Genomic DNA, 286,763 nt, shown 5'->3' on the forward strand with positions numbered 1-286,763 from the left:
CCACATACCAGTCCTCTGCTCCCACTCGCTGCACCTATCCTTTCTTTAACCCTGTAAAGAAGTCCTCTGTAGCAACTTCTCCCTCCTCTGTTCCATCTTCCAGCTCTTCTCTGTCCTCAGCTGCTCCATTCGTTTGCAGACCTGCGTTTACTTGCAGTGCCCCAGTAGTTAAAACCAGAAAAAAGCGGAAATTCTTTCCAACCAGTACCTTCCTGCCAGTATCCAAACCGGTGAGCCTGCCGTCTGAGAACCTGCCTTCCGTGCTTCAGCCTGGTGCCTCGGCACCCGCACTTCAGCCTGATGCCTGTACCCAGCCTGATGCCTGTACCCAGCCTGATGAACTGATCCAGCCTGATGATCCTATCACGCCTGATGACCCAGTGCCCGCTGTCGAGCCAGACGAATCAATGCCTGATGAACCAGTGCCCGCTGTCATGCCTGGTGACCCGATGCCCACTGTCGAGCCAGACGATCCAACGCCTGAGGACCCAGTGCCCGCTGTCATACCTGGTGACCCGATGCCCGCTGTCGAGCCAGATGATCCAATGCCTGATGACCCAGTGTCTGCTGTCATGCCTGGTGACCCGATGCCCGCTGCCGAGCCAGACGATCCAACGCCAGATGACCCGGTGCCCACTGTCGATCCAGACGATCCGGTACCTGATGACCCGATGCCCGCTGTCGAGCCAGACGATCCAATGCCTGATGACCCAGTGCCCGCTGTCATGCCTGGTGACCCGATGCCCGCTGTCGAGCCAGATGATCCAGCGCCAGATGACCCGGTGCCTGCTGTCGAGCCAGACGATCCGGTACCTGATGACCCGGTGCCCGCTGTCGTGCCAATTGACTCAGAGCCCACTGTTGTGCCTGGTGACTCGGTGCCCACTGCCTTGCCAGATGACACGGTGCCCGCTGGCGAGCCAAATTACCTGATGCCTGGTGACCCGATGTCCGCTGTCGAGCCAGACGATCCAATGTCTGACCCAGTGCCCGCGGTCATGCCTGGTGACTCGGTGCCCACTGCCTTGCCAGATGACGCGGTGCCCGTTGGCGAGCCAAATGACCTGATGCCTGGTGACCCAGTGCCCGCTGTCATACCTGGTGACCCGATGCCCGCTGTCCAGCCAGACGATCCGATGTCTGACCCAGTGCCCGCGGTCATGCCAGTTGACTCGGAGCCCACTGTCGTGCCTGGTGACTCGGTGCCCACTGGCGAGCCAAATGACCTGATGCCTGGTGACTCGGTGCCCGCTGTCGTGCCTGATGGCCCGGTGCCCGCCGCTCCGCCTGGGGGCCCAAGACCTGTCGCTCCGCCTGGGGGTCCGGCGCCCGCCGCTCCGCCTGGGGGCCCGATGCCTGTCGCCCCGCCTGGGGGCCCGATGCCTGTCGCCCCGCCTGGGGGCCCGATGCCTGTCGCTCCGCCTGGGGGTCCGGCGCCCGCCGCTCCGCCTGGGGGCCCGATGTCTGTCGCCCTGCCTGGAGGCCCGAGACCTGTCGCTCCGCCTGGGGGTCCGGCGCCCGCCGCTCCGCCTGGGGGCCTGATGCCTGTCGCCCCGCTTGGGGGCCCGATGCCTGTCGCCCCGCCTGGGGCCCCGGTGCCTGCTGCCCCGCCTGGGGGCCCCGGTGCCTGCCGCCCCGCCTGGTGGCCCGGTGCCTGCCGCTCCGCCTGGTGGCCCGGTGCCTGCCGCTCCACCTGGTGATCCGATGCTCCTCTGCCCGGAGTCCAGCCCGATGTGCCTCTGCCCGGAGTCCAGCCCGATGTGCCTCTGCCCGGAGTCCAGCCCGATGTGCTGCTGCCCAGAGTCCTGCCCGATGTGCCGCTGCCCGGAGTCCTGCCCGATGTGCCGCTGCCCGATGTGCCGCTGCCCCGAGTCCTGCCCGATGTGCCGCTGCCTGGAGTCCAGCCCGATGTGCCGCTGCCCGGAGTCCAGCCCGATGTGCCTCTGCCCGGAGTCCAGCCCGATGTGCCAGTCTTTGATATCCCGCCAGTTACCAGATCCGGGCGGTGGAACATTTTGCCCAGCTAGGACTGTTTGGAGCGTCCTGAGGCCGCTCCTTGAGGGGGGGTACTGTCAGGAATGGACTTGCCAGTAATGGTGGGACTCACCTGCCTTGTGGGCTGCAGTACCAGGGCTGGCCAGCGGGTGCTCCCAGCAATCAGAGACTCAACCCTGCAGCCAGCCAAACACCTGAAACTGCTTAAGCAGGTGTATTTAAGTGATGGCCAGACCTGCAGTCTTGGCCTTGGTGTGTGGTTTTCCTGGGCCCTGTATCTTGTAAACCTGCGTTCCTGTTCCTGTTCCTGTCTTGTTGCTGACCCTGCTTGATCCTGACCTCTGCTGACTTCTCCTGTTCTGATCCCTGGCTTGTGACCCTGACCATTCTCTCCGCCTGCTCCTCCTGTACCTACCTGCCCGATAGTTATCGACCCGGCCTGCCTGATCACATTGTGCTCTATATGTGTATGTACCTGTGTATCTGTATCAGTTTAGGTTTGGGTTTGTTTCACCTTGTATGTATTTGTGTTAGCTTGGGGTTTGGTGCACTGCGTTTATGTTTGTATTGGTAGTCTTTAATAAATTATATTGTTTATAACATATCTGAAGTCTGCGTTTCCCTGCGTCAGTCACATACCTCTGGTCACACCCCGGAGCCCTGACAATCTGGTTCCTTGGAAGGTGGCTCTTACACACCAGAGCATTGCCAGAGTCTCCTTGGCTTGTAGTGTAGTGTAACAAAAATGCCACCCACCACTACTGAATGGTTCAGATACAATTCTTTTCCAGTAAAAGTCAGGGGGAGAATCCAAAAAGTGGCCAACATGTTTCGGGGGTCCAAAATGCCACCTTTATCAGAGCTTTATTGAAAACAATGCGCATGCCAGTTGCTGACAAGCCCTGAAGAAGGGGGTGTTTTTTACCCCCAAAAAGCATTGGAGACTCTTTGCATGGTCCCTCTAACTTTTATTGGAATACAGTCATATTTGGACCTTTTAGCAGTGGCATGGTGCTTCAATTTTTATTTCAGTTACAGAAGGAGACTGTCCATAGAGATTACATTGTGACATACTACTTTTATTGCAGATTACACGGTTCAGAGTAGTGTTTAATTTGTTGTTAATGCTGAATTGTAGAGGGAAGCATGTGTTTGTGGCCAAGCACAGAAAGCGATGATGTTGAGTCAGAGGCAGAGCTAAAGTCATAGCAGACTACACAGACACTATGGGGTCTGGATGCAAAGGGCCCCCAGAACTGAGGCTGTGCAGCCAAATACCACACTGTGCATGTGCCAGCTTGGGGTGCACTGCTCCAAGCACAGAATGAGTGGCTGTGGGATGCACACTTCTTTTAGTGGCATGGATGGCCGTCCGCCCTGCTCCATTTTATTTAACCCAAAAGATTGCTACAGTCAAGGGCCTATGAGTCGCTAATGGCAATCTATATATGTTGGCTGCCTACATATATTTATAGGCAAACTAACTTTTAACACAAGTACATCTAGTTCAACCAAGGATAAAAATAAATAGAAAGCCTTCATATACACCAGAGGTCCGGTCAGTAAATATTTCTTCCAGTAGGGGTCCAGATCTCTGTATATTTGTGATATTACTCAGCCCCCTTTTACATCACAGTACCCCATTTACATCACATCTCAATCTTTTACATCACAGTCCCCTTTACAATCCAATCCCCTCTATACATTATACAGCCCCCTTCGCATCACAGCCTCCCTTTACAATATAGGGCCCCACCATTGCATCAGTCTCCTCCCGCTAGGTTGCAGCCCCCCATCTTTACATCACAGTCCCTCCCTTTGCATCTGTCTCCCCCTTTAGATCACAGTCCCCAATCTTTACATTAAAGTCTGCCCCTTTGCATCAAAGTCCCCCATTGTAACATCACAGTTTTCCCCACTGCATTGCAGTTCCCCAACTTTACATCACAGTCCCCCATCTTTACTTAGCAGGCCCACCTTTACTTTACAGTCCCCGTTTGCATCACAGGTGACCCTTTATACTACAGCCCCCTTTCTCATAAAAGTCCCCACCTTTTACATTACATTTCCCCCTTTACATCATAGCACCTGTGTAGTGCTACCCTCGGAGGAGCCGCTTGTATTTTTTCCCAGGTTTCTCCTTACTTCGCCCAGCAGCCAGGCACAAAGTATTTTCCACAGCCAAGTACACACACTCTTTTGCTCGTTGTCTTCAATGACCAGTCTAGGGGATGTTTGTTTTTGGAGTTTTATTGTAGAACAGGGGATAGGGATGGGGAATTTAGTAGGATGCTCCAAGAACTAGTCACACTGGGGACCGCTAGCTGATCTCTTAGTTGAGCACTTTTGAAGTCCTGACTGAAAGCAGATAGCAGACTTCTCTTTAAACTGTAGCAACAAGTAGTTTAGGAGTGAGCAAAGTCCCTTAGTAGTAGTATTTGCAGGGCTGAGCTCCTCAGGTACAGGCCTGTTACACAGACTGTGGCAGTCCAAAAGTTATAGAACTGAGCAAAATCCTTTGCAGTAGCAATGGTTGGACAAGCTTTTCAGAATACCCACCAGTGGTTCCCTTCTCTCAGATCCACACTTACTCTCAAGTACCAGAGGGGTAGCAAGCACACAGAATCCCCAAGTCCAAGGACAGAATGGCAGCCTCTCTCCAATCTTCCAACCGACTCTCTCCAGTGATACCAGGTAGATATTTGGGAGACAGCTCCCTTCAGTTAGCCTACTGTAGAACCAGGGTCACACACTCTGTAGCTCCAGGCCCTCACTTCACCCTCCCGAGGCCTGCATGGCTGCAAGTGCCAAACGAGGCAAGCCTGCTTCCAGCCTGGCTTGGTGCAATCCTCTAAAGGGAAAAATGCTGAACACATGTGCTCCCAGAACATAAATACCACTCCCAGCATGCAATGGGGCCACCCTCCACTGCAATTTGCCAGGGTTGGATCCATATTCATGCTGCTCATTTGCCTACTTTCCTCCCAGGTTCTGGAAGGCTCTCATAGCATCCTAAAGGTGGGCAGAACTCAACGCAAACTCAGCAGTACCAGAGCATCATGAGCAGACCTGACTAATCCATCACAGCACTCTGCTAAGCAGAGAGCCCAATTAGATTTTCATAACAGTCTCTCTGCTATACAAATCCTAGCACCTAACTAGGAGGGTGTTACACCAGTTTTACATCACAGGCCCTCTTTACTTTGCCACCCCCCTTCACATCACAGCACACCCCGTGAGATCAAAGTCCTCCCTTTATATATCAGCCCCCTTTTACTGTACAGAAAAGTTCCCCCTTTACATTACAGCCCCAATTTTATATTATAGCACCCCCCTTTACATTGCAGCACCCCCATTACATCTCAGTGCCTCCTTTTCATAGCATTCCACTCTTTACATAGCCCGCCTTAACAATACAGCACCCTCTACCTTTTACATCAGTGTGACCATCCATTTACCTCCCCTTCTAGTCCTACTTTTCAGAGCAGAGGGCAGAAGGAGCATTCGGTCTGGATGAAGCGCAGGAGCTTTCTCCTACTAACAAGGGAATGATTGGTTGTTAGGACACATCATTGCAACCAACCGGCCACGTGTTAACTTGAAAAATGGGGCAGCTCCCGCCCTCCATCTGGACCGATTGCTCCTCACGCGCTCTGCCTTACTGTGAAGATGACAGCAGCGGCAGGAGGAATAGAGTACACACAGGCAGCTAAATGGCATGGCCGTGGTGGTCCATGGGAAAGCAAAAAAAAAAAAAAAACCCTATTAAGCATGGTCTAATTTTCTCCAGTGGGGTAAAAAAAATCCCTCCCACTGTAATCAATGAAGGTCTATTTGAGTCATTTTCAAGCTAATGGGCAGCAATGTGAACACTTTCACTTACGCTCCCATAGTAGAGTGCGGAAGATCGGAGTGCTAGGACATTGGCTGTTATGGGACCATTGGTTAAGGTACAGTATGTGGGTCTTAGAAACATCAGTTTAAGCACTTGATGATCACAATACATACTTTTACATTGGCACTTTAAGTGGTATTGTTTTTTTCAGTCAGTGATTCCCTTTTATATAAAAGCCGCTGGATTGCTTTTACAGGTGGCGGGAAGGATCTTGCCTCTTCTGGCTCTACAGTCCCACCAGCAAACCTGAACTGAAGCCAGTGATTCCGCTGGCTTACCATAGAGCTGATCAAGGACTAGACATTTCCTGACCATCTCTATGGTATATGAAACCGGAAGCAACAAGCATTTTGTCACTTTTGGTTTCAGCAGTTTGTTTACTGGCCATTTCTGGCAAGGGAAGGCTTTGGATTGAACTGATCTGAATTTGATCTGAATCTGCAAGAGCAGAGGAGAGCTAGCCTACTGCTATCACAAGGGATGTTTACATTCCATGTGATAACAAAAAAAGTGATAAAAAAAAAATAAAGGGACAGTATACAAAAAAAATTATTAAATTAAATAATAATGAAAACATTTTTTAAGAGCCCCCATCCTCCCTGCTCATGTTCAAAAGCAAACACATGCATAGTTCTTGCACGCATATGTAAATGGTGTTCACGCCACACGTGTGAAGTATTGCCCCAAACATTATAGCGAGAACAAAAATTCTAGCTCCTTTGTAACTCTAAACTGGTAGCCTGTAACAGCTTTTAAAGCATAGTCTATGGAGATTTTTAAGCAGCGCAGTTTGTCGGAGAGAGTGGGCAACCCTGACGTGTACCATTTGACATCTGAAAGGGGAGTGAAAAAAAAGAGGCTAATCTGACCTGCGAAAAGGGGGAAGAATAAAGGGCCTTCAAGGCTGCTACAAATGGACCCCTGAAACCAAATCTTTCCAAGACCATGAACATGTAAGGCCAACTTAAACGGTCAAAAGCTTTTTGAGCATCTAAACTTAATAATATAGCGGGAGTGGAGGATCGGTTAACCAAGTCTACCAGATCAATGGATCGCCTGGTGTTATCTGCAGCGAGTCTGGCAGGTACAAAGCCCACTTGGTCCCTATGTATGAGTTTGGAAATAATTCCAGACAGTCGGTTGGCCAAGATTTTAGTGAAAATCGCGTAATTGGAATTAAGTAGGGCAATGGGGCGGTAGTTGTCTACTATAGAATGATCTTTATCGGGTTTGGGGATAACCGAGATATATGCTCGGGAGAATTGAGTCTGGGGTGTGACCCCCTTGAAAAGATCTCGATAAAAGGAGAGGAGATGAGGAGCCAGGATACCAATAAAAGATTTATAGTAGGAGTAGGGCAATCCGTCCGGTCCCGGGGCTTTACGAGAGGGAAGATGTTTAATTGTGTCAAACAATTCCTCTGGCGTAATATCAGCATTAAGGGTGGCAATGTCTGAGGGTGAAAGACTCGGAAGTGACAGGGGGTCAAAAAAATTATCAAAAGATAACTGCGTGAGGGGCGGGTGAAGGTCTGGGGTCAAACAGTTATAAATATTCTTATAGTATGAGCCAAAAAGGGATGCCATGACCTGAGGATCATAGGTAGGGCTTCCATTCGGTTGGATTAAAAGATCAGGGATCGTGGAAGGAGACTGAGCTTTGAGTCGATTGACTAACACACGATGAGGTTTGTTGGAAAATTCGTAAAATTTTTGCTTAACCCATAGGAGGGATTGCGCAGACTTACTAGAGTCAAGGGTTTTAATTCGGTCACGTAGAGATGTTACCTTCCGGAGCCCAGAAATGGACGGCTTGGCCAACAACCGTCGTTCTGCCAAAGATAGTTGATGGATAAGAGAAGCCCTAGCACTCGCTGAGGATTTTTTTAAACGAGAACCCATAGAAATACAGAGTCCTCGAAATACTGCCTTATGAGCCTCCCATAGGGTTGAGGAAGAAGCTACGGAGCCAACATTGTGGGTGAAATAGGTATCAAGTCCCCGTGACAGTTCATCCCTAAGATGTTCTGTGGAAAGAAAGGTCTCATTAAGGCGCCAATGACATGGTTTGGGTATAATAGGAGGGAAAAAAAGGTTCAAAGTCAGAGAGGCATGGTCAGACCAGGTAATGGGGTTGATTTCAGAGGAGACCAGGAGTGGAAGAAGTGGGGCAGAGATAAAAAAATGATCTAGGCGGGAAAAACTACGGTGAGGAGTGGAGTAGAAAGTAAATTGTTTATGGAGGGGGTGTTTAATCCGCCAGGCGTCGAAGAGACGATGCTCCCTTATCAGTCTACGGAAAGATTTTGAAGAGGAGCACTGCCGCTTCGAGGGTGTGGACTCGAAAAGAACTTTCCTGTCTTTATGGGGGGAAAAAACAAATTGAAATCACCCCCAACAATCACATGCGAAATGGAAAAGGAATCTAAGTTGGCGAGTGTTTGTGAAAGAAATTGCAATTGACCCGAATTTGGGGCGTATAGATTCAACAAAACAAGGGGAGTGTCACCAAGCATACATTCCAAAATAATAAAGCAACCCTGTTGGTCAACCCTGGAGGAAACAACCCGAAGGGAGCAGTGTGACCTAATCAAAATTGCCACCCCAGCCTTTCCGGAAGGATCAAAGGCCGAATAGGCTTGGAAAAAAAATCTCGAGGCAAAACGGAAGGAGCCAGTTGATTTGAAATGGGTCTCCTGGACAAAAATAATGTCTGCTCCTGAGGATCGAAATTCCCGCAAAGCCATCCAACGTTTTTGAATGGAATTGAGACCCTTGACGTTATATGACAAAAACCTCAAAGCCATTACAAAACAATAATGAAATAAGCACATGTAATAGCATGAAAAATAATCAATATACCATCGATGTAAAAGAATAGAGAACAAAAAACATTAAACTAACACAAGAAAGAACAAACACAGTAGTTGACATAAGTATCCGCAAGGATATAAACTTGGGAGCAACAATTTGGCCCAAGTCGTCTAGGCCTATGGCTAGACAAAATCGGGAGCAACACGACAACCAAGACATCAGGAAGATCGCCAAACCCGGCCAGAAAAAAAACAAAAACAAAAAAAAAAACACCCAACAATGGCTCGGCCGGCCAGAAATGAAAAACCTGTGGAAAAAAATATGTATAAACCAGTAGGGAAGGATCGGCACCGAATTCACAACGGAGAATCACCCCAGGGAGTCATCAGACAGGCGGATCAGTTGTCCGAGGATGTCGTGGACGTTGTGGGGGGTACGTGAGAGCCTCCTCCGGCCTCTGCGGACCGGAGTCCAGATCTTGTTGGGGATGGCAGATGGACGGGCTGGAGTGGGTGGCAGAGGGGTCACGTCATCTGACAAAGGTGGATGTCCCAGGCGCTTAAAAAAGGAATCCGCCTCATGAAGATCACGGAGCACAACTTGAGTATTGTCCCTAGTTACGATCAGCCTGAAGGGGAACCCCCACCGATAAAGGACACGGTGTTGCTGAAGGTGTGAGGTGATCGGCTTCAGAGCTCGCCGCTTGGCCAGGGTAATCGGGGACAGATCGCAGAAGAGTTGGAGTCTGTCACCTTTAAATTCCAGAGATGGCTTGTGGCGAACTGCTGATAATAAGGCTTCCTTGCTTTGAAAAAAATGGAAGCGAACAATGACGTCGCGAGGTCTGGTGCCTTCAACAGGTTTTGGGCCCAAGGAGCGATGAGCCCTGTCTATACGCCAATCAGCTTCTGGAACCAAGGGAGCAGTTGCGGTGAAAAAGGATAATAGGTGACGGTGTATTTGTGCATCATCAATGGATTCGGACATACCGCGTATACGGATATTTTGGCGCCATTCCCTGTTTTCCAAATCCTCTTGTTGGAGCTGCATTTGGGACATGGAATGTTTCAAATATGCGTTGTCCTCTTCCAGAACATGAACGTATTGCACCAAATCATCGAACTCATTTTCCAATTTATCCGTGCGGTCACCAATCTGCGCTATTTCCCCTCTGAGATCCAACGCCAGTTTTCCAATTTCAGTGGAAATGGATGCGGTGATATTGCGTAAGAATATTTGCAATTTATCATCTAGCGCTGAAATTGTGAGAGATGATGATGTGACGGCCTGCTGGGAAATCTGGGTGGAGGGGTGTTGATTCCCTGAGGCAGGGTGAACTATTGCCCCCCCAGTTATAATCTGGGGATCATGATCCTCCATCTGGGGCTGGATCAGGACAGAGGCAGGCAGAGGAGCTGTGATGCTGGGAGATGCAGTACCCTCCGTGACCACCGGGGGTCCGGGATCGCTCCCTGGGTTCCTGGACATGCCAGAGGCCGGGGATTGCGGCCTAGATAAGAACCGCCAGAGCGGTGACGGCCGCGAATCCCGTGGCTGTGGGGAGGGGGGCTTCCAGCGCCCTATCTTCCCCATAGAGGACTCATTCTGGTGCCGTGCCGGGTGCAGAGGGTGTATGACTCACCCGGAGCTGAAAAAAGGCAGTGGCGCGTGGCGGGTGAGTCCGTGCTGGCCGGGGATGAGCGGAGCTCAGGGATTACACAGCCGCCATCGTCCCTGGTCGCGCATGCGCCCCCCCATTTCAGTGGTATTTCATCGCCTGTGCATTTATTATTTTTTGTGCAAAAAAAAAAAAAAAAGACCAACAATTTTGAGAAAAAAAACAATATTTTTGACTTTTTGCCATTAAACATGTCTAGTAAAAAAATTTAAAAAATCTAATTTTGTCATAAATTTAGGCCAAAATGTATTCTGCTACATGTCTTTGCTAAAAACAAAAGTCCCAATATGTGTAAATTAATTGGTTTATGGGAAAGTTACACCGTTTACAAATTACAGTATATATACTGGGATTTTTTATTTTTACTAGTAATGGTGGTGATCAGCGACTTATAGCGGAACTTGGTGTCACTGACATCCCCAGTGACACCAATACAGTGATCAATGCTAATAAAAATCACTGACACTGTACTAATGGCACTGGGCAGAAAGGGGTTAACATGTGGGGCAATCAAAGGGTTAACTGTGTGCTTTTTTAATGTGGGGCTGTGTGTGTGTTCTTCACTGTAAGCATACTGCTGTGCTATACAGAGCCATGCAAAGCAGTGTGCAGGAGCTGACAAGGGAAAGAACTGTTTTTTTTTACAAACAGTTCTCCCCCCTGCCGGAGATGCTTGGCAATCACCAGGCACCGGCAAGTAATCACCGGCCGGGACCCGGTGATTGACAGTCGCGAATGATGGCACAGGTAGGATGCGCACATGCGCCCCCTACCCGCAAATGCAAAATCACGTGTGTATATATACGTGATTTTGCACACTCGTGCCGCTCTGTAGCAGTACTTCTGCTATAGGGCAGATGGGAAGTAGTTAAAGTGCATTTTTTCCCAAGAAAATTACGTTTGAAAAACCACTGTGCAAATACTGTGTGAAAAAAAAAATTGTAACATCCACCATTTCATTCTCTAGGGTCTCTGCTTAAAAAAGTATATAATGTTTGGGGGTTCTAAGCAATTTTCTAGCAAAAAATACTGATTTTTAAATGGAAACAAAAAGTGTCACAATTGTTCTGGTCTTAACTACTTCAACTCCGGAATGTTTTCCCTCTTCATAACCAGGCCATTTTTTGCTATTCAGCACTGCGCTATTTCATCTGGTAATTGCGTGGTCTTGCAATGCTGTACCAAAACAAAATTTATGTCCTTTTTCCACTCCAACAGAGCCTTCTTTTTGTGGTATTTGATCACCACTTTGTTTAAAATTTTTTGTGATATAAGTGAAAAAATATCATCAGTTTTGTTAATAAAAAAAACATATATATAAGAAATATTTTCTAATTTCTGTTATATTAAGTATCCAATAAACCAAAAAACTAAATTTTAGTCATAAATTTAGGCCAAAACATATTCTACTACATGTCTTTGATAAGAAAAAAAAACCCAATATGTGTGTGTGTATAAATCTATGTGTGTGTGTGTATACAGTTAGCTCCATATATATTTGGACACAGGCACAATTTTAGATTTTTTTTCAGGTATTTACCAAAACATATTCAAGCTATAGTTATAGAATGAATATGGGCTGAAAGTGCACACTCTCAGGTTTAATTTGAGGGCATGTACATCCAAATTGGAGGAAGGGTTTAGGAATTACGGCTCTTAAGAGTAGCCATCCCCCCTTTTTCAAGGGACCAAAAGTAATTGGACAATTGAATCAAAAGCTGTTTCATGGCCAAGTGTGGGCTACTCCTTCGTTATTTCTTTGTCAATTAAGCAGGTAAAAGGTCTGGAGTTGATTCTAAGTGTGGTATTTGCATTTGGAATCTATTGCTGTGAACCTACACCATGCAAGTGAAACAGGCCATTGCAAGGCTTCAAAAATGAAACAAATCCATCAGAGAGATTGCAGCAACATTAGGAGTTGCCAAACCAATAGTTTGGTACACTCTGAGGAAAGAAGAATGCACTGGTGAGCTCAGCAACATAAAAAGGCATGAACATCCATGGAAGACATCAGTGGTGGATAATCGCAGGATCCTCTCTATGGTAAAGAAAAACCCAATCACAACATCCAGACAAGTGAAGGACACTCTCCAGGAGGAGGGCATATCATTGTCAAAGTCTACAATCAAGAGAAGACTTAATGAGAGCGAATTCAGGGGGGTTCACCACAAGGTGCAAACCACACATAAGCCTGAAGAATAGAAAAGTCAGATTAGACTTTGCCAAAAAACATCTAAAAAGCCAGACCAGTTCTGGAAAAGCATTCTTCGGATGGATAAAACTAAGATTAATCTGTACCAGAATGACAGGAAGAAAAAAGTGTGGAGAAGGCTTGGAACAGCTCACGATCCAAAGCATACAATGTCATCTGTAAAACATGGTGGAGGCAGTGTGATGGCATGGGCATGCATGGCTTTCAGTGGCACTGGGTTATTGGTGTTTATCGATCATGTGACAAAAGACAGAAGCAGCCGGATGAATGCTGCAGTGTTTAGAGATATACTGTCAGCCCAGATTCAGCCAAATGCAGCAAAGTTGATTGGACGGCGCTTCACAGTACAGATGGACAATGATCGAAAACACACTACAAAATCAACCCAGGAGCTTTTGAAGGAAAAGAAGTGGAATATTCTGCAATGGCCAAGTCAATCACCTGATCTCAACCCAATTGAGCATGCATTTCACTTGCTGAAGGCAAAACTAAAGGCAGAAAGACCCACAAAGAACAACTGAAGACAGCTGCAGTTAGAGCCTGGCAAAGCATCAGAAAAGAGGAAACCCAGACTTTGGTAATGTCCATGGGTTCCAGACTTCAGGCAGTTATTGCCAGTAAAGGATTCTCAACAAAATATTAAAAATGAACATTATATGTATGATTATATTCATTTGTCCAAATACATTACATTTGAGCCCCTGAAATGGAGGGACTGTGTATAAAAATGGTTGCAGTTCCTAAAATTTGTTCTTGATATTTATGTTCAACCCCTTGAATTAAGGATGAAAGTCTGCACTTCAAATTCATTTGGATTGTTTAGTTTTAATTTATTCTGGTGCTATACAGAGCCAAAAGTATGAAAATTGTACCTGCGTCCAAATATATGGACCTAACTGTGTATACACACACACACACCACCCCCTCTGCGGCCCAGTCTCCCAAGGGAGGGGATCATGCTCTGCTTCAGTATGTCACAGTACATGTTGGCATTCATGGTATCTCCTCCTCCCCTCCCTGCCTATCTCCAAAACCGCACCCAGGGACTAGTAGGGAGGGGAGAAACCTTGAAGTGTAATGAGCACCGATTGGGGAGTCTCGGACTTATCCTTTATCCCTTTCACTGCCAGAGCCATTTTTGTGTTTTTGGAACAAGTTTGAAAAATCATTTAAGGCCTGAAGATTACACAAAACTCAAAAACATGATATAATTTTGAAGTCAGAGACCCTAGAGTTCCAATTTTTTATGTCACACGATATTATCACAAAGGTCTAGAAAATGCAAAATTTCAGTAAATCAGTGCCCATCATTGTTGTATATCAGTGCAGCATCATCAGTGCCGCCTATCCGTGCCCATTAGTGCTGCCTATCAGTGCCCATCAGTGCAGCCTCATCAACGCACATCAGTGAAGGAGAAAAATTACCTGTTTACAAAATTTAATAATAGAAACAAAGAAAAACTTTTTTTATTTGCTCTTTTTTTTGTTTATAGCTCAAAAAATAAAACACCCAGTGGCGATTAAGTACCACCAAAAGAAAACTCTGTGTGAAAAAAATGAAATTTCATGTAGGTACAATTGCCATGGCTGCGCAGTTGTCATTCAGAGTGCAACAGCGCTGAAAGCTGAAAATTGGCCTGGGCAGGAGGGGGGTTTAAGTGCCCAGTAGGCAAGTGGTTAAACTTGTTGCCCATGGGAATATACACTGCTCAAAAAAATTGCCAGAGCCATACAAAATTACCTCCAGCAGGCCGCTTGTGTAAATGTCTCCAACCAATCAATCAGAAACAGACTTCATGAGGGTGGCCTGAGGGCCCGATGTCCTCTAGTGGGCTCTGTGCTCACTGCTCGGCACCATAGATCTCACTTGGCATTTGCCATTGAACACCACAATTGACAGGTCTGCCACTGGTGCCCTGTACTTTTCACAGATGAGAGCAGGTTCACCCTGAGCACATGTGACAGACATGAAAGGGTCTGGAGAAGCCGTGGACAACATTATGCTGCCTGTAACATCATTCAGCACGACCGTTTTGGTGGTGGGTCAGTGATGGTCTGGGGAGGCATATCCATGGAGGGACACACAGACCTCTAAATGCTGGACAATGCCACCATGACTGCCATTAGGTATTGGGATAAAATCCTTAGACCCATTGTCAGACCCTACACTGGTGCAGTGGGTCCAGAGTTCCATGACAATGCCTGGCCTCATGTGGCGTGAGTATGCAGGCAGTTCCTGGAGGATGAAGGAATTGATACCATTGAATGGCCCACCCACTCGCCTGACCTAAATCCAATAGAACACCTCTGGGATGTCATGTTTTGGGCCATCCGAAGCCACCAGGTTGCACCTCAGACTGTCCAAGAGCTCAGTGATGCCCTGGTCCAGATCTGGGAGGAAATACCCCAGGACACCATCCGTCGTCTCATTAGGAGCATGCCCCGTCGTTGTCAGGCATGCATACAAGCACGTGGGGGGTCATACAAACTACTGAGTACCATTTTGAGTTACTGCAATGAAATTTCAGCAAAATGGACTAGCCTTCTGCATCATTTTTTCACTTTGATTTTTCAGGGTGTCTTTGAATTCAGTCATCTGTAGGTTGATAATTTTCATTCCCATCAAACGATGGGGCATACTTATGTTCCTAACACATTACCCAATCCATATCAGCATGATATTTTTCCCCATTGAGATCTGATGTGTTTTCAAAGTATTTTTTTGAGCAGTGTATTTTGCAGTGTGTTCACATACAGTCTTTTTGAAGAACTACAGTTTCTATGTTTTGTTCATTGATGCCAATATGCCCTCCCAGTCTAAGTCGTAGAGAGCTTCTCTCAGCCTTGGAAAATTAGTTCTCTTAAAGTTGAGTGTTTTTTTTTTATTTTTCCCGTATATGCTTGTTTACAGTTAACAATAAATGAAAGCATGTTATGGTCACTGCTACCCAGATGTTCTTTTATATGGACATTAGTAATAAGCTTTGCATGGTTTGAGATTGCCAGCAGAGCATCATTCCCAGTTGGGGCCTCTATGAACTGAACCATAAAAATGTCCTGTAGTAGGTTTATAAATGTTTGCCCTTTAACTGTTCCTGCAGTGCCATTACTCCAGTCAATTTCCGGGTAGTTAAAATCCCCCATTATTATCACTGTCCCAGCCTTTTTGGCTCTCCAAACTTTACACTTGGCACAATGCAGTCAGGCAAGTACCATTCTCCTGGCAACCGCCAAACCCAGACACGTCCATTGGATTGCCAGAGAAGTGTGATTCGTCACTCCAGAGAACATGTCTCCACTGCTCTAGAGTCCAGTGGTGGTGTGCTTTACACTTGGTGATGTAAGGCTTGGATGCAGCTGCTCGGCCATGAAAACCCATTCCATGAAGCTCTTTATGCACTGTTGTGCTAATCTGGAGGTCTTTAGCTATTGACTCTGTAGGCAATTGGCAACTTCAGCATGCTCTAACCCCACTCTGTCATTTTACGTGGCGAGTTGCTGTTGTTCCCAGTTGCTTCCACTTTGTTCTAATACCACTAACAGTTGACCGTAGATTATTTAGTAGCAAGGAAATTTCATGGAAGGACTTATTGCACAGGTAGCAACCTATCACGGTACCACACATGAATTCACTGAGCTCCTGAAAGCGACCCATTCATTCACAAATGTTTGTAGAAGCAGTCTGCATGCCTAGGTGCTTGATTTTATACACCTTTGGCCATGGAGGTGATTGACCTAAATCCAATGATTTTGAGGGGTGTCCCAGTACTTTTGGCAATATAGTGTATCAGTGCATTGCTGGTCCTTGTTGGGCATATATATATATAACAGCAGAGAACATGGGTATATGATGAATAGAGTCTGTGGACCAATATGACCACAATTCATTCTTTTTTGTAATGCACATGTTGAGAGTTAGGCTTAAAAAAGTTTTAAATTCAGAAACAGCAATAGGTTTCCATGTTAGTTGTCTGGCAAGAGATGAATTTGGGCAGGTGGTGATGTATTATTGTGGGTATAAATTGCTTTGGTCCAAAATCAATTGATACAAAATCTTCCCTTCAGCGAATGGGGCTGATCACTGCCTTTTTGGGGACACTGTACTAAGGAGGAACTAGTGTGGTTCTGTTCGTGATCAATATATTGATCCAAAGAAACACTATACTAGTAATGGGGGTGATCAGCGACCTATAGCTTTGGTGCAATAGTGTGCAGGCAATCTAACGCTAGCTGACCCTGGCTGGGAGGGAATGCTATCTGATGTCACTAGTGGCAGTAATACAGTGATCAGTGAAAAATTCTATATACTGACACTGTACTAATGGCACTGGCTGGGTCTAACGTGTATATGTAAAATGTACAGTGTGGTGTTCCCTCTTCTATCCCTGGACCAACGGATGGCATGCACGCTCACACTCGAAAATAGAAAGCGACATACGGGTACGTCGCTTTGCCCGTACGGGTACGTCGCATTGCGGGCAGGCAGTTGACAAGTAGTAAAAAAACAAAACCTTATAAAAATTTAAAAGACAAAATTTTTCTCAATATTTTATTAAATTATTTATTTATTTTTAACAATGATTAAAAAAAAAAATACTTTCATCAGAGTAGTTCATATTAACATTGTACTACTCTGGGGGGGGGGGGGGGGGATCAGGGATTTTTTTTTTAAAGATATATAAAGATTATATAATCAAGGCTCACTAGGAAGGGAAGCAAAGCTGTTAGTACAGCCAGAGCGACATACTGGTACGACGCTCTGCCTGTATTGCCGCCCGTCCGCAGTACATTGCAAGTGGGTGGAAAGTGTTAATAAGCCCACAACAGTAAAATCAGTCTGTATATGCAATAAAAAATGCTTGTTATACTCACTGTGGAACTTAAGGGGTTAATCCTCTACATTGTGTTAAAAGCCTGTCTTCTCTCATCCTCCCCTTCTTTTGCTGTCCCCAATCCATCTGCCATAGTTAGAGCAGCAGTAGCAAGTCTGCACATGCTCAGTTTGGTGTGTATTGCTAGGGAGTTTTATTTTTGTTTGGGTGGGTGCATTTGATCAGCACATGGCCAATAAGTGCTGTCCAGACAGAGGGTCGAGGGCTATGCAGCCTCATAGGACAGTCAGAGGAGAATAAAGTCCTCCTAAAAAATTAACCTGTGCTTGGCTGAACACTGATAAAATTTACAAGGCTATATACTGCTGATGAGAAAAGGTATTTAACAGTTTATATTAACTAAAGTAATTGCATTTCCATGTTCTGTGTACTGTGGAAGACCAGATATAGTGAACGCAGAGTTATAGGTTTTTTCTTGGAAGTGGGCATAATGGTAAGCAGTACTGTTTTTCATGGCCGGAGTTCAGCTTAATTTTATACCTTGGGAAAAATGTTGTGCATCACAAGGTTAGGTTCCTGACTATCTCTCCACAGATGCTAGCTGTCTTAGGAGGGAGATGTACAGAAAAGGACATATCCTGCTATTGTTTTACATCTTCCTGGTTGACTCAGTGCTTGTATACCCCAGGATCAAGAGATGGCGAACGTTCCGTTCCTCTGCTCTGAATATTTGTATTGCCCGGTTTGCTTGGATCTTTTCCGAGAGCCTGTAACAATTCCTTGTGGGCACACTTTCTGCTTGACATGTATTACCCAGTGCTGGTCTCTGCAGGGAATGCCAGCCTCTTGCCCTCAGTGTCGTTCCTGCTTTCAACAAGAATCCTCACCAAGACTCTGCAAAAACAGTATACTTTCGCAGATGGTCGATGATTTCTCCAAACTCCAAGGTGCCACTGAGAGGACGGCAGTTGGGAATATTCCAGCCAGGAGTGTGGGGATACCATTGAAAACTCATTTCCACCAAGATGAGTCCGAAGAAAATATTGGAAGCGAGGCAAGCTTTGGTTTTGCTATACCCAGTAGCAGTGAAGCCCAGGAAAGCAGCAATACCCAGGTAAGAACGTATTGTATGACTGGTCAGGAAAACGTGCTCCAGATGACACTTTCTACATTTTTTTTTTTAACAAGTATACCTTTTTAGATTTTAATTAGGTATTTGCATCTACAAATGCCACCACTTCACACTTATTTACAAAGACTATAAAACGATCGGTGTAGATTTTCTTATAATATATTAGGCTATCTTACATGGTTATTAAGTTACAAATTCCTAAAAAAAAAAGATATTCTCACACTTTATTTTATTTTGTTAACCTCTTGAAAATGCTACTTTCCAGGCTTTCTCTGGCTTCAGTATTTTATATTTATTGACTCAGGACAAGCAAGCAGCACATGCATACTTTTTCCAGGTTAGAGTCTTAGAAAATACAAGTAGCATGTGAATACTCATTTCCAGTTAGAGATTCAGAAAATACAATCTGTGCATGAATACTTGTTTCAGGTTAGAAACTCTGCAAATACAATGCACATGCATCACATGAATACTCATTCCAGGTTAGAGGCTCAGAAAATACAAGCAGCACATGAATATATTTTTCAGGTTAATGGCTTACATACTAAGGCCAGAGGTTCAGCATGAGAGCCAGGCAACAAGCAAAAGAGGAATGGTAGCCCAATATTGATCCCTGCACATTTTTTATTTTAATAAGGTTTAACAGACAGACTACATCATTCCATGGATGGCTGCACTGGATGCAAATGCTCGAATGTACAGGAAGATGAGAATAGTCACTCCTGTCATTGACATTTACCAGGCTGATGGCAATGGCTGCACTGAATATCTAACAGATTTTGAAACAAATTGTAGTGAGCGCTCTTAGATAAATGCAGCAGCTTGCACTCAAGGTAACCACAATACCTTTAAAATATGTATATATAAATGTAAATAATAACAGTGCAGCGCTCAAAATGAATTTAAAGGTAATATAAAGTCAATGCGATATCCGCGGTGCTGTCTGGATTTGATGAAAACTTCCAGAATTTTACTGCTTCAAATAATAGCAATGCGCACTCACCAGAAACGCATGGATTATGTGCATGTAGGAATAATCATTCAAGATGTCAGATCCATCGAAGACCAGGTGGACAAGTGTCAAATCTAAAAAGTTAATCTCTAAACAACTGTATGTGTATGAGAGATTAATGTTGAGACTATTATTGTTGAGTGATGTAAAAAAGTTTAAAAGAAACTCCTCCTCCCCACTCCATAAAAGCAAGATATCATCTATATACCTTTTGTAAAACATCAATTCAGGCCAATCTCTTGCAAAGATAAGATCCTCCTCCCAGCGGGTCATGAACAAGTTTGCCAGGCTGGGGGCAAACTTAGCCCCCATCGCTACGCCTTTGGTTTGCAAGTAATATTCCTTGTTAAACCAGAAATAATTTCTGTGCATAGCAAATTCAAGTAGCTCTAAAATAAAGTCTTTCTGGGTTGTAGGTAAAGTGCTATAGTGTTTCAGATAGAAGTAAGCCGCTTCCATACCGTCAATATGACTAATATTAGTATATAGGGAGGAGACATCTGCCGTCACCAAAAATGTATCGGGAGATGTGATTATGGTGCTGACTTCATTCAGAACCTGCTTAGTGTCTTTTAGATAGGCTGGAGTTTGTGAAACCAGTGGTTGGAGAAAACAATCCACATACTCTCCAATCCTGGAGCTACACTATCCCTGGCACCTGTTTTCTGGGGCTCCTATGTGGAGCTATTACCCCCACAGAAAAGGTGCCTATACCATCCAGAGGAGGGATCATTACCATCAGTGTGGATTACCTGACTGACCTTAAGGGGGACCTCTGGACCTGATTTGGAGCCCTTGATGACACACCGTGAGAGGGATGCCCACCACCTGGTCTTCGATGGATCTGACATCTGGAATGATTATTCCTACATGCGCATAATCCATGCGTTTCTGGTGAGTGCGCATTGCTATTATTTGAAGCAGTAAAATTCTGGAAGTTTTCATCGAATCCAGACAGCACCGCGGATATCGCATTGACTTTATATTACCTTTAAATTCATTTTGAGCACTGCACTGTTATTATTTACATTTATATATGCACTGAATATCTGTTACTCCTGGGCAAATAAACACATGCTGTACAAGTATCTGTGACCATTTGATCCTAAGGGCTGCTAGATATTAAAGACCACTATTTTACCCAGTTCTTTTTGCTCCAGTTTTGGTACATTCCTCCCAACTGTGTTTTTTTTTTTTTTAGCATGCAGACCTGCACCTGTTTTTGTTCTTGTTTGGGAGGGCTTTAACCTGAAAACCTGAATCAGGGCAGAATCAGACTCAGACAAACATTTCCAGTGCCGTTAGGGGATGCTAGTCTTTGTTAAGGCTTAACACAGGTCCCGTAGTACATTCCGTTGTGATTTTATTATCATTGACTGTTTTAGCCCTGAAGAAGGAGAAAGTTTTCTTTTCCCCAAAAGGCATTGGCTGTACAGTTATGCTCAAAAATTGTGAAATTTTGGCAATGATATTGAACATATGTCTTTTATTTAATGCCACAAAAAAGCCCGGTTACAATATGCCTGAAAATTCCTTGAACATGCCTAAACGGCTTTTTTGTAGCATTGGTGCATTAAAGGCTTCTTTCTGGCAACTCAACTATGCAGCTCATTTTTCAAGTGTTGTCGTAATGTGCTCCTTGAAACAACCATACCATCTTTTCCAGAGCAGCCTGTATTTTTCTTGAGGTTACCTGTGCATTTTTCTTTGTATCAAGAACAATTCCTCCGGCAGTTGTGTCTGCAATCTTTCTTGGTCTAGCTGACCTTGGCTTGGTAAGATACCTGAATTTTCCACTTAGTGATTGAACAGTACTGACTGGCATATTCATGGCTCTGGATATCTTTTTATATCCTTTTTAATTTTTATATAGTTCCATTACCTTATCTTATGCAGCTCTTTTGACAGTTATTTTCTGCTCCTCATAGCTCACTATCTAGCCTGCACAGTGCATCCATGTAAGAGCTAACAAACTCATTTATACACCGGCATTAATTGTAATTTAAAAAGCCACAGATGTGGGAAGTTAACCTTTAATTGCCATTTTATCCTGTGTGTGTCACCTTTCTGTTATCATTACGATTTAAAAAAGGGGCCAAACAACTGTGTGATAATAAATGGCTTCATATGATCAATATCCTTCCAAAAAAAAAAAAGACAGTTTATTGGCATGATCAGTTATATTTTCAATATTCAAGCCAAATTTTCACCATTTTTTGCCACGGTATGCAAACTTTTAAGCACAACTATATTTGAAGCTCTTAATAATTACACGTTTCAAAAAAAAAAATGAATTTATTTATCAAGTGCTACTCAGCACACAGCCAAGAATTTTGTGACCAGAGGTCACTAACCGCTTCCTGAGCGCCCTATAGCAGAAGTAATGCCAAAGGGCTGCGCAAAATCACATTTCAGGGTAGGGGGCTTACGCCACTCTACACGCACTGCCATTGATGGCTACAGATGTCGATCACCGGGTCCGGAGATTCCCTGCCGACACCCGGCGATAGCCGAATATCACAGACAGAGGAGAGACCTGTGTGTAAACGTCACAATTCTTTCTGCTGCCAGCAGTAACACGCTGCTGTGTATTTCTCTGCACAGCAGAGAAATACACAACAACATGTTTCCCTAGTAAAACACACACAACACACTGTTAACCCTTTGACTGCCCCAGATGTTAACCCCTTCCAGCCCAGTGTCATTAGTACAGTGTCAGTGCTTTTGATTAGCACTTTTCACTGTAGTAGTGTCATTGAGATGTCAGTGGCAGATAGCCAGTTCCCCCCAGTGTCAGAATGCCCACCACAGTCCCGCTATAAGTTGCTGATCGCCACCATTACTAGTATAAAAAAGAATCCCAGTATATATACCGCCATTTGTAGATGTTATAACTTTCATGTAAACCAAATAATTTACATGTATTGGGATGTTTTTTAGCAAAGACATGTAGCAAAATACATTTTGGCCTAAATTTATAAAGAAATGTGATTTTTTAAAAAGTTTTTACTTGATATGTTTTATAACAAAAAGTCAAAAATATTTGTTTTTTTGTTTATAGCACAAAAAATAAAAAATGCACAGGTGATCAAATACCACCGAAAGAAAGCTCTACTTGAGTGAAAAAGGGACATAAATGTAATTTATGTACAGCGTTGCATTACCATACAATTGTCAATTAAAGTAATGCAGCTCCGTATCGCAAAAAATGGCCTGATCAGGAAGGGGGGTAAATACTCTGGAGGGCAAGTGGTTAATAACTAAATGTCCTGACCAAGTTGAGCAGTGTCAGTATGTGTTGCAAATATGTTTTCATATATTAAAAAAAAATTTAAACTGGCAGCCTTAAGCAGTCCACGGAAGAAATTATTTCCTTTTCAATCTATCAATCCCTCAGTCGCACTTGTAGGAATGTACATGCCAAAGGCAGTTTTTTATGCACCATGCTGAAAGCATATGAGTGACTCCCCAACATGACTTCAGCTCATGGACACTGTCAACCAGTTCTTGATTCAGCAGTGCTTGAAGGTGTAAACAGTAGTAGTTATATGCAGGCTAAGACTGCAGTAGAGATGTTGCTGGGATTAAATATTACATGCTGTTGTTTGTGTGGAAGTCCATGGTCTAACAAAGTGGCCAGCTGAGTTGTAATTTGCTTTTTCAGTCTGATCAGGTTATCCCTAACTCTGATGGCTGATTGCTTCTGCCTGCCTCTGGAAGGATGTTCAAGAAATAGAGTGGGAGGATCAATCCCTGGGTTATGAATAGTTATCTGACCTTAGCCAATCCCTGGGAGGCTGAAGCAGAAGGTGTGGCTGGGGATAAGATAAATGTTTGGGAAGATCTGATCAGAGCTCTCTTCCCTTGGGGCTTTCCCCCTGGGAGGGGGTATGCGTGTACCAGGAATTTTACTGCTACTAGGCGTAAGTAGGTGTTATGGCTGATGGCTTGAAGGAAGCTAGACTTAACAAGATTTCATGGCGAAAACCTGTCTGTGGGAGCTATCTTATTCTTAAAGTTATCTTGTCTCCTCCTCCCCACCCCAGATGTACTGTATACTTACCTGAATTGGAAGCCCAGATGTATCTTCAGCATCTGACCACAAATTTCTTTCACCTGTGTCACTGCTAGTAGCCCTGTTACAAATAGGTCATGGTCTATGCTGACTGTTGCCCTGCTGATTTGAATGGATTTTAATGTATTTGCAGTTAAAACACAACAAATGCGGGGAGTCACATTTTGGTGTGAATAATTCCTAAACACTGGGATTGTATCATGGGCAATGCCTCTGGTAATGATCCACTGTAACAAAGAGCAAATGCAACATGATCTAGAGATTACAACAAAAGTGTCCATTCTGGGTTGCGTCCCATTTAGAATGCTTTAGCCCAGTGGTCTCCAAACTACGGACCGGGGGCCGGATGCGGCCCATTGCTTGCCCTTATCTGGCCACTATTCCTCCCACTGACACCAACAACGGGGCATAATTCCTGCTACTGACATCAACAACAGTCTCTATTCCTCTCACTGAAACAAACCATGGGACCTTATTCCTCCCACTGACACCAACAATGGGGCACTATTTCGCCAACTTACATCAAGAATAGGGTGCTATTTCTCTCCTAATGCCAAAGATAAATTGTCTAGTCCCAATGACGCAAGACAATTTCTACTCCCAATGGCCATAGTCTGGCTCCGCTAAAGTATGAAAGCCAGCAAACTGGCCCTTTGTTTAGAAAGTTTGGAGACCCCTGCTTTAGCCAAAAGCATATACTATTGTGTAGCATAGATTTTCCTGTTATATATATTTACTTTTTACACATGGCATTACACTAATGCTCTTTGTCCAAACTCCAGACCCCCCCCCCCCCAAAAAAAAATTAACCCTTCCAGATTTTCAATCCTTTATTTTACACTATATTTAGTATAACATAGGAAGCCTGTGTTCTCATTCAACCATTCTTTCTCTTTTCCTTGTTTATTTTATTTTAAATGTAGCACTTTAAAAATAGCTATAGAAAAAATATGCTGTTAGGAAGTATTGCTACAAAACAGCATGTGTTTGCAAAGCAGTAAATAATGAATGCATGCCAATATAAACAGCAGTAGGACCCGGGGGATTATGGCATATCAGTGTTGCTGTATGGAGGCCTCAGAATCTACAGGATATTTTTGTAAATCCAGTAAGATTGAGTCATCTCTGAGCTAGCACCTCAGTCCACATAACACTTAACGTGCATGCAGTTAAAGTAATGTTCAACTTTTTTTTTTAAATCGTAAAATACAAACCTAATCTTTTTTTTAAATCTCCTTTTACAAAGCTTACATGGTTGTGGATGTCTCCTTTAGCTGACTGGGTGCTAGGGAGACACCTATTGGTTAGCTAAGCCCCTGCTCCCTCCTCCCATCAGCTTCATCAGCCTGTCACACCCCCTACTCTCTGCAACCCAGAAGTTCAGGGAAGCAGTACAGTGGGGCTTAAAGGCCATGAAAATAGAAAAAAAAAGGAAGTGTTGGGGACAGGGGGCTTATAAATATAGTTGTGCTCAAAAGCTCAAAAAACACGAGTGAGCAGTCAAAACACATTTCTTTTATTTCTTATGGGATTAATTTTCAAATGCAGGCCATAACAGAATGGCACAATCATAAAACAAAACATGACAACAAGTAAACAAATAAAATTATCCCTGTTCAAAAGTCTGCATACCCTTAGTTCTTAATACTGTTTATTGTCCCCTTTAGCATCAATGACAGTGTGCAGTTTTTGTAATAGTTGTCTATGAAGCCCTGAATTCTTGTAGGTGGTTGAGTAGCCCATTCATCTAGGCAATAATCCTCCAGGTCATGCAAGTCTTTAGTCGTCTTGCATGAACCGCACATTTGAGATCTCCTCAGAGTCGCTCAAAGATATTAAGGTCAGGAGACTGTAATGGCCATTCCAGAACCTTCACCTTTTTCTGTTGTAACCACTGGAGGGTCAACTTGGCCTTGTGGTTAAGGTCATTGTCGTGCTGGAAAACCCAAGAGCTTCCCATGTGCAGCTTTTGTGCAGAAGAATGCACATTATCTGCCAGTATTTCCTGATAACATGCTGCATTCATCTTGCCTAAATTTTTCACATGATTCCCCATGCCTTTAAAGCTAACACATATCCCCAAAACATCAGTGAGCCACCACCACGCTTCACAGTGGGGATGGTATTCTTGTCGCTACATGCCTTGTTGACCCCTTTCTAAATATAGCGCTTATGGTTGTGACTATAAAGCTCTATTTTGGTCTTGTAACTCCAGATTAGTTTGCCAGAGGCTGTGAGGTGTGTCAAGGTGTTGTAACCCGGATTTTTTGTGGCATTGGCGCAGTAAAGTAAGGCTTCTCTCATGCAACTTGACCATGCAGATCATTTTTGTTTAAGCATCGTCATATTGTGCTCCTTCAAAACAACCACACCGTCCTTTTCCAGAGCAGCCTGTATTTCTCCTGAGGTTACCTGTGGATTTTTCTTTGTATCCTGTACAATCCCGGCAGTAGTGGCTGCAGTCTTTCTTGGTCTATTTGACCTTGGGTTGGTGTCAGGAGATCCCCGAACTTTCCCCTTCTTAATAAGTGATTGAACCGTACTGATTGGCATATTCAAGGCTTTATCTTTTTAAATCCTTTATATTCATCGTGATAAAAGGTTCATTACCTTGTTACACAGCTCTTTTGACAGTTTTTTTCTGCTCCTCATGGCTCAGTATCTAGCCTGCTCAATGCATCCACGTGAGAGCTAAAAAAAAACTAATTGACTATTTATACACAGAATACTAATTGCAATTTAAAAAGCCACAGGTGTGGGATATTAACCTTTAATTGCCATTTTAACCTGTGTGCGTCTCTACCAATGCCAAACATTCCAGGGTATGTACACTTTTGATCATGGCCATTTGGGGGATTTTTGTTATTATGATTAAAAAAAGGAGCCAAACAACTATGTGATAATAAATGACTTCATATGATCAATATCCGTAAATAAAAGTCCATTTTTTGGCAGGATTAGTCATATTTTCTACTTTGAATAGATTGTTATTGAAGTTTTGACAGAACAAAACAAATAACTATCATTAGTATCAAAATAGACTAGCACAAGAGATAAGAGGAGAATGAACACTAATAATAATTAATACAGGGGACCACAGAATCCGATAGATTCCAGCAATAGCAGATACGTACAAGAAAATCCTAGGAAGGACAATATACATTATCCCCTAGGTATCGAACGTTTATTTCCCAGAGAAAGAGCACCCAGTAACAGATACCTCAGGCATATGCCTTAAATATACACTGAACTTTAGAAAGTGGTAATAGACTACCAAAAAGGAAAAGAAAGATAAGCATTATTTTCAATATCAGTGCCAAAATGCAACCATTTCTGCCAGGGTAATCAAACTTTTGAGCACAACTGTATAGTTTAATAAAGTAACAGATAGCTGTGAACTTCATTTGGAGGATAGAGTCACAATGGTCATGTAGGCTGGATAAACAGGAGAGAAAATAGGAAGTGCTCCACTTCCCATCAGAGGGTGTGGTTTTGGGGTAGGGAGAGGTGCAGCTGGCACCGTGTTACATGTTACACCCTATAAATGTTTGGATCAACTACAATCCACAGCTCTGGACTAAAGTAGGGTGCCAACTATGCTGACAGCTCTCCTGATACCTGCCCTTGATTTAAACATACTTTATATTAAGATTGATCACAGTAGGATGGTTGCCGGGGAATCCCATCAAAATGTTGCTATCGGGCTCTATAATCTGTAGTTATTCCCCCAGCCATATACTGTAGGTTTGTTACTTATACATGTATTTTCTGTGCATGCTTATAATTGGCCAAATACTCATAGCTGGCATTTTCTTCCAGATTTCAGGTGCTAGGAAAATAGTGAGTCAAGGACTGGCTGACATAGTAAGAATCCTACAGGCTTCAGGCCTGCGGCTGCTGAAGATGGTGGATCAGGCCGAGTGCCAAATACTGAAGCATGCTGAAAGCCATGAACTAGAAGGACTCTACATATCGGTGCCACAACCTGCCCAAGTTGTTCCAGATCAGCTGCAGGATCAACTACAGGTGATCACTCTACATGATCTAGAAAGTGTAATTTTCAGTTAACTTCCCTTCGCTACTCAACATGTACCTTTCAGATGTCACTGACTATGCTGTATGTACCTTAGTGCATGTTCATCTTAATGCTTATGTGCTCATTGCTTGCATCTGAGTTTCATATATGATGGCCATTTATAGCCTATGTAATCAGGACATAGGTCATTGTTTGCATCTGAGTTTCATATATGATGGCCATTTATAGCCTATGTAGTCAGGACAGGTCATTTGTTTACCCAGATATTATCACGTCACCCCTGCTTAAAGGACTATTATTATGATTGAATCCACGGCAAGCCTGTCACTATCTAGCCACCTTGCTATTATCAACATGTTTTGTAACAGTGCACTATATACACCACTTCAATATTACATTATAGGAGTATTCTGCTGGCATTATTATATATAGTATTCCTTTTACTTCATGGCTACTACAAAAAATAATTTTGACATCTAGAAGGGGAGTAAAAAATAATTTGTTCCAGGTATCAAATGCCATTTATGTTATGCGCATGTAAAAACATGGTCCTGCACAGCCAGTCAGTTAGCATTTTTCTCACATCTTTCACCCACAGATAGAAATCAGGCCTTGAAAATTGGTTTTGTTATTTTATTGAGGGGATTAAACTTGGATGGGGTATAGGGATGTATTGGATGCCCAAGGGAACAAAAATCTGAGGACAACTTTCTAAACTATTCACAGCTTCTTTTCTGTGGCACAGTCTCTGGTGGAGTGCTAGCCAGCAGCTCCAGTTGTACCACCCCAGACTCTAGATGAACTCCTCTTCACCCAGCAACCTGGAGGCTTTCTTCCTGAGCAGGGGACCTGGCTCCTGTTCCCCTAAATAAGGTGCACAGTTACTAGCAGAGGACTAATCTAGCTTCCCACCAGAGTGCTCCTTTCCTTATCCACCCAGGTGGTGCAGGAGTACTCAGTCAGATCCTCTCCTGTACAGCTTGTGAAATGGCTGCTGCTACCAGGCCTGTCATCTGGGCTGCTCCTTCCTTGCCACACAGGGGGGTCCTCTCTTGGGACCAGTGAGTCCTGAGGTTTCCTCCTTTCCAGCTTCAGGCTTGCAGGCAGGGCCCATCCCAGCAGGCCTCCTGGCAGCCTTCTTCCTCCTGCCTCACATCTCCCTGACTCACGCTCCTCTCCCGCCACCACAATCCAACTCCTGCTACTGAGCAGACTCTAACACCTTTTTTTAAAGGGAGTCCAGTGCCTTGCCAAGCCTCCTGTTGGGGATTGGCTGAGATCCCTCAAAGCCAACCACTCTTCAGATCCACCCACTGCCTCCAAATCCCTCCTCCAAAAGCCTCAGAGCAGGGGGGAATTCCAGAGGGACTGGCCTGTAGAGTCTATCAGCCCTGACCCGAATGTGACCCCTCTGGCTATTGCACCTGAGCTGCTATTCAGCTCCTGTCTAACCATTAGGGATCTAGATCCACCTAGAGTAACTAGGAGAGTGCTACATAGAGATTTTCTGATTGTACACTAAGCCATGCCTGAGCAGCTCAGTGTACAGTCTTAGCACAATTCTGTGGACAAGTAATTTCTGTGCACATGCATGGCATTTACATGATTCATCAATTCATTACATACATCATGTTACATCATTCTGGCCCAGCCAGACGCCAAACCTGGAAGAAGACCAGGTGAAGATGTAAGCCACGGTGATGGAGAGGAGCCATAATGTGCAAATATATTGTGCATGCTTGCGTATTCTGTCAAGGATCTCCTGGGGTCCTCATTTTGTTTTCTGGCAGTTTACTTCTGCTTTAAAGTAAAAACATTTACTATACGGACTAGTTATGTATTTACACAAATGATCATATTCCCCTTTAATCTCCCCATTTTACTAGAGAACAAATTCAATTTAAGTTTTTTTAATTTATTCCTTATATTTGAGATCCTTCATGCATCTTAGTTTAGTTGCCCTTCTCTGCACTCTTAATTTCCAGCATACGTTTTTGGGAACAGGTGCCAAAAACAACTGCATATTCAATATGATGCGTACTTTATCTCTTTCGCTGCCAGAGCCGTTTTGCATTTTTTTTCCACCCATGTTTAAAAAATAATTTTAGGCCTGAAGATTACACAAAACCCCCAAAACATTATACATTTTCTGAAAGCAGACACTGTAGAGCAGGAGTCTCCAAACTTTCTAAGTAAAGGGCCAGTTTACTGTCCTTCTGACTTCCTAAAGATGGCCAGACCATGGCCATCAGGAGTAGAAAAGGTCCCGGCATCAGTGAGAGTAAACCTTTGGTGTCAGTGTCAGTGACACCAATCTTGGTGTCATTGGGAGGAACTGTGCCCCATCGTTCGTGTCATTGGATGGAATTGTGTCCCATTGTTTGTGTCAGTGGGGGGAATTGTGTCCCTTCTTTGGTGTCAGTGGATGAAATAGTGTCCCAAGGGCAGGTTAAAAGCAAACAAAGGACCGCATCCAGCCCTAAGGCCGCAGTTTGGAGACCCCTGCTCTAGAGCAGTGGTGAGGAATGAGGACCACTTAAGTGATTTAGTAAACAGTAGCGGGCCACAATGAAATGAAAGTTCAAAATTTCCAATAGCATAATGAACATTTTCCTCCTACAGCTGCTGAATGCTGGCAGGAGAGAAGGAGAAGCCAGATTTCAGTGGTTGAAGGAGGAAAATGGAGAGGATTGGTTCCTGTATAAGCTGCCAACATTGCCCCTCCTGTCCGAATGTAAAACAGAATGTGACAGGGAGGCTGCAGTGCACTTCCCTGGTTTGAGGTCAAGAGCCACATCAGAGGGCTCTGAGGGCTACAGATTGAGGTCCACTCCTCTTCTAAGCAAAGAGCCAGTTTACTGTCCTTTAGGCTTCAAGGGGGCGTTTGCCAGTGGTAATAGAAAATGCCCCAGCATCAACGCCCCATCATTGGTTTTAATGGGAGGAATAGTGTCCCATTGTTGGTGTTTATGGGAAGAATAGTGCCCCATATTGTTGGTATGAATGGGAGGAATAGTGCCCCATTGATGGTGTCAGTAGGGGGAATGGTGTCTCATCATTTGGTGAAATAGTGCCTCAACAGCCAAATTAAGGCAGGCAAAGGTTCACATCTGGCCCCTGGGCCGCAGTTTGGAGACCATTTAGTGATAGTTATAAATTTTCTATGTCACACGCAAAGGTCTACGAAATGCAAAATTTCAGTAAAAAACACACTAAAGTGAATTTTAGACCGCATTGCAATACATTGCTTCTCGGCTGTTCTAGCTGAGGAAGTGACAGCGCTGACTCAGAAGTGATGTCACACCTGTCACCTTCTGAGTCACAGAAAAAGGGGAGGAGAGCGCAGATGGGAAAGCAAGGCCCAGACACATGGCAGGAGCACACGGGGGGAAGGCGGTACCGGGGCTGTGGAAGCGATTGGACGGCTGCGTATCTGCCCGAATGCTTCCACCTGACAGGCAGTGAAGGAGTTAAATTTTATGTCTTTATTCAAATAAAGAGGACAATGTTTAAAACACCTGTTAGGTTTTTACGGCTATCCAGGGTTCCATTACAGAGATTCTCCCTTACTTCATGCTGTTTCCATTCTTATACCAGTGGTGAACTCCCCAACAGCAACAAAGAGAGAAATAAATGTTTTTGTTAGGTAGAGTAGGGAGAAATATAACCTTTATCAGATTTTTATTTCTGTTTGCTTCTATTTTGCAGATTTTCATTCACTTCCTGTCATTTCCTTGACTTCCTGTCTGACAAAATTGATATCAGCAGCACAGGAAGTAAAATTTCCATAGCTACCAGTAAAAGCTCAGCAGTTCTAACCCTTCCCCTCATTCAACCCAAGCAGTTTCGGCCTGACAAACACCTGCTTGCTTCATGTTTCTTTGTGAAATGTTCATTAGTAATAGCAAATATTTTTCCTATGTTTGTGCCCACATTTAAAAGTAAATGTGTATTGCAAAAACACAGATGCTGCTATTGCTGACCTCATTTGACTTGTTGGCTGATCCAATGGCTTCCATACTAACCCAGAAGAAATGTATACATCAGGAATTCTCAGGTCACTTGTGCGATGCTTGTTCTGGATCAGTGACTCAGAAGCTGTTAGACAACTAGCGTGTGTGCAGGGTACAGCATGGTGTACTGGTGGGGAGAAATCACAAACTAACATCAAGTTCCAGCAAACGGTAACAGGACATATTAGGCACACACACAACTGTTCGGCTCCACTTACAGAGAACTGCTGAAAAGGTCCTTGACAATTTTGGATGATGCCAACAACGTCTGCAGAGAGGAACGAGAATGAGGCCAGACCAGTCCACACCCAAGAGGGAAACTTCTGCTAGCAGCGAGTAGGAACAGTCCCTGCACTGACCCTACTCCTCCGGAACCTTTCCCTAGTTCTAAGCACTCTACCTGACACACAGAGAACCTGTCCTTACACTAGCCACTTTGCAAAATGTGTGCCAACCCAGGGAGTCAGTGCCTTAAATGAGTATTGCCCTCACTAAAGATGGCCATGAAGGTCAGCCAGGTCAGCAGTGTCCAATCAGACAACTGCTTCCCCGATGACAGCATCAAAGTGCTACTAAACCCAGGACCCCGCATCCACTATATCTGATCTCCCACAGTACACAGAACATGGAAGTGCAATTATTTTAGTAAATACAAATTGCTAAATACCTTTTCTCATCAGCAGTTAGAGCAGTCTTGTGACTTCTATCAGCTCTCAGCAGAGCAGGTTACATCTTGTAGGAGGAGTTTTCTTTCTGCTCTAGGGGGATGGAAATCCCCTGACCTCGGTCTGGTGGACAGTGCTGATTGGCCCTGTGCTAATCACATGCACTCTGCCACGAAACAAAAACTTCTCTAGCAATACACACCAAACTGAGCATGTGCAGAGTGACTCCACACAATATGTCTTCTCAGGAGATAAGAGGGGGACACTTGAAAAAGGGGAGGAACAGAGAAGAGAGGATCAAAAAGCCTTTTTACACAAAGCAGGGGATTAACCCCTTAGGTTCCACAGTGAGTATTACAAGCATGCTTTACTGCATATATAGACTGATTTTACTGTTGTGGGTTTAGTAACACTAAGTTGAAGAGGAACTAAGTTCCTCACACCTTCCTGCCCTTTCTGTATTGCCGTGGTGATCCAGTTCCACCTATATATGGGAAGCTGGTCTGCACCTGCCTAAAAGCATTCTCAGAAGAATAGGTCCACAATGGAACAGGCTACCTTTAGGCTCGAATCACATGTATACATCTGCATTTTCCTGTGTGTTTATATTGCTTTGGGCAGGTGAATTAACGTGCCTTCCATTCCCAGAAAAAGCCCGAATAGCACACAACAACAGATCAAATAATGGATATGGACATGAACATTTTGGCCAGCACACAACTAAGCATCACACAGATATGAACTAGCACCATTAAAATCAACAGCTAACCTCTGCACATGTTAACATGCATTAAAGCCCATCTCTAGGCACAAGAAAAAATGACCCCCCCCCCCCCCACACACACACTGCAAAGGGTAAGTACAAGTTAACTCCATGAGTTATAATACAGGTGAAACTGGAAAAATTAGAATATCGTGCAAAAGTTCATTTATTTCAGTAATGCAACTTAAAAGGTGAAACTAATATATGAGATAGACTCATTACATGCAAAGCAAGATAGTTCAAGCCGTGATTTGTCATAATTGTGATGATTATGTTTTACAGCTCATGAAAACCCCAAATCCACAATCTCAGAAAATTAGAATATTACATGCAATCAATAAAACAAGGATTGTACATAGAACAATATAGGACCTCTGAAAAGTATAAGCATGCATATGTACTCAGTACTTGGTTTGGGCCCCTTTTTCAGCAATTACTGCCTCAATGCGGCGTGGCATGGAAGCTATCAGCCTGTGGCACTGCTGAGGTGTTACAGAAGACCAGGATGCTTCAATAGCGGCCTTCAGCTCTTCTGCATTGTTCGGTTTCATGTCTCTCATCTTTCTCTTGGCAATGCCCCATAGATTCTCTATGGGGTTCAGGTCAGGCGAGTTTGCTGGCCAATCAAGTGCAGTAATCCTACGGTCATTGAGCCAGGTTTTGGTGCTTTTGGCAGTGTGGGCAGGTGCCAAGTCCTGCTGGAAAATTAAGTCAGCATCCCCATAAAGCTCGTCTGCGGAAAGAAGCATGAAGTGCTCCAAAATCTCCTGGTAGGCGGCTGCGTTGACCCTGGACTTAATGAAGCACAGAGGACCAACACCAGCAGATGACATGGCTCCCCAAATCAACACAGACTGTGGAAACTTCACACTGGACTTCAAGCATCTTGCAGTGTGTGCCTCTCCATTCTTCCTCCATACTCTGGATCCTTAGTTTCCAAATGAGATGCAAATGTTGCTCTCATCAGAAAAGAGGACTTTGGACCACTGAGCAACAGACCAGGTCTGTTTTTCTTTAGCCCAGGTAAGGCGTTTCTGATGTTTTTTGTTGTTCAGGAGCAGCTTGACAAGAGGAATACGACATTTGAAGCCCATGTCCAGGATCCATCTGTGTGTGGTGGCTCTTGATGCACTGACTCCAGCCTCAGTCCACTCCTTGTGAAGGTCCCCAACACTTTTGAATGGCCTTTTCCTGACAATCCTCTCCAGGCTGCGGTCATCCCTGCTGCTTGTGCACCTTTTTCTGCCACACTTTTCCCTTCCACATAACTTTCTATTAATGTGTTTTGATATAGCACTTTGGGAACATCCAACTTCTTTTGCAATTACCTTTTGAGGCTTTCCCTCCTTATGGAGTGTGTCAATGATGGTTTTCTGCACAACTGTCAGGTCAGCAGTCTTTCCCATGATTGTGATTCCTACTGAACCAGACTGAGAGACCATTTAAAGGCTCAGGGACTCTTTGCAGGTGTTATGGCTTAATTAGTTGATTAGAGTGGGACACTTTGAGCCTAGAATATTGCACCTTTTCACAATATTCTAATTTTCTGAGATTGTGGATTTGGGGTTTTCATGCGCTGTAAGCCATAATCATCACAATTATGACAAATCATGGCTTGAACTATCTTGCTTTGCATGTAATGAGTCTATCTCATATATTAGTTTCACCTTTTAAGTTGCATTACTGAAATAAATTAACTTTTGCACAATATTCTAATTTTTCGAGTTTCACCTGTACTTAACTTTTCCCACACTCTGACAGGCTCCTACCATGTGTGACTGGTCCCCCACAGTCTCCTCTCTAGGGTGTTCTGGCCAGCGGTTGCATACTTACCTTCTCATACAATGTAGGTCTAAAAGTCCTGCATAGAACATGATGATGCCGAGGGCCACCAACAGCCCAGAACATCAGGAGAGCTTCCATTCTTCCCAAATGAGTAATATGGTAAATAGCACAACCTCTTCCTCTTCCCCGTAGAATGACTAAGCATTTAGCCCTTGCAGTGAAATAAGCGCTACTGTAAAGGAATTTTTCATCCTGGAACTGGGCTTTTAAAATGGGTGTGAATGGGTTCCTAAAATATGCTAGTTACACACAGCTTCAATTTTCTGTTTAATTGGCCGCAATTGGAGCTGTGGGTGGCTCTGCCGACACTGCCCAGTTCAACAATCTTGATTACAAAATTGAAGAAGGTGCGTGGAAAATTGTGGGCCAAACAGTGACCGTATGCAATCAGATGCTGTTATTCAAGGATCAAAATAGGTAGAAAAGATAACAGAGCGAGCGCTAAATGCAGTATATGATATTAAAAAAATATATATTCAAATGAAATAAAAGCAGCTAGCACTCAGGGTATAGGTAACAGTCCCAGAATCACAATTTCTAAAATATTAGTGCAGCGCTAAAAAATGCATGTCATAAATTCCAAAAACACATGTGACGTAAACGCATATGTGAGTAAAGTGCTAAAAGTGCAATATTAATATAACTAGTTCAAGATGACATAAAATGCAAAAAAAATAAGTTCATCAGAGCATTCGTGAATTTAAAACTTCTCTTGTGCAAAGATATCAGCTGAAGAAATGCCTATGATTCGCACGTGAAATTATCCGTGAAGAGTAACAGTGCGAAAGCTTATAAAAGGAAATCAACCCTTGGTACGGATGTACACTCACCAGACCATAAATTATAATGTGCATTGATTATACTACATCGCACATCTGGGGGTGCAGCGGTATGCTGACAGCTACGGGGTCATCAGTCAGGGTGGGTGCCTGGTGGTCCTGGGGTACACCCATGGGTGTACCGCTGAGGAAGTGTTATTACACGAAACGCGTTGGGTGGAGCCCTATTGCTTACATCTAGCCACCACTACTGATGAGCGGTGGCCATTTTGGTACTTTATTCATTTATTTATTTATTGTATTACTCCACGTGGATACGTTTTTATGTTACTTGCTATTATTACCTTAAATAAAATACTACACTATAAGCTGGCTCCTGTGGCTGAGCTAATTCCCCCCAGGACCACCAGGCCCCCACCCTGACGGATGGACAGATGACCCCGTAGCTGTCAGCATACCGCTGCACTCCCAGATGTGCGATGTATTATAATCAATGTATGGTCTGGTGAGTGTACATCCGTACCAAGGGTGGACTTCCTTTTACAAGCTTTTGCACAGTTACTCTTCACGGATAACTTCACGTGCCAATCATAGGCATTTCTTCAGCTGATATCTTTGCACAAGAGACATTTTAAATTCAGGAACGCTCTGATGAACTTATTTTATTGCATTTTATGTCATCTTGAACTAGTTATATTAATATTGCACTTTTAGCTCTTTACTCACATATGCGTTTACGTCATATGCGTTTTTGGAATTTATGACATGCATTTTTTAGCGCTGCACTAATATTTTAGAAATTGTGATTCTGGGACTGTTACCTATACCCTGAGTGCTAGCTGCTTTTAATTCATTTGAATATATATATTTTTAATATCATATACTGCATTTAGCGCTTGCTCTGTTATCTTTTCTACCTACTTTGATCCTTGAATAACAGCATCTGATTGGATACAGTCACTGTTTGGCCCACAATTTTCCACGCACCTTCTTCAATTTTGTAATCAAGATTGTTGAACTGGGCAGTGTCGGCAGGGCCACCCACAGCTCCAATTGCGGCCAATTAAACTCACATATGAGTTTAAGTCACATGCGTTTATGGAATTTATGACATGCATTTTTTAGTGCTGCACTAATATTTTAGAAATTCAGATGCTGTTATAGTTCTGGCATTCAGAACACCAGCTGTCTGAATACACTGTTACATAGTTAATCTGGTTGTAAGAAGACACAAGTTCATCCAGTTCAAATACAATAATGAGATTCCATGCTGTTCAGCCTAGATGGGGGAATCAAGTGACTTCTCTTTTTAGCCCGTGGGGCAAAACAAGAGAAGTCTAGTGGGGTATGGCTAGTTTTAGATGAGGATAGGTTTCAATTCCTTGCAGGTACTGCTGTATACATCATTACATTATGGGCTCATGATTTGCTGTAGCATCCGCACAAACGTTGCAAATAATGTACATACAATATGTTTTCAAATTGTTTTGATTATCTGAGACCTTTTGTTCAAGGATGTCCTGTTTGAGTGACACATGTGACTAAGGAAGTAGGGTGGGATGTGTCTAGTGATTGACGTAGCATAATGCTTGTTCCAGTAAAAGGTAATGAGGAGTTACCCTAGTATCTGACACATTTTAAGTCTCTGATTTTGCATTTTAGGAAGAGCCGCTTGGAGAACAGGATACACAGTGGAATGGAATTTATGCAGCTGTTACTAATTTTAAAGAGTGTTTACAGGAGGTGTGTGCAGACCACATGGGGAGGCTGGTACAACAAGGTAAGTCATGGAGCTGCACACAGTTTTGTGACTATAGACCAGAGGTAGGCAGTACAAACATACAGAATCATGAAAGGCAGTATTCTCCTCTGATATCAACAAGGCATTTTGCCCACACAACTGCAGCTCTCTGGATTTTTTCTTTTTTCAGACCATTCTCTGTAAACCTTAGAGATGGTTGTGAGTGAAAATCCCAGTAGATCAGCGGTTTTTGAAATACTCAGACCAGCCCGTCTGACACCAACAAACATGCTACGTTCAAAGTCACTTAAATCCCCTTTCTTCCCAATTCTGATGCTCGGTTTGAATTTCAGCAAGTCGTCACCACATTTGGATGCCTAAATGCATTGTTTCTGCCATGTGATTGACTGATTAGCAATTTGTGTTACCATGCAATTGAACAGGTGTACCTAATAAAGTGGGCGGTGACTGTATATCATAAAATGGAATTTTTGTTTGCAATGCATTTATCAAAATAAACACAACACTCTATGTCAAAACACATTTCAGAAATAACTGGACTAAAACGTAAACATTTATAGCTTCCCTTTAACTAAAATAATAATACAGAAGATAATGGAAAGGTATTTTTATTTACTTAAATTGATAGAGGGGTGCAAGCATCAACGTTGGGCAGATATAAAAGATACAAGTTAATTTCGCTCTGTAATCATGAAAAACTCAGTAAATGAATTTTTATGTAAGCAGTGCAGATACTTGAATTTGACCTGGTAACAGCCTCTTGCAGTCTCTGTACAGTAGGGCTGGAGTGTGAAGTGGGAAAGCTGTGCAAGGAGCCAATCAGCTCAAGTGAAAGCATGCTAATAGGAAGGGAAAGCAGATTGACATCATGGTGCTGCTTCTCCTTTCACTGTCCAATCACAGGCTGGGGAGAGTCAATGATGCTCTGGGCTCAGAGGAAGTGTTACATAGTTAGTCTGGCTGAAAAAAGACAACAGTCCATCCAGTTCAACCATAAAAAAAAAAGTTATAATCCTACACTCACAGTTGATCAAGAAGAAGGCAAAAAACCCAGCAAAGCATGATCCAATTCGCCCCTGCAGGGGTTAAATGATGCTGGCCATCTTGCTGAGAACATTTAGTGGCATAAAAAGTATTTCAGGGATCTTCTTTGGTTTGGGAGATGAATGTTGCAAAATAAGTTGGTTTTGTTGTTTAAACCTTTAATAGGCTGTTGATTTTTATCTTATTTTTGGCTGCATTTCTGCTTTAAATATTTATTTAGTTAGCGCTACTTTCCTTGCTTCAGTAAAACTCTTTATTTTGTGTTACAGTGTGGTCTACACAGACCAGCTACCCCATATCGCCACCTAAACTGTGGGGAAGTTCATTGCAGCCTCTGATTCCACGGATACGAGCCGAGTTCCTTCAGTGTAAGACATTTAATCATAATATCGAAGGTGTACAATTTACCCTTGCTTTCCCTTCTTTGTCAATTAAACTAACAATTATCCTTTGTCACACTTAGATCTCCGAGAAGTCACCTTAGACTCCGAAACTGCCCACCACAACTTATGTCTTACGCAAGGAAACCGCAGAGTTCTGTGCAAGCTGCAGCCTCAGGCTTACTCAGACCATCCTGGACGCTTTGACCATTATACCCAAGTACTTGGCAGGGAGCCAATGAGTCATGGAAAACATTATTGGGAGGTCCACCTGTCTGGAAATCGAGTAAGCTTAGGTGTCACCTATCATAACATCTCTCGAAAAGGTCACCAGAGCTACTGCTTGGCTGGTAGAAATTCAAAGTCTTGGTGCCTGGAATGGAGCAGCAGTCGCTGTTATGCATGGCATGATGGTCAGAGAATCTTAGTAGCCACAGGACTACAGGAGAAACTTGGCATATTTTTGGACTGGGATGAGGGTAGTCTGTCCTTCCATGAGGTATCAGATGATATGCCACTTCTTCACCAGTTCAATGCTTCCTTCATGCAACCATTATATCCCATATTTTATGTCAGCTGGAATTCTATTATGTCCATTGGTGAAGCAATGCCAACTCACCACAGTAACCAAAACAAACGTTTCCATAGGCAGATGTCTGCAGAATTCTGACTTGTCTTCAGCACTTATGGATTACTGTACTCCAAAGTACTGTACATATTAATTTGTAACATTTAACTTTTTCATGCAAATATGATGTTGTAAGGCAGAACAGCAAAATAATATACTGTAATTATTATTTATAACCTATCTTGTCTTTGTGAATGCTGTTAAAAGTGAATCTCTCCTTTGCCCATGCAGAGCAAAATAAAAGGGTCACTTAATTCCCCCCTCCCCAAAAGCAAATACTCACCTGTTCTTGTTCTCTATTAGATATGGAAAAGTAGGATATGTTTAGAATTCATCCACGTAGTTCTAGGATTATGGACAAATGTATTGTCAGATTTGCATGAGAGCAACAGGAAACCCCCTCGTCCTCCCTGACAAGATCCTGATTATGAATATGGGTGGAGACACTCTGCACATGCTCAGTTTTGTGTGTATTGCTAGAGAGGTTTATTTTTTTCTCTTGGGAGAGTGCATGAGATCAGCACAGGCCCAATCATCATTGTCTAGACCAGGGGTGGCCAACTGTGGCCTTCCAGCTGTTAGTGAACTACAAGTCCCATCATGCCTTGGCTTTTGGGAGTCATGCTTGTAACTGTCAATTTTGCAATGCCTCATGGGACTTGTAGTTCTACAACAGTTGGAGGGCCACAGTTGCCCACCCCTGGTCTAGACAGAGGTCAGGAGTTCTGCATTTTCCTATAGCAAAATGAAAACTCCTTCTACAAGCTTTAACCAGTGCTCTGCTGGAAACTGATAGAAGTCACAAGACTGCTGAAGAGAAAAAGGTATTTAGCAGTTTATATTTACTAAAAGAATAGCATTTGCATTATAAAAATGGTAATCGAGCGCTGGGAAAAATAATATATAAGCTGCTAGCATAAAAGGCAACCTCAAAAACCCAATAAAAGAAACATAAATATATAAATATGCAGCGCTAATAAATAAAATAATAAAAATTGCACTATATCATATTAAAACAACTGAGTCCATTATTAGTGGTACAATGAAGTGTTGTGTGCAAGCATTAATAAATCCGTAATAAAGGAAATCTGTGACTCTTGTGCTCGTGAAGATGGACAAATATTGCACTAACCAGATAGCGCAATTAATGCGCGTGGAGCAAATAAGACCTGCTCCTGGTACTCTGGACGTGTAATACCATGGGGATAGGTGTCATCAGTGTGTAGGCCACTAGATGTCATCCATCTAGGTATACCCTCTAGTCTCCAAATATGCCAGTCACAGCCACCAGGAGGAGGATCACACACCAATCCAGGCCACAGAAAACCTTCAAAAACAGGCTCTCAAGGGAATGATGAGCCCAGAGAAAGCCTCCAATAGTGCAGCAGGTCTTTATTTCACAAAAATTCCAGCATTAAAAGAACAAACTTACATCCGAATCCAATATCCAATATGGCCACCGGCTGGAAGTGTAAGGACACAAAACGCGTTAGGGAGGTGCCCCTGACTACTGTGCATACACCGCAAGGCCATCCTGAATGACAGCCGGCGGCCATATTGGATGCGGATGTAAGTTCGTTCTTTTAATCTGTTTATGCTGGAATTTTTGTGAAATAAAGACCTACTGCACTATTGGAGGCTTTCTCTGGGCTCATCATTCCCTTGGGAGCCCGTTTTTGAAGGTTTTCTGTGGCCTGGATTGGTGTGTGATCCTCCTCCTGGTGGCTGTGACTGGCATATTTGGAGACTAGAAGGTATACCTAGATGGATGACACCTAGTGGCCTACACGCTAATGACACCTATCCCCATGGTATTACACGTCCAGAGTACCAGGAGCAGGTCTTATTTGCTCCACGCGCATTAATTGCGCTATCTGGTTAGTGCAATGTTTGTCCATCTTCACGAGCACAAGAGTCACAGATTTCCTTTATTACGGATTTATTAATGCTTGCACACAACACTTCATTGTACCACTAATAATGGATTCAGTTGTTTTAATATGATATAGTGCAATTTTTATTATTTTATTTATTAGCGCTGCATATTTATATATTTAAATAGCATTTGCATGTTCTGTGTACTGAGACCAGATAGAGTGAATACAGGGTCCTGGGTTTAGTAACACTTTAATAATAAAGTACACACTATAAGCTACATGTAGATGCAAAATTGCATGTCCTGGCCTGATAAAACCATCTAAGAACCTACAAAGTGGTTATTTGGGCCCTGCAGGCATGTTGTATTTGGACTTGCTACAGTCAGAATGATGCACTGGTGTCAGGAATTCCAGCGTCGACCCACTCATCAGCTGGTCCATATGCTTCATGGGGGAGATTGACTAAAAATGAAGCATGCAGAATCTGATGCAGCTGTGCATAGAAACCAGTCAGCTTCTACCTTCAACTTGTTCAATTGGGCTTTGACAATAAAACCTAGAAGCTGATTGGTTACTGTGCACAGCTGTACCAGATTCTGTGTGTACCAGTTTTAGTAAATCTCTCCTATGACTACTTTAGAGGAAAGAAAGTTCCCAACACCTGGCAGAGTACCACCCTCAAAGGTGTCTGGTCAAGGGGGAAGAGTCTGTCCCACACCACTACCCCTATAAAATTGTGTCATGCAACTAAGCATTCCAGGCTCGAGACCAATAGCAGTAGAGAAGCCAGCAGAAAGGATACACAGGCAGGTCACCCTGGTGGATGACGCAGGCTCACTCGAGTCGCAGGGTCTAACCACTAACCGGTATTAACCAGAGTTCCTGATAGTGGAGATGGGTTTTTCTGCATTAGTACCACATCGTTGTTCACAGGATGGCCCAACTAGGACGTGAGTAAGCCAAGGTCCAGTAGCAGATATAGCAGGTAGGGATCAAGCAGAAGTGTAGTCTGTAACGAGTGGTTACAGGTGGGATCAAGCAGAAGCGTAGTCTAGGACAGTAACAAGTGATAGCAAAGATACTGATGGCAGCAGGAGAAACAAGAGCGAGATATTGGCTGGAGAGAGCACAATAATCTGGCAAACAGGAAGTGAAAAAGGAATGGCTGTAATAGGAAGTTCATGGAAGAAGCAAGGGGTGAAGAAGCAAGTGGTTTAAGATTCAAGACAAACAAGACACAAAGCAATGATATTTTTAGAGATCAGGCAGGGAGCTGTTCGGCATCTCAGGGGTCTCAGCAAAAAGAGACATTGCCAGACAAAGCAGAGGTCGCAAGTTCAGACCCAAGTCCTGACATAGTTTGAAGCTTGTTCTGGACAAGGAGGGTCCTGGCTTTCCCTGATGTGCTCCCATCAACAGGATAAATATTGCTCAAATTATAAAGTTTGTGTCTGTTTTTCTTCCATTTTTATTTTATAGAAATTCCTAATCTCTCTGTCATTTTCTTTCTTGTTTTTCGTAATTTTTTTTATTTCTGTACATATGTCCATGCACTGTTCTGTGTTTTTGGAATATTAAATACAGAATAAGTTTACCTTATTGTGTACTAAGCGAAGAATTCACAACTTCCAGAGAGACTACTATGCTACCTGTAAATTACCAGTGCCTGTAAACTCGGTTGTAAATTCACTGCTAATCTGTGTGAGACTGCATTGTGCAATTGTGCCTTCATGTTCTGTAATGGAAGTGGGTGATAATTTACCAGTGTGGTCAATCTCCAGGGACGGATGACAGGGAAAAGACTTGTAAGGAGGGGTATATGGTTAAAGCCAAACTCCAGGCAAAAAAAAAGTCTTCCCATGCAGTCGGGCTGTGCCTGCACTGCATGGGTCAACTGCTTGTGTTGTCTAGGGGTGAGGAGAAAGCTTATCCTTCGTTCCACTGGAAAACAGTGCTTTCCCACAGTTGCTGGTCTATGGAGCCTGCTGTGGACTCAATTACCTCAGGTACAGTCTACAGCACAAGACAAGTGGTTCTCTCATCTTCTTTGTCCTGAGCCCGTAAACACAAGGGAAGGCGTTATAACAGTAAGCTGAGGATTCTAAGAAGGTTCTGGAAAAAGGATGCAGAGGACGAAAGACTTTTATTTTTGTTTTTCTCCCCCTCTGTGGGCACCCCATAATTGGGATACTTGAACTAAATGAGAGACTTGTGATGTAGTGTTTCACATCACAGAATATAAAGGAAGAAGTACCCCCTGGTGTTTACACTGCAAACATCCAGGATTATTAGGCATTGTACTTGCCATTATTTTGGAAAAGTTTTCATCAGTTTTTGGAATTATCACTACTTTCAAAAACCAGTTCTGAAAAAGCACAATTTGCCTGGTTTTGTGTCTCCTGAGAAGCTATGTGTGAACTGTGTGGACCCATCCCTATTTAGCCAGTAATGTGGAGATGATGAGAGAAGGAAGGAGGAGCAGCCAGTTCAGTGTGGGGATGGTGGTGGCCAGTTGAGGGAGGGTCCTGATGGTGGGGTGGTGCATGTGGTCCAAGAGGCATCCCTCTTATACGGTCCTTAACCCTGGTGCAAGTCTAGTCCCAGGAACCTGGCCTGTAACCATTAAGTAGCAAAGCCTTTTTAAGTGTACTGGAGTGGCTCTTACCCTTGCCAAAGTGTACAAGGACCTGTTTGTCAGAAAGAGCTGGTAGGAGGTTTGGTGTTCTGCAGTCTCTCCTGAAATGTCTCCATATCAGTGCTGTGACACAGTGGTCAGCCGGTGGAAAAAGTAAGAATGACATGGGGCCTTGGTAGGTTAGGATGACCTACAGCCATAAGGCACTAACCCACATGTCAACAGACTTGTTGGAACTCACACAGGGCTATGGACGTCTTTCCTGGCAACATGTGACAGTGCTGGGCCCAGCATAAGGCACCAGCACTGTCATACTAGAGAGAGTCATATCCTTACTCCAGGGGCGGACTGACAACTCATGGGGCCCCGGGCAATAGGGGATCATTGGGCCCCTGTGTCCTTGCCCAAACTCAAAAAAGCCTATGAAAAAGTTACAAGGGGCATCTCATGGGGCCCCCTACTGACCCTGGGCCCTCGGGCAGTGCCCAAGTTTCCAAATGGTCAATCCGCCCCTGGCTTACTCATACTTGAACATGTCAGGTATTTTACTTCACAATCAAAAGTTAAACATTTTTCACTGACCGAAATGGATACTACAAAGGATATTCATGTACAACAGAGAGAGCAGCTAATGTATGATAATGACAGAGTAATGTGTTATAAATGGAGTCTTACTTTAACCTGTTTACACAGCTTTGTAACACAATGCCAGTGACCGTTCTCTTTCATTTTAATATATATTTTATTAATCCAAGGCATTCTTGTACAAACACAATGAAAATGAATTTCGTTTGCCTTTTTGTATAAACTGCAGTCTTTATAAAATATGCATCTTTGCCTTTGACAGTCCTTAAATTTAAGGCATGTGTTGCACATTTACAATGTTTTTACTGTCCAGGTATAGCAGAAACAGCAGTGACCAGTTTGCTGCTGCATAGGAGGAAGGAAATAGTTAAAGCGGAACTCCAGGGAAGCAACGACATACATACGTGCCACATAACCCTGCTCCTACCCATCCCAATTTCTTAAATTCAATTGGGAGGTCTGATATGTACAGTATATTGACCTGCCTATAGACTGGTGCAGGGAGAAGCAGAGGCATATATATATATATATATATATATATATATACATATATATACATATATATACATATACACACACACACACACACATATACATACACACACACACATTTATATATACACACACTTATATATGTTGTATATAGTCTTGACTATTAGCAGTGTTGGGAAAAGGTCATCAAGCGCCCAGGGCAAAGATGCCAAACTGCGCCCCCCATTCATGATGTGCAAGCTTGGAGGATCCTGTGAATAGCAGTCACTCACTTGTCAAAATTACTGCCACTGTCACTACTCCCATCAGCCTTGTAACAGGAGGAAGGAACCTTCATCCCTACAGTAAACCACTGCGCCCAAGGCAGTTGTATCTCCCACCCACCCTTTGATCTCTGACAGAATTTTGTTCCATAAGACCAGTCTCTGACAGGATTTTGTTCTGTGCGAGTGGTCTCTGACAGGATTTTGCTCCGTTTGAGCGGTCTCTGACAGGATTTTGTTCCATATAAGTGGTTTCTGACAGGATTTAGTTCCGCATGAGCGGTCTCCGACAGGATTTAGCTCCACGTGAACGGTCTCTGACAGGATTTTGCTCCACGTGAACGGTCTCTGACAGGATTTTGCTCCACGTGAACGGTCTCTGACAGGATTTTGTTCCGCGTGAGTGGTCTCTGACAGGATTTTGTTCCGCGTGAGTGGTCTCTGCCAGGATTTCGTTCAGCGTGAATGGTCTCTGACAGGATTTTGCTCCACGTGAACGGTCTCTGACAGGATTTTGCTCCACGTGAACGGTCTCTGACAGGATTTTGTTCCACGTGAACGGTCTCTGACAGGATTTTGCTCCACGTGAACGGCCTCTGACAGGATTTTGTTCCGCGTGAGTGGTCTCTGACAGGATTTTGTTCCGCGTGAATGGTCTCTGACAGGATTTCGTTCCGCGTGAATGGTCTCTGACAGGATTTTGCTCCACGTGAACGGTCTCTGACAGGATTTTGCTCCACGTGAACGGTCTCTGACAGGATTTTGTTCCGCGTGAGTGGTCTCTGACAGGATTTTGTTCCGCGTGAGTGGTCTCTGCCAGGATTTCGTTCCGCGTGAATGGTCTCTGACACGATTTTGCTCCGCATGAGCGGTATCTGGCAGGATTTTGCTCCACGTGAACGGTCTCTGACAGGATTTTGTTCCGTGTGAGTGGTCTCTGACAGGATTTCGTTCCGCGTGAATGGCCTCTGACACGATTTTGCTCTGCATGAGCGGCCTCTGACAGGATTTCGTTCTGCCTGAATGGTCTCTGACACGATTTTGCTCCACGTGAACGATCTCTGACAGGATTTCATTCCACGTGAGTGGGCTCTGACAAGATTTTGTTCCGTGTGAGTGGGCTCTGGCAGGATTTCGTTCCACGTGAACGTTCTCTGACAGGATTTTTGTTCCATTTGAGCAGCCTCTGACAGGATTTAATTCCGCCTGAGTGGTCTCTGACAGGAATTTGTCCCATATGAGTGGTTTCTGACAGGATTTTATTAGTTGCCAATATTTAAAAAAATTTTTAGGGACACTTTTTTTCCTGTATGTCCAGAAAGACAGTGAGCAGTATGTTAATTAGGGGTAGTGTATTCATTCATGGGTGTGGCCTAACACGAGAGAGGGTGGTGCCAAAAAAGGGTGTTGTTTAAATTACACTAATTGGGCGTGGTGTAAAGGGGGTGTGGTTAAACAGTCTCTTGGGCTCCACCCATGCAATTTTACTCTCCACCCCAACATCCCAAAACAAAAAAACACAATCATAGACTTATCTTAAAAAACTTAATGTAAACATTCACTCACTGATTGGTTGCTAGAGGTTACAGCACATCATTACCGCTCACTGATTGGTTACTAGAGGTTACTGCAGCTAGTACAGGACTATGGTCTGACACTGCAGGTGTAGTACAGGAGTTGGTCAGGGACTGCAGGCATAGTACAGGAGTTGGTCAGGGACTGCAGGGTCAGGTTACAGGGGTAGTACAAGGGAGGGTCAGAGACTGCGAGAGTAGTACAGGAGTTGGTCAAAGATTGTGGCAGTAGTCTAGAAAAGGGTCAGAGACTGCGGCTGTAGTACAGTAGAGGGTCAGAGACTGCAAGCGTAGTACAGGAGAGGGTCAGAGACTGCGGGCGCAGTACAGGAGAAGGTCAGAGACTGTGGGCGCAGTACAGGAGAGGGTCAGAGACTGCGGCTGTACTACAGTAGAGAGTTAGAGACTGCAAGCGTAGTACAGGAGAGGGTCAGAGACTGCGAGCGCAGTACAGTAGAGGGTCAGAGACTGCAAGCGTAGTACAGGAGAGCATCAGAGACTGCGGGCGCAGTACAGGAGAGGGTCAGAGACTGTAGGCGTAGTCTGTTTTTTGGTGTTTTTTTTTTAGTGGGGGGGGATAATCATAACCTGAGAGGAGTTAGTTTTTTGGGGGGAGGGGGAGAAGCGGGTGAGGGTTGACTCGATTGGCTGTGATGAAGGAGTGAGTCTCTTGTGTTTGTTTTTGGGTGGGAGGGGAACTACCCCCCCCCCAAAGAAAAACAGATTTACTTCTCCATCACAGATAAATGAGACAAACCTCACCTGCTGCTCCACCCCCCCAAAAAAACAGACACCCTCACAGTCAAATTAGACAACCTTCACCTGCTGCTCTTCCCCCCCCCCCCAAAAAAAAACTTGCTCCTACCTCAAGCCATAAACCTAAGAGCAACTCCCAAAAAGTCAGCAACTGTGAGTCCTCGCTGGTTGGGTCGTCCGCTCTCACACTGGCGCTGCACCATCTCTGTCCTCCAATCCTCTGGTCACTCTCTCTCTGTTGTGTCCTCCTGTCTGCAAGCCTCCTGAGTCCTCTCTGCTGGGTCCCCAACAAACAGGCGTGTCGGAGTCTGCCCTACTGCATCTTCCTCTCTGCCTCACACATGCCCCCTACAACTGTAGAGGCTAAAGGCGAGCTGGAGGGGTCACCCCTCAGCTGGCCATGCCCCCTCACAGTGCCAACCAATCAGGAATGAGAGGCGGGCATCAGCAGGCATCACATGACTCCCTGTCGTCTTTGAATGGAAGTCCCAGCCAGGAGGAGGGCAGGGGGATCACAGGGCTGAGGGGGATGTGATCGGACACTGGACAGACTCAGAGGATATCGGTGTACAGCATTGCCAGCAGCACGCAGCCGCATCAATGTGACAGGGTAGCTGACTGTCAGTGACAAATCGAAATTTTTGGGACTCTACCCGGAGCAAGAATTCTCTGTGACAGATGTCCAATTTCTGTGAGCGTCCCGAGCATTTTGGGACTGTTGGCAACTATAGACTTTGTTCTGTGTGAGTGGTCTCTGACGGGATTTAGTTCTGTGGGAGTGGTCTCTGACGGGATATAGTTCCGTGGGAGTGGTCTCTGACGGGATATAGTTCCGTGGGAGTGGTCTCTGATGGGATTTTGTTCCGTGCGAGTGATCTCTGACGGGATTTAGTTCTGTGGGAGTGGTCTGACGGGATTTTGTTCCCGTGTGAGTGGTCTCTGACGGGATTTTGTTCCATGTGAGTGGTCTATGACGGGATTTTGTTATGTGCGAGTGATCTCTGACGGGATTTAGTTCTGTGGGAGTGGTCTGACGGGATTTTGTTCCGTGTGAGTGGTCTCTGATGGGATTTTGTTCCGTGTGAGTGGTCTCTGATGGGATTATGTTCCGTGTGAGTGGTCTATGACGGGATTTTGTTATGTGTGAGTGGTCTCTGACGGGATTTTGTTCCGTGTGAGTGGTATCTGATGATTTCGTTCCGTGTGAGTGGTCTCTGAAGGGATTTAGTTCCGTGGGAGTGGTCTCCGACGGGATTTTGTTCCGTGGGAGTGGTCTCCGACGGGATTTTGTTCCGTGGGAGTGGTCTCCGACGGGATTTTGTTCCGTGTGAGTGGTCTCCGACGGGATTTTGTTCCGTGTGAGTGGTCTCCGACGGGATTTAGTTCCGTGGGAGTGGTCTCCGACGGGATTTTGTTCCGTGTGAGCGGTCTCTGATGGGATTTTGTTCCGTGTGAGTGGTCTATGATGGGATTTTGTTCCGTGTGAGTGGTCTCTGACGGGATTTTGTTCCGTGTGAGTGGTCTCTGGCGGGATTTTGTTCCGTGGGAGTGGTCTCTGACGGGATTTTGTTCCGTGTGAGTGGTCTGACGGGATTTTGTTCCGTGGGAGTGGTCTCTGACGGGATTTAGTTCCGTGGGAGTGGTCTCTGATGGGATTTAGTTCCATGGGAGTGGTCTCTGACGGGATTTTGTTCCGTGTGAGCGGTCTATGACGGGATATTGTTCCGTGTGAGTGGTCTATGACGGGATTTTGTTATGTGCGAGTGATCTCTGACGGGATTTAGTTCTGTGTGAGTGGTCTCTGATGGGATTTTGTTCCGTGTGAGTGGTCTCTGATGGGATTTTGTTCCGTGTGAGTGGTCTATGACGGGATTTTGTTCCGTGTGAGCGGTCTCCGACGGGATTTTGTTCCGTGTGAGTGGTCTATGATGGGATTTTGTTATGTGTGAGTGGTCTCTGATGGGATTTTGTTCTGTGTGAGTGGTCTCTGACGGGATTTTGTTCCGTGTGAGTGGTCTCTGGCGGAACTTTGTTCCGTGGGAGTGGTCTCTGACGGGATTTTGTTCCGTGGGAGTGGTCTTTGATGGGATTTTGTTCCGTGTGAGTGGTCTCTGATGGGATTTAGTTCCATGGGAGTGGTCTCTGATGGGATTTTGCTCCGTGTGAGCGGTCTATGATGGGATTTTGTTCCGTGTGAGTGGTCTATGACGGGATTTTGTTCCGTGTGAGTGGTATCTGATGATTTCGTTCCATGTGAACATTTTCTGACAGGATTTTGTTCTATGCAAACAGTCTCTGACTGGATTTTGTTCCAAGTGAGCGATTCCTTGGAATATATACATAAAAGAATAAGCTGCAGCTGTTAAACAATATCTCTTTAACCATGGCCAAATGGTTAGCACTTCCCTCTGGCAATACTAGGTCGCTGGTTCGAATCCCAACCACGGCACCACCTGCCTGGAGTTTGCATGTTCTCCCTGTGCCTGCGTGGGTTTCCTCCCAAACTCCAAAGACATGCTGGCAGGCTCCTGTCTAAATTGTCCCTAGTATGTGTATGTATGAATGTGAGTTAGGGCCCTTAGATTGTACACCCCTTGAGGGTTAGGGACTGATGTGAATGTACATATATATATATGTAAAGCTCTGTGTAAATTGACAGCACTATATAAGTACCTGAAATACGGTAATAATAATATTCTATAACAACATTTTGTCACATGGTGGACCCTCTTTACTTCCTTTGGTGGTCTCCAGGCACACCACCTGGATGCAGCCTGTCATTGGACAGCATCTTTAGTTTTGCTCAGTCAGAAAATAAGGGATCCAGTAAAATTGACAGCAGGAAATGGCTGGAATATGGGAATAGTCATCACTCTAGCCCTGCAGGGTGGCAAATGTGTGGAATCATAAGGTTGGCTGTGCAGAATGACATGCTTTGGCTGATAAAAAAAAGTAAAGACATACATATTTCAGCTGTAGCTTTAGCAGCTTCCCTGGAGATCCTCTTTAGTCTATGGTAGAGTGTTTTCTAATGTACAGAGAAAGGCCTCTTGTGCAGTAAATGACAGGTTCTTCTGCATGGCCTCCCCTGCACCAAACTCATCGTTCACTTTCCCTTGACTGACGAGCTCTCTGCCTGCGAAGTTTGACAAACAGAAGGGCTTCCTTTTCAGAACGACGACATTCCAAGAGCTGCAGGATTCGATCCCCTGTAATGAGAAGCACACTGTTAATTATCAAAGTCTGGAAAACAGGAAGGACCAGTAGTCCTGTCATTGTGATTTTGGCCTATGTCCTGTAGGGTTATCTAATGGCATTCATAGATAATTTTTGTTTTGTTTGGCTTGTTCAGCACTAATGTCTCCAACCTGTTCATAACAAATATGTTTGTTTTGTCCAAGCAAGAGACTGTTTAAGGTTTTATTAAATCTCAATTAAAGTCACAGAAATAGACATGCAATCAGATAGACTTTGTACTAACAACCTCCATTTTTATGGTCTTACCTTTAGATTTCAACTTTTGTTCAGAAGGTCTAACATTGACTATGCACTTTAATAGGCAGACCCAGTGGAACAGATCAGACATACTCCCTGCCCTTCTCTGTGCCAAGGGGTGTTGCTTTAACTCAGCTCTGCCAACACAGACCACTGCAGTGTAAGGCAGGAAGCTGCATTTTCTCTTTAACCTCATGCTGGCCGTGTAACGCATAATCAAATCAAAATCTCTGTGTATCCCCAAAGAAAAGTAAATCTTTCACCCTTGAAAGTACAAATGCCATAAACCTTTCTACAATCCTTCCCCAAAACTCAAATTCTACCCCAAATTTCCAAAATAAATCCGAAGAAATGTCCACAATGCAAAGTCCACAAAATGCCCACACTATTCAATCTTCCAAATGTGATAAGTATCCAATTTGCCACTTCAATCCAAGATTCCACTAGTGATAAGGTGCACTAGTCCAAATTGGTGCCACCACTCTGCTAGGATAACATGCTATTACCCTCTTGCAGCTTGCACAGGCATTTCACACAATCCCACATGCCAGATAGCTTTCCTCTTAAGGGAGTACGCAGTGGGATCCCCCCGTTCCTCACAGGCCAGAGAAGAGAAGACTCAGTGGAGTAAATGCATAAAATTCAAAATTTAATATCTGTTTACATATGAGATAAAAGCATCCTATTCAAGAACCACATCCAAGATGGTCGCGCTGCTCCTTCCAGTTTTGCGTCTGACGTCACGACTCTGACGCGTCTCGTCACTTCCGACTTCTTCTCAAGGGAGAAGAATGAGCCTCTTGGATTGAAGTGGCGAATTGGATACTTATCACATTTGGAAGATTGAATAGTGTGGACATTTTGTGGACTTTGCATTGTGGACATTTCTTCAGATTTATTTTGGAAATTTGGGGTAGAATTTGAGTTTTGGGGAAGGATTGTAGAAAAGGTTTATGACACGTGTAACGCATATGTGCAGCAGAAAGGAGGGTGAGCTTTATTGTCCACACACCGCACACATGCATCCATAGCAGCTGAGGTTTCTGTGCTAAAAGTGCACTGCCTGGGCACTTCCAGCACAGAGATGGAGCTGTCACCGATAGCTCTCGGTCTCAAACTGTGATCGGGAGCCAGAAGGACAAGCTCCCAATCATGTGACCACTGTGACAGCCAATCACAGTGGTTACATGATCCAGAAGTTCATCTAACCCCTACCTTAAGACCCAGTTCAAGGGCCATGGTGGATGAGTGGAAAACAGTTACATTTATTTGTTCAGATCATCATTAAAAACTATATTACACATGTACATATCAGTGAGCTAACTGGAAATGAACTGGCAGTGCTAGGATTTCAACGCAGTTGTCAAGTCATTGCAAGAATAAATGCAGTGCCAACAGTGAGTGAAAAAGCTGTGGCCCAGCAGTTCAGAAAATGTACTAATTTATTGTGTAACCAATCAGACATCTTGATACTGCAGCCAACTGGGAACATGTGACAGTATCAGACCTTCCCTGACTGGCTGCAATTCCAGAATGTCTGATTGGTTTTATATTACAATGAATGGGTACATTCTCTGAACTGCAGGGCCACAGCTATTTCACTCATTGCGGCTGCCGCAGTATGTTTGCTAGCGTCCGAAGCAATCACCGCCTATCTGACCAAGCTGCTTCACTCACATGGTGGTCAGTTAGAGATGGATTGGTGTGCTGATATCTTGGATCTCCCAGAGGTGAATATTGAGCAGATCCTGCAGGACAAACCTCTGAGATTCATGCAGAGTTTCCAGTTGGTTCTGGCCTGGGGCATCCTGAGGATCTGCACCCTATACCTGCACCCAGAGGGGAAAGGGAAGGAGTGCCACAAACTCCACCACTACCTGAGGAGCCAGTTTTCCCACAAATGGTAGGTGCTCAAGTAACAGGATGGTCACGGGGGGTATTTAGGTAAGAGGAGGGAGATGCTGGGGTCTAAGAGGAGGTTGGCATGAGATACTGGAGAAAGAATCATTGCCCTTGTAGGCAAAAACAGAGTAGATCTTGGTGCTATTGTGGTAAGAGTGGATGGATCTAGCCGATAAACAGTATATAGCTTATAAATCAGTGCTGGGAACTTTTGAATATTGCAGTTCCTGAAAATGGGAGTGGTGTTAATTAATAGTTGTAGTGTAGAGTGCGAATCGGAATGGTTGCATTACAGTGAGAGGGGCTTAAATGATAGGTCTTTTTTTATATGTATTTTTATATGTATTTTATTGTACTGTAGACTCTAGACCTATCATTTAAGCCCCTCTCACTGTAATGCAACCATTCCGATTCGCACTCTACACTACAACTATTAATTAACACCACTCCCATTTTCAGGAACTGCAATATTCAAAAGTTCCCAGGTATGTACAGACATACTGTATTTCTGTAGCTGCACAAGGGTCACCTGGGTTTAGGTGTCCATTTATACTAAATGTGGGTCTGGTAGATGCTGAGACCCCCCCATTGCTCCTGCTACTCATCTACAGTTGCTCTAAAGAGCCCTTTCACATGCACTTTCAGATCAGGTCCACCTGTCCGTTTGTTTAGACCATGGGTGTCAAACTGGCGGCCCTCCAGCTGTTGCCAAACTACAAGTCCCATGAGGTATTGCAAGATTGACAGTCACAAGCATGACTCCCAAAGGCATGATGTAGTTTTGCAACAGCTGGAGGGCCCCCAGTTTGACACCCCTGGTTTAGACAGACCTGATCACAAACTCCATTATGGGTTTATGGGCAGACTGATATAAACAGATTTGTGTCTGTTTACACCAAACTACCTCCAAGTCCATCCAGGTTTGGAAAAAAATGTGACCCAACTGTGACCGATCGGAGGTAGCCTGATGTAAACAGACTTGTCTGTTTACATCCAGCCACCCACAGAGCCATCACAGGTCTGCTGTGCAAAATGCGGACACAAACTGAACGGGCATGGATGTAAAAAAAACTGCCATCCAGCTCCAATTCAGCAGGGAATCTGCTCATGGATCCTCTGCTGAATGGAGAGTAGTGGGACTGTGTGAAAGGGCCCTGAGACAGACATTGCTCACTTTTAAGACAGGTGAAAAAGAGAAGGCATTCTTTACTACCCAATACCCATACTCTTGACAAATCTTTTGACTAGAGTCTTGCTTTATTATTTTGGTTACCATATTTTATATGATCCCCTATTAAGCACAGGGATGCTTTTGTAGAACAAGTAGGGTATAAAAGCTCTAGTGCAGCCAAAACATTTAAGGATGTAATTGCTGTCTGTGTCCCTATTGAAGAAAAAAATTTAAGGCAGGAAAGGGTAAGAATTACTTTAAATTTTTTCCTCGCCGTCTGTTCTTTCTGTCCCAAACACTCCTGTCATTTTGGGTCCTGGTGTCATAAGCACAGAAAGTGAGGGGAATCTCCCCAGTGGGGTCACAGACAGAAAAGCAAACCAAATAGAAAAATGTGGCTGAACTGAGGCTTAAATTGCACCACCATTGACTCTGTGATATACAGTAACTGTTCACAAAATAAAAGAACATACAGTATTTCCCAGGGCTACAGGATAGCATTTATCAAACACCCACATTATAACCAAAAGACAAAACAAAACAAAAACACCAATGTCATGAACTGGAGTACAAACCATTGTGTTTTGGATGACTGAGGGGGAGCCGCTTTTGTGGGATTTTGGTAACCATGCCGCCAGTGTCATCTTTTAATCCTGGCACATTTGCAAGATCTAGAAAAGCTTCACCCTCCAGTTCATTGGAAAGAAGGGTATCATGGTCAAAAACCGTTAGCAGGAGGCAGGCTCCAGGAACCTCACATTGCTCCGGGGTCACCAAACTGAGAAAAGTAAAAGATGTCTGTTTATATACAAGACTATTGTACTGTCTGTACCTATTCTTGATATTTAATAGCCGTATTGATATTTATTTTCAGCATTCTTCACTGTTCATTATAAAACATTTTGTTTGCAAAATATGTTTGAACCACTCACAAATCAAATGTCTCATCATATAGCGGGTTCAGCTCATTCTTCATGATCTGTGTGCAGCGTGGCTCCACCGCTTGAAAAAGGTGCTTAGGCTCCAGCGTCAGCTGTACAAAGGGGTCACTGCTCCCTGTACAAACACAGAGGTGATCCAATGAGATGAGTGCATTTCGGTTTCAAATGATGCTAGGTGAAGGTAATGTACTATGGTTTTCTGCAGCATTTCTTTCTAAGTTTATAATGGTCTGTCCAGATAATAGATGGTGCTTTGGTCTAATTTTATTATCATTAGCCAAACTGCTTTTAGCCTTGCTAAAGAAGAACTCCAGAATAAGCAAAAAATATCACTCATTATACATCCTCCTATGCAAAACACTAAACAGTTAATATTTAACAGTTAATAAATCTGTGATACTCCTTACCATTGAAGAGAAAAGGGCTAACTTAATTTTCAGGAAGTCATCTCTGTGATTCAAGAGATAACAGTATGACTGTTGGACTTGCAGAATACCGAGGCTAATACTTACCCCTAAGCCATAAAAACCACCACCACCCTTCAAAAACCTTCCCCACCCAAATGACCACGCGACTCTCTTTCTGGTGTAAAAACCGGCCATAGCAGCCATTTATTTAACATAACTCAACATAACACTTCTTACAGTAAACTTAATTAATACCTGACAGTAAGATCCCAACCGGGTCCAAGGTCTTTGAAGGCACCATTACTCCCATCACAAACTCGGCTGTATCTGACACCCAATGAAAGGCCCCCAGCAGCTACTACACCGCCAATTGTCCCCCGCCGGGGACAATACTAGTTACGTAGTCCCAGATACAGCCAATGAACTCCCACATTACCAACCTGACCTTATAATTGGGAAGGGACACCCATACCTACGATGGGCCCAACCCATAATTCATCAAATTGTCACTCCAACACCGCCTTCAAAGACCCATCGACCCCTGCCACAACCCCGTGATGGCACAAGCTCCGACTGAACTCTGACAAGACCCAACCCCCCTTTTCAAATCCTGGCAAGAACACCCTTCAGTGCTGCGTACTCCAATCAAGTAAGTAACCACCCCCCCCCCCTTTTTCTCTTGCATAGACTCCCACCCAAAATACACGCTCCGCCTCGTCTGCACGCCCCAGTCATGCTGGCCCTCCCTTTTAGCTTTGCTCAGTCCAGGCCTTGACTTCTGCTCTGCCAGGGAGGATGTGTAACAGCAGGGATTGCATCATATCTTCTTCTCTCTCTGCAGTAAAAGTAAACTACAGTTCCCATCAATCAGTGGGAATTGGGTGGGTCCAGTAAGTGTGTTCATATAGGATGTGTGCTTCAACATAAATCATGTCTCCTTAGGGCTCATGTACACTGCAGCTGATAAACTCACGTTTAAGGAGCTGTTCAGCGCTTTTTTCAGCAGCCCCTGCACTCTCCCTAATGTTTTCCTATGTGTTCATGTACACATCATCGTTTGCAGGCAGTGGAGTTTACAGTAGTTTTTTTTTAACACAGAAAACTTGCATTCAGCAGTAGATTTTATCAGCATTTCAAATGCAAAACGCTTGTAAACCAGGCTAACCGCGTTTATAGGCGATTGCAAATTTTTTTAACTCTTCCATTTCCAGATGCTGTCCAGAGCCTTTTTTCCTCATGAAAAATTCTTGCAAAGCGTTCTCCCGGTACTCAAATGGACCTGGCACACCACACTTTGAGGTTTTGCATGAAAAAAAATATATGTTAGACACTGCTGCAATAATATCGGCCCAGACATGAGCTGGAGCATATCCAAACACCACAAAAAAAATAAATAAAGACAGCTAATCTCAACAAATACTGCTCTCTCTGCTTCTGCTCTCTCTATTTCTTCCAAAATGTCTGTCAGTGCTTTCTGGGCATTTTGGAAGGTCTCCTTTAAAAAAAACGCTTCTAAACACAAACTCTCATAAATGCGCATAAACACGGTATTCAAACACGGCAAAACAGACGGTTTTTAATCTACGTTTTCCAGCAGTCAGTTTCCATCATTTAGAAGTGTCCTGTGTACATGGGGCCTTAATCTCCAGCCACACTGCTCAGCAGCACACAGCAGGATGGTTCGCTGACAATCCTATAAATGTAAAGCATGTGTAGTGCCCTCTAGGTAGATAGGGTTTTTTTATAGTCAGAGGCTTGTTAGAAGTCTGGAATGAATCAGCCTGGGAGTGAGGCAGTGAGGTTACCTCAGGACAGGCTGAGAGCCTCTACAGGTCAGGGCTTCTTGTGCCCTCCCACCCTTATAGAAACTGAAAGAACTTTCTAGAAGAGGGGTGGAAGAGGCCTAGATTTGCATGTCTAAGGGAACTTGCCCAATTCCCAGGCAGGAGGCTGGGCATGTTGGCTAAGAGCAACCCTTAAATGTGAGAGAGCCTGTGCAGCAGGGTAGTGCTGGTGTTCAGGTGGAAGATGGATTAACTACTTAAGGTCTGCCCTATAGCAGATATATTGCTACAAGGCGTCACCTGTCTGCAAAATCACATGTATATATATATGTGATTTTGCATTTCTGGGTAGGGGATGCACGTGAGACGCGCACATGCCCTACCCACTCCACCTTTCACGGCCGTGGATATCATTCACCGGGTCCGGGCTGGCAATTACCCGCCAGCGCCCATGGATTACCGAGCATCTCCGACGGAGAGGAAGATTGTTTTTTTTTTTACAATCTTCCTCCCTGTCAGCTCAAGCACACTGCTCGGGATGGCTGTGCACAGTACAGCCATCCCGATCAATGTGCTTACAGTGAAGAACACCCCCGCCCTCTAGTAAAACACACACAACACACAGTTAACCCTTTGATCGCCCCTCACATTAACCCCTTCCTGCCCAGTGTCATTAGTACAGTGTCAGTGCTTTTTTTTTAACAGTGATCAGTGTATTGGTGTCACTGGAGATGTCAGTGACACCAAGTTAGTTCCCTCCCAGTGTCAGAATGTCCGCCGCAGTCCCGCTAAAAGTTGCTGATCTCCGCCATTATTACTAGAAAAAAAAAATCCCATTATTTATACTACCATTTGTAAACGCTATGACTTTCACGTAAAGCAATTAATTTACACGTATTGGGATTTTTTTTAGCACAGACGTAGCAGAATACATTTTGGCCTAAATTTATGACAAAATTTGATTTTTTACATTTTTTTACTGGACATGTTTAACTAGTTGCCGACCGCAGATAGCCGAATGACAGCTGCACTGTGGCCGGCCAGTTCTGGCAGGGCGCCATATGACGTCCTCCCAGAGCACACTCCGGCGTGCCCCCAGGGGCGAGCACCCGGCAATCTCCATGATCGTTGTGTCCTACGGACACAGCTGATCACGTGATGTGGTAAAAGGCCAATCACAGCGGCCTTTTACGACGTGATCAGCAGTGTCCAATGACACGCTGATCACAGGGAAATGCAATTACCGGTTCTCGGCTGCACTTTCCTCACGCTGTCAGAGCGTGAGGAAAGTACTGCCGAGAACCGGCAGTTGTCAGAGCAGGGATCAGCACCGATCATCAGGGCACTGATGATCAGTGCCCTGATGATCGGTGCCCAGAAGTGCCACCCACTACTTCCGCCCACCTGTGCCCAGCAGTGCCGCCCACCTGTACCCAGCAGTGCCATCCACCTGTGCCCAGCAGTGCCGCCCACCTGTATCACCCACCTGTGCCCAGCAGTGCCACTAACCTGTGCTCAGCAGTGCCACCCACCAGTGGTGCCAGTCAGTGCCCAGCCATTGCGCCAGTCTGTGCCCAGAAGTTGCGCCAGTCAGTGCCGACTAACAGTGCCACCCCATTAGTGCTACCCATCAGTGCCACCTATCAGTGCCCATCAGTGCCGCCTATCAGTGCAGACTCATCAACGCACATCAGTGAAGGAGAAAAATTACCTGTTTGCAAAATTTTATAATAAAAAACGCGCAGGCGATCAAATACTACCAAAAGAAAGCTCAATTCATGGGAAAAAAAAGGAATTAAATTTCATTTGGATGCAACGTTGCATGACCACGCAATTGTCAGTTAAAGTAATGCAGCGCCGTAACGCAAAAAATGGCCAAGTCATGAAGGGGGGTAAATCCTCAGGAGGGCAAGTGTTTAAGGAAGGTGCTGAAGCGTGGAGCCTGGGAGGGGGCGTGGTATCAGTCGCAGAGGCATAATAAGGCCCGTTAGGGCCCCGGTGCAAAAAACCATGAAGAGCCCCCTAACCTGAGCCTGGGGCCTTTCCCTTCGAGATGAAGGCCCGTTACTCCCATTGCGGGCCCTTTATTATGGTCCCACAGGGGGACCCTTTCATGTTTTGCAGCTGGTTTGCCTTACAGTGCAAGGGGAAACTCTGTGGACCCTGATGTCAAGGGGAACTCTGTGGACTATGATGTAAGGAAGAATGTTGTGGACTCTGGTGTAAATGGGAACTCTGATGTAAGAGGTTCCCTTATCACCAGAGCCACCTTTACATCAGAGTTTACAGAGTTCCTCCTTACCTCAGAGTCTGCAAAGTTTACCCTTGCATTGTAAGGCTGAACTCTGCTGCCTCTTATGCAACAGGAAATGCTGGGAAGTCTAACTTGGGGGGGTGGAGGCTCTTGTGATCAGAGAATGTCTTACATCAGAGTTTCCCTTTACACCAGTCTGTAGAGTCTGTGTGGCCTGGATCTGTCACCCACTGACCTCCTGTAATTGCCTTGAGGCTTTGGTCCCCCTCTCCCCTACACCCCTTCCTTGCACTTGCTTTCAAATTTGCTGAAAAGGCTCCAAGTGCCATGATGTCACTGTACGCCTGACCAGTGGTCTCTAAGCCAAGACGATTCCAAGCTGAGCTCAGCTGATTACTAATTGGCTGGCTCCAGAACTGTGCATGCGCAGTTCTGAAGCCAGCTGATTAGTAATTGGCTGAGCTCGGCTCAGGTGGTGCGGTACGATGATCAAGTGTGTGGTGACGTCATGGTGTGAAAAATGTGAAAGCGACTGTAAACGGGGGGGGGGGGGGGGGGGGTGGTGAGGAAAGGTAAGGAGTGTGAGGTAGTATTTGAAGTGTTTAGGGGGACATTGGAGGCCCTGATGTAATGTGGGGGGACTCTGGGGACTCTGATGTAATGTGGGTAATATTTAACAGTGTCACTTCATGAAATAATTTACGAGGGCGCGTTTAGGGGCAGAATTAGGGGTATAGCAGGGTAGGGGTTGGGTGGGGCAACTGGTGGTGAGTAACTCTTAAGGCCTAGCTAGTAGCTCAGGACTTGAAATTTTAAGCTCTGATCTAAAGTACCTCTTTGATAAGTAATCTACCCCAAAAAAAATTCTCTTACCATCTGAATCCAGAGGAAGTAGATTCACTGCATTTAGAATCTCTACTCGTAGTTTTTGCTCCGATTGCTGGTAACTGGCCTTTACTGTGACTGCACCATACTTCTCTGAGGAGGCTCCCTGCTGCAGGTTCAAAAAGTCAATGAGTATTACAATTAACCAATTAATTCTAATCTAAATATTATTAACTCTGGCCACTTTGACTACCAATGCTATATGTAAGAACATTATCTGAGAAATATGCAGTAAAATATGGCCCAAAAATGTGATCATTACAAGGTTTTCAGAAAGAGTTATTGCATAACCTTGGACTGAATGCATGTTAAACCGGATGTTTATATTCCATCACAAATATACATAAAACAGAAAGGAGACAAGCTTCTTGGCCATTAAAATGGTGCAGGAAACTGGCATGAGTGGCACGCTCTACATTAATTAAGGTGATCTATTTGTACCACATGTGTCATGTTCTGTTCCAGAGTGAGAAGTGACAAACTAGTTATTGGATTGCACCTAATTAACAAAAGGGGCGTAGGCTCACTTTGTTAAATAGGCTCAGGATCTGTGTCAGGTCCTGGATCATCTGCTGGTAGTGTAGCTGGCCAGCTAAGACCAGTCCTAGGTTGTTAATATGGTTCACATATATGTGTATACCAAACCTGCCAATAACCTCAGTACAGTATATATGTGCATATGTTAAAGCCAAAAGCAGAATCATTGCTGTAATTTATGTCTTTGATTGTTATATGACATTTATATATTCATTGTGTTAGCAGAAGCAGAAAAGGAAAATATGCCTTTAAGAGTTAGTTAAAGGTGAGCCAATCACAGACAGCCTCATACTGTACAGAGCCTTAACCAATCACAGCCAGTTTCACATTTATGCCTGTGTAAAACTCCCTGCTAGGATTTTCTAGAGACACATGCTCACCAGACAGAGGAGGAAACAGACAAAGTTCCAACCAGAGAAGCTCCATGGAAGTAGAGAAGGCCAAATAGGTATTTAATGCACTTGTGTGTTCCTCTATTGTTTAACAGTGCAGGTAGATCTGTGTCTAAAAACTGTTGTGTGTGTTTTACTTGTAGTTCCACCGAACTTACGAACTTACGAATCAAGTCACTGTAGAGTAATCTAACGAATTTATAAATCCAAGTGAATTTATCAATCTATCGAAATATACAGAACAAATTTATCAAATCTATTGAACCTATCGAGATAAGCTATCAAATCAACCCAATGTAATACGAATTAAACCATTGTAATATGAAAGAAATAAGCCATTGTAATCAGTGTTATATGAAGAAGATTGAAGTTATTAAAGAAGTTAACTAAAGTATTCGGTGTGCTCTTTAAACCTACTGCATCCATAGAGTGGCATTGGAGGAATTACAGAGTAAAGTCAGTCTAATCAAACAAAGAAACAGCAATTGCATAATTTTTCTAATGGCACAGCGCACTAGGCACCAAAGGGTGCTGCGCCTGCCACAGGTAGCAATGTGCTTCCCAGAGCAGGAGGTTGTAGTTCTGCTTCACCAGCAAGTGTCTCTGAGCAGCTAGCAGTTTTTAGCAATCAGCTTCTACCTGGTGCTGGCTGCTGGGAGGGTTTTTAGTCTTCCTCTGCTAGTACTTTGCACTTCAGTATTTTGCTTTGCTTGCTGCCAGATATTAAGTGCCGTTTTTTCCTACATCTCCTGATTTTGCTCTTGCCCTGCATCCTGTACCATACTGCCATTTTTCTGCTCTCCTTGTACCTGATGCCAGCCTTGGTTCCCTCTTCCCATTTGTTCCCCGCCGTCTCCAGTTTACCCTTTTTCCCATTTTTGTACATATTGTAAATTAGGTTTCCTGTTACTTTAGTTAGGTATTTCGGTTATATGGTTGTGGGTCTCTTGTATTTCATGTTTGTTGTGTGCTGTGGCATGGTTGTCTTTTGTTTTACTATTAACAAATTTACTTTACTATATATAGTCTGGTCTCAGTTTCTAAGTGTAGCCATGCAGATCTGGCCATCTCTGCTGCTGACTCCTGACCATCTGCTCTGTTTTCACGGATTTGAAGAGTGGCAGAGGTCTTATGCTTGTGCCACTCTTTAATTCCCCAAATGTATCTGCATCTCATTCCAACACACAAAAAGAAAAATACAGGGTTTAATCATTGTAGGATAGTGTTTGAAGTGAGGCATGCAGATACCCTCTGCTTTAAGAAAGCTTTATTATGCTTTGAAATCTTTGTTTTAGATGTTTTCACACAGGCATTGACTAATTATTTCCTACCTATGATATTGTTTTCTTGTTCCTGGGTGAGGAACAAGAAAAAAAGGACTCCGATAATACCAATTGCATGCACATTTGCCTGTACCAAAACAGATATCCTGTCCATATGGTGCTTAAATAAAAAGGAATAGCAAAAAAGCAACAGTTGAAACATATAGCACACTGCAAATTTTAATATGGTATTTCGGTGTGGTCGATTTCATCTTGAGGAAGTGCAAACAATGAATCAAAAGTTATTCATGAAGGAAGATTAAAGCGGAGCTCCACCCAATAGGGGAAGTTCCACTTTAAGCCTTTGTCCCCCGCTCCCCATTAAGGATTGGCACCTTTGGGGAGCGGGTACCCGAATTTGACAGGCACCCGCTCCCACTTCCGTTGTGATCGCCTAGGCGATCAGAAGCGGATGTTGTCCTCTTCCCTTCTCTCCCTGTAGACTTCTGGTACATGTGACAGGTCCCAGAAGACTACGGGGCCATTCACAAAGCGCAGCTCTTCTCGCTCATGCGCAGTGGGCACCCGGCTGTGAAGCCGCAAGCTGTCACAGCCGGGTGCCCACACTGAAGATGGCAGAGAGAAGATGGGAGAGAAGATGGGAGAGAAGATGGCCAGTGAAACCAGCCGTGGTGAGGACACCGCTGAACTGAGGGACAGGTAAGTGTCTGTATTTTAAAAGTCAGCAGCTACAAAATTTGTAGCTGCTGACTTTTATTATTTTTTGCAGCTGGAACTCCACTTTAAATATATGTTATTAATTATGAGAGGAGCACTGGATGTCACAGTGTAAGTATGGTAAGTGATATTAGAGTGCTAGTTTTGGAAGAGAAAGCAATCCTGATAGGTCAGAACAGGTAGCCCAAAGGAGGAGTCTAGTTAGAGACAGGAGGGTTCTGCTCACAAATGGAACAGTCTGTACTCATTTAGGGCTCTCCAGTGGAAGTCATTGCTGCCCAGGTGGTGTATGTGAGCATATTATGGGAGTGTGTGTGTGTCCATGTCTATCTGTTCCTGAACAGACTGGGATGTCAATCAGAATGACATCTGACCCAAGTCACATTAAAGTGACCTTGTCAGCACAGGGCAACTTTTACTCAATAGTCCATCACTAATGGAAGTCATGTTATGCTTGCTTTTCCAGTGGCCTATCTATTGCAAAGCCACCACATCTCCATTCCCAGTCACTGAAAGTATTCAACATTTTGAGGAGTTAAATGCTTGCCCCTCTCTGATTATTGTGGTTTCTCTCATTGACTTGTACATAACTACAGGCTTTTCAATGTTACCTTTTCTTTCTGTTGCTCTGTGGAACAATTGTCATCACCAAGCTGTCTGTCAGCCCATAGGGTAAAATACACTCCAGTGCCTGTATTCTGTTTTCTATGTATGGGATACAGTGCCTTGAAAAAGTACTCATACCCCTTGGAATTTTCCACATTTTGTCATGTTACAATCCAAAACGTAAATGTATTTTATTACGATTTCATGTGATAGACCAACACAAGGTGGCACATAATTGTGAAGTGGAAAGAAAATGATAAATGGTTTTCAAATTTTTTTACAAATAAAAAGTGTGGCCTGCATTTGTATTCAGTCCCATTAACTCTGATACCCCTAACTAAAATCTAGTGGAACCAATTGCCTTCAAAAGTCACCTAATTAGTAAATAGAGTCCACCTATGTGTAATTTAATCTCAGTATAAATACAGCTGTCCTTGGAAGCCCTCAGAGGTTTGTTAGGGAACATTTGTGGACAAACAACATCATAAAGGCCAAGGAACACACCCGACAGATCAGAGATAAAGTTGTGGAGAAGTTTAAAGCAGGGTTAGGTTATAAAAAAATATCCAAAGCTTTGAACATCTCATGGAGCACTGTTCAATCCATAATCCGAAAATGGAAAGAGTATGGCACAACTGCAAACCTACCAAGACATGGCCATCCACCTAAACTAACAGGCCGGGCAAGGAGAGCATTAATCAAAGAAGCTGCCAAGAGGCCCATAATAATTCTGGAACAGCTGCAGAGATCCACAGCTCTCGTGGGAGAATCTGTTCACAGGACAACTAATAGTCATGCACTCCACAAATCTGTCCTTTATAGAAGAGGGGCAAGAAGAAAGCCTATACACAGATGGTTAGCTTCCAGGCTTGCTGTCTCTGGTTGCATGCATGCTTCTAAGCACCTAGTTTGTATGCATCCATAGCCTGTGTAACATAGTCTTGAGGAATGGGGCCCAACGTATGACACAGAATGCATTCACAGAATGCCCCTGACACTGTATATTATTACAGTATATTAGTTATATAACTCTTATTGTACAAGGTGTTTATACTTATATGGTGTTGTATTACCTGCTGGTGGATCTTCTTCTGGTAATACCTTTCAATTAGTTTTCGAGTACTGCAGGAACAAAGATCAAGGTCCTGTTCCAAGGTCTGTGGAAAGGTATACAAATAGAACAAATTATGTTGCTTAAATGCAATTGAAATTTCATCCAAATGGTCAGTTTAGCCACATTCGTAAGAGTTGACAGGTGTCTTTGTAGTTAAAGTGGACCTTCACCCATGCCCATGAAAATTATTCCCCATATGCCACTTACCTTTGATGCTTGTTTATCCAGGAAAAATCTACTTACATGCCTAGCGATTCCTGCGTTGTCCATTTCTCCCCTGTTGATCTTCTGCCACACATCCTGCAATCTACCATCTTTGTTTTCTTCATTATTGGGAGCCGGCTATAACTTTCTGGTTCGTTCACTTGATCCCTTGATGACGTGGCAGCATATACTTCTTTCTGTGCTGTAGAGTAGTGAATGCCTCCTGAGATGTCATCAAATGCCTTCATGTGATGTCAGTGTCAGAGGATCGGTGCTGCTCTGTGCAAAAACCATTGCACAGAGCAGGTAAGCATGACATTTTTGTTATTTTAAAAAACGTTTATGGGTTTACAATCACTTTAAAGCTGAATTCTAGGCATGATTTTATGGCATAGTTACATTGGTGCAGCTTGGACCAGTGTAAGTATGCCTATCTCATGCCTGAACGATTCTTGCAGAAGCTGAAAGCCACTGTAGTAATTACTGCTACTACATTAAAAGCAGCAATCTTCTGAGTCCTGTGCCATGTGGCTACCCTTCTGCAGAGTAACCACGGGGGGATGCTCACTTCATGGTGTTGCCAGTCACAGAACAACTTGTATTTTTTTCAATGAGAACACAGCATTCTCTGACTGGATGAGGTGAGGATCTGGATGTCATCACCCCACCTCTCCATCTTGATTTTAAAGTGTTTTTTTAGGCTGAATATGTGTTCATTGAAGTTGAACATAGAAAATCCCCCCCAAAAAACATAAGGTAAAAAAGTATCAGGTCGGGGTTCCAGTATAACATACATGAAATAGGGGTTCTAGTATAACAGATATTAAAAGATATTCAGGTTCATAGCTAATGTAGATCAAAAAGATGATAATCAGTAAGATGATAGACATGGGGAATGACGATGAATGGTAAAGGCTCGGACCTGAAAACCAAAAGGTAAAGTCTACCCGGAGTACCGGGAGGGCAGGTTGTGGAGTACAGTAAGCCCAGTAATGGTGCACACTGGAATCCAGAGGGATATAATTTATAAAGGGTGGGGGGAAGGGGGAGAACCAAGAAAAAGGGAGAAAAGAGAAAGAGGAAGAAAAAGAAGAAGAGATAAGAAAGTATAGAGAAGTTTGGGCTACTATGTTGGGCCATCTGTTATCAGTGTGACAAACCTGACAAGAGGAGGGGGGATGAAACAAACCCATCCAAGAGAATACTATTGAGCAATAGTGTCCTAATGAAGAGTAAGCACGGAGGTTTCCTGTAATCATCTGCAGGGGAAGTATCCATAGTGGGGGTCCAAATAGTGGAATGGTATAAAGAAGTCAAAGGAGGAGATTAAGGGATTCCAAGGTAGAATAATGAATCCAGCTACACCATAGAGTTGAAGTGTTTTGTTTAAATGCAAGTAGTTGCAAATTTCTTCATACAACTGCACTCAGAAGGAGAGGGAGGGTCAGGACGGGAAGCCATCAGATATGCAGTATACAAATGTGTTCACATGGCACATGTTGGTGGTTGGTGAGAGCAGAGTAACCGAGGGATGAGCTTAACAGACTGCTGCTTCTCCTTTGCATGTCCAGTTACAGGTTGGGGGAGGGACAGGACCTGTAAGTGTTACGTAAAGCGGTTGTAAACCTCAGACATAAAATATGAGCAAAGCATATCCCTCCATAAGAATGTACTTAATCCAGAGCACCAAGTGTGATTTTTGTCTGCTGCTTTGTTCATCTGCTATCTGAATGAGTCACTTCTGACACAGAGAAGAAAGGTGACAGGGGAAGGAGCTCCAGCACACAGCCTGGGATTGACAGCCTCAGCTCTCTTCCTGTGTACTGTGTGAAGGAGGAGGGGGGTTCCTTCCCTCCAATCAGCTCTCATTGAGCTCTGCAGAGTGTAACTTTAGCTCCCTGCCCCCTGCTTTCTGGAAGCTCAGACAAGCTGTATAAATTCTGGACTTTGAACAGAGGTGGAGAGAGGGCTACAGATAAACAGGTACAACTTATGTAGGAGGATTTGTTTAATCCCTGTGTACCACCTGTATATCACCTGAGGCTAGTCACTTCAATGAGTATATGTAAAGGCTTACAATCACTTTAACTGCAGGAGAGAAAAGTTAAGTTTTCAGTCCTGCCAGACAGAACTGTTCAGTGTGCAGAGCAGTGTAAATCTCAGGACTGGAAAAATACAAATCCTTTGGCAGGCAAAAAAGGCCCACATAAGAAATTGGTTTTACTGCTGTATGCTGCCCAATATTGGAGATTTTATCTCACTTCCTGTCTCAGTGAGAACTCTGTCACTGGTATAGGAAATTAAGTGAAACCTTTCTAACAGGGAAACGCTGGCAATAAAAACACCCTTATTAGTAAGAGTGGGAAAGTTAAAGAATCCTGGTTAGTGTTATTTTTTTCCTGTCTGTATTCCCATCAGAGATTTCCTCTGACTTCCTTCCACAATGACAATGCTGTCACCTGAACAGTAAATAAGGGGCAAAACTCTCGAAAATGTCCCAGGCAGGAGGACTGACATTGGTTTAAACTGACCCCCCACATTAACAAACAAAAATGTTTTGGCTAGTAATACAGATTAAATAGGATCCTTGGCTATCTTGACAAATGTTAAGGTATAACTAAAGGCAAAACTTTTTTTTAGTTTTGGATAGAGTGCAGAGGGATTAGCATGCTTGTCATTTTTTATTGCTGTGCCCCCCGTTACCACTTGCCCTGCAGAGGTTTTTCCCCCCTTCCTGACCAGGCCATTTTTTGCGATACAGCTCTGCATTATTTTAACTGACAATTGCGTAGTCATGCAATGCTTCACCCAAATGAAATTTATGTCCTTTCTTTCCCCACGAATAGAGCTTTCTTTTGGTGGTATTTGATCGCCTGTGTGATTTAAATTTTTTCCACTATAAAAACAAAAATAAGACCGACAATTTTGAGGAAAAAAACTATATTTTTGACTTTTTGCTTTAAACATATCCAGTAAAAAAATTTTTAAAAAATCAAATTTCATCATAAATTTAGGCCAAAAAGTAATGCCCGTAGCGAAAAAAGGAAAGGAAAATTAGCGCAGGGCAGGCATGACTAGGCTTAGAGTGGGAAGGAGAATAAGAAAGGGTTAATGATGTGCCAGGGGGGTGTGGAAAAGTATAGATGGGTGTGCTGGTTGGTGGAGAGAGAGCGTGGGTGGGCTCTGCCGCACCTTAGGGTGGGGTGTCCCGGGGGGGGGGGCATCATTTCGGACCTGGACGTTGGTGAGTGAGATTCATTCTCTCCCAACGCCAGCATATTGTTAGGGCCTTTTTCCCTGGGGGTCTCGTTGCGGTCTTTAGGGGGCTGTCATGGATGGCTTGGTGGCCCAGCTGCGTGAGGTGGCAGCCTCTCATGGGATGGACTGGCTGCAGAGCCGGGTCTCTGCCTTCCTGCAGGACCCGGGCGTGTCCCTGGACCCGGGCTTATCGCTGGGCCCGGGCTCATCACCAGAGGGAGAGGGGCGGGTGCGCCCACGTGCTCGGGGGTCTCGGCCTCCGGAGCGCTGTAGTCCGGGCTCCTCCTCCCCCAGAGCTCAGCGCCGGGTGTCTGCCTTCATGCAGGACCCGGGCTTGTCCCAGGACCCGGCCTCATCACCAGCGGGAGAGGGGCGGGTGCGCCCACGTGCTCGGAGGTCTCGGCCTCCGGAGCGCTTTAGTCCGGGCTCCCCCTCCCCCAGAGTTCAGCGCCACACTGGGAGCCCCGTTCGGGACCCTCCGGCCCCGCTGGCAGGGCGCTCCATTGCCTCTGCTCGCGGGGAGGCCGGGAGGAATCCCCGACAACGGCGGAGCTCGGCGGGCGGGGTCTCGCGGGGAGGAAGCCCCTCCCCCCCGCCCGCGTGGCTGAGGAAGCAGGATGTCGCCGGCTCCTCCACTGACCAGGTGCCTGTCAGACAGGGAGCCCGACGAGGGAGACGCAGCGCTGCGGCTGCCGGGCTGTCCCCTGCTGCGGCCGGCAGGCCCCATGGGAAGCGTGGAGCGGCGGCTCCGAAGTGCCACAGGCTGGATGAAAGTGCTGCCGGGGGCGTGTCTGGTCGGACCCCAGGGACGTCGATGGGCGTGGCTGGTGCCGGGAGGCGGAGCCAGCAGGGGCACAGCGCTCGAGTATCCGTGGCTCCTGGGACTGGGAGGCCATCCGGCCGTCGAGGGGAGGACGTGAGATCGGAGGGCGAGCTGTCGGAACCCGATGCGGGGGCGACAGCTGGCCGCTCGGCATCGCTGGACGTGGGTCGCGCGGCTGATGGGACGTCTCCTGGGCAGCCTGGTGAGTTACCTTTTTCTTTTTCTTCAGCGCTAGGGGACCTGTTGGGGGGCGGGGCCTCGGCGGTGCGGGAGGTCGGCGTTCCCGATTCGGGTCGCGGGGGGGGGCTCTGCGATTTGATTTCAGGTTTGCGTACCTTGTTGCAGCGCCTTGAGCGGGGCGGTAGTGGGGTCCCTGGGCCTGCTGCGGCGTGGCTCCCGCCGGCTGGTGGGGACGGTTTACAAGTCCGAGTGCAGGACGGGGGGGCCGTGCGGAGATCGGGGGTTTCTCCTCCCTCTGGTTCTGGGCCTGCGGTGGTTGCGGCGGAATCTGATGCTTTGGGTTCCACGGCTTTGGATGGGGGTGCGGGGGTGTCCGGAGCGGTCGGCTTGGCGGATTCGGCCAAGTGCGAGGTATACGTGTGCTTCGAGGGCCCTTTAGGTGCGCACTTGCCATTGGAGGTTCGGGAGCGGATTTGGAGCGGGGAGTATGTGGAGATCTTCACGCTCTTGCCGTTGGAGCGTTTTCCTTTGGAGGGGTTGCGGGTTGACGAGGGCAGGCGGGAGGAAGCGGAGAAGCGGCGTTTTCGCTTTATCCCGCGTACTTTTGCAAATTGGATGCAGGCGTTTGCAATCATGGCCAGTGTTATTGGGGAGAAGGCTCCTGAGCATTGCTCGGCGCTTTTTTGTTACCTTGACGCCATTAGCGAGGCTCACAGGGTTTACGGTGGGACTGCGTGGCTTCGGTATGATGAGCAGTTTCGGCAGCGGCGGGCTGTTCGCCCTTCATTGCGTTGGGACCATAAGGACATTGGCCTTTGGATGCGCCTCATGACTCCAGCGAGGCCTCCTGGTCCGTTTTTTCAGGGGGGGGCCGGTGGTTCATTCTCCCCCGGACAATCGGCCTCAAAGCGTAGGGGCTTCTGTTGGCAGTTCCAGGAAAGCGCTTGTCGTTTCGGAGGGTCCTGCCGTTTTAAGCATGAGTGTTCCGGTTGCGGCGGCTCCCATCCGTTGTCGCGCTGTTTCAAGCGGGGCAGAGGCCCTTTCGGCGAGCATGCGGGTAAGAGGGACGACACCAGTAAGGGTGGAAAGGATGCAGCCTTTCCTAGATAGATATCCTGATCGGGCAGCCGCTGTGCTGCTGGCGGCAGGTTTTTCGGAGGGTTTCCACATCCCGTGCACTTTGACTTCCGTTCCCCCCTTGGCTCGGAACTTGCGGTCGGCCTTGCGGCATGCGGAGGTTGTTTCGGTTAAGTTGCGAAAAGAAGTGGGGTTAGGTCGTATGGGCGGCCTATTTTCTTGCGCCCCGTTTTCGGATCTGGTGGTTTCCCCCTTGGGGGTGGTGCCCAAGAAGGAGCCAAATTCGTTTCGGTTAATTCATCACCTGTCTTTTCCTAAAGGGGGGTCGGTGAATGACGCTATCGATCCGCAGTCCTGTTCAGTGTCTTACACGTCGTTTGACGCGGCGGTTTTCTGGGTTCGTCGTTATGGGCGTGGTTCGCTTATGGCGAAATCGGATGTTGAGTCCGCGTTTCGATTGTTGCCGGTACATCCGGACAGTTTTCGTTTCTTGGGTTGTCATTGGGAGGGCTCGTTTTACGTTGATAAGTGCCTTCCCATGGGGTGTTCCATATCTTGCGCTTTGTTTGAGCAGTTCAGTTCGTTCGTGGAGTGGGTGGTGCGGGATGTTTCCGGGGTCAATTCTGTCATCCACTATTTGGATGATTTTCTTTGCGTGGGTCCGCCAGCTTCCAGAGTGTGCGCCGTTTTGCTGGCCACTTTGCAGCACGTTGCTGAACGTTTTGGGATTCCGCTGGCTTTGGACAAGACGGAGGGCCCGGCTTCGGTCATTACTTTCCTGGGTATCGTTTTGGACTCTGATGCAATGGATTGCCGGCTGCCTGGGGACAAGCTTTTGGCCCTGCAAGGGGAAATTGGTGGTATGCTCGGCAAGCAAAAAATTCAACTGCGGGCCTTACAGTCGTTGTTGGGTAAACTGAACTTCGCTTGTCGCATCCTGCCAATGGGTCGGGTGTTTTGCCGCCGGTTGGCGGCGGCGACGGCAGGGATTACTTCCCCTTTACATTTTATTCGTTTGACTAGGGAGCATCGGGAGGATTTGCGGATTTGGCACACTTTTTTGACTTCGTTTAACGGACGGGCTTTGTGGATGTCTGGCCCGGTCAGCAATTTTGACTTGGACTTGTTCACGGATGTGGCGGCTTCCGGGGGTTATGGGGCCTTTTTTCAGGGACGGTGGAGTGCGGCTCCGTGGCCTCCTTCCTGGGTGGCGGCGGGTTTCCTTCGTAACCTGGTTCTGTTGGAACTTTTTCCGGTGGTCTTGGCGGTTGAGGTTTGGGGTGCAGATTTTCGGAATCAGAAGGTTCGTTTTAATTGCGACAATTTGGGGGTGGTTCAGGTCATCAACCGGGTGTTGGCTGCCTCGCGGCCGGTGGTTGGCCTGCTTCGCCATTTAGTGTTGCGTTGCCTGCAGCTGAATGTTTTTATCCATGCGGTGCATCTCCCTGGGGTGGACAACACTTTGGCTGACGCTTTGTCTCGTTTTCAGTGGGACAAATTCCGGGAGTTGGCGCCGGCTGCGGAGCACCGTGGGGTTCCTTGTCCCGACTGGCTGTGGGAGATTGCCTTGGGGTCGTATCCGGCTGGATCCGGCAGTCGGTGAGTGAGGCGACATGGTCTGCGTACTCGACGGTTTGGCGGGAGTGGCTGGACCTGTTACAACAGGTCGATATTGATCCCTGGGGGCCGGAGGTGCGTGTGGCATTGCTGTACTATTTGGCGAGGAATTTGGAGCGGGGGGTGTCTGCTGCGGCGGTGGATCGGCGGTTGGCTGGTTTGGCCTTCTTTTTTAAGTTACAAGGGTGTCGGGATTTTACCAAAGATTTCTGGGTACGTCAGGCTATTCGGGGTTACCGTAGGGCTCATCGCAGTAGGGATTCTCGTCGCCCGGTGTCCTTCGAGTTGTTAGGATCTTTATTTACACATTTGCGGTTTGTTTGTTCTTCGAACTTTGAAGTGGGCTCGTTTAGGGCGGCTTTTGCGGTGGCCTTCTTTGGGGCGTTGCGTATTGGGGAGCTTGTTAGTCCATCCAAATCGGTGCTTGGGGGGTTGTTGGTGGATGATGTTGTGTGCTTGGGCGACTGGGTGGAGGTGTTCATCCGTCGGTCTAAGACGGACCGCTGGGGTCGGGGTGCGCGGGTTCGGTTTCTTGCCCTTCCAGGATCACTAGTGTGCCCGGTGCATGCGGTTCGAGAATTTTTGTCCCGGCGTCCGGTGGGGCAGGGGTCCTTTTTGATGCATGCTGATGGGTCCCCGTTAACTCGTTTTCAATTTGTGTCGGTTTTTCGGAAATGTTTACGGGATGTTGGTTTGGATGCGTCTTTGTATGCTTCACACTCGTTTCGGATTGGGGCTGCTACTGAGGCCGCCCGGTGGGGTTTGTCGGATGAGGCGGTAAAACGGATTGGTAGGTGGGATTCGCAGAGATTTCGCCTGTACGTTCGCCCGCATCTGCTGGGGGACTAAGGGTGGTTTCCGGGTTCTTTGGGTTGCTGGGGCTGGGGGAGTTTGTCCTGTCTCTGTGATGTTGTTGGTTCTTGTGGTAGTTTTTGTTCTTTTATTTCAGATGGAGCAGTTTGCCTGGTCTGGATCCTGGGGCACTCCTACGTTTTTTGGGGGGCTCGGCGGGCGGATGTGCGGCCTAATGGCCGGCAGCTGGGATTGGCTAGGCAAGCGGCTTGTGTCCGATGGATAGGTGTGCCGGGGATGTTGTGGGGTCGTGTGGTACCTGAGGTGCGGCGTTTTGCATGCCTGGATAGACCGCCGGATGTTTTGGTGCTTCATGCGGGTGGTAACGATCTGGGGGTTCGGTCCATGCGGGAGCTGGTGCGGGATGTTAAGCTGGATTTTCTTCAATTGCGTCGGGATTATCCCGACATGGTGTTGGTGTGGTCGGACATGGTAGCCCGCACCTCTTGGCGTTTGGCGCGGTCGGTGGAGCGGCTCAATAAGGCTCGGATCAAGGTCAACAAGGAGGTGGGGCGCTTCTTTGTTCGGAATGGGGGGTTGGTGGTCCGGCACTTTGAGTTGGAGGTTGATACTTGGCGGTATCTGCGGAGTGATGGGGTTCATCTCAATGCCGTTGGCACGGATTTATGGGCTCTGGGTTTGCAGGACGGAGTTCAGAGAGCTGTTCGTTTGTGGTGGGGCACGCATGGGTAAGGGCTTACCCAGCGTGCTGTGGCGGTTGTTGGTCTTGGAGGCGGTTCTTATCTTGGAGGTACAGATAATGGTGTGGGACCCATCGGTGGTATGGTGTGCCCGGGGACATTCCAGTTAACCAAGGTTTAACTGGAAGGTGGTGGTGCTGCACTGCGGACGGTATGGTTGTCTCCGAGCTGGTTGGTTGCGGCTGGAGGCCTTTGTGTAATATGGTTGTCCGCAGGTGCATTTCAGATCATTTTGGTGGGGTGCCTTCGAAGACCAACAACAACTTTGTATGTTTCTGTTATAAGGAATGGTTGGTGTTAAAAATGTTTGTTAATAAAAGGCCATGTTGGCCATTTACTCCAAAATTGGTGTCATGGTTTTTATTTAAGTATAGTAAGGGGGGAATTTGGATGACCTATCTCTGGTGCTCTAGTCATGTATTCTGCTACATGTCTTTGCTAAAAAAAAAAAAATCCCGATATGTGTAAATTAATTGGTTTATGTGAAAGTTATAGTGTTTACAAACGGCAGTATATATACTGGAATTTTTTATTTTTTTTTAGTTGTAATGACAGTGATGAGCGACTTATAGCAGGCAGGCATTCTGACACTGGGGGGAACTTACTTGGTGTCACTGACATCCCCAGTGACACCAATACAGTGATCAGTGCTAATATATGGCACTGCGCAGGAAGGGGTTAACATCTGGGGTGATCAAAGAGTTAACTGTGGGCTGTGTGTCTGTTTCACAGTAAGCACATTGCTTTGTATGGCTCTGCAATGCAAAGCCATACAAAGCAGTGTGCGGGAGATGACAGGGGAGAGAACTGTATTGCTTATATACAGGTCTCTCCCCTGTCGGAAATCCTCGGAGATCACCAGGTGTCGGCGGGGAATCACCGGCTGGGACCCGGTGATTGACAGCCGAGGCCGCAAATAGCGGTGTGGGTAGGGCACGCACACCCCATACCTGGAGATGCTAAATCATATATGTGTGTGTGTGTTTGTGCACCCGTGCCACCCTGTATTTCTGCTATAGGGCGGTGCAGAAGCGGTTATGGAGAATTCACCCTCTCTACAGTACTTGTCCTGTTTACCATTATTATTGAAAGTGAAAGTAAAAGAAAATCCCAAATTTTGGTTTGTCCCCAGAAAAGTAATAGAGGGTATATCTTCCAATGGGAAAACTAGTTCTAGTGACCTGGGGGGCTCCAAGGAATTCCCTTAACTTGGGATTTCCTCTCACTTCCTGTTTGGCTATGGGACAGGAAGTGAAGGGAAATCGCAATGGCACACAGATGGAGACAAAAAAATCTGACAGGGGATATAACCCTCCCTTGCTCTATCCAACACTAAACAAAAAGTTTTGCCTATAGTTCTACTTTAAATAAAATCATGTGTAAAGCTGTCCATTCACTCAGAATTGTGTTTGAGATATTTTGTGTTAGGAATGTTCATTTGATTTTCTAAACATTAGTGAGAAGTCAATGTTCATTTTTATTCATTGTGATGAGAAAATTCCAAGAAGCAGGATGGAAATTTTTTCTTGAACAAATTTCTGACAGTGAATATGGTTCTTATTTAGAAAATTAAATACCTTCTAAAATCGAATGTTAAAAGCAAAGAAAATGCTGATATAATTTTGAACGACATTCATCAGTTCCTATGAATATTTGTACAAAATTTGTTCAAAAATCTACTGGGTGTATGGCCAGCTTTACCTAAACAGTATATAATGGGATGTTATGGAAGTAGTTCAGTCAGTGTATTCCTTATACTAAAATGCCTAATACATCAGCTAGGTAGTAATGTAACTTTGCTGTACTTACAATGAAAGTAGCACTGTGGAGAATCTCCATGGACAGTCCACAACCTCCCGCATGGAAACACGATTCTAAATTCTGAATAATACAAACCACAGTACATCAATTTTCATGAATATACTGTATAGTACAGTATAGTACTTATACACAGTACACTTTTCTAGATTATGATTCACACCATATAACTGATACATAGTTTGGAAACAAGTCTGCTGTTATAACTGATTGTATAAAGTGTATGTAAAGCCAAAACTTTTTATTTAGCTTTAGGTACAGTATAGATGTATTAAATCTCCTGCTACGTTTTTATATGGATGAGGAAAATCTCCTGTTTGTCCTGGCGACTAGGCATAAGTCTGGGTTAGTCCAAATCAGGATTCAAAAGAAACCAGAAGACAACTGTTGGTGGCGGGCCAATGAGTTTCAGGCAGGGGATTCCTTGCTCCCCAACTTCGCCATACCCAAAAGGGCAAGGATGTGCTATAATAGGTCAATGACATTGACTTAGCATAACCATATGCCCATATTAAGTCAATGATGTGACAAACATCCCAATCCATTTGTGTACGTAAAACTACAGGAAAGGGAATCCCCCACTCAAAGTTCATTGGCCCAGCACTGACAGCTGCCTTCCGGGTTCGGCCAAACATGGGTTCAGGTAGAACCCACAGCTGAACCCAAGATTATCCTTACTAGTGACCTCTGTTTCTGCTAAAGGCAGTGATGGAAAAATTGAAAAATTTCAAGCTGTCACAAGAACAGATATCTTCCAATAGGGAGCAATTTATTTATTTTCTGTTGTGTCTTTGGGACAGGAAATAAAGGGATGTCTCCAAAAACACAGCACACAAAAAACCTGATGGGGGTTGTAACCATCCTTTACCATATTCAAAACGTAAAGTGGTTCTAAAACCTTAAAGTTTTCACTTTAATGCCATCTGTGCATTAAGGTGAAAAACCTTCTGTGCTTGGAGCTCCCTCCCAGCCCCCCTTTCTCTTACAGATCTGATCCAGCGATGTGCTTGAGAGCTGCAGTTCTAGCCCCTGTCTCCCTCTTTATTGGGCAGATTGATAGCTGTGACATGGGAGTGGAGGGGGGTGGGGTGGGGCCGAGACACCCGCTTTGTGTCAATGTACGCAGCAAGTGCGGCTCAGGAGTGAGTTAGCACGGGTGCCCCCATGGAAAGCAGCTATCTATGGGGGCACCCGCTGAAGAGGAGGGGCCAGGTGCATCGGTGGACCCCAGAAGAGGAAGATCAGGGCTGCTTTGTGCAAAAGCATTGCATATCACTTTCAAAAAAAAGGTTTTGGCCTTACATACATTTTAATTGGAATTTAAAGTATATCTGAAGCTTTACAATAGAAATGAAAGACAAATCGTGTGTGTGTGTATATATATTATATATCATTTATTTTTATTTTTTTTCAGCAGGAACTTGGTGGAGCTCAGTTTCACGACCTCTGGTTCTCACCCTCTGTTCCTTGTTTACTACTGGCACTTGTAAACACACATGCCTGACTTCTGTGCTTACAAGGACAGCTTGCCCCTCTCAGTGGCTCCACAGATCCTTTCTGCCCCACACCCACAGAGTGGACAAGGGAGATGCAGGTGCTAGTGCACTAGGGGGAAGATGAGGACAGTGAGGGGGGTGTGTAAGTTGTCGGATAGGGGGAGTGGTGCAGAGGTCAGAGCTGAGAAGGGATTTAAATGAGATGTGGATGGGGGATGCAGAGGTAAGGGGCTATAAAAGAGAGCTGAACCCTGTATGTGGTGTACCCCTGAACCCTATACATAGCGCACTCCTGATCCCTGCACTCTGTACATAGCACACCCCTAATCCCTGCACCCTGTATGTAGTGCACTCCTGATCCCTGCATGTAGCGAACCCCTGAACCCTGCACTCTGTACACAGTGCAGCTTGACCCCTGTACTCTGTACATGGTGCACCCTGAACCCTGTATGTAGCACACCACTGAATCCTGCGCTCTGTACATAGTGCACTGCTGAACCCCGCACTCTGTGCTTAATACACCCCGGAGTCCTTCACTTTGTGTGCAGCGCACCCATGAACCCTGCACTCTGTACATAGTGCACTCCTGAGCTCTGCAGTCTGTACATAGTACAGTCCTGAACTCTGCACTCTGTATGGTGCAACCCTGAACTCTACCCTGTGTTACTGTATGTAACACACTACTCTTATTTAATACCCCTTTTAAACCCTCACACTCCAGTTTGGCCACACCCACCATTTGGTGCGGTTTGACGGGAAGAGGGGGCATGGTCGAGTTCCTGCACCTATTCTCTGAGAAGAAAAGCCCTGTATATATGTACATAAATTGTTTTGCATACTGATTTCTAAATTATAGCCAAGAGCTGTAAGTTCATTTACGGGAGTTTTCTGGCTCCTAGAACTAGGGTGCACACACATGCACATGCAGTCCTGATGAAAGGAGGCTAGAATGTGGGGTGTCCTACTGCTCATTCTAGAGGGCAAGGTAGGCATATCTAATTATGTGACTGCCAATTTCTGAGGGGTACAGGTTGCTTCTGGCAAAGAGTCTAGCAGATGCCTTACCTCTGAGTTCTGAATTTAAAAGGTGGTTGGCTAACAAAGCAGCAGTAACTTAGCCCCACTCAGAGTGGTTCGTAGCAGTTAAGATGTGTGTATAAGGTATGTGATAGGAGCTCACTGCTCTGGGTCTTCTGTCTGTGTCTGGTATTACATGAACATGGACAAAAGAGCCATGGTTGGGATGGCAGGCATCAGCACCAATTTTCTAAGCGCACTCATTCAATAGAAGTTAAATCTGTATTTCTTAAGTACATACTCAAAAAACTGAGAACAAAAAAAATAAAATTAATATATAGCATGCAGACATCAACACAGTAGAATTTTATTTGAAAAAGGTCATTTTAAGAAACTTTCCTTTGATTTTTCTAATTGCTAGTGGGATCAAATCAACATGCGTTTTTGTCCACAGTGATGAAAAAATTCAAAGGCGCAGGATGTAAAATTTTTCTCTAACAAATTAATTTCTAACAGTAGTGGGGTTTACGTTTCAGAAAGTCCAGTCACTCAAAATCCAATATTAAAATCAAGCATTTTTTCAAACCACATTCATCAAGTCAAATGTACTAAAGAGAATTTTTGTATAAATGTTTGTTCGGAAATCTACAATGGACAACTATACCAACCTGCAGCCACGTGGGATACAGTATGTGATGTGAATACCCCAGGAGGCTGAGGGCGGCTGAAGGTAGGCCACTGTTGCCCAGGCAAGACATAAAAAAGTGGGCTGATGGAGGGGCAAAAATAAACTATACACAGGTTACAAAACATGAACATTCTTCACAATTATACAGTAGAGAAGGGGAAAGGAATGGCCATAAGTGCCGTAAATAGTGAAAGGTCTGCTCTAAAAGAACACTGCTTATCTAGATATTACTGTAAAATTACTATCAAGCTGAAAGTAAAATTTGTTTTTAAAAAAATCTAGTTGCAGGCCACTGTGTAACTTTTAAAACTGACAAATCACAGGTAGTACTGTATAGACACTGTGGGAATGTGCTTTGGAACATTCTGCTATTGTTTTCACAAGATATATTTGTTATTAATACCCTAAGGAAATGTTGTGTGTCCAGGTACAGTTGCCATTTTTAGCACGGACAATTGTACTGTGGAATTTCCTCCATCCTACTGTTAAGCAAATAAAATAGCCGTATGGAAAAGAAATTGTCCAAAGAAACTGCTGTCTGTTATCGTGTCTACTTCCATACTGTTTCTACCTTGTAGCACATGAAATGGAGAATAAAGAAATGCCTACTTTTTTGGGATTAAAACCATGAACAGACCCAGTTTGTATAGAATATAGATTGCTGAATGGGTGGTGTCAGCCCTGCCCGCTGTCTTTTGCTAAACTACTAAACCTAATTAATCAAATAAAATAAGTTCATTCTTAGGGCTTACATACAATTTAAAGATGATAACTCCCTACCAAATCAAGCTAATGGTGGCCATACATGTTTCAATAAATACTACATTTATTTTCCAACTGATCTCTTCCCATAGGGATAGACAATCTATAGTTGACAACCCATTTGATATGCCTTGTACAGGGAAGTGTATTTTGATCAATATTTAAGATACGCTCATAACTCACGATTGTAAATTATTTGTTTTATCTTTGTTTCCATCATGTAATCTGATGGATTGAAATTTGATTGCGTTAATGAACAAAGTATCGGCCAATTCATGCAAAATGATCGGGAATATTACACCCTCGCCTTAACTCAGTTTGACTAAATTCTGACCAAAAACTGATTCCTAATTAGATCAGAAGGGAAGTTAGGACTATTTCATTGCTTGAGGATTCAATTGTTTTGAACAAAGCGTACATCGATCAAAGTGTGTATGGCCACTATAAGGCTCTGGTTTAATTCATCGGACGTGGAAAAGAAGAATTATGCGTGCATCACAAATCTTGAATTATTTACACTGTATCCAAAAACATAGCTTTTTAAGTAGGGTAAACTAGAACTTCTGTAAAGTTTTTTATTGATGACTGTGTCCTGGCTAAGGAAGTCACCCTCTCTTTTTGTCTTGGTGACCAGTGTCACTGGGACGGAATTTAGAATTGTCGCCAGAACAGGAATAGCAGGGAAATCTTCTAAAGGGCACGCTGGTTCTGGTTGCACCTAGAATTTTTGCACATACACAAGTTTACATAAGCAGGGTACATACCCGTGTACAGCTAGCTTACAACCATTCATTACATTTGCAGCTGTACACTACAGCTGTCTCTCCGGGGAGCCGAAACATGCCCACCTGTGTGCATAAGGTCTTCCCCTTGCATGCAGAGGATTTCCCCTAACTTTCATTCAATGTGAAGTGTCCCTTGTGCTGCTGGCTGCTCTCCTAGCAAAATTGAAAGCCCTCTGCCCAAAAACCTGTAATCTTCTGGTGCTGCGGGTGGGATTCATACAGTTGGCTGGACCTGTCATAGGCACCCATCAAGGTTGTCCACTATTTCTGCCCCCACCTCTATTCAGAGAGTCTGTACTATCAATCTTTGAATAGGCGAGGGGTACTTTTCCTTCACCTGCCCCCATCCTCTATTAATAGAGCGCTTTTCATTGATGGACGCTATAGTACAGCTTCAGTGAAAGGAGAAGGGGTTGGAAAGGGTGGGCATAGTCAGTGCTCTTGATGAATGCCTGTGCAAGGTCCAGCAGCTGTATTAACCCCCATAGCACCGGAAGATTACAGTGACTGCCAGCAGCACAAGGGACATTTGCAGTGAATGTAAGTACTGTCTCTTATGCCAATTAAAAAAAAAATATTAATATAATAATATACTATTAGTTCAGAGTGCAGGCTGAATGAAAAAACAGATACCTCCATGCAAGCTACACAGTGCAGATGGACAAATGTCCCACTGAGCCTCTTGTATTTTGACAGCTGGTGCTGCTGGCTGTCAAAAAACCTGAATAGGGGCTATATTTGAGTGGTTGCCACCACTTTTCTGCCTACAATTTTCCACCCAATTTCCTACATTTCTTCAATTGAGGGATGTAAACCAAGTAGCAAATTTCATCCGGTTCCTCAGGAACAGGCCTAAATTTGTGCAGAATATGGCCAACTTTAGTATGCTCTGCTGTCTGTCTTGTGCTTTTAACTTCTGGTCACCCACATAATGCATATCTGTGGCAGCAAGGAGGGTGGGTTTTAATGCCCATGCACTGCATATATGCGTCCATGGGCGGTAGAGCTTTCTATTTTGAGTGCTGCACAATGCATGCTCTCAGCAAAATGGTCAAGCTGTCAAAGACAACTGTGACAGCCAATCACAGTGGTCATGTGATCAGCTGATCCTTCCCACCCCCCAACATAAGGAACCTGTTAAAGAGATGCTTGGTAGGAAGGGGAGTTAAAATGATACTAAATCCTGGACCCTGCATTCACTATATCCGGTCTCCCACGGTACACAAAACATGGAAATGCAATTATTTTAGTAAATATAAACTGCTAAATACCTTTTCTCATCAGCAGTTAGAGCAGTCTTGTGACTTCAGCAGAGCACTGGTTAACACTTATAGGAGGAGTTTTCTTTCTGCTCTAGGAGGATATGAAAGTCCTGACCCTCTGTCTGGACAGTGCTGATTAGCCCTGTGCTGATCACATGCACTCTCCCAAGAAAAAAAAAACTCTAGAAATACACACCAAACTGAGCATGTGCATGTGACTACGGATAAAGTCTGTATCATGTGGTAATTTCAACAAGAGGGGGGGCAGAGAAGGAAGGATCAAACTGCATTTTTACACAATGCAGAGGATTAACCCCTTAGGTTCCACAGTGAGTATAACAAGCATGCTTTACGCATATACAGACTGATGTAATGCTGTGGGTTTAGTAGCACTTTAAGGGTGAAGCTAAGATCCTGATACTATACACTAATGAAATAAACACATTTGCCAGATGTTTTAACAATCTTAGAAGGTCACCTTGAGTGCAGCATGGAGTCTTTGATAATACCGTGGAAAGGCTGTAATTTGTGCACATAGGTTGGAGATGACTGTGAGAATATGAGACCAAAGTAAAGCCAGGAGGCTGCAAGAGAAACAGATAAGCAAACGTTTATTAAAATTGCTTGTTGTAAATGGTCAGATATATCCTCCAACACAATAAAATGTAATATTTAACCGTTTTCCAGAAAAGCCTGTTTGGCATCATTTAGTATCAACTCTACGGTCCTATTTCCTATACATTGTATTCTGCACTAATACTGAACCGTGGCAGATTGATACTCTGTGCCCCCCTAGGCCAACTTTTTTTTGGGCACACTCCTGCCTCCCAAACAAACAGGCTAGGCATAGAATCAAACTAACAAAATCAGAAGATGTATCCACAGAAGGCTAGAAGAGACAGACTGCCCCCAGTGCATCAGTAAACTTGACTAGAATAGATAAACTAAAAAGGTGATGCTGTCCCTCCCTCAATATGTGCTCTCAATCCAAATCCCATGTTGTAATGCCTATGAAATGTGTTGGCCTTGGACCCTATGTTTCTTGGGTAATTTTCACAATAAAGCATTGTTGCCCAAATGTCAGGAGCATGAAAAGTGACTGATGTAATTTCTCTAGGCTAAAGAAACAGAGTCACAAGATATTCTGCTTAGAGTAAGATAAAAACATGTTTATGGAATTGAATGTGTTTATGACATCTAGTAATGTCACATTAGAAGATAAGAACCTATTTAAAGACGTCTACTTGCTTGAGATGTTAGAAATCTTTAAGTTTAGGGTAGATGAGAAGAAGTTTTGAGTAGATGAGACAGGAGCAATTGAGTACTGTCCGTGATACTTTTTTTATTTGCACTAACATACAATTTTGAAGACAAGCTTTCGGGGAATGTCCCCTTCTTCAGGTCTAAGCAGTACAGTTTACTGCTTTGAGTACTGCTTAGACCTGAAGAAGGGTCATTCCCCGAAAGCTTGTCCTCAAATTGTATGTTAGTGCAAATACAAAAAGTATCATGGACAGTACTCAATTGTTCCTGTCGCAAATACACTAATACGGCTACAATCACCTCAAGCAGAGTAGATGAGAAGAAGTTTAGGGTATATAAGAAGCTAAACTGAAGCAAAAGTGTGACTTTTCAGATACCGATGTGGAATCAATATGGTGGCTGAGCGCGACTCTGTTATCCTCGCAGAACCTTTCTGCTAGCTCCTCTTATGGTGTGGCGCCCACCCACTATTGGAAAGTTTCCAGAAAAAAAGGTTTAAAAGCCGGGAGTCCAAGCAAGACCAATATGAAGCCCCCTAGTGGCCAGAAAACGCTGGGATTCTTGCCAAGGCTATATGGGCTCATCAATTGGTCGTGCTTATGGCTTCCTCATGACCCCCTGTGAAGTATGGTTCCAATGGGATTTGTTCCTTCCCGCTTTGACATAGCTTTGGTAATATATTAATTCTATGCTGTGACGCTGTCAAATGATGTGTCTATTTCATGCTGTAATGCTCACATTTTTATTGGTGTGTGTTATTTTGCAGATTGTGATAACTATAAGATATATTGTCCTATGTGTCGTGTGATAATAAAAGTGGAGGTTTTCACAGTACAAGAATATTGCAGTTGGATTCTGTTATTTCTTGGAGTGCCAGGTGAATGCTATGATGTGCCAGGGCAGGTATTCATTGGGTAGAGGGTCTTTCACATGCGTAGGATATGTAATGGTGTAAATGCTGATTAAAAGTACCTGTATGACTACATGTTGATTGTGTGCGTGTATATGACTTGCTTTTAGTTATTGCACCCAGCATTTGCCGTTACACATGTATATAACAATATACAGTATATCAGCTCACAGAAAAGTGTAATGACATAAATCATTATCAACAATTTCTTATAAGCATATACCATTTCTACAGTGTCCGTATGGATAAAAATAAAAGGTAAAACTGAAAAAAATGTCCTCAAATATATTGTCAGTCTTATGGTGACAATCAATATATATGTGATCTTCAATATTTGTGATACACCTCCTGTGCTCAATCCAGATTATGTGTAGCACTACCCCCTTAGGAGTCACTAGAAGATTTGGGTCCCCCTACAGTACTGTACAGCCACACATCTTCACAAAAGCTTGCATCCAGAGTCAGAAATCAGTCCTCGAGCTTTGGTTTTGTTGTTTAAGATGAACTGAGGACAACTTCCTGGAACTATTTACAAACCGTATCTGTAGCACAGTCTGTTGGAGAGTTAGCCAGTGTCTCCTTAGTGTACCACCCCAGAACCTAGATGAAGTTCTCCTCTTTACCCAGCAATCTGGAGGTATCTCTGAACAGGGGATCCAGTTCCTGCCACTTTAGGAGTTGAACAGTCATTGGTAGGTGGCTAACCTGGCTTTCCACCAGAGTGCTCCTTCCCCTATCTGCCCAGGGGGTGTAGGTGTACTCACTCGGATCCTCTCCTGTACCGCTTGTGGGTTGATGGCTGCTACCAGGCCTATCAGCTGGGCCGCTGCTTCCCTGCCATACAGGTGGTCCTCTCTCAGGGGATCGGTGAGCTCTGAGCTTTTCTCCATTTCAGCTCCAGGCCTACAGGTAGGCCCCATCCCACTGGGCCTCCTCACAGCCTCCGTCTTTCAGCCTCACATCTTCCACCCAAACTCTCCCTCCCACTCTTCTGCCACTGAGTAGGCTCCAACACTTTTAAGAGTGTCCAGCTCCTTGCCAATCACTTGTTGGGAATTGGCTAGAATCCCTCAAAAGTGCAACCAGCCACTCCTCAGATCTACCCACTGCCTCTAGGGCTTTCCCCCTACAGCCCTTGAGCAGAGGGAAATTCCAGAGAGGTTGACCTGCAGAGCCTCTCAGCCCTGACCACAATTTGACCGCTCTCTGGTTATTTATCCTGGGCTGCTGCATAGCCCCTGTCTAACCATTAGAGTCTAACTCCCTCTACCTAAACTAGGAGGGTGCTACACATACATAGTGTTTTCCACCACCGTTCACCACTGCGCTCACCTCCACTTATGGACCTGTCCACGTACAGGTCATATGTGCTTGATTTTGTTATATGGATTCCTTTAGATGGCTCCCCTTTTGAATATGGCCTCACTAATAGGTGATATTTCCTTGTTCTTGGATGGACTGTAGTGTGTTTCTGCAAAAAGCACTAAAAAATGCTTTGGTGTGAACCAGGCCTCAATGGAGAGGTGCGTTTATGATGTGGTTTTTTTAACTGGACAAATATGCACCAAAAATGCGGCAAGCAGGATTTTTAACGCCACAAGAGAAGTACAATGGACTGGTGTGAAGACATACATTGAATTTAAAGGGATGCATTTTTCTTGAGCTTTTCTTACGCTTCTTTAACGCTTTAAGTGCTTCAAAAACTGCTTAGTATGAAAGCAGCCTATTGGCTGAAAAGGTGCTTAAAATAAATTCGTATTCATTTAAAATTGATGATATTAATTAATAAGTCAAACATAATACAATTATATATTTAAAAATATTTTTTTTTCATAAAAAACCCATTTCGTTATTTGGCCAAATGCATTCCGAATTTTCGGTTTCAGTACAGAATTTTAACTTTGGTGCACCGCTATCACATTTTATCAATTACTTGAATTGAAGGCAAACTCTCACCACTCTGCTACCACCGTGGTTGTGGATGTACAGAACCAAAGTGGGTGAGCTATTGCTTGTGCAGCTTAAAGATAAATTCCGTGATAAACACATTTTGTCTAAATACAAGAGGCATGTGTATTCTTCCTTGAATCTTGGTGTTTTTGTCATATTTCTTCTAGATCTGTGCAGTAATACAGTGTGAAACTTCACCTCTGTGCAGAAGCTTCCTGTAATAAAGACCGGTCACTGTTGCTCTCTTTCCTTGTGTAGGATAACTGGTCTTGTCTCCACTCTTCCTGTGGTTTTCTACAGGCAGCCCATAATGGGTGGAGTCTGCTGGGTCCCTCCCACAGCTATGAACAGTCTAGTGAGGATGTCACTGATAATTTTACACGTTAATATTTGGGCTTGCTAATGCATTTGGAGCACACGTAGTGAATTTATATATTCTGTATTTATTAAGGAGTATAAGTAAAAAAATTTTAGTGTCTGGAATCTAGCTTTAAATATGGTGGCTGAATTAGTTCTCTTTTTCAGTTTATTTTTCTCTAATTTAACCTGACAATCCTGCTAGCAACACATGTAATGTCTTGGGGAAACTGTTCACTCACTGAATTGTATTAGTAGAGGAGCAGCATTGTAATCTTAGGGTGCTTAGTCTTAATTTTGGATACAGACCTTCTCCCTCTCCTCATCTTCATAACTTAGGGGATTGTGTTCTGTAGTTCACAGGAGTGAAATGGGCAGAGATGATAGCAGCGGATATCAGCTCACTAGATTTCTTTTGCACTTATAGAACAGATATATCAAAATGCTTTCAGTTGTATTGTATATTTACTAGACCAAAAGGAATCAAATAAAAAAGTTGATTGTTTGGGTTCACCTATATCTAAACTTTTCAAGTTTTCCAAAAGTGCAGTCTTAATATACATCTCTAGTCTAAACATTTTTTTTTTACATTTTGGATGATAAAGAGAAGGATCTGAACCCCTGTCAATTTTTAGTGACCCCAGGTGATTTTCCCTCCTGATCTGGAGACACAACAGGAAGTAAGTGAAAATCTCTCCAAGTGAAGTGAAATCTCCTCTTAGACAGCTGTCACTTGACCATGTGTTCCCAATGCAGTGGTGGCACCAAGGGGCTTCTTGAGTGTGCTATAGGACTCCCACAGTTCAGTACACAGTGCACCCTACAGTAGCTCAAACCATAGGAATACAGGTAGAAGTGCCATAACAAAACGGGGAAAAAAAAAAAAAAAGTGTCCAAGATAACCTCAATTTTTGATTAAAAAAGTCATAAAAAGAGAACCAATGCATTTCTGAGGCAACACTTTTCCCCCTTCATGAGGGCCCAGCACAGGATAAAACCTGAATGGCGACTCCACAGATCTAAATTAGAATCAGTACTGAAGGAACAACCCAACAGCAGTTACTGAGCAGCTGTCAGGAATGGACTGACCAGCAATAGTGGGACTCGCCTGCCTTATGAGCTGCAGTACCAGGGCTGGCCAGCGGGTGCTCCCAGCAATCAGAGACTCAACCTTGCAGCCAGTCAAACACCTGGAACTAATTATACTGGTGTATTTAAGGGACATTCAGACCTGCAGACTCTGCCTTGGTGTTGTGTTTCTCCTGGGCCCTGTTTCCTGTTCCTGTTCCTGTCTGATTCTCTGCTGACCCTGCTCTGATCCCTGGCTTGTCTGACCATTCTCCTGCTCCTGATCCCTGGCTTGTCTGACCATTCTCCTCTGCCTGACCCTCTGTACCACGCTGCCCGCTACCTGCTGAACCTGGCTTGTGACCCCGACCATTCTCCGCTTGCTCCCCCTGTACCTACCTGCCCGATTGATATTGACCCGGCCTGCCTGACGACGCTTGCATTGTATGTACTGTTATCTGTGGGTGGTTTGGTTTGTTTGCACTGTGTTATGTTTTAGTATTGCACTGCGTTTATGTTTGTATTGTTAGTGTTAATAAATTACATTGTTTATAACATATCTGAAGTCTGCGTTTCCCTGCGTCAGTCACACACCTCTGGTCACACCCGGGAGCCCTGACATTACACCAAGGCCAATCCTGACCAGAAGTGGCTGCACAGGGAAGCCATCTTGGTTTGTTGATGGGAAGGATGGATCTGGATGAGGTTGCGTATTTATATCTGCTAGTGTTTGATGAAAGGGAGTATGCTTATCAAACTCTGAAGGAGTATACCCGGGATGAACTGCTAGAATGTATACGGCTCGCTCATGTTCTAGTAGATCAGGGCACAGAGTTCTCTGAGGTACAGCCATTGATTGAGGTTTGTGCTGAGTTGGTTTCATCTGGTACCCCCGAATGCAGGGATGAATTTTTGCCACCATTTAGTGCAGACCAGGTAGAGTCCCTGGTGTGGTTATTAGAGGATGATGTGGGTTACTTTCTGGAGCGTTATTCCACATGTTCACCACAGGTACTAAGAGATTGTATAAACGCAGTGCAGTCTTTGGTCAGACAGGCTTTGTGTAAGCTCAGCTTTGTTCAACCCATACTGCAGACATGGACAGATTTGTTGCACCCAGCCTCAGTCAGCTTACAAAAACCCAGTCCTGCTTCTAATCTATTTCCTCAAAACTCTATTCCTGCATCCCCAACAGCTCCTCCTGCCCTGCTATCTACCGCATGTCAGTACCCTGTTCCCACTCGCTGCACCTATCCTGCCTTTAACCCTGTAAAAAAGCCCTCTGTAGAAACTGCTCCCTCTCCTGTTCCATCCTCCAGCTCTTCTCTGTCTCCAGCTGCTCCATTCGTTTGCAGACCTGCGTTTACTTGCAGTGCTCCAGTAGTTAAAACCAGAAAAAAGCGAAAATTCTTTCCAACCAATACCATCCTGCCAGTATCCAAACCGGTGAACCTGCCTTCCGTGGTTCAGCCTGAAGCCTCTACTCAGCCTGAATCCTCTACTCAGCCTGATGCCTGTACGCGGCCTGATGCCTCTACTCGGCCTGAAGCCTCTACTCAGCCGGACGCCTGCATTCAGCCTGATGCCTCTACCCAGCATGATGAACTGATCCAGCCTGACGATCCTATTAGGCCAGTTGACTCGATGCCCGCTGTTGATCCAGATGATCCGGTACCTGATCCGGTGCCCGCTGTCGTGCCAATTGACTCAGAGCCCGCTGTCGTACCTGGTGACTCGGTGCCCACTGCCTTGCCAGATGACGCAGTGCCCGCTGGCGAGCCAAATGACCTGATGCCTGGTGACCCAGTGCCCACTGTCATACCTGGTGACCCGATGCCCGCTGTCGAGCCAGACAATCCGGTACCTGATGACCCGGTGCCCGCTGTCGTGCTAATTGAGTCAGAGCCCACTGTCGTGCCTGGTGATTCGGTGCCCGCAGTCTTGCCAGATGACTCGGTGCCCGCAGTCTTGCCAGGCGACTCGGTGCCCGCAGTCTTGCCAGACGACTCGGTGCCCGCAGTCTTGCCAGGCGACTCGAAGCCCGCTGTTCCGCCAGTTGACTCGATGCCCGCTGTTCCGCCAGACGACTCGGTGCCCGCAGTCTTGCCAGACGACTCGGTGCCCGCAGTCTTGCCAGACGACTCGGTGCCCGCAGTCTTGCCAGACGACTCGGTGCCCACAGTCTTGCCAGACGACTCGGTGCCCGCTGTTCCGCCAGTTGACTCAATGCCCGCTGTTCCGCCAGGTGACTCGGTGCCCCCAGTCTTGCCAGACGACTCGGTGCCCGCAGTCTTGCCAGACGACTCGGAGCCCGCTGTTCCGCCAGTTGACTCGATGCCCGCTGTTCCGCCAGGTGACTCTGTGCCCGCAGTCTTGCCAGACGACTCGGTGCCCGCAGTCTTGCCAGACGACTCGAAGCCCGCTGTTCCGCCAGTTGGCTCGGTGCCCGCAGTCTTGCCAGTTGACTCGGTGCCCGCAGTCTTGCCAGTTGACTCGGAGCCCACTGTCGTGCATGGTGACTCGGTGCCCGCCGCTCCGCCTGGGGGCCCCGAGACCTGTCGCTCCGCCTGGGGGTCCGGCGCCCGCCGCTCCGCCTGGGGGTCCGGCGCCCGCCGCTCCGCCTGGGGGCCTGAGACCTGTCGCTCCGCCTGGGAGCCCGAGACCTGTCGCTCTGCCTGGGGGCCCGGCGCCTACCGCTCCGCCTGGGGGCCCGATGCCTGTCGCCCCGCCTGGGGGCCCGATGCCTGTCGCCCCTCCTGGGGGCCCGATGCCTGTCGCCCCGCCTGGGGGCCCGATGCCTGTCGCCCCGCCTGGGGGCTGCCTGCTGCTTCACCCGGAGTCCAGCCCGATGTGCCTCTGCCCGGAGTCCAGCCCGATGTGCCTCTGCCCGGAGTCCAGCCCGATGTGCCTCTGCCCGGAGTCCAGCCCGATGTGCGTCTGCCCGGAGTCCAGCCCGATGTGCGTCTGCCCGGAGTCCAGCCCGATGTGCCTCTGCCCGGAGTCCAGCCCGATGTGCCTCTGCCCGGTGTGCCTCTGCCCGGAGTGCCTCTGCCCGGTGTGCCTCTGCCCGGAGTGCCTCTGCCCGGTGTGCCTCTGCCCGGAGTGCCTCTGCCCGGAGTCCAGCCCGGAGTGCCTCTGCCCGGAGTCCAGCCCGATGTGCCTCTGCCCGGAGTCCAGCCCGATGTGCCTCTGCCCGGAGTCCAGCCCGATGTGCCTCTGCCCGGAGTCCAGCCCGATGTGCCTCTGCCCGGAGTCCAGCCCGATGTGCCTCTGCCCGGAGTCCAGCCCGATGTGCCTCTGCCCGGTGTGCCTCTGCCTGATGTGCCTCTGCCCGGTGTGCCTCTGCCCGGTGTGCCCCTGCCCGGTGTGCCGCTGCCCAGAGTCCTGCCCGGTGTGCCAGTCTTTGATATCCCGCCAGTTACCAGACCCGGGCGGTGGAACATTTTGCCCAGCTAGGACTGTTTGGAGCGTCCTGAGGCCGCTCCTTGAGGGGGGGGTACTGTCAGGAATGGACTGGCCAGCAATAGTGGGACTCACCTGCCTTATGAGCTGCAGTACCAGGGCTGGCCAGCGGGTGCTCCCAGCAATCAGAGACTCAACCTTGCAGCCAGTCAAACACCTGGAACTAATTATACTGGTGTATTTAAGGGACATTCAGACCTGCAGACTCTGCCTTGGTGTTGTGTTTCTCCTGGGCCCTGTTTCCTGTTCCTGTTCCTGTCTGATTCTCTGCTGACCCTGCTCTGATCCCTGGCTTGTCTGACCATTCTCCTGCTCCTGATCCCTGGCTTGTCTGACCATTCTCCTCTGCCTGACCCTCTGTACCACGCTGCCCGCTACCTGCTGAACCTGGCTTGTGACCCCGACCATTCTCCGCTTGCTCCCCCTGTACCTACCTGCCCGATTGATATTGACCCGGCCTGCCTGACGACGCTTGCATTGTATGTACTGTTATCTGTGGGTGGTTTGGTTTGGTTTGTTTGCACTGTGTTATGTTTTAGTATTGCACTGCGTTTATGTTTGTATTGTTAGTGTTAATAAATTACATTGTTTATAACATATCTGAAGTCTGCGTTTCCCTGCGTCAGTCACACACCTCTGGTCACACCCGGGAGCCCTGACAGCAGCAATGGGGTTATTGTTGTTGATCCTGACACATCCTACTACTGGAGGTTATTTCTGGGGGTTATCTCTGCTGCAATTGACCCATGCTGGCTGTTATTGCTGGACCTTACACTTACGTTTTGCACATACTGGATTTTGCTGGCACCGACACCAAATGCTGGGGGTCATAACTGCTGCCAATTACACCAATATTAGGCCTTATTTTACCCCCAAAATCCCAGGGCCAGGCCCTATTTTGTCTAACCCATAATAAAGAAAGGAAACACACACTACCAGCCATACACCTTGAAGAAGTACCCACTTTATTGATCAGGCCTACTTTTCTGGCTACACCCACAAGCCTGCAAAGGCATTTTCTTTCCAATCCCTCTAAGGTCACCAGCAGGTGGCCCATGTAGCAAACAACATTTTTCTTTTTATTATCTTCAAGGTGCCTTTTGAAATGTTGGCAACTATGGTGTTAATTTGTATGCCCACTGATGCCAATTATAGAACTGAGCCTTGCACTTGCTTACCAGCATTGTAATAGACATTGTTACATACTTCTGACCACTGCACCCTGTGATAGACCCAACCAGGACAGGGGCTGTTGGAGGGGACTAGGGGCTAGCCTTCTGCCCACTGATTATGGTCTAAGGAGAGAGCAGATCATTCACTAATGATGGACGACAACATGATAAACGCTGAAAGCGAGGCTTGGATTAATCCTCTGTATAAAAGACAATAAATCTTCCCTTCTGGAGTGGATGGAAAGATGTAATATTAATCCTGTACACATGAATATGGTGGCCCCCATGTGGACTGGGTTGGAAAAGCTCCTTTATTTGGGACAGAAATATTTATCAACAAATCTCCTTCAAGAAATCAATCAAGATAAACTAATTCCACTTTTCAGACAGTTGGAATATTGTATTGAGTTTTATCTTAGATTTCTTGAGGGACATTGTTGATAAGGATTTCTGTCCCAGAGGAGCTTCTCCAACCCAAGTCCACATGAGGGTTACCATATTTCCTCTGACCAATAACATGTACAAGATTAATATTACATCTTTCCATCCTCTCCAGAAGGGAAGATTTATTGCAGGCATGTCCAAAGTCCGGCCCGCGGGCCATTTACGGCCCGGGGGTCGGTTTAATACGGCCCTCCAGCAGCCCTCCCTGCTCTGTGTAATGTGGCCCTCCCTTCTATGGCAGACAGTCTGCTTGAGAGCAGAGGGCAGTGCGCATGCCTGACTGCGGCGCGCTGGGAGCGACAGAGGGTGGTGACGTCAGGGCGTTCCAGCGTGAAGTGTCTCTTCCCCTCCCAGCTGATGAGCAGAGACTTCAGCTCCAGCTACCTCCTCCGCGGGACTGCTGTATTTGAGGTGTGAGACAGACCGCCATTTCATGGGCTGGGATGCGGGGAGCTGGACAGAGGTAGGTAGGTGTATGTGTATCCCTTCAGACGAAGTCCGGAAGTGACGAAACGCGTTAAGGGTGTGACGTCGTGACGCACGCGCGCAGACCGGAAGTGTCGCCGCGGCCATTTTGTGGGTTATCAACACATGGCTTACCGCATTTGTTTGGTAGAACTTGCATAGGAACCATGTGGGGAGCTGGATATATGAAATTTTAATGTAAGTGGATATTAAAATCTTTTACCTATACCTTGAATATGAGCCTTGAGACCCTTCTTGTCTTTTGAGGACCTTGGAAAATTTCTTTGGAGAGAATGAGAAGATCCCTGCTGGTATATTGATACAGAGGGTAATAGTATTTAATACTATTGGTGTCGGTGGATACACAGTGTTGCAGTGTTCACAGAGTGGTCACAGTTTATCCATACGTGCACAGGAGATATATATGTATACAGTTTTTGCACAGTTTTGTTGTTTGTGTTTTGCACGGAGTGAATATTTATCATTTATAAAGGTAACGCACTAGATTATTTATTTTGTTTTTTTGAGGTACCACGGGATGCAATGAGATTTTTCCTACTGGAGGATAAAGTTTGAACATTGGGACATATTTTTTGGACATTATTATTGTTTCTTGGGACAATTTTTAGTGGGACACTTTTTTTCTGAATTTTTATTACAAATTTTGTTTTTGTTTTTGTTTTTCTTTTTGAGTTTTCATTATTATGGGATTTGAATATTAATAGGTTTATGTAATTTCAACACAAAAAGGTTATAACACAGAGGTAGGTAGGGCCCTGACCTAGCAGAATCTGTGAGGCTGTGGAGTGGTGGAAGTGTGTGAGCTGCTACCAGAGAGTCTGACCGTGTCAAATAACTCAGCTTACACCTGCCAAGGTCAAACAGAAGCAGAATCATGCAAAATTATGCTTGTTAAATATGAACAAGGAACAGATCTCCAAAATGTAATTCCTGCCATATTACTCTCATAAACGTATTTCCAGAAGGGCCACATTTTTACTCTGGCACTGCACCATTCACTTTTCCCCTTCTGGCCAATTTATAAAATGGCGACTATAAATAAAAAAAGGAAAGTTGACAGTGAGGGCCGCCGTTTCCAGGAAAGTGGAAAGTGGATTTTTTTTTCACTGGAATACGGAATCACTGTGTTTGTCTGATATGTCAAGAGACTGTGGCCGTTTATAAAGAATTTAATGGCAAGAGACACTACCAGACGAGACATAGCACATACGACAAACTAACAGGGCGCGACCGCAGTAAAAAGTTGAAGCAACTTGAAGCGGTTTTAATGTCACAACAGCGATTTTTCACAAGAGCCCGTGAGTCAAATGAAAATGCCACAAAGGCAAGCTATGAGGTGGCAACGTTAATTGCTAAAAATTGCAAGTCTTTTGTTGAGGGTTAAATTTATTAGAGAGTGCATTATGAAAATGGTTGAGAATATCTGTCCCGAGAAGAAGCAAGAGTTTGCCAACATTTGCCTGGCTCATAACACTGTAGCACGGAGAATTGAAGATATTTCATCAGATATTAAGAGACAGTTGATGTCCAAAGGACAGGATTTTGACTTCTTTTCAATAGCCTGTGATGAAAGCACAGACCTATCTGACACAGCTCAGTTGCTGATTTTTTTGAGAGGGGTGGACGATGAAATAAATGTGACTGAAGAGCTACTTGACCTCCAAAGCCTTACGGATCAAACAAGAGGAAAAGATTTATTTGTTGCTGTTAGTTCCGCAATAGATGACATGAAACTGCCCTGGAACAAAGTTACTGGGATTATTACTGATGGGACACCTGCTATGGTTGGTGAACGAAGTGGATTATCAGCCCTAATCTGTAACAAGGTGATTGAAGAAGGAGGCGAAGCTATTAAACTCCATTGTATCATTCATCAGCAAGTTCTCTGTGCTAAATATCTCAAATATGATCATGTTATGAAACCGGTTGTAAAGACTATTAATTTTATTCGCGCTAAAGCTCTGTGCCACCGCCAGTTTAAACAGTTTCTACTGGACATCCAGGCTGAATATGAAGATGTTTTATATCACAACGATGTAAGATGGCTCAGTCGAGGGTCTGCACTGCAGCGTTTTTACTCTCTCAGAAAGGAAATCAAAGAATTCCTGGAAACAAAGGGGCAACCGATGCGAGAACTATCTGATCCTATTTGGCTGGCTGATTTGGGGTTTTTAGTTGACATAACAAAGCATCTGAATGTACTAAACACGAGTCTTCAGGGAAAAGATGCAGTGGTAAACCAGCTTTATTCACACCTCAAGGCCTTTGAAACAAAGCTGCAACTATTCCAAAGGCATTTGTCACAAACACAGCCCAATACCATACATTTTTCAGCATTGCAGGAAGTAATGAACAGTTTTTCACAGGACAATATCAGTGCGCAAATGAGCAGGTATGCAGCAGACAGCGCATCTCTGGCTGAAGAGTTTAAACAGCGCTTTCAAGATTTTGCAGCTATTGAAAATGAGATCAGCCTTTTCTCCTCTCCATTCTCTGTTGACCCCGATGATGCTCCAGATCAGCTGCAGCTTGAGCTCATTGAGCTGCATTGTGACAGCGAGTTACGCAGTCGTCACCAACAGCTCTCTCTTGTAAACTTTTACCGCCAACTGGATAAGGGCAGGTTTCAAGAGATTCGGACATTGGCTAAGAAAATGCTGAGCTTGTTTGGCTCAACATATTTGTGTGAGAAGACATTCTCTGCTATGAACTTTAACAAGAACCGTGTGAGGACAAGACTAAGTGACTCTCATCTGTGTGACATTTTGCGCATCAAAACCACTGCCTTTGTACCTGATCTAACCGATTTGCTGCAGTCCAGATCTCAGTTTCACCCTTCACATTAGTGCAGGTAAGTTTTTTTTAAATTTATTTTCAATACATTGTGAAAACTCAGCTGTCAGTTGATCTTAATGTTATGAAATGAAAAGTATGTCGTTTGAACCATTACAATTAAATGCAAATAAATTATTTTATGCCAAGTTAATTGCAAAGAATGTTCGGAAAAATGTTCGGCCCTCCACCATGTTCACTTCATCCAATCTGGCCCTCTTTGAAAAAAGTTTGGACACCCCTGATTTATTGTCTTTGTGCAGAGAATTAATCTAAACCTCGCTCTCAGCATTCATCATGTTATTGTCCATCATTAGAGAATGATCTGCTCTCTTCATGGGCCATAATCAGTGGGTAGATGGCTAGCCCCTAGTCCACTCCAAATGCTGCTTGTCCTGGTTGGGTCTGTCACAAACCCTGTCTGCTCCAGTGTGCTACAGTCTGTTCTCATTACACTGTAAATAGTTTCCATATAACATTGTAGATTTCATTTTCTGACTAGGCCTTTCCCATTATGTCTGCTTTTAACATAAAATGAGGTTTAGTGGCTTCCCCACTTATACTGCTAGCACCGGCACACACCATAAAGTCTGTAGCTTCCCTGTCCCATTAGATAATTTACTTTCACCTGTCTGTTCCAGTGACAACTAGAATTTCAAATACTTTCTGAAACTGGCCATACACTAGTAGATTTTAGCATAAATGTTCATACGAAGATCAACATGAAAATTCTCAGTATATTTTATGACTTGGTGAATGTAGTTTAAAGAGAAAAAGTTTCAATTCTATTCCTTTGAATTTTTTCATCACTCCGGTTGAAATGTCATGTGACCCCTTTAATGATTAGAAAATCAAATCAACATAATTGAAGTGAAAATGTTTTAATGGGATTCTACTGTACTAGTGCTTGGCCAGCTTGAGAACTATATTCATCACAATAAAAATAGAGAGTGAACCTCCCCAGTGGGGTCAGACAGCAAAAAAAAAAACCTGAAGAGATGAATAAATGGTGTTGGACCCCCAAAACTTCATGTTCCCACACAGTGGTGTGGCTCAGGTGGCAGGTTGGCAGCTCTTGAACAGCATAGGGATTTCTGAGAAAAAATCTAGGCTATACCACATCCCAATATAACCATAAAGTATCTGCTTCGATTGGTGGACCTGTCATATGGATGGATCTTCATTGATTATGCCACAGGCCATTTGTAGGTCCCTGCATCACTCTGTAACCTCTGGACCATTGTACCCTCCTAGTTTTTATTGATTTTGTTTGTCTCAGCCAACTCCTGATGAACCTATTGATGGAAAACATGTCGAGTATGAAGCGTTTCTCTACCAAGTTAACAGTTTCACTCCACAGATAATGGTTTATTATTACCATTTCCATAATTGGTGCTTATATGTTCAACTGGTTCTTGATAATACCTTTTAAATGATTTTTAACTCTTTTGTATAAATAAAGATAGAGATTTTATCTATTTTTGAGATTCATTTACTGAGGGGTCATATCATTAAAGTTTTCTGATTTGGGACTGCAGCACTACACCCTTGCATTAAAAAACAAGTTTATTCCAATTAAAAGTTTAAGCACTAAAGAGGGGTTAGAATCTAGTGAGGAAGATTCAGCAGAGTTTGGGGCCAGCGAGGGAGCAATTCCACCGTGGCAAGTGGAAGTCTCTCCCACCTGACTCTTCCCCTGATGATGTGTCACTAGAGTCGCCCCTGTGACATCATCCTAAAGGTTACATTATGTGTGCTTTGATATCAGTTTAGGTCAGTTTTTGATCATTTTGTGCTTTCCTTTCACTCCTATTCATAAAGGCATCAAATGCATAGAAAAATGTATAACAAATGCTTCACAAACTGATCTCATAAACCGGTGTATACTGATCCAAAAAGATGTTTGTTGCACCAGAATATTTGTTCTGACCTGTTTTTCCTCCTACTCTACTTTATTCTTACTAGTGATGGTTTATGGTTACATCATTAACAAGTTCTTGTGGCGGAGAGCTAGTGTAGGATTGATCAGATAGAAGATAATAGTGACAGAAAACACAATATAGACATTACCAGTTAAAATTTTCCTGGACAAGATTTTGGTTCATGTACTGTAACTCAGACTCCACAAACTTCATCATTGGGATGATGCACTACAGAGTGAAAAAAAAGGTGTTACAATTTGAAGGGCAGACAATCCGCCATACATGGGAAAATCTAGCTTTGATTTCAAATTGCAGGCAGCTGAGCAAGGTATAGATGTAAGGGCTCATTTACACTTGCCCTCTGAAGAGCAATACATGGTTGATCACTTTCAAAAGGTGTTTGAAATGGCCCTATTCACTTAAATAGGTCATGTTCTCTAGCTGGTACTGCTCACCACTGCAGAAGGGGCAGACAATTTTTCACATGCCACACTGCAAAGCATCGCAGATGCAGCATGTTTATACCTCTGTACAGCAGCCTGTGTAGCTTGAGGGGGCATAAAAAAGCAGCTCAACCGACCCCCAGCCACAGGTCTAAACTAGGCCCAAAAGGCAGACCTATTCAATACAAAGAGTCACACATGAGTTTCTTGTAGCCACATCTGGAGAGATGGGCTCTGACTATCTACTATGCATGCATCTTACTATTTTCCCGGTAAATTACATAGGATAGTTACATAATTAGTCTGGCTGAAAAAGACAAAAATCCATTCAGTTCAACCATCTAAAAAAAAAAAAAAAATTATAATCCTATACCCACAGTTGATCCAGAGGAAAGCAAAAAACCCAGCAAAGAATGATCCAATTTGCTCCTGCAGGGAAAAAAAACTCCTTCCTGATCCCCCGAGAGGCATTCGGATATTCCCTGGATCAACTTTACCTATAATTGTTAGTAACCAGTTATATTCTGTGTATCTTGGAAACAATCCAGGCCTTTTTTAAAGCAATCCACTGAGCTGGCCAGAACCAACTCTTGAGGTAGTCTATTCCACATTTTCACAACTCTCACTGTGAAGAAACCTTTCCGTATTTAAAGATTAAATCTCTTTTCCTCCAGATGTAAAGAGTGCCCCCTTGTCCTCTGTGATGACCTAGGGGTGAATAATGCTACACCGAGTTCATTATATCAGTGGTGGGCAACCTTTTTTTTCAACTGAGCCAAATCTTGCCAAAACCACGATTGAAATTTATTTTGAGAGCCACATTTTTAAAATTGAAAATACATCCCCCATATAGTAATTCATCCCCCATAGTAATTCATCCCCCATAGTAATTCATCCCCCATATAGTAATTCATCCCCCATAGTAATTCATCCCCCATATAGTAATTCATCCCCCATAGTAATTCATCCCCCATATAGTAATTCATCCCCCATAGTAATTCATCCCCCATATAGTAATTCATCCCCCATATAGCAATTCATCCCCCATAGTAATTCATCCCCCATATAGTAATTCATCCCCCATAGTAATTCATCCCCCATATAGTAATTCATCCCCCATAGTAATTTATCCCCCATATAGTAATTCATCCCCCATATAGTAATTCATCCCCCATAGTAATTCATCCCCCATATAGTAATTCATCCCCCATATAGTAATTCATCCCCCATAGTAATTCTCCCCCCTATAGTAATTCATCCCCCCTATAGTAATTCATCCCCCCTATAGTAATTCATCCCCCATATAGTAATTAATCCCCCATATAGTAATTCATCCCCCTATAGTAATTCATTCCCCATATCGTGTAAATTCACTTACCTTTGCTCCGCGCGTTCCTCTCGCCGTGTTCCCGCGCCGTTCCGGTCTTCAGGGTGGACTGTGAGAGGAGAGGAGTTCGTCACGCTGCCCCGCCTACATCCTGACAGCCAATGTTTGCCACGCTCCGCGGGCCGGATTAAAAGGTCCGCCGGGCCGTAGTTTGCCCATTGCTGGGCTAGCTGCAGAGTCCTGACTTTTGGGGCGGCCGCCCGAGAGGAGGGAGGGGAGCGGGCACCCGGCACACAGAAGAGCCGCTTTAAACTGTGTAAAGAGCCGCATGTGGCTCGCGAGCCGAGGCTTGCCGACCACTGCACTATATGAACCACTGATGTATTTATACATGTTGATCATATCCCCCCCTTAATCTCCTCTTCTCAAGAGAGAATAAATTCAGTTCCTGTAATCTTTCCTCATAGCTGAGCTCCTCCACGCCTCGTATCAGTTTGGTTGCCCTTCTCTGTACTTTCTCCAATTCCACAATGTTTTTTTTTTGAATTGGTGCTCAAAACTGAACTGCATATTCCAGATGAGGTCTTACTAATGATTTGTACTGGGGTAGTATGATATCTCTCTCTCTGGAGTCTATATCTCTTTTAATACAAGAGAGGATTTTGCTCGCTTTAGAAACTGCAGCTTGGCATTGCATGCCATTATTAATCTTGTGATCTACCAGAACGCCCAGATCCTTCTCCACCATGGATTCCCCCAGTTGTACCCCCCCCCCAAGTATGTATGATGCATGCATATTCTTAGCCCCCAAGTGCATAACCTTACATTTATCAACATTAAACCTAATTTGCCACATAGTTGCCCAATTAAACAGTGCATTGAGGTCGGCTTGTAAATTGGAGACATCCTGTAAGGACGTTATTCCGCTGCACAGCTTGGTGTCATCTGCAAAGACTGAAATGGTATTTATAATCCCAGACCCTATATAATTTATAAATTTATTAAAAAGTAAGGGTTCCAACACTGGACCTTGGGGTACACCACTGACAACCCTAGACCATTCAGAGTATGAATCATTAACCACTACTCACCAATACAATCTTTTAGGCAGTTTTCTATCCATTACATTTTTCCAAGCCCGTAGACTTTACCTTACACATTAGCCGTGTGTGGGAAACTGTGTCAAACGCTTTTGCAAAAAGTCAGATGTACTCTCATCTTTGCAATTAACCAACAGAGACCTGAAGTATACTCACATCATTGGGGTCCCGGGAATCACTGGCTTTTGCTATCGACTGAAGATGTTTGGCGATCCCAGAATCTAGCTGTGATGGGAGATATCAGAGAATGAGGTGAGATATTTGGAACAGTATTACATTTTTAGGGAGAGAACCTCTGTAAGGTATTTAGTGGTGGTCTTTGTCCCCACTGGGGAGATTTGCCCTTATTTTCTTTCAGGACAGTAAGTGATGAAAAGGTCTCCAGTGGTAATACAGACTACAACAAACATACCTCACAACTTTCTGAGATGAGAAAGAGGGACACCTTTAGGAATATGTTTTATGCAGAGGACACACCCCAGTCATACCCATTATAAGGAGCATTAAAAATTAATACACCGAAAATAATTGGTTGAACCAAATGTTTTTTTAACATTATATTACCTTTATACTGGCTTTTCAAAATATCAAATGCAATAATTTATAGGCTAGGTTATATGTTTAATACAGCATAACACTTTGGGAGTTAAAGCCCAATTGAACCTACAGTTTAACCACTTGACAACCGCACTATAGCCAAATGACAGCTATGGCGTGGTTCTCCAGTTCTGGGAGGGCATCATATGACGTCCTCCCAGAATGCGCCCCCGCGGCACATACCCAGAGTTGTCTATGATCGCTGTGTCCTACGGACACAGCTAAAGACATGACAAGGTAAAAGGCCAATCACAGCAGCCTTTTACCACGTAATCAGCTGTGTCCAATGAAATACAGTAAAAACAAAGTAAATACAGCTTCAGGTTGTCGGCAGCACTTTAACCGCTTGTCGCCCGCCCTATAGCAGAAATACTACTACAGGGCGGCAAGGGTGAGAAAAATCACGTATATATACATGATTTCGCAGTTCCGGGTAGGAGGCGCCATTCACGGCCTCGGCTCTCAATCATCGGGTCCTGGCCAGTGATTACTCGCCGGCACCCAGTGATCGCCGAGTATTACCGACGGGGGGGAGAAAACTGTATGTAAACAATGCAGTTCTCTCCACTGTCAGCTCCTGCACACTCCTTTGTATAGCAGTGTGCTTACAGTAAAGGACACACAGCACATAATGTGAAAAAGCACACAGCACACAGTTAACCCTTTGATCGTCCCAGATGTTAACCCCTTCCTGCCCAGTGACATTAGTATAGTGTCAGTGCTTTTTATTACACTGATCACTGTATTGGTGTCACTGGGAATGTCAGTGACACCAACTCACCAGTGACACCAGTGTCAGAATGCCTGCCGCAGTCCCGCTATAAGTTGCTGATCTCAATCATTACTAGTAAAAATTTATATGGGTACAGTGGTGCATGACCGCGCAATTGTCAGTGCAAATTTAAAGAGCACTGAAAGCTGAAAATTGGCCTTGGCAGGAAGGGGGTAAAAGTGCCCGGTAGCCAAGTGGTTAGACGCTGGTTCACACATGATGCAGTCCAGTCCGTTTTTTTTCTGCATCAAAATTGCATGGACAGTATTTAATATGGATTCCAATGACCCTAGTTCACACCAGTGCAGTGCGTTCTAGTAGTCAACAAAAAGAATATGTTGCATTTTTTTCTGCATGGAATGCATCTCAGACGCAGCAAAATGCACCAAAAACACACTGGAATGCATCAAAAATGCACGGGAATACACATCTTTAATTGAGATGAAGATAAAAAAAAAAGAGGGGAAAACCATACTAGATCACATCAAAAACACACTGGCATGTTTAAAAAAACAGGCATGCAGAAATGCATCCAGAAAGCAGAAATTGTGGTCTGAAGCAGCCCTAAATTAAATAAATTCATTCCAGCTGCATCAAAACAAAACAGCTTCCCGACCACCCTATAGCAGAAATACGTATATTTTTGTGATTTTGCATTTCCGGGTAAGGGGTGCGCCACCATTCGCGACCGTGGTTGTCAATCACCGGGTTTCGGCCGGTGATTACTGGCTGGCGCCCGGTGATTGCCGAGCATCTCCGACCGGAAGGAGAGCTTTTTGGAAACAAAACAGTTCTCTTCCCTGTCAGCTCATGAACACTGTTTTGGATGGCTGTGCACAGCACAGCCATGCAAAGCAGTGTGCTTACAGTGAAGCACACGGACGGACACAGCTTATAGTAAAACAGTACACAGCACACAGTTAACCCTTTAATCGCCCCTCATGTTAACCCCTTCCTGCCCAGTGCCATTAGTACAGTGTCAGTGCTTTTTTTTTTTTTAGCACTAATCACTGTATTGGTGTCACTGGGGATGTCAGTGACACCAAGTCAGTTCCTCCCAGTGTCAGAATGCCCACCGCAGTCCTGCAGTCCTGCTATAAGTCGCTGATCACCGCCATTACTAGTAAAAATAAAAAAAGAATCCCAGTATATAAATGCTATAACTTTCAAGTAAACCAAATCATTTACACGTATGCGATTTTTTTTAGCAAAGACATGTAGCAGAATATTTTTTGGCCTAAATTTATGACGAAATTTGATTTTTTTTTTATTGGACATATTTAATAGCAAACAGTCAAAAATATTGTTATTTTCTCCAAATTGTCGCTTTTTTTTTTTCAGAGCAAAAATTTTAAAAATGCACAGGCAATCAAATACCACCAAAAGAAAGCTCAATTAGTGGGAAAAAGGACGTAAATTGTATTTGGGTGCAGCATTGCATGAACCCGCAATTGTCAGTTAAAATAACGCAGCGATGTAATGCACAAAAATGGCCTGATCAGGAAGGGGGTTAAATCCTCTGGAGGGCAAATGGTTAACCCCTTGTCCACCAAGGTACATTTAAAAACATCTTAGTTTTCATGAGGTTAAAGTGACACTAAATTTGGTTTAAAAGAAAAAAATTCTATTCAAGTATCTATTTCATACATTTAAAAGTCCCTTCTATTGATCTCAGCCTCCTGTGATTAACCACTTCCAGTCCAGACACTTTTACTCCCTTCCTGACCAGGGCAATTTTCAGCTTTCAGCGCTATCACACTTTGAATGACAATTGCACGGTCATGCAACACTGTACCCATATGAATTTTTTACCATTTTTTTGAGACAGATAAAACTTTATTTTGGTGGTATTTATTCACCGCTGGGTTTTTATTTTTTTTGCTATGTAAATGAAAATGTCAAAAAAATTTTGAAAAAAGTGTTTTTCTTATAAAATTTTGCAAATAAATAATATTTCATCTTAAATCTTGGCCAAAATTTATTCCGTTATCTTTTTAGTAAAAAAAATAAGCCAAATTAGTTCATAAGCAAAAATTATAATATTTAAACATTTTTCTTTACATTTTTCTTTTTTTTTTATATTATTTATTTTATTTTATTTTTTTTTACATACTGTCACCCTAGCAGTACAGTGTCACCATGGTGACACTGTACTACTTTTGGGGGGTGGTGAAGATTTTTTTTTTACACTGATTGCTTTTACACCCATATAGGATGTAAAAGCAATCATTTCTCTTTCTCTCTATCTGCATTCTTGCAGCCATTGAGAACTACTGAGTGAGCTGTGATTGGTCACAGCTTGTCACATGGTACAAGGCTGTTGTGAATAGCCTTGTACCATGTGACTTCTGTGATCATTCACAGATTTCACACGTAGTAAGCAATGATGTCAGAAGTGACATCTTGCTTACTACTTTGCATGTGATCACTGATTGGCCAATCAGTGATCACATGATCGGGACCTTGGACAGAGATCCCGTCCGACGATCGGTGTTTCACTGTGTCCGGAGGACATAACGGGCACTGGATCGCGGTGCTGCACGCTCCTGGAAAGGGCGCACAAGCAGGGTGCGGGGAGGCCGTTTATAAACGGCCACCCGACCCTGCAGTGCCACCGTCTGGCCATTTATATACAACGGCCGGTCAGGAAGTGGTTAATGAACCCAGAAATTCTCAGTTCTGAGTGTTTCCAAGTTAAAGCAATACTAAAAGTTCATTTCTTTTTTTTTTTAAATACCAAACATGTCTATACTTACCTGCTTTGTGCAGTGGTTTTGCACAGAGCAGCCTAGCTCTTCCTTTCTGTCGGGTGCCCCCACAGCAATCAGCTTGCTATAGTGGCACCCGCTGCTCCATGTGTCCATTCACACACTGAGCTGTGGCTTGGCCTCGCCCCCTCTCTCCCCCCATTGGCTGACTGGCTGTGATTGACAGCAGCAGGAGCCAATGGTTCCCGCTTGCGGTCTCAGCCAATGAGGAGGCAGAGACCCAGGACGACTGAGGCTGTCATGTACATTGCTGGATCTCAATGGGGCTCAGGTACGTATTGAGAGGGCTGGGGGCACTGCTGCATAGAATGCATGAAGGTAAAAAACCTCGAGCCTTTACCTTCACTTTAAGAGCGGTCAATATCCCAACTGAAATGACAAGTCAACAGCTGATAAAGCACAGACCTGTATTTAATTAGCTGCAGTGGAGGGCAGGGGAGACATTAGGGGTCTAATAGACCCCTAATGTGTTCATAAAGGAAACCAGTCATCTGCAAATGCCATCACATAGCAATAAAGTTAAATAATAATAAAAAAAGTTAAAAAATATTATATGAGTACACTCCAAGGTCTCTGTGGAGGCCTCTGGGTAGTCGAAACCTTGAGGCCCCCCTTCGCAGGTTTCTGGAGGTTTCTTGGCATGCACTCTAGTGGGATAACATTGAGCTAAGTAGTATGAAGGCCAGCTGCTAGCTGGAGATGACCATCACTACTGTACATTACACGTACGTAGGTTGCATTAAACTTTTTTACAAACTGACAGAATATATTTTAAGAGACAAACTGTAATGTGAATCTGATGTCTATCGTTTATTTGCTTTAACCAGTTGGCATCTTCCTCTTGTAGCTTCACTGCTACAGGGCGGCCACCCTGTGCAAAATCACATATATACATGTGATCCATGCTCCCGCCATGCTCCCGGCCTGGGGGATTTTTGGCCTGGACCTGTTGATCTGCTCTGCCAAATCAGAGATCATCCTGTGCCTGTATTCACAGAACAAAGGCACAGGAAATTATGCAATCTTCTTTCCTGGAGCCTTTTCGGTTCCAGTGAGAGAAGAGGGAACATCTATGTGAGTAAAAGCAGCACACTTTACACTAAAACACCTAGTTAGTCACATTTAACCCCCTGATCCCCCTCCAGTTAACCCTTTTACTGCCCTGTCACCAGTGTCATTACTACAGTGTACAGATTTTTTTTTCTGATCACTGTTTTAGTGTCACGGGTGACTTCATACATCTTTTGTATCAGTTAGCATCCCTCCCAGATAGCATCAGATTGCCCGCCACACTATCACCATCACATTTAAACCTTTGATTACCAGGAACACACTCACATACACACTGTAAACCTTCTTTACTAGTATAGTGTCTGAACAGATCAATATCTTTGATCAGATCTGAACTATACTAGCCAATAACAATAGTATAGTGCCCCCAAAAATGCAGCGTTAGCAGGATCAGCACCGACGCCCTAACATGGGAGGGGTGGACTTCAACCACCAGATGAGGAAGCTGTACTTAGTTTCCTGTAAAGCCAGACAGTAGTACAAAAAAGTGTCTGTATATTTATTTAAATTGGCTCTGTACAACGCTTTTGTGCTTTACAAAGCAACTGGATGAAGGATGAAGTGGATCATTCCCAAAATTTCAGAAAGAGGCCATCACGGCCCTTTTGTATCCAGAAGGTGCTATGGCCCAAACCCCTCAACCAGATGCAGTGAGCCGGATGCATGAGAGGCATTTTCCTGATCCCATTCCTGGTACCCCAACCCAAAAGCCACCCCAAAAGCCACCCCTCTAATTTTGTGTCTGTAGCAGACACAAAATTAGACTTGACACCCACTTTTTTTGCCCTTCCTGTCCTGGCCAGCCTGGTTTCTGCCTCAAATGTGCATCTGTCACTACCAGACATTAGTGGAGTATTAGTAGGGGTACAGATTTATCTTCCATAGCTAAAAACAGATTTATCTTCCATAGTTAAAAACAGATTTGTGCCCAAGCATATGGGCCTGGAGTGGTCAGTGGGTGGATTACTCTTATGCTTTGTCATATATATTTTTCAGTTTTTGGCACAGATTTCAATAAAAAAAGTTGTTTTACTAAGTTAATGTTCTGTTTTTGCTGTGTTTTATTGTTAACTGTTTGCTTTGAAATGCCATTCAGCTGCAGCACCAATCTGTTTATTCTGACAGCAACAGGGTGTTGCTCTCAGAATATTTGTCAGTGCAAGCAGTGCTGCTGGAGGAATTTTCTTATTCACAGTTAAAAAAAAAAGAACATATGTGCCCAGGCATGGGGGCCTGGGGTGGTCAGTGGGCGAATCGCCCCTTTGCATCAGCATATGGCTTTTTAATTTTTATTATTTCTTCATCCACATCGATCTATGTGAATTGAGGAACATTGCATGCATGCCCAACATTAGAAGTGGGTAGATGCAGACCAGTATATTCTAATGGTGGGCATACCACACACTTTTTCTGGCAAAGATTTCTTCTCTTTGTTTCATTCAGCCTACAGGCTGCATTAAAAAAAACCCAAAAACTAAAACATATATGAATATACGAGGTGGTATCAAAAATTTTCAAAACTAGTTTTGTAACTCACCAACAGATGGCAGCACAAGGTTGCACACACAGTCACAGGGAGCACCGACCTTCATACGTCAGTGTGCCAAAAGACATCATCCTGTGTACATCTGGAGCTGTGAAACCGGTGCTATTCTGACCATGTGCATTACCACGTCTGCTAATTCATCATGGACAGCAAGTTAGAACAAAGAGCAAATGTGAAATTCTGTGTGAAACCCGTACACCCAAATGTCATCTCCGGTAATGATCCTCGAAATGAAGGCCATCCATGGCACACTGACGGAGTTCTTGGCAGACTTCGATGCGGTGTTCCTCCTGGATCAGCAGCTTGGGGACGAACTTAGCAGCAACACGGTGTATGTTCAAATCATACATGAGGATTGCCTGGACTGTTCTGTATGACACACCGACAATGGCAGCAATGTTGTGGATTGTTCACCGATGATCATCATGCACAAGTTGCTGACATTTTCGGGGTTGAGCTCATTGAAGGTCTTCCTGATCTCTCATCATTTTCTAGTGATGTTCTTCCACTCTTGAAGTGCTCTTTCCACTGAAAACACCTTGAACGACCCATTGTCAAACGTCTTTGTGGTAGATTTGTCCAGTTTCACGCAGAATTTCACATTTGCTCTTTGTTCTAATTTGCTGTCCATGATAAAATAGCAGATGTGGTAACTCACGTGGTCAGAGTAGCACCAGTTGCACAGCTCCCAATGTACACAGGATGATGTCTTTTGGCACACTGACTTATGAATGTCGGTGCTCCCTGTGACTGTGCGTACCGCCTTGTGCTGCCATCTTTTGCATGTTACAAAACTAGCCACCTCATTTGCTCACCAAGGACCAGCGATGTACTGGTACATCATTGGACTTTGAGTAATTATACCAGGATGATGCCTGTGAAAGCAATCCCAGCAGTTAATTAGCTGCTGGATTGCTTTTACAAGCAGCGGGAGGGGATGTTCCCCTCCCCCCCCCACTTTCCATGGCTTTCTCGGGCTGTCCCATTGCAGAACCCAAAAATACAGCTGGCATTTCTGCCGGTGGACCATAGAGCTGATCAGAGACTGGAATAACTCCAATCATCTTTGCAACTGTGTAAATTGTACATGGTTGCGGTGCGTTTGTGGTGCTTTCCCATTCACATGAATTAAGCAGGTACGAAGCAAAGCATTGAGACTGCAGCATGAACTCCCCTGTCTGCTGCTTTTGCAACTTAAGGGGGTGGTAAAGATGCAGCTCAACCACATATTTTTATTGCTCATAAACTACAACTCTAAACAAGCTCAAAAGCAGCTACAGACCGAGAAGAAATGCCTGTCCCCTGCCAGCAACTGCAGAGAGGGACCATTGCTCTCTGTAGGTAAGCAAATCAGCAGGGGTTGGACCCTTTACAAGGAGACCACTGTTTCCACACAAAGAGCAGAGGTCCCAATTTGCAGCATGCAGTGCTGTGGCTGATTTTTTTTTCTAAAGAAAAGAGAAAAGATTTTGAACACCTTTTGTTTTCATGCACTTGGAATGTACTTGGCCAATTTAAAATAAAATTGAATCGGGCTTTCAAAGTAGAATTTCATAGAGATCTATACATTAAAACAAAAGATGGACAACTGATTAGGAAAGATATGGTTCCCAATGAGGGACAATTGAGAGCCATGCAAAAAAAAATTTTCACAATTGAAATTCAAAAGGGTGACAACTCCATTTCAGGCTTTAATTACTGTCTGTCAGTGACAACCGCCCCACTATTTTTTTTTTTTTGTGCCAACTTATGGAAAGCAAATGAAATGAAGTCTCCCCAGTGGAGTAAACAAAACCTCATTTAAAACTTAAAGTGGACCTTCCCCTATGAAAATATCCCTTTTCCCCCTTGTCTCCTTCCATTTCCTCTCCCACAATTGGAGAATATTTTCTCACAATTCTTACCTTTTTATGGCTGTACAGCAGTACATCCTTCTTTCTCACCAAAGTGAGAATGATGTAGAGCACCCTGCTTCCTGCTGCGTTCTTGGATATCCACGTCACATGTCACACAGAAGCCAGTCGTACCGACTGTCGCACGTGCACCACGGGATTCTGCATATGCGCAGATGGCCACAGGTCTTCAGGACCCAGTGAAGACCTCCGGCACATCTGCGCAGGTGCAGGGAGCTTCTCACATGGATGTTACAGATATCAAAGTACCAGATACCAGCATTGGCTGCCCATGCATCAGAAACACCCCTCACATCAACAGATTTTTGCTGGGTCCCAAATACTGGGCATAGACCATCAGCATATATTTACACATGGCAGATTTTAAAGATGGTGGTGTAGGAGAGGAGGGACGGAACCAAAAACCAGTCAGGGAGCTGAAGTTCCTCTTTGACAGTGTTTACTCTTCCTAAGTCTATACTTCTATAAAAAAAAGTTTTAGCTGGAGGTTGGCTCTATTAAGAAGATCAATAAATACATGATGATCAATAGAATGTGAACCTTACTTTCTGAGCAAGGGCCTGAACCACTCCACGTATTTCACGGTCCAGACATGCCACGGCACTGTTCAGCTGGTCATGAAGTGTGTGTTGAAATTGTTCTGAACTTATGAGCTCACTTGTCCTTCGCTCCAGAGTCTTCCAGTCCAGTTTCTGTGGTAATGACTGCACTATCAACCGCAGCTGTTCAATGTTGTTCACTATCAGGCACAACTGGGAAGGCAAAGTAAAAGTCACTCATCACACAGGAATGAGAAAATGTGGAAAGTAGCATCTCCTAATCCTCAATATAACCACAATTTGGTGTGCATCCATCAATATCCCACTTAGTTTCAGTATCAATGATCCAGCAAACTTTCAGAAACATAGCTTAAGACTACCCGAATATTGGGGCAGAATTTCTGTCTGGCTTTAGTTTTGGCTTATGGTTACATAGTTATGTAGTTAGTCTGGCTGAAAAAAAACAAAAGTCCATCCAGTTCAACCATTAAAGAAAAGAAAAAAATGGTCACACTTCTTTGTGTGTTTTGTAGATGGAGTTGGTTTGATTTGTTTCAAGAATTTCACCTTAATTTAGACAGTAAAGAAACATTATGTGTATGTGGATATGGCAAGTGGAAGTTTTAAAGGTGAACTCCAGGCTGATTAAATAACACAATTTAAGTAATTATGTATTTATTAAAAATACAGCTAATATATGTATTGTACCTCAATCTGCCTTTATATCACAGCCATGTAAGGAAGAGGGGGGGCAGCAAAATGAACCAGTCAGGCACTATTTCACAAGGTTGTCAGTCTAAAACTGGCAGATAACAGAAAGAAGGAAAAACCTCACCAATATATGGTGACCATCTTTTACTATCCATTCTGAAAACTTGGGGGTAGTCATTTACCAAACTATATTACCTAACTGCAGTAAATAAAAGTAAGGTCACAGAGCAGTAAAGTGCCCATAGGCATGAAATGTTCCAATCGGGTTTCCTCTTTGGTTGGCTCTATTATGACCCACTATCTATGGGACAGTACATAAAGCAATCAAGCATGTTAGAATGCCTTTTTCAATTGTAATTATTTTCCTTGGAGCAGAAACTGTACTGACTCCCCTTCCCCATTTGATTGCCATAAACATGCAACTAGAGTGCTCCTACTTTGCTGAAATTGTCTTGGAGAAGACATCAGCAGACAGTCTGTAGGCAGGTGGAGTTAGGTCAGGCCCCGTTTAACGTCTGCCCCTCCTATTTTTGGTGCATTATGGGAGTCCCTATTTAAGATGAGAGATACTGGGCTCTTAGGTGTTTTGCCTAGGAAAAGCTAAGGAAAAGTAAGGCCTGCTGGAGATGCTTCTTCCTCTCCCTTTCAGGTCCCCAATTGGAACTGTGGACAGGTGCAGGAGAAGGAAATTTGGGCTCTTTCTTACATAGTTAGTCTGGCTGAAAAAAGACAAAAGTTCATCTAGTTCAACTATATATATATATATATATATATATATATATATATATATATATATATATATAAAACGTTATAATCCTATACCCACAGTTGATCCAGAGGAAGGCAAAAAACCCAGCAAAGCATGATCCAATTTACTCCTGCAGAGGAAAAAATTCCTTCCTGATCCCCTGAGAGGCAATTGGATATTCCCTGGATCAACTTTACCTATAAATGTTAGTAACCAGTTATATTCTGTGTATCTAGGAAAGAATCCAGGCCTTTTTTTAAAGCAATCCACTGAGCTGGCCAGAACCAACTCTTGAGGGAGTCTATTATACATTTTCCCAGCTCTTACTGTGAAGAAACCTTTCACTGTTTGGAGATTAAATTTCTTTTCTTCCAGACGTAAAGAGTGCCCCCTTGTCCTCTGTCATTTTGGCCTCCTGGGAGTGTGGTGTTCCATCAGTGGGGATTAGAAGCAGAGAACTGAAGAAGGACTGTACATCATCTGGGTGAGCCACAATATACCTCTTGTCTCCTAAATCCTACAATGGTCTTCAATTCAGACATAACAAACAACCTCCTGTGCTCAAGGTGGGTGTTTTGGCAATGGAAAACTTAGGTCTTCAACAGCTTGGAAATGAGCAAGACTTTTCAGCCCTCTGAAGACTGGGGTAGCCCAAAAAGAACACTGGAAAAACAAAAACAAAAGGCACACCAGCCTTGTGCATTACCTTTAAATTCTTTTATTGAAGAAGTAAAACAGTTGTTTACTCACAAACAGCACATGACATCAAGCTCATCAATATCCACATTGACCAACACATCCTGGTCCACTCCGCTGATCCCAACGTAGGGAAGACACTTCAAATTTCTGATGTGTTTCGAGGTTAGGTACCCTCTTCTTCAGAGCCAAACTATACTCATGCATAGTCCATCTTTAAATACCTTTTAGGGTGATGCCTGATCATACCCAAGCCCCTCCCACTTACAGATGGGCTGTTTCAGACCAATCATGTGACCCCACATACTATATTCAGTGAACAATACATGTGACACTATCCACATCCACTGTGAATATTGATGAGCGTGATATAATGTGCTGTTTTCAAGCTGACATCTGTTTCAAATCTTCAATAAAAGAGTTCTTAAGGTAATGTACATGGCTGGCGCACCCTTTGTTTTTGTTTTTCCACTCCTGAATTCAAACCACTATTTGGACTGTAACATCGCCATGATCTGGACTGTTATGCTTCACCTTTAAACCAGGCCAATAAAAGGAGGCTATTTACAACTATGTGCCTCCGTGTTACTGTTTAAATGTGAACAGTGCCTATTATTACAGTCATTGCCTGGATGGGAAAACAAGAGAAGTGAGTGTTAGTGTAGACATACAGTAGCTGCTGAGTCCTGGAAGTGGGTGCTTGGACTTGAGTACTTCTGGAAGTGAGAGGGTTAATCATACACAGTAGGGAGGATGGCAAGACTAATGCAGGCCATAGATGGGTCGAAAATCGGCCGATTTTGTGGCCGAATATAAAATCGACCGATTTTCGGATTGTTAGTGGGCTAACTGTTCGGCCGTTTTTCGGTATTTTGGCAGATTTTTTTTATCGGTAAAGTTGGAAAAAAATCGTCCAATTTTGCCAATCGGCCGATTTTCGCGGCAATGATGGGCAAATCGGCCGATCTTTTTACCGATAAAAAAATCTGCTCATGAGCAGTGACCTGCAAGAGGAAGACAAAAAGAAGAGGAAAAAAAAGAAGAGGATGAAGAAGAAGAAGAGGATGAGGAAGAAGAGGAAGAGGAAGAATAGGAAGAAGAAGAGGATGAAGAAGAAGAGAAGGAAGCAGAAGAATAGGAAGAAGAAGAGGATGAAGAAGAGGAAGATGAAGAGGAGGAAGAAGAAGAAGAGGATGAAGAAGAGGATGATGAAGAAGAAGAAGAGGATGAAGAAGAAGAAGAGGATGAAGAAGAGGATGAAGAAGAAGAAGAGGATGAAAAAGAGGATGAAGAAGAAGAAGAGGATGAAGAAGAAGAAGAGGATGAAGAAGAAGAGGATGAAAAAGAGGATGAAGAAGAAGAAGAAGAGGATGAAGAAGAAGAAGAAGAAGAAGAAGAAGAAGAAGAGGATGATGAAGAAGAAGAGTATGAAGAAGAGGAAGAAGAGGATGAAGAAGAAGAAGAGGATGAAGAAGAGGAAGAAGAGGATGAAGAAGAAGAAGAGGATGAAGAAGAGGATGAAGAGGAGGAAGAAGAGGATGAAGAAGAGGATGAAGAAGAAGAGGATGAAAAAGAGGATGAAGAAGAAGAAGAAGAGGATGAAGAAGAAGAAGAAGAAGAGGATGATGAAGAAGAAGAGTATGAAGAAGAGGAAGAAGAGGATGAAGAAGAAGAAGAGGATGAAGAAGAGAAAGAAGAAGAGGATGAAGAAGAAGAGGATGAAGAAGATGAAGAAGAGGATGAACAAGAAGAAGAGGATGAAGAAGAGGAAGAAGAAGAGGAAGAAGAAGAAGATGAAGAAGAAGAGGAATTCCAGTCCGGCAAAAAGTGTCCCTGCAGAGAGCTCCGCTATTTCTTTGACAGTTCCTTGACATTTATAGCGGCTGCAACAACGTATCTATTTGTTTCCGAATAAAAACATCTGTATCCTAAATGGATACAAATAGATACATTGTTGCAGCCGCTATAAATGTCAAGGAACTGTCAAAGAAATAGCGGAGCTCTCTGCAGGGACACTTTTTGCCAGCTGTAGACGGGATGAAAATCGGCCGATTTTTATTACCGTTGCTGGTAACCTCGGCCGCTTGAACGACCGATTTTTCATTTTTATTTAAGAAAAATCGGCCGATTTTTGACCCATCTATGGCCTGCATAAGCCTCCGGCCACCATCCACACCCACAGGACAGCACAGATTGGGTAGAGAACCTCAATGGCCCTGGAATCTGTGTATTTGGGGATAGCCCAGCTGCTCGCAGTGGCCATGTGCAAGGAAGTCTGTGTACCGCCCACAATTCAAATTGCGCAAGCATGTCCAATCGCTTGCTAATGCCTATGCTCAGCTTTATTTATGCACGCTGATTAGGGTGACCTATGCAAAAAGAGAGAACAATCAGTGTCAAACCTTGTTTGCAGCATGTCCAGCATCCCCTTTGTCTGACAACTCCTCAGCTCTCCGCTTTATCATTGCGCAGTATGTAATGGCGATACGGCACATATCCTAGAAAAATTTATTTCACTGACATAAGTATCGTTTTTGGGGACATTCATTTTTTAGGAATTATTTTACATTCTATGAAACTAATTGATATAAAACATCTGGACACGGTCTATAACACAATAAATCAAGAGAGAAAATCAAATAAAAATGGAGATATGATGAAGATGAAGTACAAATTCTGAAAATAAGTATGGACCATCAATGTTACCATATTACATCTAATGGTATATAAAATGTTCATCCACAGGACACAGGCCTGGATTAACATAGGGCATTGTAGGACTGTACCCACAGGCAGCAGAGGCAAAGAGACAACTTTTACCCTGTATGATTCACTGGTCAACAAAAAAAAATACAAAAATTCTGGCCTGGACTTTTGCAGCTGTTTTAGACTAATTTCAGAATGCTGATTCCAAATCTGATCTCAGATTTGCTCTATCACATCTCATTTTTATGCTAATCGGCATACCCCATGTACATTGATTTTACCCGAAAGTAACTCTTTGTCACTTATGATTGCAAGTTGTTGCGAGTCAGTGACTGCTTTAGTGTTAAATTATGGTGCTGTATTTTTGGGATAGTGTGTTTATAACATAATTTTATGTAGATATCCACATTTATTTAATATGCTCCTTCTGCAGGGCGTGATCTAACAATGGCTACAACATCCGAAAGAAGGAAATGCAGTAATGACCCAGATATCTTCTGCTACATCTGTGGCAGCTTCACTTTGCAGGATCAAAGGCGCAACATCAATACCTTTGTCAAGAAGGTTTATCTTGCATACTTTAAAGTACGACTTGGAGACCATGACAGAAATTGGGCTCCTCACAAAGTGTGTAAAACCTGTGTTGAAGTTTTGAGATCATGGTCTAAAGGAAAGAATGATAAGCTGAAGTTTGGTGTGCCAATGGTTTGGAGAGAACCTACAAACCATTTGGATAACTACTACTTCTGCCTTGTCAATGTAAAAGGTTTCAATAAGAAAAACAAACACTTACAATACCCAGATATCCCATATGCCAGACGACCAGTTGAGCACTGTGAGGAAATACCTGTGCCTGGATTTACTAAGCTACCAGAGATTGATGTTAAATCCCTCAGTTTACCTGCTTCTACAGATGATGATGATGCTCAGATCAAATATACGCCATCTGATGCAGATTGTGATAAAATTTCTTTGTTTAGTCAGCCTGAATTGAATGATCTTGTAAGAGATTTGTATTTGCCAAAGCAGTCTGCTGAATTGTTGGCTTCCAGGCTGCAAGAGAAAGGACTACTCAGACCTGGCACTAGTGTCTCCTTTTATCGTAACAGAGAAGCAGCACTGTGAAAGTACTTCCATTCAGATGGTCAACTTGTTTATTGTAATGATGTTGAAGGACTTCTTCTCAATATGGGACTGTTCACATATGATTCAAGTGAATGGAGACTTTTTATTGACAGTAATAATAGGAGTTTGAAATATGTGTTATTTCACAACAGAAATATATATGGTGCAATCCCAATAGGATACTCTGTAAAAATGAAAGAAGAGTATGTCAACATCAAGATTGTTCTGGATAGATTGGAATACCATGTTCATGGATGTGTAATTTGTGTTGATTTGAAAATGGTTAATTTTCGGCTGGGTCAGCAAGGAGGTAGCACCAAATACCCTTGTTTCCTGTGCTACTGGGACAGTAGGGCTGCATTAGAACACTGGGTTAAAAAGAACTGGCCACCAAGAATCACTTTGACGCCTGGTGACAAGAACATCAAGAATGAGCCTCTGGTTGATAGGAATAAAATTGTATTTCCCCCACTGCACAAAAAACTTGGGTTAATGAAGCAATTCGTCAAAGCTCTTGATCACACTGGAGACTGCTTCAGCTATATATGTTCAATCTTTTCAAGTCTCAGTGCTGAGAAGAAAAAGGCAGGAATATTTGATGGCCCTCAAATAAGAACACTCATCAGGGATCCACAGTTTGTTACAACAATAACTGCGGCAGAGGCTAGAGCTTGGAATGCATTCTCTGATGTGGTGCGGAATTTCCTTGGGAACAGGAAAGCGGACAACTATCGAGAGATTGTGGAGGAGCTGCTCTTGAGTTTCCAAATACTTGGATTGAAAATGAGCATCAAGGTTCACTACTTACATAGTCACTTGGCCCAGTTTCCACAGAACATGGGTCACGTGAGCGAAGAGCAAGGTGAACGCTTTCATCAAGACATTAAAGTTATGGAAGAACATTACCAAGGCCAATGGCAGATTACTGCTGGTCCTTGATGAGAGACATTCCACAAGCTGTACATCGGAGATTGTCAAAGAAGAGGTCGTTTATGCAGATGTAACATCACTATTGTGAATGACCTTTTTGTACATATTTTTCTTCTTTACAATTCAATTCTTACATGGTAATATGCATTCACTCACATTTATATGCAGTCACTCACAACTTTGTGCTACGGCTCATTAAATGTTTGTTTCATTATTATTGTATATTGTATCTTATCTTATTCTTGTATGTATGCCTGTATAGCTATTCGTATATGAACATAAATTTGCTGTTTTTATTGAAAATGCAATATTTGATATCTCAAAAACCTGATGTGATAGACAAAAACTGACGCCAGATTTGGAATCAGCACCCCAAAATTACCTTAAAACCGTTGAAATACTTTATGCCAGAAAAAGTGTATTGACCAGTGATTAGGCATGCATTTCAATAGAATTCCACTTCTATTATCACAGATAGTTCACTTGGGTCACGGTAGTACAAACAAATTATTTCTGTTACAAAATTATGTATCTGTGCTGTAATGTACTGTTGTAGTATTAGCTACATATAGTAAGCAGCGCTGTGTTCTGGCAGCAGTATGGGTGCCTTCCAGTCTGAAACCAGAATTCAACAGAATCAGGGTGAATGCTTCATCACCATTCTGGAGAAGCCTTGTATTTTTATCAATGAATACAAAGCTTCCTCTGATTGGCCGTGGTGGAGAGGTGGGCGGATGATGTCACAATTTCTCCCTCAGTCCATTAGAGGAAGCCTTGTATTCACTGATAAAAATACAAGGCTTATCTCAATGGTAGAGAAACACTTAACCCAACTGTCTCAAATACCTCAATACCGAACACTTTCACCCCTTTCCTGCCCAGGCCATTTTTCCCATTTTCAGTGCTGTCACACACTATACCCAAATGAAATAGTTATTTTATCAGCTAGAGCTTTCTTTTAGTGGTATTTATATCACCACTTTTTTTGCTATATAGATAAAAAAAATGCCATATATTTTGAAATAAATAAGTTTTTGTTATAAAAGTTTGCAAATAAATAATCTTTTTCAAAAAATTGAGGCCAAACTGTATTCTGCTACATTTCTTTGGCAAAAATACCCCAAATCAGTGTATATTTCTTTAGTCTATGTGAACGTTATAGAGTCTACAAGCTATGGTTTATACTGTACAGTATACATTTGAAAATTGCTCAGTCTTGATGTACTGACTGCCTATCTAATTTCTTGAGGTCCTAAAATGCCAGGATAGTACAAATACACCCCCCCCCCAAATGACCCATTTTTGGAAAGTAGACAGTCCAAGGTATTTAGTAAGAGGCTTGGGGAGTTTTTGAAGTTGTACTTTTTTCACAATTTTAAGAAAGTAAAGAAATTATATAAAATATGTTTTATTTATTTTCAAATTGGTCATTTTAACAATTTATGTCACACACACTCACACAGCAATTGTCACAGAGCAGGTCAGCACTGATGATCAGTGCCCAGCCGTGTTGCCCAGCATTGCCACCCACCAGTGCCACCTACCAGTGCCATCCACCAGTGCCATCCACCAGTCAGCACCGCCCATCAGTGTCGCCCATCAGTGCTGCATCACCAATGCCCACCAGTGCCACCTCATCAGTGCAGCCTATCAGTGCTGCCTATCCATGCCACCTCATGAGTGCCCATCAGTGCTGCCTATCAGTGCAGCCTCATCAACGCACATCAGTGAAGGAGAAAAATTACCTGTTTGCAAAATTTTATAATAGAAACAAAGAAAACATTTTTTGCTTTTTTTTGTTCATAGTGCAAAAAATAAAACACCCAGTGGCGATTAATACCACCAAAGGAATGTTCTATTTGTGTGAAAAAAATGATAATTTCATATGGGTACAGTGTTGTATAACTGCACAATCGTCATTCAAAGTGTGAGAATGCTGAAAGCAGAAAATTGGCCTGGCACAAATGGGGTAAAAGTGCTCGGTAGGCAAGTGGTTAATGCCAGTGTGAACAGGACCGAATAGTTACCTCTATACAAGTGGTCAGGGAATATAGCTTAGTGTAGCATCACCTAAAGCAGTCCCAGTTCCTTTAAGCCAAACAAGTCTAGCCTACTGGTACATGACTGCCCCCAGGAATGCCATGCTCCATAGCAAGGAAGTACAGGAGACTAATAAAAGAAAGTGGAGTTGTCTGCAGAGGATAGCTGGGAGTGGTGTCTCGCAGGAACATAGTCAGACATACGTGCAGGTGGGTGAGTTCAGGCGCAGTCAGATACATGGTCAGAAACCAGGCGGAAATGTGGTTAATAAACAGGCCAGGGTTAGTACAGGGAACAGGCAAAGGCAACACTGCACTCATGAACCATTTAAGTGAATGGAGGTGCTAGTACGGGGTCCAAAAGGTTAAAGCAGGTTATGAGGAGGTGATACAATGCCACCTCACTGGCTGTCAAATGCTCTCTGAAGAGTGATTCAAACATGGATGGTTCTTCATAGAGCATTGCACATGTGAACAAGTCCTTATAGTGATACTATGATTGCTGTCTGTGATCAGGGACATTGGGATTGGTATGGAGGTGATCAGGGACACTAACTAGTGCAGTGGTGATCAGGGACACCAAAACTGGTGTGGCAGTGATCAAGGACACTGTAACAGATGTGGCAGTGATTAGGGACAATATGGCTGGTGTGGTGGTGATCAAGGACACTGCAATTGATGCTATGGCGATTAGGGACACTGTGAGTGGGTGGCAGTGATTAGGGACACTGACTGGTGACATTATGTTAAAAAAAAAAAATTTTTTTTTGCAATTTTGTTTTACATACTGTCAACAGAGCAGTACAGTGTTACAATAGTGACACTGTACTGCGCCAGGGGGGTAATCGGATTTTTTTTTACACTAGGATTGCTTATTACAGTGATGATCACTGTATTCACAATCATTTTAACTGTGTTTGGCATCCATTCATGAGGTCATTGTTTACTATTGTGATTGATGTGACTGGCACCAGCAACCACATGGTAAAGGGCCACTGTGATTGGCCCTGTACCATGTGATCACTGTGGCAGATAACAGTAATAAGGCATCATGAATGAAAGCCACTGTTTACTACTGAACATGTGATTGCTGTGGGTGATCTGCTGTGTCCAGAAGGCACAGCAGTCACATGTACCTCTGAGGGCACGCACGAGACATGTGAGTGGGTGGAAATACAGGTACGTCCTCCTGGGACAAGAGAGCTCCCACCTGGCCCGTTTATCTACATTGGCTGGGTGAGAGTCGGTGAATTCCACCAGCAGATGGGAAGTCGTTGGTATTGCTGCTGGAACATAGCACCACTACTTTATGTAGCTAATGCTACTATAGTCTATTACAGCAAACATAGTGGTCATATCATTCATATCAAGTGAAAGAGTCCATGAAAGTAAGTGAGAAACCTCATCAGTTCCTTATCTTTACATTAGAGCTATAAAGATGTGAGGTCCACCCAGCATCACAGTAGAACCATGGGAGGGAAACACTTTTGTACTGTCAGTCTGGGTTCACATATATGCGGTCAGGATATCGCATGTGATTTGTACAGGAACCGCACTGCACCGCATTCCTGTGAAAGGCACATGCGATTTGTGTGTGGGGCGATTGGAGCCATACATTTTGTATGGATCTAATCGCACCGCACCAAAAAGGTGAAGGACCCTTTTTTGGGTCCACACTAGAATCGGATCGCATGGGTATTCACACCTATGCAATCCGATTTTGCACATCGCACCGCGTTTTGCTGACCGCTTTCGGGGTGTTGCTAACTTAACACACACACCCGCAGCGGTTCGCATGAACTGGGTGTGATTCTGATACGGTGCCGAATTCACACAGAAAACGCTGCGAATTCTGCACCGCATCAGTGTGAACCAGAGCTCAAGCAAGGCAGTAACATGTTTTAAAGTGAGAAACAGCTGTAGTCTTGACACCAATGTAATGCAACACTGCCATCTAAGGAAGAGTAAAGCATACATCTAAGATTTACACCATTATTCCCTCATACAACACTGCGTCACCCTCTCTAATTTTCCTGATCATTAATGTAATCAGGAATGAAAGTGAGTGTAAATCCAAAGTTGCCACCAGAACAGGAATAGAAGGCGCATCCTCCAAAATGGACATTTGTTCTCGCAACAGCAGTCTGAGAGGGGATTTCATTCACACTGGAATGATATCCTATTGCTTCCTACTTCAACACAAGAGAAAAGGGAAATCTCCCTAATTAGACACAGATGCCAAAGGAAAACCTGACAAAGAGTTTTAACCCTCCCCTGCTCTATCTGAAATGGGAAAAAAGTTTTGACTTTAGATATATTTTAGGTTGGCAATATATCAGCACTGCAACAAACTGGTGCCATCTAAACATTAAGCTGGTGAAAATTGACCCAAAAATGTAAATATTGATCCAATAATTCATGGGATAGTTTTGTTTTTAGGGTTAATGGTTTTAATGATGGTAAAGTGTTTATCACCATGTGATCATCAGTGTAGCCCCATCAGTGCCATCTGTCATTGCCCATCAGTGCCATATACCAGTGCCCATCAGTGAACATCAATGCCACATATCAGTGCCCATCAGAGCTGCCTTTCAGTGCCAACTATCCGTGCCAATCAGTGCCGCCTATCAGTGCCCGTCAGTGATGCCTGTCAATGCCCACAAGTGATACCTGTCAATGCCCATCAGTGCCACCTACCAGTGACTCATCAGTGCCACCTATCAGTGTCCATCAGTGGAGTCTATCAGTGCCCATCACTGCAGCCTCATTAGGGCACATCAGTAAGGGAGAAAAATTACTTATTTACAACATTTTATAACAGAAACTAAAGCAAATACTTATTTTTTTTTAAATTTTCAGTTTTTTGTAAATTTTGTTTAGCAAAAAATAAAACACCCAGTGGTGATTAAATACCACCAAAAGAAAGCTCTAGTTGTGTGAACAAAATGATAAAATTATAGTTTGGTTACAGTGTTGCATGACCGCGCAATTGTCATTAAAAGTGCGAAAGCACTGAAAGCTGAAAATCGGCCTGGGCAGGAAGGGGTAAAAGTGCCTGGTAGGCAAGAGGTTAAATAGGCCATTTGGCGCCAACTGGTATGAGCGCATGCCCATTTGTATGTGTGAATGAGTGCACAAACGTGAGCATAATGAATTGGAATGGCATCTCTATTGCTTCTTCGCTCAGAAGTATGAGCAAGTGAGCAATGCATATGAATATAAGTCTGTACTGGTTTTTTGGTGCTGGGAATCCAGTTTACCTTACACCCATGCCCAGTTGCTGTTTTTCCCTTGGGTAGATGGTGGGTCAGCCATGCCGCTGGATAAGCCTCATATTTATCCTGTTTAAGCACCTTTGGGATATCTTCCCTCATTTCCCTCTACCCAAGCTGGATTGAACACATATGGAGTATGTTGCGTTTAATGTAGAATCACAGAACATTTCCTCACATATTTTATGTTTTATTTATCTATTTCATTATTTTGTCCCTTGGATTTCCCCTGAGGAAAAGCAATTCTCAAAATGCGTATTTGGGCATAATCTAGTTGTTTCAGAAGTATTGATATGTCCCCCTTTTCTTTGAAGGGTATTCAAGAACTATTGTTTGCTCTGTACAGCATGTATAGATCTATGATATCGTTGACTTTATCTAATAAGTGGGGTATACTACCTTTGGGCCTGTGTTGATGGAATAAACATTTTGTAAATATTTTTTAAAATATCTGTTTGTGTCATGGTGTAGACGTGTGTGATTCGTTTAGTTACAAATCGTAATTCGTACAAAATTTTTATTATTCAGAGATTCTGATTCATCTGAATTTCCACATCACAACAGTAACAAATTTAACAAAATTAATCATCCGAACTTGAATTTTAAAATACATTTAAAAATTAATTCAAATTCGAAATGGAAACATTGCCATAAATACAGAACGGTATAAAAGTGAAATAAGATGATGATTCCTACTTAGGCTACTTTATTAGAATAGAAAAGAATAGAACAAAACAGAAAAGAACTCATTATAAAAGAATAGAATAGAAAAGAAAGGAATAGAATATCAAAGAATAGAATAAAATAGAATGAAATAGAATAGCAAATAAAAGAATAGAATAGAAAAGAATCGAAAAGAATAGAACAAAACAGAATAGAATAATTATAAAAGAATAGAGTAGAATAGAACATTGTGTGAACAAGCACCATAGAGAACAATACATTTTTTAAGTTTGAGCTTTTTTGGAGCTTCAAGCTTCAAGCTACAAAACTCTCAAGTGTGAATGCAGCCTTATAGTGTGGTCACTCCTTACCTCAGTGAATTTCACCATTATCATAAATGCCTCCTCGGGATCAGGCCAGGCCAGCTGCTGCCATGTGCGTCCAATCTGTGTGAAGCATGTTGACAGGTCAACAGTGGAAGAGCTGTGCTTCTGCAGCTCTGACAATGGAACCAGCTGAAAAGACAACATTACAATATATCACTAGCACTTCAGGCATACACCTGGTTGTATCAATCACCTGTCTCCAGGTTTATTTTTTGCTATAAAACATATCCAGTAAAAATATTTCAAAAATCAAATCTCTTCATAAATTTGGGCCAAAATGTATTCTGCTACATGTAAATTAATTGGTTTACGTTAAAGTTATAGCGTCTACAAATGGCGGTGTACAGTATATACTGGAATTTTTATTTTTTTATACTACTAATGGCGACAATCAGCAACTTATAGCGGGACTGCGGCAGACATTCTGACACTGGGTGGGAACTGACTAACAGCCACTGACATCCCCAGTAACACTAATACAGTGATCAGTGCTAACAAAAAGTACTGACACTGTACTAATGACACTGGGCAGGAAGGGGTTAACATCTGGGGCGATCAAAGGGTTAACAGTGTGCTGTTTTACATGATGTGATGTGTGTATTTTACTAGCGAGACATGCTGCTGTGTATTTCTCTGCTGTGCAGAGAAATACACAGCAGTATGTCCATGCTGGCAAGAGAGAGACCTGTGTTGTTTACACACAGGTCTCTCCCCCGTCATCTTTGCCCGATGATCACCAAGTGCTGGTGGGGAATCCTGGGCCGGGACCCGGTGATTATGAGTAAATACACCTTAATATTCTAAATACGTGAAATCCCCACACAATCACCCCATAAAAGAAAGTGACACTTTCACCCTAGAAAGTTAATAAATAATATAAACCTTTCCTTCACCTAACTCACCAAACCAACAAATTACTTCCCAACCACCTAACAAATATTATAAATCTCCCAAATCAATAAAAATAAATAAATCAATAAAGAAATACAATCAAATATAAATAAATGCCCAAATATATCAAAAGTCCAAAGCAAAAGTCCACCAAAACCATATAAATCCAGTAAGTTGAATTTCTAATTCCTATTTCATTCCTTGTGATACCTTGGAAAAAAGAATACTAATATGGTGCATTACCTTCTAAATAATAAATTTACAGTGTATAATTAAAATCAATAAATAAGTGCACCAAAATCAAAACCTATACAACTGTGAATATCATGTGAATCAGTGAATCAGTGATCAGTGAAAATATAACAATGCAAAAAAAATAAAATAAACAAAAACTAAAATATATCCAAAAATGATATAAATACAACGATCATCAACTACAGTAAATAAGTGAAACAAGTATGATGTATAAGTGAAAACTTCAATTCATATAGTGAGCACTCTGTGACTACTTCAATTCATATAGTGAGCACTCCGTGACTACTTCAATTCATATAGTGAGCACTCCGTGACTACTTCAATTCATATAGTGAGCACTCCGTGACTACTTCAGTTCATATAGTGAGCACTCCGTGACTACTTCAGTTCATATAGTGAGCACTCCGTGACTACTTCAGTTCATATAGTGAGCACTCCGTGACTACTTCAGTTCATATAGTGAGCACTCCGTGACTACTTCAGTTCATATAGTGAGCACTCCGTGACTACTTCAGTTCATATAGTGAGCACTCCGTGACTACTTCAGTTCATATAGTGAGCACTCCGTGACTACTTCAATTCATATAGTGAGCACTCCGTGACTACTTCAGTTCATATAGTGAGCACTCCGTGACTACTTCAATTCATATAGTGAGCACTCCGTGACTACTTCAATTCATATAGTGAGCACTCCGTGACTACTTCAATTCATATAGTGAGCACTCCGTGACTACTTCAATTCATATAGTGAGCACTCCGTGACTACTTCAATTCATATAGTGAGCACTCCGTGACTACTTCAATTCATATAGTGAGCACTCCGTGACCACCTCCAAATAGTGATATTAAATACATTACCCTCAGGTAGTATTCATACGCGTATCTCGATATTCCTTTGCTTTATGAGGAATATGGAGGATGGGCTTATGAAGTAAATGAAAGCTTGGAAGTAGTGCATTTACCAGAAATATCGAGATAAGCTTATGAATACTACCTGAGGGTAATGGTATTTAATATCACTATTTGGAGGTGGTCACTATTTGGGAGTGGTGCTCACTATATGAATTGAAGTGTTCACTTATACATCATATTAGTTTCACTTATTTACTGTAGTTGATGATTGTTGTATTTATATAATTTTTGGATATATTTTAGTTTTTTTTTTTTTTTAATTGTTATATTTTCACTGATCGCATGATTCACATGATATTCACAGTTGTATAGGTTTTGATTTTGGTGCACTTATTTATTGATTGTAATTATACATTGTAAATTTATTATTTAGAAGGTAATACACTATATTAGTATTCTTTTTTCCGAGATATCACGAAGATTGAAATAGGAATTGGAAATTCAACTTACTGGATTTGTATGGTTTTGATGGACTTTTGCTTTGGACTTTTTATATATTTGGACATTTATTTATATTATATTTGATTGTATTTATTTCTTTATTGATTTATTTATTTTTATTGATTTGGGAGATTTATAATATTTGTTAGGTGGTTGAGAAGTAATTTGTTGGTTTGGTGAGTTAGGTGAGGGACCCGGTGATTGACATCCATAGCCGCCAATGGCGGTGCGGGTAGGGCGGCATGTGCCCCCTACCTGGAAATGCAAATCACGTACATACAGTGAAGGAAATAAGTATTTGATCCCCTGCTGATTTTGAATGTTTGACCACTCACAAAGAAATGATCAGTCTAAAAATCGAATGGTAGATGTATTGTAACACATAGACAGAATAGCAACAAAAAATTCAAAAGAAATGCATGTGTAACAAATGATGCACTGATTTGCATGTTTATGAGGGAAATAAGTATTTGATCCCCTTCACAAAATATGACTTAGTACTTGGTGGGAAATCCCTTGTTGGAAATCACAGAGGTCAGACATTTCCTGTAGTTGGCCACCAGGTTTGCACACATCTCAGGAGGGATTTTGGCCCACTCCTCTTGGCAGATTCTCTCCAAGTCATTAAGGTTTGGTGGCTGACATTTGACAACTCGAACTTTCAGCTCCCTCCACAGATTTTCAATCGGATTAAGGTCTTTAGACTGGTTAGGCCACTCCAGGACCTCAATGTGCTTCTTCTTGAGCCACTCCTTGATACACCTTGATGAGGTCTTTGGAATTTGGTTATAAGAGCCTGTACTTTTTTTTTGCCTTCCTCTGGATCAACTAGGCCCAGACGCCGGGAGGCTGCACATTTGTGTTCAGCCGGCGCCAAGGGGCTAAGGAGCCTCCAACGTCCATGTATTCTGTCATTGGTTCCAACAAGGACCAAGACAGCTGGGTAATGCCCAGCCCCTCCCAGTAATTTATCAACCCGGTCCACCACATGCCAAACCCTGGCACCATGGAGACAGCAAACCATTTGGTTGAGGTGATCCTGGTGACAAATCATTCTATCAGTCCTTCTGATTATAGAATCCCCTACTACCCCCAGCTGTCTAGGTCTTCCTACACTACCTTCACCACCCCTCCCAGATGGTCTGCCCTCCCAGCTGTTAGGGATAGCAGAGACATCCAGGGCTACCACCCCTGAGCTTACCACCCCCACATTTTCACCTAACTTGGCAAATCTGTTTGGGTGCTCCCAAGGCCAGCCTTCCATTTCTGTGAGCCCCTACCACTCCCTCTCGTTACAGTAACACATCATCCTACCTGATAATCCTGATTAGCCCCTCCGCCCTCCACATCAATCCCATTAGCTACCTGCTCAGGGAGCAGAAGACCCCTTTCAAGGTTGTCGGTTCTGCCCAGCAACTTGCTCCTCCAGATCTCTAACACGAGTAACACGTCTCTAACACGTTTCCAGAAGGGCAACCCTTCTTGTACCTGTGATTTTGGATTTTTCTTAATTTTAATCAATAACTCACTTTTTACTTATATCAGACTTATTTAATATGACCTTTTTTGCAATAAGCATTCTTACCAGGTCTATTTGTACAGCTCTTTGGACTCTCTCAAGGGCGGTGGAATAAGCCTTCTTCAACCAGCAAGGCAACGCATCTGCAAACCATCGGTGGGATTCAGACAGTGGTAGAGGTGCATTCCTAGAAGATGGGGAGAAGCTCCAGTGTGATTTTGCAGATTTCCAATATGTAACTTCAGGCAAGTAATATTGTTAGTAGCAGAGATGTAACTATAAACCACAAGGCCCTTTTTTATTGGGGTCCCCAAACGTACTGGCTCCTTAGCTACCTCTCTTTGCAGTACTAAGAGTGTACTGCACACCATTTAATAATCCTACCTAACACTGGCTATATACTTTCTATTCTCTTCTTATTGCTATTCTATTCTTTTACTTTTCTATTCCTTTACTTTCTATACTATTCCATTCTGTTTTGCTCTATTCTAATCTTTTTGAAATTCACATTTCAGAAGATGGATATATTCTATTTTATTCTATTGAACAGTCAAATTTCAGAAGATGGCTATTTTCCATTCTACTCTAATACATTCTATTTTTTCTATTCTATTCTAGTCTATTATTTTCTATTCTATTATTGTATTTTCTATTCTATTTTATTCTATTCTTTTCTATTTTATTTTTTTATTACAATATAACTAGCTGAATTAATCGTTCAGACATTCCCTGATAAGCTGTTGACATTGGTGGCCAGCTTTCCACTAAAATAGATGTCAGTCACATCATGTACTTTAGCTACACTGGTTTCTGTATATTGATGTACGGAACTTTAGCAGTGGTAAATAAAAGGAAGGAGTGGTCAATAAAACAAGCAAGTGGTAAGTTTTATGTACATTCCCTTTGCAAACCCCTTGTTACAAACTGAAGTAGGGATGGGCAGGAACCCCCCTGACTGAGTTTGGACTTATAAGGATCTTGTCCTCAGGTCACCCACCTATACTAGTAGATGTAGTAGAAAGCTGCAATAGGACCACCAGTAGGATAGACCAGCTGACCAGTAAAAAAATGGTGGAAGCTGTCAGGATAAGCCAATTGACCAGTGAGAAAAGTGGCAGCAAGGGTCAGATGACCCATAAGGAAAAGGTGGTAGCCTGAGAGATGAGCCTATTGGCCAGTGAGGAAGCAACTGAAGCTGGTGGAGTAAGCCAGTTGACCAGTGAGGAAACAGTCAGGAAGCATGAAAGAGATTCATAGGTGTGCCCTGCTGCATGGGCTTGGAGGAGCAGATTTGGCAGATGGAACGTTACAGAAGCAGCGGTTGGGCAGGGGCTTTTGGAGGGGACTAAGGCTAGTCTTCTACCCATTGAATATGGCCCACGGAGAGAGCAGATCATTCTCTAAAGATAGACAACAACGTGATGAACACTGAGAGTGAGACTTGGATTAATTGTCTGAATAAAGAAAATACAGCTTCCCTTCTGGAGTGGATGGAAAGGTGTAATATTAATCTTGTACAGGTAACGGTCAGAGGAAATATGGGGCCCTCCTGCAGACTGGGTTGGAGAAACTCCTCCACTTGACACAGAAATATGTATCAACAATCTCCCTCAAGAAATCTATGAGGATAGATGAATTCCACTTTTTCAGACTGTTTGGAATATTGATTTGTCTTGTGATGGACAAACACCTGAAAGACAGCATGTGTAATGTACTTTGTGTATATAGGGATGGGCTTATTTACTGGGCTGTCTGCAGTGGTCTCCCTGATTAATCAAAGCATTGCCTGTGTGTTTGGCTGTTGATTAGCTTACTGGTAATTAGATCACTGTTAGCTGTACTGTTTACGGTTTGCACTGTTTAGGATAATGTGATCAAACTCTTACCTAATCAGTGTGGGATGTTTATCCCAATGTGTAATATTTTTTATTGTTCATGTGGGGACTGCCGCTATTTATCAAGTGTATAAAAACCTGTATTTCTGTTCAATAAAGGGTTCCAGTTTTGCACCTAAGCAAATGTCACCTAGTCTTGGGTGTGATACCCAGCTATGAACCTTTGGTCCTGTGTCCTAGAGGCGAGGAAGCAGTTCTCTGATGGAATCACCCAATCAGGGTGACAGGCGGTTCATCACATATCTTTTTATGTGATTTATGGTAATCACATGGGCTTGTTTACCCTTGGTTAGCAGAGAATAAGATAACTCAGACCAGTAATATTACATCTAGTTAATTTAAAATAAGCAAATGTGCCTGGTACCAAGTGCTTTTGTCTCTAACACCAGGGATGGCACTTTCTTTCTTTAGGTTAGAGAAACTCACAGTTGCAGGGGTGTGCGTATATTTATTAACTACTTGGGGATCTAAATAAATGTATGTGGTACATGTGAACCCTTGGCTTGTAAAACAGCCCATTTAGTTTCAAATAGAAATGAAAGGCAAAGCATATGTGTGTGTGTATATATACAAAAAAACAAAAAAACTTTTTTATAAGTGATCACATTCACTTTGTTCTCAGCTGCATAAGCGGCTTGGAAAGGTGGGAATGGAGAAAGAGCAATACATTGATCTTCTCAGTTAGCTATGCAGAGGTGCATGTCAGTAAGTCTGATCATTGTAGGACAGGCAAGCTGTGCCCCCAGTACAGCCAGAAAACTGACCACACAGAGAAGGATATGCTTCTATGCCTAACGTGCTCAGATTTAAAGAGGAAAGCATGGGGACTTGCAGGAACAACCGGTATTTCACACAATGGAAACACTACAACGAGAAAATTATACTTTGTAACACGAGTACATGGTACAACAGGGGCGGACTGACCATTCGAGCACTCGGACACTGCCCGAGGGCCCGGGTTCAGTAGGTAGCCCCATAAGATGGCCCTGGTACCTTTCATTGGCTTTTTCATAGGCTTTTTTGGGTATGGGTGAGGACACAGGGGCCCCATGATCCCCTATTGCTCGGGGCCCCATGAGTTGTCAGTCCGCCCCTGTACAACAACATGCTGCAGTAGCATACTCCTTAAAGCATATGCAGTGCTGGGACAAGGTCCTCCCAAGGCGAAGATGCTAAAGTGGACCTAAGGGATGGGAATGAAGGAGTTAATAAAGATAAGGGTAACTAAAATTGTAACCACAAATTTCACAGTTAAAAATAAATTATTTAGGGTTCATTATACATTTTCTTTTATGGTTTGTACCTATTATTAGGTTTCTAGCACTACAAAACACAAATACATGGAAACTCAAAAAGTTTACACAAAAAAAACAAATCAACAAAAAGACTAAAAATCAGGGTTGCTTCATGCATTATCATATACTGCAAACGCATAGTTACTAAGATGTGTCCTATTAACTGATGTTCTCCCATTGACATTTATAGGTCCCCTTGACACCCAACAATGTATGGAAAAACATATCTAAACAATTTTTAATGCTATGCCACAAAACATACATGTGAACCAGACCCATACCAGTAACATGCGCTTTGATACATCCTGTCTGACAGTTAAGGGGTCTGTTTAAGGCTACAAAATGTCCTTGTTGCTGATTGCATTTGTGACTAATAAACTGCTCTTGATTGTGCTTGCTATGTGATGGTGGTACTTGATACCATTGATTTTGGACAGTGATGCCATCTATTCACTATAGCACTTACTTTTGTTTGGCCGCTACTCCATTTGGAGTACACCACATCCCTCTGCTTTTCTGGATGCATCTGACAAGACTCGCTATGAGGCATAGGTGTGAACAGGGTCTTAATGTCATTCTTAAGGAATACATTTGATACGTTAGAAAAAATCTCTGCAGAGAGAGGATACCAAAACATCTGTAAGGCTCTGCAAGTAAATGATGGGGGTATGCCTGACTTTGTGATCCCAACTGTGTAAGGGCACTGCCATCTAAAGGTGTATTCTTGCCCCAGCTGTCTCTTCTGCCTAAAGTTTACCTATTTGGTAGGAAGTTATGGAGGTTGTGAAGTTCACGTAGAGTGAGATAAAGTTGATACAAAGAGTCAGAGAGCTGCTGGCGACAGCTGTGGTTGGCAGGTGGGAGCTGATTTAATAAATGCTTGGAAATCTGAAGAAATGAAAAAAAAAATATATAACTTGAGAAGAAGCCAGGGTTATGCAGGTAACATTTTAAATAATTATAGCACATATACCAGTTCCTCCAGTTCCTGGAAGGTCAGACTGAAAACATCAATCTTGAGAGTGCTAAGGAGACAAGAAAACAATTAGATGTAGAAGTTGTGAACCAGAAAAGGCCTAGCTTTTAAAGGTATCACAAGTATTTTACCTGACTGACAGGTATGATCTTAATTGGAAACTTACATTGGTCTATCTTAGATCATTATAGAAGCACTTACTGATTGTCAGGTTCCCCAGTCTTCCCTCAGGTATGTAGATACTTACAATGGCCCAAGCTTGACCAATGGAAGTATTCCATTAAGATCATACCTGAAGTTCAGCTTTAATTTAACTTGTGTAAAGCAACAAGTATCTTTGTGTTTAGATAATTAAAAATGTAAATGTGCAACACAAATGTGTACATCTTTAATTCCTTACTTGATAAAACACTTATTGAAGTATTTGTGACAATTCTGAAGGTCAGTGGTGACATCTGCCACCAGGGTTAGCAAAGATTTCAAGTTTTCCTCGTAGCCCTGCAAGAAATAGCATATGTTATAAATATTCTGGAAGAAAGAGAACTAAATTGGTCAGCATGGAATTCGTTTATCTGAAAACCAAAATAACCCTCTTTGGCACAAAAGCTGCTATGTTGACCTTTAACATGGAGGAAGTAACATGGAGGTCAGCAGGAGGAACCAGTGAAGGCTCCAGGGCACCACAGAGATACCCACATGGAAGAAAAATATAGTTGAAATATATTTGAAAAATATTTTTCCCAAATATATTGACATATATTTGAAATGCTACAATTTTGGCCATATTAAAAAATATATATATATATATATATATATATATATATATATATATACACACACACACACACACATACATACACTGTATGTGAAAAATATTTGTAAAAATACATTTCAAATATACAAATCTACATTTGTGGAATGCATTTACAAATATATGTAAAATATATGTTAAAATGACTTTTTTATATGTTAAAAAAAATCTGAAGAATATATTTTAAAAAATATATATTTTTAAAAGTATTTTTCATATCCTTTGTAATATATAAAAAACACATTTCAGCATGCTCTGTGTGTGGGTATATGTACATATATATATATATATATATATACACACACACACACACATATACACATACAGTGCATGTTGAAATGCATTTTTTATATATTACAAAATATATGAAAAATAATTCTAAAAATATTTTTCATATATTTTGTAATAAAAACACATTCCAACATGCAGTGCATGTGTATATATGTTTGTGTGTATGTATATGTGTGTGTATGTATGTATGTATATATATGTATGTATGTGTGTATATATATATATATATATATATTTTTTTTTTTTTTCTTTTAAATATATTGAATATGGCCAAAATTTAAGCATTTCAAATATATGTCAATATATTTGGAAAGGATATTTTTAAAATATATTTCAAATATATTTTTCTTCCATATGGGTAGACACTCCCAGTTATGTTAGTTTCCTGGCATAATTTGAGGGACCATTTCTCACAAAGAGAGTAGAGTTCAGCGACATGGGCAGCTAGATATCGTTTTGCTGGATATAATTTAGCTATGTTACAGGGTCACTTTTATACCCTTTATAGATTTTGTCATTACTGCCTTATTCAGCAAGGTGTTCTGCAGCTTTAGACCTCTTTACTGTAAAGAACCCTTTCCTTAACTGCTTTTAAAATCTTTTTTCAGTCATACACAACTAGTACCCTCTTTGTCTTTTGTACAGACTTGGGATGAAAAGCTTATTTTGCCAAAACTTTATATTTCTAAACTTAAAGTGACACTAAACCCATCAATTTAACAGTTTCAAAAAACCGTTACAGCACGTGCTGGCAATGTAACTGTCACATTTGCTCATGCTCTCAGCCAAACTGTCAAATCATCAAATGACTGGTGTCATAATTGATCACTTGTGCAGCATCATGGCAGCTACAGATCAAACAGAAGCTAAGATGGTTTGAAATTTGAATTTCAGAAGATGGCCAAATTCATTATTTTTTTATTCTAGTCTATTCTTTAATATTGTATTTTCTTTTTCTATTCTATTTTGTGTTTCTGTGTGAAGAGGGGGGAGTGTCCCTTCCCTCCAAATCAGCTCTCACTTAGCTCTGCAGAATGTCATTTCAGCTCCCTGCTTTTTGAAAGCTCAGACAAGCTGTATAAATTCTGGACTTTGTACATGTTTATCTGCAGTCTTCTCTTCTCTACATCTGTTCAATGTATGTAGGAGGATTTGTTTCATTTCTGTGTAGCTCCTAAGGTCAGTCACTGGGTTTATGGAAGGTTTTACAACCTGTAATGAACTGTAGAAGAGGAAGCAGACTTTCCTAGCGACAGTCCTATCGTGCTGGAAAATTGACTAGCCCCAAAAAGTTCAATTAGTTTCCAGTGCAGTTTAGCATGGTGTCATAATCACAGCTACCTAATCTACCAAAATCAGCCAAAAAGATGATTTCTATGTTTATGAATACCTTTAGATTAAAAATCAGCATAGAAATCTTGCAATTTGTTGAGTTAGAATAACTATTTTTTCCACCCTAGTCTTACCTGTATCATTGGCTGTAGATGCTGTATCTTCAGATCAAACCACTCATGGGTTCCTGTCTAAATTGGAGAATGTAAATAAAAATCAGTCATGTACCAATGTCATTCTCTGAAAAGAGGAAAAATCTATCCTGATTGATACCTTGATAGCCTCAGTTATCCTGTCCTGTAAACTGGGAGTTGGTGAGCACAGTTCTCTGAAAGCTTTGGTCTTACACGTTTGTATCAGGACCCTGCATGTAAGATGAATCCATTTTTGTAATTGTGTAATTGAACATTAAATATTTACCTCTTCCAACTCAAAAAAATCATATTTAATATTAATAAATATCAAGCAATATCCCAGCACTGTGATTACATAAACATACTAATGGTAGCTGCTGTTATAAAGTGATAATCACCTCCAATGCATAAAAATAAGTGCCCATTGTGTTGGTGGCTAGCAGCAATGCATATACACATATAATAGTGAATTAGCTAAAGTAACCTAAAACAAAGTAAACTATAGAATATAAAAAAATTTAAATGTATAAAATATATGTATGTAAATAAACAACAGATCGTGACCAATTGTCCAAATTAGTGTCCGTGCCAGTTCCTAACCACATAAACTATAAGTGATGGAATTGTGCTTTCGAATTTGTGCTTCAAGATCTGTGCAGCTCTTCTCCTTTAAAGTAGCCTCTTTCAAACCTCCCGATGGTAAAACGTACCCCCTTAATTTGGTTCAATATTATTTCTCCAAGTGCCATGCAGCAGAAAAAGGAAGTACTGTTTATTTGTGAAAAGATATTGCACTTACTATGCATTAAAAAGTCATTCATATCCTTAAAAGATTGAGAGGCGCCTTATCCAAAATGGCCACCATGCGCCTCAGGTCACCAAATACGATGATAACCAGAAGTCCTGCCCTAAGCATTTCATCATGAACATGCGACGTGTCCTCAGGAGCTAGGGTTTCCAGCCACCATGTCCAACATTATATACCCTAGTGGCCACCCACTACATCCGATCCTCCATCTCCGCACATCTCCGCTGACTGATGTCCTCAGCCGGACAGTATCTAACCTAGTGGTTAGCACGTTATCTATCTTGCACTGAAGTTTAGGACAGGCCTTTAAGCCATGTGATGTTGGGTGCTCAGTTTATATGTGGCTGGCACTGGTTTGTTTGATGTCAACTGCAAATGTTCAGTTTGCCATTTTTGCTGAAATAAGTATGAGTTAGATAAGTAGCCTTGCCTTTCCAACCATAACAGTTCAGTGATTTTATTAGGTAGTAAGAGGCAATGTATATTTTCTTTGTTCAGATATAGTTATTATACCTATGTATTTCAGGTATGCCTCTGTGACTGGTTCATATATTTGTATATGATGTTGTGTTTTCAAATGTAAAGCAGTTTTTATTACAAATTAGTAATCATTTGTAGTCACTGACCTGAGCAAACCCTGGAGGCGTTCTACCGACTGGGATGCGGACAATGGAAACACAATGCGATACCGCTGAATAACAGACATTCCATATTGCAAAAGAGAGTCAAAGGATTCGGCCAGCTCTTTCCTCTGGAGACAAATAGGTGGAACAATAAACTCATATAAGAGCACTTCAATATCAAGAATGGTGGATAAGATAATTTATCAACATTAATTGTATTGTACAATCCCTGGGAATATCTACTTGATGTGATGCATGGGCAGAGGCAGACTGACCATTTGGAAACTCGGGCGCTGCCCGAGGGCCTGGGGTCAGTAGGGGGCCCCATGAGATGCCCCTGGTACCTTTTTCATAGGCTTTTTTGAGTTTGGGCAAGGACACAGGGGCCCCATGATCCCCTATTGCCCGGGGGCCCCATGAGTTGTCAGTCCTCCCCTGTGCATGGGGGTTGATTTACTAAAATTGGAGAGTGCAAAATCTGGTGCAGCTCTGAATAGAAACCAATCAGCTTCCAGGTTTTTATGTCAAAGCTTAACTGACCAATCTGATGTTAGAAGCCGATTAGCTACAATGCACATCTGCACCAGATTTTGCACTCTCCAGTTTTAGTAAATCAACCCATAATTTCTGTACAGGTTACAAACCATAGAAGCTTTACAGCAGATTTTTGTATGTAGCACCCTCCTGGCTAGGTTCTAGGATATGTATAGTTAGCATAATTATAACTGTGTTTCTCTGCGGAGAGGCTCTTAGGTAAAATCAGTGTTATTCCGCTTAACAGAGAGCTGATTAGTCAGGTCTGCTCATGATGCTCTGGTGCTGTTTGAGTTTGTCTTGAGCTTCACCTGCCTTCAGGAAGCTATGAGAGCCTTCCAGAACATAGCTAGGGTCTAGGCAGAAGAACAGCATGAATATGGATAAAGCCCTGGCCAATTGCAGGGCAGGGTGGCCCCATTGCATGCTGGGAGTGGTATTTATGTTCTGTGAGCACATGGGCTCAGGGTCCAAGCTGGAAGCAGGCTTGCCTCGCCTGGTACTTGTTGCCATGCGGCCTCAGGTGGGTGACCTGAAGGTCTGGAGCTAGAAAGAATGACCCTGGTTCTTCAGTACACTGACTCCCTTGTCTGCCAAGAACCTGTCTGTTATTACTGAAGGATGTAGCTGGGAAGATTGGAAGGAGGTTACCATTCTGTCCTAGGGCATTGTGAGTACAGACACAGAGATTTTGTGTGCTTGCTACCCCTCTGGTGCTTGATAGTCAGCGTGGGTCTAAGAAAAGGGAACACTGGCTGGTGTTATAAAGAGCTTGTCCAATTGTTGCTACTGCTGAGGGACTTTTCCCAGCTCTAACCTGCTGTTGCTGCAATCTAAAGGCTATCTGCTTTCAGCAAGGACTTCAACTGTGCCTAACTAAGAGATCAGTTAGATGTACTCTAATGTGAATAGTTCTAATCTAGGAGTATCCTACTAAAGTTCCCAATCCCTCTCCCCAGTTCTACAATAAAACTCCAAAAACAACATCCCCTAGACTGCTCATTGAAGACAGTGACGAAGACAAAGTCTTTGCTAAAAGGATTTTAAAGGGGGATACCATAACATAAATGGTCAATACAATAAACTTGGTCCAGTGTTGTTACTAGAGATGAGCGAATTATTCAAAAATTCGATTCGGCTGATTCGCCGAATTTGAGGAAGAAATTCGATTCGATGCGAATTTATTCGCTGCGAATTTAACTTATAAAAAGGGTTTCTAGGCTTCAGAGAGCCTTTATATTAGTGCAGAACACTGTACCTTTAATTTAAATGCCCTTGGAGATGAGGAAGGAGAAGGAGAAGGAGAAGGCGAAGGATGAGAAGAAGGAGAAGGAGAAGGATGAGAAGAAGGAGAAGGATGAGAAGAAGGAGAAGGAGAAGGATGAGAAGAAGGAGAAGGAGAAGGATGAGAAGAAGGAGAAGGATGAGAAGAAGGAGAAGGAGAAGGATGAGAAGAAGGAGAAGGATGAGAAGAAGGAGAAGGATGAGAAGAAGGAGAAGGATGAGAAGAAGGAGAAGGATGAGAAGAAGGAGAAGGATGAGAAGAAGAAGGATGAGAAGAAGAAGAAGGATGAGAAGAAGGAGAAGGATGAGAAGAAGAAGAAGGATGAGAAGAAGAAGAAGGATGAGAAGAAGAAGAAGGATGAGAAGAAGGAGAAGGATGAGAAGAAGAAGAAGGATGAGAAGAAGAAGAAGGATGAGAAGAAGAAGAAGGATGAGAAGAAGAAGAAGGATGAGAAGAAGGAGAAGGATGAGAAGAAGGAGAAGGATGAGAAGAAGAAGAAGGATGAGAAGAAGGAGAAGGATGAGAAGAAGAAGAAGGATGAGAAGAAGAAGAAGGATGAGAAGAAGGAGAAGGATGAGAAGAAGAAGAAGGATGAGAAGAAGAAGAAGGATGGGAAGAAGGAGAATTCCAAGCCGGCAAAAAGTGTATCTGCAGAGCTCCGCTATTTCTTAGCGGAGCTCTGCAGATACACTTTTTGCCGGCTTGGAATTCTTCTTATTTTCATCCTACTTCTTCTTCTTCTTCTTCTTCATCCTCATCCTCAGAAGAAGAAGAAGAGGATGAGGATGAAGAAGAAGAAGAAGAAGTAGGATGAAAATAAGAAGAATTCCAAGCCGGCAAAAAGTGTATCTGTCAGAAATAGAGGCGCTCTGCAGATACACTTAGCGGAGCTCTGCAGATACACTTTTTGCCGGCTTGGAATTCTTCTTATTTTCATCCTACTTCTTCTTCTTGAATGAAAAGAAGAAGAAGAATGAAAAGAAGAAGAATGAAAAGAAGAAGAAGAATGAAAAGAAGAAGAAGAAGAATGAAAAGAAGAAGAAGAATGAAAAGAAGAAGAGGAAGAATGAAAAGAAGAATGAAAAGAAGAAGAAGAATGAAAAGAAGAAGAAGAAGAATGAAAAGAAAAAGAAGAAGAATGAAAAGAAAAAGAAGAAGAATGAAAAGAAGAAGAAGAAGAAGAATGAAAAGAAAAAGAAGAAGAATGAAAAGAAGAAGAAGAATGAAAAGAAGAAGAAGAATGAAAAGAAGAATGAGAAGAATGAAAAGAAGAAGAAGAAGAATGAAAAGAAGAATGAAAAGAAGAAGAAGAATGAAAAGAAGAAGAAGAAGAATGAAAAGAAGAAGAAGAAGAATGAAAAGAAGAAGAAGAAGAATGAAAAGAAGAATGAAAAGAAGAATGAGAAGAATGAAAAGATTCTTCTTCTTCTTTTCATTCTTCTTTTCATTCTTCTTCTTCTTTTCATTCTTCTCATTCTTCTTCTCATTCTTCTTCTCATTCTTCTTTTCATTCTTCTCATTCTTCTTTTCATTCTTCTCATTCTTCTTTTCATTCTTCTTCTCATTCTTCTTTTCATTCTTCTTCTCATTCTTCTTTTCATTCTTCTTCTTCTTTTCATTCTTCTTTTCATTCTTCTTCTCATTCTTCTTTTCATGAAGAAGAATGAGAAGAATGAAAAGAAGAAGAAGAAGAATGAAAAGAAGAATGAGAAGAAGAATGAACAGAAGAATGAGAAGAATGAAAAGAAGAATGAGAAGAATGAAAAGAAGAAGAAGAAGAAGAAGAATGAAAAGAAGGAGAAGAATGAAAAGAAGAATGAAAAGAAGAAGAAGAAGAAGAATGAAAAGAAGAAGAAGAAGAATGAAAAGAAGAATGAAAAGAAGAAGAAGAAGAAGAATGAAAAGAAGAATGAAAAGAAGAAGAAGAATGAAAAGAAGAAGAAGAAGAATGAAAAGAAGAATGAAAAGAAGAAGAATGAAAAGAAGAAGAAGAAGAATGAAAAGAAGAATGAAAAGAAGAATGAGAAGAATGAAAAGATTCTTCTTCTTTTCATTCTTCTTTTCATTCTTCTTTTCATTCTTCTTCTTCTTTTCTTTCTTCTTTTCATTCTTCTTCTTCTTTTCATTCTTCTTCTTCTTTTCATTCTTCTCATTCTTCTTTTCATTCTTCTTCTTCTTTTCATTCTTCTTTTCATTCTTCTTCTCATTCTTCTTTTCATGAAGAAGAAAAGCAGAATGAGAAGAATGAAAAGAAGAATGAAAAGAAGAAGAATGAAAAGAAGAATGAAAAGAAGAATGAGAAGAATGAAAAGAAGAATGAGAAGAATGAAAAGAAATTGAGAAGAATGAGAAGAATGAAAAGAAGAATGAAAAGAAGAAGAAGAATGAAAAGAAGAAGAAGAAGAAGAAGAATGAAAAGAAGAATGAGAAGAATGAAAAGAAGAAGAAGAATGAGAAGAATGAAAAGAAGAAGAAGAATGAAAAGAAGAATGAAAAGAAGAAGAAGAATGAAAAGAAGAATGAAAAGAAGAAGAAGAATGAAAAGAAGAAGAAGAATGAAAAGAAGAATGAAAAGAAGAATGAGAGGAATGAAAAGATTCTTCTTCTTCTTCTTTTCATTCTTCTTCTTCTTTTCATTCTTCTTTTCATTCTTCTCATTCTTCTTCTCATTCTTCTTTTCATTCTTCTTCTTTTCATTCTTCTTCTTCTTCTTTTCATTCTTCTTCTCATTCTTCTTTTCATTCTTCTCATTCTTCTTCTCATTCTTCTTTTCATTCTTCTTTTCATTCTTCTCATTCTTCTTTTCATTCTTCTTTTCATTCTTCTCATTCTTCTTTTCATTCTTCTCATTCTTCTTTTCATTCTTCTTCTCATTCTTCTTTTCATGAAGAAGAAAAGAAGAATGAGAAGAATGAAAAGAAGAATGAAAAGAAGAAGAAGAATGAAAAGAAGAATGAGAAGAAGAATGAAAAGAAGAATGAGAAGAATGAAAAGAAGAATGAAAAGAAGAAGTATTCCAGTACAGCAAAAAGTGTATCTGCAGAGAGCTCCGCTATTTCTGACAGTTCTCTGACAGTTCCTTCACATTTACAGCGGTTGAAACATTGTATCTATTTCCGAATAAAAACATCTGTATCCTAAATGGAAACAAATAGATACAATGTTTCAACCGCTGTACATGTGAAGGAACTGTCAGAGAACTGTCAGAAATAGCGGAGCTCTCTGCAGGGACACTTTTGCCGGCTGATCGGGAAAAATCCGATTCGCGCACCCGAAGTATGCTAATATTCAGATTCGCCGCGAATCGAATTTTTCCTGAAATTCTAAACGAATTCCACTTCGCCTGGTTCGATTCGCTCATCTCTAGTTGTTACTATTAAAGTATTAAAGCAATATTAAACTGCTTTGTTTATTTTACTTTTGCTGGTGTATCTGATACCTACAAATACTCGGTCAACTTTTAGGGCAAAGTGGTAGGTTCTTCTAAAAAAACCTCACACATTAGGGAGGATTTACTAAAGGTAAAAATATTGTGCACTTTGCAAGTTGCTCTAGAGCCTAGTAAATGTGAAAGAATACAAGTAAAATAGAAAAAAACAACATTTTTGCTTGCACATGATTGGATGATGGAAGAGCTTCCCCTCATTTAACTAAGCTCTGGAGTGAATTCCCTTGCAAAGTGCACACTCTTTTTGTCTTTTTTAAATCAACCCTATTTCCTTCACTGTGTAGTACTTGGAAAATACACTATATTTCCAAAAGTATTGGGACGCCTGCCTTTACACGCACATGAACTTTAATGGCATCCCAGTCTTAGTCCGTGGGGTTCAATATTGAGTTTGCCCACCCTTTGCAGCTATAACAGCTTCAACTCTTCTGGGAAGGCTGTCCACAAGGTTTAGGAGTGTGCTTATGGGAATGTCTGACCATTCTTCCAGAAGCACATTTGTGAGTTCAGGCACTGATGTTTTATGACAAGGCCTGGCTCGCAGTCTCCGCTCTAACTGATCACAAAGGTGTTCTATCGGGTTGAGGTGCAGGCCAGTCAAGTTCCTCCACCCCAAACTCGCTCATACATGTCTTTATGGACCTTGCTTTGTGCACTGGTGTGCAGTCATGTTGGAAAAGGAAGGGGCCATCCCCAAACTGTTCGGACAAAGTTGGGAGCATGAAATTGTCCAAAATGTCTTGGCATGCTGACGCCTTAAGAGTTCTCTTCACTAGAACTAAGGGACCAAGTGCAACCCCTGAATACCTTAAAAACAATCCCCCATCATAACACCTCCCCCACTAAAATGTACACTTGGCACAATGCAGTCATCCTCAGAAGAAGAAGAGGATGAGGATGAAGAAGAAGAAGAAGTAGGATGAAAATAAGAAGAATTCCAAGCCGGCAAAAAGTGTATCTGCAGAGCTCCTCTATTTCTGACAGATACACTTTTTGCCGGCTTGGAATTCTTCTTATTTTCATCCTACTTCTTCTTCTTCTTCTTCATCATCCTCATCCTCATCCTCAGAAGAAGAAGAAGAATGAAAAGAAGAAGAAGAAGAAGAAGAATGAAAAGAAGAATGAAAAGAAGAAGAATGAAAAGAAGAAGAAGAATGAAAAGAAGAAGAAGAAGAATGAAAAGAAGAATGAGAAGAATGAAAAGCTTCTTCTTTTCATTCTTCTCATTCTTCTTTTCATTCTTCTTCTCATTCTTCTTTTCATTCTTCTTCTCATTCTTCTTTTCATTCTTCTTCTTCTTTTCATTCTTCTTCTCATTCTTCTTCTTCTTCTTTTCATTCTTCTTTTCATTCTTCTCATTCTTCTTCTCATTCTTCTTTTCATTCTTCTCATTCTTCTTTTCATTCTTCTTTTCATTCTTCTTTTCATGAAGAAGAATGAGAAGAATGAGAAGAATGAAAAGAAGAAGAAGAAGAATGAAAAGAAGAATGAGAAGAATGAAAAAAAGAATGAGAAGAATGAAAAGAAGAAGGAAAAGAAGAATGAAAAGAAGAAGAAGAATGAAAAGAAGAAGAATGAAAAGAAGAAGAAGAATGAAAAGAAGAAGAAGAAGAATGAAAAGAAGAAGAAGAAGAATGAAAAGAAGAAGAGGAAGAATGAAAAGAAGAATGAAAAGAAGAAGAAGAATGAAAAGAAGAAGAAGAAGAATGAAAAGAAAAAGAAGAAGAATGAAAAGAAAAAGAAGAAGAATGAAAAGAAGAAGAAGAAGAAGAATGAAAAGAAAAAGAAGAAGAATGAAAAGAAGAAGAAGAATGAAAAGAAGAAGAAGAATGAAAAGAAGAATGAGAAGAATGAAAAGAAGAAGAAGAAGAATGAAAAGAAGAATGAAAAGAAGAAGAAGAATGAAAAGAAGAAGAAGAAGAATGAAAAGAAGAAGAAGAAGAATGAAAAGAAGAATGAAAAGAAGAATGAGAAGAATGAAAAGATTCTTCTTCTTCTTCTTTTCATTCTTCTTTTCATTCTTCTTCTTCTTTTCATTCTTCTCATTCTTCTTCTCATTCTTCTTCTCATTCTTCTCATTCTTCTTTTCATTCTTCTCATTCTTCTTTTCATTCTTCTTCTTCTTTTCATTCTTCTTTTCATTCTTCTTCTCATTCTTCTTTTCATGAAGAAGAAAAGAAGAATGAAAAGAAGAAGAAGAAGAAGAATGAAAAGAAGAATGAGAAGAATGAACAGAAGAATGAGAAGAATGAAAAGAAGAAGAAGAAGAAGAAGAAGAATGAAAAGAAGAAGAAGAATGAAAAGAAGAATGAAAAGAAGAAGAAGAAGAAGAAGAATGAAAAGAAGAAGAAGAAGAATGAAAAGAAGAATGAAAAGAAGAAGAAGAAGAAGAATGAAAAGAAGAAGAAGAATGAAAAGAAGAAGAAGAAGAATGAAAAGAAGAAGAATGAAAAGAAGAAGAAGAAGAATGAAAAGAAGAATGAAAAGAAGAATGAGAAGAATGAAAAGATTCTTCTTCTTCTTCTTTTCATTCTTCTTTTCATTCTTCTTCTTCTTTTCATTCTTCTTTTCATTCTTCTTCTTCTTTTCATTCTTCTTCTTTTCATTCTTCTTTTCATTCTTCTTCTCATTCTTCTTTTCATTCTTCTTCTTCTTTTCATTCTTCTCATTCTTCTTTTCATTCTTCTTCTTCTTTTCATTCTTCTTTTCATTCTTCTTCTCATTCTTCTTTTCATGAAGAAGAAAAGCAGAATGAGAAGAATGAAAAGAAGAATGAAAAGAAGAAGAATGAAAAGAAGAATGAAAAGAAGAATGAGAAGAATGAAAAGAAGAATGAGAAGAATGAAAAGAAGAATGAGAAGAATGAAAAGAAGAATGAAAAGAAGAAGAAGAATGAAAAGAAGAAGAAGAAGAAGAATGAAAAGAAGAATGAGAAGAATGAAAAGAAGAAGAAGAATGAAAAGAAGAATGAAAAGAAGAAGAAGAATGAAAAGAAGAAGAAGAAGAATGAAAAGAAGAAGAATGAAAAGAAGAATGAAAAGAAGAAGAAGAATGAAAAGAAGAAGAAGAATGAAAAGAAGAAGAAGAATGAAAAGAAGAATGAAAAGAAGAATGAAAAGAAGAATGAGAAGAATGAAAAGAAGAATGAGAAGAATGAAAAGATTCTTCTTCTTCTTTTCATTCTTCTTCTTCTTTTCATTCTTCTTTTCATTCTTCTCATTCTTCTTCTCATTCTTCTTTTCATTCTTCTTTTCATGAAGAAGAATGAGAAGAATGAGAAGAATGAAAAGAAGAATGAAAAGAAGAAGAAGAATGAAAAGAAGAATGAGAAGAAGAATGAAAAGAAGAATGAGAAGAATGAAAAGAAGAATGAAAAGAAGAAGTATTCCAGTACAGCAAAAAGTGTATCTGCAGAGATCTCCGCTATTTCTGACAGTTCTCTGACAGTTCCTTCACATTTACAGCGGTTGAAACATTGTATCTGTTTCCGAATAAAAACATCTGTATCCTAAATGGAAACAAATAGATACAATGTTTCAACCGCTGTACATGTGAAGGAACTGTCAGAAAACTGTCAGAAATAGCGGAGCTCTCTGCAGGGACACTTTTGCCGGCTGATCGGGAAAAATCCGATTCGCGCACCCGAAGTATGCTAATATTCGGATTCGCCGCGAATCAAATTTTTCCTGAAATTCTAAACGAATTCCACTTCGCCTGGTTCGATTCGCTCATCTCTAGTTGTTACTATTAAAGTATTAAAGCAATATTAAACTGCTTTGTTTATTTTACTTTTGCTGGTGTATCTGATACCTACAAATACTCGGTCAACTTTTAGGGCAAAGTGGTAGGTTCTTCTAAAAAAACCTCACACATTAGGGAGGATTTACTAAAGGTAAAAATATTGTGCACTTTGCAAGTTGCTCTAGAGCCTAGTAAATGTGAAAGAATACAAGTAAAATAGAAAAAAACAACATTTTTGCTTGCACATGATTGGATGATGGAAGAGCTTCCCCTCATTTAACTAAGCTCTGGAGTGAATTCCCTTGCAAAGTGCACACTCTTTTTGTCTTTTTTAAATCAACCCTATTTCCTTCACTGTGTAGTACTTGGAAAATACACTATATTTCCAAAAGTATTGGGACGCCTGCCTTTACACGCACATGAACTTTAATGGCATCCCAGTCTTAGTCCGTGGGGTTCAATATTGAGTTTGCCCACCCTTTGCAGCTATAACAGCTTCAACTCTTCTGGGAAGGCTGTCCACAAGGTTTAGGAGTGTGCTTATGGGAATGTCTGACCATTCTTCCAGAAGCACATTTGTGAGTTCAGGCACTGATGTTTTATGACAAGGCCTGGCTCGCAGTCTCCGCTCTAACTGATCACAAAGGTGTTCTATCGGGTTGAGGTGCAGGCCAGTCAAGTTCCTCCACCCCAAACTCGCTCATACATGTCTTTATGGACCTTGCTTTGTGCACTGGTGTGCAGTCATGTTGGAAAAGGAAGGGGCCATCCCCAAACTGTTCGGACAAAGTTGGGAGCATGAAATTGTCCAAAATGTCTTGGCATGCTGACGCCTTAAGAGTTCTCTTCACTAGAACTAAGGGACCAAGTGCAACCCCTGAATACCTTAAAAACAATCCCCCATCATAACACCTCCCCCACTAAAATGTACACTTGGCACAATGCAGTCAGCAAAGTACCGTTCTCCTGGCAACCGCCAATCCCAGACACGTCCATCGGATTGCCAGACAGAGAAGTGTGATTCATCACTTGAGAGAACACGTCTCCACTACTCTAGAGTCCAGTGGCGGCATGCTTTACACCACTGCATCCAACTCTTTGCATTACACTTGATGATGTAAGGCTTGGATGCAGCTACTCGGCCATGGAAACCCATTGCATGAAGCTCTCTACACACTGTTGTTGTGCTAAGCTGAAGGTCATACAAAGCTTGGAGGTCTTTATCTATTGACTCTGCAGAAAGTTGATGACTTCTGCGCACTGTGCACTTCAGCATGCGCTGACCTGGCTCTGTCATTTTGTGGCCTACCACTTCGTTGCTGAGTTGTAACTGTTCCCATTTGCTTCCACTTTGTTATAATACCACTAACAGTTGACTGTGGAATATTTGATAGCAAGGGAATGTCACGGATGGACTTATTTCACAGGTGGCAACCTATCACGGTACCACGCTTGAATTCACTGAGCTCCTGAGAGCGACCCATTCTTTCACAAATGTTTGTAGAAGCAGTCTGCATGCCTAGGTGCTTGATTTTATACACCTGTGGCCATGGAGGTGATTGAAACACCTGAATCCAATGATTTGGAGGGGTGTCCCAATACCTTTGACAATATAGTGTGTCTCGTCCTTCCAGCTATGTGTTGGAGCAAATGGCCTCCTCTTCTTCCAAGGATATAGAGTTTGAGCCTGAACAGCCAATCACCAGGCCTAAACACAGCCAAATGAAAAATGGGAGGACGTAATTGATGCTGTGTAAGCTCCCACATTATCCAACATGGAACGTACAAAGGCTTCACCTCCCAACTCCAATGGGGGAACAGAGCGCAAGGTAGCATGGACATGGACAACTCTACCACACAACAGTGTGTGTGTGGGAGTTGTCCTTTCAAGAGAACCTATCATGTTGTCTCAAATGGGCAAAGTAACAGAGTCTCCTTAATTTTACATTTAGGGGACAACAGTGGGAAACTGAGAGGATCTCTTCAATTGCACAAAACCAACACAGCATGCAGTTCCAATTTATTTACTATCTCTTCATCCAAGTCTCATCTCCGTTATAGTGCATTTATAAAGAATATATACCGCCTTCCCTCCTCCTTCTCCGTAGACCCCCCCCCCCCCCGACCTCCCCTCTCTCCTCCTCAGCTCCTCCAGACCTCCCTCTCCTCCTCAAACCCCCTCAGACCTCCCTTTCCTCCTCAGAACCCACCTCTTCTCATCAGACCCCCCAGACCTCCCTCTCCTCTTCAGATCTGCTCCTCAGACCACCCCCCCACCCAGAGCTCCCTTCTCTCCTCCTCAGATCCCTCCAGATCTCCCTCCTAGAGCCCTCCTCCCCTCTTCAGACCCCCCCCCCAGACGTCCTGTCTCCTCCCCAGATCCCTCTCTCCTTCAGAGATCCCTCTAGACCTCCCTCTCCTCCTCAGACCCCCCCAGACCTCCCCTCTCTCCTCTTCAGATCCCTCTTTCCTCTCCTTTAGCCCCCACACCCATCTTCCTCAGGCCCCCCCAGACTGCCCCTCTGACCCTCCCCTCCTCAGATTCCCCCCCCCGACCTCCCCTCTCCTCCTCAGACTCCACAGACCACCCTTCTCCTCCTCAGACCTTCCCAGACTCCCTTCTCCTCCTCAGACCCCCCTCTCCTCTGCAGACCGCCCTCTGCTCCTCAGAACCCCTCTGCTCCTCGGACCCCCCCCAGACTCCCTTTCTACTTGGACCCCCCAAGACCGCCCCTCTCCTCCTCAGACCCCCCAGAATTTCCCTCTCACCTTCTCATACCCCCCCAGACCTCCCCTCTCCTCCTCAAACCCCCCCACCAGACTTCCCCTATTTCCTTCTCAGATGACCCAAACCTTCCTCCTCTCCTCCTCAGACTCCACTCTCCTCCTCAGAACTCCCTCTTCTGCTTAGACCCCCCCCACACACACCATCCCTCTCCTCCTCAGACCCCCGCACAGATCCCCTTCTCCTCCTCTGACCTCCCCTCTCCTCCTCAGACCCCCCATACCTCCCCTCTCCTCCTTAGACCTCTCCTCTCCTCCTTAGACCTCTCCTCTCCTCCTCAAATCCTCCCAGACCTCATCAGAATCTCCTCTCCTCCTCAAGACTGGCAGGTCCCCCCTCTCTACTCCACAGACCCCCCTCCCCCCCATACCCCTGCTCTCCTGCTTAGAGCCCCTGGCCTCCTTATGGCCCCTTTCACACTGCCTGTTGTGGATTCCTCACAACACGGAAACTATAGGATGGCAATCTGTGCTTCAATGACAGACATGTGAGACATCTGAGGTCTAAAAGACTCAAGATTACTCATTAAAGAGAACCTATCATAACATCATATCAAATAGGGAACTTAAGTTTTAGTGAAAAAAAAAAGTGTCCAAGAATAGTTACATGCAAACACTGTGACCCTCCCCCCAAAAATATTTTGAGCTGTCCCCTTCCCTCCCAATGTATGCAAATTTACAATAGTAAACATACTCCTCTGGGGCACCTACTTATGAAAACGTCTCTTATATCAGGAATAAGAGCAAAAATTCCAGGCCCATTATTCACGCCCAATATTTAGCGTAATTTAAACCACACCCACATTTCGCCACAGGTCACGTAGCCCACTGCATTTTCTTTTCCTCTTTGTCTAGGGCCCACTGATTTCAAAAAACGCCCCTGGTTCAGAGACAGGATTTTTGAAATAAACAGATCTGGACAAGGCTACAAAATATTCTGCTACATTGAAGGTTCCCAAGAGCACAGTGGCCTCCATATTTCTCAAAAGGAAAAATTTGGCACAACCAGGGCTCTTCCAAGAGCTGGTTGCCCTGCTAAACTGAGCAACCAGGGGAGAAGGTCATTAGAAACAGAGGTGACCAAGAATCTAATGGTCACTCTGACTGAGCTCCAGAGATCCTGTGTGGAGATGGGACAAAGTTTCAGAAGGACAACCATCACTGCAGCCCGCTGACGATCTGGGCTTTAGTGACTAGATGGAAGCCTCTCCTCACTGCAAAACACATAAAAGCCCTCTTGGACTTTGCAAAAGCACCTGAAAGACTCTCAAACTGTGAGGAACAAGATTCTCTGGTCTGATGAAACCAAGATTGAACTGTTTGGCTATTTGAACTATTTGGCTATTTGAACTATTCTAAACATTATGTCTGGAGGAAACCAGGCATCACTCATCAACTGCCCAGTGTCATCCCAACAGTGAAGCATAGTGGTGGCAGCATGGTTCTGTGGGGGTGTTTTTCAGAAGCAAGGACTGGGAGACTAGTCAGGGTTGAGGAGAAGCTGAATGGAGCAAACAACAGAGATATCCTCAATGAAAACCTGTTCCACAGTGCTTAGGACCTCAGACTGGGCCAAAGATTCATCTTCTAACATGACAACAATCCTAAGCTCACATCCAACACAACACAGGATTGGCGTAGGGACAACTATATGAATGTCCTAGAGTGGCCCAGTCAGAACCCAGCTAGAACACTATTGAAGAACTCTGGAGAGACCTGACTGAGCTTGAGAGGATTTGCAAACAAGAATGGCATAAAATCCACTAATCCAGGTGTGCAAAGCTTGTTGCATCATACCCAAAAAGACTCAAGGCTGTAATTGCTATCAAAGCTGCTTTAACAAAGTACTGAGTAAAATCTGAATACTTAAGAACATGTGCTAATTCAGGGTTTTTTTTTAAATAAATTCAGACATTTCTAAATTTCTGTTTTTACTTTGTCATTATGGGATAATAAGTATAGCGTAATCATAAATAAAATGAATTTAAACAACTGTAGTAACAGGCTGCAACATAACATTGAAAAAAAAAAGTGAAGGGGTCTGAATACTTTATGAATGTACTGTAAATAATCATCCAATATCACCTCATAATTGCCAAGCCCAATTATCATTTTTATATTGATAAAGTCATTACCAGTTCATCTTGCAGTCGTCCTTGGACCCACAGATACTCAATACTTGTTATGTGGTGCAGCAAGCAGCTACTGCTGAACTCCAGACTCTGGTACAATTTACTATACGCAAGCCACTGTCTGGAAGGAGAAAGATTGGTAAATTGATAATAATAGTTATAGCAGTGATATAAGAGAGCTGATAGTGAAGAAAGGGAATGGATATCAAAAGGCTGCCAGAAAAGGTTAACAGAAAAGAGCTAACATCTAATCATCAGAGGTCACTGAAGCCCAGATGAAGAAGGATGATGACATGACTGCAGTAACTCTGACTATTTGGTTACCAAAGTAATTTTGGAATTGTTTGTTAAAGACATTTGATGATTTTCTTGGAATATTGTTTTAATAAATTAATAGTTTTTTAATTGTAGGCTAAAAAGAGAAATAGGGCTTTTTTTTCTTTATCAACACTTTCCTAGGTGGAAGCAGCATTGGTCTGATGCCGCATCTGTTCCCCGTTGGCTCTAAGGGTGAGAACTCAGCAATCACATGACCGTTGATCAATGAGTTCTCTCCATTCTGAACAGAAAGCAGTGACTGCCAGTCACCACTGTTTTCTCTACCCCACAGTGCTCATTGGAGCGCTGGGCTGTGGAGAGGGATGGAGTGGCTGGCTCAGGCTCTCAGCATTTTGCTGAGAGGCTGAGCCAGGTATCGCTCCAGACACTGGGGTGGATCCAGACTTTAAAGTCGGGATCTTTCCCTAGCCTGGACTGGCTGAGTGAGATCAGCCAACAGCGAACTTCAGTCCATTGTCAGCTGAAAACGGGTCACAGGAGTGCAGAAAGAGCTTTGAAAGAGCTTTGGTATTTCTCCTTTGAATTGGACAAAGTGATTTGTATTTGTGAATTTTTTTTTTAAACTGTAATTGTACCTGTCAATGGGATCTTTATTTTTAGTTATGTAACTGTAAGTATCACATATTGGATGCATCTAAAAAAAATACTAATTTGTTAAACAAAAATTCCTATATTTGTTTGAAACTGAGATTTTGGAACGGATTTACTAAAACAAAATGAGGTGATGGGCAGCGATGTGAAACTCCCAATTGTCTTACACTAAGTGAAATAGTGTAAGGATGCATTTAGGCAGACCTACAGTATTTCAATTCATTATTACCTAAAGATCTACAAAACAAAAAAAATATTCCTTTAGTGGTAGCCAGACTTTCATAGGCTAAACCTATGGGACCATTAAAGCCTTTCTACAAAGATGAATGATATAATATTTAAAAATGTACAGATTCACTGGTTTCCAGGAGTTTCTGCATATGCACATCAGAAATTCTGACTTGTTGCATGCTTGTTCCAGTCAGTGATCTGAATGGGCAGCCAGGCAACTGGCATTTCAGAAGAAGCGCCCATGGGTATGAGCAATGACAGCATCCATGTTTCTTTGATTGCATATTTGCTTTACAGATTCAGTGTAGCTGGAGGAAATATATGGAGATAAAACTTACGCAAGTCCCTGGTGAAATTCTGACAGGTCTTTCTGTGCAGCATGTAGGTAGAGTATTGTGGTCCCATGAGGACCGATTTCCCCATCCCAAGTGGAGCCAGCAGCCTGATGTATGAAAAGGGGACAGATGACAGGTTATGCTATACAGTACAAAGAGGGTAATAAAATATGTAAACAAAAAGGTTATTTTAAAGTGAACCCAAGCCAAGATCATGCACACTAAAGTGTTTACATATTCTGAACGAAACATAAAAGTACTTTAAAACAAACATTCATTAATTCACTCATCTCTGTATCTATAAGCATTGTAGAGATATTCATTGTAAACGTTTACAACACAGGAACTGAAAACATTGCCTTTTTTCACCAAACATATAGTGTTAACACAAACAGCAGATGTTTTGTAAGCTGTCGTGATCTTTGAGTATCTTTAAAAATTAGTAACTTCACACACTCATTTACTGTTTGTAAAATGTATACATATTGTTGATGACCATAGTTTTGGCACAGGTGCATTTAAAGTGGTTGTAAAGCTAGAAGTTTCTGTGTGCAGTTATTCCCCCCCCCCCCCCCATAGTTACTCTAGCCTTATCTTGATCCAGCGTTGTGCCCAAGAGCACCAGCTCTCTCTGCTCTCTCATTCCTCATTGGCCAGAGAGGCAGCAGCAGGAGTCATTGAACTCTGCTATTGTCAATCACAGCCAGTGAGGAAGGAGTGTCAATGGACACACATGAAGCGACTTGGGATGGAGCCTGCACTAGTGCCTCTATAGCAAGCAGCGTGCTATGGGGGAGCTTGGCAGGGAGGAGGAGCCAGGAGCACCGGAGGTGGACCCCAGAAGAGGAAGATCGGGGCTGCTTGTCCAAAACCACTGCACAGACCAGATAAGTATTACATATTTATTATTAAAAAAATAACATTTACGATCACTTTAAAATAGAACTAAAGGCAAAACGTGTTTCTCCATTTTGGTTAGTGTAAGGGAGGATTATAACTCCTGCCAGTTTCTGCCATCTGTATCCAATTGGGGTGATTTCTCTTCACCTTCTTCTCCATAATCATAGCCTGTCAAACTCTGAACTCTTTCTAGATGAAAAAACTGCGCCCTAGGCATCTGGATGATGTATGACATCTGTAGTAATGGGAACGGTTTATTCTTGTTTCTTACATTTCACTGAAGCCAGGAGTACTATACAATTTTGTGTAAGATTTACCAGTTTTATTGCATTTATCTCTAGTCCAGGATTAGATAATTTAAGGCACTTTTTCTTTTCTTAGAACTTCATCTACTTTATGCACCAACCCCAAAGTTTGTTTGGTATGTTGATTGTGTTTCAAGTGTACCATAATACTTTTTCAAATGGCCTTTGTGCTCTCTGCTCTCTCTCTCTCTCCTTTTTGGTGCTTTCTACCTTGTTTTTGTATTTAATTTTTTTTAATAGAGAATACAAAAAAGTGCTTTATTATATCTGTTTAATAAATGCTAAAAAAATCTGGTGATCCTGCAAGAAATTCAATGAGCTTGAAACTCCAAAGACATGCTGGTAGGTTAATTGGCTCCTGTCTAAATTGGCCCTAGTATGGATATGTATGAATATAGGTTAGGGACCTTAGATTGTACGCCCCTTGAGGGTTAGGGACTGATGTGAATGTACTATATATATGTAAAAGCGCTGCGTAAATTGATGGTGCTATATTAGTACCTGTAATAAATAAATACTAAAACATCCTGTAGTAAACCAGCCCAGTTCTCTCTATAAACTACAGAGCACTTCCCACTATGTTGTGGAGATGATGAGGGGTGCTCAGTAGTCCTAATGCCTTTTGTACTAGGGCAACAGTCAGTGGTAGCACAAGAAGAGTATGGGTGTGCTGAAGTACCCCCAAGAACCCCAATAACACCTCAATCAACATCGTCCATCGATGCACTTTGTGCCACACTTCTTCCCCTGTCATATCGACTGTGCAGAGGCCTAGCTTCCTGGTGCAGAACGTGCTCCCTCTCCTAAACCCACCCCTTAGTGCAATCACTGGTGGGACAGGAGTGTTGTAAACCAGCATTTCTATATTATTTACCGGCTCTCTGATCACCCACCTGCCTGCTGGTAGATATTCTGCTAATTGCAAGGAGAAGGAAGCCAGAGTGACAATTAGTGGTGGCACACAGACCACGACTGTAAGGGGAGCACATTGACAACCAATGCACGAGGAGCAAACTAGCCACCAGTGTAATGGGTGCACAGTGACACCTCCACCCCCCGTTGTAAAGGAAGAACACTTCAATGCAGAAGAAAATGAACAGCAGGGTGCTGAGGTCAGTAACAGATAAAAATCATTTTATTAAAATAAGCAGCACACTTACATGGAAGTTAGAATGAAACAACGTGGATAGGGGATATCTGAGACCAAGCAGCTGTGATCATTGTGAGGCTGTAGTCATCTCTGAGCAACCAGAGACCAGGGATGACAGGGAGCTAGCCAGCTAAAGGTATGGATAGTAGAGGAGGTGTTCTTAGCTGCACACGAAGATGACAGCTGTCAAAAGGTCTGGTTGATGTCAGGAGAGGTACATGATGCGTTTCCGGGGACTTCGCCCTCTTTTTTCAAATGCATTTACACTTTTTGGATTTGTTATAAGGGAAGAATATTGATCACTATTGTAAGGGAAGCACCCTAACCACTAATGTACGGGGAACACACTGATCACCATTGAAAAGTTACAAAATACTGACCGCCAATGTAAGGAGTTTCACGGAGCACCAACTAACATTGTAAAGGGGCACACTAAGTTATGACCAACAGTTTAAGGGGGAAACTAATGTTGTGAATAGCCTATAAACTCCCATGCTCTGTACAATACATAGTACTAACCTCTTCACTCTATACAGTGTTTTGAAAATTGAAAAGTGAGCATGGCACATTGATTGCAAGTTTAGTGGGGGTTAAGTTTTGTGCAGTGCTGATGGTTAATTATCTTGCAATGCTTGGGTTAATTTTTGTACAATGTTTGAGGTTAACTATTGTGCAATTTTGGAGGATAGTTATTCTGCATTGTTGGGGAGATTCATTATTGTAGTACTGGGTTTAACCGTTATGCAGTGTTGAGAGTTCATTATTTTGCAATGCTGGGGGATAATTATTGTACAATGTTAAGAGATAATCAATATGCAGTGTTGGTGGTTAATTATTGTGCAGAGCGGGGTGGTTTAATTATGAAATGCTTGGGATTCATTAATGTGCCGGGGGTTATTGCTGACCCTGACACCTGCTGTGGGCTATTGCTGAACATTTTATTGCTGGCCCTGATACTTGCAAGGATTATCATTACTGGCCTAGACACTTGTGGTTTATCATAGCTGGCCCGAAGAGGGCTTATTTTACTCCCACAATCTCTTCAGTGTACCCCTGGGCCCTATTTTGTCTATTGAAATGGAGAAAAGTGGCACACTCCAAGTTATATACATTAAAGACACTATATTGCCAAAAGTATTGGGACGCCTGCCTTTACACGCACACGAACTTTAATGGCATCCCAGTCTTAGTCCATAGGGTTCAATATTGAGTTGGCCCACCCTTTGCAGCTATAACAGCTTCTACTCTTTTAGGAAGGCTGTCCACAAGGTTTAGGAGTGTGTTTATGAGAATGTTTGACCATTCTTCCAGAACACCATTTGTGAGGTCAGGCACTGATGTCAGGCAAGAAGGCCAGGCTCACAGTCTCCGCTCTAATTCATCCAAAAGGTGTTCTTTCAGGTTGATGTCAGGCCAGTCATGTTCCTCCACCCCAAACTCGCTCATCTATGTCTTTTTGGACCGTGCTTTGTGCACTGATGCGCAATCATGTTGGAACAGGAAGGGGCCTTCCCCAAACTGTGCCCACAAAGCTGGGAGCATGAAATTGTCCAAAATGTCACCAGCCAAAAGGAGCTTATCGCAAAAAACAAGGTCTTGCCAGTGTAGATCTTTAGGACAAAAAGCAGAATGGGAAGAGGTTGCTCTCAGTCAGACTTTTATAGATATACACAGGTCCTGTGGGTGGATATAGGGGCAGAGCTATATCACATGTATGCTGCCATGTTGGCATCAGGAACAGTTTTTGCCTGGAGTTCTGCTTCAATTTTGTATCTGTGAAAATTTGTCTCATGTTGAGTAATACATTTGTCCAGAATTTTGCAAACTGTTGCACTTGACTGTGTGAATGGGAATCAAACTTGATGGTGCCATTCTGAAGCTGGCAAAGAAAATGAAGGGAGCAGCATCCCAAAGCTATTCCAGTAACTACAGTAAGATAAGGGAGTGGGCACCGCTCGGAAACAGCCACTGGACTAGACCTGTAGGATGTATGGAGCGGCCTCGGCCATTGCTCTTGCCACGCTCCAACACGTTTTGGCTATACATCCTAGACGTCTGATTCCCAGGGCTGGTTTTGAGTGGCGTACGCTTCCTTATCTTACTCCTGTTGCACTTCACTACTCAAAAATACAGATGCACAGGTCTGTAAACCTGTCACAGAGATTTTGTGTCTCTAATTGGCTTGTGCTCAGGGGCGGACTGACAACTCATGGGGCCCCCGGGCAATAGGGCATCATGGGGCCCCTGTGTCCTTGCCCAAACTCAAAAAAGCCTATGAAAAAGGTACCAGGGGCATCTCATGGGGCCCCCTACTGACCCCGGCCCGAGTTTCCAAATGGTCAGTCCACCCCTGCTTGTGCTTGATAAATGTGTGTATCCAACCTAATAAATGTATTAAAGTATTTTTTAAGTATAAATCAAGTTGTATACCTGGTGTTGCGTGATCTCATGACGTACAAACTGCTGTAATAACTGGCGGTGGATGATGTAGCTGGGGTTTTTGCTCAGCATAGTTGCTCTCTGTAAGTGCAAATACCAGAAAAATAATTTATTGACAGCAAAAAGCATAGCATTAAAAGAGAATGTGCATTCTTCGTTTAAAATCTAAATAAATATACATTTTAATTCATATTTTTATAAACTTTAAAAAGGTGAAAATACTGATGATTTTTAAATTTTTTTAAATTAAACCTATACTAAGGAAGTATGAAGACTACAGTAACTGACCTCCTTTTGAAAGTGTGGAAGATGACCATCAGATGTCCACACTATGCTTGTACAGGGCAGCTGATACATCACGACTTGGACATCTGATGGTCATCTTCCACACACAGGCTGTCAGGGCTCCAGGGTATGACCAGACGTCTGTGACTGACGCAGGGAAACGCAGACTTCAGATATGTTATAAACAATATAATTTATTAAAGACTAACAATACAAACATAAACGCAGTGCACCAAACCCCAAGCTAACACAAATACATACAAGGTGAAACAAACCCAAACCTAAACTGATACAGATACACAGGTACATACACATATAGAGCACAACGTGATCAGGCAGGCCGGGTCGATAACTATCGGGCAGGTAGGTACAGGAGGAGCAGGCAGAGAGAATGGTCAGGGTCACAAGCCAGGGATCAGAACAGGAGAAGTCAGCAGAGGTCAGGATCAAGCAGGGTCAGCAACAAGACAGGAACAGGAACAGGAACGCAGGTTTACAAGATACAGGGCCCAGGAAAAACACACACACCAAGGCAAAGACTGCAGGTCTGGCCATCACTTAAATACACCTGCATAAGCAGTTTCAGGTGTTTGGCTGGCTGCAGGGTTGAGTCTCTGATTGCTGGGAGCACCCGCTGGCCAGCCCTGGTACTGCAGCCCACAAGGCAGGTGAGTTCCACCATTACCGGCAAGTCCATTCCTGACAGTACCCCCCCCCTCAAGGAGCGGCCTCAGGACGCTCCAAACAGTCCTAGCTGGGCAAAATGTTCCACCTCCCGGGTCTGGTAACTGGCGGGATATCAAAGACTGGCACATCGGGCTGGACTCCGGGCAGCGGCACATCGGGCTGGACTCCGGGCAGCGGCACATCGGGCTGGACTCCGGGCAGCGGCACATCGGGCTGGACTCCGGGCAGCGGCACATCGGGCTGGACTCCGGGCAGCGGCACATCGGGCTGGACTCCGGGCAGCGGCACATCGGGCTGGACTCCGGGCAGCGGCACATCGGGCTGGACTCCGGGCAGAGGCACATCGGGCTGGACTCCGGGCAGAGGCACATCGGGCTGGACTCCGGGCAGAGGCACATCGGGCTGGACTCCGGGCAGAGGCACATCGGGCGGGACTCCGGGCAGAGGCACATCTGGCTGGACTCCGGGCAGAGGCACATCGGGCTGGACTCCGGGCAGAGGCACATCGGGCTGGACTCCGGGCAGAGGCACATCGGATCACCAGGCGAAGCAGCAGGCACCAGGCCACCAGGCGGAGCAGCAGGCACCGGGCCACCACGCAGAGCAGCAGGCACCGGGCCACCAGGCGGAGCAGCAGGCACCGGGCCACCAAGCGGAGCAGCAGGCACCGGGCCACCAGGCACCGGGCCACCAGGCGGGGCGACAGGCATCGGGCCCCCAGGCGGTGCGACAGGCGCCGGGCCCCCAGGCGGGGCGACAGGCGCCGGGCCCCCAGGCGGGGCGACAGGCGCCGGGCCCCCAGGCGGGGCGACAGGCGCCGGGCCCCCAGGCGGAGCGACAGGCGCCGGGCCCCCAGGCGGAGCGACAGGCATCGGGCCCCCAGGCGGAGCGACAGGCATCGGGCCCCCAGGCGGGGCGACAGGCATCGGGCCCGCAGGCAGAGCAGCAGGCACCGGGCCACCAGGCAGAGCAGCAGGCACCGGGCCACCAGGCGGAGCAGCAGGCACCGGGCCACCAAGCGGAGCAGCAAGCACCGGGCCACCTGGCAGAGCGACAGGTCTCGGGCCCCCAGGCGGAGCGACAGGTCTCGGGCCCCCAGGCGGAGCGACAGGTCTCGGGCCCCCAGGCGGAGCAACAGGTCTCGGGCCCCCAGGCGGAGCAACAGGTCTCGGGCCCCCAGGCGGAGCGACAGGTCTCGGGCCCCCAGGCGGAGCGACAGGCGCCGGAGCCCCAGGCGGAGCGACAGGTCTCGGGCCCCCAGGCGGAGCGGCGGGCGCCGGACCCCCAGGCGGAGCGACAGGTCTCGGGCCCCCAGGCGGAGCGGCGTGCGCCGGACCCCCAGGCGGAGCGACAGGTCTCGGGCCCCCAGGCGAAGCGGCGGGCGCCGGACCCCCAGGCGGAGCGACAGGTCTCGGGCCCCCAGGCGGAGCGACAGGCACCGAGTCACCAGGCACGACAGTGGGCTCTGAGTCAACTGGCATGACCGCTGGCACTGGGTCAGACATTGGATCGTCTGGCTGGACAGCGGGCATCGGGTCACCAGGCATCAGGTCACTTGGCTCGACAGCGGGCACCGTGTCATCTGGCAAGGCAGTGGGCACCAAGTCACCAGGCACGACAGTGGGCTCTGAGTCAATTGGCACGACAGCGGGCACTGGGTCATCAGGTACCGGATCGTCTGGCTCGACAGCAGGCACCGGGTCATCTGGCGCTGGATCGTCTGGCTCGACAGCGGGCATCGGGTCACCAGGCATGACAGCAGGCACTGGGTCATCAGGTACCGGATCGTCTGGATCGACAGCGGGCACCGGGTCATCTGGCGCTGGATCGTCTGGCTTGACAGCGGGCATCGGGTCACCAGGCATGATAGCGGGCACAGGGTCATCAGGCATTGGATCGTCTGGCTCCACAGCGGGCATCGGGTCACCAGGTATGACAGCGGGCACTGGGTCATCAGGCGTTGGATCATCTGGCTCGACAGCAGGCATCGGGTCACCAGGCATGATAGGATCATCAGGCTGGATCAGTTCATCAGGCTGGGGACAGACATCAGGCTGGGTACAGACATCAGGCTGGGTAAAGACATCGGGCTGGGTAAAGACATCGGGCTGGGTAAAGACATCGGGCTGAAGTGCGGGTGCCGAGGCACCAGGCTGAACCACGGAAGGCCGGTTCTCAGACGGCAGGCTGACCGGTTTGGATACTGGCAGGATGGTACTGGTTGGAAAGAATTTTCGCTTTTTTCTAGTTTTAACTACTGGAGCACTGCAAGTAAACGCAGGTCTGCAAACGAATGGAGCAGCTGGAGACAGAGAAGAGCTGGAGGATGGAGCTGGAGGATGGAACAGGGGAGGGAACAGTTGCTACAGAGGGCTTCTTTACAGGGTTAAAGGCAGGATAGGTGCAGCGAGTGGGAACAGGGTACTGACATGCGGTAGATAGCTGGGTATACTGGGCTGTAACTGGAGGTGCTGTTGGGAATGCAGGAATAGAGCTTTGAGGAAATAGATTAGAAGCAGTACTGGGTTTTTGTAAGCTGACTGAGGCTGGGTGCAACAAATCTGTCCATGTCTGCAGTATGGGTTGAACAAAGCTGAGCTTACACAAAGCCTGTCTGACCAAAGACTGCACTGCGTTTATACAATCCCTTAATACCTGTGGTGAACATGCAGCATAATGCTCCAAGAAGCAATCCACATCCTCCTCTAATAACCATACCAGGGACTCTACCTGGTCTGCACTAAATGGCGGCAAAAAGTCATTCCTGCTTTCAGGGGCACCAGATGAAGCCAACTCTACACAAACCTGAATCAAAGGTTGCACCTCAGAGAACTCTGTGCCCTGATCTACTAGAACATGAGCGATCCGTATACATTCTAGCAGTTGATCCCGGGTATACTCCCTCAGAGCCTGATAAGCATATTCTCTGTCATCAAAAACCAGCAGCGACAAATACACAACCTCATCAAGATCCATCTTTCCCAGCAACAAGCCAAGATGGCTTCCCTGTGCAGCCACTTCTGGTCAGGATTGGCCTTGGTGTAATGTCAGGGCTCCAGGGTATGACCAGAGGTCTGTGACTGACTGAGGGAAACGCAGACTTCAGATATGTTATAAACAATATAATTTATTAAAGACTAACAATACAAACATAAACGCAGTGCACCAAACCCCAAGCTAACACAAATACATACAAGGTGAAACAAACCCAAACCTAAACTGATACAGATACACAGGTACATACACATATAGAGCACAACGTGATCAGGCAGGCCGGGTCGATAACTATCGGGCAGGTAGGTACAGGAGGAGCAGGCAGAGAGAATGGCCAGGGTCACAAGCCAGGGATCAGAACAGGAGAAGTCAGCAGAGGTCAGGATCAAGCAGGGTCAGCAACAAAACAGGAACAGGAACGCAGGTTTACAAGATACAGGGCCCAGGAAAAACATACACACCAAGGCAAAGACTGCAGGTCTGGCCATCACTTAAATACACCTGCATAAGCAGTTTCAGGTGTTTGGCTGACTGCAGGGTTGAGTCTCTGATTGCTGGGAGCACCCGCTGGCCAGCCCTGGTACTGCAGCCCACAAGGCAGGTGAGTCCCACCATTACCGGCAAGTCCATTCCTGACACAGGCCTTGTACATCACTGCAACATGGATGGCTGCTTAGTGGTAAGACTGTTCCATGCACCTCCTTAATGGCATCCTGTGCTGACTAAGGACTTTTCATAGCACAACAGAGCAGACCCATCAAACATATCACCAGGTGGATAATGATTGCCTGAACTGGCAGAATACCACCCCATGGTCTGTAAGCAACTTAATTTCAACACACATGATTTTTTTTAGATCTCTCTGCGGGGTAGGGGCTGAAGTGGATATTCATTTCTCTGCATCTTATTCAATGGCCATGTACATACCACCACATTGTGGCTATAATTAGATGCATCTATGAGCAACTGCTGTATCTAGGTTGATGATGAACACCTATGTAGTGGGACATTTCGAAACATGATCTATGCATGAGCCAATATATCATATATTGAATTTATTAGACCCCCATGAGGGCAGCTGGTGAAGAGGTGGCCCATTGCTTTTGCATCTTATATACTGGCAATACATATACCGCCACAAGGTGGATATACATTGACACATATACCGCCTGTCAGGGATCCCGGGTCCTCGGCGGTGCGCGCATGCGCAGACTGCCGATCCGTCCCAGCCGGCGAGCGCAGAGTCCTCGGCGATCGTGGCGGCGGCCGCGCATGCGCAGTAGCGATCATGGCCGCACCAATGGGAGAGCAGGGCGCTCTATTTAAAGCTGCCCTGTGCATCTCCAAGTTGCCGCAAGGTCTTGTTCCTGTTCCTGTAGTACGATTCCTTGTTGCCAAACTCTGCCTGTTCTGTTTATGCTGACCTTCTCCTGCTCTGACCCCGGCTCGTTCCTGACCATCCCTCTGCCTGACCCTCGGTACCACGCTGCCCACTACCTACTGAACCTGGCTTGTGACCCCGACCATACTCCGCTTACTCCCCCTGTACCACGCTGCCCGCACAATACCGACCCGGCTAGTCTGACCTCGCCTATCCTGACAGTCGCCCATCCATCCCGCTTGGATCTGTCATCCCATTCATCCCGCTCGGATCAGGATCTGTCGTCCCCTTCACAGCAGGCTCAACCCGGGCACATACCCTCAGCGGGACCCCTCTGCCGCCGCCGGGGGTGCCCAGGAACGCGACCTGGTTTCAGTCTTGCACCAAGTCTATCCCCACCATCAGGGGCCCTGGTGAAAAGGCAGACTGGGACTTATACTCCGCGTCCTGGGAAACCCCGTGCCGTGGACCACTAGAGATCCCGTTGGGCGGAGCCTGACAGTACCTTGCGGCCATGACTGAGCCTGGAAGGGGAACTTCCCCTCTGGACGACATCTGCCAACAGATGGAGACCCTTACACTGGGAATTAGCGGCCTACAGGAAGGTTATGCGGAATGGGACAGTTGCATGCAGACCTTAGCTACCTCTACCAGGGGGCCTGGGGAACCCACTAGGGAGACACCGGGGTTGTTACCCGCACCAGAACCCCGTGTCCCCACACCGGAACGTTTTTCTGGAGACCGAAGTAGGTTCAGGGCCTTTCGTAACTCCTGTCAGCTATACTTTGACCTCCAGCCTCGGACCTTTTCCTCCAAATCGGTGAAGGTAGGGTTCATTATTTCCCTACTACAGGGGGGACCCCAGGACTGGGCCCTCCGGCTCCGAGAGAATCGAGACCCACTGTTGAAGTCAGTGACAGTATTTTTTGAGGCTATGGCCCTCTTGTATGACGACCCGCGGCGCACCGCAACGGCCGAGAGGGCCCTATATACGCTCAGGCAGGGTCACCGGACAGTGGAGGACTATGCTGCCTAATTCAGGCGTTGGCGTAGTGACAGCTAATGGAACGATGCACCACCAGTTCCGCGTAGGGTTAGCTGAATCCCTGAAGGACGAATTGGCCCGAATAGACACACCTAGCACTTTGGAGGCCTTAATAGCTTTGACTATTCGAATTGACCGCCGGTTGCAGGAGCGCAGACAGGAAAGGTGCAACCAAGGACAAGGACCAACGGGAACACCCCCTCAGGCTTCAACCCAGTTGCAGCCGGCAAGCCAGAATCAGGATGCTATGGATACACCCGAGACCGGGCCATCAGGAAGGATCCGGCCGACACTTACACCTGAGGAACGCCAGAGGCGTCTTACCAACCATCTCTGCCTCTACTGTGGGGGAGCAGGCCATGTGGTACGTACCTGTCCAGCCAAGAGGGGTAAGTGTTCCGCTGTTTTCTCTACGGTCACTTCTAACAGTGTGGGCAACACTAGTTATCTAGCGGTACCTGTGTCACTTCAGCTGCCGGGGAGAACAGTGGTGACCACGGCTATTGTGGATTCTGGGGCGTGTAGTTGCTTCATAGATTTAGACTTTGCAGTTCAGCAACAAATTCCTCTACAAACCAAGGAGGTGGGATTGAATATTTTTCTAGCAGATGGGTCACGTATTAAGTCAGGGGTGGTGGACCACGAGACCCCACCTATCCGTACTACCATATCGACCCATCATGAAGAACTCCTTCGGTTGGACGCCATAGCATCCCCATTATTTCCAATTATTTTGGGGCTCCCGTGGTTACGAGCCCATAATCCCCAGGTGGATTGGAAGGCGGGTTCTATCCAGTTCCTCTCCACATACTGCCAGCAGCATTGCCTCCCTAAGATCCCCCCGATTCCGCCGACTTTGTTGTGTCTAGAGACAGATGTGGAGCTGGCGCAAGTCATTCCTTCAGTCTACCATAGTTTTCTGGATGTGTTTAGCAAGCGGGGGGCGGACACTCTCCCCCCGCACCGAGCTTATGACTGCCCAATTGATCTCCTCCCAGGGTCGGAAATTCCATTTGGGCGGATATTCCCCTTATCTAAACGGGAGTTAGGGGTACTAAAAGAATATATTGATGAAAACCTCCATAAGGGGTTTATTAGACCCTCCACGTCACCAGCCGGGGCGGGCATTTTCTTTGTGGAGAAAAAGGACAAGTCCCTCCGGCCCTGCGTAGATTACCGGGACTTGAATAAAGTCACAGTAAAGAACCGTTACCCGCTACCACTAGTCCCCGAACTCTTTCAGAGGCTGAAGTCAGCATCTGTCTTCACTAAACTAGACTTGAGAGGTGCCTATAATTTAGTCCGTATCAGAGAGGGGGACGAGTGGAAGACAGCATTCCGTACCAGATTCGGACACTATGAATATTTGGTTATGCCCTTCGGCCTATGCAACGCCCCTGCCACCTTCCAGCATTTCATAAACGATGTGTTCAGGGACTACCTAGATATCTTCGTCATCGTATACCTGGACGATATCCTTGTTTTTTCCCCAACCTTGGAGGACCATAGAGGTCACGTGAGGCGCGTGTTAGAACGGCTCCGCCAACACAGCTTATATGCCAAGGCAGACAAGTGCTGCTTTGAACAAAGTAGTATTTCGTTTCTGGGTCTAACCATCTCTCCCACGGGAATAGCCATGGATCCCCAAAAGGTTTCGGCCATTTTAGATTGGCCAGCCCTCACCGACAAAAAAGCGGTCCAACGCTTCATCGGCTTCGCAAACTTTTACAGAAAGTTCATTAAGAACTTTTCGGGCCTAGTGTCCCCGATCACCCAGCTGACCAGGCAGGGGGTTCGCTTCCAATGGACACCTGAGGCACAGAGGGCTTTCGAAGCCTTAAAGGAATTGTTTACGGCAGCTCCTATTTTGAGCCACCCCGATTCGTCCTTGCCATATATCTTGGAGGTGGACGCATCCGAGAATGCGGTCGGGGCGATCCTGTCCCAGAGGAAGGGCATCAAAGAGCTCATGCACCCGGTGGCTTTCTTCTCCAGGAAACTAACTCCTGCGGAAAGGAATTATGATATCGGGGATCGGGAGCTCTTGGCGATCAAGGTGGCACTAGAGGAATGGAGATACTTGTTAGAGGGAGCGGTACACCCAATATTGATTTTTACAGATCATAAGAACCTAGAATATCTGAGGACAGCTAAACGTCTGAGGCCACGTCAAGCCAGGTGGGCGCTGTTCTTTTCACGGTTCTTTTTCCATATAACCTATAGGCCAGGGTCTAAGAACACAAAACCAGACGCGCTCTCCCGCATGTTTGGGGATCCCGAAGAGAATCCCAAGCCAGACACTATCCTGTCCCCAGGAAATTTCCTAGCCCTCCAATCGGAGCTCCATTCGCAACTGCAGACCGCGTCCGTAGGGATGCAAGGTCCACCAGGTGTCCCCTTACTAAATAGGGAAGGACTTTTCTGGAAGGAGGATCAGATTGTGGTCCCTGAGGAGGCTCGTACATTGGTATTAGGATACTGCCACAATCACCCGATGGCCGGGCACTTTGGGGTACGTAAGACCTTGGAGCTGCTGCAGCGTACTTTCTGGTGGCCTAATATGGCCAGAGAGTGCGAAACCTACGTAAAGACCTGTCCCATTTGTCAGAGAAACAAACCCACTAGGAATAAAGCTTGGGGTCTCTTGCGCCCATTACCCATACCCGACAGGCCATGGACCATGATTTCCATTGATTTTATCGTGGAACTTCCACCCTCTCAGGACCACACAGCAATCTTCGTGATTGTCGACCGCCTGTCCAAAATGGCCCATTTTGTACCTCTAAAGGACACACCTACGGCCCTTGAGACAGCACGTGTGTTTATTAAGGAAGTTGTAAGGCTCCACGGAATTCCCAGGGATATTGTATCTGACAGAGGGGTTCAGTTTACGTCCAGGTTCTGGAAAGCTCTATGTGAAACCCTGGGAATTAAGTTATCGTTCTCTTCAGCTTATCACCCGCAGACCAATGGCCAGACGGAGCGTACAAACCAGACCCTAGAGCAGTACCTCAGGTGCTATACCACCTTCCTCCAAGATGACTGGGTTACTCTCCTGCCGCTTGCGGAATTCGCATATAACAATGCAAGTCACTCTGCTACTAGACAGTCCCCGTTTTTCGCGAACTATGGGTTCCACCCTGTATTCCTGCCAGATCTAATCCCGGAGGTCGCAGTCCCAGCCACGCAGGATATGTTGACCTTTCTGTCAGCCAATAGCAAGGTATTGCAGGAAGCAATGGCAAGGGCCCAGGATGACAATAAGAGGGCATTTGATAGGAAAAGAAGAGGGGAATTGAGTTTGCGGCCAGAGGACCAGGTTTGGTTGTCCACCGCAAATTTAAAAATGTCCTGCCCTTCAAAGAAATTGGCTCCCAAATTCTTGGGGCCTTTTTGGGTCAAACGTAAGATCAACGAGGTGGCATACGAGCTGGCACTGCCCGAGTCTATGAAGGTTCATCCAGTCTTCCATGTGTCCCTGTTGAAACCAGCAACTCCAGATCCCTTCCCGGATCGAAGGTCTAAACCACCGGAGGCAGTAAGCGTGGATGGGGAGGAGGAATTTGAAGTTGAAGCTATCTTAGATTGTAGGAAGAGGGGAGGCCAAACTCAGTTTCTGGTTAAATGGAAAGGATATGGGGCGGAGGAAAATTCATGGGAGCCGGCCCAAAATGTGCACGCCCCAAGGCTTGTGCGGGAATTTTTTCAGAACCAGCCGTTGAGTAGGGGTCGGTTGGGCATCCGGAGGTTGCCCGTAGGGGGGGGCAATGTCAGGGATCCTGGGTCCTCGGCGGTGCGCGCATGCGCAGACTGCCGATCCGTCCCAGCCGGCGAGCGCAGAGTCCTCGGCGATCGCGGTGGCGGCCGCGCATGTGCAGTAGCGATCGCGGCCGCACCAATGGGAGAGCAGGGCGCTCTATTTAAAGCTGCCCTGTGCATCTCCAAGTTGCCGCAAGGTCTTGTTCCTGTTCCTGTAGTACGTTTCCTTGTTGCCAAACTCTGCCTGTTCTGTTTATGCTGACCTTCTCCTGCTCTTACCCCAGCTCGTTCCTGACCATCCCTCTGCCTGACCCTCGGTACCACGCTGCCTGCTACCTACTGAACCTGGCTTGTGACCCCGACCATTCTCCGCTTACTCCCCCTGTACCACGCTGCCCGCACAATACCGATCCGGCTAGTCTGACCTCGCCTATCCTTACAGTCGCCCATCCATCCCGCTCGGATCGGGATCTGTCATCTCAACCATACCACTCGGATCGGGATCTGTCGTCCCCTTCACAGCAGGCTCAACCTGGGCACATACCCTCAGTGGGACCCCTCTGCCGCCGCCGGGGGTGCCCAGGAACGCGACCTGGTTTCAGTCTTGCACCAAGTCCATCCCCACCATCAGGGGCCCTGGTGAAAAGGCAGACTGGGACTTAGACTCCGCGTCCTGGGAAACCCCGTGCCGTGGACCACTAGACATCCCGTTGGGCGGAGCCTGACACCGCCATACTATGGACATATACTGTTGTACCAAAGAGCTATCCGGTTCCTGCAGCATTCCCAGAACTTGTGCATCTTCCTTTGTGGAAACGGACTAAGGGGTTTTCCCAATTGATCTGTGTGTTCAACTATACAACAGCCCAATTAATGGATTTGGTATACGTTTTACCCTATTTTTCTACTACAAAGCTGATAATACCCACAACTTTTGGTTCTTTAGCATAGAATTTTATTTTTGATCTATGGACTTGCCATCCAATTTCTGCAGCTACCAACTCCAGAGGGATCTACCTTTTATGTATTACAACCATCCGTGCAGCCATTTCCTATCGTGTATGGGCCCAGGGGCGTATATGTGTATGTATTAAACCTGTGGAGCCGTAATTTAAGTTAACCTCTTGGCGCCGACGCCTCCCGGCCCTTTAAGAGCTTCAGAATCCGGGAGGCGGGGCGGGATTTTAGGGTCATGTGACCACCATGATTCTCCGTCATGGCGGTCACATGATCGGAAAAGGTCCCGATCGAAAGGGGAGATCGGGACCTTTCCGGGAGTCACGGACATATGTGCTGGAAGCGAGCAGGTCGAGCGCTTTCAGAACATATGTATTTTATAATTGCATGCAAATATGCGGCCGCTCGACGTCAAGGACCAGACGCTGAGAGGCCGCATATTTGCGCGTGATCGGCGTCTAGGGTTTAATACTTTAAAGTTTGAATGCACTCATGTGGGTTCGGGCTTCCGCAGGATACATATACCACAAATGACATCCGGACATCCTTACTTGACATTGTTTTTAAATTTGTGTCTTGTATGTTTATATGTATGTTGTGGCTACTGAGCACTGCGTATTTCTTTAACATAACGACATCGCAAATCATTTTGCAAAGAATTGACTAAATACAATTTTAATTCATTATAGGCTGATACAAGCCTTGTTTGCTGTCCAATTAACCACTTGTCTCATAGGGTGGGCTCTACTCACTCATGCAATGTTTTTGTTCTTGCAGTATACAGTAGCACTCAGACTAGTAAAGAGAGAAGCAGGACTAGGAGCCAATCAGCTGTGCTGACTGGAAATACACTGACAAGGAACATTCTGACCAGGCCCGGTGTGGCCATAGGGCACACCGGGCATTTTCCCGGTGGGCCAGGCTGCATGGACAGGAGAGGCGGCAGGGTGGCACATAGAGGGCCGTGCATTTCTTGGTTCCTCTATGTACCGCCCGGCCGCCTCACCTATCCATCTCCTGCAGGCTGCATGCCCTGGGCTCCTGTATGCTTCCCACAGCCGCCTCCCCTCATCCCCTGGAGCACTGCACGGGATCTGTCAGCATATTCTGTCCCTAGTGCTGACAGTTCCCTGCCCACCACCACAGACTGGAGAGGATAGAGAAAGCTGCCCTCCTCCTCCTGTCCTCTCCTCCTGTGTCTGCCCCTCCCACACTTCCAGCCAGCCTTGTATCTCCTTTATTTTTCCTTTCTTTCTTTCTTTCTTTCTTTCTTTCTTTCTTTCTTTCTTTCTTTCTTTCTTTCTTTTTACACTTCTCTCTTTCTCTCTCTCCTGTTTATTTCTCTTTCTCCCTCGCTCTCTCCTGTTTATTTCTCTCTCTCTCTCTGTCTCCCGTTTCTCTAATATTTTTCTTTCTTTTATATACTTCTCTCTTTTTTCTTTCTTTTTTATACTTCTCTCTTTTTTCTTTCCGTCTTTCTTTTTTATACTTCTCTCTTTTTTCTTTCCTTCTTTATTTTTTATACTTCTCTCTTTTTTCTTTCCTTCTTTCTCTACTGTTTCTCTCTGTCTCCAATTTCTCTTTCTTTCTCTCTTTCTTTCCTTCCTTTTCTCTCTCTCTGTCTACTGTTTCTCTCCTTTCTCTTTGTCTCCCGTTTCTCTAATTTTGCTTTCTTTCTTTCCTTCCTTTTCTCTCCCTTTGTCTCCAGTTTTTCCTCCATTTTTTCTCTCTCTCCTTCCTTCTTTCCCTCCTTCTTTCTTTATTTCCCTCCTTCCTTCTTTCTCTCTCTCTGTCCCCTATTTCTCTCCCCTTTCTTTCCCTCATTCTTTCTTTCCCTCCTTCTATACGTATCTCTTTTTCTCTGTCTTCTGTTTTCCTCCTTCCTTCTTTCTTTCCCTCTTTTTTCTTCCCTCTCTCTCTCCTTTCTTTCTCTCTGTCTCCTGTTTTCCTCCTTCCTTCTTTCTTTTCTTCTCTCTCTCTCTCTCTCTTCCATTTCTCTCTACCTGTGGGTAGATATGCATGAAGACCAGGGCCTGATGAAGTCACGACGCACGTGACGCAACGCGTCGGTTTGTCTACTTCCTGGTGACGTATGTCCGGACACAGTGGCCATATTGGATTCCCCCAGGTGCATGCATATCTACCCACAGGCTGGGAAAAACGCTTGTTTATGGAAAGGAGCATGTGAGTGGTTTACTTTGTCACTTTTTACTTTGCCTATTAAAACTTACTACACTATGGAAGGCTTTCTTGTCTTTTTATGAGTTGCATAAGAGAGGAGGAGGATTAAGGAGTCTGCCAGAGGAATACACCACTGAGGTGGTAACTGCTTTGAGGCCCTGTGTGGGTCGAGGAAGGGAGGTGAGCAGGCATTGCTGCCATTTGAAGGAGAGTACTTGCACTTAGAAGTGGAGATCACGTGTGTGTTCCAGCTTAAAGCACAGTCACATGCATGGAATATTTTTTCACCTTTGATATTGTCTTTTTCACTTATGGCATATATTAGTTATGTTTGATTTAGACACCATTGTATGTGGCCAATTATTCTGTTTTCATGTATATATACTTTGTTTAGTATATCTGATTTATGCACTACATATTTAGGTTCTTAATGTGTGATATTTAGCCATTATAGTCATTTCGGTTGACATTATTTTTTCTATCCACTAGAGGGAGTTCACATATTTTTAATATATATAGTGGTCACTTTGATTTACTATTATACTTTATGGAGACACATGATTGTATTCATGAGATACAAGCGCTTCACTAATTTTATGTTTATTTCTTGCACTTATTGGTATTAGTTAAAGTGACAGCAGCTGTATTGTGTCAGTTATTCCCATGAGCGCAGGAGGATCCCATACTATTTAACCATTGAAGAAGGGCCTCTTGCACTGCAAGAGTTAAATGCTCATTATGACTAGGGGTGCATAGATACAGAGAAATACTTACCTTACTCCTGGCTCTGGGACTCCCTCGTTCCATGCTAATGGTCCCTCGCATTCTCTCCTCAAAGGCACTTCGAGCTGCAGTTGCATGCTTGACCTCACAATATACAATGCAGGGTTCATAGCCCTGCATTTCACATGATGACGACAGGGCCATGCCGAGAGACCTGGTCTTCAGGGAGAGCAGAAATGTCAGAGCCAACTGGAGCAAAGATTCAGGAAAGTGATAATGTCAATTCGGTTCCCTCTATAGCTGCAAGGGTTGTTTTTGTCACATATGCGGAGTCCAGCTTTAAACTATAGTGGTTTTATCCCAACTATGAATCTGAGACACACAACAGATTGTGTTTGAAAATTGCTTCAAGCATTGGCTCATTAGGTGTGAACCTTTGTAGTAGAGACCATTATGAATGCCAATAATTTAGGGTGATAAACATGGGGACTGAAGGTAGAGATAACATTGTGATTATTATGGTCATAAATAAAGATGTACTGTGTAAGGTTTGTTTTACCCTTGGAAGGCAAGACTGTACATACTGTAAGAGATAGCACACCTCCCCGCCCCCCCCCCCCAAAAAAAAATGCTCCCTTTATCACAACTTAGGGGTTGGAGGGAAGAGGCCTCTTCTAGTTAAAGGCTATGGTGATTGTTGAAGTTAGACTGTCAAAGATCCCTCATTGGAGATGGAGAGAATAGCACTGAGTGAATATTCCTGCTGCAGAGTTTCACTAATTGACCATTGGCATGCTCCCATGTGTCTTACTTTGGATGGCAAAGTCTGCTATACACTATATTGGAGGAACTTGACTGGCGTGCCCATGAGTCCTGACCTCAACCCAATAGGACACCTTTGGGATGAACTAGAGCTGAGACTGAGAGCCAGGCCTTCTCATCTGACATTTGTGCCTGACCTCACAAATGCACTTCTGGAAGAATGGTCAAACATTCCCATAGAAACAATCCTAAACCTTGTGGACAACCTTCCCAGGAGAGTTGAAGCTGTTATAGCTGCAAAGGGTAGGCCAACTCAATATTGAACCCTATGGACGAAGACTGGGATGCCATTAAAGTTTGTGTACATGTAAAGGCAGGCATCCCGATACTTTTGGCAATATTGTGTATAATCATTAGTGACCATCCTCCATTAAACCTAAAGTCCCAGCAATCTCCAGTGGCTTCCACCAGCAGGGTAGCCTCTGCACCTAGGCTAGAGTTTTTGTATTGTGGGTAGGTCTACAGTTTATATAAAAACTTGCCTATATCAATAGGTGGAAAAAACACCTAATTTCTAAAAAGAAAGCAGTGATGTCATCAGGAATGTTTTTTTCAAAAATTCTACAGGCTGCATACTCTTGAAGACAGGAAGGATGCTAGTGCAAAAATATTTTCTCACCTTCTTATGTGTTAAAAGAAATTGTAGATGACATCGTCCTCTATCTGGATAAGTCTCTGTCCGAGGTTCTAGATTGTACCAGCGGTCCTCTTTACATTTAATATTCTTAGCAGGGATAAAGAAATCTATATTATCCAGTTGTGGACATTGGACATGCTACACGTGAACATACAAACTTCATCACCAAGTGCACAGGGTATGATGTCCTTCTCAATTACCACTTTCCCCCATCATATCAAAATGACAGCTGGGAGTTGCTGTCAAATACAGCAGCAATTACAAAATTTTTGTTTTAATAAAATGTGTTCCTATTTAACCCCTTATTAACCCCTAACTTAAAGTAATTTAATAACTTGGTAGATCAATAAATAATATTTTCAAAAAGTTATAATTTGTTATCAAGTGTACACAAAAGACTATAGTACATATTTGATCTACAGTATATACTGTATTACTCTGGGACAGGTGAAGTCCTGGAGAGATCTTACAAGTAGAGTTCAACAGAAATACAAACAGAAAGTGTCTACTGTAGTACCTCTCCTTTAGAGCTTGTTTACACAAGTGGCAGCTCCCCTGAAAAGTGATCCACTATAGACTGCTTTTCAAAGCATGGCTGAAAGGCAGCTGGGAGGAGATATGCCCCCTTCTGTCTGTTTTAACCCTAAAAAGTCTGCACCACTGCAACGCAACCATGTGCATTAACTTTAATGGGTCAGGGTTGGGAGCAGTATTGCCTACCGAATCCCACAAGTTATTATATCTGCAAGTAAAAATCAATTCTTTTCTTACCCGAACTCGTAGTACCACATTGCCTAGAAAGTCATCTTGACCCTTGTCCTTTCGAGCATCTTTAAATATCCTGAAAATCATAGAAGGGTGCTACTATCAGATTTGAAAGAGTGGTAAGGAGAAACACCTTCATAAAGCTTAAGGCTCCATGCACACGGGATGTTTTGCAAACTCTCCTAGAAGACTTTCTTCCAGGCAGCAGCGTTTTGACAAGCTTTTAGGCACGTTTATAGGCATTAAGAGCTTGGATGTTAATTCATTTCATTGGCTAGAATAATAATTTATTCTGGTTATTAAAACAAACAAATCTTCAAACGCTAAACACGCCTAGTGTTTAGATTCGTTTAGGCGTGTTTAGCAGTGCCAAGCTTTTTTTTTTTCTGCCAAACCTCTACTGCTCCTGGACACACAGGCAGTGGGTTTTTTTTTACTGCCTCTAAAAGCTCTTGCCAGTAAATGCTGCAAAAAGCCTATGTGTGCATGGACACATAGGCCAACATGCTGGGGAGTTTAGAAGCAGGGGGGTAAAAAATACCTAACGTCGCTAGAAAAACATCCAGTGTGCATGAGGCCTTAAAGTGAACCTGAGCAAAACCCATACTGTACATACAAAATTATTTATGTATTCTGAACATGCAGTATAACAAGCCATCATTTGCATCTGTAGCTATAAGCATGGTGGTGAAATTCATCTTCCAAGTTCACAACATAAACACTGATATCTCAGCTCCTCTCCCTTTTCATTTCTTTGGAGTTCTGGCAGCCTGCCAGTCTTCCAGTGTTAGGCTCCATGTACACTGCAGCTGATAAACTCATGTTTAGGAGCTTTTCTGCATTTTTTTTAGCAGCCCCTGAACTCTCCTTAATGTTTTCCTATGTGTCCATGTACAGTATGTCATTTACAGTCGTTTACAGGCGGTTGAGTTTAGAGTCATTTTATTTAACGCACCAAACTTGCGTTCAGGAGTATATTTTATCAGCGTTTCAAACGCTAAATGCTTGTAAACGCATGTAAACGCGGCTAACCGTGTTTCTAAGCGCTTGGAATTTTTTTTTAACTCTTCCATTTCCAGATGCTGTCCAGAGCCTTTTTTCATCATGAAAAATGCATGCAAAGCATTTTCCCGGTACTCAAATGGACCTGGTACATCACACTTTGAGGTATCGCATGAAAGAAAATATGTTAGACACTGCTGCAATCATTTCTGCACAGAAAAGAGCTGGAACACATCCAGACACCACAAAAAAAAAAGACAGCTAATCTCAACACATACTGCTCTCTCTGCTTCTGCTCTCTCTATTTCTCTCAAAATGTCTGAAATAGTTAATTTTTTTACTGTTTTTCAGTGCATTCTGGGCATTTTGGAAGGTCTCCTGAGGTTATCTTTAAAAAACGCTTCTAAACACAAACACTCATAAACGCGCATAAACGCGGTATGCAAACGTGGCTAAACAGACGTTTTTTAACCTACGTTTTTCCAGCAGTCAGTTTCCATCGTCCAAAAGTGTTTTCCAAACGTCCCGTGTACATGGAGCCTTATGAACATCAGGTGCTTGTAAGCCAAACTGACTGAGGACTCTGTTATAATCTTTGAGAATGATCACAGTATATGCAGTTAGAAAGGTCATTGATGGCTTGTTATGAAGCTATTTTACTACTTAAAGCAGAGCTCCACCCAAAAGGGGAAGGTCCACATTAAAGACTGGTCCCCTGCTCCCCATTAAGGATTGGCACCTTTGGGGAGCGGGTACCCGCTCCCACTTCTGCTGTGATCACCTAGGCGATCGGAAGCAGAAGTTGTCCTACTCTCCCTCCCCATAGTCTTCTGGGACATGTGACAGGTCCCAGAAGACTACGGGACCATTCACAAAGTGCAACGCTACTCGCGAAGCCGCAAGCTGTCACAGCCGGGTGCCCACACTGGATTGCGAGACAGGTGAGTGTATGTTTTTTAACAGTCAGCAGCTACAGTTTTTGTAGCTGCTGACTTTTTTCACAATGCGAATGGAACTCCACTTTAAGAATATGTAAAGACTTTTATGTATAAGGCAAGCCTAAAGTAAGGCCTCATGCACACATATACATTACATTTCTACCTTTTTTCACACTGTTCAAGTACAGGTGCTGTATACAACCAGCCAGAGACATGAAAAGCTAGGTGTGGTTGTCTGCGGGTATATGCCAGTATAATGTACGGACGTATTCTTGGATGTGGAAAGCCTGTCTTCATAAAATATGGCCAAATGCTAAATGGTTTACGTGAGTACCACTGTATATCCCAGTACAGGTGTGCACAACCATTCATGTCTATAGGCTTCTGTGAGCAGCATCTGGGCTTCCCAGGCTCAGAAAAAATTCTAAATTTTACATTGCATGTACCTAATACATTTGTGAGCATGAGGCCTAATGCACATATAAAGCGGTCCTATATGATCTGCCATTTTCACCCTCTAGGATGGACTTACTGATGGGCACAGTGTAGCTTTGTCATCACACAGTTACATTCTTACCTCTTTAGTCCATGCAGATCTGTGAGCTCCCCAAGTTTGGTTTTAACAGATTCTACATCATCATAATCCCTTCAGGGGAAAATAGAAACATTATTATGACATTAGAATGCAGACAATAAGGCTGAATGTACACTCTGGGTATAATAGTTGTTTGTTAGTAAAGTATAACTGTAAATTCAATCACAAATTTTCTTTTAAAAAAGTGAAAAGCTTAGAAGACCTCCAAGCTGCCAGAATGTGAAATTATTATTACCAAATATCAGTGGTGTAACATGGGTTGTCAGAGCCCGAGGCAAGGCAAATAATTTGCACCCCCTAACCCGTGGACATTTAGCACTCCCTCTATCCTCATCATTCTTTTTTATTCCATTACTTCTCTTCCTCCCTCCCTCTTTCTTTCTTTCTTTCTCTCTCTTTCTTTCTCTCTTTCTTTCCCTCTCTACCATTTATGCTCTCTTTTCCCCCTTTTCTCTTCTTCTATCCTTCTCCTCACTCTTTTTGTCCTGTTTTTCTTTCTCTCTCTCTCTCCCGTTTCACTTTCCTTTCTCTATCACTGTCTTGTTTTATTTCTCTCTTGCTTTCTTTATCTGTGTTTTGCTCTCCCCCCCTCATGAATTATCTTTTTTTTTTCTCTCTCACACAGTGTCCATTTATAAAGCAGTGGTAATTAGCCACTGAGCAGATTGCCAGCATTCTCAGAGTGCCAGTTGATTAATGTGGTGGGAAAATACAAAAAAAAACGAAAAAAAATAAATCTTCTCCCTGCAAGTTAAGAGCATAATGTGCTAGTATGCATCACATACTAGTACATTATGAAAGACTTACCTGAAAATGAAGTCCCCCAGTGGATCGCTGTTACAGCTATCTGAGGCTTCCATCTTCACCCGGTCTTCCTTCCTGGTTTGCGAGCTGCAGCCAACTGATTGTTGACATGCATGGGAGTTTCAGCAGCAGCACGGCTCTCTCAAAGGACGGCATGCCATCCATTGAGAGTGCAGTGCGCATGCACCAGTGATGTCACTGGCGCTGCTACAATAAATTCTATGGTCCATGTGTAGGCAATATTTACAGTACCTACAGGTAAAGCCTTATTAAAGGCTTACCTGTAGGTAAAAGATACAACATTGGGTTTACTTCCACTTTAAGCTGTGAAGAGAAGCGATCTTCAAAGGCCCAGAACTGTTAATGCAAGGCTGTAATCTCATGAGAAACCCCAAGATTACAGTGTTGTTAATGTAAAAGTGAAAGCAAAACACCGATCACAAATTACTACACTTCTCAATAAAATAAAAAAATAAATGAGCTTTTACTTACCACATATCCATAGTAAATTTTGCATTTTCAATGTCTTCTACTTCCCTAAAACACATTGTGATAAGGAAACAGATTTCGTTTAATTATTCTACATACTGTAAATATAAATCCTATTTTGCCTGCACAAACCACATGAATAAAAAAAAAAAAAAATTACAGCAAGATAAGATAGAAAGAAGTCAAAAAGCAGGGGGGAAAAAGAAAAAGATTGAATTTTGTTTAAAGAATTCAGTGTAATTAAAGATTATTAATAATAGCGTGTCTCTTGTCTCTCCCAAGGATTGGAGAATTGTAGAGGTTTTTACATATACAGAGGACAAGTCTTCCAATTCAAAAATAAAATAATTGGTCTTTGCCAATTTTTGTAAATCTATGATTTCCCTTCCCATCCTTTAAAGAGTCATATTATTGCACTCCCCATTGCAATGATAACCAAGGTTAGAGGGGATTTTAAAAGATCAGATCCAAAATATTGCTAAGACTGCATCTGGCGGCATTTTTATATTCGCCAGAGGTGTGAACATCTAAATCAGAAATAAAAGTGAAGGTTTACGCACTTTTTCCTGTTCTGCTAATCTTGCTCCTTCTCCCTTCCTTTCAGCAAATTGCAGGTAAAAATAATTTTTACGGGGGATTCTATTTTCAGCGGAGTGCAGTCAGCACTTCTGCCTTTCTGGCCTAGGCTAGAATGACACCTTCCTCGTATGAAGCCTCCTGAGATGCCCATGTCAGAGATCCAAGGCTGTGTAAAATCCCACTGCATCTGTACAGCACCATCAGAAGGCTGGCTGCTAGGACCAAGAAGAGACAATCAGCCTCCTAATGACATCACAAACAAGATGACAGGGAGGGATCTGGCAGCATTGCAGTTTTTGCCAAATGAGGAGGACATGAATGGATTTACTGGGTGGGTAAGTATGTTGTTTCATCTCACCGTAACAGATCCTCTAAGAAAGAGTTAGTAATAAAATGACCCCCTGGAGAGTAAATTTCCTCTTTTAGGAGATACTGTCACCTTGCCCATGCAGGGCCCACCTTATACTCACCTTGAAAGCCCCCCCTCACTGGTTGCTCCTCAATAGTCAGTGAGAATACACAGCATTTCCATGCATTGGGTAGCGTGTACCCTTCTTCCTTGTGGCAGTGCTTGGGTCTAGAATCCAATCGCTAGACCTAAGTACTGTCATGTGACTGAGGGAGTGACATCACCTCACCTAGTGTCAACATCCATCACTGTAGAGGAGGAAGGAGCAGTGCAGGAGTACAGGTCAGGAAAGTATGACTGGGTCAGAAGGGAGGCTTTGAAGAGACACTTGCATGGGCAACTTTCATTAGCATGTTGACAGTGTCTTCTTAATAGAGATCCTATTTTATATTACAATTGTACAAAATGTACTTTACAGCCATGTGATTTTTCTTTTCAGCCCTCACTCATGAAATAGTGAGGGCTGAAATGGTTGTTATATCCTTAGTGAACTGAGCCAATAGATTGGAAAACCAACTGCAGGAAGATGAGGAGCATGCTGTATCAAAAACTCATTGATGTGAATATATTTCATCAGTTTGTAATTTGCATTTTTGTATGAGGGTTGTCTTTCTGCATCATCTTTACAATTCAAGTTATCCCTTGCAGAGTGTTGCTTTAGACAAAATTCTTATTTAAATTAATGAATCCAACTAATACTAAACCAGTTTTTCCGCAAATAAAGTGACCCCACACCACAGATACCTACATTATGAAGGTTTCATCCCATACGGGATTTAAGGTCTGATGTTTGACTTGCGTCCTGTGTGTCTGTTCCTCTGGAAGTGTGTTCCGAACCACAGCTTTCTGCTTTTGTTTCTTATCAGGATTTGGACTGATATCCCTGGTGTGATTGTCTGGCCGACTCTCGATTCCCAGCAGACAGTAGGGATCACTAAAACCTTCCAGAAAATTAACCAGTAAAATATTTAAAACAAATCCTTGATATAATATTCACTAAACTATACCATCAGTCAAACAGTGATCAAAAGAATACAAAGAGATACCTTAACAATTCAAAGGATTATTAAAAGTACTCTATATTTTAACCTAAGTGAATGATTTTTAGTTTACTAAAGCAAACATTTACCATTTCTTTCTTTTTAACAAGGGTTTTATTGGTTTTTAAGTGTAGCAAGAAGCACATAATATAACCATGGGCAAATAAAGGGTAAGTTAAGCAGCAGATGGGCATATTAGGTGAGGAAGATAAGTTTGTAATGGAGAAGGAATTTTTTTTTCTATGAAATGCTTACTTTCACTTTTGTCTTTTGCTGCATTTCAGTGCTGCAAATTTGAGCCAAGATTATCAACTAGGCAATGGAAGCAGGAGTCTAGGGACTGGTAAATGTCCAAGGAGGCAGGTAGAACCTTCATGCTGGTCAAAGATGTGTACCAGCCAGTAATGGATAATGGTACTGGTTACTCATTATACATAACACCATGCATACAAAGTACTTTATTAAACAAAAAATCATAATAATAATAATAATAAAGTCCCATGATGTAAAAAAAGTCCTACAATCTCCAAAAAATATTGTCTCACAAAGTCAATACTCAAACAATAAAGACTGTCAGTGTCCAAAAAATAATGTCCTGCAATGTATAAAATATAATGTCCTGCTATGTCCTAAAAATAATGTCCAATGATGTAAAGAAAATAATGTCCCACGATGTCCAAAAAATAACGTCCCACGTTGCTCTAAAATTAATGTCCAATGTTGTCCAGCAAGTGATGTCCCACAATGTCCAAAAAATTGTGCCCTACGATCTCTTAAAAATAATGCCCATGATGGCCTAAAAATAAAGTCCAGTGATGGCCAGAAATTAATGTCCCACAATGTCCAAAAAATTAAGCCCAACCATGTTCAAAAAATAATGTCCCATGATATCTAAAAAAATAATGTTCCATGATATTCAATAAAATAATGTCCCATGATTTTCAAAATATAGTGTTCCATGATGTTCAAAATATAATGTTCCATGTTTCCATGATGTCCAAATAATAATGTTTCACAATGTTCAGAAAAGAATTTCCCACTAAGTAAACGTCCTATAATGTTCCTCTCTCTCAGATCCTTTTGCTGAAGATGACAGCAAAGCTTCATGGGGACCCCAGCAGCCATCAACAATCTAGCAACTACTATTCTCCTGTGAAGGACAGCACAGCCTAAATGGATGCTAGGTCGTTAGCAGTGTCCTAGCAACCACTACATTGCTGCCTGCTAGCTTGTTTCAAATTGGGCATTACCGGGTAACATGATTGACTATATATGATTGGGGTACACAGCATCATTGTTAAAACGCAAGTGGCCACTAGCATTCTAGCAACCAGTGTTGTGTGCAGCCTGGCCATATTTGATCAATTAAAATCACCCAGCATCCCTGGCTCAATTGTTTACATTCAACGGTTTGCCAGGGAATCCCCCAGCTAGGATTGAACGAAGCTATCAATGTGCTAGGACACCAGCATTCTAGCAACCATGAGGCCTGAGTGGAAAGCTGTCATTCATTTAGTGGAAGCAGTAATACTGAATGATTTCTTGCAAAGTCAGGCAAAGGCAGAGAGGCAAAGACAACTTTTAGTTTGCATGTTCGCCGAAGCACAAACAGCTAGAGTTCAAGGTGAACACTTTATCGCCCCAAACTTGGACTTGATAAGTAGTAACTGAACAAGGATTTTCATAGCAGGATCACCAAGTTTTTTTTTTTAAATTAAAGCTTCAGATTTAAAAATACGAATAAATTACTTTAGAAATTATTTTTACATGATAAAACTAAATATGAGATTTTAGAGGGATTAAATATACTTTAAATTTGCTCAGCCAAAATTTTCCAAATGCATTATTCAGACAAATGTGCAAAATTGTATTTAACATTCCCTTACCACTGACATCTTTCCCAAGAATCCCTTTGGCTTGTTTGACTGTAACTTTCACACAGAAAATCGGTGGCTGAAAGCAGAAGTTTCAGAGTCTCAGAGTCCAATTTACACCACACATGCCTAACCTGACTCATCACTAACAATATACCTGATTTGTCAGAGCTTTTATAAATAATAATGTATGTTTTATAATTTCTATAATTGTGATTTATGAGACACATTCCAATTAAGCTCAGAGACAAATGTCATATTAACCTGTAACTTTCCCAGGAGACAGAAGATGACCCAATTTGGTTTGCAAACATGTGGATGAGTCAAGGACCCTTTTAGTCTCTGAACAATGGGCCATGTTGATCAACTAAACATCTGGGCAAGATGGAATTGTCTAACATTTGCAAAGCTGCACAACCTAACCATTTTTTGGGATGGAGGACAACGTACACTCCATTCAAGTAAATCTTCTATGTTTGCAACTTATTCAGAAACAACAAATGCTCATTTACTCTCCTAACTGGTCATTGTTCTCAAGCTGAAGGTTTCTGGGAGAACTGGTTAACCAATATGTCAATATGTGAGCCACTTCCCAGAAGGTACTTAAAACCAAAGATGAAAAATTAATTATATATTTCAGGATTGTAAAAAATAAGACTAAAATAAGTTAAAGCATCAAAACACTTTTCAAGTCTTATCTCTATCCATGATAAAATATCAAAAGTATTTATTAAGCTTACTACAGTTATGTTTGTAATCACTATTGTTAGAAATATATGTGTGTTATAATGTAGCGATAAATATGAAAATTATTTTTTCATCTTCTTAGAATTAATATTTTAATCACCATGTATGAAATTTTATCTATCTGTAGCCAAAAGTTTCCATTTAAAGTGCTGCTACCAACAAAAGATTCAAAATCATAAATCATGCTGCCAGACCCTCACGGCAGTTTATGCCTTTTAGATAAAATAACATTGTTAAATCTTTATAAAAATGAGTATTCTAAAAAGATTAGGTAATATACAGATTAGATATTATAGAGGATTTCAATTCCTGGGGATAGCCATTTTTAGTCCCAAATTGCCATAACGTGTTCAGGTCAGTTATTGACCGATTAAACAAAATATTAATCAGTAACACAATCTACCATTGAGAAGTAAGATTACGACCTCTGGGTGGGTTTTATAAGTGTATTATTTGCAACAAATATAAAAATAGTCGTGACAGAGGGATATACACATCAGACAGGAGGGGACACCTCATCATCATCAAAAAGAGATATATCAGACAGAAGGAAACCTCATAATCAGGAGAGAGCCTCATCATCTGACACACATCTCCAGCATAGATAGATGCCATTTTGGGAAAAAACAGTGCCACACATTGATTTGTAGCCATTGGAGGGTCTGGTCAGTCATTTTAAGCCTCCACCCACTTTTCGGAGAGCAATTATTATTTACATTCCATAATTTCAGAGGGTTCTGAGGAAGAGGGTTTCCCTCAAAATGCGTCAGCCTTTCTTTGGCCCTTGGATGGCACTTCTTTTAGGTCGGGGCCCTTGGTGCCATATGGAGCATGTTTCCAGTGACTGTCATATGTTATGCGATTTTTTTAACCTTTTGTTTGTGAGTATATTCTAATTATAATTCAATAATCTGTTATCTGGGATAATGCGCTAGGCCAGTGCACTCTTGTTTCTATTTTTTTATGCTGTTATATCTGACTTCCCCTGTCGTACATGGGAGCAGCAAGGCTCGGCCTATCCACTTGTAATTTAGAATGCATTTGGGTTCCACTTCACTTCCCTGTCTTCAGCCCTCTACACCCATGAGCAGGAGCTTTTGGCATATTTAACTTTTAAACTTTCTGCACGACACCTTTGATTTTTTAACAAGAGGATGTTGGGGAGGAGGATGCTGACAGGGCCACCCACGGAGTGAATTTCTGCTGCTTCATCAGGAACTGGACAGAATTCACTCAGTGTATGACCACCTTTAGACATACTGCACAACTCCTGCAACAGAAAAGTGAAGATTAGATTACATAGACTAAAATGTCTATTGGACAGCATATATTTTTCCCCTTACTGTAAATGGACTTTTTCTTCTGTGCAATCCCTTGAAATGTAGGGTGGAAGGGTCTACATACTGAAGTTTTTTCTGCATACCTCAAATAGTCTCTCCTTAATTTCATGCCAGGAAAACAGTCAAAATAGATTTTAGATCACTAACAAGAGTACTAACAAAAGGGAGTAGAGTGGACTAGAGATGCTGTACCTAGATAAAGCACTGAGAGCCTAAGAAGGTAAGCTGTTTCCACTGTTTGTTTTATTAATCTTCTGACTGGATCATCTTGTATTATGCTATGAAAATCATTAAGTGATATCCCCTTTGGATTTAATCTGTATATACAAGTTTGCAGGTCTAAATGAACTGTACTGTGTAATGCTACAAATACAGTCTACAGTATTATGTCGTGGTTACCTCAAGGCCTTTAACACTTTCAAGGATGGCATTATGCTCTTCTGGCTCCATGTTGAAGGCCTGCAAGAAATAATGATTATCACAATTACCAAAATATGCAGTTGGACCTGTAACTCTGTCCATCATTTTATCCCACCATTATTTTCTCACCACTCTGTTACGTTCTTAAAGGCCAACTACACCTTAGGTTTAAAATCAGTATTTTAATCAGCAATACAAGGTGTGACAATTTAATTCCTGGAATGGACTGTTAAAAAATAATAATAATTGCTTACCTATACACTAGTGGCTGTTGTCACCTTCAAGTAGTCCATTTATGAAGTGGTGCACTTTTCTAGATGACTGTGCCAATGCTTGAAACATTCCTGGAATTTGGATGAATCAAATGAATCATCAAATTCTTGACTTTTTATGACATTTTTTTAATTTTAAAAAATCAGCCAAAAGTCACAGGGTGCTAAGTCAGGGGAATAAGATGGATGGTTAAGTTTCGGAATGAATTTCTTGGCCAGGAACTCTCGAACACTTAACGCATCATGTTCAGGAGCATTGTCTTGGTGCAGAATCCTCTTCTCTGGCCAGAATTCTGTTTTTTTCCTCTTTTCCTCCAAACAGATTCCCGTAAGCTTTTTAGAATTTCCAAGTACCAGTGCACCATGTTTTATGAACTCGTAGTGAACTACCCCGTTGTGATAAAAAAAAACAAAGAAACAAAAAAAAAACCACCAGCATAATTTTGAACTGAGAACAACACGTGTGCTTTCTTTTGGCGAGGTGAATTCTTTGTTTTCCACTGCATACTCTGGTGTTTTGTTTAAGGAACACCATGTTTTGTCAATGGCGATAACCTTATCGAACACCTCGGCATTCATCAAAAGATCAGATGAAATTTGAAGACAACAAACTTTCTGATCTTTTGACAAGATGCAACGCACCATCCTTGCAGAAACCTTTCTCATTCCCAAATCCTGTTTGCATCCGTCCTTTGGGTTTTTGGCTGCCCACTTCTTGTGTCATTGTGAACATCTTCCCACCTCTCCTTAAATTACCTATGCTATTCCAAAACACTTGATTTCTTCATGGAATGTTCACCATAAGTCTGTTGTAACAGAGCTGCAGTTTCACTTGCACTTTTGCCAACTTTCAAGCAAAATTTTACATTAATCCACCACTCCAGACTCCTGTCACTCATTTTCCCACCAACAGCGCAATGCACACATGTGTTAATTCTCCTACTACTTAGTAAAGACTGAGTCAACTGGTCTGCAACCCAGGCAAGTACAAGTTAGAACACGTCAGAACATGCTTGAGTGTGAAAGGCTGTATGAATCACCACCATAGTGCTACGGCACAGGCATTTCAGAAATTAAACTGTCACACCTCGTATAAATGCTATACCATTTTTTCACATATAGTGAGATTTTACATTGATCTGCCTAACTTAATTCTGGTGCTAAATTCAACCAAAATGGTGCCACTGACTTCATCAGTAAGTGACCATCCAAGCCATGCTATTGTTGAATAATAATGCATTTCTACACAGCTGAATGTTGTGAGATTTTTGATGAGCAATAGAGGTATTTCTTTTTATTTAACCGCTTGTCGGCTGCTGCAATTTCAACATTTTTCACACTTTTTTTGCTAAAAATTATATTATATATTATATTTTCTAAAAACAGAGACCCTGGAGAATAAAGTAGCAGCTGTTGCATGCTTTCAAAGCCCCATAAAATTAATAAGGTGGCTCTAGATAATTGTGTTCTGAAATCTTTGCCGGCTGAAACAATCTACCCAAAGCTCATGGCTGCAGTGACAGGTATGAGCTTGCTTTTAAAACTGGAAATCAGTAAAATTGGGACATATTATTAGTGAACCACATCTCCCATTTTGTTAGTGCAATGTACCACATCTAAAAGGTTTTACGTAATCTCAGTTTTTATTTTCCAATATTTACACGCCAAGTATACATGAGCTCCATGGTCACATGTCCACTTTGTTCTATACAGTTTAGGAACACACAAATAAGAGATGTCAGTTTAATCATGTGAAAGATTGTTTGGCTGAAATCATCACGAAAATTACATAACAGCCAAGAGATGTCAGTCCTACTTGGATAAATACAAGCACTTGTGGGGACAGTAAGAAAAATATAAATGTCAAACTATTGCTCGTTAGGTTGTTAAAATGTAAATTAAATAACCTGAGTGCAAATAAAACAAACAAGCTAAAGAAAATAAATTGATACAGTGCTGTAAACCATCAACAATAAGTGACCCTGTATGTCTCCGTGAGAACTTTATTCAGAAAGGTCAACAGTATAGAAGCGGTCTGGGTAAATTTTAAGATTTGATATTTTTGGGGCAGTGTGCCAAGATACTCCCACTGCATGCAAAGATACTCCAAGTTATTTCAGATCTTTATTTACATATTGAGAGGGCAATTCAAAAGTTTTGTGAGAAACTGTCCAAATTTTGACATACCTCTCCGAATATTTAGAATACTTGTAAGCAGACCTTGGCAAGCGCTTTTGTCCAGCAGCACAGTGTAAAGGCCAATTCACACATTGTGTGGTGACAGATGTATTGCTGCATTTTAAAATGCCTGTCATTGCAAGGAAACAGAAAACAATCGTTTCCTGTGTGTCCCATTCACACTACAACACAGCCTGGAGCTGTGCTGCAGACTGCTGAAATAAAATGCAGACATGCTGCATTTTATCACAGCATACTGAACAGAATTTCATGGCACTGTACAGCAGCTCATCCTGCTGCTGTACAGTCCCAGAAAGAAATGTATATTTGTACAGTTCAAATAACATTTGTCAAAAAAAATGCACACCACACTGCCCTTACTGCAGCCAGGAGTAGACAGCTGCCAGACAGGTAATGCTCTCTCTGCTCTAGTGCTAACACTGCCTTTTTTCCTTTTTTTTTAACCTTTTTTCAATCATGGCACCCTTTAAAAAGTATGCAAAATCTTGAGGTACCCCAGCAGGGGTGGACTGACAACTCATGGGGCCCACGGGCAATAGGGGATCATGGGGCCCCTGTATCCTTGCCCAAACTCAAAAAAGCCTATGAAAAAGGTACCAGGGGCATCTCATGGGGCCCCCTACTGACCCCGGGCCCTCGGGCAGGGCCCGAGTTTCCAAATGGTCAGTCCGCCCCTGTACCCCAGTGTATAATGTAAAAACGCTTGCAATCTTTGGTTAATCACATCCCCCAGTCAAATCATTCAACTTTCTCACTTTCCTTTTCTCTCTTTCTCTTTTTTCTCTCTCATTCTTGCTGTCTTATTCTCTCTTTCCTCCTCTTTCTTTTCTTTTCTCACTCTCTTTCCTTCTTGCTCTCTATTCCCTCTCTCTCTGCCCCATCACTCTCTTTTTCTCTTTCCATTCTTTTTTCTCTGCTCATCTCTCTTTCCTTTTCTATTCTCGCACTCTCTCATTTTCTCTTTCACTATTTATCATCCTCATTTAATCTCACTCCATTTAGAACATTGTTGGTTCATACCCGAAACTGCATGCGATATGTACGGGAACGCTCTGCAGTTCCTGTGCAATTCACATACAGTTCTGTGCAGTGCAATCTCATACCATTATTTTGGGATGAGATTACACAATTTTAAATGGATTGAAATTACACTACACCCCAAGTAGTGCATGCACAACTTTTTAAAAACGCACTTTAACCGGATTGCATGGTACTTTTGTACCATGGGATCTGGTGTAGGCAAACACACTGCATTTGCAACCAGTGTTTGGGGTGTCAATAACTTATTATTGACACCCACTGTAGAGTGCAAATGGAGTGTGTTTTGTATGAAGTGTGAATTCCGTTGCAGGCATGGTGTGAACCAACCCTGGTTTCTTTAGGTGTTCATCTCTCTCTTTTTTTATCTGTATGCAAAAAACTAAATAAAAGTTTTGCTTACTGCTCACTGAAGGAAATTTCCATTACACATGTTCAATTAATACAGCCAGTTGGTGTCCTAACCATTCTCAGAGCACTTTGCAGGCAAGACTGTAGTATCCATAATGTGAAATTTAATGCTGCTGTCTGGTGAACAATCACCACATGAACACATTTTACCTGCCTGTACAGAGTTTGGACTAGAGAGCATGCCGAGGGCGATTCCTCACCTGCCCTACACTGAGCATTGACTGGACTGACACAAGGAGATGATGTATTAGCCACCCCTGAACAGCTGCAACTCCTTCCTGTTCTCTTTTCATCTTGTGTCCAGTTCTAGATAAATGATCACAGGGTATGTGGGGAGGAGGCTGGGCAGAGGGAGATAATAGATTTCATTGGACAAGGCTTCCTGACAGGATGACTAAGGGGTGGATGTTAACTTTTTCAGCAGTGTAGAAGGAAAACAGCACATTATGATATGGGAGGAATCTCTGCTTCCGCTTTTAAAGAACAGGAGTTGACAGGGAATCTCCAGAGGCCCCTTGAAACAGAGGCTGGGTCGAAATTGTGACCCCTGTAGTTGTGCCAGTGATATTAGGATTAGTTACTACAAAATTTAGATTTCCCAGATAAATGCAAAATAGAAATTTGCAGTCTCGGAGTGCCACCCACTGGCCAAGTTGAGCTAATGCTTGCACAAACACCTAGTTGATCAGTAACATGATTTGTCAATGAGAAATAAGGTTACACCCTCTGGGCAGTATTTATGAGTTGTATTATTTGTAACTAAATAAATGGCAAGTCATCGCTCATCAGAGATCATCATCACAGATTGCATCATCAAGAGACAGATCACACTTTATACCTATCATCTGGAAGACTCATCATCTGACACACTTCACTGAAGGCAGGACACACAGATCCAACATAGCTACTGTAGATATCATTTTGAAGACAAAACTTCACTCTGTGATCGGTAGCCATCTTTTGAGGGTCTGGTCAGCAGCCATTTCAAAGACTACCTATTATACTTGGAGTGTAACTATAGTATATTATTTTTTGTTGATGTTTGTTTGCATAATTAATAGGCCAATTGCAATAAAAATCATTGCAGTAAGCCATCATTCCTCTACCAATAACATAACACCAGACTTAAGTAATTTTTTTAAAACAATTTTGCTTTTCTTGACCGTATTGGCATATACTTTTGCATATTTCAACGTTTATTCTTTCTGCAAGTGAATAACAGTTGGAATCTGTAAACTGAAGATTACTGTCTGCCAGGTAGGTATAAATGGTTATGCGGCCTCCGTATATACCCATGTGTTAGTAATTAAGTAATTACATCTTAAGTAATTCATTGTGAATAACATGTCAGCGTCTATGTCATATCTCGATTTTGGTATATGGTGTTTGTAAGTGACTTATTATAAAATAAATTGTATTTATATTTATAGGCTTCAGTCCATACTTACGCTCAATCTTATTATGTTTCTCAAAGAATTTCTGCATTGGCAAAGAATCTTTGGAATAATTAATTAGTTGATTTAATTATTTTTCATATTTCTTTTTGTATTGGAGGCACTGTTGTTTATCAAGCGATTAAACAATCAATATAGCTGACTAAAATATAGCTGACTAAAAGAATAGCTGACTGAAGAAAAAAGGTTTAGCCTCTGCATAGGGAAAGACTTCTTTACAGTAAAAGTTTTGAAAATGTGGAATAAGATTCCACAAGGTCAAGTTCTAGCCAACTCAGTAGATTGTTAAAAAAAAGCTGGATTGTTAAAAAAAAAAAAAGCTGGATGTGTAAGTAAACACTGTAGAATGTTGATCTAGAGAGTACCCCATTGCCTGTTCCAAGGGGATCACAAAAGCATTTTCCCTTTGGATTGGAAGTGATCTGTCTTTCACATTGAATAAGGCTGTACTTTGGCAGTTAAATTGTTCTTGCCACTACATAGTATGGTGTGCTGTGTGTAACATGATGTAACAGCATGCTAAATATAATAGAGAAAAAGTACAGCATGCTGGGTATAAAGACATTTATGAGATGGTGTGCTTGGTTTAGTGGGGTTCACAATACAGATCATGTTTAAAATGTTGCTTTGGAGCCCAATTATCCATATGTTATTTTTTTTCTTCTTTAATAAATGGTCATGGTGTTATAGATATTGCTTCTCACTTATTCTATTTATACTACATTTGCCATACAAAACTGCCAATGGACTATGGCTGTCTCTTACCGTCTGCAGATAGTTATACAGCTGGTCATGATCAGATATATGCTGTGGCTCTGAAACCCCCAAACGATGTATTATGGTATACAGGGCTTCTCCATAAAGTAGATTACGCTGAACAAATAAAGTGAAAACAGTGTTAATGTCAGAGCATAGCTGAACAAGGTTTTAGACATCCTAAAACCGTCCATAAAACAAAGCATATAAGTTGAAGAATTTGTGCTGGACTGAAGGCTAAATTTATCGGGAATATTTTTCAAAGTCTAGGCTAGTTAAAGGAGGGGGCGTGGTTTGGACACAACCAAGATGGACACCTTCTGAGAGAACTCCAGTGCCACAGGAACTGAAAAACCACCCAGAGCAGCTTTCTTGACTTTTAAAAATGGGAAAAATAGGCAGAGCACCCCCACCAACCCATCCCCTGCACTCTCAACTGGGTCCTTAAAGCGGAGCTCCACCTAAAAGAGGAAGTTCCACTTTAAGCCTTTGTCCCCTGCTCCCCATTAAGATTGGCACCTTTGGAGAACAGGGGGGGTGCGGGTACCCCAATTTGACAGTTACCCGTTCCACTTTCACTGCGATCGCCTAGGCCAGTGGTGGGCAACCTTTTTTTTCAACTGAGCCAAATCTCGCCAAAACCACGATTGAAATTTATTTTGAGAGCCACATTTTTAAAACTGAAAATACATCCCCCATATAGTAATTCATCCCCCATAGTAATTCATCCCCCATATAGTAATTCATCCCCCATAGTAATTCATCCCCCATATAGTAATTCATCCCCCATAGTAATTCATCCCCCATATAGTAATTCATCCCCCCTATAGTAATTCATCCCCCATATAGTAATTCATCCCCCATATAGTAATTCATCCCCCATAGTAATTCATCCCCCATATAGTAATTCATCCCCCATAGTAATTCATCCCCCATATAGTAATTCATCCCCCCTATAGTAATTCATCCCCCCTATAGTAATTCATTCCCCATATTGTGTCAATTCACTTACCTTTTCTCCGCGCGTATCTCTCGCCGTGTTCCTGCGCCGTTCCGGTCTTCAGGGCGGACTGTGAGAGGAGAGGAGTTCGTCACGCTGCCCCGCCTACATCCTTACAGCCAATGTTTGCCACGCTCCGCGGGATTAAAAGGTCCACCGGGCCGTATACGGCCCGCGGGCCGTAGTTTGCCCATTGCTGGGTTAGCTGCAGAGTCCTGACTTTTGGGGCAGCCGCCCGAGAGGAGGGAGGGGAGCGGGCGCCCGGCACACAGAAGAGCCGCATTAAAATGTGTAAAGAGCCGCATGTGGCTCGCGAGCCGCGGCTTGCCGACCACTGGCCTAGGCGATCATAAGTAGAAGCTGTCCTTCCCCCCCTCCCTCCGTGTAGTCTTCTGAGACATGTGACAGGTCCCAGAAGACTATGGGGCCATTCATAAAGTGCGACGCTTCTCGCGCATGCGCAGCGGGCACCCGGCTGTGAAGCCGCAAGCTGTCACAGCCGCACCGCCCCCCCGTGTCCTGAACTGTCCCTGTTGTGCGCACTGACCACCCGTGTCCTGAACTGTCCCTGTCATGCGCACCGCCCCTGTGTCCTGAACTGTCCCTGTTGTGTGCACTGACCACCTGTGTCCTGAACTGTCCCTGCTGTGTGCACCAACCACTCGTGTCCTGAACTGTCCCTGCTGTGTGCACCGACCACCTGAGTTCTGTACTGTCCCTGTCGTGCGCACCGACCCCCCCCCGTGTCCTGAACTGTCCGTTGTGCACACTGACCACCTGTGTCCTGAACTGTCTCTGTTGTGCGCACTGACCACCTGTGTCCTGAACTGTCCCTGCTGTGTGCACCGACCACCCATGTCCTGAACTGTCCCTGCTGTGTGCACAGACTACCCGTGTCCTGAACTGTCCCTGTTGTGCGCACCGACCTCCCCCGTGTCCTGAACGGTCCCTGTTGTGCGCACCGATGACCCTAGAAAGCTGGGTGAGAGCTGTGCTAGGCCAGACTTCACAGCTAGAGTCCCGTTGAGTCCCCGTGACCCCGATGTCCCTGGAAAGCTGGGTGAGAGCTGTGCTAGGCTAGACTCCACAGCTAAAGTCCCGTTGAGTCCCCGTGACCCCGATGTCCCTGGAAAGCTGGGTGGGAGCTGTGCTAGGCCAGACTCCACAGCTAGAGTCCCGTTGAGTCCCCGTGATCCCGACGTCCCTAGAAAGCTGGGTGGGAGCTGTGCTAGGCCAGACTCCTCGGCTAGAGTCCCATTGAGACCCCGTGACCCAGACGTCCCTGGAAAGCTGGGTGGGAGCTGTGCTAGACCAGACTCCACAGCTGGAGTCCTGTTGAGTCTCCGTGAGCCTACTTGCCGGGGGTGTTCCTACAAGCCGCATGTCGCGGAGTGCCATGAACTGTCTTGGCCGAGTGTCTTTCAGAGTTCAATAAAGCTTTGTGTGTTCCCCATCTTCTTTGTGTGTTCTGTCCTGCCTACGCTTCCGTCACAGGCTGTATTTTAAAAGTTAGCAGCTACAGTTTTTGTAGCTGCTCACTTTTATTTATTTAATTTTTTTTGGTGGAACTCCGCTTTAGCCTCCCACCAATGTTCTGGACACATGGCAGACTTGCTCCCAGAGCTTACAGCACTCCCCTCAGAATCCGGTTGCAAGCACTGCTACTAGAGCTGATTTGCTTTCCGTCCTCAATCTAATACAACAAGTGCCCAAGATGGCTAATCTACAAAAGGCATTTCCTCAGATATCAAATCCATATTATCCTCAGCTATAGCTGACATGAGAGAAGAAGATCTTCGCTCAGTGATGGTTCGGCTGGTAGAAGTGGAACACTCCACGGTTTGCCATGACGACACCAGCTTGGCCCTTCAACACATGTATGTCCGCCATAACGTCTAACTTATTGCAAGGATAAATTGAAGACCTGCACTACAGGGGATGCCAGCAGAATTTGTGGGTTACCTAAACTCAGTTGAACCAGACCAGATTTTCCAGGCCCTTCAAAAGTAGTTCAACAATATACTGGAGAAGTATCTGGACTTCCCAATGGAATTTGAACAGGCTCACAGAGTCCCCTAGCATGAGGGAAGCAAGCAAATCCCTCGAGAGACATTATGTGCTGCTTCACCAGCTTACTCCCCCTCCCTATTTTTTTCCTTTTCCCCCTATACCAGTTAGATCCACCTCTTCATACCTCATGGGTGGGGGGGTGTCAACCATTTCTTATGGATTGTGCAGTGGCCATATGATGATGGGATGCACTGCACCGCATCATCAGGGGAACAACTGCAAAAACCATGAATGTCAGCCATCCCCTTCCAATGACAGACATTAAGCCATGTGAAGGAAGTTTGGGAGGCCGCATCAGGTATGTGTAGGCATCTTTATGCCTGCATTCATACCTGCACCTAATGTCCACTTTTTTTTTTTTAAGGTGCATTCTCCAAAGCTATTAACCTGATCTTGGCTTCTTACCTGTACCGAAGCAGAAACTTTTGGCCCATCATTGCTCTCCTTTGGAGGTTTCTTATTAGAGTGGATTGTGCTCTTTTTTCCATACCTAGCCTATAAAATTGGCAGGAAATATTACCAGGTTGAAACTCATTGGCAGCAGAGTGACACAATATAACATTAATATACCTCAATACTGTTCTGTATACGGTCTTACCTCTCTGCGGGTGATACGATGAGGGCCAAGTGAAGACTCCATCTGTCAAACAATAGCAAACAGAAAACTAAACAGAGAATAATGTAATTAATTATAAGTACACAATCACCATGATAGGGACTAAGTGAATGCTCCCTCTGTATGAGAGACAAAGAACAATAAAATAGAATGTACTAATTACACATATGCATGAAATACATAACATGGATAAAATGAGTTGGAAGTCCAGAGGGCAGAGAAAGGGTGAGGGTCTACTAAACAGAGCAATATTTTTATCATGACACCTGATGCTTTCTACTAGCACCCCACAACAGCATTAGCAGATGGGTATCTTACACCCCAGGACCACACACTTCCCTTAGTTTGCTCTACTCCGAATGCTTTTCTCCACCAGCAATAGACAGGACTCTCATCATGCTGTAGGCTGACCACCCTTCCACCAGAAACCTTCAAATTCTTGATGGTCATCACCAGGATATAGTTTCCGCAATAGACCACACATCATTTTCATGAGCCCCATAGAGGGACTGACCTCTCAATCCCCTTAAATAATGGGAAGAGCAGGAACAGTAAGGGATTGACTACATGAATATTACACCATATCCCTTCAAAAATGGAGACCAAAGAGTAATATTTATGGGACTTTAGAGGTGTACACTGTATACAACTGTAAGCTCAGAAATATAAAAATATATACTTTATTTAAACAAGTTAAAAAATACATCCAGTTTTAAAATCATATAAACTCATCATATGATCACATGTATTGCAGATAGTCTAGCAGTGTACAGATGTTTGTTCCCAACTTGTTTCGCCCAATTCGGGCTTCTTCAGGGGAAAGAAAATGGCACATCCCTTAGTGAAAGCACCTCACAGTACACACATAAACACTGGTTAGACACATATTTAACCCTTTGATTGCCCTAAATGTTTAACCCCTTCCCAGCCAGTGTCATTAGTACAGTGACCATGTATATTTTTAGCACTGATGACTGAATTAGTGTCACTGCTTCTCACAAATGGTCAGTTAGTGTCAGATTGTCTGCCATACTATCACAGTCCCACTATAAGTTGCTGATCACTGCCATTACTAGTGTAAAAATTCCATTATACTCTATACTGTATATACCATAGTTTGTAGACACAATTGGCCTCTGAAGTGTGGGCGGGCACAAGAGTAGGCAGAGCAGATCCAGCCTCTCTCCCCTCTTCTTCTATTGGTGTGGAGAATGGAGGGAGGGGCTGGGCATTGAGAAGATGGCGGTGGGAGGGAGGGGGGCGGGGGATAGAAAGTAAACTGAGCAGTCAGGTATGTTCAGGTATGTTCTGTGCAGCGGTGAGGGCGGTGACAAGCAGCGATCTCCTGTATGACTTTCAATGAAGCAGTTGGAAGCTGCATCTCCTCCTCTCCCTCCCCGCGGCTTCCAGCTGCTTTATTGAAAGCCATACAGGAGATCGGGAGATTGCTGCTTGTCACTGCCTCCACCACCACCCTTCCCACACACCCCTAGTCCTGGCACTGCTCGCCGACCCCACCTTAATTCCACATCACGGGCGAGTGGAAATTTCGAGGGCTGCAGGGACGGTTGGCACTTCTCGTCTGAGGGTGGTTCAGATCCCCCTGACATTCCCCTTATCTACCCCTGCTGCAAGGGGTGGGGCACACTCTGTGATGTCATGTTGCCCTTATGACCGCCCTGCTCTGCGGCGGATCTGTCATTGCGGGCTGGCAGTCCAGAAGGCAGCGCTGCTGGGGCCATTCTTGGAGCACGGTCCGCCATTTAGTGACCAATGGTATAGATCATTAATGCAAACCCTATTTATTTTAAACACTCAGGATCTGAAGGTAAATTTGCATCACAGCAGTAGCGAAAGAGATGTGGACACAATACTTTATGGCACAGTAAATAGGTGAAGTAATAGAAAGTGAGAAAAAAAGAGGAAGAAGAGAGAGGAAGACGAGACAAGTAGAAAGCAGCACATTAGTTTGTTTTTAAAGCTGGCCATACAATAGTAGAGTTCCATTTGACATTTTTCATTTTAAGAATGTTCATTTGAATTTCTAATCATTATTGTTGTCAAATTGATGTTTGTTTTGGTTGTAGTGGCGAAAAAAGGAGCAGGATGGAAATTTTTTCTCAAAAAGAACAAATTTATTAGTAGTGAATGTGGTTTAAGATTCCAAAATCGAATTTTGAAAGCAAAAGAAATTTTGGAGGACTTTCAAATGACATTTGTCAAATCATTGAATCTACTAGCATATGGCCAGCTTAAGAATACAAACATCTTTTCCTCTGATATTGGCACTGAATAGATTGAATAGACATCTACTGTACATATTTATATAGTGGATAGTGATTGCCACATACACAGTGGAAGTACAACCACATCTAATAGAGTATTTCTTAAGATGAAAGGGTATACAATGAATAAATGTATACTTACTGCTGTAGCTTTGTTGGGAAATCCAATGCAGTATGCCAAGTGTTATTCTACCTTCTCTGCTTGCACTGTTGCCGCCTATGACAATATAGTGACCACTATACTGACTTCAAGGGGGAAACCTCTAATACCAGGAAAAGTACTGTGGCTTCACTTTGTGCAATAAAGGGAGGAACTTCCTAAGGCTGGATTTTCAAAGTACAGCAAGTTATGCAAGCACATGCTTTTTTCATTAATGTAATACCTTTTGCATGGAGTTTAAAGTGCCTCTAAACTCAAAACCAAAATGTAATACAAAACAGCCTACTAGTACTTGGTGCGCTGGCTGCATTTTTCTTTTCCCAATTTTTCTTTTTTTCACCTCCAAATGCAGAGTGCAAATAACACACCTCCCTTCCCTGGGTGGCTATGTCACTCTTCCACTGTATCTGTGGAGGGAGCTATGGTTGTCCCCTCAGGCTGCTCTCCTGATATGGACTACAAACGTTTCTGTATCTCTTCATCTCCATTACATGGAGGGCAGGGCAAATGGTAGTTTACAGAAGGTACCTAGAAAGGAAGATACTCTTCTGTGGATATTGCATTTCTGGCAAGATCAAAAGGCAGTTTCTGTATTTGGTGAAAAAAAGAAAACTAATGCAGCCATCGTATCTAAGGACTGGTAAGCTGCAATATATTAGATTTGTGTTCTTGGATTACGTCATCCTTTAACAACAAAACCACTTTAGAGTAGCACTTGAGTTGTCTTATACAATGCATGATATGGGGCGATTGCACTCAGTGGTGGTAAGCATGTTTAACCACTTCAATACCGTGCACTTTTACCCCCTTCCTGCCCAGGCCAATTTTCAGGTTTCAGCGCTCTCACACTTTGAATGACAATTGCGCAGTCATACAACATTGTACCCAAACTAAAATTTTATCATTTTAGTCACACAACTAGAGCTTTCTTTTGGTGGTATTTAATCACCACTGGGGTTTTTATTTTTTGCTAAATTAACAAAAAAAGACCAGAAATTTTGGAAAAAAACACGTTTTTCTTTGTTTCCATTATAACATTTTGCAAATAAATAATTGTTCTTTATAAATTTAGGCCGAGATGTATTCTACTACATGTCTTTGGTGAAAATAACCCAAATTAGGATGTATTATTTAGTCTGTAGGAAAGTTATAGAGCTCACAAACTATGGGATATATCAGAAAATTGATCAATCCTGAAGTACTGATGGCCAATCTAATTTCTTGAGGTCCAAGAATGTCAGAACAGTACAGATATCCCACAAATGACCCATTTTTGCAAGGTAGACAGTCCGACATATTTTATAACAGGCAAGGCGAGTTTTGTGAAGTTGTAATTTTTTTGTTATAATTTTTTGGAAATGAAGAAATAACAAAAATGATTTTCACTATTTTTTTTTTTTACATACTGTCACCAGTGCAGTACAGCGTCATCATATAACTGGCATGGCGGTGATCAGGGACATGGACTGGTGACATTACGAAAAAAAAAAATTTATAATTTTTTAAATTTTTTATTACATTTTATTCTTTTTTAAGATTTTTTTTTTCATATTTCACTATGACCAAAGTAGTATAATGTTACCATAGTAACATGGTACTACATTGGGGAAGTAATCAGTATTTTTTTTTTTTTTACACATTTGCAAGCATTTACCTGAATGACATCGATTCATTCAGGGGGGTTTTTTTGTGCTTAGCTGTGATTTGGCCACGGCTAATCACATGACACAGCTGGGCTGTGATTAGCCCAGCTTGTGCATGTGATCGCTGTGACCATTCACAGCTAGACACAGTTGTATACAATGGATGATATGAAAGGAAGCCATCCACTGTATACAACTGTCATGTGACCTGCTGTGATTGGTCACAGCAGGTCACATGGTACTGGCAACGTGGCCGGTACACAGATCTGTCATCGGCCATGTCCGAGGTACACGGCCGGTGACAGATCGTGCCACTGTGCGGATCTGTGGGTGGCAAACTGCGTTTGTCTGAAAGGACGCCATATGGCGTCCTTTCCGGAGGGACAAGCTTCTTGCCCAGCCGCCACCTGGCTATAGGCCGGGTAGGAACTTGCTAAAGAATTGTAATGCACACAAACACAATAGAATACCCACAGTTTTGGTAAAATATAAAATATGGTATTGCACAGAGTAAATAAATACCAAACATGTCACGCTTTGAAATTGCGCACGCTTATGGAATGGTGCCAAACTAAGGTATTTAAACTTCGCCATACGCATTTCTTTATAAGCCTTTACAGATTACCAGTTCAGAGTTACAGAGGAGGTCTGGTGCTATAATTATTGCTCTCGCTCTGACGTTCGTGGCGATACCTCACATGTGTGATGTGATCGCTGTTTACGTATGCGTATGAGACCAATGGGTGCATTCGCCTTTGCACATGAGCAAGGGGGGATGGGGGTGCTTTAAATTTTTATTATTGTTAATTTTTTTTTACACTGTACACTGATGTTTGTGCACTGTAGACTGTGACAGATGTTTTTGTGCACTGTAGACTGTGACAGATGTTTTTGTGCACTGTAGACTGCGACAGATGTTTGTGCACTGTACACTGTGACAGATGTTTGTGTGCACTGTACACTGCGACAGATGTTTGTGCACTGTACACTGTGACAGATGTTTGTGTGCACTGTAGACTGTGACAGATATTTGTGTGCACTGTACACTGTGACAGATGTTTGGGTGCATTGTACACTGTGACAGATGTTTGTGCACTGTACACTGTGACAGATGTTTGTGCATTGTACACTGACAGATGTTTGTGTGCACTGTACACTGACAGATGTTTGTGCACTGTACACTGAGACAGATGTTTGTGCACTGTACACTGACAGATGTTTTTGTACACTGACAGATGATTTTGTGCACTGTACACTGTGACAGATATTTGTGCACTGTACACTGCGACAGATGTTTGTGCACTGTACACTGACAAATGATTTTGTGCACTGTACACTGTGACAGATGTTTGTGCACTGTACACTGACAGATGTTTTGTGCACTGTACACTGTGACAGCTGTTTTGTGCACTATACACTAACAGATGTTTTGTGCACTGTACACTGTGACAGCTGTTTTGTGCACTATACACTGACAGATGTTTTTATGCACTGTACACTATGACAGATGTTGACAGATGTTTGTTGGACACTGTGAAAGATGTTGACATGTGGATTGTGGACAGGGACAAATGGTGCTTGGTGCACTGGTGTGGTATGGCTGCAGATGTGTGTAACTAATAAATAAAATCATCAGCTACACAGATCAGCTGTCACAGTTTGCAGCATAAGCTCACATAGCTCAGTGGAGGGAAACAGCTACACAGACATGTGTCTCTGACATACAGAGATGGCTGTGATTGGATACAGCCATCATGTGATCAGGAGGGCCAATCAGAGAGCCCATATCCCAATCCGTAATGTGCTGTGTCCGAGGGACACAGCCATCACAGAATTGCGCTTCTGCACGGCCTCTGGGCCGCGCAGACATGTGTTCTAAGGGGTGTACAGAAACGTCCACTCAGAATGGGGAAGCTCCCACCGGGCTGTTTATGTACATTGGCCAGGTGGGAGGTAGTTAATGAGTCATTTCAGTCCAAACTGTTGTTAAAAGGATAAGTTCACCTTTCAACAAAAAAAAATAATAAATACACATTTTCTTGCAGGTACTATTACTATTATTTATTACTTGTTATTGTTATTATTACTTGTTGTAGGAGCCTGGAAGGCATTGCACCAGCAATTAACAGATCACTGGCACCATGCAGGACACCTTCTGTAAGGGACCACCCGGCGGTACCACTAGCACTCCACTAAATAGGCGTTCCCAGAGCACGGAGTCTAAGTCCCAGGGTGCTTGTTCACCAGGGCCCCTGATGGTGGGGATGGATTTGGAGCTCCCCGAGACCAGGTCGTGGCTACTGGGTAAACCCGTCAGTGGTAGTGGTATACGCCGAGGGCTCCCACGGGGAAGAGCCTGATATGAGGAGGTCAGAAGACCCCACTGGGAGAGATGGATGGATGGATGGCTGAGCAGGTGCGAAGTCAGACAAGCCGGGTCGGTAACAGGGAGGACGGTATGGTACAAGGCAGCGGGCAGAGAATAGTCGGGTCACACGCCAGGTCAGTAACAGCAGGTCAGATCCAATAGGGGGCATTCAAGAGAGAGGTCAGGCAAAGCAAGGGTCTGGGCAGGAGAATACAACAAGGTCAGAGCACAATCCGGGTCAGAAACTTACAATTCACAGGTTCGCAGGTAAAGGATACAGGGAAGACCAGAAGGCACTGAATGACAGCTCAGGGCCATTTAAATATCCCGCCCTGCGCTGCCATTGGTGCCCAGCGGGCAGCCGCGGCTTCTACTGCGCATGCGCGAACTCGAACGCCGCGGCCGGCCCGGACCTAGTGCCCGAGTCCCTGCACAGGGCGGCGCACTGCGCCTGCGCCGGGACCATCGCGGCGGGGATCGAGGAGATCCCTGACACCTTCAGGCCTGTCAGTGTATCTGCTGGCTCGTACCTCGTATGGGCAGGCCGATACTTACTGAAAGGAATAATTCATGAACTATCACAGCACCATGGTAGTTCATTGAGAACTACAAGCAGACAGCTGCTAAGGCTGTCGGTACTTGTAGTTTCTCATTCACAAAATACTGTGAATGAGTGACGCGGGCAGTGTTTTTTAAAAAACATTTGACAGCTAGCGCCCCGGGAGAAGATCCCCTTCTAGCAGTCAAAGTGGGGAATTGGGGGGTGGTCATTTCATAACATGTTACACCCTGAATGTGGGTGTAACATGTAATGAAAACTGAATGAATCCTAGTGGGCTTTCTGGCCCAGTTTTCATAAACAAACAAAAAGTCAAACACAACAGTTGCCCATGTTGGAGTGTCAGCTTCATACAGTAACCTAAAAAAAAAAAAAAAACTGCTGCTCTTGGTACTGATCCCACAGACCCAGCTCTCTGGCTCTTCTTGCTCACTCAACCTTATTTACAGCAGGTTGCTGTGAGGGGCCACTCCTGGCCTCTACATAGGGGATCTCCTGTTACCCCAGGCTCTTTCACTGTTCTAAGACTCCCAGACTACCCCAGTCCCGTCCCCGAGACTCATTAATTGCCTCAGCTCTCTCAAGCCTGCAGCTGTCCCAACTCTTCCAGGCCTGAGGAATCTATCCTACATGGACTTCTGTCTCCCAAACAGATCACCTTTCCTGAAGCCCACACTTATCTCCAAACAAGGGCCCTGAGCTATGACCTGCTCCTGGCTTATAACGCATGTGTATACCTGGATACACACACACACAATCTGCTGGTTTCAAGGAAGACCGGGACCCAGGATTGGAGTCTTTGTCCCACCCAAGACACTTTGAAGCCTTCAAGACACTTTGAAGCCTTCAAGCTCCAGACCCTTACTTGGACTACAATACCTGGAGAAGGCTATAAACAGTTTTCTCTACTGACAATAAACACTCTGGAGCACTCTGCATTAGTGTGACTCTTGTGTGTCTTTTTCCCATACACACAGCATGGCAGGGCCTTGCACTGTCACAAAAACTGTATTCCTCTATCTCATATCAATCAATAATTAGAAGGTTAAATTGTATACTAGCCAAACCTTTTTTTAGTTTTGTATAGCTCTTTGGGGCTCTATTATAGAGCTTTCCTTTAACCTACTGATTTGCCAGTTGAAATTCAGCACCAATAAGACAAACTTCAATTAAACAACAAGCAGGTTTTAGCTTTCCCCACTCTATTAAAATAGTTTGATTTATGTTTATTTTGCTATTGAAGATTTACCCTCTTTACATGTGAAAATTTTCACTGAAATAGCAAGTGAAGGGAAACGTCTCTAAAGGAGATGTGGCAAAAACCTGATAGGGGTTAATCCAATCCCCCAGAGTAAGAAACAAAACTCCCAGGTCTTGCAAGCATCTATAAGGGTGCAAGCTCACCATACCCCACTGTACATTCAGGCCAAGGGAAATAATTGTGGGTATCTAAATGCCAGACATGCCCCCTGTCTAGAAATGGTTTAGGATACTTCTTGCCTTCTACCATAACACACTGAATGTAAACAGAGCAGGCATACGCACATGGGACCATATCCTTAGGAGGACTCCTACCTTTTTACTAAGCTTGTTCATTTTTGTTGTAATCTTAAACTGATTTTATGCCTTATTAGCCACTCATCTTCTTCTCCCACATGGAAGAAAAATATATTTTAAAAATACTCTTCCCAAATATATTGACATATATTTGAAATACTACAATTTTGGCCATATTCAATATATTTCACAATAAATATTTATATATATATATATACACACATATACACACATATACACACACACATACTGTATGTTGAAATGCCTTTTTTATACATTATAAAATATATGAAAAATATATATATTTTATAGAATTTTAACATATGTTTTTACATATATTTGTAAATGCATTCCAAAAATGTAGATTAAATGCATTTTTAAAGACCTACAGTATATTTGAAAATGTATTTTTAAAAATATTTTTCATATATTTTGTAATATATAAAAAAAGCATTTCAAAATACAGTATATATATATCTATATATATACACATACATGTATGTGTGTATATATATATATATATATATATATATATATATATATTGAATACAGCCAAAAATTTAGTATTTCAAATATATGTCAAGATATTTGGGAAGAATATTTTCTAAATATATTTAAAATATATTTTTCTACCATGTGGACTGGAACACAATAAAATACTTAAAAAATAAAAATAATATTTTATCGGGCTTTTAGCCTTTTCCACTATATTCAAAATAATAATAAAAACTCTTTTGGTGGACTTACACTTTAAATCTGACCACTGGTTGATTTTAAAGTGACATGTACTGTCGCTTATCAGCATTGTGCAAGACAAGTCTAGTGCAATTCTAAAGCATCTCTGTTGGTAAAAGTTAAAAAGTAGAACTGGAAAAAGAAATTTTGAAAGTGGAGTTAAAAAGTAAGCAAAAGAGCAGGAGAAAAAAATGTGAATGGACTACATACCCCCAATTCCTCATTTTCCAGTGGTGGTATGTCACTTTTCTTTTCAGTAGAGTCCATAATGTCACAAGAACTGTCCTACAGGCCTTTGACTTTACAGGTATGTCTTTAGTACATTGAATACTTTACTTTCCACCCTACTTTCCATCCTCTTCATGACATAACTCATCACTGCTCTCTTAGCATCACACCTCGGAATTTCTAAGGAATGGAAATATTTGCTTTACTTGTTCGATGCTCACCAACTACCCCAGAGATTACACACTAAAATGACAGCCAAATTACTGGCAGCTCACTCGGTCCGCTCTCCTCTGATGTCTCTCATCTTTTACAGTTTCACAGAGGAAACCACAAATTTATCTGTTGTGAGGAAGTGAGGCACTGTAGGAGGTGTCAGGGCCTGCATATAGATAGTGGGGGAAGAAGGAAGGTCCTCTTAATAGTTTAACCCTTGCTGGTCAACCTATGGGAATAATGAACATTTTATTACGTAAAAATCATTACATTAGAAATATAACTTCAAGATGTTTAAAGCTGAACTCCGGGCAAAAATCTTTTAACTATATCCCTTAATAGAAAAAATAGCAAAAGATATGAATTCACTTTGCGTGCACCAAATGCTTTTGCAAACCAGATGTTACCCTGTAAAAATAGTGTCATCAGCACTGCGCAGTACATAGCCTGTGCAGGGAGCAGAGCAATGGTAAGGACCCAGCAGCCCAATCCACTACAGGCTCCCTGCAGAAAACTACAAGAGGGGCAGAGACAAGACCAGTTATCCTGCACAAGGAAACACAGCAGCAGCGATTGGCCATTATTACAGGAAGCTCCTGTACAGAGGCAACGTTTCACGCTGGATCACTGCACAGATCTGGGAGAAATACACAAAGCACACCAGGATTCAAGTGTAGCACTTACCCCTGGAGGGGCTGCTGGAAATAACCTGGGTCTCCCTTACCTGTCCAGAGGCTACCAGACCAGGTACCAGCTCCAGAGCACACCGACAAAACTCAGGCTTGGTCTAGGGATGTAACAAAAAAATAAAAGCACAAATGGGATATATATCATATAGATAATATGCCGACTTGAAGTGTGGTGTCCTCAGGACCGAAATATGCAGTAACAATAGAAATCCATGAGTAAAGAACTCGCTGGAAGAGAAGTCCTCTCTTGAGGACCTCTTTTCCAGCGAGTTCTTTACTCATGGGTTTCTATTGTTATTGGTCTAGGGATGTCTTTTTAAAGATTTATTGCATTACTTGAACACAGGCGGGTAGAAGGATGATGGTGCAGAATACCCCCAAAACACACGCACTCATTAGAGGACAGATTTTCAAGCAAAGTTTTTAGTAGGAGCCTTCAAATACTGCTGAAGGTAAAGGGGACAGTCAGATAGTCTGCCACTCTGTAAGAGCAGGCACAGTCCTTGTAGCAAACTCTTGTATCTAACCCTCAACGCACAAGCACCCCTGGAGCTCTAGGCAAGGTCCTATTTACAATGTCTATAGATAGCTCCCAATCAGCCTCCCTGCAACACTCTTCATTGATAGGGTACCCTATTCTACCTGAGATTCTCAGGCAGTGTCTTAAAGCAAGTTTCTTTAGGTCTAGATTTCTCCAACACACAGGCTACCTTCCATGGAGCAAAGGCCCCAGGAGAGAGAAAGCTCTGAACAGACTCCCCCAAACATTTATCTTCTCACCAGCCACACCTTCTGGGTGACCCCTTTCCAGGGATTGGTTGGGGTCAGATAAATATTGATAGCCCAAAGAACGATTCTCCTATTCTACTTCTGGAAGCTGCTTCCAGAGGCAGGCAGGGGAAAGCAATTCCCAGGTTTAGCGACAGATCTGACCAGAACAAAAAAAAATTGCTGCTCAGCTGAATACAACAGAGACAAAAGCTCAATTCTATTCTCACCTTTGATCCCGCAATGCGCTGTCCTGGAGCTCCCTACCTGGCCACTAATATCTTGGGGTCATTGGCTGAGCGGGGATGACGTCAATTCCGCACATGTGCAGGAGCTCTGTCAAATTCGGCATTGCTGAATTTATACAATGAGCTGCACCTGTGAGGCTCACTGTAAAGGGGTGGACCATTAAATAGGTAGCTTTTATGCAGAAGAGACAAAGCATCTTTCTGCATTAAAAATCCTGCCCGTCCACCAGTTTTAAATTTTTTACCTAAAGTTCCACTTTAACCAGCCTAGGGCAAAGCACTACACAAGCAAGTATGCACATGCCTTATATATTTGTTTAGCCCAGAATTCAGTCCAACTTGAAGGTTGATACAACTAGATGAATGTCAGTATTCCAGTCAATGTATGCATGGCAAAAATGCAGATAGATAGATAGATCAGATATTTTAATATGTGATTATTAACCACTTGCCCTCCAGAGGATTTACCCCTCTTCCTGACCAGGACATTTTTTGTAATACGGCGCTGCATTAGTTTAACTGACAATTGCGCAGTCAAGCAACGTTGCACCCAAATGACACTTACGTCCTTTTTTTCCCACAAATAGAGCTTTCTTTTGGTGGTATTTGATCGCTTGTACGTTTTTAATTTTTTGTGCTATAAACAAAAAAAGGCTGACAATTTTGAGAAAAAAACAATATTTTTGACTTTTTGCTATTAAACATGTCCAGTAAAAATTTTTTCAAAAAGCAAGTTTCAGCATAAATTTAGGCCAAAATGTATTCTGCTACATGTCTTTGCTAAAAAGAATCCCAATACGTGTAAATTAATTGGTTTACGTGAAAGTTATAGCATTTACAAATGACAGTATATATACTGGGATTTTTTATTTTTACTAGTAATGGTGGTGATCAGCGACTTATAGCAGAACTGCGCGGGCATTCTGACACTGGGGGGAACTGACTTGGTGTCACTGACATCCCCAGTGACACCAATACAATGATCAGTGCTAATAAAAAGCACTGACACTGTACTAATGGCACTGGGCAGGAAGGGGTTAACATGTGGGGCAATCAAAGGGTTAACTGTGTGCTGTTTCACTGTGTGCTTGTGAGTGCTTTCCACTGTAGAGCCATACAAAGCAGTGTGCAGGAGCTGACAGGGGAGAGATCTGTGTTGTTTATACACAGGTCTCTCCCACATCAGAGATAGCTGGCAAAGAATCAACGGCCTGGACCCGGTTATTGATAGCCGAGGTTGCGAATGTCGGTGTGGGTAGGGTGCGCCCCCTATCTGGAACTGCAAAATCACATACATATACAGGTGAAACTCGAAAAATTAGAATATCGGGCAAAAGTTCATTTATTTCAGTAATGCAACTTAAAAGGTGAAACTAATATATGAGATAGACTCATTACATGCAAAGCAAGATAGTTCAAGCCGTGATTTGTCATAATTGTGAGGATTATGGCTTACAGCTCATGAAAACCCCAAATCCACAATCTCAGAAAATTAGAATATTGTGAAAAGGTGCAATATTCTCGGCTCAAAGTGTCCCACTCTAATCAGCTAATTAAGCCATAACACCTGCAAAGGGTTACTGAGCCTTTAAATGGTCTCTCAGTCTGGTTCAGTAGGAATCACAATCATGGGAAAGACTGCTGTTCCGACAGTTGTGCAGAAAACCATCATTGACACCCTCCATAAAGAGAGAAAGCCTCAAATGTAACTGCAAAGAAGTTGGATGTTCCCAAAGTGCTGTATCAAAGCACATTAATAGAAAGTTCTATGGAAGGGAAAAGTGTGGAAGAAAAAGGTGCACAAGCAGCAGGGCTGACTGCAGCCTGGAGAGGATTGTCAGGAAAAGGCCATTCAAAAGTGTTGGGGACTTTCACAAGGAGTGGACTGAGACTGGAGTCAGTGCATCAAGAGCCACCACACACAGACGGATACTGGACATGGGCTTCAAATGTCGTATTCCTCTTTTCAAGCCGCTCCTGAACAACAAAGTCAGAAGCATCTTACCTGGGCTAAAGCAAAACAGACCTGCTCTGTTGCTCAGTGGTCCAAAGTCCTCTTTTCTGATGAGAGCAACTTTTGCATCTCATTTGGAGACCAAGGACCCAGAGTATGGAGGAAGAATGGAGAGGCACACACTGCCAGATGCTTGAAGTCCAGTGTGAAGTTTCCACAGTCTGTGTTGATTTGGGGAGCCATGTCATCTGCTGGAGTAGGTCCACTGTGCTTCATTAAGTCCAGGGTCAACGCAGCTGTCTACCAGGAGATTTTGGAGCACTTCATGCTTCCTTCCGCAGACAAGCTTTATGGGGATGCTGACTTCATTTTCCAGCAGGACTTGGCACCTGCCCACACTGTCAAATGCGCCAAAACCTGGTTCAATGACTGTGGGATTACTGTGCTTGATTGGTCAGCAAACTCGCCTGACCTGAACCCCATAGAGAATCTATGGGGCATTGCCAAGAGAAAGATGAGAGACATGAGACCGAACAATGCAGAAAAGCTGAAGGCCGCTATTGAAGCATCCTGGTCTTCCATAACACCTCAGCAGTGCCACAGGCTGATAGCTTCCATGCCACGCCGCATTGAGACAGTAATTGCTTCAAAAGGGGCCCAAACCAAGTACTGAGTACATTGATTGCATGTAATATTCTAATTTTCTGAGATTGTGGATTTGGGGTTTTCATGAGCTGTAAGCCATAATCATCACAATTATGACAAATCACGGCTTGAACTATCTTGCTTTGCATGGAATGAGTCTATCTCATATATTAGTTTCACCTTTTAAGTTGCGTTACTGAAATAAATGCACTTTTGCACGATATTCTAATTTTTCGAGTTTCACCTGTACATGATTTTGCGTACCCGCGCTGCCCTTGTAGCAGTGTTTCTGCTATAGGGTGGCATGGAAGCGATTAATATTTTGAAAGTAAATTTGGAAGGAAGTTCTTGCCAAAACTAAAGTATATCATACGTGTGGTTATTTCCCTACCTTTCTAAAGAAAACATTTACTTTTACCATACAGGCTTATGTTCATGCAGAACCCTAATTTTAACCCTTTTCCTTCTAGTCACCTCTCCAAGATCCAGCAATGACTGCCATGTCTGACACTTGTTGGCACTCACTTTCATGTTGAGTGACAGGCAGCATCACAAGCATAATTAGAATTTTGAAAGACCTGGGGCACCCTTAGACACCCTAAGGAAAACAACAATGAGATGTCCATAGTGGCGAATGGTGGGCGTGGCAAATATGCACTAACAGTGGGAGGGGCTTGACAGCGTATAGCTCAATAAAACCTGAGCCTACTCTGCTCTGGGTCAAGTGTAAGTAACACAAAGAGTGCTGGGGTAATGAGTCAGTGACTCATACAGAGCAGACCTAGGGAGTAAGCAAGGAACATAGTGCAGGGATCAGGGATAAGGAACATGCAGAGCACAGGAGTGCGAAAGCACAGAGTACAGAGATCAGGAGTACGTAGTGCACAGAGTGCAAGGGTCAGGAGTGTGTAACGCATAAACTGAAGACCTCAGGAGTAACACACAAGTTGCAGGGGACAAGAGAAATGCACTGAATACAGAGATCAGGAGTAAGTAATGCACAAAAAGCAGAGGTCAGGAGTAAGTAACGCACAGAACGAAGAGCTCAGGAGTGAGCAACGCACAAAGTGCAGAGCTCAGGGGTAAGTGACACACAGAGTGAAGAGCACAGGAAAACTAAACACACAGAGTGAAGATTTCAGGAGTAAACAACACACAGAGTAGAGCTCAGGAGTAAGTAGCACACAGAATGCGGAGCTCAGGAGTAACGCAGAGCGGGGCATGTCCAAGATGGCGACAAAGCAAGACCCTTGATCCCTGTGCTCTGCTGCTGCTTAATTTCTCTAGCAATATTGTTGTTTGTGGCAATAATGTATTTTAAGGATAAGGCACTATCTGCAGTATTTTTTTACATGATATGGAGTGGAGCTTGTTGGAGGGGGAGACCTATGTTTAAAAAGCTGGAACCCTGGATGGAGAGAAGGATTCTGTCCCATTGGTAGGACCAAAAGCCTTGATAGACCGAACACTTAGTGGGAGGTCATATCATTAAGGTGATAGTTCACCTGATGGTGATGGGGCACCGGAATTGATGCTGCATGTGTTACACAGAGGTATATTATCGAGTTGTAGTCCTGTTCCGGATTACTGCTGCTACTTAGCTTATGATTGGACATTTTATTTTTATTTTTCTGTTAATGATCTGGACACTTATTCACATATAGTAATCTTAATTTAAATGTGTTGGTATATATGCACATAAGTGTTTTAAGAATATTTTTATTATCACAGTGTGTTTTTATGGAATTCATTGTTTGAGGTTACTACCTTTGGGATTGAGCATGACACTTACACTTATGTGACTAGCGTAGCACTATTTTTGATTTTTTAATTTCTCTAGCAGCCCACAGGCACCTAGACTACCTGACACTGCACTCCTCAGTTATACCTTTCTCTCGGACACCTGGGAATGCCAAAGGACAGACCCCCAATGGCATCAAAGACAGCATGCAAGATGAATTGTCTGCAACATGACACGGACGCGAAGCCTGCTGGCTTCACTGCAATGGCAATGCCGCCAGAGCGAGCACCTGATGATCTAGCCAGTTTGGAGGCAGTTATTACCGCGAACTTCAGCTGCTAGAACACCCTGTCCACCAAGATAGAGCACTTGGAGACAGATAATGGCTTGATTCACCATGACCTGTATTCCTTTCAGAACCAAACCACCCTCAATGAAGCAAAGAGTGAGTAATGTGTAAGATGTGGAGCATAACCATAGTGTCGCTACTTGACTTGCAAACTAAAGTGAAAGCTTTGGAGGCCAGCGCTGAGGATGCTGAGAATAAAAATCACTACAATTATTTCCACAATCTGGGCCTGCCGGAGGGTGTGAAGGGACCTGCATTCACTGAATGTTTAAATTCCCAGGCTTCTTTGCAGTAGAAAGGCCCTCCAGGAGCCCCTCCCCACACCCTTATCTCTAAACTATTCAACTTTAGAGACTGTGACCTGATTCAAAAGGAATTGAAACTACAGGGAGAGCTTTGTATGAAAACACCAAAATTTCTCATATTTCCAGATTATTCTGTTGAGACACAACGCCTCCGGTGATCATTTGATGGGGTGAAAGCCAAGCTTCGGTCGAAAGGTATACTGTACAGCATAATCTTCCTAGCTAAACTTAAGGTTGAGGATGGTGAATCAGACGGGTTTTTTACTTCTCCACAAGAGGCCTCAACAGGGCTGGAAACTACACATCGGTCATGAGGGCATGTGCTCTGGAGGCTTTATATCACCTCACCATTGTCTGCTTTTTCCGTTTATGCCCAACCAGTTGTGAGTTACGATCCATTTTCCATGCTCACTGGTACAGTCCTGTAATTTGTGGCTTACTCTCTGCACCACCTTACTTGTTTGCAGAGGTGGCGCACTACGGATGATCACTGCCTGCCTGAATAACCTGATGGTACTAGCCTTTTGCACTGAGGGGAGATAGTCTTGCCTGGGTGTTACCTTTGGTGAGCTACAACTATCCCTCTCTATGGATCGGTTCTCTCCCACTTCTACTAAGGACCTATTAGAGAGGCTATGTGGAGAGTACTCAGCTATGTTATTTGTGTTTTGAATTCTACCTCCTTCCTAAGTTTGATGCCGTCAGAGTAATTTGAGAGACTGGTGCCTTTTGAAGATTTCAACAGACTCTGTGCTACCCCTAAGCTCTACATTCTATGAAGAACATCTTGACCATGACCCCTCAAGGACTGTTGCCTGTTTTTGATTTGGGACTCAAATCCACCCCGTTTAGGGGGGGTAGGGAGCTGGAAGAGGTAGGGGTTGGAGTTTGTGTTTCTCAGTTTTTAGTTGCGTTGTTATATATTGGTAATTATTGCCTTTATATGCCTATCCTCTAGTATGCCACAGAGCAAGTGGGGTTGCTCTCTCACTATGCCTGTTACAGTTGTCCATCTTGATCCTAGCTTAAGTAAGTCCTCCTGGGTCAAACCTTTACTATTCCTGAATGATGGAAATTCTTAATTGTATATCCTGGAATGTCAGGGGTTTACATTCCCAGACTAAGCCCTCCCTGGTTTTCCGATTCCCTAAACACCACTGACCCCACATTTGTATTCTCCAAGAAACACATTGATTAGGTAGTAGAGTGATGATCCATAAAAAGGTGTGGGTCAGACATTACTATAGTGCTGCGTACTCTACATACACAAAGGGGGTTAGTATTCTAGTCCATAGATCAGTACCATTACAACAACTTGATCTTAAGCTGGATGCAGAGGGCAAATGTATTCTTTTATATGCTAAAGTGGAATATGTTGATCTTATCTTGGTGAGATTGTATTTGTCCTCAGGCTACAACACAGATGCTCCTCAGGCTGACAGCCATGATTGACCAAAATCCTTCTAATCTCATCATAGAGAAAGACTTCAATATGACACCCAAGCTGAGCTTGGATAGACTGAATTCAGCAGCAGATAAGTGGGATCTGTAAAGGTGGGCTGCAGCACAGACGGAGAGATCTTACACATACCCTAATGCTGCTTATAGATCTACAGTATATCACAGATGACCTTATCCATGTGACCCCCCTTTACTCTCTAAGCTCTGGGGCATGTGGTATCTCTGATCATGCACCTGTTTATTCACAGTTAACTTTTGCTGCTGTGCCAGTGAGTGTCACGTGAGAAGTGTCATGTTATTAGACCTCTGATCCCACAATTGACCTTTGTACTTAAACCACTATTAAAGCCAACTGGCTCCCTAACTCCAACATTTCCTCTCTAAGCACTCCCTGGGACACGTTCAAAGCCTAGAACTGGGGGGAATACCAAACTTTGATTGGTAGGGTCCACACAGAAGTCACTTGGGTGGAGATTAGGATCCAAATGTTAAAAAGTCAATATATCAGACTTTGTGAACCGCATGTCTTTTCTGATCTACAAGTGGCCGCTTGGGAACTGTTATTGATCCATACCACATTTACCCAAAATAAAATGCTATTTCAATCACAAGGTGAGAGAAATGGTAAATTGCTAGCCTGGCCTGAGAAGGAGCAAACATCCTTTAGTGCCATAGCCAATACGGAGGACCATCAGGGCCTTACTGACTTCCAATGAACTTTAATAATTACTTTGTATCATACTATCAGACCCTATATATCTCAAGTATAGTCTGATCACCAAGCACTGGCCCCATTATCTTGTTTATGTTGATTTTCCAACTCTTACTGTGACCTAACACGCACAACTAGATACCCCTATCTCTGTCAACAAGGTGCAGACCGCCATTACTTCTATCCAATCAGGGAAAAATCCAGGGAGCCATTCGGCTCTGAATGAGAGTAATTTACCTCCCTCAATATCCAAAGCTATTATTGTGGCTATTCCTAAGCCTGGTAAGGGCCCCACCTGTTGTGCTTCATACTGTCCGCTTTCTCTTTAAAGGTTTACGCTAAAATTTTCACAAAAATTATAGCGAATCATCAATCCAACCAAACTGGGTTCATGCCAGGCAAGGGAACAGACATCAATATTTGTTGCCTATTTACCACCATTTTGGTGGTATTAGAGAGCAGCAGTACAGAAGTGGCAGTGTCCCTTGACACAGAGAAAAATTTGATTTGGTTAAATGGACTTACCTTTAGGAAGTGTTGTCTAGCTTTGGACCCCAATTCATCCCCTTGCTGAAAATGCTTTCTATGCTCCTATGGCTAGAGTTTGCAATGATAATAATCTGTCACCACCATTCACTTTACGTAGGGATATGAGACAAGGCTGTCCACTGGCCTATTTGCCCTGGCAGAAACACCACCTCCTGAGCTCTGATGGAGGGGATCTCCCTTCGAATCGTGTCAGCTGTACTCTGAGTGTCACCAATTTTGGTAGGACTCACACGTGTCTCATATTCCCGTTTTCCAGTTTTGGATTTTACATGCGTTTTATACTGCTACGTTTGTGAGTATACACCCTATTTTAATAAATTCACATTTTTTATTGAGGTAATGCGCACGGTTGGTGTGCTTTTTGTTCCCGTTTGCACTATTTGCCCTGACGTTGGAACCCTTAGCCATCCTGATAAGAAAAGTCACTTCCATTGCAGGGTTATGTGTGGGCTCATGGGAAGAGAGGATCTCTTCATATGCGAACAACAGCTTGCTGTACTTGGAGATCATTGAGTCCTTTAGCTCCTATTCAGGCAACAAAATTAATTGGGAAAGATCAACTTACTATAGCCCCAACTCCTCTTCTCTGGGTTTCTAAATTTAAATATCTTGGTATTGAGGTGCAAGCAGATCTTTCCCTCTTCATTTCAGATAACATACATTTTTTGTTGTATGGTTTTTCCCAGAAATGTACCAGTTGTACATCTCTACCTTTGACTCCCGTGGATAGGATTTAAAAAAAAAAAGTCTACTTTCCAAAATACCTTTACTTTTTGTTAAAATAGATAATAAAGTCAATACATATTTTTTTTGGGCAGGGAAAACTCCTCGGATGGCAAAAGTAGCTCTATACCACTCTATTACCTTTGGAGGCCTAACACATCCTAATTTCCTCATACTACTGGACATCAGTCTTAGTTACTGAGGATTGCTGTGTAGCACTACCCTCTTGAGGGCCGCTAGACTTGTTTTGGGTCCCTTTATGCTCTGCACAGCTAGGCAACATGCATTTTCCACAGTTTCACATTCAAAGTCAGTAAACAGTCCTTGAGCTGTTTTTTAGTTGTTTTTAATAAGGGGTTAACAACTTGGATGAGGTCTAGGGGTATATGGGATGCCCAAGGAACTGTAAACTTGAGGACAAACTTTATAGCAACAGTCCCAAAGCGCAGAACTCAGTAGTAACATGCAGAACTCAGGAGTAAATAATGCACAGGTCAGAGCTCAGAAGTAAGTATTGCACAGAGTGTGGAGCTCAGGAGTAGGTAATGCACAAAATGTGGAGCTCAGGAGTAGGTAATGCACAGAATGTGGAGTTCAGGAGTAGGTAATGCACAGAATGTGGAGCTCAGGAGTAGGTAATGCACAGAGTGTGAAGCTCAGGAGTAAGTAATGCACAGAGTGCAGAGCTCAGGAGGAAATAATGCACAGTGTTCAGAGCTCAGGAGTACGTAATGCACAGAGTGAGGAGCTCAGGAGTACGTAATGCACAGCACACAGAGCTCAGGAGTAAGTAATGCACAGCATTCGGAGCTCAGGAGTACGTAATGCACAGAGTGCAGTGCTCAGGAGTAAGTAATGCACAGCGCACAGAGCTCTGGAGTAAGTAATGCACAGAGTGTGGAGCTCAGGAGTACGTAATGCACAGCGCACAGAGCTCAGGAGTAAGTAATGCACAGAGTGCGGAGCTCAGGAGTAAGTATTGCACAGAGTGCGGAGCTCAGGAGTACGTAATGTACAGCGCACAGAGCTCAGGAGTAAGTAATGCACAGAGTGTGCAGCTCAGGAGTAAGTAATGCACAGAGTGTGCAGCTCAGGAGTATGTAATGCACAGAGTGCAGTGCTCAGGAGTAAGTAATGCACAGAGTGCGGAGCTCAGGAGTAAGTAATGCACAGCGCGGAGCTCAGGAGTAAGTAATGCACAGAGTGCGGAGCTCAGGAGTATGTAATGCACAGCGCACAGAGCTCAGGAGTAAGTAATGCACAGAGTGCGGAGCTGAGGAGTACGTAATGCACAGCGCACAGAGCTCAGGAGTAAGTAATGCACAGAGTGCGGAGCTCAGGCGTATATAATGCACAGAGTGCAGTGCTCAGGAGTAAGTAATGCACAGCGCACAGAGCTCTGGAGTAAGTAATGCACAGAGTGCGGAGCTCAGGAGTATGTAATGCACAGCGCACAGAGCTCAGGAGTAAGTAATGCACAAAGTGCGGAGCTCAGGAGTAAGTATTGCACAGAGTGCGGAGCTCAGGAGTACGTAATGCACAGAGTGCGGAGCTCAGGAGTACGTAATGCACAGCGCACAGAGCTCAGGAGTAAGTAATGCACAGCGCACAGAGCTCAGGAGTAAGTAATGCACAGAGTGCGGAGCTCAGGAGTACGTAATGCACAGCGCACAGAGCTCAGGAGTAAGTAATGCACAGCGCACAGAGCTCAGGAGTAAGTAATGCACAGCGCACAGAGCTCAGGAGTAAGTAATGCACAGCGCACAGAGCTCAGGAGTAAGTAATGCACAGCGCACAGAGCTCAGGAGTAAGTAATGCACAGCGCACAGAGCTCAGGAGTAAGTAATGCACAGAGTGCGGAGCTCAGGAGTACGTAATGCACAGCGCACAGAGCTCAGGAGTAAGTAATGCACAGCGCACAGAGCTCAGGAGTAAGTAATGCACAGCGCACAGAGCTCAGGAGTAAGTAATGCACAGCGCACAGAGCTCAGGAGTAAGTAATGCACAGCGCACAGAGCTCAGGAGTAAGTAATGCACAGAGTGCGGAGCTCAGGAGTACGTAATGTACAGCGTTAGGAACTCAAAAGTAATGCACAGATTTAGGAGCTCAAGAGTAAATTTCCCATGAATGGGTCAAAATTTGGCTGGTTCAGCAAGGATTGGATGAATTTCAATCTATATATGGGACTGTGGTTGTACAGAAGTTGATCTGCTGCAACCATGATGCAACTGCATCCAATGGATGTGACTGAGGGGTGGTGAACAGGGATTTCAGTGAAATTCCTCTTCGAACAGGCAAGCCAGAGGGAATCACTAGCTGCAAGCCATCACAAGCCCATGTGAAAGAGTATCTAAAAACATGAGAGTAATAAAATAAACTGTGTAGACTTAGCAGATGGAGGAAAGAAAAACATGCCCTTCAATAAATCTTTTATCAGCGCTATGATAAGCAGATGTTGACATTTTGCCAGGTTGTGCTCTTGATTAATTAATATATAGAGAGCGCTGCAGAACGGCAATGATGATACAACTCAATATTGTTCAATGCTGAGCACAAAGGGGCGTGCATTATGATAAGTATTTACTAACAGTGCAAACCACAAGGACAGAACAACAAATGTAAAACAAGAAGAAAAAATACTTGTCAAAAAGATTGCACTAACTGAAAAAGTTGAAGTAGGGTTATATTGCAAAACTGAAAGTGCAGCTGTGTCATCTGAAAACAAGAAATACGTAATCCCTAACACTGACCTGAATTATTTTATGTTTTAAGATGACCATATTGCACTTAAAAGTATATTATCACTTTTGCAGCATTCACATATGATTCACATAGCATAACAAAACTAAAAAAAAAATGCTGGTTAACTTTTTAAGTGCTTTTTACTTGTCTAAAAATCCTTCCGTGCGATAGGAGGGGGTTGTGAAGTAATGTTTCACATTATTAACCCTGGCTGTACTGTATTTGCAGTTCTTCATTTTCAGCTTTAACTCGATTTGAACACTGTCCTAACAAAAAGGTTAAAACATTTAGAAACCACCCTCCTGCATTGTATTTTAATGAGGGATAACTAAGTCTGTGCGGGGACAAAGACACTGTGGGACTGTCCAGAAATTCTGGTCATGACACCTTCTCCTTAAAAACATCCAAAAAGGTAAGAATTTTTTTAAAATTAATTTTAGGCCTGCTGCATGAATGGGAACACATACCAAACATATAGAGGGGTTTTCTCAAATTTGATTGCAAAAGTAGAAATACAATATAAGGCCTAATGCACGCCAGACCTTCTATTTAACAGTCCTAGAAGCCTGCTCCTGGGAGCATTGTTTTGGCCAGATGCTTGTAAAAGTAACCTGATGCTTGTAAAAGTATGTAACACGTTTATTCCTCATGTACGCTTGATGTTTTTACAGTGGCTGTTTTTGGCTTTTAACTGTTTTTTCTACAGCCAGTAAACTCCCCAGCATGTTGTCCTATGTATCCATGCACACAGACTGTAATCAACTTTTTTGGCAGGGACGTTTTTTGGCTGGAAAAAAACCCCAGAACTAGTGGGTTTCTAGAGGAGTTTTTTAGCTGTAAAACATAAATCGCGGCAAACAAGTGTTTTCGGACTTTTGACAAAGAAAATATTTTAAAAAATACTCTAAAAAACTCAAACGCAAAAAATTGCAGCAAAAACACCACTAAACGCTAATACAAAAACGCTGAAAAACGCGTTTTTTAACGTGACTTTACACAGCTGACGTTACCAGCATTATTGAAACGCCCCGTGTGCATGGAGCCTTACCCGTGTCAAGCATTTAGATATTAAGTCATTTCATTGGCCAGAATAAAGTGTTTATTCTGGCCATTGAAATAAATTAACGCTAAACGTGGCAGCGTTAACATGCATTTGCATGCATCTAGCATTTTTTCTGCCAAAACTCTACTTTTCCTGGATGCAATGGCAGTGGTTTTTTTTCCTGCCTCTAAACTCTCCTGCCACTAAACACCTAAGGCTGGTTCACCCTGGATGGATTGAAATGCATTTTCTGCCTTTGCAAACAGATGGACAAGACAATAGTTTTGCATGCTGTACTATCTGCATTTTAACATGACTGTTGGACTTGCAGAATACCGAGGCTAATACTTACCCCTAATCCATAAAACCACCACCACCCTTCAAAAACCTTCCCCACCCAAATAAACACGCGATTCTCTTTCTGGTGTAAAAACCGGCCATAGCAGCCATTTATTTACCATAACTCAAACATAACATTTCTTACAGTAAACTTAATTGATACCTGACAGTATGATCCCAAACCGGGTCCAAGGTTTTCGAAGGCACCATTACTCCCATCACAAACTCGGCTGTATCTGACACCCAATGAAAGGCCCCCAGCCGCTACTACACCACCTCGGGGACAATACTACAGTTACTTAGTCCCAGATACAGCCAATGAACTCCCACATTACCAACATGACCTTAGAATTGTGAAGGGACACCCATACCTAGGATGGGCCCAACCCTTAATTCACCAACTTGTCACTCCAACACCGCCTTCAAAGACCCATCGACCCCTGCCGGCTGCCATGACAAAACAAATAAACAAACAAACACTTCGGGACACAAACAGCTGTCCTGAACAATGAACAAACACAATGAACCCACATAAAACAAACACCACGAACAACCAAACCAAACAGCAAAACCAACACCAGGACAAACACAAGGACAAATCATAACCAACACATCAAACAGAATACAAAAACCAACTCCAGGGAGGGAGGGCGGGAGAAACCACCTCCGTGATGGCAAAAGCTCCGACTGACTCCGACAAGACCCAACCCCCCTTTTCAAATCCTGCAAGACCACCCCTCAATGATGCGTACTCCAATCAAGTAAGTAACCACCCCCCCCTTTCCTCTTGCTTAGACTCCCACATAAATTACACTCTCCGCCTCATCTGCACGCCCCAGTCATGCTGGCCCTCCCTTTTAGCTTTGCTCAGTCCAGGCCTTGATTTGACTGTTGGACTTGCAGAATACCGAGTCTAATACTTACCCCTAATCCATAAAACCACCACCACCCTTCAAAAACCTTTCCCACCCAAATAAACAGGCGGTGTTAATCACTCTTCCACTGTCCACACACCCTCACACCAGACACACCACAAACGGTAGCTTGCCACCACCCAACAGTTTTATCCGCAGACTGGTCTGCTGGGCCACCACATACACACAGATCTCCATCTGGCAGATCTGTTACCTTTACAATCTGCATGCAATCTGCCAACACGCAGTGCAATTGCATACAGATTGGCAATGAACTTGACCGAGCATATAAAGACACTGCAATACAATACAATCTAATCTCTCCAGAGATATGAGTCCGAGCTTAAGTACCCAGAAGTCACTTATTAATTTTATGATTTAATATCCAGAAAGTGGGCAGTGCATAAAATATGTACAAAGTATAAAAATTTACAGAAAATACAAAAAATACAAGAAGACACACAATTGGCTATTGACTATAAAATAAAAAGGGAATAAAACTTTTACCAAGAGTTATCCTGTGCCTGGAACAAGTCAGGGAAAGTTCGCGCTCCACCAGTCGATAGAACTGGCTCCGTACGAATCACACCGTTCATATCCCAGGTCCTCAATTTATGGGAATTTGGATGTAGGCTGGACATTAGCCCTTGGCCAATCGACTCTGGGGGGTGTTCCTGTACCAGCCCACAGGACGTTCTGGGTACTGAAATGCCCAAAGTCAATTGGACCAGGAACGGTTTGAATCACCAAGTCAGGGATTGAATTTCCAACACCAGCGCATCAGTCCAATTGCGACAGTACCAATCACTGTTCAGCTGTCGCAATCAAGCGCCATCTACCCATTTTCTGCATTTCTCTGGGATTCTACATAGGCTACAAATACAGTTTCACATGCAGGTGTAGCCTACAGTGTGTCCAATCAGAAGGAAGTATTTTCATCTCTCTGCAACTAATATTTGAGCTTTTATGAGAGATGAAATATATTCCTTTGATCTGCTGATATACTTTAGAGCTCCTAGACAGATCGGAGCCCTCTCTTGGTCTCCCACTGCCTCTGAAGCCGAAATGTCTAGAAGTAGGTGACAAGTCTTATTGGCATCTAAGTGTCACCTCCAGTCTAGAGGAAGCTCTGTCCCTTCAGATGATAATTGGTGACCATGTGTCTCTGACCTAATTCTGAACACATCTTATAATAACATGGAATGCTAAATCTACATTGTCATTTCTACAGATCACATCTCAGCTACTCAAATCTTTACATTTATGTCACAACTCATATAATCTTTTGGGAAGTTGTTTTTGTTTTTTTTGTGTTTTTACAGACTGGAGACACTGATGAGGACATCACGCTATTATCTACTTCTTTCATCAAGGTCAACAACACAAGGCTTTTTTTCAGCACACTTTAACGCAACGCATTGCGCAAAACAATTGATTTCATGTTATTCATGCTCTTTGCTTGCTGTAGGAAATGCACTAACATTCATGAATAAGTATCATGTGTGAATGAGCCCTAAAAGAAGGGTCTTCTTACTGTATCATTTAAAAACAGGTAAAAACTAATCACCAAAAATTGCTAAACTATATAGAAGTACTGCATCAGCATGCCAATTGGCCACTATCACCTACCCTTTCTTGTGATTGGCCAAGGTTTGCCATGCTCATTTGTTAGCATATGGGAATGCTTTATTGATTCTTGGGCAAACCGCTTGAGCTTCAAAGCGTTGGAGATGGCTAGAATGTCAGCCAATATTTGTGTGATCCAACCAGTGTTGTATTTAGGTTTTGTGCTGCCCTAAGCAACACATAAATCGTCTGCCCCCACAGACACCGACCAACACAACCCCCCTTCCCCCTCCCACAGAGAGAGCCTGACATTGAACCCCCCCAGCGATGGACACTCATCTTCACAGCTCTGGACATCCCCAGGAACAATACATACACCATCAAGCAGCCAGTAGCCTCCCTTAGATCCCACTTGGTTCCCATGGTGCACCTGTCCCTTTTTTCATACCTTCTTCTGGGGGGGAGGTTCTGCCCCTGTGGAAAATGCTGCCCTAGGCAATTGCCTTGTTTGCCTTGTAAATACGCCCCTGAATCCAACACAAAATGTTACTGTCTGGAACATTCTGAATGATCTAAATTTTCTGCAGTCTCAGGTACATAGCTGTATCAAGGGTTCTCTACTATCTTCTACAAAGCCAGAGATATAAATTGGTCTAAAAACTGATTATTTTCTTTTGTAGAGGTTTCTGGAAGTTGTATTCCTGTAATAAATCTCACATTTTAATATTAAATATATAAATAAAGCAAGTCCACACCTTTTGAATATGTTAATAATAGAACTCCAGAAAAACTCAAGGGAACACCATTAATTTCAGTTTTTTAGATACGAAAGTAAAAAAACAGAGATGGCTGTAAATAGTGCCTTAAGCTGGCCATACACCACCAGAATTGTGTTTGAAATTTTTCATTAAAGAATGTGTGTTCTATTTTGTAATCATTACTGGGGTCATTCATTTTCAATTGCAGTGACGTGAAAATGTAAAGGAGTGGAATGGAAATTTTTTCTAGAATGAAGAATTTTCTAGCAGCTAATGTCCATTAATTTTTAAATTAAGGCTGCATTCACACTTGAGCGTTTTATAGCTTGAAGCTCCAAAACCACTCAAACTTAAAAAATCTATTGTTCTCTAAGGTGCCTGTTTGTGAGATCAGGTGTGAAAAGGCACCATAGAGAACAATTGATTTTTTAAGTTTGAGCTTTTTTGGAGCTTCTAGCTACAAAACACAAAAAGTGTGAATGTAACCTGAATATTAAAAGCAAACGTTTTCGAAGCACTTTCAGATAACATTCATCATGGCATCAAATGTACTGATGAGAATGTTCATATGAACTTTTGTTTACCCACTTCAAAACCAGGCACATTCACCCCCTTTCTGCCCAGGCCAATTTTCAGCTTTCAGCTATGTCGCACTTTAAATGACAATTGCGCGGTCATGCAACACTGTACCCATATTACATTAATTTTTTTTTTATTCTTTTTATTTAAATGTAAAAGGTATTGAAGTATACAAAACAGAGCCTATAGGGCATACCCAGGCTCGGCACCACATGTCAGAGCCTGGGATCGAACCTGGGCCTTCTGCGGTGAGAGACAGTGTTTCTTCTCATTGAGCTACCTGGGATGCTGGAAAAACTGCCTATCTATTGGATAATCCTGCCTTGTGCCTTGTTTCCTCTTGAACCTTGAACTCCTTGCTCCTCCCATGAACTTCCTATAAAAGCCATGTCCATGCACTTCCTCCTCGCCAGACTATTGTGCCTTCCAGCCAATATCCCGCTTCTCTGACCTGCTGCCATCTACATCTTCGCTACCGACCTCTGGCTTGTTACTGACTACGATTTTGCCTCATCCTATCTACTACGATTTGTGACTGACCCTTGGCTTGTGACTGACTCCACTTCTGTCTTATCTCTGAACTGATTGATCCGCTATTGGTTTCCAGCTTCCCCTTTCCCTGGTGGGGTGATCCTGAGACTGCGACCTGGTATTCACACGCAGCCAAATCCATCTCCACCATTAGGAGCTGTGGTGAAGACCGGTGAACACTTGGACCCCGCACCTCAGGTGAGCCTGTGTCATTCCCAGGGTGATCCGCTGGTGTACCTATCCTGCTGGTTTCAGGTAAGCCTTACAATGCTGTAGCAACTAGTCTCTGAACCTGACCCAGACTGTGACACCTCACTTGACAAGGTTACAAACTTATTAACAAAAGAAAAACAGTAACAAGTCAACTGTACGCTCATTCTCATGTTAAGTTCAAGACAGTTCTAGACACCAAAAAACTCTGTAAAAAATAAGCTAACAGAGATGACAACTCCAGGGCTGTTATACCAGCATTAATAACATAACCAGCAAGATTTCCATGAGATCATAAGGGAAAACAGTTAAATTTCAAAGCTTCCTCATTCGTGTCTGGCAAGTCCACCCAAATATCCCAAACCTTGTGGAATTTATGAGGACATCCCCTTGAGAGATAGGTGGATTTATACAATGAAATAGAGTTAAGTATCCTCTTCCAGGAATTAGAGGTGGAGGCAAGCGGAGACTTCCACTGAAACACGATGGCTTTTCTAGCATAAAACAATAAAATTCCTAACAAGGTTCTGGAAACCCTACTGTGTATCAGAAAGTCGATTAGCCCCAACAGACATACATCCACTGATGTACTTGAAAGGTAGTAACCAAGAAGATACAGGCCACCACTAATCTCCAAAAAAGCTGAATATGTGGACACTGCCATAAAATATGAATGAAATCAGCTGAGGGCGCCCCACATCTGTAGCAGTCAGCAGGAACTAAGGAATATATTCTATGGAGACGTGTAGGGGTGAGATGAATACAGTGTAGAATTTTAAACTGTAGCAGCCTGTCTTTAATGGAGACCAGATGTTGAAAGGAACATTCCCATACATCTTCTCAATCCTCATCCAGGTCCAGAAAATTAACTAGCCACTTAGTTTTAAGTGTCTCAAATTCCTTATGGACAGATGGAAGCAATTCTTTGTATATATTGGATAGAGGTCTGCCCAAAGCGTCATCTCTGAGCAAACTCTCCAAATCAGGTCCACATAAAACAGCAGGTGTTACCGGAAACTGAGTATGAAAAGCGTGTCTAAGTTCTAAATATTTAAACAAATAAGTATTTGGGAGATCATATTGTTGTTTCAGGCTGTCAAATGTGCGTAACTCCCCTCCTGAACAGATTTGGTCAATGTACCTAATGACCTTCACTGCCCAGACATGAGTGTCAGGGATCATAGCAAATTAAGGCAACCTAGGGTTGCACCATAGAGGGGTGTGTTGAAAGAAAAATCCCAGAGGAACCCGTTGATCCGTATGAGCTATAGACCATGCCTGTAAAACTGTTTTCATTGCCCCGGTCAATGGAAGAGGAGCCGTTGGGCCCCAGTACACAAGATTCCTCAACGCCTCATAGGAGCCCAAGCAGGAGGCTTCCAATACTACTGCTGCATTAGAGTCATCTGCAATTATCCAGTTATGAGCATGTGTAAGCCTAGCCGCTAAATAATATTTAAATAAGTCAGGGCATGCAAGGCCTCCCTGTTGCCAGGGTCTCTGCAGCGTTGACAGATGGAATCTCAGCTGCTCCAAACCCCAAAAAAAGGAAGTGAGGCAGGTATTAACCAAATGAAAATATGTTTTTGGGATCCAAACAGGCAAGTGTCTACAGCCAGGCAACAATTTAATTTTAAAGATATTAATCTGACCCATTAAAGTCAGTGGAAGACTATCCCAGGCCCTCAATTTTAATTTTCATATTATTTAACAGTGCGACCAACTTCAATACACAATAATCAGAAGGGGAAGAGGAGATCGTAATGCTTAAATATTTGATTGGCCCTTACCAAAGGTATATTAGGGTTAGCCTTTTTGCTGGCGTCAGGGTCAATAGGCAGGATTTGTGATTTTCACCAATTAATCTGTAACCCAGAGTAGGCAGAAAACTCTGAGATAATCTTAAGGGCCTCCTGACGGGAGGGGCCCGGGTCATTAAGGAATAAAATGAGGTCATCAGCATACATCGCCAATTTTTCATCCAGAACTCCGACCCGAATACCCTTCACTGCTGGAGAACATCTGAGAGCCGCAGCTAGAGGCTCCAAAATGAGAGAAAACAGAGCCCCAGGGGGGTAGCTGCAAATGAGTAAAGACCCTGCACAAATTCACAATTTCTCAGGGATAAAACCGGTATGATCAATGCTGACTAGGGAAGACAAAAGTTTCATGAGTCTGGTGGCCAATAGTATAGTTAGGCTCTTAAAATCATAATTGAGAAAGGAAATCGGTCTATAGGAGGCACATTAAGCCGGGCCCTTGCCGGATTTAGGCAATAAATTACATGGGCCTGATACATTGAAGGGGGCAGTGTCAATTGTGATCTACACACCAAGTAGAGTTGAAGAAGCCTAAGTGCCAGTGTAGCAGCATACATCCTATATCATTCCCGTGGTATACCGTACAGACCAGGAGTCTTGTTATCCGGGAAAGATCGTATAGCTGACTCAATTTCTTCAACCGTGAAGTCTTTGTCAAGCTCCGCAGCCCCCTCCTGCGAAAGTCGAGAGAGATCCAGAGCCGACAAATCGTAAATTTCCGATCCAACCACACTAGAACTGGTACCATAAAGACCACCATAATAATCAGTGAATTCCTGTAAGATGTGGTTAGGGTCAGAAGTCATAGTGCCATCTGCACAGGCAGGGGTGGACTGCCCATTTGGAAACTCGGGCACTGCCTGAGGGGCAAGATTGTCATATATGGTATACAGGACCTGCTGGGTAAAGGCAGGAGGAACATATACATTGTTGACGACAGCTAACACAACAGCTCTAATTTCCAGTAACAATATAATAACTCTGCCCAGAGGGTCAGTAATTAGGGGTCAGTATCTTATATGCTAAGGATTTATTTAGGAGAATGGCAACTCCCCGAGCATAACAGGAATAAGTGGAGTGAAAGGAATGTTGGGTCCAAGATCTGCGTAAAGCTAGTATTTTATTCCCCATGAAGTAGGTTTCTTGCAGGAGCAAGATATGAGGCTTGTGAGGATTCAAATATTTAAACATGAGTGCTCTTTTAAATTTGTCAGACCCCTAACATGCTACGATATTAATTTCAACTCCAAACTAAAAAGAACAGGGAAAATCACAACCGGATAACCCCAAAGTGGACACCAAAATTCCTCATATAGACCCGGAGAGTGCCAAAATCCAAATATGATAAAGAAGGAGATACGTGGTGTTATGTATAGAGCAGCACATAACTGTAAGAGAAATTGAGCGTACAGTTGAAAAACAATAATTAACTCCCTACTGACCATAATACCCCAACAGACAACTTAGGTCAGTTTAATTCCCTAAACTGGAACTTTTTCAGCGACGAAGTCCAAACTGGTAGTAGAAGGAGGGTTCACCTACATACAATCACAGAAGACAGTCGGGGGGATAGCTAGATTACTCCGTAAATAAGCAGAAAAGTATCAAAGTGCAGAGTACTCCTGAACAACAGGAGTCCATAAGGGAAAGGTAGTGTGAGCTGGTAAAGGTGAAGAATGACCAGTATGACAATTAACGTTGTACACCAGCATGACAGAAAAGCAGGTTTCCCTAGACACAGAGGAAATAAAAAAGAGGTAGCATCAACAGCAACCCCTGCAGGCCCAGATATACAGTCCTCCACCACATCTGCAAGTGAAGATGGCCACGGTCCTCCCATAGAGCTATAAGAGAATGTGGAGAAGGAGTCAGTGTCCCAAAGACAGCATCCCAGATCAGCAAGCTCATGTCAAACACTGCCTGTCAAATTATTTTCCTCTCCTGACAATGGCTTGATGTCACATGCAGGGACGGATTGACCATTTGGAAACTCGGGCACTGCCCGAGGGCCCAGGGTCAGTAGGGGGCCCCATGAGATGCCCCTGGTACCTTTTTCATAGGCTTTTTTGAGTTTGGGCAAGGACACAGGGTCCCATGATCCCCTATTGCCCGGGGGCCCCATGAGTTGTCAGTCCGCCCCTGGTCACATGGTATATTCATATATAATTCTATATGATAACAGTTTCAATGAGAAAATATGGAAAATTCCATTCTGTTTTTGTTTCTGCTCCTAGAAGCTAAATACTGTTATCCTATGTGTCCATGCACACTACTTTAGGCTATTCAGACTTTTTGAGCTTCAGTGTCTAGGAACAGAAAGAAAATTGTTTTTGTAGAGTTTTTTTTACAGTTTTTCCAGCAGAAAAAACGCTAAATGTTACTAAAACGCTCCTAACAGCTTTTTTTTTTAGCTTTTTTTCTACATGTACTGTAAAAACACTAATAAAATGCTAACGCTACTAAAACACACTAAAAACCGCTATTACCAGCTTTTTTTTTTAACCAGCATTTCTTCCAGCGTTTTTTCTTAGCTTAAAAAAATGCTAGTATGCATGGAGCCTTAGGGAAAAAATTATGAATGCACATATTTTTGCAGAAAAAAAATTTGCATTTATTATTTTTCTACCAGGAGCCTCCAAAGCATTGCATGTGGGGATGGAGCCGACAGAGGTGGGGGGTGTTTGATAGGTGAGGGAGGTGAGGGGAACAATTGCTGGGACATGTTAGGCTCCATGCACACGGGGCGTTTTAATAACGCTGGTAACGTTAGCTGTGTAAAATCACGTTAAATACGTGAGTTTTTCAGGGTTTTTTAGCGTTTTTGCATTCGTTTTTTAGAGTTTTTTTAACCCCCAAAAAACGCCAGTTTGCTGTGTTTTGCTGTGTTTTGCAGCGTTAGAGTGTTTTTACAGCTAAATAACACCTCTAGAAACACACTAGTCCTGGGTTTTTTTTCCAGCCGATAAACGCCCCTGCCAAAAAACACTGATTACAGTCTGTGTGCATGGACACATAGGACAACATGCTGGGGGGTTTACTAGCTGTAGAAAAAAAGTCAAAAGCCAAAAACAGCAGCTGTAAAAATGTTCATGTCAAACTGGCAGCCCTCCAGATGTTGCAAAACTACAAGTCCCATCATGCCTCTGCCTTTGGGGGTCATGCTTGTGGCTGTCAATCCTGCAATGCTTCATGGGACTTGTAGTTTGGCAACAGCTGGAGGGCCGCCAATTTGACATCCGTGCTTTAGAGCACAACTAAACCAAAGAACAAAGATGTAATATATTGCAGCTTAGCAACCCTTACATGTGGTGGCTGCACTTGTTTTCTGTTTTCAGCAAGTACTGAAAATACTTGTTGAACTTGCAAGAAATGCAATTTCCTTGTCACTTTCTACGAGTTGTGCTGAAGACAAAAAACATTACGTAAACTGCTAATTGTATTGTATGTAATGGAGATAAACCAAAGCAGATTTGGTAGTCCAGTCTGAGTGGAAACCATGGCTTCTTCTATAGATACAGTAGAGAAGCAAATATAGCCAAAAAGAGAAAAAAAAACTAATGTAGCCACCACATCTAAGAAGCAGTAAGCTGAAACGTATAACATTTTTGATTTTGAGTTTGGATGTGCTTTAAGATGAAAAAGTGTAATCAGTCGCCTCCAAATAAATTGTTGCTAGGAATAAATAGAAGATTAACCATTCTGTTTGGCTTAAATCTAAAGCACTAAAAAATTGTCTATAATATGTAGTGAGTGGATGAGGAACCCCTAGAATTCAAGCATCATTGCATATCTGAGAAGAGAAATGTTCAACACCAAGCAAAGATGCAGGAAACCCACAAGTTAGGTAACCCAGTGATGCAAAAGAATACTTAGCCAGAAGCAGAGAGGGACTTCCTCACACAACGGAATTAAATAGAGGAATAGTCAGAGTCTCTTCATACAAATGGACTAATAAAATAAAGCATTTTGCAATGATAAAATGTACATATTCTGCCTTTTTAAGTCAGATTAACAAAAGAGCAATTCTGGCTGTTGTTGCCTATAATAGAATGGATTTTTTTTTTTTTTTTGGAGGCATCTAGTCACTGGCGATGCTTAGAGAAAAAAATGCATAGGTGGTATTGCTAACACAAATTTTACAGCGTGGGTTGACTAGTGTTTCCATCATGAGCTGCCTATTAGACTAGAACATTTTTACCAAATACTGTATTCACTTTCAAAACCAGTACAAGTCATGAAAATCCACTCCTACACGTTTAGATGTTGCTGATCTTGTAATGCAAATTTATTAAAAAAGTTATCATTTTTTGTACTTAGACATGATATCTCTAGAATTATCCTCTGAGGCAATCAGCCTCTAGCATTCCCCCGACATCAGACTGTTATTCCCATCTCTCCTGCCTAACACCCTTAAAGAGGCTTCTTTTCCTGAGGCTTGTCTAACCTTAGAGATGTAGGACCTGATCTAAGCAATGGAAACAGAGTACCCTGATGAAGTGGGTTGATCCAGCCGTGAAATGAAGAGCGAGAGAATCAAAAGACAGAACAGTGAAGTGAAATAGAGTGTTGGAGGAGATAGTCATGTATGAATGTGATCACTTGTGTTGATCACTCCTGCTTACTAGAAATGTTATGTGTTACTAAACCCACAATGGTAAAATCTGTCTTTATATGCAGTAAAGCATGCTTGTTATGCTCACTGTGGAACCTAAAGGGGTTAATCCTTAACATTGTATAAAAAGGATGTTTGATCCTCTCTTCTCTGATCCTCCCCTTCGTCCAGTGTCTCCTAAATATCTCCTGATAGAACAGAGGCTCGGGGGCAAGCTGCACTTGCACAGTTTGGTGTGTAATGCAAGAGAGGTTTTTTTTTTTCCTTAGGAGAGTGCATGTGATCAGCACAGGGCCACTCAGCACTGTCCAGACAGAGGTCAGGGATCCAGCATCCTCCTAGAGCAGAGTGAAAACTCCTCTTACAAGCTGTAACCACTGCTTTGCTGGACACTGATAGAAGTCACAAGACTGCTCTAACTGCTCATGAGAAAAGGTATTTAGCAATTCATATTTACTAAAATCATTGCACTTCCATGTTTTGTGTACTGTGGGAGATCAGATATAGTGAATGCAGGGTCCTGGGTTTAGTAACACTTTAAATAGTCCTATGCAATATTAGATATTTCCATAGAAAGATATTTCCAGTGATTCTTTTACTAGTGAACAGTGATAATATGGAGCACGGAAATTAAAAAAAACTAAAAACTTCCTGTCTTAGGCCTCATGCACGCAGGATGTTTTAAAAATGCCAGTAGCTGTAGAAAGCCACATTGAAAACCTACGTTTTGCAGTGTTTTACTGCGTTACCTTTTTTTTTAGCAAAAAAAAAATCACTTTGCTATTTTTAACTCCCACTTTCCCATAATGCATCCCTGAATGGACATTGTGTAATTTTTTGCAGTCACCATTTTGAGAGCTGTATTGTCTGCATGGAGCACAAATATGCATTTGTCCATGCTAATTGCATACGAGAGCTACACGCAGATGAGAAAATGTTCATGTTTCCTCTATATGGAGCCAACAAGTCAGACAATGAAAGCAAGGGCAGCAGAGCACACTGGGAAATGTAGAAATTTACTGTATAATGAAAATTATATTTCATATATATATATATATATATATATATATATATATATATTTCCATTTCTTAGAAAAATGCTTAAGGCTCAAAAACACACCTGGCCACATTTTGCTGTGTTTTACCGCATCTACGGAGTCTTGAGAGTATTCATACTCCTTGAAATTTTCCACATTTTGTCATATTACAACCAAAAACGTAAATGTATTTTATGGGGATTTTATGATAGACCAACACAAAGTGGCACATAATTGGAAGTGGAAGGAAAGTGATGATAAATGGTTTTCAACTTTTTTTACAAATAAATATCTGAAAAGTGTCCCGTGCATTTGTATTACTCTGATACCCCTAACTAAAATCTAGTGGGACCAATTGCCTTCAGAAGTCACCTGATTAGTAAATAGAGTCTGTCTGTGTGTAATGTAATCTCAGTACAAATACAGCTGTTCTGTGAAGGCCTCAGAGGTTTATTAGAGAACATTAGTGAACAAACAGCATCATGAAAGCCAAGGAACACACCAGACAGGTCAGGGATAAAGTTTTAGAGAAGTTTAAAGCAGGGATAGGTTATAAAATATAGGTTATAAAAAAATATCCCAAGCTTTGAACATCTCACGGAGCACTGTTTATTCCATCATCCAAAAATGGAAAGAGCATGGTACAACTGCAAACCTACCAAGACATGGCCGTCCACCTAAACTGACAGGCTGGTTTGTTTTTGACTGCAGCGATAAAAAAATTGAAAGTAGCAGGATGGAAAATTTTTCTTGAACAAGACAAATTTCTAACAGTGAATTAGGTTTTCGTTTTAATGTGAACAACAGACAAAATGTTGAAGTACTTTAAACAATATTCATGAAATCATTAACGTACAGAGAATTTTCATACTGAAGTTCGAACAGACATCTACTAGTTGTGCATGGTCAGCTTTAGTAATCTCCCTCCGTGTCTTGCATAGCCTGAGCCCCATACTCCTGTTATAACCCTGATATACAGAGATATGAGATACAACTGACTTTGGTGGATTACTGCACACCCTTGTTCTGGTTGCCATGTTTTGTCATCAGTACTCTGGAACATTGCTCATATCCGGTCAGATGCACTACTACCACCCTAGCCTGTGACATTGTTATCACCTTATCAGAGTTTTAATATGAGCTGGGTCAGAGGAAAGATAATGGTTTACAGTCATCTGATGCCTTCCACCCATCCTTTATCATCCTAAAAGTTAAAACAACACCCCCCCAGTAACATCACACAAAAATGGATGGGTGTTAAGCCTAAAACAGCATATACAGTATATGTATATGAAACCTTTCCATTAACTATTATATTAACTAATTTTAGTGACCAAGAGAACCATTGCATAAGTTATCCAAACCCAAAAAAATGTTATATATAGCAGCAGTCATTAAGTGAAGTGCCTGCATTTGTTTTTCTCAGGCTTTCTTCTCCTAATTTTCACATGGCAATCCTTTGAATAACATACTTCCTCACTTAAAGCGGAGTTCCACTCACTCTGTAAAAAAATAAAAGTCAGCAGCTACAAAAACTGTAGCTGCTGACTTTTAAAAAACAGCCACTCACCTGTCCCACGATCCCGCATTGCCCCCCGCCACAGCCTGTTTCACTGGCCGCCCTGTATTCCAGGCGCTGGCATCTTCAGTGTGGGCACATGGCTGTGACAGCTTGCGGCTTCACAGCCGGGTGCCCACTGCACATGCGCAAGTAGCGCTGCGCTTCCTGAATGGCCCCGTCGTCTTCTGGGACCTGTCATGTGTCCCACAAGACTTCGGGGAGGAAGGGTAGGAGGACAACTTAGGTTTCCGATCGCCTAAGCAATCGCAGCGGAAGTGGGAGCGGGTACCTGTCAAATTAGGGTACCTGTTCCCCCCCGCTCCCCAAAAGGTGCCAATCCTTACTGGGGAGAAGGGGACCAATATTTAAAGCGGAACTTCCCCTTTTGGGTGGAACTCCGCTTTAAGGTTGCTGCACTCACTCCACTGTATCTATGGAGGAAGCCACAGCTGTCACCCAGCCTGGATGGCTGTTTTGCTATCAGTGGTGAGGAAACCTGAATGTTGTCTGGAAGGCTCCATAAGTGAACTATGAGTTGCTAGGAATTTGTTACAGTGGGCCACAAATTTGGTGATGTCAGATGGTTTCCCATCCCAGAGCCTTGCATAAACTTCACTGATGAGATTATTGATCACCATTATCCTATTGTCAAGCAGGAATTTTCTCTCCCTGATTGGAATTCATTTGGAGGACACATCTTACCTCAAAAGCTTGTTTGACTCTTAAACCTTATCAGCTAGGAGTCCATTCTATTTGGTGAGTGCGGGCCATATTGGTAGTCACGGATGGTGTGGGCACGTTGGATTTCCTTTAGCACTGTTTTTTTTGATTGGAGCACTTTTTCTTCACCATTGATTTGGGACAGTGGACTTTTTTCATATATTTTCACTTATATTTATATTTGTCTCACCGATGAAATATACATTTTTTTACTGGCAATTTTTTATTATCGATATTATGGATTTTTTAATAAATTTTCTGCGCTGTGGTTATATTCAAATTTATGTATTAATGTTTTTCCATCTATGAACAGCAGCACTAATTAATTATTTGGTTGGGTTCAGGCGTGGGTTCATTTTACAATATTTGAGCTTTAGACAGGCCTTTCTTTTTTTGTTTCCATTACATGGTGGAGAGATGGGTTGCTTCCAAAAGGGAGAGAACATTATTTGTGATTTCAGTTCAGCTCACTGGAAGTGACAAGGACACTGTATTTCTGGAAGATCAACAAGTATTTTCTGTACTTGATGAAATGTTCTTGGCCTGCACCATGGGCCAGGCATAGTACAAATTACTGACTATCATTCTCTGGATGCTATTTGGTCTCATACACACTGAAATATACTGCTTTTAAGGGCGTTTGACTTTTTCTGCCTCTAAATGCCCCTCTATGTTAGCTTATCTGTCCATGCACACATAGGCGCTTACAGGTGTTTACAGAAAGGAGCATTTATAGGCAGGGGGGAAAAAAAAACAAAAAACAAAACATCACTTGCACTTTCAGTAGAGGCGTGTTTTGGTAGAAATGCCTGGCACACCTAAACATGCCTAAATTCTAGGTGCATTTAGTTCTTGAGCATTCATTCATTTCAGTGGCCATAATAAATTAATATTCTGGCCAATGCAAAAAATGAATTTCTGAATGCTTGTGCCGCACTCCACTATTAATATACATACAAAACAATTTGTGCAAAACAATAAACTGAGTCCTGGCAAATTTTCTTAACATGATATTATCAATCTCCTGAGAAGGAATCCTCAAAACAATCCTCAAAACAATCCGTGATCTTGTAGTGTCTTCACTAGTATAATGCAAAAAGTGGTATAAAGTATAATCCACCAAATGTATATATAGATACTATGCTCCTTCACCAGTTGTGCTCTAACCTGATGTATATGACCAAACCGTTAAGTGAGGTCATACAAGCTTGTGTCCCTTAAATTGGGCTCAGAATTGAACAGATGGATAAATCCCTGTATCCCAGATGGATGGATGGATAAATGAAGTTTTTCCTTTTTCCAGCAGGGGGTCTCGCCGTTATCAAGAAATCCTTTTCTGAATGTGGGTGGATGGATGGATGGAGTTATCCCTTTTCCCACTAGGAGGTCTCTTAGCTCCTTTCAGACTTTCTCCGGGCCTTCTTCTATCTCCGCCCACAAAGCTCGTATATCCTCCCGTTCTACCCGAGGCTCCGAGCACCTCCTTACATAGCGCTGTGTGAGGATCATGCTGTTACAGTGTGAGGAAAGTACTGCTGATAACCAGTAACTGTCACAGAGCAGATCAGCACTGATCGCCCTGCAGTGCTGCCCAGCAGTGCCCCCAATCAGTGCTGCCCAGCAGTTGCGCCCAGCAGTGCTGCCCATCAGCGCCCATCATTGCTGCATATCAGTGCACCATCATCAGTGCAACCTATCAGTGCCCATCAGAGTTTCCGTGCCACCTCATCAGGACCCATCAGTGCTGCCCATCAGTGCTGCCTATCAGTGCAGCCTCATCAATGCACATCAGTGAAGGAGAAAAAAATAACCTGTTTGCAAGATTTTGTAATGGAAACAAAGAAACACTTTTTTTTTTTTAATTTTTTGCTCTTTTTTTGTATATAGTGCAAAAATAAAACACCCAGTCGCGATTACATACCACCAAAAGAAGACTCTATTTGTGTGAAAACAATGATACAAATTTCATATGGGTACAGTGTTGCATGACTGCGCAATTGTCATTCCAAGTGCAACAGCGCTGAAAGCTGAAAATTGGCCTGGGCAGGAAGGGGGTAAAAGTGCCCGGTAGGCAAGTGGTTAACTAGAGACTTTGTAACAGTCACAATTTGCCAGGGCACAGAGAGGGGTAGTTGGTAGGATTGCAGGCACGCAGTCGCAAGGTACAAGGCTAGCATAGTTGGAAGGATAGCAGGCACAGAGGGGTTGAGTACAGGGGGTGGGTAGTTGGTAGGATAGCAGACACAAAAGAAAGGGGAGGGGTAGTTGGTAGGATAGAAGGCACAAAGTTGAAGGGTACAAGGATAAGTTAGTTGGAAGGATAACATGCACAAGAAGCATGGTACAGGGAGGGGGAAGCTGGTTGAATAGCCAGCACATAGGGGCAGAGTAGAGGGAGTGGGAAGCTGGTAGGATGGCAGGCACACAGTGGTAGGGTACAAGGAGGAGGTAGCTGATTGAATAGTAGGCACAAAGGGGCAGAGTACAGGGAGTGGGAAGCTGGTAGGATATCAGGCACATAGTGGTAGGGTACAAGGAGGAGGTAGCTCATAGAATAGTAGGCACATAGGGGCAGAGTACAGGGAGCAGGAAGCTGGTAGGATAGCAGGCACACAGTGGTAACATACAGAGAGGGGGTAGTTGAAAGGATAGCAGGCACAAAGGGAAAAGATAGGGGCTATTTGGTAGGATAGCAGGCACACAGTGGAATGGTAAAAGAAGGGGGCAGTTAATAAGATAGCAGGCTCATAGTGCAGGGCTCATGGAGGGAGCAGTTGGTAGGATAGCAAACACACAGGTGGCAAAGTAGAAAGAGGGGCTAGTTGCTAAGATAGCAGTCACATGCAGTGCTCTTAAGGGGGGGGGGTAGTTGATAGGATAGCAGGCACACAGCATTAGGGTATGTAGAGGGGTAGGGGTAGGGTGTGTGGCAGACAAACAGTGGCATGCTACAAGGAGGGGGTGGTTGGAAGGATCGAAGCCACACAGTGGCATGGCACAGGGTCAAGTACTTGGCAGGACAGCAGTCACACGGTGTCATGGTACAAGGAGAGGTAGTTGGCATGACAGCAGGCACAAAGTGACAGTGTACAAAGAGGGGGTAGTTTGAAAGGTAGCAGGCATGCAGGGGTAGAGTAGATAGAGTGGGTGATTAGTAGGATAGCAGGAACACAGTTGCAAGATACAAGGAGAGGGTAGTTGGTAACTGGTATGAAAGCAAGCACCCAGAGCAGGGTACAAGGAGGGGGTAGTTGGTAGGGTAGCAGGCACTCAGGGACTGGGTCAATGCAGGGGGTCCTTTGTAGGATAGCAGGCACAAAATTGCAAGTAAAAAGGAGAGGTAGTTGCTAAGATAGCTGGCACAGTGCATGACTGTAGGAGGGTATAGTTGGTAGGATAGCAGGCACTTAAGGGCAGGATAAATATAGGGGGTAGTTGGTAGAACAGAAGCACACAATTGCAAGATACAAGGAGGTTGGTGGTTGATAAGATAGCAGGCACACAGTGGTAGGGTAACGGGAGGGGTAGTTGGTAGGATAGCAAACACACAAAGGTAGGTTACACCGTGGGGAAGTTGGTAGGATAGCAAGCACACAGTGGCAAAGTACAAGAAGGGGTAGTTGATAATATAGCAGGCACATCGTGAAGAACTCCAAAAAGGAGTAGTCAGTAGGATAGCAGGCACTCAGGGGCACGGTCAAATGAGGGGGGGGGGTGTAGGACATTAGGCACTCAGGGCATAAAACGAGGGTAGTTAATAGGATAGCAGGCACAAAGTAGCAAACTGCAAGGAGGGGTTAGTTGGAAAGGTAGCAGGCACACAGGGGAGGAGTAAAGGCAGTGTGTAGTCAGTAGGATAGCAAGCACACAGTTGTAAGATACAATGAGGGTGTAGTTGATAGGATAGCAGGCACATAGTGCAGGGCTTAATAAGGGGGTAGTTGATAGGATAACAAGCACTTGGGAGCAGAGTACAAGATAGGGGTAGTTGTTAGGATAGCTGGCACACAATTGCCAGTGATAAGGAGGGGTAGTTGCTAGGATAGTAGGCACCTGGTGCAGGGCTCTAGGTGGGGGTAGTTGGTAGGATAACAGACACACAGTTGAAACGTACAAGGAGAGGTTAGTTGAAAAAGTAGCAAGCACACAGGAGAAGAGTACAGGGAGGGGGTAGTTAGTAGGATAGCAGGCATACAATTGGAAGATACAAGGAGGGGTAGTTGATAAGATAGCAATCACTTGGGGGGCAGGGTACAAAGAAGGGGTGGTTGATAAGATAGCAGGCACACAGTGGCATGGTACAGTGTGGAGTAGTTGATAGTATAGCAGGCACAAAATTGCAAGTGAAAAGGAGGGGTAGTTACTGGAATAGCAGGCACATAGTGCAGGACTCTAGGAGGGAATAGTTGGTAAAATAGTAGAAACGTAAGGGCTGAGTAAATAGAGGGGGTAGTTGATAGGATAGAAAGCACACAGTTGCAAGATACAATGAGGTGGTGGTTGATAAGATGGCAGGCATACAGTGGTAGGGTATGGGAAGGGATAGTTGGTTAGATAGCAAGCACACAGGGGCGGGGTCCATGGAGGGGTAGTTGGTAGGATAGCAAACACACAATGGCAAATTACAAGGAGGGGGTAGTTGACAAGATACCAGGCACATAGTGAAGGACTCAAAGAGGTGGTAGTTGGTAAGATAGCAGGCACTTAAGGAGCAGGGTAAATGAAGGGGGTAGTTGGTAGTGTCATGTTTCACATGACTGTCATATTGACTGTCATATGCCTTTAAGAGTTTCTATGTTTTGTTTCTGCTCCTCCCTTTCCTTTGGTTTAATTAATGCTGTATAGATAGCCCTCCCCCTTTCCCATAAATGCATTGCAGCAAGCCTCATGGCATGGAACAGGAAACATTATGATCTTTTGACCTATCGAATGTTCATTGTTGTAAGATTCTCTCAGTTCATGGAATAAACGTCACAAGATGTCTTATCGATTGAGTCACTGACTGTGGTATCCAACTGAGGTTGAAGTTTTCGCTATCTCATCACAACTGTAAGTTACAGAGATCACACTATCAATGCCTAGATTGGAGAGACAGAGCAGTCAAAAGATCATTGGAATGCTTCATAAGAATCCTTGCTAGCTAGTATACACAGTGAGATGTTACATGGATACTGAATATAACAGCTATAGAGAGTGCAGCCACCTCTTCACAAGTCTGCACATGCCTCCAAGTATATCCCAGCATAACACTGATCAGTGTCAGGACAAATTATTGATGTGAATGTTTTACAACTGCAAGTTTATACACTGCATCTGTATACATTATAACAAGGAATGCCTGTGAACTTATAAGAAAGAACAAGAAAACCTTTCTGCATCCATTGAGCTCACCCACAGAAAAAGTGATACATTTCTCTGTAAACTTTCTATCAACCCCTCTCCTTGCTAACATGATGTTTCAGGAAAGTAATATACAGTCTGGGGAAACTAATACACAACCACAATTCATCCAGAGCAGGACTTGGATAAAAGAGAAAAACGCTTAAGAAATCCAACCTGGAAAGTGCAAGAAAATCTTAACGCTGACAAAAGAGAATTGATGTCTAATATTAATGACTTATGGTGTAATACTGTTAAATGCATGTATTCTCTCTCCCAACAATCTCATGAGCCAATACAACTAGAGGGCGCTATCCAGCAATTGAATGTTACTTATGAGAATTATCAAAGACTGTGTGTTAAATATATTGCTCTATTAAAGCGGTACAACACTCAAAAGGTCATTGGAAGAATGAATGAGTTTTGAGGAGCTCAATCTTGAAAGAGACAATTTAGTCGGACGAACAAAAGACAAAGGCAGAAGTTAGAATAACACAGCTCCATGAATCCAGATCTTATCACTCTGCATCTACTAGACGCTCCTCAAGATTGTCCAAATCCATACAATTAGGCTACGTTCACACTAGCCTTGTGTGCAGGCGGCAGAGAGGCGTTTGGGAAGCGTTTTTACCGCTTCCCAAACGCCTCTGCCAATTCTGCACATTACAGCACATGGTGCTGTTCTAACGGGAGCGTTTGCGTCGCTTCGTGTTGCGTCGCGGCAAAACGGGCGCCTCTGGTCAAGTCAGGAGGCTTTGAAGCCTCCTAATCTCGTCTATGGTGCCGCTCCGCAAACGCCCAGTCGGCGTTTGCGGTGCGGTTGCGGGGCGTTTGCAGAGCGGTAACACCACTCTACTGTATTATAGGCGTTTGTGGGGCGTTATTAACGCTCGGCAAACGCCTAGCAACCGCCACTAAACCGCGCATGCGGCGTTTGCGGAGCGTTTGCCGAGCGTTAAAAAACGCTCCGCAAACGCCAGACCAACGCTTGCAAAACGCTATAGGGGCGTTTGGCAAGCGTTGGTAAAACAGCCAAGTGTGAACAAGCCCTTAAAGGTCTTCTACACTCCGTCAACAGATAATAAAAGCCTGTGCTGATGCTGAAGCTTCTAAAATTCAGGCAGCTTTCGCCCAAAAAAAAGCAGAAATGGAGGCTCAGGCCACACATCAGAAAGCAGAAAGAGAGGCTCAGGCCACAGAAATAGAGGCTCAGGCCGCATATAAGAAAACAGAAATGGAGGCTCAGGTCGCACATAAGAAGGCAGAAATAGAGGCTCAGGACACATATAAGAAAGCAGAAATGGAGGCTCAGGTCGCACATAAGAAGGCAGAAATAGAGGCTCAGGCCGCAGAAATAGAGGTTCAGGCCGCGCATAAGAAAGCACAAATAGAAGCTCAGGTTGCATATAAGAAAGCAGAAATGGAGGCTCAGGCAGCACATCAGAAAGCAGAGAAAGAAGCTGAAGCCACACGCCAAAAGGCAGAAATTGAAGTTTTGGAAAAACAATGTGAGCATACCACAGCCATGGCAAGGTTAAGGGTCTTAGAACAAGCCGCTAGTGAAAACTAAAGACAACAGTTCCAGACACTCAGTTGTATCTTATGTCAAAGATTCTTCACACACATCTCCAGAACGTCAACTCCCTGTCACAGCAGCCAAACTACTCAAAGTCTCTTCTCTGCACCTACTGTACCTCAAGATCATTTGCCCTTATATCCTCCAATACATCAAACTGCAGCATCTCAGCTAGCCGTAGACACTGGTGTATATTTAATAGACCGTTCATGTTACTTTGGCACCAACAGAGTACCTCCTAGTAAACGCACTACTCTACAAACCAACAAGCCAATGGACTTTAAGCCAGTTCCGGCATTGAATGCCTTAGCAGAAACATATGTCCCCAAGTCACTCCACGTAAGTCCACCAACCGTCACAACCAACTCTGTTCCACCTGCAGTCATGCACCCAAAATAAGAAAACATGGACATGTGACAGTTTGCTAAATACATGCTCCAAAGAGAGCTTGTTAAGACAGGCCTCACCAAGTTTGATGATAAGCCTGAAAATTACAGAGGCTGGAAATATACTTTTAAGGCCACAATGAGTGACCTAGACATCAATGCCACAGAGGAATTGGATCTACTCATCAGATGGCTAGGTCCCCAGTCTACTGAACGCATCAAGAGACTCAAAGCAGTTCATATTGACAACCCTGCTGCAGGCCTTAATGCTGCTTGGGGCAGACTTAAACATACCTTTGGCAGCCCAGAGGCCATTGAAGAATCTCTATTCAAAAGGTTGCAAAGCTTCCCAAGGATTTCTGCTAGCGACAATCTAAAGTTTCAAGAACTCAGCGATGTTCTATTGGAGCTTCAACTTGCTAAGGCTGACATCAACTTACCTGGTCCCAGTTACCTTGACACCTCTCATGGCATCAAATCTATTGTTCTCAAGCTACCATATGGAATTCAAGAAAGATGGGCAGCACTTGGATCAAAGTATAAGGAAGAACATAGAGTTGCCTTTCCTCCTTTTTCCTACTTCTGCAAGTTCATCAAAAGAATTGCAGACACTAAGAATGACCCAAGTTTCTCATATGGGGACTGTAACCTTCTCAGTACACTCTCTCCAAGACCTACGAACACACGTATGTCGCTGTAACATACGTGTGACATGAATGTACAGATTTGAGTAGATATGGCAATGTAATCGTAGATGTAGTTTCAGTCCTGGTCATTAAAGATATATTCAGTCATAGGTACTCAGACACAAATGGTCATCAATTAGCTCATCAATTAGCATCTGAAAAGCCTAGCTTCCTCTGGAAGTGGCACCTGGGGGCTAATAAGGTTTGTCACCTTCTGGGGAAACTGGTTTGAAGGAAATGGCTGTAGACAGATTGTCTACCTGACATTGAAAGCTGTAAAAGAATATACATACATCAAAGAAGTATGTTTCATTCCTCATAGAAGCTAAAATATTAGTTGCAGAGAGATGAAAATACTTCCTTCTGATGCTGCACTCTGTGGGTCACATTGACGTATAAAAACTGTATTTTGGTTAGGAAATGGTTAGTGGCGCTGGAGTGCGACAGGAACTGTGTTTGGTACTGTCGCGAGCGCGTTGATGCGCTGGTGTCAGAAATCCAATCCCTGACTTGGTGTTTCAAGGTGGTCTTGGTCCGATTTAACTTGGGCAGGGCAGCACCCAGAACATCCTATGGGCAGGTACAGGAACACCCCCCAGGGTCAATTGGCCGAGGACTAATGTCCCGCCTACGTCCATATCCCCATAAATTGAGTAACTGGGCATTGGGACATGGTAATTCGTATGGAGCTGGTTGATCGACTAATGGATTGCAGACTTTTTCTGACTTGCTCGCAGGACAGATCTTGGTAAAGTTTTATTCTGTTTTATTCCCTTTTTATTTTATAGTGAATAATCTATGTGTGTCTTCTTGTATTTCTGTAACTTTTTATACTTTGTACATATTTTATGCACTGCTCACTTCGGGGAAATTAAATCTCAAAATTAATTAGTGACTTCTGTGTATTTAAGCATGGGCTGATATCTTCGGAGAGATTAGATTGGATTAGATTGTATTTTAGTGCCTTTAAAAACGCTCGGTCAAGCTCATTGCCAATCTGTATGCAATTGCACTGTGTGTTGGCAGATTGCATGTAGATTGTAAAAGGTAACAAATCTGCCAGACGGAGATCTGTGTGTGGGGGGTGTCTCAACAGACCGTTCTGTGGATAAACTGTTGGGTGGTGGCAGGCTACCTTTTGTGGTGTGTCTGGTGTGGGGGTGTGTGGACAGTGGAAGAGTGATTAACACCAGGGTTCTGGCTTGTAGGATAGCTGGAGGAATCCTAGAAAGGTGTGTTGATTGCTAGGCAGCTCCTCAACCCTAATTCGTGCACAAGTTTGTACATAAGATTTGTATCTGCCAGTGTGTGGTCAGCCATCTGGATTGGAGTGGAGTCTCCCTCTGGTGGTGGCCAAAAGGTAGTGCGGGCTGTAAAAGTATATCACGGCTGATCTTATATACGGTTTTATATATTCAAAGTTAAGTCCCCTTTATTCCCTCTTACCCCAAGTCACGGCCTCGTGTGTGCCTCGGTTAGCTAGTCGCTGTGGGCGTGGCGGACCCGTGACAGTCGCACAGAGACCGTAGAGGTCCAGCGTTAGTGAAAAGGACTAATGTTCTACCTGCACCTGCTACAGTTCTCGAAAAGACTGATCAAAACAAGAGAATTGAGGACCCAAATCACCAGTGTCTAATACATAGCAAACCACATCCACTTAAGAAATGTATCGACTTCAGAAAGAAAACCCTCCAAGAACGTAAGGAACTTTTGAAGAAATTTTGGGTTTGCTACAAATGCTGTGCCTCCACAGAAAACTTTGCAAAAGGACTGTAAAGCGATCATCAAATGTATAGAGTGTGACAGTGATGACCATGTGCAAGCTCTTCATCAATATTCACACAACTCTACTACACACACAATCTTCCTGAGGCAAAGTAAGGTGGGGAGCGCCCAGATCAAGCAGCACCTACCACCCCAGTGTTCTCTACATGTACAGAGGTCTGTGGAGAAGGATTCTGCGACAAATCCTGTGCAAAGATATGCTTGGTCCGTGTATACCCCAAAGGTCAACCTGAAAAGGACATAAGACTATATATTCTGGATGATCAGAGCAACAGATCTCTTGCAAGAACACAGTTTTTTGAACTGTTGAACATAACTTGAGATGCTCTGCCTTATACTCTAAGCACTTGTTCCGGCACTACAGAAGTCTTAGGTAGGAAAGCCAGCGGTCTTGTAGTTGCTCCTCTGAATGACAATGTGGAAATATCTTTGCCCACTATCACTGAGTGCAACCAGATTCCAAGCATCAAAGAGGAGATCCCTACTCCTGAAGCTGCTTTTCACCTTTCTCACTTAAAGCACATAGCCAACCAAATACCAGCCCTCGATGAAAGTGCCAATATCCTGCTGTTACTTGGTCGAGACATCCTAAGGTTGCACAAAGTTCGTCATCAAATCAATGGTCCACACAATGCACCATAAGCTTAGTGTCTGGATCTAGGATGGGTCATCATAGGCAATGTCAGCCTAGACAAGGACAGGAAGTCCTACTCAGTCTCTTCCTTTAAAACACATTTCCTTTCAAATGGATGAACAACTTGTTCTGCACAATGACCACATAAATATATTTTGAAAGAAAGACTGTTTGAAAAAGGTGCACAACAGTACATCAAATAAGACAATAAGAAAGCTCTTAATCTCTGGGATGACAACATCGGCAACAAAGTGTTTGAGGTAACCACTAAAGACAATGAGTTGATAGCCACAATAGAAGACAAAGAATTCTTGAAAACCATGAGTAAAGAGTTCTACCAAGATGATTCCAACAGTTGGGTAGCACCTCTACCATTTCGTACCCCAAGAAAGAGACTACCAAACAACAGGGTACACTCAGAATCACGGTTTGGTTCTTTAAATTGCAGTTTGAACCAGAAGCCTAAGATGAAAAAGCACTTTGTGGACTTTATGCAGAAGGTGTTTGAGAGAGATCATTCTGAGCCTGCACCTCCTCTTATGGAAGGAGAAAAATGTTGGTATCTACCATGCTTTGGTGTCTACCATCCTCACAAGCCTTATCAGATTAGGGTGGTCTTTGACTCAAGTGCTCGTCATGAAGGCGTCTCCCTCAATGAAAATCTTCTCACTGGGCCTAATCTGAACAACAATCTCATAGGAGTTTTGCTTTGCTTCAGACAAGAGCCATTTGCTGTTATGGCTGACATTCAGCAGATGTTCCACTGTTTCTTCGTCTGCGAAGACTACAGAAACTTCCTCAGGTTCCGATGGTACCACAATAATGATGTCAACGATGAAGTCATAGACTATCATAGACTATTGAAGGTACAGGTTTTCGGTAACAGTCCTTCTCCTGCAGTAGCAATTTATGGACTGAGGAAAACAGCTCAAGAGGGTGAGAAAGAACTTTGATCTGATGCAAGACAGTTTGTCGAAAGGAATTTCTATATAGACGACAGACTAAAAATCTCTGCCCAATGAAGAAGAAGCTATTGACCTTCTTACCAGAACCCAGAACATGCTTGCCACTGCAAACATCAGACTTCACAAAATCATCTCTAACAACGACAAAGTCATGATAGCCTTTTCTTCTGATGACCATGCTGTCAGTGTTAAGAAATTCCAACTAGGATCTGACCTTTCTGTTACACAACGCAGTCTTGGATTGCTTTGGAATGTTAAACAAAACATATTCACATTTCAAGCATCAGCCTGTGACAAGCCCTTCACAAAGCAAGGAGTATTGTCTACAGTGAACAGCATTTATGATCCCTTAGGTTTCATTACACCTCTCACCATTCAGGGTAAGATACTGCTGAGACAACTTACTTCTGAAAGTTCAGACTGGGATACTCCCTTACCCAAGGAGAAACAACAAAGGTGGGAATCCTGGAAACAGTCTCTAAAAGCATTAGAACAACTCCAGATACCACACTCTTACACCCAAGCATCCTTAAAGAATGCCACCAGAAGAGAGATTCATGTCTTCTCTACGCCTGAACAATGGCACTATGTTCCCACAAGCCTCAACCCTGCTGACCATGGCAGTCGTGCAGTACCTACTACTGCATTTGGGGACACATCTTGGCTATATCCACCATGAAAGAAGGTTCTGCACACCTTTACGTCGGGCCTATAAAGGAACTAGTACTTCTTTTACCCAAAGAGGAAGACAAGTCATCAACCTGAATTAAAGGGAGGTAAGAAGGAATGTGCATGTTGCTGCCTTCCCCTCTGAATATGGATTTCCATGTCCCAGCCTGGACTTTTGAGACCAACATCTGCAAGTATTATGCTAAATGTTTGCATTATTTTCCTTTGTCTTTCCCTTCCCTCTTGTTTTGCAGATGTTCCTGGAAAGAATCTTTATTATTTATATTGGACTTGAACTAAAGTTTATAATAATAGAAATCATAGATTTCGACGGGGAGTGTCATGTTCCACATGACTGTCATATTGACTGTCATATGCCTTTAAGAATTTCTATATTTTGTTTCTGCTCCTCCCTTTCCTTTGGTTTAGTTAATGCTGTATAGATAGCCCTCCCCCTTTCCCAGAAATACATTGCAGCTCTAGCCTCATGTCATGGAGCAGGAAACATTATGATATTTTGAACTATCAAATGTTCATTGTTGTAAGATTCTTCCAGTTTATGGAATAAACTTCACAAGATCTACAAGATGTCTTATCGATTGAGTCACTGACTGTGGTATCCAACTGAGTTTGAAGTTATCGCTATCTCATCACAACTGTAAGTTACAGAAATCACACTATCAATGCTTATATTGGAGAGACAGAACAGGTAGGATATAAGGCACATGATTGCAGGATACAAGGAGGTGGTGGATGTTAAGATAGCAAGCACACAGTGGAAGGATTCAGGGAGGGGTAGTTGGTAGGATAGTAGGATCAAAGGGGCAGAGTACAGAGAGTTTGTAGGATAGCAGGCACAAGGCTGCAGGGTACAAGGAGGGGGTAGTTGGAAGGATAGCAGGTACACAGCATCAGGGTATGTAGAAGGGTAGTTGGTAGGAAAGCATGCACAAAAGGGGCGGAGTCAGGGGTGGACTGACCATTTGGAAACTCGGGCACTGCCCGAGGGCCCGGGGTCAGTAGGGGGCCCCATGAGATGCCCCTGACACCTTTTTCATAGGCTTTTTTGTGGGTGGTTGGCTTTTTTGTGGGTGGTTGGCAGGATAGCAGGCACATAGTTGTAAGGAGGGGTTAGTAGGAAGGATAGAGGCCACTAAATGGCATAGTACAAGGAGAGGTTCATGGTAGGATAGCAGGCACACAGTGGCATTGAACAAGTAAAGGTAGTTGGTAGGATAGCAAACACACAATAACATGGTACAAGAAGACACAGTTGGTAGGATAGCAAGCACACACACAGTGTCATGGCATAAAGAGAGGTAGTTGGTAGGATAGCAGGCACACAGTTGTAAGGTATGAAGAGGGGTAGCAGGCACACAATGGCAGAGAACAGCATGGGGTAGTTGGTAGGATAGAAAGCACATGATGGATGGGAACAATGAGGGGGTGGTTGGAAGGATAGCAAGCACACGAGAAAAGAGTAAAAAAGTAAAGGGAATGGGTAGCTGATAGGATAGCAGACTCACAGTTGCAAGGTAGAAGGAGGGGTAATTGCTAAGATAGCAGAGGGCAGGACTGAAGAAGGGGGTAGTTGGTAGGATAGCAGGCATACATTGGCAAGGTACAATGTAGTTGGTAAGACATAAGTGTCAGTTTACAAGGAGGGGGTAATTGAAGGAGTAACAGGCACACAGTTGCAAGGTAGAAGGAGGTGGTAATTGGTGGGGGGGCAGGAACACAGAGACAGGGTAGAAGGACAAGGTGTTTGGTAAAATAGCAGGCATACAGTGGTCAGGGTGCAAGGAGGGGATATGTCAGACAACAAAAAAGGAAAATTCCCAGCTCTAACTTGTCAATCAGCTTGCAAAAAAACGAAATTAACCTGTCTAACAGTATGCGTTAAAAACAGGGGTTTTGTTAGCATACATTTGCAAATACATTCGTAAGCCACAGAGCCTCGTCACGGCACCTCGGTATTCTGTAGTCCTAACTCTACAGATTTAAGAGCCCCATAGTAGAGGCACATGTATTTAATGGATAGACCAAGGGCAGGTGGACCTGAGGGAGCCCACCTCTCCTAAAAGGTACAGGAGTGCACTGGACACCCAGCATGTAGCACAATGGCAGCTAAGGTGTCCAGTGTGCCCCCTCGACCAACAATTCAACAGTACAAAAAATGGCCACTGCCCCAGTCTGTAACTGACCTTCATAGCAAGGAGCACATGGAAGGATGGTGCATTTCAAACAATAAAAGAGAAAAATTCCTAGCTCAGCTTGCCAACCAACCTGCAAACAAACCAAATTAACCTGTCTAACACTGGACACCCTGGCTGCCATTGTGCTACATGCTGGGTGTCCAGTGCTCCCCTGTACCTTTAAGGAGGGGTGGGCTTCCTCAGGTTCATCTGCCTTTGGTCTATTCATTAAATACATGTACATGTTATGAACTACAGAATATCAGGGTGCCATGACATGGCTCTGTAGCTTACGCATGTATTTGCAAATGTGTGCAAACTAAACCCCTGTTTTTAACGCATACTCTTAGAAAGGTTAATTCGGTTTGTTTGCAGGCTGGCAGGCAAGCTGAGCTGGGAATTTTTATTTTTCGTTGTTTGACATGCGTCACCCTTCCATGTGCTCCTTGCTGTGAAGGCCAGTTATAGACTGGGGCAGTAGCCATTTTTTGTACTGCAAGGAGGGGGTAGTTGGTAGGATAGCAAGCACACAGTTGCAAGATACAAGGAGGTGGTTGATAAGATTGCAGGCACAAAGTGGTAGGGTATGGGGAGGGGTAGTTGGTAGGATAGCAAGCACACAGGGGCGGGGTCCATGGAGGGGTAGTTGGTAGGATAGCAAACACACAATGGCAAATTACAAGGAGGGGGTAGTTGACAAGATACCAGGCACAAAGGGGCATAGTACAGAAAGCGGGTAGCTTGTAGGGTAGCAGGCACACAGTGGCTGAGTAGAATGAGAGGTAGTTGGTCAGATAGCAGACACACAGTTGTGAACTACAAGGAGGAGGTTGTTGGTAATATAGTCAGCACATAGTGCTGATCTCAAGGAAGGGAGTAGTTGGTAGGATAGTAGGCACACTGTGACATGGTACAGGGAAAGAGAGTTGGTAGGATAGCAAGACAGTGGCAGTGTATGAGGAGAAGGTAGTTGGTGTGATAGCGGGCATCATTCAGAGTGGGGTATCTTGTAGAAAAGCAGGCACAAAGTGGCATGACCCTAATGAAAACCTTTGAACATGGCACTTGTCGGATGCCTTCGGATTAACTTTCTACCTTATATACCCCTGGCTTGTTATTGTGCTGCATATTTGCTTCTTTACACAAAGTGGCAGATTACAGGGCATAGGTGATTAGTAGGATAGCAAGTACACAGTAGCATGCTATAGGGAGAGGTAGTTGATAGGATAAGCGGGTACAAAGTGGCAGGGTACAAAGAGGGGGTAGTTGGTAGGATAGCAAGCACACAGTAGTGTGGTCTAGGGATAGGTAGTTGGTAGCAGGCAGTAAGTGGCAGTTTACTGCAGGATGGACCTTTCCTCTGGTTGTTGGTTATTCCCTGGAATGGCCAATACAGAGCTGCAGAAAATCAGCGGTGACCATAGGCTGTTGGTGAGGAGAGGAGAACTGGAAGGCTCTCTGGAAGGGAAAGCACCGAAATAGCTCATTTGGACCCTCTCAGCCGGTCACAGTGACTGTCCAGAAACAAATCAGCTTAACCGCTTGCCCGCCGCCCTATAATAGAAGTACTGCTACAGGGCGGCAGGGCATATATATATATATATACAGTATATATATAGATATACTTACACACACATATACACACACACAGTTGTGTTGAAAATAATAGCAGTCAGACATCACTAACCTGATCAATCACTGTTTTTGGTAGAAATGATATTTCTACATGGCAAATAATCTACTAGCAGGTGTAAGAGTAATAGAAATCCATCAGACCCAACAGTCATGACATGCATGCTGCTGATTCTGTGTAATTGAATCACTAATTGAAAGGGGCATGTTCAAAATAATAGCAGTGTGGAGTTCTAATAGTGAGGTCATTCATTCTTTGAAAAACAGGTGGCAATTATTGCCCTTATTTAAGGAAGGAAGACAGCAAATGTTGTACATGCTGGTTACAGTGCATTTCTCTCTGAAATTCTGAGGAAAGTGGGTCGTTCCAGACATTGTTCAGAAGAACAGCATACCTTGATTAAAAAGTTGATTGGAGAGGGGAAAACATATAAAGCAGTGCAGAAAATGATAGGCTGCTCAGCTAAAATGATCGCAAATGCTTTCAAATGGCAACCAAAACCTGAAAGATGTGGAAGAAAGCAAAAAACTACCATTCGAATGGATAGAATAGCCAAAATGGCAAGGACTCAGCCAACAATCAGCTCCAGGAAGATCAAAGAAGGTCTAAAGTTACCTGTGAGTACTGTTACAATTAGAAGACGCCTATGTGAAGCCAAGCTATCTGCAAGAAGCCCCCGCAAAGTCCTACTATTGAAAAAAAGACATGTGCTGAAGAGGTTACAATTTGCCAAAGAGCACATTGACTGGCCTAAAGAGAAATGGCGCAACATTTTGTGGACTGATGAAAGTAAGATTGTTATTTTTGGGTCTAGTGGCCGGAGACAGTTTGTCAGACGACCCCCAAACACTGAATTCAAGCCACAGTACACTGTGAAGACAGTGAAGCATGGTTGCGCAAGCATCATGATATGGAGATGTTTCTCATACTACGGTGTTGGGCCTATTTATCGCATACCAGGGATCATGGATCAGTTTGAATACATCAGAATACTTGAAGAGGTGATGCTGCCTTATGCTGAAGAGGAAATGCCCTTGAAATGGGTGTTCCAACAAGACAACGACCCCAAACACACCAGTAAACGTGCAACATCTTGGTTCCAGACCAACAAGATTGACGTGATGGAGTGGCCAGCCCAATCCCCGGATCTTAATCCAATAGAAAACTTGTGGGGTGACATTAAAAATGCAGTTTCTGAGGCAAAACCAAGAAATAGAGAAGAACTGTGGAATGTAGTCCAATCATCCTGGGCTGGAATACCTGTTCACAGGTGCCAGAAGTTGGTTGACTCCATGCAACACAGATGTACAGCAGTTCTCAGATACAGTGCTTATACAACCAAATATTCATTAAGTGAAACAAACATTTTTCAGTTTATATAGTGAATGTTTGAGTTTGTAAAGAAGAATACAAACACTGCTATTTTTTTGAACTGTCTAATATTCACTTTTCTTCAATTTTTTTTAGAGGAACAACACATATTTGATATATTTTTCTTCATGTTTTGATCTGGAATAGAATGTGTAGTGTTCCCAATGCATTTGTGTGTATGGAAATAAAAGCTATTAGAAGGATTTTGAGCTTTATTCACTTTTTTCAACACACTGCTATTATTTTGAACACAACTGTATGTGTGTGTATATATATATATATATATATATATACATATACACACACGGGATTTGCATTTCTGGGTAGGGGGTTCACGCACACGTGCGCCACCCTACCTGCGCTGCTATTGGCTGCTAGAGATGTCAATCATCGGGTCCCGGCCGGCGATTCCCTGCCAGCACTCGCTGATCGTCGGGGAAAGCGGACGGGAGAGACCTGTGTGTAAACAACACAGGTCTCTATCCTGTCAGCATGGACATGCTGCTTTGTATTTCTCTCACAGTAGAGAGATGCATAGCAGCATGTCTCCCTAGTAAAACACAACACAGCAACTCATGTGAAAAACATACAGCACACAGTTAACCATTTGATCGCTCCACATGGTAAACCCTTCCTGTCCAGTGTCATTAGTACAGGGTCAGTGCTTTTTATTAGCAATGATAACTGTATTAGTGTCAGTGGGGATGTCAGTAGCAGTTAGTTCCCCCCGTGTCAGAATGCCTGTCGCAGTCCTAGTCGCTATAAGTCGCTGATCATGCCTATACTATGATGAAAAAAAAAAATCCCAGTATATATACCACCATTTGTAGATGCTATAACTTTCACAAAAAACAATTAATATACACTTATTGAGATTGTTTTTTTTTAGCAAAGACATGTAGCAGAATATTTTGGCCTAAATGTATGAAGAAATTTAATTTTTTTAGTTTATTTTTTTTTATTGGATATGGTTTATAGCAAATAGTCAAAAACATATAATTTTATTTTTCAAAATTGGTCAGTCTTTTTTTGTTTATAGCAGAAAAAAAAAAAAAAAGCGCAGAGGTGATCAAAATACCACCAAACGAAAGCTCCATTTGTGGGGGGGGGGGCAAAAAAACCCCAAAAAATTCATTTATGTACAGCCTGGCATGACCGCGCAATTGTCAGTTAATATAACAGTGCAGCATCGCAAAACATGGCCTGGTCAGGAAGTAGGGTTGCCACCTCATCCCTTTAAAACTGAGCACACATTAATTACACAGGTTCTGAGGCTAATTTATTGCAGATAAGGCAGTACCTGAATCTGCCACGGAACCTGTGTAAATAATATGTGATTGGTTTTAAAGGGATGAGGTGGCAACCCTATCAGAGAGGGGGGTAAATCTTCGAGAGGACAAGTGGTTAAACAATTGTTCTACCTACAGAATAATCTAAAAATCTTACCTGGTGTGAACAGTCAGATGGGTCTGTTGTTTCTGCCGCTTAGAAACTAACATGGACTTTAGCCCTGAGCACAGGTGAACTCGTATAGGACTTAGGCTGCAGCATGACATGGCATCCTGGAGGCAGGCCACCTAATAGATGGGGCATTTCTTACTAAAGCTCCATTCACACTTGTGTGACTTCAAAATCCTGCGATTTTCATTGCAACTTTACAGTGCGACTTGATGCTGCTTTGGATGACCAAGGATAATTGTTATTTCTGTACAAAGTTGCACATACAATATTCAGGTGCGACTTTCATGCAACTTTGGAGGGTTTACATTGAAGTCTATAGCTCTCAAGTCTCATGAAAGTCGGACTGAAGTACTACTTTGAAGTCGCTGCAACTTGAGGTCGCACAGATATGAATGGTACCCATTGGAAAACATGGGGGTGGGGGCAACTCGTCATGCAACCTTGGACCCCAAAGTCACATGACAAGTCACATAACTGTGAATGGAGCCTGAACAGGAGATTTGGTCTCTTGGCCTGGAGGTTTAACAGAATCAGCTGAATGATCAGATGGGAGTAACAGTAACTTGCAGTAACTAAACCAGTGCAAAGTTATATTCGATAATGCAAAAGCGAATCAGGATGACAAAGAACATGCATAAACAACAGAATAACAACAGCTGCACAAACATGGACTCTGGCAAAGTCTCTGTGCCTCTAACAGGGTAACATGTCTGCATAGCATAGTCTCTATAAGGCTAGGTTCACACCTATGACAGTTGCATTTGAGACATTTCTGCACTGCGTTCTGCGGTGCATTTTTGCACTTGTGTTTTTGATGCATTTTGCTTTTTTTCTTTACATTTTTCTTGTTGCTAGGCAGATTTAAAATGCGAAACGCAATACATGCTTTTCTGCAGCGTTTCCTTTGAAGTCTAAAGAACCAAAAATGATACTTTTTGCGTTCAAAGAAGTCCCTGATCCTTTCCAAAAAACGCACCTGGTGAAAACGCACAGATGTGAACATGTCCCATAGGAAATCATGTTAAATGAACTGTACTGCATTTCTGCAAAATGCTGCAGAAAACGCTTAGGTGTGAACCTAGGGTAAGAGTTCACAACACAGATCCTTACAATTATCCTCAAACATCATCCCTGGGTCGAATCGAATTCCGAACAAAATTTCTTTCAGAAAGCATAACGAAAAATTTTCCATGGAATTTTGCACCATTAGTGGGCCGTAGCATCGGCCAATTTTCACACAGAATTTGAGTGATCGGCATGTTGAAAATTTTTGAAACACAAACAAATTTATAATCAATGATGGGAGAATTGTGCGAAAAATATAATACGGTCAAAGACATGAGCATGAGCTGTGACCTGGAAAAAAAAGATTTCAGGCCAAAAAAAAAGCAACATGAGGTGAAATTGAAGGCTTGGTTGGTCGAATTTCGAAATCAATGGTGGCACCATCGGATGACAAGATGCACGAAAATTCAGATTTTCTAAAGAAAATTTGTCCAGAACTCATCCCATGTATGGCCTGCGTAAGTACTGCTGTACAGATATAAAAGACTCAATTAGGAGATGGATTCATAAAAATATATACATTTTTAAATCTAACTAGCTGTCCTGATATCTGCCACCTGTTACACTTAGGCCCCTTTACACGGGCGTCCCATTTTTTTTTTTTTATCAGCTCAGTCACGTTTTTTACAAGAAAAAAAACATATCAGTTTACATCTGTTTTTTTCATTCTTTTCCATCTGTTTTTCCATCCATTTCCATCTGTTTTTTCATCCATTTACATCAGTTTTTACATCTATTGACATCTGTTTTTTTCATCAGTTTACATCAGTTTTTTTCACCAGTTTACATCAGTTTTTTTTTTATCATTTTACATCCGTTTTTCCATCTGTTTGTCATCCATTTACATCAGTTTACATCTGTTTTTCGTCCGGTTACATTCGTTTATCGGCCATTTACATCTGTTTTTCATCCGATTTTTGACCGCTCCATTTTTTTTTTAATGGAAGAAAAATACGGTTTTCTTCCGTTCACACAAACAGATGTTAACGGATATGGACATTAACGGATGTAAACAGATGATCATCTATTTACATCCGCTTGTCCATAGAAATACATGGGGGGCCGTTTTTCATCCATAAACGGACAGATGAAAAACAGACAACGGTTCGCCCGTGGGAAAGAGGCCATACAGAACTCACACTGGGAGCAACCTTGAGCCAATCAGGACTCTGCTGCAATTTGAACAAGCCTGTGGGAAGAAAGGAGTGGTGTCCTCATTGATGTAATGCTTCTCCACTGTCCAATCACAAGTCAGCCCTTAATTGCACTAAGGAAAATCGAGATGATCTGATTGGCTGTGAATTCTAGTGGGGGGTGCCTGGACCACAAGACTGGATAAGCACAATTCACTTAGCAGATAAAACAGCTCCTATATCTGTATTTAACAACTTGAGTGCCAAAACTTTTATATAATTTGTTTCACACAAATAAAGATTTCTTTTGGTGGCATTTGATCACCATTGGAGTTTTTTTACCTTTTGCGCTATAAGCAAAAAAAGACCGAAAATCTTAAAAAAAAACCCAAAACATTTTTTACTTTCTGCTACAAAACATATCCAATAACAAAAATGAAAAAAAAAATCTTCATACATTTTGTATTCTGCTACATATTTTTGATTAAAAAAAATACCAATAAGTGTATATTGATAGAGTTATAGCACTTACAAACTATGGTATATAAAACTGGAATCTTTAGGGTCCTTTCACACGGGCATTCTGTTTTTTTTCATCAGTTCAGTCACATTTTTTCCAAGTAAAAAGGATCACTTTACATCCTTTTTTCATCTGTTTACATCCTTTTTTCATCAGTTTACATCCATTTTTTTACATCCTTTACCAATGCAAAAACAGACCATATGTCTGTTTACATCTGTTTCTTTGGCCGTTTACATCCGTTCTGTTTTTTTTGCAAGGAAGAAAAATAGGGTTTTCTTCTGTTAAAAAAATGGATGTTAATGGATGCAGACATTAACAGATGTAAACAGATGATCACCCGTTTACATCCGCCAGTCCATAGAAATACATGGGTATCAGTTTTTCAACCGTAAACAGACAGATGAAAAACTTACATACGGAACACCCATGTGAAAGAGCACTTAAGAACACAGGGGCATGACCCTAAACTAACTGGAGGAAAGTTCAAAATTAATCTCAGAAAGTATTATTTTACTGAAAGAGTAATTGATGCTTGGAATAAACTTCCAGCAGAGGTAGTGAGCCAGTCAAAAGTAAATAGCTTCAAACATGCTTGGGACAAGCACAGATCTATACTCTATAAAAAAAATTAACAAAAAAAAACAACCCCAAAAGAAAAAAAAACACAAAGAAAAAACAAAACAAAAAACGGGCAGACTTGATGGACCAGTTGGTCTTTTTCTGCCGTCACTTTTCTAGGTTTCTATTTCTTTTATACTACTAATGGTGGTGATCAGCATCTGATATCAGGACTGCGATACTGCGGCGGGCAATCTGGCACTAATGACACTAGTGACACTAATAAAATGGTCAGTGAGAATACTAGACACTGTTACACGGTTAACATCTAGGGTACTCCCGAAATGGGCACACAAATCATAACGCACACATCACCATGTGCTATTCTTTCCCAGCACTTCACATTCCCACGACATAAGGGCTTACAAGTAGATAGGTCAGTAATTACTATACCTATATTGATTTATCTATTACACTCTTTGTATCTGCTGGTTTGCTATACACCTTTGATATGAAGATATACCTCACCTTGATCTGTACTACAATTCAAACCCATAGTCCGTCTGCGAAACGGGATGCTGCATATTGTGTCTATGTTCGGACTGTAATCCATATTTGTATGTATTATTATTATTATTATTATACAGTATTTATAAAGCGCCAATAGTTCACTCAGCGCTGTACATTACAAAGGGGGACCGAACATGTGACAGAACAATACCAATACAATGCAAAACATGAGGGGATCGAGGGCCCTGCTCTTTCGAGCTTACAATCTAGAAGGGATGGGGTAGTGGTACAGGAGGAGATAGCTGTGGGGGATGGAGTGGTAGGAAGAGTGGAGGAGGTCAGCAAGTTAGCAGGGGGTGAGGTAGGCTTCCCTGAAGAGATGGGTTTTCAGGGTGCACCTAAAGGAGAGGAGAGTAGGTGATAATCTGATGGGTTGGGGCAGGGAGTTCCAGAGGATGGGTGACACCCTGGAGAAGTCCTGGAGGCGGGCATGGGAGGAGGAGACCAGGGAGCTAGAGAGAAGGAGGTCTTGTGAGGAGCGGAGTGTGCGTGCTGGGTGGTACTTGGATATTAGGTCAGTGATGTAGTTCGGGGCAGTATGGTGGACAGCTTTGTACGTCAGTGTTAGGATTTTAAATTTGATCCGTTGCGCAATCGGAAGCCAGTGGAGGGATTGGCAGAGGGGGGTGGCGGAAACGGAGCGTTTGGAAAGGTGAATGAGTCTGGCAGCCGTATTCAGGATCGACTGAAGCGGGGATAGCCAGTGGCGAGGCAGGCCAGTGAGGAGGGAGTTGCAGTAGTCGAGTCGTGATATGATGAGGGAGTGGATGAGCTGTTTAGTGGTTTCTGGGGTTAGGAACGTGCGGATTTTGGCGATGTTGCGGAGGTGGAGTCTGCACGAGTTTGTTAAAGATTGGACTTGGGGCTGGAAGGATAGGTTGGAGTCCAGAATGACACCAAGTACTCTGGCCTACAGAGCGGGTTTGATATTGGCGTTGTTGGATGTGATGTAGAAGTCAATGGGGGGTGGGGTTCGGGCTGGAGGGAAGACAAGGAGCTCGGTTTTGGAGAGATTCAGTTTAAGGAAGTGGAGCGACATCCATTCTGATATGTCGCTCAGTAGGTGTGTGATTTGGGCAGAGACCGAAGGGGTGAGGTGGGGGGTTGAGAGATAGATTTGTGTGTCGTCGGCATAGAGGTGGTAGTTGAAGCCGTGAGAGTGTATGAGTTGGCCAAGGGAGGAGGTGTAGATGGAGAAGAGAAGGGGCCCAAGGACAGAGCCTTGAGGGACCCCAACAGAGAGGGGGAGTGAGGGGGAGGTGGTAGCATTATAGGTAATGCTGAAAGAGCGTTGTGACAGGTAGGATGAGAGCCAGGAGAGAGCAGAATCTCTGAGGCCGAGGGAGTGTAGTATTTTGAGGAGGAGGGGGTGGTCAACTGTGTCGAAGGCCGCAGAGAGGTCAAGGAGTAGGAGCACTGAATAGTGGCCATTAGCTTTGGCGGTTAGAAGGTCGTTGGAGAGTTTGAGTAAGGCGGTTTCGGTGGAGTGTAGGGGACGGAAGCCAGACTGTAGGGGATCGAGGAGGTTGTTGTCGTTGAGGTGAGAGCATAGGCGGGTGTAGACGAGGCGCTCGAGGAGTTTAGATGTAAGTGGGAGCAGGGAGATGGGTCTGAGGTTGTTCGGGTCATTGGGGTCCAGGGAGGGCTTTTTAAGTATGGGGGTGATGTGTGCATGCTTCAGTGGGGAGGGGAAAGTGCCGGAGGAGAGGGAGAGATTAAAGATGTGGGTGAGGGAGCGTAGGATGGAGGGGGAGGGAGGTCGTAGGAATTGTGAGGGGATAGGGTCGAGGGGGCAGGTGGTGAGGCGGGCATCAGAGAGGATCTTGGAGACTTCCTCGATGGTAGTAAGGTCAAAGGTGCGGAGTGTTGGGGGAGCTTCAGTATGAGGAATGTAGGGTGGGGTGGGAGAGGAGGTCAGAGCAGTGGTGAGGCCGTGGGAGAGGGGTGAAGAGGGGGTAGCTAAGTGAGGGGGAAGGGGGTTGGAGGGAGTTTGAGCAGCGACGAAGTCCCTGCGGGTAATGTCGAGGGGGAGGGGGGATGATGGGGTAGCTGTGTGAGAGGGGACGGGTTGAGAGGGCGTGTGAGTTGCGGCAATGTCCTTGCGAATTGTGTCAATCTTGTTTTTGAAGTGATTGGCAATATCAAGGGCGGTGAGTGAGGTGCTGGGTGGAGGTGGGGGTGGAGAGAGTAGAGAGTTGAAGGTGGAGAAGAGTCGGCGAGGATTGGAGGAGAGGGCCTTGATGAGGGTCAGGAAGTAGGCTTGTTTGGCTGCGTGGAGGGAGGAGGTGTAGGTGCGGAAGGCAGATTTGTAGCAGGTGAAAGCTTGTTGGGATTTTGTTTTGCGCCATAGTCGCTCCAGGGCACGACTGCGTCGTTTGAGGGTTTTGGTGTGATCAGTCTGCCAGGGCTGGAGCGGTCGGAGTCTGATGTTGCGTGTGGTTAAAGGCGCTAGTGAGTCAAGGGCTGCTGACAGCGCGTTGTTGTAGGCAATCATAGCCAAGTCGGGGCAGGACAGGGGGAGGATGCGGTCGTGGAGTTGATCAGCTGCAGAGTGGAGGGGGGCAGGGTTAAGGTTGCGGAGGTTACGGCTGGTAGTAGTGTGACATTTGGAGGGGTAGGCGTTGGAGGACGAGGAGATAGAGAAGGTGATCAGGTTGTGGTCAGAGAGAGGGAAGGGGGTGTTAGTGAGGTTGTGGGGAGCGCAGCGGTTGGAGAAGACAAGATCAAGGATATTCCCGTCGGAGTGGGTGGTGGATTGTATGCACTGTGCAAGTGCAAAGGAGGAGGTTAAGTGGAGGAGACGGGCTGTGTCCGGGTTGTCAAGGTTGACAGGGATGTTGAAATCCCCAAGAATGATGGTGGGTAGCTCAGAGGAGAGGAAGAAGGGTAGCCAGGAGGAGAAGTCTTCCAGGAAGCGGGGTATGGATCCAGGAGGCCGGTATATCACAGCAATCTTCAGGGGGGTTGGGGAGAATAGTCGGACGCAGTGGGCCTCGAAGGAGGAGAAGGATAGGGAGGGGGGGTTTGGGAGGACTCGGAAGGTGCTCTGCGGTGACAGGAGCAGACCAACCCCACCACCTTTACGACCGTTAGGTCTGGGTGAGTGGGTCCAGGTGAGACCTCCATAGGAGAGTGCAGCAGGGGAGGTAGAGTCAGTGGGCTGGATCCAGGTTTCCGTGATCGCCAGGAGGTTGAGGGAGCGGGAAACAAAGAGGTCGTGGATGGCGGTAAGCTTGTTGCACACCGATCGGGCGTTCAGGAGTGCACATGAAAACGGGGGGGAGATTTTAGGGAGCAGGGGGACAGATACTAGGTTGCGGTAGGACATGGAGGCGGGAGGGTGTTGTGCGGGTGAGGGAGGTGGTGGAGGGCCAGGATTTGGGGAGATGTCTCCCGCGGCTAGGAGGAGGAGAAGGGTGAGAAAGGTGGCATGGGAGCGGGATGTGCAGGAGCGTGAGAAACTCCTAGTGGAGGTGTTCGGGTCAGTGGGAGAGTGGAATAATAGGAGGAGGTGGTGGGTGCCATAGAGGGGCGAAGGAAGCAGTGAGGACACAATATACAAATGTTTAGGAGGAGCAGAGGGATATAGTGAATGGATTTTGGGAATGGAGGAGAGGAAAATGAGGAGTAGAAGAGGCATTTTGGGGGTGATGAGGGCAGTAGTAGGGAGATGAAAGCAATGAGGGGGAGATGTGCAAGTTTTGGGGTGGAGCAGAGGGGTAAAGAAGTGAGATCTTGGGAACAGAGGATAGTCGTATGAAGAGGAGTGTATTATATAAAGGTACACAGAGTGGGAGTCAGGCATGTAAGAGATGTTTCCCAGGGTGTTTGCTTGCAGTCTGTCCAGCATGCAGTAGAGTTTCTTGCTGTTGTTGTGTCTTTCTCCTGCTTTATGTACATTGATCTGCTTTAACTGTCTCATTAAAAATTACTTTTGGAAAAAAAAAAACATCTAAGGTAATCAAGGGTTAAATATGTGTCTAACTATGTGTAATGTGTGTACAGTGTGCTGCTTTTACTAGCTGAGCTCTCAGTTTCAAAACAAGCATGAGAAACTGACAGATTGTTCCCTTGGTTCAGAGCTCTGTGTTGTTTACCAAACACAAGAGCTCTAGGATGTGATTGCACACAGCTGATCAGCAGGTCCCGGCCGTGGATCATTGGCTGGGACTTGCTGACAGGCTCCCGCTGTGTTCAATCACAGTGGGTGCCAGGCAGGGGGCGTGTGCAATCTCAACTTGGAAGTAGGCGGTGGCACAGTAGCATGTCACTTTGCTTACAGCCACCGCTTGGCCACAGTACAGTGTAGGTGGGCAATCAGCAAGTGGTTAAATTGTCTATTCTTATGTTCACCTGGAATTCAACCTTATGTAACAAGACCAATTGTAACTGAAATGCAACAAGATGGAGCTTTGTGGACTCTGATTCATCTTTATTTAGAGCACTGCACGATGGAAAATGTAGTCCCAGCCTGAAGAAGGACCTCCAATCAATACAGACACAGCAAACTACAAAATCCAGTATGCCTACCTGCAAGAGGAGTCATATAAATGAAAAAGCCCATGAAACCAGAACTGAGCTGAGTGAGGGATGCTGCTGAAGGGGAAGGTTCTGACCAGGAAAGAGGCAGGAAGGAAGATTCAGTGAGACAGTTTCTGCCAGTTTCAGAGAAGCCAAAATGGCCACTGCAATCTGCCGAGTCCAGGATGTGTTGGTTGAAACCAGGGGGAATCATCCTGAGGCCTAGTATCAGAGTCGCCAAAGACCCAGACCTGCAAGCCCTGATGTGATGCCTTCAAGCCTAGCTAATGCTTACAGCTACATCACTGAGCTACCGCTGCCTGATCGCTGCAGACGCTCATCTGGTATCATCCTAACGGGGGCCCCCGTTCCTCACGAAAGGAGACCTGCTACTGTGTCGTTGGTGAGTGGATATTTACCCTTTGTGACTGACTGACCCTGTAGTAAAATCTACTGGAAGGCTGACGTGCATTCCACTCTGGTTGTGGCGTTCCAAGAGCCATTTTGTTGGAGAATAGAGCACATCTTCATAGACTGCTGCCAATTCACTTTCGAATGCTGATGTGATCTGCTATATTGCTTTCATGGATTAATGTGATGGGATCTGTTATCTGCTTGAGGAGTCTATATATTTAATATATAGTATCACACTATTGGTGTTTCTGTTATCTCTTTTGCATTGCTATGCATCCATGGGTGATCGTTTGGTGGTTATCAAGCAAGGATTTCCTGAGTGGGATACATTTGTGGAGGTTACACCCCACCTTTAAGCCTGTTTGACTCATAAGCCATATCAGCTAAGAGTCCACAGCATCTGGTGAGTACAGACAGGATTGGAAGTGACGGATGGTGTGGGCATGTTGGAGAGTTTTTTTGAGCACTCTTTTCTGATTGGAACACAATATTCACTACTGATTTGGGACTTTTGGTTTATGAATATAATTAATTATTTATTGTTGTACGTTTATTAATTTTTTTTTTTTTTTTTGCACTGCGGTTTGGTCACATTGTATTGATATTGTTTTCATCTGTGAGGAGCAGCAATTATTTATTGAGGCTTTGATTTTCTTTGGCGCGGGTTTAATTTATTTCTTTTTTACTTTAAGGACTGTGTTTGAACATATGATTACTTTGCAGTTATTGAATTATAGCCTATGCCCTAGCCTCTCTTTTAAACCAATTGAGAGTTTCCTTGGCTTTGTGTTTGGGATCAATGTCTTGCTGAAATGTCCACCCTCGTTTCATCTTCATCATCCTGGTAGATGGCAGTAGATTTTTATCAAGAATGTCTTGGTACATTTTTCCATTCATCCTTCCTTTAATGGCATGAAGTTTACCAATACCGTATGCTGAAAAACAGCCCCACACCATGATGTTCCCACCTCCAAACTTCACTGTTGGTATGGTGTTTTTGGGGTGATGCGCAGTGCCATTTGACCTCCAAACATGGTGTGTATTATGGCATCCAAATAGTTCAATTTTGGTCTCATCTGATCAGACTATATTCTCCCAGTATTTCACAGGCTTGTCTAAATGTTGTGCAGCAAACTTTAAATGAGCTTAAAAATGCTTTTCTTCAGCAATGGAGTCTTGCATGGTGAGCGTGCATACAGGCCATGGCGGTTGAGTGCATTACTTATGGTTTTCTTTGAAACAATTGTACCTGCTATATACCCCAACTTTTATACAGCACTATTGTTTTTTTGTTTAAACATGTGCAATAAACAAGCATATTCTCTACATTGCTCCTATCCTCAAAAATTAAACATGATTCAATAAAGTCTCCCTGTGCAAGTGTTTTTAGTTATTCACAGTAGAATGCACAATGCCTTCAAACTTATTAAACTGTCTGTGCTCAAAAAAGTGCTCCATTTGCAACAATCAGTGCCAAATTGTTCCCGAAATCCTCCACCATAAAACACAGAACAACAGATTTATATGACTACATATCACAGGTGAGTCATACAACTCTTAGTATCATGGATAGCCACCATCAACCTTCTTCTTGGGCCAGCTGCATTCTCCTTTTATATGTCTCACACAACATGTAGGGAAAGATGGAGGGAGACGACCATAGTGGGAAATCTTTAAAACCTTTTATTTATTAAAAAGCATTTCCACAATGCCCACTCACATTGTTAGGTGCATACCCTTGCACCAGGATAAAAAAAAATTTATTGTGGTTTTTGCAGATATGTGGAGAAAAGCTCAGAGACCATCTTACCGAATGGAAAGGGAGACACTTTGTGATATGTCAGACATTTGGAATTGTATACTTGTTCAGGTGCCCATGTAATGTATTTTATTGGGAAAACAGAGGAAATTTTGGGAACGGATCCATGACCATATCAATAATATACAAGGGAGTGATTTTGTCAGCCCAGTAGCGAGACATTTTGCAAGTGAACACAATTATGACTCCAACGGTATACACTTTTTGGCTATTGAGAGAGTCCACCCCCACCCAAGAGGGGCGATTTTGATAACACTATTCTGCAAATAGACTGTAGATGGATTTTCATGCCTGTAAATAAGGCCTATGAGAAGTTTATTAATGCCCCCTTTCAATAAATGCCAAGGGCGGTTCAGCAGCATCTTGGAAAAATTGGTACAGGATATATTTTTGATGTCGATATAATACGGTGTACAATTTATCCTGTGTAGTGTATGTATGTTTTAATTTGATCTGTTTGATAAGAGTTGGAGAAAGTTGGGATTTTTGGACTTTATTTTTGTAATTTTCCCTTCCCTTTTTTTTTTGGGGTGGAGTGGCCTGGTTCTGATAGGTGACCCATGTCTGCATGTCGTATGGAGTGATTTTGGAGCTTAACCACTTGCCCTCCAGAGGATTTACCCCCCTTCCTGACCAGGCCTTTTTTTGCTATTCGGCACTGCACTATTTCAACTGACAATTGCATAGTCATGCAATTTTGCTCCCAAACAAAATTTATTTCCTTTTTTTCACACATATAGAGCTTTCTTTTGGTGGTATTTGATCTCCTTTGTGCTTTTTATTTTTTGCGCTATAAACAAAAAATAGACTAGTTAGTCATAAAATTAAGACAAAATGTATTCTGCTACATGTCTTTGGTAAAAAAAAAAAAAAACGACCAGTAAGTGTATATTGATTGCTTTGTGTGAAAGTTAAGCATCTACAAACTATGGTATAGATACTGCAATTTACGCCTTTTTTTGCTATACAGCGCAGTGCTAATTTCACTGACAAATGTGCTGTCATGCAATGCTGTACCCAAACTAAATTTATGTCCTGTCTTTCACACAAATAGAGCTTTCTTTTGGTGGTATTTGACCACCTGTGCACTTAATTTTGTACACTATAAACAAAAAAAACCCGAAAATTTTGGGGAAAACCCGATATTTTCTTATTTCTGTCATAAAAAATATCCAAAAAACAAGAATTTCATCATAAATTTAGGCCAAAATGTATTTTGCTACAAGTCTGGTAAAAAACAAAATCCCAATAACTGCATATTAATTGGATGTGTGAAAGTTATAGCATCTACAAACTATGGTATAGATCAGGGGTGTCCAAACTTTTTAACCTCCCTAGCGGTATTCCCGAGTGTTGCTCGGGGTAAAGTTTCAGCACCACAAGCGGTAACCCCGAGCAACACTCAGGAATACCCTGCAGCGCTGCTCTGGGATCTCTTCTTCACTTACCTTGTCCTGCGCTCCCGCAATGTCCCTCCTGCAGTGTCCCGGCAATGTCCTCCGGCTGATGCCGGCATCCGTCTTCTGGGGTCCATTCCCTGTGACGTCAGGACGTACGGGGACAGAACTGGCGGGAAAAATTTGAAAATGTCAAAAAGTGACATTCACTAAATACACTAAAATCACATAGTAAAACATTACTGTATCAAAGCATTTCACATACATTTTGTCCCTAGTGCTTTGTCCTGTGCCCTGCCTGCAAACTGAGAAATATCCATGGCGTCCAAAAAGTGTCACTTTTAGGTCAAAAGCGGTTTTAGACCAGCTAGAGAACAGCGATAGTAAATTAGAACCAATTGCAGAATTGAGTGATGATTCGTGGGGAAATTCGTCAGACACTGAAAATGATTTTGCGACTTTGCTCAGTGATGTGCGAACTTGGCGCTATATTTCAAATTTCAGTGTTTTTTGTTTGATTATATTATTGAATTAAAATTATTATTATTATATTATTTTTTAAGATTTATTAAATTATAATTTATTATTGCGTGTTTCAAATTTTAACATACCCGGGATGTTTACTAGACTTTTGTTCTGACAGATTTCAGTGAGTTATTTCTAAAAACTACAGGCCTACAATAAAAAAAAATACATATTTCCATGCAAAAAAAGTACCGCTTTGAGCACAGAAATACTGACATAATCAGACCGCTAGAGAGGTTAAACAAAAGGGCCAATGTACTGTCCATCAGACTTTAGGAGGGCCAGTGGCCCAATATGGCCAGTGAGTGCAGAAAATGCCTCCGGCTTGTTGGTCAGTGGGAGCAAAAAAGTTACACAGCGCCTTTGGTCAGAAGGAGGAGGATTAGTGCCCCATCATTGGTATCAGTGGAAAGAATAGAACCCCATCATTTGTCAGTGGCAGGAATAGTGCCCCATCATTTGGGTCAGTGGCAGGAGTAATGCAACACTGTTGGTATCAGTGGGAAGAATAGTGCCCCATTATTGGTATTAGTGGGTGTAATAATGCTCCATCTTTGATGTCAGTGGGAGGAATAATGTTCAGACGAGGAAGGATGTATGGCCCTTCACTGGTGCCAGTGGAAGGAATATGGCCGCACCGTTGATGTCAGAGGAATTATGCCTCAAGGAATTTAAAAAGAGGCATGGTCAGTTTTTTGCAGATCTCATTTTTCCCTCATTCTCTCTGGTCTTGAAATATAAAAAACAGAAAAAAGAAAAAAAAATGTTTTTGTTTTCTTTCTCCAAAAACTTGTGGCAACAAACGAGATTTGCAAAATACTCACCATACTTATCACATTCCTGGAATGTGTATTTTCCAAAAAGGGGTCATGGGGGGGGGGTTGTACTATCCTGGCATTTCAGGGCCACCGAAACTGTGATAGGTAGTCAGGAAGTGTAATAAGGAAATAAATCCTGAAGGTGCTTATTGGATTTTGGGGTTCTGTACCTGGCTAGACTGCCAAAAGGTCTCTCATATGTGGTATCCCCATACTCGGAAGAAGTAGCAGATTGTATTTTGGGGAGTAATTCCACATATACCCATGGCAAGTGTGAGAAATAAATCATTTAAGTGCCAATTTTGTGTAAAAAAATTTATTTTTTTGGCATTTTTCAAAAACTTGTGGTAAAAAAATATATTCTTCCATTGACTCAACATGCCTCTCAGCAAATAGTTTGGGGTGTCTACTTTCCAAAAAGGAGTCATTTGGGGGGGGCATTTTATGCCCAGCATTAGAAGTTTATGCCACACATCTCTCAATCTTCTAACCACCTGAAGACCAAGCCTTTTCTGACTCTTTAGATAATAGATACCAAACATGACATGCTTTAAAACTGCGCACCCTGTGCAATGGCGACAAACTGCATACATTTTTAATATCCATAGGCGACGCTTTAAAAGCCTTTACAAGCTACCATTTTAAATTTACAGAGGTCTAGTGCTTGAATTACTACCCTTGATCTGACGTTCGCGATGATACCTCATATGCATGGTGCAACCAATGTTTACATGCACATGCAGGTGCAGGGGGGCAAGGGTGTTTTTGTTTTTTTAGTTATTTTGATTTTTTAAATTATTTTTACACTGTCCCTTTTTTTTTTTTAAACACTTTTAATGCCATCACAGGGAATGTAAATATCCCCTGTGACAGCAATGGGCATTGACAAGTATTCTTTTTTGAGAAATCTGGGGTCTATTAGACTCTAGATATCTCCTCTGTCCTTACATCATCTAATCTCATCAAGATCGGTGTGATCAGATGCTTTCCCAATTTACAAATGGCGCAATTTACATCCTGCGAAACTGAAGTGATGAAATGCTCGTAGCTTCCGATTTCTTAGACTATAGAGATAATTAGCGCCATTCCGGTCTCCAATCAGCTCTATGGCCAGCTGGTAGAAACACCGGCTGCATTCTCAGGTTCCCCCGATGGCACGGGACTGCCTGAGAAGGATGTGGAAGGCAGCGGGGGAGGGGGCCCATCTTCTCCCACTACTTGTAAAAGCAATCCTGCAGCTAATTAGCCACTAGGATTGCTTGTACATGAAAGCCGATTGCCGACTGAAAAAATAAACTATACCAGGCTGCAGCTATCATCCTGGTATAACCACTGGTATGTATGTCACTGGTCCTTGTTGGGTATATATTCCATGTTCTTTTTTTTTTTTAAAAAAAGAGAAGAAATTTCTGCCAGAAAAAGTGTGTGGTATGCCCACCATTAGACTATACCGCCCTGCATCCACCCACTTCTGATGGTGGGCACACATGAAATGTTTTGTCGTGCAGCCCGTGGACTGAAAGAAAAAAAAAAGAAAAAAAAGAACCTAACAGATTCCTCTTGTCACATCGGTCAATGTGGATGCAGAAATCTCTGCCAAATTTTTTTTTTTTTTAATATATACAGAAGGATAGGTACCATCCACCCACTGGCTACCCCAGGCCCCCATGCTTTGGCATATATGCTCTTTTTTAACTGCGGATGAAAAATCTCATCCAACAGCGCTGCAAACACCTACTTATGTATTTTCTGAGAGAAAGTTCCTGTTGCTGTCAGAATAAACAGGTTGGTCAGAATGTCAGAATAAACAGGTAATGACGGGTGCAAGGCGGTTCCTCTGGTTCTGGGAGGATGTCATATGATGTGCGCTGCAATCGGTGGTGCGCTGTGTGCCTTGGAAACAGTGGATCACTGATCAATGGAAAGAGCCAAAGATGTCGGCTTGGTCATGTGATCAGCTGTGTCCAATCCCAGCATGTAAATCGGGAAATGTCGATTATCGGCATTTCTCTCCTCACAAGCTGTCATGCTGACAGCTTGTGAGGAGTGGAGAACTGGTAATCGGCATCCCTCAGAGAGGATATGTACACTGATCATCAGGGCACTGATGATCAGTGTTCCTTGATGATCAGTGTAGCCCCAGCAGTGCCACCTGTCAGTGTCCATTAATGCCAGTTGTCAGTGCTCATCAATGCCGCCTGCCAGTGCCCATCAGTGCCACATCAATATCACTTGTCAGTGCACATCAATACCACATATCAGTGCCCATCTGAGCTGCCTTTCAGTGTCACCTATCAGTGCTGCCTAACAGTGCCACCTTTCAGTGCCATATATGAGCGCTGCCTTTCAGTGTCCAGTGATGCCTGTCAATGCCCATCAGTGCCACCTACCAGTTCAGCCTATCAGTGCCCATCACTGCAGCCTCATTAGCGCACATCAGTGAAGGAGAAAAATCATTTATTTACAAAATTTTATAACAAAAAGAAAAAAAAAGTTGTTTTTTTTCAAAATTTTTAGTTTTTGGTTTGGTTAGCAAAAAATAAAAAACCCAGAGGTGATTAAATACCACCAAAAGAAAGCAGTCTCAAAAAAAAAAATGATAAAAATTTTATATGGGCACAGTGTTGCATGACTGTGCAATTGTCATTCAAAGTGTGACAGTGCTGAAAGCTGAAAATTGGCCTGGGCAGGAAGGGGGTGAAAGTGCCCTGTAGGCAAGTAGTTAAAATTTTAAAACATTTGTACTTTTACTTTTTATTTTTTCTACATTTTTTTTAACTTGAATTTAAATTGTAGGGTCTCTCAAAATGCAATAGCCAGTTTCCTGACTACCTAACATCTTTTGAGACCCTGTGCAAATTGTGCCCTGAACTGTGCCGTGCTGTACCCTATACTAATACTCCACTAGTGTGTGGTAGCGACGGAAGCAGTCCTTGAGGCAGAGACCAGGTTGGCCAGAACAGGAGGGACAAAAAAAGCGGGTGTCATGCCTAATTCCATGTCTGCAACAGATACATCTTTTTTTGGGGTGTCCTTTGGGTTGGGGTACCAGGAATGGCAATCGGGAAAATGCCTCTCATACAGCTGGCTAACTGCATCAGGCTTGGGGGTTTGGGCCATAACACCTTCTAGATAAAAAAAAAAAAAAAAAAAAAAAGGGCTGTGACGATCTCTTCCTGGAATTTTAGGAAGAATCCAAATCACCCAGTGGCTTTGTAAAGCACAAAAGCATTATATAGAGCCAATTGAAATAAACAGACACTTTTTTTGTATCAGCGTCTGGTTTTTCAGGAAACTAAGTTCAGCTTCATCATCTGGTCGTTGAAGTCCATCCCTCCCATGTGAAGGTTATAGGTGTGGAAACAGAGGGGCTTCTCAACAACACCAGCTGCCGTGGCAATTTGGATGGTGGTGTCTGCATGAATGGAAGACAGGACGAAAACATCCCGTTTGTCCTTCAATTCCTCATCTCTCAAGCAGGCTTTTTCCCCCTAAGACGGGTATTTACAAGCCGTTGAGGGAAGCCCAGTTATTAGGTCGCACAGTGCAACATGTGCCAAATCCAAGATTGTACAAATGTCTAAATAGTGGCACGCTTGAATAAAAATTGTCCACACAGAAGTGACATATGGAAAAAGGATGACACTAAGTCCCAAACTATCTTGCCACTGCTCCCCATGTAATCTGGGCATCCAGGGGACTCTCTTTTCCCTCGTAAATCCGAAGCTTATATGTATAGCCTGTTGCCCTCTCACAGGTCTTGTACATCTTGAGCCTATATCTGGCATGCTTGCTGGGGAGAAATTGTTTGAATGCAAGGCGGCCAGAAAAACTAATGAGGGACTCATCAACACAGATGTTTTGCTGGGGAGTATAGACATCTGCAAATTTTTGGTTAAGGTGATTTACGAGGGGCCAAATGTTGTGGAGTCGGTCAAATTCAGGGTCACCCCGAGGACGAGAGAGTGTGTTGTCGTTGAAATGCATAAAACGCATTATATTCTCCTATCTATACCTGGCCATGGCAGCAGAGAACACGGGCATATGATGAATCGGGTCTGTGGACCAATACAACCGCAATTCATTTTGTTAATAATGCCCATGTTAGGCCCAGAAAAAAAAACTTCAAATTCGGAAACCGTAATGCAAATGGTCTGGCAAGGTTTGAATTTGGGTTGGCGGCAATAAACTGTTGTGCATATTATTATTATTTTTATTATAATACAGTATTTACTGTATATAGCGCCAACGGATTGCTCAGCGCTGTACATTATAATGTGAGACAGTACAGTAACAATACAATACACAAGGGGTTTGAGGGCCCTGCTCCTTGGAGCTTACAATCTAGGAGGGAGGGGAGAGTGGTACAGGCGAAATAGCTGTGGGGGATGGAGTGGTGGGAAGAGCGGAGGACATCAGCAATTAGGTGAGGGCAGGGTAGGCTTCTCTGAAGAGATGGGTTTTCAGGGTGCGCCTAAAAGGTGAAGAAGGAAAGGCGACAGTCTGATGGATTGGGGTAGTGAGTCGCAGAGGATGGGGGAAGCCCTGGAGAAGTCCTGGAGACTGGCATGGGAGGAGGAGACCAGGGAACTGGAGAGTAGGAGGTCTTGTGAGGAGCGTAGAGTGCGTTTTGGGTGGTAGATAGATATCAGGTCGGTGATGTAGTTTGGGACAGTGTTATGAACAGCTTTGTACGTCAATGTTAATATTTAGAATTTTATGCGTTGGGCAATCGGAAGCCAGTGGAGGGATTGGCAGAGGGGGGTGGTGGATACGGAGTGGTTGGTAAGGTGGATGAGTCTGGCCGCAGAATTCAGGATAGACTGAAGCAGGGATAGCTTGTGTTGGGGTAGGCCGGCGAGGAAGGAGTTACAGTAGTCACGTCGGGAGATAAGGGAGTGAATGAGTTGCTTTGTAGTTTCTGGAGTTAGGAACGTGCGTATTTTGGAGATGTTGCGGAGGTGGAGTCTGCATGAATTTGTCAGCGATTGGATCTGGGGCTGGAAAGACAGATTGGAGTCTAGAATGACACCTAGTACTCTGGCTTGCGGGGTGGGGCTGATGGTGGCATTGTTGGTCGTGAAGGAGAGGTCAGGGGGGGCGCGGGCTGGGGGGAAAACTAGGAACTCGGTTTTGGCAAGGTTTAATTTGAGGAAGTGGAGTGACATCCAGTCTGATATGTCATTCAGAAGGCTAGTGATTCTGGCGGAGACTGAGGGGGTGAGGCGAGGGGTAGAGAGATAGATTTGAGTGTCATCTGCATAAAGATGGTAGTTGAAGCCGTGGGAGTGTATCAGTTGACCAAGGGAGGAGGTGTAGATGGAGAAGAGAAGGGGCCTGAGGACAGAGTCTTTTGGGACCCTAACAGAGAGGGGGAGTGAGGGGGAGGTGGCAGCGTTATAGGTAACACTGAAGGAGCGTTGAGAAAGATAGGAAGAGAGCCAGGAGAGAGCGGAGTCTCTGAGGCCAAAAGAGTATAGTTTTTTGAGGAGGAGGGGGTGGTCGACCGTGTCGAAAGCCGCGGAGAGGTCGTGGAGTAGTAGCACTTAGTAATGGCCATTGGCCTTGGCGGCTAGCAGGACGTTGGTGAGTTTGAGTAGGGCGGTTTCGGTAGAGTGTAGGGGACGGAAGCCAGATTGTAGGGGATCAAGGAGGTTGTTGTCGGTGATGTGAGAGCTTAGGCGATTGTAGGCTAAGCTCTCAAGGAGTTTGGATGAGAATGGCAGCAGGGAGATGGGTCTAAGGTTGTTTAGGTCGGTGGGGTCCAGGGAGGGTTTTTTAAGTATGGGAGTGATGTGCGCGTGCTTCAGAGGGGAGGGGAATGCACCAGTAGAGAGGGAGAGATTAAAGATGTGAGTGAGGGAGCGTAGGATGGAGGAGGGTTATCGTAGGAGTTGTTTGGGGACAGAGTCAAGGGGGCAGGTGGTAAGGTGAGCTTCGGAGAAGACCTTAGTGACCTCTTCAGTGGTAGCAGGGTCAAAGGAGTGGAGTGTTGAGGGGGTTTTAGTGTGAGGAATGTTGGGTGGGGTGGAGGTCTGGACAGTGGCGAGGTCGAAGGAGAGGAGTGTTGAGGGGATTTTCGTGTGAGGGATGCTAGGTGGGGCGGAAGTCTGAGCAGTGGTGATGTCCCTGCAAACTGCGATCTTCCTTTGGAAGTGGTTAGCAATCTCGTGGGCGGTGAGTGAGGTACTGGGTGGAGGTTGGGGCGGAGAGAGCAGAGAGTTTGAAGGTGGAGAAGAGCCGGCGAGGGCTGGAGGAGAGGGTAAATGTCAGGGCTCCAGGGTGTGACCAGAGGTATGTGAACTGACACAGGGAAACGCAGGCTTCAGATATGTTATAAACAATATAATTTATTAACACTAACAATACATAAACGCAGTGCAATACTAAAACATAACACAGTGCAAACGAACCAAACCAAACCACCCACAGATAACAATACATACAATGCAAGCGTCGTCAGGCAGGCCGGGTCAATAACAATCGGGCAGGTAGGAACAGGAGGAGCAGGCAGAGAGTAGTCAGGTCACGAGCCGGGTACAGCAACTAACGGGCAGGTAGGTACAGGGGGTCAGGCAGAGAATAGTCGGGGTCACAAGCCAGGGATCAAACGGGAGAAGTCAGCAGAGGTCCGGATCAGGCAGGGTCAGCAACGAATCAGTCAGACAGGGACAGGAACAGGGTCAGCAACAAGTCAGGCAGAGGCAGGAACAGGAACAGGAATGCAGGTAACAAGATACAGGGGCCCAGGAATACACACACCAAGGCCCAGACTGCAGGTCTGGCCATCCCTTAAATACACCTGCATAATCAGCTTCAGGTGTTTGGCTGGCTGCATGGTTGAGTCTCTGATTGCTGGGAGCACCCGCTGGCCAGCCCTGGTACTGCAGCCCACAAGGCAGGTGAGTCCCACCATTACTGGCAAGTCCATTCCTGACAGTACCCCCCCCCCTCAAGGAGCGGCCTCAGGACGCTCCAAACAGTCCTAGCTGGGCAAAATGTTCCACCGCCCGGGTCTGGTAACTGGTGGGATATCAAAGACTGGCACATCGGGCTGGAATCCGGGCAGCGGCACATCGGGCAGGACTCCGGGCAGCGGCACATCCGGCAGGACTCCGGGCAGCGGCACATCCGGCAGGACTCCGGGCAGCGGCACATCCGGCAGGACTCCAGATCACCTGGCGGAGCAGCAGGCACCGGATCACCTGGCGGAGCAGCAGGCACCGGGCCACCAGGCGGAGCAGCAGGCACCGGGCCACCAGGCGGAGCGGCGGGCGCCGGGCCACCAGGCGGAGCAGCAGGCACCGGGCCCCCAGATGGAGCGGCGGGCACCGGGCTCCCCGGCGGAGCAGCAGGCACCAGGCCACTAGGCGGAGCGACAGGCATCGGGCCCCCAGGCGGGGCGGCGGGCGCCGGGCCCCCAGGCGGAGCGGCGGGCACTGGGCCCCCAGGCATAGCGACAGGCATCGGGCCCTCAGGCAGAGCGACGGGCGCCGGGCCCCCAGGCGGAGCGGCGGGTGCCGGGCCCTCAGGCGGGGCGGCGGGCACTGGGCCCCCAGGAGGGGCGGCGGGCACTGGGCCCCCAGGAGGAGCGATGGGCCCCCAGGCAGAGCGGCGGGCGCCGGACCCCCAGGAGGGATGGCAGGCACCGGGCCCCCAGGCGGAGCGGTGGGCGCCGGGTCATCAGGCACGACAACGGGCATCGGGTCACCAGGCATCAGGTCATTTGGCTCGCCAGCGGGCACCGCGTCATCTGGCAAGGCAGTGGGCACCGAGTCACCAGGCACGACAGTGGGTTCCGAGTCAACTGGCACGACAGCGGGCACCGGGTCATCTGGCGTTGGATCGTCTGGCTCGACAGCGGGCATCGGGTCACCAGGCATGACAGCGGGCACTGGGTCATCAGGTACCGGATCGTCTGGATCGACAGCGGGCATCGAGTCAACTGGCCTAATAGGATCATCAGGCTGGGTAGAAACATCATGCTGGGTAGAGACATCAGGCTGAATGGAGGCATCAGGCTGAATGGAGGCATCAGGCTGAATGGAGGCATCAGGCTGGGTAGAGGCATCAGGCTGGGTAAAGGCATCAGGCTGGGTAAAGGCATCAGGCTGAATGGAGGCATCAGGCTGGGTAGAGGCATCAGGCTGGGTAAAGACATCAGGCGGAATTGTGGGCGCCGAGGCACCAGGTTGCACCACGGAAGGCAGGTTCTCAGATGGGAGGCTGTCCGGTTTGGATACTGGCAGGATGGTACTGGTTGGAAAGAACTTTCGCCTTTTCCTGGTTTTAGTTACCGGAGCACTGTAAGTAAGCGCAGGTTTGTAAACGGATGGAGCAGCTGGAGACAGAGAAGAGCTGGAGGATGGAACAGGGGAGGGAACAGTTGCTACAGAGGGCTTCTTTACAGGGTTAAAGGCAGGATAGGTGCAGCGAGTGGGAACAGGGTACTGACATGCGGTAGATAGCAGGGTAGACTGGGCTGTAACTGGAGGTGCTGTTGGGAATGCAGGAATAGAGCTTTGAAGAAATAGATTAGAAGCAGGACTGGGTTTTTGCAAGCTGACTGAGGCTGGGTGCAACAAGTCTGACCATGTCTGCAGTAAGGGTTGAACAAAGCTCAGCTTACACAAAGCCTGTCTGGTCAAAGACTGCACTGCGTTTATACAATCCCTCAATACCTGTGGTGAACATGCAGCATAATGTTCCAAAAAGCAATCCACATCATCCTCTAATAACAATACCAGGGACTCTACCTGGTCTGCACTAAATGGTGGCAAAAAGTCATTCCTGCTTTCAGGGGTACCAGATGAAGCCAACTCTACACAAACCTGAATCAAAGGTTGCACCTCAGAGAACTCTGTGCCCTGATCTACTAGAACATGAGCGATCCGTATACATTCTAGCAGTTGATCCTGGGGATACTCCCTCAGAGTCTGATAAGCATATTCTCTGTCATCAAAAACCAGCAGCGACAAATACACAACCTCATCAAGATCCATCCTTCCCAGCAACAAGCCAAGATGGCTTCCCTGTGCAGCCACTTCTGGTCAGGATTGGCCTTGGTGTAATGTCAGGGCTCCAGGGTGTGACCAGAGGTATGTGAACTGACACAGGGAAACGCAGGCTTCAGATATGTTATAAACAATATAATTTATTAACACTAACAATACATAAACGCAGTGCAATACTAAAACATAACACAGTGCAAACGAACCAAACCAAACCACCCACAGATAACAATACATACAATGCAAGCGTCGTCAGGCAGGCCGGGTCAATAACAATCGGGCAGGTAGGAACAGGAGGAGCAGGCAGAGAGTAGTCAGGTCACAAGCCGGGTACAGCAACTAACAGGCAGGTAGGTACAGGGGGTCAGGCAGAGAATAGTCGGGGTCACAAGCCAGGGATCAAACGGGAGAAGTCAGCAGAGGTCCGGATCAGGCAGGGTCAGCAACGAATCAGTCAGACAGGGACAGGGACAGGAACAGGGTCAGCAACAAGTCAAGCAGAGGCAGAGGCAGGAACAGGAACAGGAATGCAGGTAACAAGATACAGGGGCCCAGGAAAACACACACCAAGGCCCAGACTGCAGGTCTGGCCATCCCTTAAATACACCTGCATAATCAGCTTCAGGTGTTTGGCTGGCTGCAGGTTTGAGTCTCTGATTGCTTTGGAGCACCCGCTGGCCAGCCCTGGTACTGCAGCCCACAAGGCAGGTGAGTCCCACCATTACTGGCAAGTCCATTCCTGACAGTATTGATGAGGGTTACAAAGTAGGCTTGCTTGGCAGCGTGGAGGGAGGAATTAATCAATGCATACAGACCTTCTGTGAAAAGCAGCTCTAAAAAAATCAAGGGGAATAGCTAAATTTGCTGTTGGGCAGTGAATGGGGGAAGTACGGGTGCTGCAGAATTTGTGGGCTGCCAATCGGGATTTGCAAGCACATCTGGAAGGACACTAGGGGCTCTATGAGCCTGTGTGCAAATTCTTGGTGGCTGCGGGACACTACTTGTGCTCGCCGCTGCACCAGCTTGTACTGCACTTATGTGACTTCCCACATGACCAAATGATTCTGCAGTATTGGTATGTATAAAACCAGGATGTACTAGGCCGCTGGTGCTCGCCAGTTAACCAAAAAGGTAGAGCGGCACTAGTACAGGCACTCTGCTGCATATGAGAGTCATCATGTGATTGTAACATCTCAGCAACCTGGAAACGGGGTCTGGTATGCCTGATCTTAGAAGGAACCATCGTCTGAGCCATCTGTCAGGGTGCCATTGCTGTCTACAGGTTCATATTCTGAGACGGATTCTGTCAGTGAGTCTTCCCCTTTGCTCTCACCTGACATACTCAGAATCTGTAGGCCTCTTCACTAGAGTACCTTTCGCTGGACATTTTGGCCACTAAATTTACAGGTACCTAGTGCGACTCACGGGAAAGAGAGCACCTGGCTGTCAGAGACTTGAACCGCAAAAGAAAAAAAAATTACCTGTAAGTGCTAAACAGAGATCATGCCCGATTCTGTGAACACTATGGTTTTGTGTGTAATGTATCAAGTGACAGGGGGTTTAAGCATAGCGGCTAAACGCAGGTGCTGGCAGGTGCCAGGGCTGATCCTGCTAACGCTGCATTTTTGGGGACACTATACTAATGTGAACGCTGGTATAGGACTGATCTGATCAAAGATATTGATCCATTCAGACACTATACTAGCAATGGAGGTTTTTTGTGTAGGCGAGTGTGTTCCTGGCAATCAAGGGGTTAAATGTGATGACTGGTGTAATGACGGGCAATCTGACGCTATCTGAAGTTGCCGATGACACTAATAAAGTGATCAACAAAAAATGTGTAAACTATAGTAATGACACTGGTGACAGGGCAGTGATGGGGTTAAATGTGACCTGAGATGTGTTGTGTGTAAGTGTACTGATTTAATCACTGTGTCTTTTCTTCTCTCTCTGGGATGGAATGTGCCCAGAGAGAGAAGATGTCATCATTTCCTGTACCTGGGTAAGTGTAAACACAGGTACAGGAAGATCCCTTCTAGGCCAAGAATTAATCATCCGATTTAGGCCGAACATCGCTGGACTGAAAACGGGTGATTGATCCCTTGGGGACCGAATCATGGCACCCGTGGGAGCATAAATCACGTATACAGTTGCAAGAAAAAGTATGTGAACCCCTTGGGATTATGTGGAGTTTTGCATGAATTGGGCATAAAATGTGCTCTGAAAGTCATCTAAGTCACAACAATAGAAGAACAGTGTGCTGAACATAATACTACACAAACATTAGATGTTGCCATAGTTTAATTGCACATAACATGTAAACATTCACAGTGTAGGGAGGAAAAAGTACGTGAACCTTTGGACTTAATAACTGGTTGACTCTCCTTTGGCAGCAATAACCTCAACCAAATGTTTCCTGTAGTTGCAGATCAGACCTGCACAACAATCTGGAGTCATTTTGGACCACTCCTCTTCACAAAACTGTTTCAGTGTAGCAATATTCTTAGGATGGCTGGTGTGAATCGCTCTCTTAAGGTCATGCCACATCATTTCAATCGGGTTGAGGTCAGGACTCTGACTGGGCCACTCCAGAAGGCGTATTCTGTGCTGTTGCAGCCATTGTTTTATTGAATTACTTGTATGCTTTGGGTCATTGTCCTGTTGCATCACCCATCCTCTGTGGAGCTTCAGTTGGCGGATAGATGGTCGTACGTTTTCCTGCAAAATGTCTTGATAAACTCTGGAATTCATTTTCCCATCAATGACAACAATCCGTCCAGGCCCTGAGGCAGCAAAGCAGCCCCAAACCATGATGCTCCCTCCGCCATGTTTTACAGTGGGGATGAGGTTTTGATGTTGGTGTGCTGTGCCTTTTTTTCTCCACACATAGTGTTGTGTGTTCTTCCCAAACAACTCAATCTTGGTTTCATCTGTCCACAGTATATTTTGCCAGTAGTGCTGTGGAACATCCAGGTGCTCTTTTGCAAATTTCAAACGTGCTGCAATATTCTTTTTGGACAGCAATGGTTTCCTCCGTGGTGTCCTCCCATGTACTCCATTCTTGTTTAATGTTTTCCTTATTGTAGATGTGTCAACAAAAATGTTAGCATGTGCGAGAGATTTCTGTAGGTCTTTAGCTGACACTCTGGGATTCTTCTTTACCTCATGCAGCATTCTGCACTGTGCTCTTGCAGTCATTTGTACAGGACGACCATGCCTAGGAAGAGTAGCAACAGTGCTAAACTTTCTCCATTTGTAGACAGTCTTTCTTACTGTGGACACATGAACATCAAGGCTTTTGGAGATACTTTTGTAACCCTTTCCAGCTTCATGCAAGTCAACAATTCTCGATCGTAGGTCTTCTGAGAGCTCTTTTCTGCGAGGCATGGTTCACATCAGACAGTGCTTCTTGAAACCAGTAAACCCAAAACAGGTGTGTGTTTTTAAGGGCAGGACAGCTGTCAGCAACACATCCAATATCATCACACTGATTGGAGTCAAGGTTGGCTCACTGCTGGCTCCAATTAGCTCTGGGAGGAGTCATTAAGCTAGGGCCTCACATACTTTTTCCTCCCTGCACTGTGAATGTTTACATGTTATGTGCAATTAAACCATGGAAACATCTAATGTTTGTGTAGTATTATGTTCAGCAGACTGTGTTCTTCTATTGTTGTGACTTAGATGACGTTCAGAGCACATTTATGCCCAATTCATGCAAAACTCCACATAATCTCAAGGGGTTCACATACTTTTTCTTGCAACTGTATATACAAGTGATTTTGTGCACCTGTGCCACCCTGTAGCAGTATTACTGCTATAGGGCGGAAGGGAAGCGTTACGCTGTGGAGTGACACGTGTTTGGTTTCGGTTGGTGGTGGATTGCCCCTCCCCCTTTTTTGTTTTTGGGGTCTTGCTGTTTTGCTCCCTTTTGCTGGGGGTTATTTTGGGAACTTTCAAGATGGCGCCCATAGTATTTCCAGTGTTGCACGCTGGAAATTATATCACCGGATGGGACGTAGCGCTATTTTGCTTTCCGCCCAATCAATGTGTGGGGAGATGGGAGGGCTGGAAGGCAGCACCGTATATGGGCAGGAGATCATACACACACACTAATTATATATATATATATATATTTACACACACATACACTATATATATTTTACACACACACACAAGATCAGGAGTAGCTCTCTCTCGCTCTCTCTTTTGGTGGTCATTTTTCAAATAACTGGATGCAGGCTGGATTGACATGGTGGTAGCATTTGGTAAGTGTAGGCCCCTTCTGCTTTGTTGTATCTTACAACTTATGCTTGATGCATCAGCTGGACTTTCAACTTTTCATTTCACTTTGGCTAGTTATGTTTTTCCATTTCAGGTTTTAGGCCAATTTTAACTTCTGGTGGCTATTCTTCTCTCTGTATGTTGATCCAGTGCGTAAAAGATATAAGGTGAGAATGCATGGTGAGGGAAAGTATGAATATGTATGATGAACAGCAGCCAAGTTATATTTGTTGTATGTTCTTGCCCTCATTTAGGACTACATATCAGTACCTTTGTAATAAGTACTTGGAACAATTGCATGGGGGTCAACTATCTTCTCATACAAATAAGCATTCCTGAATTAGAGTTCAACTTTTAATATATTTGCAGGTAATATTGGGTAAGTGTTACGATACAATTATAATTTTATATGCACCCTGTATCCTTTGGCCTCCCTTCATCTGGGCCTTTTACCTGTTAGTCTCCCCAAGGGTTACTTTTTACAGTCCTGGGGTTTCTTTTGCCCTCTGTGGGTTTTTTGTTTTCAGTTAGTGATTATCAGTTTAGTTGATGTTGGCCTATTTGAGTTTTTTGTATTGTAGGATTGTATATTTTTTATATTGTTATAGTGGTTTATCAGAAGCAATTATAGCGTTCATGAGGAAGCAATTACAGCAAAATGTGTCGATCCTACATACTCATGTTTCTTTGTGATATGATTCCAAACCACATGTTGATGTTATCTCTATAGACCGTTTTGGTTTGAAAAACTCGAAGTGTCTTCACTTTTTAAAACGATGAACCAATAAAATGCATAGTTTTTATTATTGTATTGTTGATTTATTTTTTTATCCACTATCTGGCACATACTAGGTCACCATTTTCTCTGGTGAGAGGACACGACCACCAGAGGACACGACCACCAGATGTGACTGCCTACTCCGGTCTCTCTCTTGCTTAACATAGGCTGGGATGGTGCCACATCGCAGATATTTCGATTTTGTCCCAGACACATCTCTTTCCTTGTAGTTACATACAACAAACAGTAATCATAATTAGGGATGTCCTTGGTGTTCAGAACATATAGTTTGACTCGAACATCGGGTGTTTCTGCGAACACACGTACAGTTAAGGCATTCAGCGGGCTGTTCACCCACTGCGCCTTGACAGCGTATTGTGATCGACCAAAGCAATGCACCTGACCAAAAGTCAGGTGCAATGCTTTGGCCAATGACAGCACAACGCACTGTGAGAGCCATGACTGGCTAGAGTCTCGGTGACTTTGGCCAATTATGGCTCATGGGCTAAGTCGACAGCCCACACTATATAAGGCTGCTTATACAGCAGCCTTGTGTAGTGTGTTAGTAGTTAGGTTAGTTAGTGGTGTGTTAGGAGACAGTGTAGTGTAGTAGAGTCAGATAAGTGTCAGTGTTTTTACAGCACTTCTTCATCACCGCTGTTCCCATTTTATTTTTTTCTTTGGTATAATTTTTTTTTTTTTTGCAGCATCAGGTTCTGTTGCTGCATCATTACTGTTCCCCTTCTGTATCACAGGTGTTCCTCCTTCAGTAGTAGTTTCCTTTATTTTCTTCCACAGCAGCACTAAAACTATTTTCGGCATAATTGCTGTTTCCCCTTCTGCATTGCAGGTGTTTCTTTTTCTTCTTTGTCTCTTAATTTTTTTACATTTTATTTTTTTTTTTTTTTTGCAGCAACATCCATAATTGTTATACCCACTATTTTTCTTTATTAAATTAAAATACGGTTTATATCGCACCCAAGCACCAAATTTCCATCCCACACTCCTAAATAAAAAAGTTATAAAAAATACCCATCATGTCCGAAAGGCCAACGAGGAGAGGCAGACGCTCACCGGCAGCTAAAAGAGGGCAAGCAGCCTCTGTATACACAGTGAAAAGTAGGGCTTGTGGACATCGTGTAACCTCTGCAGGCAGGGCACACTTATCCTTTTTTCCCCCCTGCTGCTGGCCGTGTTATTGAGCCACAACATGCAGAAGAGGTGGTGGAGTGGATAACTAAGCCATCCTCATGCTCTGTCACTTAGGCTCATACTAGTCCACCTTCTACCAGAGCTGCCAAAGCGGCCTATTCCACAGGCTCCTTGTCCACAGTTACTCCTTCCATAGCCCCACCATCATGCACAGAAGAGTCACTTCCAAAATTTCATTGGTGTGGGCTTATTTTCAATACAGGTGCAGCAGACTGCAGCACTGCTGAATGCGGTCTCGGCCGGAAGCGGATTAAGCATGGTCAAAACACCAGCCTCTTGGGCACCACATGCTTGACAAGACATATGACGACCTGCCGTGCAGCCCATTGGCAACAGGACCTGAAAGATCCACATCATAAAAAAGTGCAGACTTCTCCTTGCTCTTCCTCTGGGATCTCTACCTCTACTATACCTCAAGTTATTTCAACAGCCTCCACTGAGAGGGATGATAGTAGAGCAATGGGTGTCAAAGGTCCTTGCACCCATTCTGCTAGCAGTACACAACCTGTTAAAAATTTCCCCAGGCAAATTTCGCTACCCTAGTTGCTTGGCCAAATTGCTAGCATTACAACTGCTTCCTCTTCATCTGGTGGACTCTGCCCCCTTCCATGAATTTGCAGAATGTGCTGTACCACAATGGTAAGTTCCGAAAAGAAATCTCTTTTCACGTAAGGTCATTCCAGCTCTGTACCATCATGTGGTTTTGGCCTTGTTGGAAAGGAAGGTCAGCAGCAAGGTCCACATTACTGTTGACAGCTGGTCTAGCAGGCATGATCAAGGATGTTACATCTCCTTCACTGGGTAACTCTGCTGGCAGCTGGGAAAGATGCAGGACAGGGTTCAGTGCTGGAGCTTGTTTTGCCACCATGCCTCCAAAAAAGCTGGTGGTGATTCTGCCACATCTGTCTGCTCCACCCCTTCTCTTCCTCTATGGCCTTTTCTGCTGAATTGTCCTCTGAACCAGCAGTGCTCCCTAAGTGTTTAAGGGGCTACGCAAGCAGTCAGGCTAAAAGATGCCATGTGGTACTTGAGCTGGTATGTTTAAGGGTCAGGAGCCACACCAGACCAGAGATTCTGTCAGCTCTGCGGGGGCAGGCTCAGAGGTGGTTGATGCCACAACAGCTTGAGCCAGAAATGGTTGTATGCGACAATGCAACCAACCTTCTCTCTGCCCTCTTGACAGGTACACTTGACACATGATCCATGCTTGGTGGTGCAGCATTTTTGAACAGGTACCCAAGCTTACAAAATCTTGAGGCAGGCCAGAAAAGTCCGTGGCCACTTCCGATGGTCATATGTAGAGATGAGCGAATCGAACCAGGCGAACCGGAATTCGAGTCGAATTTCAGGAAATATTCGATTCGCGTCGAATCCGAAATTTTGCCTACTTCGGGTGCGCGAATCGAATATTTCCCGATCAGCCGGCAAAAGTGTCCCTGCAGTGAGCTCCGCTATTTCTGACAGTTCTCTGACAGAAGGAACACATGTTTAGCGGTTGAAACATTGTATCTATTAGTTTCCATTTAGGATACAGATGTTTCAACCGCTGTACATGTGAAGAAGCTGTCAGAGAACTGTCAGAAATAGAGGAACTCTGCACATACACTTTTTGCCGGCTTGGAATTATTCTTATTTTCATCCTACTTCTTCTTCTTCTTCATCCTCATCCTCTTCTTCTGAGGATGAAGAAGAAGAAGTAGGATGAAAATAAGAATAATTCCAAGCCGGCAAAAAGTGTATGTGCAGAGTTCCTCTATTCTGCAGATACACTTAGAGGAGCTCTGCAGATACACTTAGAGGAGCTCTGCACATACACTTTTTGCCGGCTTGGAATTAATCTTATTTTCATCCTACTTCTTCTTCATCCTCATCCTCAGAAGAAGAAGAAGAGGATGAGGAAGAAGAAGAAGTAGGATGAAAATAAGAATAATTCCAAGCCGGCAAAAAGTGTATGTGCAGAGTTCCTCTATTCTGCAGATACACTTAGAGGAGCTCTGCAGATACACTTAGAGGAGCTCTGCACATACACTTTTTGCCGGCTTGGAATTAATCTTATTTTCATCCTACTTCTTCTTCTTCTTCATCCTCATCCTCAGAAGAAGAAGATGAGGATGAAGAAGAAGAAGTAGGATGAAAATAAGAATAATTCCAAGCCGGCAAAAAGTGTATGTGCAGAGTTCCTCTATTCTGCAGATACACTTAGAGGAGCTCTGCACATACACTTAGAGGAGCTCTGCACATACACTTTTTGCCGGCTTGGAATTAATCTTATTTTCATCCTACTTCTTCTTCTTCTTCTTCATCCTCATCCTCAGAAGAAGAAGAAGAGGATGAAGAAGAAGAAGTAGGATGAAAATAAGAATAATTCCAAGCCGGCAAAAAGTGTATGTGCAGAGCTCCTCTAAGTGTATCTGCAGAGCTCCTCTAAGTGTATCTGCAGAATAGAGGAACTCTGCACATACACTTTTAGCCGGAAACCGCTGTATGGAGGGAATGTCCCAGAACTGTCAGAAATAGACTATTTCTGACAGTTCTGGGACATTCCTTCCATACAGCGGTTGAAACATTGTATCTATTTGTTTCCATAAATGGATCCATTTATCCCAATAGGCGTTGTGGAAAATGTTCTCAGACAAGCACCTTAGTGAAGGTGCATCTTTATTGAGTGAGACAAAGTAGCAAATATAATAAATATAATAAAATTGACCAGCCTGAAGTGGACAGTGTGACTCCAATGGACGGCCCGTCCGCTCTGAGGGGAGCTGAGATCAGAGAATGCTCCTGTCGGCTTCAAATCACGTGGTGTCAGCGTACCAGCTTCAGCTGGGAGCTTATGTAGGGTTACCAAGACGACATGTTTCGCGCAGTTGCGCCTTGTCAAGTCTCGAGACCCCATGCTGATGGGGACAACAGCCTCTTCCCCACAACCCTTGCCCAGTGGTTGTGGAAGTCTGCAGGCAGGGAAGCTCATGAGCATCAGGGTACCGCTTTAAATAAGGGGGCTCTCTGATGCTACCTCCCCTTGTGAATGAGTAAGGAGTACTTGTACCGCTACCCATTCACTAAAGGGTTAAACGTAGTAAAAATAAAGCGACCAGTCTTGAAAAAAAATGGTTTTCTGTATGGCGCTCCTCTGACTTCACGTAGCCTTCTCACGAATCCCCACAGCATAATGCACAGATTATTGGATAAATTATTCTGCATTTATGAAATACATATGATCCTGCAAGTCAGAAACTGACACTTGACAAAATACATAAAATGACTGTTTTCAGTGCAAATATTAATATTTAAAAGAAGGTACAATCATGCAGCTAGTTCGATTAGCAATGTGTTTAAGGTATAACAAAAGGCAAAAAACATTTACAGGAAGGTAAAGTTTAATATAACCCAACACAGAGTTCCCCCTTACATCAGAGTTCCCTTTACAGTACAAGAGGAACTCTGTGGACCCTAGTGTAAAAGGGAATACTGTGGATTGTGATGTAAAGGAGAAATCTGTGGAGTCTGATGCAAGGGTGAAGGCTGCGGACTGTGGTGTAAAGGGAAACCCTGATGTAAGGGGGGTCTGTGGTCACTAGAGCACACACACACCTTCCCTTTACATCAGTTTCCCTTTACATCGCTTGTAGCTCCACCAGGCCACATTTAGTGTGGCTATTCATTTTAGTGCCTACAGCAGATCACCCCTTCATCCTCAATGATCCCCCCCCTATACTTCTCCTAATTCACGATCTCCTCCTTGTCTGTTCCTTTTCACACCATCTATAACCATGAACTTTAAATTGTGAAACTGTGTCCCTTCTCTACAAAATGCCTTGCTAGGGGCAACTGCACCATTTTATCTCTAATAGAATACTTATGTTGGGCTATATGATCTTTAGCCCTCTGAGTAGTCCCCCACACAGAGTAAACCACAAGGACATTTAATATACAGTTGTGTTCAAAATAATAGCAGTCAGACATCACTAACCTGATCAATCACTGTTTTTGGTATGATATTTCTACATGGCAAATAATTTACTAGCAGGTGTAGTAGAGTAATAGAAATCCAACAGACCCAACAGTCATGACATGCATGCTGCTGGTTCTGTGTAATTGAATCACTAATTGAAAGGGGCATGTTAAAAATAATAGCAGTGTGGAGTTCTATTAGTGAGGTCATTCATTCTTTGAAAAACAGGTGGCAATTATTGCCCTTATTTAAGGAAGGAAGACAGCAAATGTTGTACATGCTGGTTACAGTGCATTTCTCTCTGAAATTCTGAGGAAAATGGGTTGTTCCAGACATTGTTCAGAAGAACAGCATACCTTGATTAAAAAGTTGATTGGAGAGGGGAAAACATATAAAGCAGTGCAGAAAATGATAGGCTGCTCAGCTAAAATGATCGCAAATGCTTTAAAATGGCAACCAAAACCTGAAAGACGTGGAAGAAAAGCGAAAAACTACCATTCTAATGGATAGAAGAATAGCCAAACTGGCAAGGACTCAGCCAACAATCAACTCCAGGAAGATCAAAGAAGGTCTAAAGTGACCTGTGAGTACTGTTACAATTAGAAGACGCCTATGTGAAGCCAAGCTATCTGCAAGAAGCCCCCGCAAAGTCCCACTGTTGGAAAAAAAAGACGTGCTGAAGAGGTTACAATTTGCCAAAGAGCACATTGACTGGCCTAAAGAGAAATGGCACAACATTTTGTGGACTGATGAAAGATTGTTCTTTTTGGGTCTAGTGGCCGGAGACAGTTTGTCAGACGACCCCCAAACACTGAATTCAAGCCACAGTACACTGTGAAGACAGTGAAGCATGGTTGAGCAAGCATCATGATATGGAGATGTTTCTCATACTACGGTGTTGGGCCTATTTATCGCATACCAGGGATCATGGATCAGTTTGAATACATCAGAATACTTGAAGAGGTCATGCTGCCTTATGCTGAAGAGGAAATGCCCTTGAAATGGGTGTTCCAACAAGACAACGACCCCAAACACACCAGTAAACGTGCAACATCTTGGTTCCAGACCAACAAGATTGAAGTTATGGAGTGGCCAGCCCAATCCCCGGATCTTAATCCAATAGAAAACCTGTGGGGTGACATCAAAAATGCAGTTTCTGAGGCAAAACCAAGAAATAGAGAAGAACTGTGGAATGTAGTACAATCATCCTAGGCTGGAATACCTGTTCACAGGTGCCAGAAGTTGGTTGACTCCATGCAACACAGATGTACAGCAGTTCTCAGAAACAGTGCTTATACAACTAAATATTAATTAAGTGATTCAAAGGAAAGCAAAATCTTCAAACATTTTTCAGTTTATATAGTGAATGTGAGTTTGTAAAGAAGAATACAAACACTGTTATTTTTTTGAACAGTCCTAATATTCATTTTGCTTTAATTTTTTTAGAGGAACAACACAAATTTGATAGATTTTTCTTCATGTTTTGATTTGGAATAGAATGTGTAGTGTTCCCAATGCATTTGTGTGTATGGAAATAAAAGCTATTAGAAGGATTTTGAGTTTTATTCACACTGCTATTATTGTGAACACAACTGTATGTACCTCTACAGTTCACCTTTGCAACTCCCATCCGCTGCTCAATTCTGCACCTCTTTCCCACAGCTCACATCTACTGTACATCTCTTGTCCACAGCTCACGTCTGCACCTCCCATCCATAGCTCATCATTGCATTTTCCACCTACAGCTCACCTCTGCACACACTGTCTACAACTCACTTCTTCCCCCACACATCCAAAGCTCACTTCTGCAATCTGACTGCAGCTCAACTGCACAAACCTCCTTTATTCCACTGCTCACCTCTGCACCCCCAGCCATAGCTAATTCTGCTGATCACAGAAACCAGAAAGTCCCCCTGGGAGGGAAAGGCAGATATCATGGATACCATGCAAAATATTTGGACTTACAGGCCCCTAATAGTGTGGATGTTCTCTCAGGGAAAAACCAATGATCAGGTTTGACTCCAACTCCTGAGATTGATCTGGCACATGAACTGGGGCAATTAAACTAGGAGATCCCAAAGGAGCAGAGGTAAGTCTACTAATCTGTGTGGTGACACAGAAAGGTTGAAAGTGAGCTGAAGATGTAGCTGGAAGCAAAAGTTCAGTTTGTATCTCTGCAATATCACTCTCTGCACCTAAATCCCTGAAGGGCACACATCCAGGAGTCCTCAAAGATTAACACCCACCCTCACCTTGGAAAGTCTTTTCTGAAGCTTTGCAAGCTTCTTACCCTAGACTTTGCAGGTGGCAACAAAGTTTGGGAGGCCTGGGAGTAAAGAAATATAAAGACACAATCCTTTCCCTAGTCTTCTATTGCTGAGGCAAGTAGGTGTTAGGCAAGGCCTCAGGTACTCAAAAAATCCAAACAGATAGTAGCAGGTATAGGTCAGATGGCCAGAGGTGACCAAGGTCACTGTAGGGCAAAAAAAACTTACTCAGGACCGGAATTTAACATGCCTCTTCTGCAAGCCGGAGCAGCAGCATACATCAGTGCACAATCCCTCACATTAATCCCTTCTGATGTAAAAGCCAGTGGCCCAGGAAAATGAGGTTGCTTCTGGTGCTTGGCCTAATCAGCCTACTCATGGAGTGAGTCTTCAGAGACAGGGCAAGAACTGAGGCAATTTCAGTGACTCTGAACCTTGAAAGTACTCTCCGTGGCTAAACTGTTACCAGAACAGGGTGTGGAAAGAAGAAACTTAATCAATGCTAAAAAGCTAGCCCTGCAACATCCAGTCCTGCTGGGCCAAGCTGCAATAGTGGAAACCGGCTCTGGGTGTAAAAAGTACTCCACGGCTAGCTTGTTACTAAAACAGGGTCTGGAATGCACAGAATACAGTTGTGCGGTCTAGGAGCAGCATTCCAAAAGTCAAGCTGAGGACAGCTGCAATCATATAAACCAGCTCTAGCAGCAATGTAGAAAATAGTCTTGTTTGAAGAAAAATAAAGAAGAAGCGCTAGAAAAAAAATGGTTACCCATTAACAACAGAGCTGAAAGGTCATCCATTCTCTTGGACACTGGCAAAAAAACTGAGGTAGTGGGAAAGGTTATCCTGGGCTCGCCTACAGTTTGGTTGTCAGTGTCAATTCCCCTGACTAGCCCAAAGACTTCCTGTGTCCCTCAAAGGACAAGAAACAAATACCTATGTAACAGAACCGACCCCAGACTGTGCTGAGTACTTCCGTTAGAATACCGCTTCCCTGTCCGAACACCAACCACAGACACCACAGCCGACCATAGATGACTAGACGACATCAGTCTGTCTGAACATGGAACTCTTTATTTGAAACTCGAACTGGCTTTTTATACACTCAGGGGGCAATCCCCCCTCCCTGCATAATGACACAGGGCGGGGCAATTTACACTTAGCAACAAGAGACACACAGGTATTCAAACTTCACAACAGCAGACAGTCCCATCAGGAGGGAGGGCTGCTGGAGAAACCCCCCACTAAGCTAATACACATAAACACATACATTCCATAATAGTTTGCTCCTAAGCAAGACACACAATAGAACAATGGGATGCAACCACATGGCATTAAACAATCAACAACCCCCCACCCCAATATTAGGACAGATCACCCTGTACCCCTAACAGACACAGGGTAACTTACACATAATAGGGATATGGGGAGCTCCCCACCTCTCTAAAGTGAGCTGGGTTCCATGGGCCTCCCACCCAAATCACAACCTATATCTCTCAATGAAAATGCTCCTTCCTGTCCTTATACTGCATTTATCAATGCTGGCAAAGCAAAGTAACAGCAAAAGCTTCCTCATACTAACATGTATTGTAGAGAAGGGGGATTGTCAGACCAGTTGCTTGAGTGCTATTACGGAGATCACTCAGTCTAATTATTGTGCCTATTGGCCTATACATTCATATTTAGACACCCTACACAACTGCGATTGAGAAGAAAATGGAGATTGTTAGTACATCTGACTGCATATGTATTTCTGCAATGTCAACATGACTAAAAGAGTGGAGATTCAGATTCTTACACATTCCCATTCCTAATTGTAACTCTTAAAGTTTAGTCTATTGTATACTGTAGCCTCATCATGTGCTACCTTGGTGAACTTCATATGGAGTATATATTGATAGTTTAGACAGAGAGAAATGTTAAATACTAGTACATTTTTAATTCCAGTTTTGGCTTTGAACTCACAATTTCTTTTATGCTGGATAAAAACACCAACTAATGTTAAAATGCAGCAGTATGATTTGCACAAAACCTAGCACAAACCTTTTGCACAAACCTAGCCCTTGTAAAAAAAAAATAAATGTTCCTATCCTAAAAGGAGATGTATAAGGTTTTTTTGTAGATTCTGTTAAAGACTTGTGGTTTTTGTACCAATAATTGATTATAATAAAGGAGGTTCACGTATCACGTATAAAGCACGTATCTGGACTCTTGTGTTCTCATATAAAAACTCCCTTTTGCCTTTATCCACAACAAAGACTTGGTGGTTTTTACTTACTACTTTGCTTTTAAGGGCTCTTGTCTGGATGAGTAAATAGTGTAAACGGAATGTACAGATCAGTTAGGTTCTGGATTGTTTCCCACATCAGTTTGTGGTGTGTTGTGCTGTGGTGTATCGCACAATAGGTTGACTTACTAAAACTGGAGAGTATAAAATCTGGTGCAGCTCTGCAAAGAAACCAATCAGATTTCAGTTTTTTTTTTGTCAAAGCTTAATTGAACAAGCTGAAGTTAGAAGCTGATTGGATACCATGCACAGCTGCACCAGTTTTAGTAAATCAACCCCAATATGTCTATAGTGTCTTGAACTTCCTGTTTACCTACGTTACAAATTAACAGCTTTGTAACAAAAAAACAACCTTTTCTGCATTTGTGATTTAATGGGCATACAACTCAAAGGCAAATCTTAACATCTCCCAACACCCTTTAAAATAATCTTTAGTACTAAATAGGTAGACGTTTGCTATATTCAACTGGACTTGGTTTGTAATTTTGAAGACGATTCTGCATTCATCCAAGTGGCTTTTGTAGCTAAAATGGGTGTCACAATCACAACATGGTGCCATGAAATCTGGTACAGGTGTTAACTGCTTGGCCTACATGCCTGAACATGTGCAATGTTGTCAAAGTAAATTGTTAAAACTGCATTATATGTGGGTGACAGATGATGTTGAAGGCCCCCACTCCTGGTTTCACTATTTTTCACACCCCCAAACAAGTTCTTGGACCATCAATACATCATAGTTATTAGATTATTATGAATGAGTTGGCAATAAGATATAGAGCAAAAGACAACTGATAAAGCCACCTGGATGAGTGACAAATGTCTTCAGGATTGCAAAAAAGTCCAGCCAAATGTGATAAACTAATATTAGTTTTACCTTAACCTGGAATGAGAA

At 43.6% G+C, this 286,763-nt stretch overlaps 2 protein-coding genes across 3 annotated transcripts; one reads left to right on the top strand and one right to left on the bottom strand.

Annotated features, from left to right (window-relative positions):
- Window positions 1-18,048: 18,048 nt before the first annotated feature.
- On the top strand, window positions 18,049-39,835 carry LOC149444145 (E3 ubiquitin/ISG15 ligase TRIM25-like). Its single transcript, XM_089654905.1, has 5 exons — window positions 18,049-18,539; window positions 27,464-27,670; window positions 37,408-37,525; window positions 38,821-38,919; window positions 39,015-39,835. Exons 1-5 carry the CDS (start codon window positions 18,123-18,125, stop codon window positions 39,599-39,601), a joined length of 1,428 nt encoding a protein of 475 aa, XP_089511031.1. The 5' UTR covers window positions 18,049-18,122; the 3' UTR covers window positions 39,602-39,835.
- A 4,948-nt stretch (window positions 39,836-44,783) lies between these two features.
- On the bottom strand, window positions 44,784-201,496 carry UNC13D (unc-13 homolog D). 2 transcript variants are annotated; one of them, XM_089654907.1, is made up of 33 exons: window positions 201,191-201,496; window positions 191,656-191,697; window positions 191,463-191,552; window positions 187,997-188,104; window positions 181,837-181,896; window positions 179,363-179,429; window positions 177,185-177,377; window positions 175,452-175,496; window positions 174,138-174,206; window positions 171,627-171,696; window positions 170,838-170,942; window positions 155,376-155,465; window positions 150,594-150,697; window positions 149,098-149,215; window positions 135,174-135,298; window positions 133,879-133,969; window positions 133,740-133,796; window positions 131,572-131,669; window positions 131,169-131,220; window positions 130,953-131,083; window positions 127,072-127,192; window positions 122,973-123,116; window positions 114,269-114,364; window positions 109,718-109,924; window positions 100,662-100,730; window positions 97,784-97,863; window positions 82,248-82,353; window positions 75,751-75,822; window positions 65,189-65,272; window positions 60,569-60,689; window positions 55,242-55,365; window positions 54,885-55,087; window positions 44,784-50,950 (listed from the first exon to the last, which is right to left on the bottom strand). In XM_089654907.1, the coding sequence occupies exons 1-33, from the start codon at window positions 201,245-201,247 to the stop codon at window positions 50,841-50,843; spliced, it is 3,309 nt and encodes a 1,102-aa protein (XP_089511033.1). In that variant the 5' UTR covers window positions 201,248-201,496; the 3' UTR covers window positions 44,784-50,840. The 2 variants fall into 2 exon arrangements, with proteins under 2 accessions (XP_089511033.1, XP_089511032.1); XM_089654906.1 differs by lacking the exon at window positions 201,191-201,496 and adding an exon at window positions 194,101-194,211.
- Between the last annotated feature and the right edge of the window lie 85,267 nt (window positions 201,497-286,763).

Source organism: Staurois parvus, unplaced genomic scaffold, assembly GCF_062004578.1.
Source record: "Staurois parvus isolate SC_StPar_1 unplaced genomic scaffold, SC_StPar_1.0 ptg000813l, whole genome shotgun sequence".
NCBI classification, from domain to species: domain Eukaryota; kingdom Metazoa; phylum Chordata; class Amphibia; order Anura; family Ranidae; genus Staurois; species Staurois parvus.

Excerpts from the sequence above, each read along its gene's own strand:
- LOC149444145 (XM_089654905.1), top strand. The coding sequence starts at position 18,123 with ATGGCGAACGTTCCGTTCCTCTGCTCTGAATATTTGTATTGCCCGGTT. Across the intron at positions 37,526-38,820 it reads GGGGAGGCTGGTACAACAAG|TGTGGTCTACACAGACCAGC; the intron begins GTAAGTCATGGA and ends TTTGTGTTACAG. Across the intron at positions 38,920-39,014 it reads ACGAGCCGAGTTCCTTCAGT|ATCTCCGAGAAGTCACCTTA; the intron begins GTAAGACATTTA and ends TGTCACACTTAG.
- UNC13D (XM_089654907.1), bottom strand. The coding sequence starts at position 201,247 with ATGGACTCTACTGAAAAGAAAAGTGACATACCACCACTGGAAAATGAG. Across the intron at positions 181,897-187,996 it reads TGTATAACTATCTGCAGACG|GCCTTCAACATGGAGCCAGA; the intron begins GTAAGAGACAGC and ends TATTTCTTGCAG. Across the intron at positions 149,216-150,593 it reads GAATTTCACCAGGGACTTGC|ACAGTGGCTTGCGTATAGTA; the intron begins GTAAGTTTTATC and ends TTCTCCTTCCAG.